We start from the raw sequence: 288358 nt of genomic DNA on the forward strand, positions 1-288358 counted from the left end.
CCACAAAGTAATGTTCTAGGCGGCCAAGCCAGAGGTGCCATCGTGTGGCCGCTGTGGTAGGTTCCGATAGTTCGTTGAACGGCGGAATTGGGGCCGCCATGGCATGACCCTGCGTGGCGGGTGTGACGTTGGTAGCAGGGACCTGAGGAGGAGGTCCAGCTTGTACTGGCCCGGCATTCTGTGGCGGCCGGGGTGGCGGTGTGGGAGGCCGTTGGGCCGGTCCCGTGGCCGCTGTCCCTCCCGTAGCTAGCTGGCTCATGTTGGGCGTGTAGACTGCGCACTAGCAGTGACGTGACGTAGCGACGGTGGCACTAGGGGACTTGCTGTGGTGGTGCGATACTAGTTTCTCGTCCCCCTTCTGGTGCAGCTCTGTGTTGCGAGGTACACAGCCCAGCTCCTCCTGACCACCTGGGACCTTAGCAGCCAATGTGTCCGCCTCTGGTCGTACTTCACCCTCCAGATAGGCCAAAAACGGAGCTCGGCGAGATGCGTGAGCTTTGGCAGGGCAATTTTCCCGCTTCCGCGAGATGCGTGAGCAACCGCAGAGTGCGGCGAGGGCCGAACCAGTCCCCCCGATGAGCGCTGCACGCGACACTCCTCCCACGCGCTAGCAGGCCAGAGCGCTGGGACGTTAGCAAGGCAGGGTTGGGCCCCAACGGCAAAGGCGCTGCAGCACGGGCCCACGGCCTGAACAGAATTCCCTCCTGGAGGGGGGGCTCACCTCTCGCACCGCGACAGGTGCGAATTACCCACCGGCATCCGGCAGGGCCGGGTAGGACGGCACAGCGGGTCGGCACCTGGGAGGGATCTCGTCGCCGGCCGCAAGCTCCAGCGCAGGCAGCGCGAGCGCAGCTCAGGCGGCACCGCGGGACACGGCAGGCGCGTACGCGGGGGCGAGGCGTGGGCAAGGGACCCGCCTCGTCGCCAGTGTAATGCCTGCAACAGGGGTAAGGGTGGCCTAGGCCGCAGAGTGGGGCCTACCTATTACGGTGGCACAATGATGCACAGACACTAGCTATAGGTTATGGGCCGAAGACCACGAGCGGTCTCGCGCCCGTTTATTTATACCCGAGGGCTACTCCGCCCCCGGGGGGCTTTGTGCATGCGTGCGTAAGTGGACGGGCCGTGTGGCTCCGCCAGTACACAAGTGAACAAATTACAAAAGCAAACGCTAAGTTACATGAGGCAAAAGTGACAATTGTGAGCAAACAAATACAAGAGGTAGCAAACGGAGCATTACTGGAGGAAAAAGTGGCATGTGTGCAGGATACAGAAGCGTACAAAGTACAAGTAGAGGTAAAATACTGCAATACATGGCAGACACTCAAACACAAGAACAAACGTTACGTAGGCAATGGTGGCACTTGTGCAAGTATTGAAGGCAAACAAAATGTAAGAGGTAGCAAACAGTGTGTTACAAGAGAAAAGTGACATGTGCATGTTACAAAAGAGTACCACACACAGATAAAAGGGTAATACTGCAATAAATGGCAGACTCTCAAACCACAAGAACACACTGGGAAGGCACTTTCATAGTAATGGAGAATAGAATTTTCTATAATAAAAGGTCTTCCTTCAGATAGTAGAGAGGGCATGAATTAAATTTGGAAGTGTCTTTGAAGGAGGAGAACCTTGAGGTCAGTTTTGAAGGCCTGGGAAGAGGAGGTGGTCAGGAGCTGAGGCGGAAGTGAGTTCCAGATTCACACTGCGTTGCCTGAAAAGGATTGGGCCATCGATCTTTCCTTCTTGAAATGGGAGGTTCAAGCAGTAGATTTTCTGCATTTCGTGATGGTCTAGAGCCTCCAGAGAGTTTCAGTCTATTCGCCAGGTAGCGAGGAGAGGAGGAGTGCAAGGCTTTGTGGGTGATGCAGGCAGTCTTGTAGATAGATCTTGCCTCGATGGGAAGCCAGCGGAGGGTGGATAACATGGGTGTGATGTGGTCGCTTCTTTTTGCCCCATAAATGAAACAAGCTGATGAATGGAGAACAGACTTAAGGGGGAACAGGTGGGATTTGGGGAGGCCAGAAAGAAGGGAATTGCAGTAGTTCAGTCTGGAGAGAACCAGCAATTGAACCAGGGTTTTAAGGTCATGCGTCGTGAAGAAGTGACAAATCCCCCATTGTACTCTGTACCATTTCTATTTGACTCTTAGAGTCTATCCATTTGTATTGCTTCCTTGAGTGACTCTCTTCCTTGTGTGACTTGTACATTTGCAATTTTTTCTGTTTGTATCTTCTATGTAACGCACGTAATCCTGTAAATCCTCATGTATTGAAACTGGGTCTTATGTAAAGTGCTCTGACACCTTCGGGTAAAGTTCGCGCTGTATAAAATCGCATTAAATAAATGAATAAATAAATAAAACAAAAAGACACATTCATTTTTTTGTAGGTACGGGGCGATGAGGTGATTTGCCCAGAATCACAGGATGCTCACCTGAGCCCACGCCTAGATCGAACCTGGTTCCCCAGCTGAACGAACACTAAACAGTGAAAACTGCCTGAATTATATTTGAGTTAGTCATTGTTGTGTGCAGTCCCAGTTCTTCCTATTTTGTTGGATTCACATTCCGTAAGGTTTACTCGTCTTTCCTGTTCCTTTCCCAAAAAGTTTTTTTCTTGAAACCCATTCCCATTCTATTTTTAATACATTGACTGAATTTTTCAGGAGCAAATCACTAGTACATCTGGCAAGCGTACGAATTAGGTGTGGCACCTAGCCACTATTTTACCAGCATTGCTGGTTTTTTTGTGTCAAGGCTTCTTAAAAATTGGGAAATTCGCAAAATCCAATAATCCTCACATTTCCTATGAAACACAAACTTAACACAGCAAATGCACAAATACATTATATCAAAAGTAGTTTAGAGCTGTCTAAACTATTCCTAAATTACTAATAATGCAAACAAAGGCAACATCGACATGAAAAAACAGAATATAGGGGGTTAGACACAATTGTATTCAAAGGTCAGCTCCTATACTTCTTTAAATAAAGAAACGTGAAGAAACAGCCAGTAATTTTCTCTGAGAAAGGTGGTACCCCTTGTAGGAAACAAAGTAGTAGTGCAAATCAGTGTGAAAAAAGTGATGAAGAAAACTGAGCTCAATTATGGCAGTAACTGACAACTCAAGTTCTGTTATAGTTCATCTTTACTTGAAACCTAACTTGGAAGTAAGCTTTATTAAATCCTGCGTGTTACATATACCTGGTTCAAGGACTTCTTTAATTACAACAAGTTCCCTCACCATCGCGACAGGACATGATTCACAAGGTTTGGTGGGCACCAGACTGAGTTGCATTGGTATTAAAGGGTATTGTTCAGATGCTTTGATGACCCACTGAATTTATTGCAGTGATCATCTCATTCCTGCCATCTTTGCCAAATATGTCTCAGGGCAGGTGTCACATTAAGGTCACTTCATTCACCTGCCTTAGTGCTCCACTAGATATGGCCACAAGTGGGTGCCAGATAGCAACAAATAGCCTAAAAAACCTTTTTCTATGGAACTGAATATTATTTTGCCCAGGGCACCGAGAATCCTTGTGCTAGATCTGATGTCATTAAGGACAAATACACATCTTGCTTCTGGTCTGAAGGGTGCGAAACATCTTCCCGAAACAGCCATACCACACAACCCGTTCAGAACTCCATTCTATATTTGTGCTCGGTAATTCTTGTTATTTCTAACTTCCATCATTTTGTTTGCCAATTGCCAACCCCAGACAGAAATTCATGGTATAGCAGCATGTTAGGACACTACTTGATCTTCAATTGACATAATTAAAAAAAAAAAAAAAAAAAAAAAAATATATATATATATATATATATATATATATATATAAACATGCCACCACAAGTTTGGCAGTTTCACTATTTGCATTGCCTAATTTATTGGTTATTCGTTTCCCACTTTGGGGTGAAAAAGGACAGTATTGGCCTTTTTGGCACTGGAAACTGTGACCTGCAGCTCACACACAGAGCTCTGCTGTGAGGTCACAGTCAGTTATTTGTCGCATTTATGCAATGTGACATGAAAAAAGGACAGGGGAGTTTCTTTACAATAACTAAACCCTCAAAGTCAAAGAGTGTTTGCTGTCACAGAGCATCCGATCCGCAAATGTATATGCTTTGCAACTATAAAAGCGTCGGGAAAGCCTTTCCAACTTCCAACTTTTGCGCCTCATTCCATAAAGCAAAGAGGGGTGTTAAGGGAACGCCCGTCCACATTATGAGTCACAACGATATGTATCAATGCTTTGAGCAGAAAACAGTAGTCCCAGACTATTAATAGGTTATCAAAAACTGACAACCCATTAGCAAAATGGAAGCTTCCTTGTCTGAAAGTTTCCACTTTGCAAATGGTGGTGGACAGCCACAAGGAAGGAGCAGATAGTGTTCTAAGGGAATAATGCCTACTCAGCCCAATTCCCAAAGTAACTCCTTGCATGCCAACAAGTATTTGCCTAAAAGCAGACTCTGTCGCTCCAAGGAATAGGATCTGCTTTTAGAAAATAATGTTGGCATGCTACAGGTGTAGGCGTGCTGTGCCTGACAGACCTATATGCCTGCATGTGCAAGTACTGCAAAATGCTTCATTATTCATAGATAACAAAAGGGGTTTTATGGCTTTCGATTAAAGTGCATTTTGCAGAGGGGCACGCTCGTCAAGATGGCAGCGTGTAGCTGAGCTCCGTCCCTTTAAGGGGTTCACAAGGGTGACTCGGCCGTCTGGTGACCTCTTTCCCCACCTTCAACGTTGACTAAGCCTCCCGGTATACAGAGGCTCATATTTGCGGTAGCGGGTGAGTCTGGCTCTCACAATACGGCTGCCTTTACTGCGACCGCATCTTCCTGATGCGAGTGGCCGCCATTTTGTTTGCGAGGCGCTCGCGACATTTGAGAGTTATTTGAGGGCAGAACCGCTTCCCAATTGTGGCTTTTTGAAGACCTATTTACACAAATGGAGTGATGGCTCACAGCCACAGGTGACAGGAGAGTTAACACAGGACAGGCTCAAGCTGTGCATATCCTCTGAATTCACCACACTCCAGCTGAGCACATTTCCTTTCATGTGGATGTTTACTGGCCTCTCACTCCCTGCAGAGCTAATTGTCTATGATTCAAACTGCACTTGATGCTTCCCTCTAATGCCAAATTCTTGTGAGTCTCTCTCTTTACGCCCTGCTCATCTCTTTAACAAGCCTAAATGTCTTGGTGAGCAGTCCGTCTATGAAAACTTCCTGCAAGCTTGATTGATTCAGTACTTGAGGCTCGTTGTGACCTGCAACGTAGACAGATATCAGAGGATGTGTTTATGGGAGCATGTCTTCAACGCTTGACAGGATTGCCGCTGATGGTTGTACTTCATTATCCCACGGGCCTTACGAAGGAGTTTTTTTGGCCAGTTGGTGACCTCTCCCAGCATCTCTCATGATGAATGCAACTCCTGCTGTATGACGACAAACGTGTATGTTGGTGGGCTATAGTAAGTTTCCCTTTGGATGTTAGAAGCGATTGTTGCGAAGGAATAGGGTTTGTCATCATCCCTACCTTCCTTTGATTGGCATGTTGCTTGAATTGTACTCATTCCTCATGGAAGGACTCATCAAATTTAGTACAATGTCTTCATTGCTACTCTTCTGCTTTATATTGGTCCAGTCTAAACCTAGGTTTCTCGCAAATGATTCAAGCTTAAGATGTGAATAGGTATTCATACGTTGTGTGGTATTTCCTTTGTAGTCACTTCACATCTTATTTCCTGCTTTTATACAAGCTTGTGAGCATCTCCGTTAAAAAATGTACTACATGCCATAGTTCCGTCATCTGGGATTCAGCTGTATCATTCATCAACATTGTGACTCTTTTATCTCCATATCCCTGCTGAGATACCTATCATTGAGCACCTGTTTTTATGGGAAGTTTCTCTACTTCTAAAAAACTTCCTCACCGGCAAGCACATTTTGTCAAAATGGCTAGTGACTCAGTCTCCCTCATTAAGACATCTTCATCTGGCGCTAAACTGAAAAGAATCAAAAATTACTCTCCTTCTCTGGTCCAATCTTCTTCTAATCCGGTCTTGGATTCAATTTTAGATGATCTGCGTGCACTAAAACCGTTCATGAATACCACTAATGAAAAACTACAACTGATTGAGGACCGATGGATCAGCATGGAAGGCAAAATGTCTGAAATGAAACGACGCATAAGTAATCTTCACGACGTGGCTACTAAAATACCCTTATTGGTACAAGAAATCTCTAAGCTTAAACTTCATATAGAGCATTTAGAAAACCATAACAGAAGAAACATCCCTCGACTATATGGACTACCTGAAAATGTTGAGGGTCCAGATCTTCTTTATTTTTTAAATAATTTTTTGTCTGATCTCCTCAACCTTCAATCATTGACTCCCCTGCAATATCCAGCGGGGCTCAACATCTTGGTCGTCTTCAACCACACTCCAACAAACCACGTGGTAATATTAAGCTTTTTCTAGAATTCACTGACCTGATGCATGTATTACAAATCATAACATCTTCATATCACAGGATCTTTCCAATGCTACCAATGCCAGACGTAAAGAATTCCTAGCTCCTCGTCCCCAAATAAGATCTTTGAACATTCACATTGGCATCCTACATCCAAGTCTCTGCAAGATTACTCATGAAGGTGTCTCTCGTTCATTTGTGGATCCATCTAAATTAAGACAGTTTCTGCATTATGTTACCAGAATGCCAATGGATACCAATGTTCAATATGCTTAATTCATTTAACTTGTTACTGCTTCATATTTCATCATCTTTTTGATAAGGTAATACCCACACTATGTCCTATGCGGCCTAATCATATTTATAATTCTCTAAATCTCCTACTTCCTTATCTCGCTCAGTTCTATCTTCTCTCATTGCTGTTCTTGTTCTCGAGTGCTGACATGCCAAATTCTTATTTCCTTCTCTTTATAATTCAGATCTGGCTTTTTGCCAATGATCTGTCCTTGTATTTCTTTCTCTTCTTTTCCATCTTTTCTTTTCTGTTTTTTCTATCTCTTTTCCCCCTCCTTCACCTGTCACCCTTCTCCTCTTTTATTATCTCCATAAATGATCATTTTCTTTGTTCCCTTATGTTCTTATCATTTCTAGTATGTTTCCTGATTTCTATGACCAGTGGCTTTCATCTTTTCTGTTGTATCTTGCAGTTTTCATCAATGTGATTATTCCTCTGTTCCTCAAACATTACTGTGTTTAATGTTGTATTGTGGAATTTTCGTGGTCTGAGTCATCCCGTCAAGCGTCAAAAGGTACTTTCTCATTCATCAAAATTTGATTGTCAGATTGGTTTTTTTCAGGAAACCCATTGTAATGATGTAGAATCTCTTAAACTCAAGCGACAATGGGTGGGTCAAGTTGTTTACTCACCAGCTATAAATCGCAAAGGTGGCGTTGCCATCCTTTGTCATAAATCTTTAAAATTACAAATTGTATCAAAAGAAAATGATGTGTGTGGACAATGGGTAATACTACATGCCGCAGTTCATAATAAACTTGTCACCTTCTTTAATATTTATGGACCATTTAAGCCTGACCCAGATTTTTGGCACAATGTCAAACTAAAATTATTATCAATTACTAACCCCAATATTATTGTTGTTGGAGATTTTAGCCAGTTTGCTGCTGCCGTGGGCCAATGGCCATCGTGAGCACTACCTTGGTAGTGCTGCGCACGTCCGTTGGCCGACGCGGCCCAGCCTGCTTAACACCTTGGGTGCTAAGCTGATCCCCCTCCTGTGCTGAAAGTTATTGAACCCCCTTTTTCATGACGAGCTCAGCTCGTCATGAGCACACGGGAGGTGTACCTCATGACGAGCCGAGCTCATCATGAGCATCGAAGGGGTTAATAATTGGCTTGACCCCATCTCTGACAGAAAATCAGATTGCAAGTTTAAACCTGATAATCCTATAAAGCATTCCAATCTGCTCGTGCTTCTCGTCCACACCCTACAATGCCTGGATATTTAGTAACCCTGACTGTTATGAATTCACGTTCTTTTCTAATGTTCACCTTACTATGTCTTGCATTGATTATGTTTTAATCTCAAAATCTTTTTTACCCTCGCTCCAATCATCTAAGATTGGTTCTATTTTTCCCTCAGATCACGCCCCGGTCTCATTTTCCCTTGATCTGTCCTTTGCCATTCACAAACAGGCTAGATGGAGATTTAAAAATTATTTTATTCTAAATGCTACCTCCTCTATACAATCATTTTTTTCAATTTAACAAGTCAAGTGATACTTCTATCCATAACAACTGGGATGCCTTCAAAGTCTCGTTTAGAGCTTTCACCATCACCTACACTGCTAGAGAGAAAAAGTAGTTAAACTCCCAATACACTTCCTTCCTCAATCACATTAAGACCCTTGAACACTTTTATTATACTTCCAAATCCCCTACTTACATCAGGGATCTAATTAAGGCTAAATCTGACCTGAAAAAATTGGCAACAACCGATGCTTGTAATATCCTACTTACGATAAAATCCAAATATCATGGGGGTCAAAACAACGCGGGTACAATGTTGGCTAATTATTTAAAAGTCAAATCAGAAAAGAAAGCCATTGGCTCTATTGGTAATTCCCATACTAACACTCTATTGCGCTCTGATTCAGATATTGTTAAAGTATTCCAGACCTATAATCACGCATTATATATGGACAACACCCATCTCACCATAAATGACATACAGGTATTTTTGGATGGCATTCCCTCTCCTAACTCTGTTCCGGATGATATGGCTCTCTTGGAAAAATATATAATTCTTCAGGAGATATTAGATGCAATTAAATCCTTAAAAAGAGCTAAGGCCCCTGGTCCTGATGGCTTCTCTATTGAACTCATTTCCTCTATTTTTGCTCCGCACTTGCTTGAGCTTTTTACCTCCTTTATACAGCACTCTACACCTGATGGCTCCTTTCTTGATGCCCTTATTGTAATTCTCCCTTAACCCGACAAAGACCTCTCCCTTTGCCAAAATTATCATCCAATCTCCTTAATTAATTATGGATGTAAAATTTTTGCAAATATTTTATTAAGGGTAGACTCTCTTCAGACAATGCTAGAATGCTACCTAATATTCTCATCCTGGGAAGTAATTACTCCGATCCTCTAGCAGAATTATCTCTTGACGCTGAAAAAGCTTTTGATCGCATAAATTGGCAATTCATGTTCAGAACTCTATAACGGTTCGGTTTCGGGACCACATTTATTTCATATATTAAGTTACTATATTCTGATCGCCGTGCATGTGTAACTGTTTTTGGTCTTTTATCTCCTTATTTTAATTTGCACAGAGGCGCAAGGCTGTCCCCCTTCTCCTCTTTTATTTCTTTTATGTCTTGAACCCTTCCTTGAGCGCATTCGCCATAATCCTTTGATAACTGGGTTTCTTTATAATTCCCATGAAATTAAATTGTCTGCTTATGCAGACGATATCTTAGTTTACCTTTCGAAACCCCTAAACTGCTTACCCCCAATTTGACAGGAGATTGACTTATATTCTAAAGTATATGAATATAAGTTAAATATTTCTAAAACTGAAATTTTACCTTCAAATTCTCTATGTTATCGATTCATGTTTTCTGACACCAACTTTAAATGGTGTCCAACAAAACTTAAATATCTCGGTGTATGGTTTTCCCCTACCATTTCCTATTCTCTTACCCACAAATTTACTGCTTTGAAAATTAAGATTCAAAATGTACTCTCCTCATGTTCCCCCCTACATCTGTCCTGGTGGGACAGTTTGGATACCATTAAAATGATGATTGCACCGCGTATTTTATATCTGCTACCTGTGTTACCCATTAAAATTCACAACTATTATTTTAATCAAATAAATTCCATCTGTACTAAATTTCTCTGGAACAATAAACCTACCTGCATTGCTTTAACTAAATTAATCAAACCAAAGAATGAAGTGGGTGTTCAAATTCCTAATTTTAAGCTGTATCACACTGCTTTTCTAATCAGACAAGTATATGCACTAAATAGACACTACCATGATGCTCCAATACCTAGTTGGATTAATTTCAAACGTTCTATATTACATTATTTTCTTTCTATGACATCTGTTTTATGTCCAACTGTACCTTCATATCTAAATATCCTATTTTAAAACACTCCCAATACTTGCTACACTTGCTATTTATGGATGGATCCAACTTTAACCAGGTTTTCCTTGCCTCCACTATTTGGTACAATAAATTTGTTAGGTTTCGTCATAAATAATTCTACTTCAAACACTGGAAAAAGAAGAATATTTTATATGTTCACTGACTTGTATCCCATAATTCTGTTTTGCCTTTTAATAAATTACAGGACCTTTATGACTTACCCTCTTCCTGCTTATCTCAGTACTCTCAATTCTCACATACACTTCAATCCTTTCTTTCATGTAAAAACCTTTCTATTAACAACACTCCATTTATTCCCTTAACCCCTCTATAAAACATCTCCTCTGACTCTAATCCTAAAGCCTCATCTAAATATAAACTCTTATCTACTCCTTTCTCTGAAAGACCAAAATCCCCCATTGAACTAGCTTGGGAACTTGATCTGTCCATCACCCTTTCTCCCCAAATGTGGGTCAAAATATGGCATAACTTTTCTCCAGCTCTAGGGCTGCTAATATCACTCAATCTTTATTTTGCCTTTACAATAGAGCTGTTAGAACACCAGTATTTTTGCACAAAATTAACCCCATCCTATTCCCCCCTTTGCTGGTCACGTCTTTCCACCAATGGTACACTATCTCATTTGATTTTCTAAGGTTCCAGTATCCCAAAAATGTGGAAATCCATCTGGGCAAAATGTTCCAATAATTTCCATCTCGATATTCCCTTATCATTTCAAAAGGTTTTTCTTGGATCCATGTTGTTTGCTTTTCATGATTTAGTACTAAAGCCGAAATTGTTTGATCTGTTCATTGCTCTTGCATTTAAAGTTATTCTTACTTGTTGGAAAGACAATTCCAAAATATGCATGTTAACATGGTGGAACCTTATTTGTAATGAACATAGAATTTCCACTGTTTCATCTTCATCTGTAGCCCATAGAATTAAGTCTGACTTATTATGGTTACCTTTTACTACCTTCTAACTACACATTCTCACTTACACTAGTTCGTACCTGTTAATTTTTCTCCCTCTTTCCTCTTTTCTTTCTATTCCATTGTCTTCCTTCTTCTCTTTTCTTACCTCTCTTTTTTCTCATTATTATTCTAAACATTATTCTAATACCTATTGGTTTGTAAGGTACCATAATCTTATTTTCCTTTAAACTGTTGCATAAGGTTGTAGTTTATAATCTCATTTCTTCTATATTCTGTATTTTTACTTTAATTTATTGTATGTTATACCATGTTACTACATCCATTATGTTGACTGTGTTCCTGGTACCTGTGTTATTATTAAAAAAATATTATTTTTAAAAAAAGTGCATTTGCAATGCACCTGATCAGTATTGCATCCCAATATAGGGGCAGGTTGCAAATCAGTCAGTGTGCAAGAAACACAAGCGGTTTGTAATCTGCCCTTTGTACATTTGGCTCTAGGTTAAAAACACAATGTTTAATCCTAGGAACAGATAAGCAAGAGAAAACAAGGAGAAATAGATAGTGTGAGTGTTAAGTCTGAAATAGTAATAGTTGAAGTCCTTCTTCAATGCCCTCAGTCTGATATGTTCGGGTAAAACATCCACCATCTTGTTTTCAGTGGTTGGTATTCTTCTGTAGTGGGACTCCAGCATTAAGTACATTTTCCTTCTTGCTGACCCCAGGCCTCCTGTGGCATGGAGGTAATCTTTTATGTCACAAAGGAGATCTGCATAAAGGGATTGGCGGTGCAAGCCATTTTGAATTCAATTCTGCCTTCCAGATGGAGCTAGTGTAGGTCTCATAAGATGGGTGTGATGTGATTGAATTTCTTGGCTCCCGTGACTACATGTGCTGCGGCGTGAAAAAAGAGTCCAAGTCCACTGGGAGTGGTAGAGAATTTAGGGAGATTTCAAGTACTGCATTTCCTTCCTACAGAGGAGGGAGGTGTAGTATGACTGATGTGAAATTCTATGTGAGAACATAAGATTCCAATTTTCTCACCTTGCCAATGAGAACTTTAAAGCAATGTTATTATAGGCACACAACTTCATTTATTAAAAACGTAAAATAAAATATGTACAACAAAACTACAAAAGCCACTTTACTGTAATGCACCAGACTGCAACTGCAGTCCATGTTTCTGCTGCAAACATTTTTATAAAGGTATTGAGCATCTTACATTTTGTTTGCTGTATTGCTTTGTGCGGCTTTACTTCCAGTCCCCAGCTTAACTCCCTGGCTGTGTACTTCTTTCTTGTAAACAAGTTTCTGATAATGACTGTACAACATTGTGGCTAAGAATGCTCAACTACAGGCCAAACTCTCTTTTTACTCTTGTGCTATTTGTGTGCTGACATGGAAATGCTCTGTGAAGAGCATTCCCTGAACTCTCTACAGCTCCTGAGTGGTTCTTCAGAGAGAGCTCCTGAACAAGAGACAACGATCCATTGGCAAGGATTTCAACACTGTCTAATGCTGCCCTAGGAAAATGGCCTTGTCCAACTATAAGCCGGCCCTGAACACCACACACGGACAACAGTACCAGAGGGGGGTACTCACAGAATTTAATTCATAATAATGAGACATTATTTTCATTAATAGCAGCTGATAAAAGTGAGGTGGGGAGCCTCACCTTTTAGGTTTTTAGAGCCACTTCAGAAGGAAATACTTGAAATATTATAGTACCAGTATAATGTGCAATATAAGTCTGAATCTACCGGGGGTATTGGAGGCGGTATTACTACCAGCCTCCATCTCTAACACCCCCCACCCATTGGAGGCCTCCTTTGCTACACCGAGACAATTTGGTAAAATTGGACCGTACTGCATTTTACAATTTAATCCTCTTATAAACTAGATAAAAGCTTAAACTTTTCAAGCAGTTCCAATAATCTGGGTATTTAGTTTGACATGGTTCTCCTAGATTTTATAAAATGTACACAGCTTCATTCCCACTTCTAGCTTCTATCTCCTTTCCTTTTCCGATCACACACCTTCCAAGAAGCAGCTCTAGTGCACATAAGACACAGGCCAAAACTCCTGTTTTAGGGGAGAGAGAAATAAGTTACCATCGGTAACACTTGTTCTGGTGGATGTGCTATCCAACTGCTATGTAAGGGTCTAGCCTGCACACCTTCAGATTCCTAAGTTAAGCGAATGTAAAGTAGTTTAAATTTGTGTTGGGAGCATCCCAGTGATCAGTTGAGCCCACAACTGTGTGTAAATCTGCTTTGTAGAGGCCTAGTAGAGACTAGGTCTGGCCGGGAGCTCACCCTTTGTCCCTAAGGTTTCAGAATATTTTTTCGATTAATCAATATTGTAATAACCCAACTGTTTTCCAAATGAATAAGCTCACAAGTGTTTTCAATAATTAAACTTTTTTTAGTAATGCTCCATATATTCAAGTTCAAGCAAGTTGTATAAATGCGTAAAGTGATTCAAACATTAAAAAAAATGTTAAACATACATTTTTTTTCTTTGAAATCAAATAATTCTGTTGCATACCATTACACAACAATCAATGAATAAACAGAAAAATAACATTTCCCAATGCATTTCGGATCATATCCGACCCTTCTTCAGGGGAATACAACTATAGAAGCGAATCCAGTCTTGGTTATTTGTACCATTCACATCAGTCCTGTTTCTGGGCACTGCAAAAGTAATAATAATCATGTATTCCCACTATTCACAATTTTGTGTACATCATCGTATAAAGTAGAATTAACACTGATTTCCATTAGATAGAAGTGCAAATTAACAGAAGATGTATGTGTATGTGACGTAAACGAGAGTCACGAAACATATGGCCAGTGCATGTGATAAAGAAGGTACCAACACCCACCTATCGTGAGAAGAGTCCTAATAAAAGTCATGTCAGAACCCTAGGTGCCCCTATAGGTGACCATTAATAAGCCCTGGTGATTGTTAAGGCTTTAGACGGTATCTACCTGACTAGTACAAATATCTGCACGAAATAATCGTGACGGGTCACCGATGTAAATATAATCTGTAAAAAATGCGAGGGCTCGGTTAAACGGTTAAGAAATCCAAGAACGTGACCTGCTATCAAAGAAGCCACAGCTGCCGGCTTACCCAATCAACGGACGTCTCTGTGCGAGTCGTTGTGTCCCATTACTCTTGGTTAAGTATTCTGGAGCTGTGGTGTCAGCTGAAGAAAATGAAAAGAATGCGTGAGCTACCCATCCTCGTATGGTATATTACTCGGGTAATCGAACCGATCGCAATGAAGGCAAAGGAGCCTACCTTGCCGCTGTCGCGTACCTCGACCTCTGTCCTCCCAATTACTTCCGGTGTAAACATCCTGTCCGGAACTATTCTATTTTTATAGCGGGACGTACAAAGGCTTCGGAGTGCCTGTGCGCTATAGTAGTGACTGACTTAATGCCTCGAAAATAGTGGCATAAAGATGGAATAATAAATGAAAAATAAATGATAAATGAAAAATAAAAAATAATAAAAAACCGAAGATGCTATGCTGCAGAGTGGGTTAACTGTGGATAGTGTGTTAAATGTGGATGTGCGTAATGTGAGTAAAGAATCAGTGGTCGTGTGAATGAGGGGTGTAGGATCGTCCTGCACCTGATGTATGTGGGGTGAAATATGAATCAAAGAAGGAGGGGTGAAACGGTCTAGATAGAAAATGTGGTAAAAGAGTGAAATAGATGGAAAGTGAAACGTGAAGGAACTTAGTGTCAATCCTGTACAAAGGGTTATATTAAGTAAAAACTAAATACTGTTGAGAAAATTTGTTTGACCAACAACCTGGTTCTTATATGTATACACTATGACAACAACCCAAGAAGATTGCGAGAAATATTCTGCTGCTTTGTAAACATCATAGGAAACACGCCATCTCGTAGTGGTCATTAAGCCCTCCCGGTGTCAATGTACCCAGTTTTTTTATCCAGAATGTCTCCCTCCGAGCTAGTGCTGTATTGTGATCTATGCACGTGTGTTTCTCAACCACTTCTAGTACAGTAAATCTAAGTTGTGGTATGGTGTGAGTTGACCTGATCCAATGTGTCGCTAAGCTTGATGTAGTGGACCCATTTCGTATTGTGCTTTTATGCTCGATAATACGAGTCTTGATTTTTCGAGAAGTTCTTCCCACATAGGTGAGTCCACATGGGCAAAGTATGGCATAAATTGCCCCTGTGGTGTTACAATCTGCATTGTGTTTCAATTGAATGTCTTTACCAGTGTGAGGGTGCGCATACACTTTGCTCACCATAACGTTGTTGCGTTGCCCACAGTTATGACATTTCCTCATGCCTTTGTAGTTGGTAGTTTTGGTTTGTCGTGGGTTCTTGAGTATTTCCCTGATGTTTTTGGATCTGGTATGTGCTATGATGGGAAAGTTTTTGAATAAGTTAGAAAAATCTGATTCGTTGGCTATCATTTCCCAACGTTTCCTGAGAATCTGTTTTATTCTCTGCGATTGTGTCTAATGTTTCATTACGAAAACTATCCGTTTATTAGGAGATTTTTCTGTTTTCTTCAGTAGAGTTTTTCTGTCCATCATAGAAACTTTCTGGACTGAAGCTTCAAGTATATCCGTGGGATAACCTCTAGCAATGTATTTTTCTACTTGTTCTTAAATCAAAAGATTGCAGTTGATTGGATCTGAGGAAATCCTTTTAATTCTAATCAATTGAGAAGTAGGTAAATGGTCTTTCAAATTTTTAGGGTGTGCGCTCGTATAGTGTAACGCATTATTTACATCCGTAGGTTTGCGAAAGACAGTAGTTGTGATTCCTTCTTGTGATTTACAGATTTCAATGTCTAGAAATTGTATCTTGTGGTCCTGAATGTTATGGGTGAATTGTATCCTGGGGTTGCAATGATTGAGTTCTTTGATTCGTTCTTCCAACTCGCTCTTGGTGCCTCGCCAGATTATCAGAATATCATCAATGAATCGTAAAAATAACACCAAGTTATCTGTCCACCTGGTGTTAGATAAGATAAATTGTTGTTCAAAGTACGCCCTGAAGGTATTCGCGTGTGCCGGCGCCCCGGAAAAACCCATTGATGTTCCAGTTCTTTGAAGAAAGAACTGAGATTTCCAGGTAAAATAGCTATGGTATAAGGAGAAGTGCAGAAGTTCTAGTAAAAAAATCCCTAGTTGTTGATCAAGGTCCGATTGTAACAGTCTCCATTCTATGGCTTCCAAGCCCTCTGTGTGTGCTATAGATGTGTAAAGTGCAACCACATCAATGGTGCACAGCAGTGTGGTTTCTTCAATGAGGTCATTGACTTCTGCTAGTTTCATTAAACAGTCCGTTGTGTCTTTTAAATGTGTATCCCAAGCTTGTACAAGTGGTTGCAAGTAGTGGTCAATGAAACGACCTACAGGTTCATGAATAGAACCACATCCTGCCACGATGGGTCTAAACGGTGGATCTCTGATGCTCTTGTGTATTTTAGGCAACATATATATATGTGGCACTTGTGGTGTACTTGTTCTGAGGTATTTACCCGTGTTGGTGTTGATGATTCCTATGTTCTCCGCCTTGTTGATGATTTCGTCCAGTAATTTTCTGAATTCATTTGTAGGATCGTGGTCAAGTTGTATGTATGTTTCAGCATCCAAGACATGTTCATCGACTTTACGGTCATAAAATGAGGTGTCCATCATGACTAGCGCACCACCCTTGTCCGCCGGTTGAAATTTGATGGTAGTATCTTGTTTCAGGTCATTCAGAATTCTCTTTTCTTTCTTGGATAAATTCTGTTTCTTAGGTGTTTCATACTTAATGGCCTCCAAGTCTTTTTTCACAAGGGTTTCAAAATCGTCCAATATTTTATGTGAGATGGGGGACATGAATTTACTTTTTGGCTTGAATTTTTCCGGTGGTCTTGTAGTCCCATTCATCACTGTGGTAGAGAAGAACCATTTCAATCGTAATTTACGTAGAAATTTGAAGAGAGCAATCTCTGTTTCTAAACCATTTGACACATACGTGGGAACAAAAGAGGTCCCCTTATTTAGTACTCTTTCTTCATTATGTGTTGGCTTCCTTTTGGATATGTTAACTACTAAGTCACTTTTTTTGTAACTTATCTCTGTGGTCGCCCCGTTTCTGTGACTTTTTTTGTGGCCTTGTCCCCTGCGGGTGCGTCTGTTCTTGTCTCTGTGGTCTGATCTGGTGGGTGGACTGCTGCTTGACCCTCTGCTAAAAAAGACGGTTGTATGTTTTTAGATGTGCCAGCCACTGTTGTTTCATGTAGTTCAGTGCTTACCAGAATCGGCGCTGGTGCCCTTTGTAGTGAAAGGTCTTCGTCTTGCACCACACTTTCCTCTGATGAAGTGTTCTTTGGAGTTTTACTAGTGAATCTTCTTTGTGCATAGGCTTCCGCCCATGTGTAGACCTCGTCTAATTTATAGTCTATCGTATCTCTACGAAATTTACGAATCTTGCGGTCGTGTACCTCCTTTGCGTGAACGTCCAGCCTAGTATTGATGTCTTCCAATATCTTTGTCCAATCCTCCTGTGGGATGTTCTTAGATAATTCCTGTTGGAGTTTGTAAATGTCTTCTTTCAAGTCATTGAGTATCTGTGATAGTTCCTCGATAATCAACAGTATAAGGTCCAACGAACATTTGTTCAGAATCGCTTGCCATTTTATAATGAATGCCTTATTGAATTTGAACAGCATTGGTTTAAGGGCAATGCGTAATCCTCTCGGTATTCTTTGAACTTGAATATATGGAGCATTACTAAAAAAGTTTAATTATTGAAAACACTTGTGAGCTTATTCATTTGGAAAACAGTTGGGTTATTACAATATTGATTAATCGAAAAAATGTTCTGAAACCTTAGGGACAAAGGGTGAGCTCCCGGCCAGACCTAGTCTCTACTAGGCCTCTACATAGCGGATGTGCTATCCAAACACAAATTCCTCATCTTAGCCCCCCCCCCCACCGAACCGCACCAGACTGGACCTGAAGAATTTTGTAGCAATGCTCCCACATGCCAACAGGTGGCATTAGGCATCTCCACACACACTCCATACTGCCCTGGGATGACAGAGCGGAGCTACTTAAAAGTGGAGCCCCTGCTTGCTGAGGTCAGCTTCTTGTATCTTTCCCTTTGTGCCCTCAGTTGCAGAGAAAAACTATTGTTGGCAACGGAGTATCAAATTAGTACCATTTTAGATGTTAAAGAGTCCACTCTGCAGTTACATAGAGTATTCACTAGAAAGAGAATTACAGAAGGTAAGTAACTTGTTCTTCTGATGTCTACTTCTAACTTCAGATTACTCTCCGTAGAATAGATAGCAAAGTAGTACCTCCCAATGTGGAGGGTCTGTGGAGTGGGCTCAGACCAAAAGGTGATGGAGAACTGATCGAGTAAGTATCCTTTCTGCCAGACCTGGCAGTAGAGGTAGTAGTGCTTCATGAATGTTTGCATGGGCACCCACATCATAAATAGGCAGACATCAAAGACAGGCACCTCTTGTGTCAATGCAGTGGCAGTGTTTTGGCCCTGGTGGAAGAGTTTGAACACCTTGTATGAGCTGCTTGTAGGCCAGTAAGTAGCACTTCTTATGGGAGAGGAATATCCCCCTCAACAGTAAGTAGCACTTCTTATGGGAGAGGAATATCCCCCTCAACAGAGCTCTCTTTTGCATAGCCTTCCATTTCTTTACTCTGAATAACCCACAAACGTTGATCATCCATTCGATGATCCTTGATATGATCAATGTAAAAACGTAACGCCCTTATGGGGTGCCATTGATGATACCCCCCTTTCCTACTCTATCAAGATTGAGGGGGAGCAAAGAAAGTCAGGAGAGTGATTGACTGCCAAATGTGAAAAGGAGTCATAACTTCCAAAAAGAAGGCAGCTCGAGTACTCTGCACAAATGTGACTGGAAAGAAGATGTTATAGGGCGGTGGTGCTGAAAGCGCTTGCAGTTCATTAAAATCGAGTAGACATACTTGCAATGGGGAAGACAGTCTTCCAGGTGAGAAAATGCAGCAGGCAACTATGCAACAGCTTGAAAGGCTTACACATGAGGATTGTCAAGGCAAGGTCTCATTGTGGCATCACAAGCCGTTTGGGAGGCAAATAACCATTAAGTGCTCACTACAAGGGTTTGTTAGGCTAAAGCCAAAACAAAAGGATACCATACAGCTTTGTATGTACAGTCAGTGTCACACCAGGTTATGCATTTGGTCTAGCACCCAGCGTAGATGGATTTCATTGAGGGATGTCTGGCAGCAAGGAGGACATCCATCAATTCAGACACCAGATCGAAAGCAGTCAATTGCCATTGCTCAATCTACAAGCATGGAGGTATACGTTGCAGAGATTAGAGTGTAGGACCCTGTCCTGCTGCTGTGACAGGAAGTTTTCTTTAAGTGGTGGCCTGATCACAGGATAGATGCTCATTCTCAGGAACTCTGGGTCCCTCATCCCCTTGGCCCAATCTGGGGTCACCAAGAGGCCTTGGCCCCAGTTGTTCTTGATCTACTACAGAACACAGGGGAGGTGAGGTAGTGGCAGGAAGGCACAAACGCCCCTTATTCTATTCCTGCTGGAATGCATCTTCTAATGTGAGTTCCCCCGGGTACTCAAATCTGTAAAATTGTTCACATGGAGTGCTCAACACTGGCGTAAAGATCTAGCTAGGGCTCTCCCCACTGGTTGTATACACCCTGCATTACCTCTGGATGTGGACACCACTTGTGATCTGCCAGACATCTGCTCAGTTTGTCCACTCTAGTACTCGGGGACCCTGACAGGTAGTTGGCGACCTCGAAGATGCTCTGGCATTTGCCATCTTTAGAGATGCAAGTCCTCTTGCCACAGGACCAAGGGTCCCTAACTTCCCTGCTTGTTGCTGTACCACATGGCAGTGTTGTTGTTCATGAGAACCTGCACCCTGATGGATGGCTGGAAAGCCTTTAGGACGAGAGATGACTCAGAGCTGCTTGGCTGCCCAGTCCTGATAGGGCTGTCACCACTGTACAAATTAAATTCATTAGAAAATTCCAGCTGGAGAAAATTGTGTGTGTTATACTATTCTTGGATGTCTTAAAGTACTTTTGGGATTTTTTTTAAAAAACGAAACATTTATAAGCCTACTGCAAACAGAATAGTAATCCCATGTGAGCAAATTTCCACTTCTGCTTAGTGAACTAGCCCAAGGTGAACACAGACATCCTGGGAAGGTGACATACTGAACAAAAATGTGTAATTCAGGAATTACCATGGTCTTTTAAGAGCAGGAGTGTCACTTTTGAAGAAATAAAAATGCTAACTTCCTATTCGTAGCTATCAATCGGAGTATTTTCAAAACCTGCCCAACTGATGCACTGAATAGTCAAGGTTGCAGGTTGGCATTAGATTGGTGGACCAAATAACCTTACCTTGGAATTCTCGTTTTATCACTTATATATTGAACAGGTCAGTAGTTTTAAGCAATGTAAATCACAAAACTCATGCTAATAGGAGGCAATGGACCTACAAGGTAGTGCCTTCATTGCGTGCGTTTGTGCTTTCAGTGCAATTAGGTCTCAGTGAAGTCCATTAACCGCATCGCTGTGGCGGCTTTTCCCCGCTGTGTGCGGTAATTTGCGAAAAGCCGCGTTACATGACGAGCTCAGCTCGTCATCCGCACACGACTACCGTGGCTGATGACGAGCTGAGCTCGTCATCAGCAGCGAAGAGGCTAATATTCAGAGGCTGCAGAGTGGAACAATTATAGAGTTGTTATCTATTGTGACCATTAAGGCGGCAGTTTGAATCACCATGTGGTTGTGACTTTCTGCCAAGTGTCGGGAGTCCTCTTTTTAGGCCGAGCCTAAGCAGCAAGCATGCGCTGCTCTGCGAGGCATGGCTTTTTTGAATTTTATTATGTTGCATAGTTACTAAAAACCATTGCAATACAAGTTCCAGTTAAAACATTAAGATCTTAGAAAACAGGCATTAACAGCAAATTTTGTAAAATTCCATAAAACTTTAAACAGGTTTGAAACAGTTACACTATAATAGAAAAAGAAAAAAAAGTACTTTGTTGCTCGTGCAAATAGCAGCCAAGCAGCCAGTATACATAATGCAGAGGTAATTTCTCAGTCTAAGGAAGCTATTGTCCAAAAGGGTGCATTGCTAAGGAATCTGGCTAATCACTCTATGGTGGCTGCCCTGAGCAGCCTTGATTATAGCAACCATATATTTTGCTAAGAATGAGGTAACACTATAATCACTGGTGTTTGAGCAACCGGCCACCAGCCTAGGATGCTGTCCTGTCGGCCTGCCCCTGAACTCCGGAGACATGGGGAATTCCATCTCTGGTATTTGGCCACGCTCGTCACTTGTAATTGGTTCTTTGTAGTGCCCCATGTAAAATCTTGCACCCTTTGGTGTCTTTGTCCCGCCTTTTGGTTGTTTGTTTCCGCCCGGGCGACTGACCGGGATACAGGGATCAGTTCACTTTTAACCACTTAAGCACTTTTGGTGCACTACTTTTTGTTTTGACTCAGCTTGCGCACCCTCCCTTCACTGCCAACCACCCATTGCTGCTTTTAAAGCTTGTTTTTTTGCCTCTGCTCATGCGCCATTCTACAACACTTCCCGCCCGTTGCTCCTTTTCATGCTAGTTAGGTCTCACCTGAGCCAGCGCATGCGCTGCAAGACTTTTAGTAAGCAGGTTTTTAAAGTGCTACCAAAGGCTTTTGCCGGCCACAGGTGGCCGGTTACGCGTGCGTGCACGCGCACAGCTGCCATCTGGAATTCCTCTCGCTCTGCCATGCCTCAAAGCACGCCCCCCCCACCAGAGAGCACGTCCAGCTCCTCCCGCAGGCTGCTGCTGCTCCTGGCCACTTTCATGGCCACGCGGCTGCGTCACTTTTTCCCCCTCCCCGCGATCACTTTCAATCCCCCCCCCCTCCCTGCAATCACTTTTGCAGCCGCGCAGACGGCCGCTCACTTCCATTTTCTCCCAGCGCATGAAATCGTCCAGATCTGAAGGGCCATAAATCTACAGACGGCAACAGCACACGATCGCGATGTTGATTAGTTGCACTTTCATGGCCACACGGCCGTAAAACTGATGCGGCCGCACGATTGCAATCTTGATCAGTTTCACTGCACGGCCAATGCTTCTTTAGTCGGGACATGTGGACGACAACCAAGGCACTGACAGCATCCGGGTAAGACACCGCTGACCCTAGCTCACCCCACTCCCCCTCCAGCATCCCGTGGTGCCCAGGGCCTGTGATTTCTCATTTTAATGCATGTTTGTCATACTTGCCCTTTTCAGTAGCAAATGGACAAGCAGTTTTAAGTCTTTGGCCTTGGCGGTGCGGCCCAGCTCCTCTGACTGTGTATTTCCTGTACCATGCCTGCCCCTTATCTACTCTTCTCGGCCTGGCCTGCCTTCTGGTCCCTCCTAAGCATGCTGCCTTGCTGTCTCCTGACAGCCTTCACTCACCCTCCACCTCTCTCCACGGTCTGTCCACCCTTCTGCTCTCTCCACGGCCTACCGTCTCTCCACGGCCTGCTCACCCGCTCTCCTCGGCCTGCTCACCCGCTCTCCTCGGCCTGCTCACCCGCTCTCCTCGGCCTGCTCACCCGCTCTCCTCGGCCTGCTCACCCCCTCTCTTCCGCCTGCTCACCCTCTCTCCTCTGCCTGTCCACTTCTCTTCTTGGCCTGTCCATCCTCCTGCTCTTTGCTCGACCTGCTCACCCTTCTGCTGTCTCCTTGGCCTACCCACCTCTCTCAATGGCCTTCCCACTCTCCTGCTCTCTCCACGTCCTGCCCACCCTCTTGCTCTTTCCACGTCCTGCCCACCCTCTTGCTCTTTCCACGTCCTGCCCACCCTCCTGCTCTCTCCACGTCCTGTCCACCCTCCTGCTCTCTCCTCGGCCTGCTCACCCTCTCTCCTCTGCCTGTCCACTTCTCTTCTTGGCCTGTCCATCCTCCTGCTCTTTGCTCAACCTGCTCACCCTTCTGCTGTCTCCTTGGCCTACCCACCTCTCTCAATGGCCTTCCCACTCTCCTGCTCTCTCCATGTCCTGCCCACCCTCTTGCTCTTTACACATCCTGCCCACCCTCCTGCTCTCTCCACGTCCTGTCCACCCTCCTGCTCTCTCCTCGGCCTGCCCACCCGCTCTCCTCGACCAGCCCACCCTCTCTCCTCGACCTGCCCGCCCTCCACGCCCTGCCTACCCTCCTACTCTTTCCACGGCCTGCCCACCTCTCTTCTTGGCCTACCCTCCACGCCCTGCCTACCCTCCTGCTCTTTCCTCGGCCTGCCCATCCTCCCTACTCTTTCCTTGGCCTGCCAATCCCCCCTACTCTTTCCTCGGCCTGCACATCCTCCTGCTCTCTCCTCAACCTGCCAACCTTTCTCCATGGCCTGCCCGACCGCTCTCCTCGTGCTGCCCGACTGCTCTCCTCGGCCTGCCCATCTCTCTCCACGGCCTACCCACCTCTCTTTTGGCCTGCCAATGCTACTGCTCTATCCTCGGCCTGACCATCCTCCTGCTCAGCTTGCCCATCCTTCTCCTCGGCCTGCCCTCCACCCTCCCGCTCTCTCCTCGGCCTGCCCTCCTCTGGGAGCTCCCACACAAAACCCCTTTGAGTCGAGGCCCCCATGCCAGGCCTGTGCACTCTGTCTTCAGGTGGAGTCCGTGTACCTGGGCACAAGCTGCCCTGTGTGCGAGGCAGGGCCGCTGGCACACAAGGGGTCTTTGTGGAGCCTGGCAGGACCGTGGGCAACAGGGGCTGGCTGGCTGTCGGACCCCTCCATGAGTGCCAGATACCTCACACCAGGACCAGGGGACAGACACATGGACCCGCTGAGCATGCACAAGAACCAAGCGCACCCGATTTCAAGAAGTCTATCAGACAAACGCTCAAGGACGCTGGTCAGCAAGCTAGCAGGCATCAGTGCACACAGGCCTGCAAGCACCCAGGCATGAGTGCACACAGGCCAGCATCACGCAGGCATTAGTGCACACATGCCAGCAAGCACGCAGGCATTAGTGCACACAGGCCAACAAGCATGCAGGCATCAGTGCACACAGGCCAGCAAGCACACAGGCATCCAGTGCACACAGGCCAGCAAGCACGCAGGCATCCATTGCACACAGGCCAGCAAGCATGCAGGCACTTGGGGACTAAAGGTCAGCGCGAAGGAAGTTTGTGTGAGGGTATAATCTTTGCCACATTTGAAACTGGACACATTAGTATTGTAGTGTGTAGCATTTACATAGTTTTCGTATATCGTTTTGGGGCCTATTTTCGCAGGTGCGGACCTACACCATTGAGGTGTGCACAGTTAGTGCAGAGTGTTGTATTTGTTGTCATCCTTGGTGTCTTAACTGAATGACCGCAGAGATGCTTTTATCTTGTCTTATAGTGCGGTGCATAAAAATGTGATGGCGGTGGTAGCACGAGAGCCTCACATAATTTAGTTGTAATTAGTTGAGGTTTATAATTTACTTAGCAGGTTCCATGCTATGCTTCAAGCTTTCTCTTCCAAAATAGCAAAAGACATACAAACGATGGACGGAATGCAGAACAAATCAAAACATTACCACCCACAAAACAATTCTTCATTTCCCCTCTACAAATATACTCACATTCCTATAGCCTTCCATAATTTTACTATCAACAAGTTGCCGCTCTTACCTCTTTTGCACCCCCACTCTTCCTTATCCCGACTCTGCCATTCACCCATACAATCTTCCTTCACACACACAATACTTTTTAAATAACTTTCTCGCATATTACCTTTTAGCTCTCCAAACTAACAAGCATTTTTGCTGCATACTCCCACAGTCTGCTGCAGCTCAAAATCACACGTTGCTCAAAACTCCATATTGTATTAAAAGTAGCCTGCCACTCACCAGTCGCAATTACTCAAGGCCGCCACAGCATCACTCAGCACGACCACAGCATCACTCAGCACGACCACAGCATCACTCAGCACGACCACAGCATCACTCAGCACGACCACAGCATCACTCAGCACCACCACAGCATCACTCAGCACCACCACATCATCACTCAACACTACCACAGAATCACTCACCTTCACCACAGCATCACTCAGGAACACAACAGCATAACTCAGTACGACCACATCACTATATGCTACCACAGCATTACTCTGCAGCGCCACAGCATCAGTCAGCAATGGTACAGCATCAGTCAGCACCGCCACAGCATCACTCTGGACTACAACAGCATCACTCAGGGCCAGCACAGCATCACTCAGAGCCAGCACAGCATCACTCAGAGCCAGCACAGCATCACTCAGAGCCAGCACAGCATCACTCAGAGCCAGCACAGCATAGCTCAGGGCCAGCACAGCATAGCTCAGGGCCAGCACAGCATAGCTCAGGGCCAGCACAGCATAGCTCAGGGCCAGCACAGCATCACTCATTGCTTCTTACACTTTTTAATTCCAACTTCTCACCATGCTGCACAGCAGCCACACTTTTCTACAGCACAGCATAGAAACATTGGTAAAATCAATAGCTCTACCTAAACACTTATAAGGCCCCCCAATGCACAGCCGATAGGTCTCGCCTTTGGGACATTATAAGTGTTTAGTTATACAGCACAATATCCTTGATTAAATAACATCAAGTGTTGCATGGCTAAACACTTATAAGGTCCCAAAAGCGAGACCTATTGGCTATGCCAAAGCTTGTTTTTTAAACATCCTGGCACTGTTAAAGTTAAATTAAGTGTGAGAAAGCAGTTTAATGCGGGACAGAAGCCAGGAAGGTGTCCCAGACGACATGGCGCGTGTGTGACAGGAGCTCGCACTGCCTTCCTGGGAATTGCTGGCTTACGTTTTATCGATGCTGTGGTGCAGTCTCACTGGCACCAACAGTGGTGGTTTTCAGGCCTACTTTAGGCTGCCTTGGGGGCGGAAATAAAACTGTACCCAGTCCAAGTTCTTCCTCCTCCTCACAGTGCTTCGAAGCCGAGCTACAGCAACAGGGCCGGACTGGGAACCACAACCGGCCCTGGCGAAGTGCTCAGCCACCCCCCTCCCCACTCGGTGGGGTCGGAGGTTCTGCCGAGCTCTTTGCCGGGGCCGGTTTTCAGCCGATTTTGGTACAGGGCCTATTTTGCAGCTATGTTGCAAAAACGGCCCTTTAAGAAAAACGGTGCTCGCTATGGCCAGTTGGCCCTGGACAGCAGGGGAGGAGACCACCGCTGGCAGCATGCTGTGGGGAGCGCTGCCCTCTTCAGCCTGGGGCTTGTTTAATCTGTAGTCATGCTCGGTATGCCTCTTTTTCCCCCAGCGGGGTACTAGGTTTTATTTATATGCAGAGAATACTCAGTTTATCTTTGCTGTTCCCCATTTCGATGGACAGCATCGATCTGGAAAGTGTCACCCCCTTCTCACAACTGGTTGAGGCCAAGGTAATCCTCAGACTTGAATGTGGCTCTGCCTCTCTCCTGGCTTCCAGAAACAAGCATTTGCAATGCAATAGGTCTCGCAATTACACCAGATTGAGCTATTGGTATTTTAAATGACAATGCACTTTATTTATGTTTTAAAAACCAACACATAAATAAAAAGCAGTCATTTATAATGCTAATAGCTTCAACTCTCTCAAATGTGAGATCTAGTGCATTGCAAATGCTTATTTTAATGGCCGTTGGGTTCTGTCCATCTGCCAGCGACAGAGGCGGTCTTTTTAGGTTTGGTCTTTGAGACAACTCACCAGTCTCCTGTTTTTTTCCTCAAAATTCACAGGTACATATATATTTAGTAAAAAAACACAGCAAGGTTAACTATGGTTCACCGACACCAACACAGAACAAGCACTGGCAAAGCCAACAGGTTTTACCTTTGCGTAATCTATTGGCTTAGTCAAGATTTTTTGTTGTTTTTTTACATGTTGCACAGCAGATGGCATGCTGTGCAACATTTTTGTTGTTTTTTTTACATGTTGCACAGCAGATGGCATGCTGTGCAACATGGCTTAAAGAAAGAAAAGCACTGTGACGTGGCTAGCACTGACCGAGTCATAGCGTTTTTCGGTTTTGCTTTTAGTTTAAACTGTGCAACAAAAAAAACCACATTGACAAAGCCAATAGATTTCACAGAGGCCAGCCTACCTGCTTTTGTGCTTTCAAGCTTGCTGCTAACTCTACGGAGTAGGCTCTGTGACGGACCACCCTGTGCCAGAGTGCCTGCAGCTGTATATAAGCAGGCTTTTAACCACCCTGCATCGGTGTACAACAGTCCAGAACTCATCTGCTTCCAGCAGAAGTCATGTATAATGGGCTGGCTGAAAGTAGAGAAAACATTAAAGCCTATGGCAAAGAGCGGATTCAATTTAAACTTTCAACCCTGGTAACTCCATTCATTGGCAAGCGCGAATTGGTCAGCAAGAATATAAACAAGTGTGCCGCATGGATTCCGGCAAGGAGAACACTCAGGACTTTTCTAGATCCTGAACTTCCTTGGAACGTTGCAAGATTTCTGGGGGAAAAACCTCAAATGTTTGCAGATTAACAATTCCCTACATTATTTTTGATGATTAATGAGTTTTTTTTAAATATAAGAGAAAATAAAAATATAAGATTTTATTTTTTTTAGACGCCTTGGAGTCCTAGGAAATCTGTAACATTTATTTATTTTGTCTATAAATTTTGCACACAAGCAGTGCAAAATGTTTTTTTTTTAATTTCCCTTCTTATTCACTGATGGTTTTTATGTTGCTGGTTTAAAGATTCAAAAAGAATGCCTTCAGCCTGTCTGCAGGAAACTTTGTTGCTTGATCGCCTTGGGTTTGAAGCAGAGGGAGGAGAGGTAGAGCAGGCTCAGAGCTCTTCTTTTGCCTTCAACAGAACGTTCCATGCATTTGAGAAGCGCATTCCTTGTTTGTTTTACTAGGGAGGAACACCAGGGAGGAACAGAATGTGGTGTGTAAGTTTGCAGGCGTTGGGTCCACAGCCTGACAGCAACAGGCGATGCTGTGCCAGCAGCGGCCTCGTTGTCTGGCCTCGAAGGCATTGACAGGCTACCCTGTACTTGAGCTGTAGATATACGCGAATAGATGTGACTAGGCAGAATGTAAGCCTGTGGGTAATGTGGAATCCGATGAGGAGCACACCTAGAGAACTTCAAATGGGGGGAGGCGGGTTTGTCTGGCACTACGGAGGGACAGGGTAAGCAACTACAAAGTGGGAGAGATTGGGAGGGGTGGGTAAGCAAGGGGTTGGGAGTGTCAGAGAGGGCTTGCAAACACATGCACTCCTATTCAGTGTTAGTGTAAAAACAACAAACAAGTACCTCTGAAAGTGTGCAGCCAGTGGAAGGACACCGGCCACTGGAAGCAGTACGTTGTCCATGTTCCACGGCAGGAGGAAGACAGGACAACTCAAAACCCAGTAGGAAGACATGTAAGAAGGAGGTGCTGACAAATAGTAACCAAGGAATTGAGAGTGATGTGTGAGTCAGCCAATGGTGAGTAAAGTGAGGTGGGTGTCATTCAATAGTCAGTAATGGGTGTATGAAGGTCGAATCCGACTGCATGGTTACCCCCACTTTTTTCCTGGTGTTTTGATGGTTTTTTACTTAGTTTGGCTGAGATCCTGCTATCCAGGGTCCCAGCCTTTCGGTTTCCCGCTCTAAACTGATTGCATGTACATTAGGTACACTCCAAATTTGTTACTGGGTTACCCTTGTGAGTCCCTAGTATATGGTACCTTAGGTGCCAAGGGCATAGGTACCCCAGAGGCCTACCAGGGGCTAAAGCATGTATTATGCCACCCCTGGGAAGCCTTCCAAAATGGCACCACAGGTCTGCTCCTGCAGCCTGGGTACGGTGGCGTAAGCACCCCTTTCTAAGATATAGTATACCTATAAGTCACTCCTATGGCAGGTCTTGACAATCCTGAAGGCAGAGTGCTTGGTTTTGTGTGAGAGGGTGCCCAAGCATGAGCTGAGCCCCTCTGCATCTTTAGGAATCCCTTCCTTATAGCTGGTCTGTGATACAGCCATACCATATACTCTTACGTGCATTATAACCTCGCGGTAAATACTAACTTTGGAATGGCTGCATCAAAACATGTCTGGAATCCTATCTCCCCCCCCCCCCCCCCCATCCCCCGCCAGTCCTAGCAGCGGGGGTACAATTCCACCCTTCTAGAGGGAGAAGACATGTACACCTTGACTTACCCAGTAATAGTTTTTAAGAGCCCCAACATCACAAAATGGATGCTGCTGGCACAGACACGAGTCTGATCTCCTGCTGCTGGACGAAACTCCGGCAGGGTAGGCCTGGACAATAGGTTTCCGGTCACAGGGCGGTGTAACCACCTCCCCAGACTGACTTTAGTGTATTGGGGCAGGGTGACTGCATTCAGTGAAAGCTTTTCAGACCGTGCCTGGGGCACACAAGGTGTCCCTGTGCATTTCCCAGTTCAAACCCGTTGCTGGGGCACTCAGCCCCAGCTCTGGCATGAAACTGGACAAAGGGGAAGGGGTGTAACCACCCCCTCCCCAGGTCCTCCCATAGGTGGGACCTTAGAGTTAGTCCATCCCCTAACCTTAATATAGGAACTCAGTCCCTAGGACTTTAGATTACCTTGGACGAAACTTTGCACCATATATCCTGGAACTTCGACATTCTATTTCGACTAGAAGACGGAAGGATCTCCCTTGGGGTCAGGGGAGTGACTCCCCTGTTCAAACAGGCAACAAAGAAGCATCTTGCCAGTCTGCATTTTCGAGGCTCCCAAAGGATCTGCAACACAGGACACGGACTTCCAGACATCTCTGAGGCCGACACAAGATCACAGTAAAGCTGGGACCCGCAGCCGACACAAGAGACGTGGGACACCGTGCATATTTGCAAGTGCACCTACTTCCCGAGCTTTCCCAAAGTTGTCCATTGGGCTACTTGTAGTCCGAGCCCTGAGCAACATCTGCACCGAAGATTGTGGGCCTACACTCCACAAGTGTTCAGTGGGCCCGCTTCTGGCATTTCTGCTCGAGGCCCCTTCGCGATCCCTGGTCCGTTGTCTGGTGGGTCTCCACAAAGGAAACTCTTTTGTTTCTTGGGCTTCCCCGGTTGCTCCAGACGTGCCCTGACTCCCCTCCAAAGGGTGAGTCCCTCAGACCTTGCTGGTCTGCTCCGAAGCCAATTTTTGCATTCTGCATGGGTTGCTGTTGCCAAGGCTTGTTGGGTCCGATCCGGATACCGACGCTGCAGCACTCAACATCAGATGTGGGACAGCTCGAATCCAGCTCCTGGTTGTCGTCGACACCTCCTGGTCCTCGTGGCTGAAGAGTCAAGCTTCCCCTCCGGCACCTGAAATCACCCGACATCGGCTGGCATCCTCTTGTTGCCTCCCTGGTCACTGGCAAGTGACCCAGACTGTCCCATCTGCTTCCAGGTTCTTCAGATCTTCGATCTACTCTTGGATCCACCCGAACACTTTTCATCTGGTCGCCTGCAGCACTCCTTTGCAGCTCTCCATAGGAAACAACGACGAAACCCGACACGAAAAGACACCTATGCACCCGGCTTCTCTAGGTGAAGTAACATGAGTACTTCGGGGCTCCTGTGGGTCTTGACTCTCGAACTGTCCAGTACTGAAGGGGTTTGTTCCTAGTCCACTCCTAAGTGTCCTTATTCTTAAAAAATCTACTCACAACTTTCACCATAGAAGTCAATGGTGATTCGCGGCTGTGTTTAGACAATGCACGCATCCCCAGTGGGTCTCCTGCGTCCCTACCTTGGGTGGTTCCTGGTTGCTCCATCGGTTCTACAGGCCCTAGGCCATGTCTCTATGTTCATAGCGGTACTTGTACCACTTTCTTAGTATATGGTTTGTGACACCCCTAGGGCAAAACGTATACTGTGCTAATTTACTGCGTGCTACTTAAGTTTAACTTGTGTACTTTTGCTTCTAGCCTTATAAAGAGACTAGAGGGATGTGTTTAGAAAAAATACATATATATTTTATATATACCTGGTGTAGTTCTCCTTTCATTTGGTCATTCACAAGATTAAAGACTGGTAAAACAAGCTGCTTTGCATTCCTTCAAGACTTAGCCTGAAGGTACTCTCCACAGCTATCACTCGGATAGCTTTCTATAAAGGTTATCTTAAACTTACCAATAATAAGGGTCGTTTGGACTGGTGCAAGGTGCCCACTAGAGTAGAGGACAGCATATGCCAGGCCAACTTCTCACAATGGGTGGGCTCCAAGCCCCTTTTAAGATATTTTTTTTTTAAACACAAGGAATGTCACAAGCACAGCGAAACCTAAAAAGCTTCAAAACAGTCAGCTTGTTATGGTATGCAACACACCAGAACTCATGCCCCTGCCATGTTTTGAAATTGATAGATTAGAAAAGGAGTGTGCTTTGTGTTTGCTGAACCATAACAAATAGTTTCTTACCTGTCGGTGTAGTTTTGCAGCTTGAAGATCTTTCTAGATTCACTATGCTGTGCATTATTCCACGGTCTAGTGGTTAGGTCCGGAATCGTAGTCTTTTTTTTTTTTTCCGTAGTCCAGGTGGGCGTCGACGTCCCACCTTTTGGTGTCCTTCCTGTGACGTCAGCACACTTCCTGCGGAAGCTCCCACCCTTGGGCGCCATCTTCAGATTCTTTTTTCTCGTTTGTGTCCGAATCTATGGCAATGTTCAAGTAAGTGATTCACCGCTTTAACCTCCAAGGTGTCTGTTTCAGTCTTGTCTTTGTTTTTACCACCTTTCTCTCCAGTCTCATCTCTCTGGCAGAGGCGGGTGGGTTCGCTAGTGAATCCAGAAAGATCTTCAAGCTGCAAAACTACACCGACAGGTAAGAAACTGTTAGTTTTGCAGCGTGAATCTTTCTGGATTCACTATGCTGTGCATAGACTTTGTAGCGGTTTGTTATATTTGTGGCGGCTGGGTGGAAGATGAGCGTTGGTTGTTGAATATGTGTTGAAGCACTTTCTGTCCCACTTGTGCTTCCTTGTTCATTTGTATGTCCACACAGTAGTGCTTCGTGAACGTGTGCACTGAAATCCATGTTGCCACCAAGCATATGTCCTGAATGGGTGTGCTAGCCAAGAATGCTATCGTAGCTCCTTTCTTCCTGGTAGAGTGGGCTTGTGTCCCCTCTGCCAGTTCCTGTCCTGCTTGTTTGTGTCACAACTGTATTGTTTGTGCAATCCATCGTGCAATGGTTCCTTTAGTTACTGGTTTCCCCATGAAACTGTTTGCGAAGGACACAAATAACTGCTTTGTTTTCCTTAGTCTTTTATTTCTCTCTATGTCCAGTTTGCAGTGCTCTTTCTGCGCTTGTGGCTGGTTTCTGGAAGAAACTTGGTATTTGTATTGTCTGATTGATGTGGAACCTTGACAACACCTTTGGCATAAAGTGTGGGTCCGTTCTCATCACCACCCTGTCATTATGTATCTGGATGTAGGGTTCTTGCAGCGTTAGCGCCTGTAGTTCACTCACCCTGCGCAGCGAGGTGATTGCCACTAAGAATGCGGTTTTCGTTAGCATTTGTAGGGAGGCCTTATGAATTGGTTCAAAAGGCTCCTTCATGAGTTCCGTCAGGACCAAATTAAGGTTCCATGCCGGTGGTGGCACCCTCTTTGGTGGTGCGATCTTTTTCGCTCCATCCAGGAATCGCTTTACTCTCTGTGATGTGGAGAAGCTCTTGCCTGTTTCTCCTCTTGTGTAAGCGACTATCGCTCCCTTAGTGAGGATGAGCTCATGTTTTCCTCGAGCAGGTGCGTGAACTACTTAAGCACTGTTGAGTCCTTCTGCATCCTCTTGTGCAGCTTTTCCTTTCTGAACCATAGTGTGAACCTGTTCCACTTTGACACATAGCACTTCCGCATGCTGTGTCTTCTTGCTTCCCGTAGTACCCTCAGGGTGCTCTCGGCTAATTTAAGATGAGAAAACTATATGTCCTCAAGAGCCATGCTACTAGGCTGAGGATCTCTGGCTCTGGGTGCAGCACCTCTCCGCCTTGCATGGAGAGTAGGTCTTTCTGTCTCGCCAATCTGTGGGGGGCACTCTGTGCCATCTCCATTATCTGTGAGTACCAGGTCTGCCTGGCCCACTGCGGTGTGACCAGTATCAGAGTCATGTTGCTGGTTCTGCACTTGTTGAGTACTTTCTGTATCAGAGGGATCGGCGGAAAAGCGTAAGCAAATGTCTTCGACCAGCTTATCCATAGGGCATTCCCCAGGGACCCTTCCCCTGGTTGCCTGGATGCAAAGTTTTGGCATTTTGCAAACAGGTCTTTTGACGGTGTTCCCCAGTTGCCGAAAAGCTTCTCTGTTTCCTGTGCATCCAGCTCCCACTCGTGGGATGCCGATGTCGGTCTGCTGAGCCAGTCTGCTTCTACATTGTCCTTCCCTGGTAGACGTTTGGCTAGCAGGTCTATCTTGAGTGGAATGGCCCATCTCCACATTTCTTGAGCTAATTTTGAAAGCGGGGCTGATTGTGTCCCTCGCTGCTTGTTTATGTAGAACATCGCTGTTGTGTTCTCTGTCTGGATCAACACCTTCTGGTTGTACAACTTCGTCTGGAAAGCCTTTATTGCGAGGAAGACGGTCTTCAATTCTAGGTAGTTGATGTGTTTTACCACATCTGCTGGTGTCCACAGACCCCTCACTCCGAGTTTTTCCATGTGAGTGCCCCATCCCTTCTGGGATGCGTCTATGGTGATGGTCACCGTTGGCGGTGTCAGAGGCTTCCCCCTTCTCTTGTTCCCCCATGCTATCTCTTCTTGCACTGAGTGTGTTACAACCACTAGATCTTCCCAACGACCTGTAGCTTGTGACCATTGTTCCTGTAGCCATTCTTGGAAAGGTCTCATGTGCAGCCGTACATTTGGCACTAGATGTATGCATGACGCCATCATGCCAATGACTTTGCTCGCCGTCCTCACTGTCAGAGCTCGCCCCTTCTGGTAGAATTGTGTCTCCTTCAGCAGTGCTAGCCTTCTCTTCTCGCTGGGGAACACCTTGTTCGTAACGTGTTGATCTGTGCTCCCAGGAAGAGTTTTACTTGTTCCGGTTTCATTGAGGATTTCCCCCAGTAGATGGAGAATCCTAGGCCCATCAGTGTGTCTGTCACTCTTTGTGCGTGTAGCCTGCACGTCTTGTATGAACTTGCTTTTACTAGCCAATTGTCTAGGTAGGGGTATACGTGTTTCCCCTCCCTTTTTAGGTGTGCTGCGACTGCTGCGAGGCACTTTGTGAAGACCCTTGGCGCCGATTTTAGTCCGAACCCCAGGGTTGTGAACTGGTAGTGGTCTTTGTTGATGATAAATCTGAGTAGATGCTTGTGCCCCCTCTTCATTGGGATGTGCAGGTAGGCATCCTTGAGGTCTATGGTGACCATGAAGTCTGCCTTGTAATTGAGGTAGTACCTCTTGTAGGGACGTCATCTTGAATTTTTGCGTTCTTTTGTACTTGTTTAAGAATCTCAGGTCCAGAATGGGTCTCATGGTCTCATCTACCTTTGGTACCAGGAAGTAGGTTGAGTACACTCCCCTGTTCCTTTCTTTGTAAGGTACTGGTTCGATGGCCTGTTTTTGCAGGAGTTCTTTTGCTTCCTCTTGAAGTAGTTCTAGCTCTTTCCTTGCTAGCGCCCTTCTTTTCGGTTTTTTGTTTGGTGGTCTCCTTTCTAACTCTATGCAGTACCCGAACTGTATGATGTTGAGTACCCACTTGTCTGTGGTTATTTTCTTCCACTCCTGGAAGAAAAGGCTTATTCTTCCTCGCACCGGTGTTACATGTTTGCAGATGTTTAGCTCGTGTACCCCCTTGCTATTGTATCCGTGCTCCACCCTGGGAGTTTTTGCATGGGTGGGCACCGGTCGCGTGACAAAGTCACTTAGAGGCTGGTTGTTGACCCACCTCTTCTATTTTGTCCACATCCATTCCCTCTCCCACGAAAGGACTGGCCTCTTTGTTGGTACTGCCAGGGTTGTTTTTGTTGCCCTTGCTGTGTCTGGGTGTCGGACTGGTGGGACTGCTGGAACACCTGGTGCGATGTTCCTGGCTGGTTCCCTCCCCTCCCGTTAGGTCTTCATGACGGAGTGCCCCTCTTTGTCCCTCTGAATTGCAAACCTCCCTATGGATCTTGCAGTCTCCTTCTCTTTCTTCAGTTGGGTGAGCTTCTCATCCACTGGAGCACCGAACAGGGTCTCTCCGTTGAACGGGGTGTTCAGGATGCTGTGTTGCACTTCCGGCTTGAAGCCTGAAATCCTGAGCCAGGCTTGCCTTCTTTCCGTGATGCCCATCATCATGAGTCTGCTGGACGTGTCCATCCCGTCCAAGGCAGTTTTGAGGCAAGAATTTGCCACATTTTTCCCCTCCTCCACAAGATGCGCAGCCCTTTGCTGGTGTTCTTCAGGGAGGTGTTTGAGTAACTGGACCAGTTCATCTAAGATCTGGTACTGGTGTCTGTTGAGCAGTGCGTTGAAATTTGCCATGCGCCAGTGCATTGTGGCATTCCGTTGGATCTTTCTCTCCATCCTTCTGCTTTCCTTGTCTGGAGGTGGCCCTGAAGTTGTTGGTACCTTAGCCCTCTTCCTTGCCGTACCTGTAATGATGGAGTCCGCCGTGACTGATCCCTGAATGTAGGGCGGCTCCTTGGAGGAATGTTTGTACTTCTTCTCCGTCCTGGGTGTGATGGCTTTGCAAGATGCAGGCTCCTTGAAAGCCTCTCTCCCTTGTGCCTTGACGCTGTCGAGCATCAACAGGTACTGGCTCCTAGATTGTATTGGGAGCAGTGTTTCTAGGAGGAAATCTGTCTTCTGCTTTTCATCGTCGAGTTTTACCCCGAAGGCTGTTGCTGTGTTTCTGATGACTGTGTTGTAAACCCCAATGTCATCAGGCGGCGAGGGTCTCGAAGGATACGTGTCCACGTTATCCTCCAGACCAGGGGTCTCCAAACCGGTCCTGGAGGGCCGGATCCATGCCAGATTTTTTGGATATCCCCATTGAGATACATGTAGTTATTTTAAAAATCTGGCATGGATCTGGCCCTCCAGGACCGGTTTGGTGACCCCTGCTCCAGACTCACGGTGTCGAGGTGTTGCCACTCTATGTCTTGTGTCTCAGAGGATGCAGAGCTCAGGATTGTCCTCTGGTCGTCATCCCCCTCCTCCTCATAGTAGGAGGCTTCTTCTTCTGGATCTTCCAGCCCCTCCAGGCTTCCCGACTGTCCTTAGACGTCGTAGTCCTCTTCCTCGGTTATCTCAACAACCTGTGGTCTTGGTTTCGTCGGGATTAAGAAGTCCTTCATCCTGGCGTAGAATTCTTTTTTGCACTGCAGGATGTTCTCCATTTCGGCCTCGAGCCGTCTTTTTCTTTTCCATTTCGGCAGCGAGTTCGGCGTCAAATGGATTGGCCGCTCTCTTCGAGGGATTGGTCGGCGTCTTTCGGCGCCGAGCTGGCTTTCGGGTCTTTTAACGGCACCGAAGTGTTCTTCGGGTCCTTCTCTTTAGACGTCGAACGTTCCATTTCGGGGATGCTTTTCGACGACTTTTGCTGTTCTCCAGCTTTCTGCGCCTGGGAGTCCCTCTCTGAGGGTCCGCTGGGCCTGCATGTAGCCGCGGACGCTGAAACTTTCGGCGTCGGCACTTTCGAGGACTTGCCCTCGTTTTTGAGAGTCTGAGTCAGACTGTCTAGTGTCCTTCGAGGCTTTAGGGGCCGTCGAGTCTCCTACCTTTTTAGGAGTTTTCTTATCGGTCTCTACGACCGTGTAGTTGTCGTCTTCTCCGGCGACAATGTCCTCTTCGTCTGTTGAGAGCCCCAGGTCTCAAAGGGATGTTGGCTGGCCCTTGCCCTGCATGCTGGCGTTGGCCATCCTCCGCCTCGCTCTAACTCGAAGGTTTTTTAGCGTGAAGGCGGAGCAGGCGTTGTAGTCCTTGCTCTCGTGGTCGGCGGGTAGGCAGAAGTTGCAAACTGGGTGCTGGTCCTTCTGCGCGTACTTGTGGTGGCAGTTACGGCAGAATTTGAATGGTGTGTTGTCCATCTCCTGCATTCAGGGGGCCCCCTGAGCGCGCATTCTCCGATGGACGTTGAAGTTCTGGAAGTTCTCCTGTTCCTTTGTCGTCCCCTTCGAAGGTGTAGTCTCTCGTCGTCTTTTCCAATCTTTTTTCGTCCAAAAAAGGCTTTTGGTGTCTTCTTTCTCCAAAAATCTCGGAGCCCTCTCGGGAAAGATCCAGACCCAACTGCGGAAAAAATAATCTGAAGATGGCGCCCAAGGATGGGAGCTTCCGCAGGAAGTGTGCCGACGTCACAGGAAGGACACCAAAAGGTGGGACGTCGACGCCAACCTGGGCTACGAAAACCCCCCCCAAAAAACAAAGAAAAGACTACGATTCCGGACCCAACCACTAGACCGTGGAATAATGCACAGCATAGTGAATCCAGAAAGATTCACTCTGCAAAACTAACCTATAATTTGTTTTCAAAACGAATTCCTGGATTTAAAAAAAATAATATTTCACTTTCACCTGCCCTGTACCCATGTCTGGACTCTTAAAAGCCTGCAGCCATGTGCTATAAGGTTTGGCCCAGGATGGGACAGCAGCAAAGCCCAGCTGCCACATACTTACCATGTCCTTCACCCAAGCAGAGCACTTGAATGTTTAATTAAATCATGCTTTTCATGAAAATCAAACATTTTTACATTTATGATTTTTATGAGAGGCCTACCCCTTTGTCCAAGTACAAAATAGAGACACTCAATCACGATTTTACCTAGGCAAATTTATTATTGTCTGTTTTTATTCCTTCCCTTTTCCATGCTTTCAAGTGCTTCCGAGCACTTGTCTGGGACCAGGCAATCCGTCCAGTGCCTCTCCTTAGACGTGGAAGTTTTTTACCACAACACTAAAAACTTTGATTTTATTGGGATTTGAAAGATGGTAGAATTATTTTTTCTGATTCCTTTTGTTCGAAACGTTCCTTTTTACAGGGTTACCCCAAACTTTTTGCCTTCCTCTTCCTCTGAACTCGTTTTAGTTGGCTTTAGGACTCTAGCACTGTTTAGCAGTGAAAGAGTGCACTAAGTGCTTGTGCTCTATACTTTAAATGTTGTAACATTGGCTTATCCACAATTGGCATATTTAACTTACTTAGAAGTCTCTTGTAAAGTGCACTGTGTATTACTACTAGTGAGCCTGCAGCACAGATTGTGCCACCCACTTAATTAGCACTTTAAACATGTCTCAGTTTTGCCACTGCTGAGCCAGTGTTTGCAGTTTTAACCAGCTGTGTTGACCTGGCAAGAAAACATCCTTGCCAGAGCCAAACATTCCTTTTTACTACATATAGCTCACACCTAAGGTAGGGCCTGGACAGCCCCTGGGCAGTGTATTTAAAAAGCATATCATGTACTTTTAAGTTTTACATGCCCCGCTAGTGGAATACTTTCAAATTTGTTGTTCTCTACTGCAGGGCCTATCTCTCCCATAGGATGAAATTGGAACTGCCGCATTACATTTTATATGTATAGTTTCCAGTTGGGAAAACCAAATTTGGCATCACTGGACTCTCAATGTAAAAACCCAACTTATAGTGAAGTTGTTTTTTAAATCGCAGTACTGAAAAATGTCAGAAAGTTTGCATTTTCTTACTTAAATCATTTGGGGCCTTCGGCCTGCCTCTGGAAAACACCTGGGGTGGGTGACCGCTGTCTTCCTGCATTTCTTCAATACAGACACACACAAAAGAAGGGTAGGTATGACAGAGTGGTCATCTGCACGTTGATGGCTCATCCAGAGCCGGATGGAAGGGAGGAGCTGACACTTTACACCTGAAAGGGCTGGGTCATGTTCCCACACAAAGGGTTGCATACCTACCTGTAGTGAGTCTGGAGCCAGGGCAGCAAAGGCAGGGACTTGTGCACTTCAAAGCTGCTCTTTGAAGTCTCCCTACTTCAAAGGCCAAACTGGGTACAAGTACTGGACCTATGACACCATGAACTTAGAACACTTCTGGAACTGAGGACATTCTACCAGGAAGAAGGACTGCAGTGCTGTAGGAATGCCTGCTAATTTTCTGAACTGTTTGCTGTGTTAGCCTGCTGCTTCTTAACTGGGAGTGAGAATGACTGGATCTGCTCTCTATAACCTAGAACCTAGGTTGCTCCAAGGACATGTTGGCTTGCCGCCTATTGCTGAAGTCTCAGGGATATCAAAGACTTCGCTTTCATCTTCAAATCAACACTTGGACTTTACGTGCTCTAAGTCGATCTCTACCAAGCTGTGCCAATCGAGTCTAAGGCCTTTAGAAGTGTATTTAAAATGCTGCATCTTTCAAGAACCTGCGCACTGATGCCACTGCGGAGATTAGGACCAGAGTATCCCCCTTGAAACCACTGCATCAATCAATCAATCTATCAGGGAATTATGAAGTGTACTACTCGCACAAGAGGGTCTCATAGCGCTGGGGCGGGGTGCAGCTCCGGTTCAGTCGAAGAGTCAGGTCTTGAGTCTCTTCCTGAAGGTGTGCAGATAGGGTGCATATCTGATGTTGATAGGGAGCTGGTTCCAGGCCTTTGCCCAAATCAAGGAGAAGGCTCTTCCATCCATTCATGTGCTGCAGATGCGCAAGCTCGCCGGATTCTCTTCGGTACAAAGAAGGAGATTCTTTCGTTGAGATAATGGGTCAGTGTTGTGGAGGCATTTGCAGGCGTGGGTGAGTAGCTTGAAGGTTACTCTCTTCTCGACAGGGAGGCAGTGGAGGTGATGCAGGTGTTGGGTGATGTGTTCATGTCGAGGGATGCAGAGGACGAGTCTGGCTGTGGTGTTCTGTATGGTCTGGAGCTTGCGGATCAGGGATTTGTTGATTTTGGCCTAGAGTGCGTTTCCATAGTTCAGTCTGCTGGTTATGAGTGTGGGGTCTTTCTGGATTCAGGTGGAATCCAGTTGAAGGTCTTGCGAAGGATGCAGAGGGTGCTGAAACAGGTGGAGGCGATGGCGTTGATTTGTCGGTTCATAGTTAGGGAGACGTCTAGTATGATGCTGAGATTCCAGGCGTGGTCCGTGGGGAGGCTGCAGAGGGCGATGGGCCACCAGGTGTATGCAGAGGACGAGGGTCTGAGGACGAGGACTTCTGTCTTCTCGGAGTTGAGCTTCAGGCAGCTGCTGCTCATCTAGGATGCGAAGTTCTTCATTCCTTCTTGGAAGTTAAGTCTAGTGGTGTGGGCATCCTTGGTGAGGGAGAGGATGAGCTGGGTGTCGTGTAGGATACTTTGCTGAGTCCATGCTGTCTGAAGATGGCGGCTAGGGGGGCATGTAGATGTTGAAGAGCGTGGGCTGAGCGACAATCCCTGGGGCACTCCGCAGTTGAGATCTGTAGGTCCGGAGAGGAAGGGCGCGAGTCTGATTCTATGGGTTCTGCCGATGAGGAAGGAGCAGAGCCAGTCGAGGTGGCTCCCTATATGCTGCCTGTAGGAAGGTGGATACCTGACTATGGTTGCCCCCAACTTTTTGCCTGGTGTTTTGCTGGTTTTCCGACTTAGTTGGCCTGGGACCCTGCCAATCAGGACCCCACACTGCCATCGTGGAGTCTGGCGGTGAGAGTGCGGTGGGAGATGGTGTCGAAGGCTGCAGAGAGGTCAAGCAGGATCAGGGCTGCGGTGTGGCCTTGGTTGAGGAATGAGCGGATGTCGCCTGTGGCGGTCTCGGTGCTGTGGTTGCTGCAGAATTCGGATAGGGAGTGGTCAAGGATGGCGTTCTCTTTGATGAAATTCGTTAGTTGGGCGTTGACTATCTTCTCTGTGACTTTGGCCGTGAAGAGGAGGAGAGGGATGGGTCGGTAGTTCGTGAGGTCTGTCGGATCTGCTGATGGCTTCTTCAGGAGGGGCTGGACTTCTGTACGTTTTCAGTCGTCTGGGAGTGTGCCAGCTTGGAAGGTGGCGTTGATGGTGCTTCGTAGCTCAAGTGCTATGGCGGTGGCGGCGTTATCAAAGACAAAGGTGCTTAGCTAATTTACGAATCAAAACAATACAATATAGAAACACAATGGAAAACTATATGAATTAAGATTTCCAAACCCAGCCGGGAAAGGAGTTTATTTTATGGAGACAATGTCCAATCTTAGAATATACACAAAATGGTTTGACACAAGCCTGTGCCGTACATATAAAGAGAAAGAAGAATAAAGTTAGGGTGAAAGGGGTGTTTTTCAGGCAAAGGAAGAGAGCTAGGACAGGGTACTGTGAACAGATCAGAAAATAATAATAACAGTATCGCCTGGAGTGAGGTATACACAATCACATTTACCAATATTATTAGTGTAACCACACTTATTAGTGTCGACGTTTCGATCCCTAAAGCTCAACTAGATAAGTGGGATCATCATCAGGACTTTTTGATAAAACATGCCTGAATGAAAAAGCCACGTAGATTTTACTTCAGGGAGGTCTTTTTTTGGGGGTCCAGAAACGAAACGCTTATTACAATGAAAGGGTTTCAGGGTCCGTTTGAAACTGCATGCAATGGCAGCTCTTACTCCGCTGTTGGTGTAATCGGGGAGTGGTTTGGACCGTGCAGGCATCAGTGGCCATGCACGAGGTATACCAATAATGTGGCGTTATGGACGCGAGTCTCGGTGGAGGCGCGTCTCACCGGAGGCTGCTAGGACAATGCCGGATGCGGTGGCGGCGGCTCTGTGGAAGAATTGTGGAGGGCAGGGGTCCGTGGGGTCTCCTGAGCGAATGCATTTCATGGTCGATGCGGTGTCTTTGGTGGTGATTGTGGTCCAGGAGATGATAGGCTGGCTGTCGTTGCTGGAGGGGAGGAAGGGGTTCGGTGTCCAGAGTCTGTTCATTGAAGCGGTCGTAGAAAGATCTGATCTTCAAGTGGAAGTAGGAGCAGATTGTTGCATAGGTCTTGGGAGGGTGTGACGTCCGAGGCTTCGCTGGGGGGCTTGGTGGATTGCTGAATGATGCTGAAGAGTTCCTTGGAGTTGCTGGCTTTGGTGTGGATTTTGTTTCAGATGAAGGTCCTTTTGGTGGAAAGGATGAGTTGGTGGTATTCCGTTATGGCATTCTTATAGGTGGTACAGCCTTTCAAGGTTTTGCTGTTTCTCCATAGCTTCTCGAGACGTCTACAGGTGCGTCTGGATTCTTGGAGGTCGGCGGTGAATAAGATGGCCTTACTGGGGCGCTGTCTGTCTGGGTTGCGAGCTTGTCTGCGCAGTTGGTGATCCATCTGTGAAGTTCTTTGGCTGCAGAATAGGCGTCGGTCGAGGTGGGTGGGGATGGTAGATGAGGATGGAGTGGAGGTGCTTCTTGTGACCTTGCTACAGTTCCTTTGCGCAGGGCGTGGTGTAGGTTAGAGGTGGTGGCTTTGTCAAAAGAGAAGTGTACGCAGTGGTGATCCGTCCAGGGGGGTTGCGTGGTGTGGCTAAAGTTCATATTACCCCCTAGATGGGGTCGAGGGGGTGTCCTGCCCTGTGAGTGGGGGTGGTGACAAGCTGTTTCAGTCGCAGAGGTTGTCCAGGTGGAAGTTGAGGTCTCCAATGAGTATGTAGTCCATGGAGGCGATGGCGTGATAAGGTCGCCTCCAGAATCACCGTACCAGAACCAAACGCATTGCTTACACTGCATGGAGAAGATCAACACATCACCCCTTCAGTGTGGATTAATTCCGCGCATCTCATTCAGAACTGCTGAGCTTGGGAATCGACAATTCGCTCATGAAACCAACAAATTGCCACTACTGTATTTTGAGATGCAACAAGGATTAAGGTGCTTTACTCAGTGGGTCATGCAAACCATCGCAGGGGAGTAAACTCTTGACTTTGCCCTAGTCCAGCATGACCATTTTACTCCTTTTAGAGTTTGCTTCTAAGCACTATTTTGACACTTATTCTTGGAAAACGTATATCTTGACTTGTACTTATTGGATTTTTGGTATTGTGTTTTTCAGAATAGAATAATCTATTTTTCTAAACTGGTGTGGTCTTTTTGTGGTGTTTTCACTGTGTTACGGTGTCTTGTGTGCACAAATACTTTACACACTGCTGCTTAAGTTAAGACTGCCTATTCTGTGCCAGGTTAATTTTTGCTGTGTATCTGACTTACCCGGATTAGGATTCTGGTTCATGCTTGGACACAGTGTATACTCTGCCAACCAAAAGTAAAATGCTACTTACCAGTATGCATCTGTTCTTGGCATGTAGAGCTGCAGAGTACGCTTTGCATTAGATCGCCACCTGGAGTTGGGCTTCGATGATTGCATGTTGTTGTCGTCTTGGAAGAAGTCTTTTGTAGTCATCCCCAATGGCTATACTCATCATTTTGAGGTGAATGTGAAGAATGAAGAGGAGTGTTCAGGAGAAATTTGAGGTGAATTGTTAGGAGGAACAGGAGATGAAGGGGAAGGAAGTATAGGAAAAGAAGGGTGCATAGGAGATGTGGCAGAGTCCTTCTTGGCAGGTAGTGCAGGTGTGGTGTCTAATTTCCTCTTCCTGTGTGGTGTGGTGGATACATGACCTGTTTCTGGGTCAATGTAGACCTTTTGTAGAGGATCAGGTTGAAAAAGTTCTTCTGATTGTGGAACCTTTGCCGGCGCTGATTTTTTCGGTTCCGGGCGTGGTTGGTGCTTGTCTTTAGCCTTAGGAGTTATTACTGTGTCCTTTGGCGTAGATTTCAGCACCAAAGGTGTTGTTTTCGGAGTCGTAGGCTGTTTCGAGGGCTTGGGCGCATCGGAATCAGGCCTTGTAGGTTGAGGTACTGAAGATGATGGCTTCGGAGTGGAAGCTGGTGTCATCGGCTTCGAGGCGTCGGACGCTGGCTTCATAGGTTTGTCTTTAGAAGTCGATGGTTTCGGAGCAGAGACTTCTTTCGGTTTCGGTGCAGAGGAAGGTGGTGGGATCAGCACGTGCGGCTTGCTCGATAAAGAGCTACCAGAAGGCTTGAGTATTTGCTTCGGAGCCGGGCTTGATGGCGGGGCTTTCGAAATGGTTTTTCAGTCGTGACTGGGCCCCGGAGGCGGAGAGTTGACTTTTGTCTTCGATTTGGGTGCTGTATATGGGGCAGGGGCAATAGTACTCACGCGCTGACCCGATGGTATGCAGTAGTCTGCCTCTGATACGACAATTTGGAGATCATCTGAATCTTCTTCGGGAACGAGCGGAACCTCTTCGTCAAAGATATCCACCGGTTCCGGAGCTGATCTCTGCAGGTCATGTGGACGGGCCCTCCGATCTCGAATGGTCTTCTTGGATCGAAAGGAGGCACAGGCTGAACAGCTGGATTCATTGTGTTCTGGCGATTAGCACAGGTTACAGACCTCGTGGTGGTCACTGTGTGGAAACTTTGCTCCACACTTGGGGCATCTTTTGAATGGCGTCCTCTCCATGAGGTGTAGGCCTCACGGCGTGCATAGGCCTAACGGCCCGCGTCGACGATCAGGATCGAACTGACTGAGTCGAGATGATGTTTGTCGATATCGAAAGTAGTTAGGTGAAGATTGAATACATTTTTATGCGTCAAAGTACATTTCGAACCGGAGCGGAAAAATGTCATCCGAACCCAGTGGCGGTAAAAAAACAATCTAAGGATGGAGCCGATGCCCATGCGCACTATCGTCCAAGGGAGGAGTCACCTATCTCGTAACTACAAAAGACTTCTTCCAAGACGACAACAACATGCAATCATCCGAGCCCAACACCAGGTGGCGATCTAATGCAAAGTGTAGAATCTGCCGCTCATATGCCTCAAACACCCAATTTCTAACACCATTTATCAGCCAATCACACTTCTCCAAAAATTCAAATGTGATTCCCAGAAATTATGTTTTTTTCAAAATCACAAATTTAACCGACTCTAAATACAATTGTTAAACCTTTCTAAGCCACTCAAAAGCTAATATCTAAATAAAAAACTAGCAAATAGAATTACACCAAACCACAAAAAGCACGCTGTCTGGGTAAAGTTCTGCCATGATTGGTGTAGATTATCCCCTTATTTCTGCTGTAGGAGTGCACAAAACGCCGTATGGTAGCTAAAATGAACAACTTTATTTTTCTACTCCCCAGCAGTCCCTTGACTTTTTTTTATCCTGGACGGAGCACCCCAAAAAATTAGCATGCAGGAATATAGCTGCATATGCTAAACAAGTGCCAAAATTTGGTGCAGATTGGTCCATGGAGAAGTTCTATGCAAATCAAAAAATGCCTTTTTAATTAAAAGTGTGGCTGTATTCATCCAATTGGAGCATACGTCCACCACTCTAACATCTCACCTCTTTCTTTAACTAATCCACTTCAATTAATATATCCCTATTCAAAACACTAATGCAGGCGATCCGAAGAGCACAAACTTAACATATCTAACATAGCCTGGACTGTCATGGGGTGTGAAAGCCTTCAGGGGGACTATATCCAGAATTAACCTAATCAGAGGTAGTTTCTTTGGTGGGATAGGGCTTGGGAAGGTTGCTGGGAAATCTCAGAGTAGAGATCAATGACACCGTTGTTTGTATGCACTCCAAAACCAGCCACTGCGAGCCAGCCGTTAATAGCCAGCTGTCTAGGTACATGAATATAGGAATATACACATCTTACAGGTCTGGAAACATCATCCAGTCTTTCGGGTCTGATGCCTACAGAGCTTCAGCTAGTGTTATTTTGAACTTCTCCGGTTTTGAGGAATGTGTTCCACATCCCTCAGTCTAGAATTGGTCTCCAACCTTCGTCCTGCTAGCGACCCAGAAGTAGACTCAGGTAGGATTTTGATCACCCCTGTGGTGAGCAAAAACGCAAGGAATGTGAATGGGTATATAGAAAGGGAAGACCATAACCTTGTTGAACAATTTGAAGGACTCACTAGCACGACGTAATAGAACACCAGTGGGCTGGACCCAGCCACTTACTGGCTTCAAATGGTTGTTGGACATGATGCAGGTGGTGGGGGGGGAATTGTGGAATAGGACTGCTGCTGGGAAAACTGTCTCATAGCATCCTCCCTTCCTGCCCCCAGAGCCACAAAAAGGTTGATCTGGCTGCTCTGCCTATAGACACAGCAGCCTCTCAAGTATGCTTTGAACATCTGATGCAACTGGCGAGCAGGGGAATGTAACTCCATGGAATGAGCCGCATCTCTGCTGTCCTTAAAGTGTCCAAGAGATGTATATGATTTATTGCCAAACAGGCTACACATGTTAAAGGACATGTCCATAAACGGACTTCCCTGGAAAACCTGGCGAAGAGCATCCACATGTGGCGCCTGAGGACAAAACTGGAGTCTACAGCACAAGCAAAATAATCTGTGGTATCTAGGGCAGGACATACAACATTATGCAGCATCCTGGTCATCTTGCACTGTCTGGGAGAATGAATTTCATAAAGCTTTAGGCAACACAGGTGAAATCTCACTAACCATGTTCCTAAGTGTGCAAGTATATTAGCCCCAGAGATAAACCGCATTTAAAGAGCAAAGCAGTAGGCTGGCCAATGAAAAGACCTTCCTGCCCATAGTATCTATTTTTTTTTTTTATTCTCGGTCGGATGGGGCAGTAGGGGGAGAGTTTGGGTTAACTATGCTGTGGAAGCCTAAACTGTAAGGTTTTCAGGAGTAGGATGCTGGTGAGGGGCATCAGATCACCTGTGCAAGTTTCTGTCATCGTACAATAGGAAAGCTCACTAGTGGGATTCAAGCAAGGCTTAGAACAACCTGCCATGATATACTCAGTGTGGAATTCATTAAAAGGCAGCACAAGTGTTGAAGTTGAAGGCCCAGGCTGCAAAATTGGATTTATCAAGTTAGCAATAGTCTCTACTATGCGAAGTTGCAAATCCCATACATCTGTTGCCCTAGGAACCTCCACCACAAAATGGTCTTCATTTCGTTTGGGGGCTTTAAAAACAAATTCAATTATGTTTCTGGTGAGGTATCCAAGCCACTAGTATTTTGAAAAATCAAGAAATAACCCAGCATCAGTGTAATGAAGGAGTAAGTGATCTAACTCTTCCTCGTTGTCTTCATTTTGAAGGCCTTCAACAGCATCACAGTTTACGCTAAAAAGAGCAACCATCCTCTAGAAATAATACCACGAAGGCAAGGGGAATGGAGAAGAGCCTTCTTCAATGTAAGGTTGGACTTACTTGATGGTGCAACAAGGCACAAAGCGAGCCTTTGCCAAATTTTTCTCCTGATCCGGTGCTACTGGATGGCAGAGTGGCACAGATGAAGAAAGGAACTAAAAAATAAACCCTACGACTCTGGAGTTGAACTGCTTTCTGGCACTGAAGTTAAGAGTGAGATGGCTTAGTGGGGGGAGGGGGTGAGGTGTTATCCCCAGGGAGATCCCATCACCTGAAGTTTACTGGAGGCCCAATAAAATACAGTGGGCCAAAGCGTGCAACAGAGGGATCCCGATCCATTGAAGCGTTGCAAAATAACCTCTATAAAAGCTGTGATTTGCCGCAGAATCAACACTGGCCAAAGTTCTTGAAGTGACTGTGTTGTGTGGTCTCTGCACCTTCCCGGTCCACCACAGCCATTAGCGGGCTGATTGTTGTGGAGGGAGTACTGCATTGACCCAGCCGGCGTAGTTCCACTTCCGGTTGCCGTTTCACTGCCACCATCTTGTCAGGGGAGGCGGTCTAGTCTTTCCACCCCTTTGTTTTTGGACACACTATTTAGGCTGCCCATGGCGCGGGAGCGCAGCGGCGGCGCCAAAGGCAAGCCCGTCTGCGCCCGTCCTTGCCTGGACGTCGCCAGACGCCAGAAATGCTGGCAGTTTTAAGTCTGGTGTGCCAATTTATACCGGAGAAGTCCTGATGTTCATCGGCCGGCGGGTAAGCCCATGCAGACAGCTCTTGGTGGATGCTGTGGCAGGGCCTTTCTGTTGTCTTAACTGTGGCTATGACTCCTGTCCCGCACTGCCCCACTGTCGTCCCCAGTCTCCACCCAGGCTCTCTATGAAAATCCTATACCTCAATGTCCGCTCCCTGGATAAGCATTATATGGAGATCTTTGACTTAATAGAGGATGAATCACCTGATGTGTTTTTTCTAACCGAATCCTGGTTGACCGATGTTATGGTGGCTGAACCGGGCCTAGCACTCCCCCCGGGTTTCAGTATCTTGACTGCAAACAGGGAGTCTCGAGGTAGGGGCAGAGCTGTCATCTTTAAGTCCAGTCCCCGCTGCTCATTTGTTAAGGAGGATGTGGCCTGGTGTGAATGCGCTCTCTTTGTAATTTCCTTTAGCGCCCACTCTGCTATGACTGGTTTGTTAGTCTACCGCTCCCCCGGGGCCGGACTCGGAATTCAAATCAGCTATCATTGAGGCCGCGGGTTCCCTGGTGCTGACGGCCACTAATTTCAGTCTCATTGGTGATTTAAATCTACACTTTGACTGTCCCTCTGATCCTGAAATCAGCAGCTTGCTCGCAGACTTTGCCGCTTGCCAATTAAGACACCTTGTGGTGGGCCCTACCCATATTGCTGGGCACTTGCTTGACCCTGTTTTTTCTAACATCTCTTCTCTTCTGTTCAAGACACACAGCCCGGTGTGTTGGTCCAACCATTTTTTGGTCTCAATCTCCTTCCCGTTATCTGAGCCAGTGCCCAGAGCGGATCCTTAAGCCATCTTCAGACGATGCTGGCATAAACTTAAACTGGAGGACCTGCATGCCATCCTGTCCCCCTATCCCATCCACTGATCCGGATTGAGCGTACCAACCACTCTGCGACTGGATACTACATGCCCTAGACACACTCATTCCTGCTATATGGTCCAAGAGTCTCTGCTAGAGTTTAAATCCTTGGTTCAACGATTCCCTGGCCGCCCTGCGCAGGACCTGTAAAAAACTAGAACGGGTCTGGAGAAGGGACTACGACCTTGGGGCAAAGAAGTCGTACCAGGACACAATCAAGCGCTACCACAAGGCCAAACTTCTGGCACGAGCGGCTTACTTCCCTAATGAGATCAAGTCCAGTAAGAACCCTGCTAAAAGCATCTTCAAAATACTTAACGACCTCAAAAACAGGAAAGACCCCTCTATCCTGGAGATCACGTCTGGGCAGCAAAGCGAGGACTTCGCCACCTTCTTTGTTAAGAAGGTGGAAGCCATTTACAAATCTTTCCATATATCCCCTAGCGATCCCGCTGCTTCGCATGCTCCTCTCCCCACTCTCACTTTGGCAGCTATCCCCCCGGTTTCCCAGGACGAGTTTCTCACGCTGAGCAAGAAGGTCAAATCAGGCTCCACTATGGATCCTCTGAGGCCTTCCCAATTTATGGACTCCCTACCTGTACTACTTACACCTTTGTGTCAGGTAATCAATTCCTCTTTCACCACTGCTGTGGTGCCTTTGCTATGGAAGCAAGCAAGGGTACTCCCCTTGCTGAAAAAACCATCACTGGACCCGACTAAACCGGAAAGTTTCAGTCCTATATCTTTACTGCCTTGGGCTGCTAAAGTTGCTGAGGCCCACACCAACAACATCCTCTCGGGCTTTCTGAACAACACCGGCGTCTTGGATCGTTCCCAGAATGGCTTCCGCCTGGCCACAGCACAGAGACTGCGCTCTTAGCAGTGAGCGAACACCTGCGGACCATTCTTGATGAGGGACATACCGCAGCCCTGATATTGCTCGATCTAAGTCCCGCTTTTGATACGGTCTCTCATCGGATGCTCCTACATCGCCTAGAGGAGGATGGGGTGGTAGATCTTGCCTTGGATTGGCTTCGATCCTCTCTGTCTGACAGAAAATTCCAGGTCACTCCCCCCCCGACTTCTCTCAGATGCCCATTCCATCAAGCAGGGGGTCCCCCAGGGCTCGGCATTGAGCCCATTCTGTTCAACCTGTATGTTCAACCCTGGCTGCGGTAGCGATGGACCATCGCTTGACCATGGTCTCGTATGCTGATGATATGCAGCTGGTGGTGGCCCTCTCTGATGATCCTACGCGGGGCGCCTGCAAATTTCGGAGCGGCCTAACGGCAGTCACGCACTACATGACCACCAACTGCCTTCAACTCAACGCTAATAAATCAGAAGTGTTGTTGGTGTAAAGAGATAAAGGCCTCTGGAGTACGCAATGGTGGCAAGCGACCTTGGGCAGCGCCCCCACCCCTAAATCGGCAGTGTAAAATCTTGGGGTCTGGCTCGACTCCACTCTTGGGTTTCAGGAACACACCAAGAAGGTTGCAGGCACCGGCTTTGGCCTACTCCAAGGACTGAGGCCCATGTTCGATTTATTCGGTCCACCTACCCACAAGATGATAGTCCAGGCGACTATTTTGTCCAGACTGGACTGCTCCAACTCACTGATTCTAGGCGCTAACAAGGCAGAAGTGACTCGTCTCCAGCGAGTCCAGAATGCAGCCGCCAGAGTCTTGTTGAGGCTCCCTAGAACGTGCTCCGCGAAGGGTGCAATACGCGGTCTACATTGGTTACCCATGTCCAAAAGGATTGAATTCAAAGCGCTATACCAGTCTTTCAAAAATACTAAAGCTTTCATCCCCTGAGATTCTGTCTAATCTGCTGGTCCCGTATGTACCCACCTGCCAGCTACGCTCTGCTGAGCAATATTTGGCTACGGTCCCCCGGGTGAAGTGCCTTAGAGCTGGGGGCTGGTTCTTCCGGTATCTAGCCTCTAAACTGTGGAATTCCCTCCCTTTTCAGATTTGCCGCCTGGATTGCTTGCTATCCTTTCGTAAGGCCATCAAACCCGGTGTTCCCCTTGGTCTAGTCCCTAGCTTTCAACTGACACTGCTACCAGTACCGAGTCGCCTCTTCGCTGAGGCAGCTGCGCGCTTCAAAAAATTATCTAACATAACTATGGGTATATTGGCTTCAGATTCGCCATCTGGCCAGAGTTGAAGTTTGAAGCTGGATTTGGGTTCCTCGAATGTCAATCATGAGCTGTCTTACTGGAGCGGGAGCACCGTCAACAAAGAGCTTTGCTTGCAGCTTTTCTTGAGCTTTATCTTTGACTTGTCCTTGGACTTTGGTTTAAACGTTCCTGAAGATGGAGTACAGGACTGGAACCAACCCAGTTTCTTGTGCTTAGCAACGTAATGTTTGGCTTTGTACTATCTGATTAATTTGGATGTATCAGGAAGTATTTGATGCAAGACTTAGTAATGCTTAGTGTCGAAGCGCAGGGCGGGTCAATGACCGACATCTGTTTGAGGCACATACAGCCCAGCTTGAATCCCAATATTTTCTGCGCCAACATTCCTGCACACTGCCTAACAGTAAAAAAGTTGTTAGGAATGGAGCTATGGATATCTGGCTCCTGGAGAGGAAAAAGAGGAATTAAAATGAGTCTATGGTGCGAGGCCTATATACTACTGTGTCATAACGTCCATAGGCGGAATGAGTTGTGATGGAGGCTGATGGCACCACTTGCCAGCAAGCAACAGCTTTCTGGATTTATCCTGGCACCTAGGGAGGTTCACAACGCAAAAAAAATCTGCAGATAGAAGTATCCAGACGAAGATAAAATAAATAGAATAGCTAGATAAGATCGACAGAATGGCTTTTGCTCAGCAATATTCATGCACTGCTCTGTAAATGGGCAGCCACACTTTACTCTATGTACCACACCATTGGGCAAGGCATCTGCCCACTTAAGCCATTGGTTCCCCTCTATGTGAGTGACATCATTTTGCTTGTGCACCATATTGTCATTCACAAAGAAAATAGTCCTTGTTGGCATGTATATAAATATATATACACACATACATATATTCCAGCACCTCCCTGCACTTTGATACCAACCATCTTGAACAATAAACCGACACTAAAGTATGCCAACTATTCAACAACTCGTGTCTGCACAAACAGTAGGCCATCTTGGAAATATATGTTTTTCTTTATGACTAAAATCATTCAAAGAGGGCTCATGTGTGAGTGCATGCATACAGACACAAAGGCAACAATTTTCAAACATATTTTTAGGATTTACGGGGGAAAACAAATCCAAGATGACCACACAGGAATGCTCACTTATGCCTTCTTTGAAGTTGCGATAACACAAAAACATGGGGACTATGCCCACTGTTCAAGCACCTGAAGTTGCCGGCTCCAGTCACTCAAGGCTCCTCGCACTATCACCCCCGTTTCAAGGCAAGCTCAAACTGCTTGCCCTCACACAATCTGCTCAGGCTGAAAGCCTCTTGGCTTTCCTAGCTGCAAGTCTGTTAACATGTCCCAAGCTCCTTCTATTATGGACCATACACCTGCACACAAGTGCCATGTGGAGCAGTTCCAGAAAAAACTAGTATAACAGTAGATATCAAGCTACTCCATCTGTTATAGTGCAGTAAAAGTGAACATGCAGGGCGCTACTAATGACTTTTGCAGAGCACGCACTCGCAACGACTCTCACAAAGAGAACACCGATGCTCCACTGCCTAGAATGCGCACACTCACACACAACACTGCTAATGTACCACACACAGGTTAAGGAATAAGAAGGCCGGCTGCACGCACTCGCACACACACCCTTCAGGTGACAGTATACTTTCTTAGAAATCAAACAGCACCACAAAGATCTTAAGAAATCCCAACTTTACTTCCGCATTTTAGGTTCCGAGAGGTTAGGCATCTGAATGCATGTCAATTTCAAAGGTGTAAAGAACCCTGATCAAATCACAGCAAGCACCAAGGGTTCCTGGGTATTACTGTAACAATCAAAACTCTTATAACCCAAGAATGAGAATCCAGGAGAGGGAACCGAGGCAGGGAGAACTGGTTAAACCCAGCAAAATAAAATCTACAAGATTTCAACTTGCGAAGTTTCTTATAACCCCAGGACCAAAACTTTAAATCAATGAGAAACCCACTCGTCCAGGGATAAAAGGTAATCCTACAACCAAACTGCATCATGCATGAACATTGTCACCCACTGGGAAGGCACCCTTCAAATTTAGGGAGAGGGCAGGCATTTCAATAAAATAAAGCAACAAAATATGTAAAAGGTTAGGAGTGATGGCCCTTAAGGCACATGCATCAGGTGTAAAACCCCAGACCTTTGGAATTATACACTAAGGCAGTACTTCTGTAGGGAAACTGTCCAGACAGCAAGTGGTGCCTCTTCAAAAATATAAATAGCTACTGTGTGATCCTGAAGAGTCCTCAGATGATCGGCTCAGGGCACCATTGTGGGTTAAAAGGAAACTGGCTGGCTGGATCAGTGCGGTGGGAACAACGGGAATGCAACAGACCGAGTGGCGGTTAGAAGGTCTGGCGGTCTAAGCATTGCAGGCATGGTGGTGATAGGAGGACAAAAAAACAAAAACAAAAAGGAAGTGAGGACAGGACTGAAACCGATCTATATGGCCAATGCCAATTTCACTTAAGAGATTAATTTATGCTAAACCCCAATGTCAAGGTCCATCTATAGCTGCTTCATCACACACTGATGCACGCCGCATATCCATTACTCCTAGTTAACCCTTTGAGCAATCAAACAACAACCAACCTCCACCTTAATTAAACATTTGCCCACTCCAAGCAGTGCAACTAAGTGCAAATTGTTGTCAAGTGCAACATAATCAGCCCATGAAATGTAAGTTTGTGTGTGCAGCAGTTCTTGTGAATCTAGAATTTATTTCTGCCCGAGGTAGGACACAAATGAAGATCGCTTCTTCACCACCCCCGAGGCATCTACACAGTGGCTGCACCTATTCACCTTATGACCAGCATTTAATAAGCATGAAGGAAATGAACAATGAAGCACAAGGCTCTTTTGAAGAACAGACTGAAAAGGATTTGAGCTTTCCCACTCAGTTGAACAACTTGTCAGGACCATCGTAGCCAGTATGACCACTTCCCCCGAACTGCTGCAAGGTGACAAGATCGGGACAGTACAATTGTGCTGAGGTCGGTAGGCTTTTTCTTTTGGAGTCTGACGATCATCAAAAAGCTTGTGAGTAGCAACCGAGGAGAGATTAAAACTGCATTCATCTGTGAAGAGCCCAGAATGACGAGAGAATGAGAAGTGGTAACAGGCAGGGTCCCCACAAGCCTGAGGTGCATGGGTATTACATCAAGGAGCGACATGGGAAGAGTCAGAGCCAGTTACACCATTCGCAGGACGATCACAGCGTTGAGAAGATTTGCTTCCTTCAGGGTCAGGTTCTCATCAGACAGCTCCTTGTTGGGGAAGGTGGTCATCAAGACAAAGCCGGTAGCTGCCATGGCTGGACGGGCTTCAGCAATGAAGAGGCGGACGTCTCGAATCCTTATGAAGAAGAGGATACAAAGGACAACAGAAGATTCATTTAACACAAGGATCACAGTGGGGGACTAGCTACTAACATTCACTACTTCCAATGTAGCAGTCTACCTCTCTACTGGTCCAAAATTGCACCCCCTTGATTTTCTATAAAGACATGTTTTCTCAATCTTGCGTGTCCAGCTGATAATCTTGTGAAAATTCTACCTCTGTGATCAAGACATATTTCTTCCTACCGAAGCCCTCACATACAGAGGTTCTAGATAGCCAAGCCGGGCACAGAACCGGAGGGAAGCTGGGGGAACTCAGAGACTTAGGTTAGCATGCCTTCGTATGCCAAGCAGGGGGGAGTACATCCTGTTTTTGAGATCCCTGGGGAGCACACTCCCTACGAATCGCAAAATACGATGACTTCCTACAACTCTTAGCTTATACAGAAGTGGAGGTAGTTACCAAGAAGGCCCCACAGTTAATCTAACATCATAGCAGTCAAGAACATACTATGCACAGAAAATACTGTGATGGGGTTGAAAGAAAGAAAGAAGACTGTGTTCAAGTAAAGAGACTGTGAAATGCGGATAGGAGTCAAAGAGGAGGATGGCAGAGGAACACAGTCAAAGAGCTCATACCTATTCTATAACCAACAATGTTTTATCATTAGCAGCTTTTGTTCTTACTTTATCCACCCAGTATCCTTCCCTAATTTCTCTTTTGGTTACTTTGAGATTTGTTACATCTCTATTCAGCCTCTGCCTTCAAAATCTCCATCTGAGAGCTGAGTCAGACTGTCAAGTTTGTAGGGCGAGCGTAAATCATTAACTTATGTTGTCTCATACCCATTTCTGTGCATCCACAGTGCTTTGAAGCCTCTTTGACACTCCATTAGACCTAGACGAAACTAACATGAGAATGTGCTCCATTCTTCAGCCTCCCCTTCAACGGTTTTCCCTAGTCCTCTCTCTTTCTCGTTTTTGTTGGCCAATAGTGGTCTGAAGGCCCCACAGGGCAGTATACCATTAACTTGTTTTCAGTATCCCTCCTTCACATGCCTGGACCAAAAGTCAGTACTAGTTATACAATAAGTTCCAGTGACAATAGGAATCTCAGCAGTTAGAAGGTGCTATATTTCTTGACACATGCATTGGTCTAATCTGCATCTCTTGCCTACTCTTGCCTAGGCGACCCGGAATTAGGCTGCCCAATTTAATTTAAAAAGCAAGAGGGAAACTTTTTCTTCAATAGAATTTATCTGCTCCTTTCTCAATAGTAATTTGTGAATTTCAGCTGAAAGCTACCGCATCAGTCTTCCATTGGCAATGAATATGCTACTTACCAGTATGCATCTGTTCTTGGCATGTAGGGCTGCTGACATTCATATCTGTGCATAGATCACCGCCTAGTGTTGGGTCCGGATGATCGCACATTGTTGTCCTGGAAGAGTTTTCGAAGTATCACAAGATAGGTGGCTCCTCCCCTGGACTACAGTGCGCATGGGCATCGACTCCATCCTCAGATTGTTTTTAGCCATTGTGGCCAAGATGGAGTGAAACTAAGTGAATGATGACCATGCTAGAAGTATATGTGAATGCTGCAGCCGCTACAGGCGCCACGGAGGAGGGCGGGCGATATGAATGTCAGCAGCCCTACATGCCAAGAACAGATGCATACTGGTAAGTAGCATATTCGGTTCGAGGCATGTGGGCTGCTGAATTCATATCTGTGCATAGAATACATAGCAGTCCCTCCATTAACGGCGGCCGCCCGTGCCAGCTGCAGCAGTTTGTAAAAGTGTTTTTAGAACAGCCTGCCCTACAGCTGCCTGCTGTTTGGAGTGCACATCAACACAATAATGTATTGTAAATGTGTGTGTGGTAAACCATGTGGCTGCTCTACATATGTCTTCCAAAGGAATATTTCCAAGGAAAGCCATGGAGGCCCCCAACTTTCTGGTGGAGTGGGCCCGTGGTGGAATGGTGAGAGTACACTTGGCTTTCAGATAGCAGATCTGAATACATTTAACGATCCACCTGGCTATACCAGCCTTGGAAATGGGGTTACCTTTGTGTTGTGGCGCAAAGGCAACAAAGAGTTGTTTAGTTTTCCTAAAACCCTTGGTCCTATCAATGTAATACATTAGGGCCCTTTTGACGTCAAGAGTGTGGAGCATTCTCTCCGCCAATGACTCTGGATTTTGGAAGAACACAGGTAGTTCTATAGTCTGGTTGATATGGAACTGAGACACTACCTTAGGAAGGAATTTAGGGTTAGTGCAAAGCACCACCCTGTTAGAATGAATTTGAATAAATGGCTCTTGGATAGTTAGTGCCTGGAGTTCACTAACTCGTCGTAGCGACGTAATCGCTATAAGGAAAGCCACTTTCCATGTCAAAAATTGAATCTCGCAGGAATGCAGTGGTTCAAAAGGGGGACCCATCAGCCTTGTGAGGACCACATTGAGGTTCCACTCTGGAGCTGGTGGCGTCCGCGGAGGAATGACTCGTTTGAGTCCTTCCAGAAAGGCTTTAATGGCAGGCACCCTGAAAAGTGAGAGGTGCTGTCTGTTTTGGAGATAAGCAGCCATTGCGGATAAATGTAAGCAAATGGAAGCTTAGGCCAGATTACATTTGTACAAATGTAAAAGATAACAAATGATTTTTTGAATAGATGCATCCAGCGGGTTAATGTTGTGGCCTGCACAATAAATGACAAACCGCTTCCACTTCGCCGCATAGCATGCTCTAGTGGTGGGCTTCCTTGCCTCCCGGATGATGTCCATACAGTCAGGAGGTAAGTTGAGGTAGCCAAACTCTAAGACCTCAGGAGCCAGATCGCCAGGTTGAGCTGTTGCGGATCTGGATGCTGAATGTCGCCATGGCTCTGCGTCAAAAGCCTGGGTGTGAGGCGCAGCCTTTGATGCGGTACCACGGACAGTTCCAGAAACGTGGTGTACCATGGTTGGCGAGCCCACGTTGGAGCAACCAGGATGAGAGTCATCGAGTGCTGCTTCAGCTTGCGTGCCATCAGCGGTATTAGAGGTGCTGGGGGAAAAGCGTACGCAAATTTGCCTGACCAGTTCATCCATATCGCATTGCCTTGCGACTGTGGATGTGGAAACCTGGCGGCGAAGCTTCGGCATTTTGCGTTCTCCTTCGTGGCGAACAGGTCTATCTCTGGATGACCCCACCTTTGGAAGTACGGGCGGAGTACCGATGGATGTATCTCCCATTCGTGCATTTGGTGGCTGTACCTGCTGAGCAGGTCCGCCATCTGATTGTCCTTGCCTGGGAGGTGTTCTGCCATGAGGAAGATGTTTCTCTGAATGGCCCACTTCCACATGCTCTGAGCCAGATGAGACAGCTGTGGAGAATGTGTTCCTCCCTGCTTCTGAATGTAGTACATGGCCGTCATGTTGTCCGTCCGGATCAACACGACCTTGTTGCACAGATGTACTTTGAAGGCCTTTAGTGCCATGAAGATCGCCATCAGTTCCAGAACATTGATGTGCATCTTCCTTTGCTGTTGTGTCCATAGTCCCTGCACAGTGTAATGGAGTACATGAGCTCCTCATCCCTGGAGAGAAGCGTCCGTCGTCAGGATGATCTGTGGCACAGGCTCTTGGAACGGTCGTCCCTTGCAAAGGTTTTGTGGATTCCACCAATGCAGAGAGTTGTATGCCCGACCGCTCACCAACACTAGGTCTTTCAACTGTCCGTGAGCCTGAGTCCACTGACGTGCTAAGCACTCCTGAAGCGGACGCATATGTAGTCTCGCGTGCGGGACTATGGAGATGCAGGAGGCCATCATGCCTATCAACTGCATGAACACTCGCGCTGGAAGCGAGTGTTGGGGTCTGAATTGTTGTATCAGCGATTGAATGCTGTTGACCCTCACTGAATTTGGCTGTGCTGTGGCTGCCAGAGTGTTTATCGTCGCACCCAGATACTGCCGTATGTGGGCGGGTTGCAGGTGGGACTTTGGGTAATTCAGTGAGAATCCCAGATCGTGAAGTGGGCGGCACACTGCTGGGCTGACTTTGCCTGGATGAGCCAGTCGTCTAGATAAGGGTAGACGTGAATGTTTTGTCTCCTTCCACCGTCGCCAGGCACTTTGTAAACACCCTGGGTGCTGTGGTGACCCCGAAAGGCAAAACCTTGAACTGGTAATGTTGGTTTCGGAAGGTGAACCGGAGGTATTTTGTGTGGACGGGTGCAGCGGAATGTGAAAATACGCATCCTTTAGGTCTAAAGTTGCGAGGAAATCCCCCTGACTGAGCAACGGTAGGACTTGCTGCAGGGTCAGCATATGAAAGTGTTCCGATAGAATGTACTGATTGAGGGGTCTGAGGTCCAGTATGGGTCCGAGGAACCCGCCCTTCTTTGGTATCAAGAAGTACAGTGAGTAAACTCCTGTGCCTCTTTCTTCCACAGGCATGAGCTCGATTGCCCCTTTTTGCAGCATGACGATGACCTCCTGCTGCAATAAGTGCAAGTGCTCGTTGGACATAGGACGGTGTCTTGGGGGCAGTTGGGTGGAGTGGATGTTAACTCCAGACAATAACCGTACTGTATGAGCTGTGTGACCCACCTGTCTGTGGTGATGGATTTCCAGACCGGCAGGAACTGCTGAAGTCTCCCCCGACCGGTGTTGCGTGGTCGGGGGGCAGTGACAAGGCGTCACTGTTTGTTGGTGGCAGAGGATGTGGAGTTGTTGTTTCCACGACCCCTGCCTTTGGCGCCATTACCACGATATCCACCTCGACTTTGTTTGGTGTATGTGTACTGCGTGTTGCCTTTGTAGTACTGCGTGGTTTGGGAGAGCTGGCCTCTGGAAACGCCTCTAGTGCTTGAGCGACGAAAAGACCCACCCTTGAATTGCTGGGACTGTAAGACCCCCATGGACTTAGCAGTTTCAGTGTCCTTCTTAATCTTTTCTAAGGTGGTGTCCACCTCTGGGCCAAACAGATGATCTGGATTTACTGTCTGATTAAGAATGGTGGTCTGTATCTCTGGCTTAAACCCCGAGATTCTGAGCCAGGCATGTCGTCTCAACATGACACTAGTGTTGACAGCTCTGGCCGCGGTGTCAGCCGCGTCCAGTGCACATTTAATTGAAGCATTGGATATTAGCTTCCCCTCTTGAATGAGCATCTCAGCTGCCTCCTTGTATTCGTCTGGCAGGTGCTGCAACAGGGTCTCCAGTGTGTCATAGTGTGCCCTGTCATACTTCGCTAGAAGTGCTTGTGTATTGGAAATGTGCCAGATATTGGCCGCTTGGGCTGCCACCCTTTTCCCTGATGCCTCAAAAACCTTAGATTCTTTGTCTGGGGGAAGAGCATCACCAGTTGTTTGAGAATTGGCCCTCTTCCGGGCATTTGAAACAACAAGAGAGTCCAAAGTGGAGTAGTGTGGCTCACTGGTTAGAGGCGGCAGACCTGTAAGCAGAGAACGGCCCGGGACCAGGGTTCAATTGGTGACAAACGGACTCGATAATTCTCGCCTCGGTGCCTACTCTAACCAGGGAACACACTCGGCAACTCTGGGCATTAAGCTTGCCTCATCTCAACAAAGGCCCCCCACAGACGCCGGGGAGGCCTGGTTTCACCTTGGAGATTCCCAGAAAGGGACCATCTCACAGGGAAAACCAGGACGGGTTCCCCAGCGGACTTCAGCGCCAGGATACTCCTTGGAGTCACAGTGCGCTTTACAAGTACACCCACAAAGGCAACTGTCCCTTGATGTAAGTAGGATCAGTAGGCGCTGGTTTATACTTCTTCTCAATCCTAGGGTTTATCACCCTGGCTCTGGTAGGCTCCTTAAAGATCTCCCCAGCATGTTTTAAGACACCCTTTAACATAGGCAGAGTTTTGACAGTTCTTTCTGAGACGGAAAAGGTATCAAAAAGAAAGTCCACGTCAATGGGGTCAGCATGGAGCTGGACGTCATGGTTTTTAGCCGCCCGTTCAATGAGGGCATTAAACGCTGCTGAATCCTCTGTAGGTGATGTTTTCACAGAATAGAGTTGAGTGCCTGGGGCAGAATGAGAATCACCTGGTCAGCACCAGCAGCCCAGGGTTCATTGGTATCATCAGGGTCTGTGTAGACAGGATAGCTGTACTCATCCTCATCATCGCCTTCCCCAGCGTCCACGTCAGAGTAAGTGGGTGACACTTGTTGCACACCGGGTGGACGTCGATGTGGGGATACTTGGAGTTGCAGACGGGACATCTCTTGAACGGGCTCCGTTCCATGATGAGTAGTCGATAGGGTCTGTGGCGTCGACTGGGCCCTCCGCGCCGAAAGCACGCGGTTGTATGGAATCCGGCTCGGAACCGAGCTGGAAGAATAAGGCATCGAACGCAAGACTATACCGACGAAGAAAACTAAAGACCTTTTGGCCTTAAGAAAGTTTATTATCGATTCAGACTAGATGGAACCAATATACATCCGAACCCAATGGCGGAAAAAAACAATCTGAGGATGGAGTTGATGCCCATGCGCACTGTAGTCCAGGGGAGGAGCGACCTATCTCGTGATACTTCAAAGACTCTTCCAGGACAACAATGTGCGATCATCCGGACCCAACACTAGGCGGCGATCTATGCACAGATATGAATTCAGCAGCCCACATGCCTCGAACCTTGATATCTATTTGTTGATATACTAGTTAAAATGTGTTTTCCTTTGCAACAGTATTATTATTTAGACTCTCACAAAGCGTGTATAGTCATTTCAAAATGTCTCTGAAACATTCTCCTGTACAAGGTATGTCAGCGAAGGGTCAACGGTCTAGATTCATAACATAATATAAGTTACCATTGCATGTTTATGCACATCACTGCCAGTTTTTCTCTTTTTTAAAAGGCAAGCCACAGCTTGTTCTTTACTGCCAGTAGTTATTTTGCCACTGAAAATCTTTCCAGTTCTATGCTGATCCTAGGCACCATCTTGTAAAGTGTAAGTAAATATTTCACTCTAGCATTAAAAATGCTTTGCGCATGGAGCTACTTGGCAGAAAAAAACACCATATATGCTACTGATGTTGACATCCATCGTACAAGCACCTGCCGTAACTCAAACTCTAGGGTACATATGAACCACAAATAGAGTTTGCTTTGGCCAGGTGGCTGCAGGTGTTTATGTGTATTTGCTGGTGGGGAGATGGAGGTGTTTTATACTTGGGGTACATTTGTGTTACAATAAGCTTTCCCACTTTTAAGTCTACAATCAGAAGGCCCAAGTCTTGCAAACCTTCTCTCGCATTATTGCATCTGATTACAACATGGAGGCCAGGTCTAGAGAGGCTGACTTCGAGCAGCTTTGTCCATGCAGATTGAGGATCAAAATGATTTGGAATTGCGATCCAGTCACAATCGACTGACAGTTTGGATCTTGTCCGGATGAGCAGAGGACCCGATACCCAAAATTAGAATGGCACCACAGCAAGGTGCAGAGAGGGAGAATGTTGCTGGCAAAGTGAGTGGAGTACTATAGTCTGTGCTCAGGAAAACATAGTGAGATAACCTTAGAACTTAAAAAGTCTCACTGCCCAAATAATCCACACAGAAAGCATCAAGTCATGGATACCACGTCGTGCCTCCCCATAACAGTCACTGCAAGGTCCTCCCATAAAAAATGTGTCCTTTAGGTTGACAGACTGAGTCACACAGTGTGTAGGAGTGTTTTCAGAAACCAAGGCTGTCTCTTAGGTTATTCTAAGGTTTGTGGGAGACAAATTTCCTTCCTGCCTGTAATGCTGGGAGTTGAAGGCAGCTCATTTTTTTGAAGCAAGCTGCTTTTTCTTTTACCTGAAAGCAGCAGCATTTCACATTTTCCTTACATTAGCTCTCATTAAGTGCTCCTCCTTATACACACACACCATCATACTGAAGTCATTGTCTCCTCATGAAGGCTGAATTTATGAACTATTTAATGCCCAATCTGAGCAACAATATTACATCAGAGTGGTGTCTTAGAAGCTATAATGTAAGGGAATCTAGGTTAGAATGTAACAGTCATCAGAGGTCTGGTGAGCTAGAAGCAATTATGAGAGGCTGTGCTGACAGGATCTTCTGGTGAAGATGGCATTATTATACCCTTGTAGCTGCTGAGTGCTATACCGGCTGTTAAAGACCCTGAACCTGAGGTTCGGATTGGGCCTATAATGATGGAGGGGGTCTTTATCAACCTGAATCCCGAAGCAGAAGGGCTAGAAGGCTATTAGAACTTCCACCCACTAAGGGTTAGAAAGTAATAACGATAAATAATGGTTTCAGGTGGCCTTGTTTGTATAAAAACTTTACAAGCAATCAGCAAAACACATTTGGCTTATTTCTCCCTTTTGCTTTCAGCTCTCTTAAGTGTGCCCTGCATATTCCCTTTCAGAGTTTCTAGGGAGCAACATCCCTATGAAAGAAAACTACAACACGAGATGAACAGCTATTACTCTTGCCATCTCCACCCACTTAGCACACTATACCTGTATGCTTCAGAGACAATGCTGTACACAGAGCATCAACTTAAGATATTTCATTGATATAATAGAAAGTGATCCATATTAAAGCTTCGCTGCATTTTAAGCAAAAGGTACTGGTTACAAGCAGAGATAGAAAACAGGAAAAGGACCAAGTGAAGACATTAAAGGCCCGATTCATAAAGGAAAGTGTTGAGTCTAGAAAGGAAACAGCCAACAGCCTACCAGAGAAGACATGGTGGTGGTAAGGGTGTTCATGGTCGGAAGGAGGACTTCAACAACTCTTCCCCCTGCACCCACACCACATTACACTACTGTGCACAAATGATAGCTGGGGAAATGGGCCACAGGGAGTGGTCTAATTTGTTATCTCCCCCATACATTTGCGACACAATGGTTTTAATAAAACCCATATTGCAGCCAATCTATAACTAAAAAGGCTCTGCACGCAATTGGGGTAATACAAATTCCACAGGCTAAACAAACCAAAAGGATAAATAGGATGCAGATGATAGTGAAGACAAATGTTGCCTTCCGAAAGCCCTAAAGATCCACCATCTAAAACGTAAGATTGCCAGAAGTGGTTGGGCTTTAGTCACAGACGTGCCTACTGTCAGGTCCTACTCATAACTTCCCAGGGTGGGAAGAGGTACTCTGGGAAGCACAAACAGTGCTGCACAACAAAACATAGGCTACTTGGTTGCAGCATGTGCAACAGAGTGATGCAAAATACTATACATATGGTATTTCACTAAATATATAACTCCTATAAACACATTGCAGGGGGGGGGGGGGGGTGTAAAAGAAATCAGGGGATGACTAGTCCAAAACCATCAACTGCTGTTGGATGGGGGTAGATTTCAAGAGGTGGTGATTACCAACACCGAAATTGCGAATCTGGTTCAGTTAGGAAATCCTGGATGGTTAATATACTGAAGGTCAGAACAGACAAAGCAGCGTTTGCTTGCTCATGAACTGAATGAAACTGTAGAAGGTGCAGTTTGGGAACTAAGGCCAATCAGGTGTAACCTCTCCACTCCTGTGGCATTTTCTTGAGTTTGACTTGGGGAAGCCATGTCACAATTAGAGACTCTAAAGAGAACATCCTTTTTGATCAAGTTAAAATGTTATGTGCCCGGGTTAGGGCCATGAAGCAATGCTGCACATTTTCTTACATTGTGTTCTTTCTGCACAATAACATTTTACTGTGACCGTTTGCACATATTTGCGTGTGTGACAATTTGGATTAGTTGCTCGGAAACTGCTTTGCTTATACATTTCGCTTTGCGCAACATGATCATGATGTCTCGAAAACAGAATACAAAGCCTTTACGCACGCTGTTCAAATGTCGTTCTATCATCATCCATGGAGTGACAGGACTATCTACATAGCCTTAACAATGCTAATCTGCATATACATCGCAAGGGTGCTTTCTATTATAAATAAATAAGCATTTCCGGAGGTTAGTCAGAGGAGACCCGTCTGCTGACAGAGGTCCCTGCAAGCTGAGGCTTTGCCAAGCAGTTGCCTCACACCTCCATGAGGGGTGTCCAGTTTGTGAGCAACGCGGGGTCCTACAATATATACTGCCAGGTAATGGGGTTATTTCATCCCGTGGGGGGATTCTTGGCTATACACTCACATACACTCTAAATGCACGTAGAGTAGGGTTTGCATAGTAGGAGTACACCTCATTACTACCTTGTTATATATGCCTGCATATATACAGTGTTTGAGCACCATGGTGGAACTATAGCCCCTATTTACTCTTTTGGTGCTCGGAATCACTTTCATATGCACAATAATAAATAAAAGAGCAATTATTTGTCAAACTAGCTTCCTGGAAATACAGCATATTTTTGTACAGTAAGTGGAGCCCATTTAATCTCAGAGGAAATTAATCTGAAAAATGTCAAATAGAAGAACATGAGTGATTGAAATATAGCAATCCAACACTTAGCACACAGTGCTTTTCTCATTGGCCTAAAGCACACTGGTTATAAAAGGTCTCTTCTTGGTGAACTGAAGTGAATTTTAACTGAAATCAGAAAATAAATACCAAGAGTTCCTACAATTGGCCACTGCACAACAGATGGAAGCAGCTTTTCTGTTACAGGAAGGATGAAAGTATACAAGCAACAAGTGATCATCTCTGGAAACAGAAATCTACAAGACTGTCTTTGTGCCACATGAGAGGCACAGAGGAAATTCTGAACAGTGAGGATGTTGTGATTCAACTTTGAGCAGTATGATGTCCAAAATCAAAGAGGGACTGAACAATTCACTTCCTTGTGGAACTCCAAAATACATTACGTAAAAGGGCAGTCAGTAGTCCTTAAATTAATTCACTAACTTTGGAACTTTTTACTGGACACCACCACTTTGGATTTATACTCTGCTAATTCTGAAATCCTTTCAAAATATATTTTAAGCTTCCATCATCTTTCCTATTCTATGTACTGAAATCCAAATCCTAGGGTTTGAGATGACCGTTTTCTTCTTTTATAACTTGCTGCTACAAGGAGATTTAACAGCCAAAGATTTTAAGGGAGACAAATACAACTGTGGCAAGTCTGTTGTGTAAAGGGAGCCTCTATGACGGAATTCTAGTGGACATCAGTTACACCATTCTTGAGTACCATGTTGGAGTGATAAATCTCTGCATACCATTGTTACCCAGTGATTCCTCTCCAGTGATGAACATCAGCAAATCCCATCAAGCATAAAACTATTTCCAAATCCACTGGCAACAAACCAGCAGTACCAATGACCTCACAGACTTCCCTTGCTACCCATTTGCAATTTTGATTCTCCTTCAGAGTCTTTGTGGTAAGTTTATATACCTGTGACTGTGGTTGAATTTTTGAACAAGTCGTCCGCCATCTGCAAGCCGGATTTGAATATTGGTTACAGGCTCAGACTCGTCAATTGTGACCAATGAGCTGGCTCTGGCCTCGTTCTCTGCCTGCTGAGACTGAGAGCTTATCCCGATCACCTGTGGGGTAGTGCTATGTAGGAGGAAAACACAATGTCAAAAAACACAAGGTAAGATAGTACTGAAAACACATTGACAACCACTGCTAACATACACCACCAACCATGCATGTACATAGTGTCCTTGATGGTTACATATGCGCTTAACCTGTAGACATGACACATATGACCACTGCCTACCACACAAAAAGACTGGATCCAAAACAATACTCATTATTGCCATCTACAAGCCTTCCCAAAAGCATAACCCACCAATCCCTACTGCAATGTCTGAACCCCACTAAGCCTAGTACCTCATCACTCACCTTGATGTACGATCACATTTCCAACCTCAATATTACAAACCACTGCTTTTCGCCACACCTAACTAGCATACCCAACTTACAGATCACATTCACCTTACCTGTCTACAAGTCAACACTCAAGGTATCCTTTTTCATTTGCTCTGTCTCTCACTGCTTTGAAATAACTTAATGGTTCACTGTATCTGACCACTCTCAGCTTTTACTGCACCACTCAAGTCCATCTACTGATGCCCACTTGTTTGCCATCCTGAACTCCCCTTCAGCACATTGGCACTAACCATTCCCTTAACTTGGTTCTTACCTGCCCAATTTCTGGCCCTCTCCAGCAAATGCCTTGAAGATGCCCTTTGATTTAACAAAGTCTTCATCGCGGTGGTCCTCCATATCCAGATTAACCTGTCCACCATGCGCCAGCCTGCGCAGCTCAGCTGGGACTTCTCTGCAATCACAATTTAGTGTTTTAACACTACCACAGACCACTCACAGGAACAGCAGTTTAGATTTAAATCAAGCAGTTTCACTTGCACAACAAGGGACTTTTTTGGGACCTGCTTTCTACCTTTAACAACACTGAACGTATTTATATTTTTTATGATGTGTTCGGAATCAAAGACAGTGGTAGACCACTTCACAGAGAATATGTAGAAATGTTGCATTAAAGCTGAATTTAGAGTTGCCATCAAGAGAAAAGAACAAGTTACTTACCGTCGGTGACAATGCATCTGTAAGAGGCATCTATTAGTTATGAATTCATTACCTTAGAATTACCCCCAGGCGTCAGACTGGATCCGGAGAATATTTTTTCAGTAATACCCCTGTGCGTCTGTAGGTGGCATCGATCGACTCCGCATCCGTCTATGTCGTGGTCGCCGGGATGATGTCGCAGTGCCTACTTTGACGGCGCCCCTGCATGCGGAGGTCAGTTCTGCCACGACTTTCCATGCCAGAAGCGCAGAGCCATGAAAGACACTTACCACTGGTGCGCCACACTAGGGCCCTGCAAGGGAGTCCCTATACCTAGAAGACAGTTCACAGTGCGGGGAGGTTGGGTGGGGCAGTAAGGAATCTATAAACAATATAGGTCTCTTACAGATACATCGTTACCAAAGGTAAGTAACTTGTTCATCTGAATGAGACTATTAGTTATAGATTCCTTACCTTAGAATAGATACCCAAGCAATACCATCCCCGGAGGAGGGTCTGCGAAACAAGTTCACACCAGGAAATCTTGGCGGTCAGAAAGGGCAAAGTAGCCGTCCCTCCGGGCTGGGCTATCTAGGCGGTAATGTCTGGTGAACATGTGCATAGAAGCCCATGTGGCTGCCTGGTAGATACTGATAAGTGGAACTTCATGCAACAAAGCAGTGGTTGCTGTTGTAGCTCTAGTGGAATGAGCTTGCAGGCCCACTGGAGGTTCCTTTTTAGCCAAAGCGTAACAAATCTTGATACAATGGACTACGTATTGAGAGATGGTACGCTTTTGCGCAGCCGGACCTTTTTGGACGCCCACATAGCCAACAAAGAGTTGATCGCCTACCCAAAAATCGTTTGTGCGGTCAAGGTAGAAAGACCGCGCACGTTTCGGGTCCAGGTGGTGGAGTCGCTCCTCCTCCTTGGAAGGGTGCGGAGGTGGGAAAAAGGTGGACAGGGTAATAGTCTGTTCAATGTGAAAAGGAGTGACAACTTTAGGCAGGAACGAGGGCCTCGTACGAAGCACCACTTTGTCCGGATGGACGAAGAAGAAAGGGGGGTTAGAAGAAAGAGCCTGAAGCTCACTCACTTTGCAAACAGAGGTGATGGCAACAAGAAAAACAGTCTTCAGAGGGAGAAGCCGAAGAGGAAAGTTGTGTAGAGGCTCGAAGGGAGCGCAGATAAGAAAAGTCAATACAAGGTTCAAGTCCCACTGAGGCATTATGAAAGGAGATGGAGGAAAGAGTTTAATAATGCCCTTGAAGAACCTGTTAACAATAGGGGACTTGAACTACGAGGGCTGATCTGGTAGCCGAAGAGGGGATCCACAGCCTTTGCTGTGCACCATGCCACAAACTTATTCCATTTACCGATATAAACTGTTTTAGTGGAGGGACGCCTGGCTGCCAAGATGACATTACATACTTTGGAAGGAAGGTCAAAAGCTGCCAACTGCTGCCGCTCAATCTCCACGCAAGGAGGTAAAGGCTGGACAGGTTCAGGTGGAGGACCGACCACTGCTGCTGCAATAGAAGATCCTCCCGAAGGGGCAGTCCGAGGGCCATGATCAGGAGCTCGGGATACCAGACTCTTCGTGCCTAGACCAGAGCCACAAGAATGATTTTGGGTAGAAGTGTTACAGGCGGGAAAGGCATACAGGAGGCCGCAGCTCCACTCGCGATGAAGTGTCCCTGAGCGATTGCCACCATGGAAACTCCAACGCGCAAAACTGCTGACTTTGCGTGTTCTCTTTGGTGGCGAACAGATCTAACCAAGGCTCCCCCCACTTCGGAAAGAGACCTTGTACCACCTCTGAGTGAAGACGCCATTCGTGATCAATGAGGCACCGGCAGCTTGGTTCGTCCGTCCTGGCGTTCGGAGAACATGCCAGTTGTTGAACCACCAGGGTAATGCCCTGATGTGCCAGCCATGTCCCAAGGTGAAGAGCCTCTTGACAAAGGGTCCACAACCCCACTCCACCTTGTTTGGTGTTGTCTGAACACCTGCACTGCCTTCCCCTTGAGCGGGAAGGAATGCCTTCTGTGCCAATTGAATCGCCCGGAGCTCCAACAGGTTGATATAGAGACCGGACTCTGCCTGAGACCAGACTCCTCTGATCTCCGCCTCTCCCAGGTGGCCGCCCCATCCCAGAAGTGATGCAACGGTCACCACCGTGAATTCTGGTTGGGGAAGGGAGAGGGATATGCTTCTGACCCAATCCTGGTTAGTTAACCACCACTGCAGTTGTTGCGCAGTTCCCTCAGAGATCTGGACGAAGTCTGAAAGATTTCCCTGATGCTGCGCCAACTGGAACTTCAGGTCCCACAGCAGAGCCCGCATACGCCATCTGGAATGATCCACCAGCAGGATGCAGGAGGCCATGAGGCCCAGTAGCCCCAGGGTCATTCTCACCGAAATCTGGGATAGAGACTGAAACATTGGTATCATAGCCTGAATATCTCGGACTCGCTGCTCAGGAGGATACTGCACTGTGTCCCGAAAGGTCAGATGAAAGGGAGCAACTGCATTGGAGTCAGATGTGACTTTGGCACATTTGACAATGAACCCCAGCGAATGTAGGAGGTCCGTCGTAGTCTGGAGGTGGGAGACGACCGCTTGGGCGAGCCCGCCTTCAACAGCCAGTCGACAAGATAGAGGAAGATTGGAACTCCTGATCTGCACAGATGAGCTGCGACCACCGCCATCACTTTCGTGAACACCTGATTGGCACTGATAAGGCCGAAGGGCAGCACGGTGAACTGAAAACGCTTGTGGCCTAGCGTGAACCGTAAGTAACGCCTATGGGCTGGCAGGACAGGAATGTGAAAATAGGAGTCCTGCAAGTCCAACGCCACTCTCCAGGGTCAAGGTCAGACAGGACCAGAGCCAAGGTTTACATCTTGAACTTCTCCTTCCGGACGAAGAGGTTGAGGGCCCAGAGGTCTAGGATAGGATCCAGGCCTTTGTCCTTCTTGGGCACCAGAAAGTAGTGGGAATAGCAACCACAAACTACTTCTGGCGCAGGGACTCTCTCTATAGCCCCCTTGGCCAAGAGAGCTGAGACTTCCTGGTGGAGAAGCGCCAAATGATCCTCAGAAATGCGATCGAGAGATGGTGGCATGGAGGGAAGATTAGTCTTGAAGGGGAGGGAGTAGCCCCTTCGGACTATCTGCCAAACCCAGCTGTTGGATGTGATGGATTGCCAGTGGGGGAGGTGATGGCGAATCCTGTCACCCACTGGCCGTTGATGGCGCTGAAAGGTCAGACTAGGAGGGTTTGGAGGCTGCTGCAAGGGGGAAAAGGTTGACTGGCCCCACCTGCTGGTTCCCACGTCCGCGGGCACGCAATGCTCCTCTGGGTTGGACGTGGTGAAGTGCCACTTCCGTAGCCACGAAAGGCAGACAGTGGGGGATGGGAAGACACAGTGAGGCCCAAGATCTGGCTGTAGCTCGAGAATCCTTGAAACGCTTGAGCGCCGAGTTTGCCTTGTCACCAAAAAGGCGACGGCCATCGGAGGACATGTCCAGCAAGGTTGCTTGAACCACTCCCAAAAAAACCATATGTGCTCAACCAGGCGTAGCGCCAATGGGCTACCGACGTTGCAATCGTTCTGCCCAGAGAGTTGGGGGAGGTGATAAGGGAATGCATCCTTGGAAGAAGAGGCATGGACCACCAAGCTCTAGGGGGAAAGGTATTGGGAGAGGAAAATGGGATGGCCTGAAGCCGGGCCGTGGCTGCGGGCAATCGTCCGTTTCACAGGAGCCCCAGTGCTGGGCTTGGACCAAGGGCCCAAAAGGACGTCTGTGATGGCTTCACTGAAGGGGACAAGGGGGTCAGAGGATGTTGCAGCCGGTTGAAGGACCTCAGTCAGGAGGTTAGCCCTGACTGCTACTGCAGGGAGCTTCAGGCCCAAAGCCTCGACTGCCCTACGCACCACCACTGCATAGGAAGTTTGAAAATGTTATTCTCTGAGATAAGCTTTTACTGCTCCAGTTTTCTGCAAAGTGTCCGATTCTTGGGGTTGTATTTTCAGATATTCTAGATGAGGGTGCAAACTGGAGCGAGACTCTTTCTGCATCAGTTGCTACCAAGCTGGATTCCAGCTAGAACAATCTAGAAAGGAGATTTCAATAACAATATAGAAGGAGATTTTATTCTTCCATTTAAGGTCTTCAAACAGGGCAGACCTAACAATATGGGCAACATGGTACAACAGTAATAATATTCAACGTACATGTCCAAGATGCAAATCTCATGACTGTGCATGTCAATGCCAAAAAGATTATTTCCAATTTGTATCGTATAGGAAAGGAAGCAGAGGAGCTCAAATGATACTAGGAGGAGATTGCACAGAGGAGTCCGGGTGTCCCTCCTCATGACCTTTCAGAACATTCCGATAAGACTATTTATAGACCTCTGACTTGGTGCCGGACTCAGTTAACCTGTGAGCAACTGTCAATTACATTGGGCAAACAAGCATTTGCAATGCAATCCGTCTAGCCTTTGGGATCTTAAATGTATTTAGCTATGCAGCACATTAGCCTTGGTGCTGAAACATCTACTGTTCTTTAACATAGAGGGGAAAGTAAGCACCAAACTGCATGGCACGCCAGGTATGGGAACACTTGGAGAGAAATATTGCCTTTCAGCAGGAAATGGTATAGTCCAAAGCTCTGTTTTTGATATAAAATCGGTGGTCAGATCACTGAAAATACAAGATTTGAAAAAAATATTGTCTACGGGTGCTTGTGGAAGACAATATCTATAGACTGGAATCTAGAGAATGCTAGAGCGATTCTGGTATTTTACTGACCTCTGCTGGTCGTTTTCTATCAAGACAGTTAAATAGAGGCAGTTGAACAGAAAAAAGTCCCTAAGCGGAAGCAGACAAGTCCTAGGGATGTGTCAAGATCGCGACTGGAACGAACTACGATTCCCGGCACGCCCGGGGCCGAAATGCAAATGCTACTTACCAGTATGCATCTGTTCTTGGCATGTAGGGCTGCTGACATTCATATCTGTGCATAGATCGCCGCCTAGTGTTGGGTCCGGATGATTGCACATTGTTGTCCTGGAAGAGTCTTCGAAGTATCACGAGATAGGTGGCTCCTCCCCTGGACTACAGTGCGCATGGGCATCGACTCCATCCCCAGATTGTTTTTAGCCATTGTGGCCAAGATGGAGTGAATCTCAGTGAATGATGACCATGCCATAAAATGATATGTGAACACTGCAGCTGCTACAGGCGCCGGGGAGGAGGGCGGGCGATATGAATGTCAGCAGCCCTACATTCCAAGAACAGATGCATACTGGTAAGTAGCATTTGCAGTTCGAGGCATGTGGGCTGCTGAATTCATATCTGTGCATAGAATACATAGCAGTCCCTCCATTAGCGGCGGCCGCCCGTGCCAGCTGCAGCAGTTTGGAAAAGTGTCTTGAGAACAGCCTGCCCTACAGCTGCCTGCTGTTTGGAGTGCACGTCTACACAGTAATGCTTAATAAATGTATGTGTGGTAGACCACGTGGCTGCTCTACATATGTCCTCCAAGGGAATGTTTCCAAGGAAAGCCATAGAGGCCCCCCAACTTTCTGGTGGAGTGGGCTCTCGGTGGAATTGTAAGAGTGCGTTTTGCCTTTGCATAGCAGATTTGAATACATTTCACGATCCACCTAGCAATACCAGCCTTGGAAATAGGGTTACCTTTGTGATGTGGCGCAAAGGCAACAAAAAGCTGCTTAGTCTTTCTAAAATCCTTGGTCCTATCAATGTAATACATAAGGGCCCATTTAACGTCAAGGGTGTGGAGCATCCGCTCCGCCAGCGACTCTGGATTTTGAAAGAACACCGGCAACTCAATGGTTTGGTTGATGTGGAACTGAGACACAACCTTGGGTAGAAATTTAGGGTTAGTGCGCAGCACTACTCTGTTAGAATGAACTTGGAAGAAAGGCTCTTGGATTGTGAGGGCTTGCAGCTCACTAACCCTCCGTAGCGATGTAATTGCTACAAGGAAAGCCACTTTCCATGTCAAGAATTGAACCTCGCAGGAATGTAGTGGCTCAAAGGGAGGACCCATCAGTCTTGTAAGAACCACATTGAGGTTCCATTCAGGAGCTGGTGGAGTCCGTGGCGGAATGACTCTTTTGAGGCCTTCCAGAAATGCTTTGATGGCAGGCACCTTGAAAAGTGAAAGGTGCTGTCTATTTTGGAGGTATGCGGCCATCGCAGACAGGTGAATGCGAATGGAAGTATAAGCCTGATTACACTTGTATAGATGGAACAGGTAACAGATGATGTTCTGAATGGAAGCATCCAGTGGATTAATGTTGTGGTTTGCGCAATAGATGACAAACCGCTTCCATTTTGCCGCATAACATGCTCTAGTAGTGGGCTTTCTCGCCTCCCGAATGATGTCCATGCAATTGGGAGGAAGGTTAAGGTAGCCAAATTCTAGGACTTCAGGAGCCAGATCGTCAGGTTGAGCTGTTGCGGATCTGGGTGCTGAATGTCGCCATGGCTCTGCGTCAGAAGGCTCGGTGTGAGATGAAGCCTTTGATGCGGTACCACGGAAAGTTCCAGAAACGTGGTGTACCATGGTTGGCGAGCCCACGTTGGAGCAACTAGGATGAGAGTCATTGAGTGCTGCCTGAGCTTGCGCGCCACCAGCGGTATCAGAGGTGCTGGGGGAAAAGCGTACGCAAATCTGCCTGACCAGTTCATCCATATCGCATTGCCCTGCGATTGCGGGTGTGGGAACCTGGCGGGGAAGCTTCGGCATTTTGCGTTCTCCCTTGTGGCGAACAGGTCGATCTCTGGATGACCCCACCTTTGGAAGTACGGTTGGAGTACTGATGGATGTATCTCCCACTCGTGCATTTGGTGGCTGTGCCTGCTGAGCAGGTCCGCCATCTGATTGTCCTTGCTTGGGAGATGCTCTGTCATGAGGAAAATGTTCCTCTGAATGGCCCACTTCCACATGCTCTGAGCCAGATGAGACAGCTGCGGAGAGTGAGTGCCCCCCTGTTTCTGAATGTAGTACATGTCCGTCATGTTGTCCGTCCGGATCAACACGACCTTGTTGCACGGATGTACTTTGAATGCCTTTAAGGCCATGAAGATCGCCATCAGATCGCCATCAGTTCCAGTACATTGATGTGCATCTTCCTCTGCTGTAGTGTCCATAGTCCCTGCACCGAGTACATGCGCTCCCCATCCCTGGAGAGAAGCGTCCGTTGTCAGGATGATCTGCGGCACAGGCTCTTGAAACGGTCGGCCTTTGCAAAGGTTTTGTGGATTCCACCAATGCAGAGAGTTGTATGCCCGACCGCTCACCAACACTAGGTCGTTCAACTGCCCGTGAGCCTGAGTCCACTGACGTGCTAAGCACTCCTGAAGCGGACGCATATGTAGTCTCGCGTGTGGGACTATGGAGATGCAGGAGGCCATCATGCCTATCAACTGCATGAACACTCTTGCTGGAAGCGAGTGTTGAGGTCTGAATCTTTGGATCAGCGACTGAATGCTGTTGACTCTCACTGAATTTGGCTGCGCCGTGGCCGCCAGAGTGTTTATGGTCGCACCCAGATACTGCCGTATGTGGGCGGGCTGGAGATGGGACTTTGGGTAATTCAGTGAGAACTCCAGATTGTGCAGAAGGTGAATGGTGTGGGACACGTGGTTGGTGCACTGCTGGGCCGACTTCGCTTGAATGAGCCAGTCGTCCAGATAGGGGTAGACATGGATGTTCTGACGTCTCAGATGCGCCGCCACCGTCGCTAGGCACTTTGTGAAGACCCTGGGCGCTGTGTTGACCCCAAAAGGCAAAACCTTGAACTGGTAGTGCTGGTTTTGAATGGTGAACCTGAGGTACTTTCTGAAGGATGCAGTGGAATATGAAAGTACGCATCCTTGAGGTCCAGAGTTGCCAGGAAGTCCCCTTGCCGAAGCAGTGGGAGAACCTGCTGCAGCGTGAGCATATGGAAATGTTCCGACAGAATGTAAAAGTTGTGAGGTCTGAGGTCTAGGATGGGCCTGAGGGATCCGTCCTTCTTTGGAATCAGAAAGTACAGGGAGTAAACTCCTGTACCTTATTCCTGCAGGGGCACAAGCTCTATTGCTTCTTTTTGCAGCATGACGTTGACTTTCTGCTGCAACAAGTGCAAGTGCTCGCCGGACATAGGACGGCTCTTTGGGGGTATGTTGGGTGGAGTGGATGTGAGCTCCAGACAATAACCATATTGGATAAGAGATCTGACCCACCTGTCCGTGGTGATGGACTTCCACACGGGCAGGAACTGCTGGAGTCTCCCCCCGACCGGTGCTGCGTGGTCAGGGGGCAGTGACAAGGCGTCACTGTTTGTTGGCGGTGGAGGACCTGGAGCTGTTATTACCACGTCCTCTGCCTTTGACGTTGTTGCCATGGTATCCACCCCGACCCTTGTTGGTATAGGAGGGTTGGGTGTTACTCTTATAGAATTGCATTGACTGTGACGCTTGACCCCTCGAGGTGCCTCTATTATTGGAGCGACGAAAGGAACCACCCCGAAACTGCTGGGACTGCAAGGCACCCATAGACTTAGCAGTGTCGGTGTCCTTTTTCATCTTCTCGAGGGTGGTATCAACTTCTGGGCCAAACAGGTGGTCTAGGTTGACAGTTTGGTTGAGGATGGTAGTTTGAATGTCTGGTTTGAAACCGGATATTCTGAGCCATGCATGCCTACGCAGTAGAACGCTAGTGTTTATCGCTCTTGAGGCGGTGTCAGCCACATCCAGAGCGCACTTAATTGAAGCATTGGTGATAAGCTTCCCCTCCTGTATTAACATCTCAGCTGCTTCCTTATATTGCTCTGGCAGGTGTTGTAGAAGGGTCTCTAGAGTGTCGTAGTGTGCCCTGTCGTAACGCGCAAGCAGCGCCTGTGTGTTGGATATGCGCCATATGTTGGCTGCCTGCGCAGCAACACGCTTCCCCGAAGCCTCAAATACTTTTGATTCCTTGTCTGGGGGAGGAGCATCACCCGTAGTCTGTGAGTTGGCTCTTTTGCGAGCATTGGAGACAACCAAGGAGTCCAGAGGCAACTGTCCTTTGATGTATGTTGGATCAGTGGGCGCTGCCTTGTACTTTTTGTCAATACGTGGGTTGGCGACTCTTGCTCGGGTGGGCTCCTTAAAGACCTCTGGCGCATGTTTCAACACCCCTTTTAGCATTGGCAAAGTCTTTACAGTTTTTTCAGCGACTGAAAAGGTGTCAAAAAGAAAATCGACGTCTACTGGGTCAGCATGGAGATCGACGTCATGGTTGGCTGCCGCTCTTTCAATTAGAGCATTGAAAGCTGCAGAGTCCTCAGTTGGGGAAGTTTTTGCTGAAAAGAGCTGAGGCTCCTGTCCTGAATGCGGGTCCCCAGGGTCGCCACCAGCAGACCAAGGCTCAGTCACATCCTCTGGGTCTGAGTAGACTGGATAGGCATACTCATCCTCGTCGTTACCATCACCCTCCTCAACATTAGAATGAGTGGGTGAAAGTTCATGGCCTTGGGGTGATGCAGGCTCTAAAGGGGCAGAGGCACCAGCAGAGTCCATCTTTTTCTTAAGTGGGATTTGGAAATGCTCCAAAGCTGGTTCAGGGGTGATCTTCCGTTTAAGGAGAGAGAGTTTGCCTGTGTTGGCGTCGATGATTACTTCTCGACGCTCTTCTTCTGCCAGTGGTTGGTGGCGCGGGCTTGGAACCACCAACGATGCCTTCGGCGTCGAAGATAACTTCAAGGGCCCCCCGGCCCCAGGCTTCGCTGTGAAAGCCTTCGGCGCCGTCTTCGGCGGCAACGTGAACAGAATCGGCGTTGGCGCTTTCGCCGGCTTGTGGAGAGGCTTGGGCGGCACAGTGTCCTGCGGCTCGACTGCTGCGGTCCCCTCCCTAATACGCTGAAGGGACTCGTTGACCTTTCTAGTGAGCGAGGCGGAGGGACGCACCGGCTCGAGAGAGTCTTCTGAAGCAGATTTTGGGCGGGCGACCGAGGACGCAGTCTTCGGAGCCGACGCAGCTGCCCCCTTGGCCTTGTAGATTGGAAGCGGGGCAGTGATAGACTTGGGGTCGTCCTGCCGCTTCTTCGTGGTCTTCTTATGGTCGTCGACCTTCTTGGTATCGATGCGACTCTCGTGCGTCGACCAACGTCGGCCGTCTTGACCTTCGGCTTCGACACCGTAGTCTTCGGGTCGGCCATTTTGGCGTGGCCCTTGAGCTCGACGGCCATCTTGGATTTCTTCGGCGCCGAGGCCTCCGAAGCCTTCGACCCGATCAGTGCGACTTGCGCTTTCGGTTTCGATACGTCTGGCGTCGAGACCGATGGTTTCACTTTCGGTTTCTGTACCGTAAGTGGCGCCGTATCAATGTCCGTGGCCGGGCCGGAAGGCGGAGCCGTGGGACGGGAATCAAGACTTTGGGTAAGGCCCGAAGGCGATCCCTCGGCCTGGGCCTTAGAATGGTGGCTGGCCCCGGAGTCAGTGTGAGGAAGCTCCTCTTCAGAGCTATCCTCTACGGTGGCAATGGCCCCGTCGTCGTCCCCTACCTCCTCGACGACTTCATAGAAATCCTCGTCTTCCGCGTCGTAGTCTTCCTCGACCTCCGACGTTAGATTCCGTGACATCCTGGATAGTGTCGTCCCCGACATCCTCTGTGTCGAAGATGTCCGTCGGAGGGGGTGCCGATCACTGGGCCTGCAGTCTTGCAGCTCGGCGGAGCTTAAGTGTCTTCTTCGACCGGAACTTGGAGCAGGCCATACACTTGGCCTCGTCGTGGTCCGGCGACAAGCACTTATTGCACACTGGGTGCACGTCGATATGTGGGTACTTCGAGGCACACACCGGGCACCTCTTAAATGGACTTCGTTCCATGATGAAAGTAGTTTGGAGCGTTGTGTAGGCCCGTCCGCGCCGAAAGCACGCGGAAGGGCAGAGTTGGCTCGGAGTCGATGAAACAAACGAACCCGAACGATAGACAATACCGACGCGAGTCCTAAAGACCTTTTGGTCTCAAGTAAAAGAAGTTAAACAACTATCGATTCCGACAGAGGGAACCGAAACACATCCGAACCCAATGGCGGAAAAAAACAATCTGGGGATGGAGTCGATGCCCATGCGCACTGTAGTCCAGGGGAGGAGCCACCTATCTCGTGATACTTCGAAGACTCTTCCAGGACAACAATGTGCAATCATCCGGACCCAACACTAGGCGGCGATCTATGCACAGATATAAATTCAGCAGCCCACATGCCTCGAACCTACAGTTCCCGTGATCCTTCGAATTACTCCGCGATCGCACGAGAACACATTAAAGACAGCTGGCGGCTGATGTCGGTGTCAGGAATTCCTCCAGAGTTTTGATTGCGGCGTTTGGAGTACTTGGGGTGTCTGGTGCGGTAAGGGTGCCTGGCACCACATCGCTATTCAGCGGGATCGCTGCGTTCATTGATTGTTATTCGTTTTGATCTACTCGGTAACGGCGGTTACCGTGGAGTAGGTTGTGTGACCATTTTGACATTGGATTTGGCTCGGTTGGTATTTTCGGCCAACGGAGATTACCCTGACTGGGTTTAGGGGTGTGCAGGGTGCACATTACCTGTTGTGGTCATTCACCTTGCATACTTTGGATTATACCCTTTAACCCATCTAAGAGGCATTATTTGGGCGATTAATAGAACGAGAGTACCAGGGGTCCTCTCATGTTTATTTTCATTGAAATGGATATTACAAAAGGTGGCAGCGTGTATTGCATTGTGTATAGGTGCTAACTATTGTATTTACCTCTTCCACTTAACAGGGGTATACTAGAGGTGTATGGTTACACTCTTCCCCTGTGATGCACAGTTAGAGGTATACTTAGGTAGGTTCTTCTCTATGTGCTGTACGTATAGAGAGACTCTGAAAGGTGTTAACAATTATTATATTACTGTTACGTGCTTTTTGTATTGCTATAGTTACACCGCAACAATTCCTACGCTGCCAGATACCTCTACACGAGTTATATTTTCCTTTACAGGTATAACTCCTATAAGGTAGTTTCATATCTACTGTCAGTTCTGATTAATACAAACATAGTCTTACATGTGTGCTCTGTTTATGTCTTACAGATCTCCCTCCCTGCTGTCCCCTTCCTTTCCTTCCCTGATTCTTTCATCTTTCCCCCTCGCTTGATCCTCTCAATGCTCTGTGCCATTACGGCTATTCAGGCATTGATTCGATCTAGAGGTGGGCATACTATTCCACAAACCGATCCTGAGGACGTTAACATAACAGAATTCCCGACCTACAAATATTAGTCCTCCTGGTCGGGTTGTGCAAGTATGGCCACATTGGAAGATGTGATAGAGGCTCTGGGTAGCTTACAGTTGGAAGTCTCCGCGTCTCGGTTGGAGACTGCGGACCTGAGGGCCCGTTTGGATGGCATTCAGCGCAATCCATTTGATGCGGGGGCTGCTCCTCTGCCGCAGCCGGTGGTACTAGAGATGCCTGTGTCTATGCCATTAGCGTCACCAGAACGTTTTCATGGGGAATCAGACAAGGTTCAGGTGTTCCTCACTCAGGTAGATCTACATTTTTCCTGTAAGCCTAAAGCATTCCCTACCAATCAGGCCAAGGTGGCCTTTCTGATCTCGTATTTAGCGGGCAATGCTGCACAATGGGCTGTCCCGTTGTTTCATCGCAATAATCCTTTATTGCACGATTGGGAAGCCTTCCAAACTGAATTCCTTAGAGTGTTTGATAGAAGGGCTGATTCCTACACAGCAGATAGGGAATTGTTGGGATTACGGCAGGGTACAAAAGACCTAGTTGTATATTTGAACGCCTTCAGGTGTTTAGTGGCAGAAACCACCTGGCCCGAGAACAAACAGGCTTCTTTGTTTCATCAAGGGTTGAATGATGAACTTAAGGATGTCATAGCACAAATCGATCCTCAACCCACTACATGTGAAGGTTTGATTAATTTGGCCCTGCGGTTAGATCATCGACTGGGTGAGAGGAAAGGTGAAAACCGTAGGAAACCAGTGGTTGAGACACATGTTACCAAGGAAGGGAATCAGGCCTCCTCTTCTGAACCTATGGAGATAGAGGCGTTGAGAACAGCTTTGACACCGGCTGAGAGAGAATCTAGGCGAAAACAAGGCCTTTGTTTATATTGTGGAAAAAAGGGCCATTATGAGAGAGAATGCCCAGCAAAGCCAAAAGCAAACCGTTTGAGGTAACAGAGTGGCTTCCGCTGATACAGAAAAGGTGACGGAAAACTGATTGACTCTGGGAAACAGGAAGGGGTTTCTTGGAGTCCTATGCATGTCCCTTCTTTAAGTGGTGGAATGAATAGGGTAACAAATCATCTGTTTGTGTCCATAGTGTTAACGCTGGCCCGTGAATCTGTAGTCACTTCAGCTATGGTGGATTCAGGGGCAACTGGTATGTTCATTGATATACAGGAAGCCCAACGCATGGGATTAATTCTAGTGCAGAAAGAGGGGCCTGAAGACTTGTATGCTGGGGATGGGAGGAAGCTCAGTATGGGTCCCATTAGCTATGACGCAGAAGAAATTGAGGTGTTACTAGGGGACACACACTCTGAGTTTCTTGCATTCAGTGTTATCAGGGCTCCTCAATACGGTATAATCTTTGGCTTACCTTGGCTGGAAAAACACAACCCTAGTATAAATTGGGACACCAGAACCGTTCGTATGGGTTCAGAGTATTGCTTGAATCATTGTCATAAGGGAGCTATGAAACCCGCTCAAGCCTTATCTGGTGGGTCTTGTATTGCCACGGCCGCAGAAAAATGTGATCAACTTACTGCTGTGCATCAGTCCTTTGGCAAGGTGTTCAATGAGGCACAGGCTGAGGAGCTCCCCTCCCCCATAGGCAGTATGACTGCCAGATCGATTTGGTCCCGGGAGCTGCAGTACCTTGTGGGCGGATTTATGCTCTCACGGAGCCTGAGAACTTACACCTTCGTGAGGACTTGGACAAACTATTGGGGCTGGGTTTCATACGTCCATCTAAATCTCGTTAGCCTCGCCACTTTTCTTCATCTCGAAAGCTAATGGCGAGCTACGCGCATGTGTGGACTTTACGGCATTAAATGCCATCACTGTGAAAAATAGGTATCCTCTACCCTTGATCAGTGTTTTGTTGGAGCAAGTGAAAAAAGCTACGGTGTTCACAAAACTTGATCTGAAAGGGGCATACCATTTGGTCCGCATGCGTAGCGGGGATGAATGGAAGACCGCATTCAAGACTCGCTATGGGCTATTCGAGTACAGAGTGATGCCCTTCGGACTCTGTAACGCCCCAGCGGCCTTTCAATTCTTTCTAAATGACGTTTTTCGTGAAATCTTGGACCGGTATGTAATCGTCTACATAGACGATATCCTGGTCTACTCGGACTCTGAGGATCTGCACAGTCAGCATGTGGCAAACGTGCTTACCATTTTGCAGGCAAACAATCTTTACTGCAAACTCAGTAAATGTGACTCATGTTCGTACTGTAGAATTTCTGGGGGTAATGCTGACTCCTGATGGCCAAGAGATGGCAGAACGGAAGGTAGCGGCTGTTCGGAATTGGCCTGTTCCATGTAATGTCCGTGATGTACAATGTTTCATCGGATTTGCCAATTTTTATAGGCGTTTCATCAATCAGTTCTCCCGGTTGGTGGCGCCTATCACTCAGCTGTTGAGGAAAGCGAGCGTGTTTGTATGGTCTGAAGACGCTCAAGCTGCTTTCACTGCTCTTAAAGACGCTTTTGTGTCAGCCCCGGTATTGGCCCATCCGGATCCTGATAGACCTTATGTTGTGGAGGCGGATGCTTCGGATGTGGCGATCGGGGCAATCCTGTCTCAACGCCATGCGGATACGGGTCAGCTACACCCGGTGGCGTATATGTCACGTAAACTGAATCCTGCCGAGAGAAACGATCACATTGCTGAGAAAGAGCTTCTGGCCATTCGGGACTCATTTCAGGAATGGCGGCATTTCCTCATGGGAGCCCGTCATGTGGTGACGGTCTACTCCGACCATAGAAATTTACAGTTTATGTCTGCCGCTCGTCATCTCACGCCTAGACAGCTCAGGAGGATGATGTTTTTCTCTGGCTTTAATTTTGTCATCACGTTCCGCCCAGGTGCGGACAATCGGAAGGCGGACACTCTCACTCGCCAGTCGACGGTCACCCCGTGTGGGGAGAGGGACAAGGCTAGTATTGTGGAGCCAGACAGAGTGGTATGTGCTATGCAGCCTGATACGTTCCTGAGGGATGTCAAGAAGGGGATTTACTCCTTCGTTTGGAGGACATGGCTTGGTAGACACCTGGAATGGAATTTGCATGGGGGCCTGCCAATGTTTAACAACAGGTTGTTGGTGCCTACGTTGGCCTTGAGGAAACAAGTCTACTTTGGTGCCATGAGTCGCCATGTGCGGGTCACCTGGGGTGTGCCAAGACCCTGGAGCGTGTGCTGCGGCAGTTCTGGTGGCCTTCTGTGAGACCTGATGTTGGGCGATGGGTGTCCGCCTGTGCGCAATGTGCAAGCATGAAATCCTACCACTCACGGCCGCAGGGCTTGCTACAGCCTCTCCCTACTCCCTCGATCCCTTGGGATCGGATATCGGTGGACTTCATTGTGGGTCTTCCTGCTGACCGGGGATGTACGGCAATAATGGTGGTGATCGACTACCTGTCTAAGATGGGGCATTTTGTGGCCTGCAAGCAGGTGCCTTCGGCGGGTCAATTGGCTATTCTACTCATGGTCAACGTGGTTCGGTTACATGGATTGCCGAGTGTTATAGTCTCAGACCGAGGCTCACAGTTTACTGCCCAGTTTTGGAAGAAATGGTCTTCTTCATTACATATTGACACGGCCCTTTCCACGAGTTTTCACCCGCAAACAGATGGCCAAACTGAACGGTTGAATCAGACTCTTAAGCAGTATTTGAGGTGCTATGTGGATAACAGTAAGGAGAACTGGGTGGACTACTTGTGGTTGGCTGAAGTGGCTTACAACAACGCCACACACAGTTCTACCAAGAATACACCTTTCTACTTTGTGCACCCGAAAGCTGATTCTCTCCTTCCGGAGGTGGCTCAAAGAGTGGAACACATCAAAGAAACGTTGTCCAAAGCACAGGATCAGTTGCAGGCGGTGAAACTCAGGTACAAGGCTGCTGCTGATAAGCATCGGAGACAAGGTCCGTTGTACTGCAAGGGTGATGAGGTGTGGTTATCCACGAGGAACCTACGCTTCAGGAAACAGTGTTTTCAACCCTAGCTACATTGGGCCTTATACTGTGTTGAAACGCGTGAACCCGGTTGCAGTGAAGCTGAAGCTCCCTTCCCATTTACGCATTCATCCGGTGTTTCACGTCTCATTGTTGAAACCTTCAAGCTCAAAGGGCAAGCATCGCCACCTCCTCTGTTGGTACAGGGAGAAATGGAGTACGAGGTTAGACGAATATTGGATTCCAAGTATCGGAGGAGTAAATTGTGGTATCTGGTGTCATGGAAGGGGTATGGGCCCAAAGAAAACTCGTGGGAACCGGCTTTGGGGATTCATGCCCCGGTTTTGGTCTCTGCCTTCCATAGGAGATGCTTCTCTAAACCTGGTCCGTGATCTCCTCTGTTGAAAGGGGGGATGTACTGTCAAGATCGCGACTGGAACGAACTACGATTCCCGGCACGCCCGGGGCCGAAACTACAGTTCCCGTGATCCTTTGCGTTACACCGTGATCGCACGAGAACACATTAAAGACAGCCGGCGGCTGATGTCGGTGTCGGGAATTCCTCCAGAGCTTTGATTGCGGCGTTTGGAGTGCTTTGGGTGTCTGGTGCGGTAAGGGTGCCTGGCACCACATCGCTATTCAGCGGGATTGCTGCGTTCATTGATTGTTATTCGTTTTGATCTACTCGATAACGACGGTTACCGTGGAGTAGGTTGTGTGACCATTTTGACATTGGATTTGGCTCGGTTGGTATTTTTGGCTCGGTTGGTATTTTCGGCCAACGGAGATTACCCTGATGGGTTTAGGGGTGTGCAGGGCGCACATTACCTGTTGTGGTCATTCACCTCGCATACTTTGGATTATACCCTTTAACCCATCTAAGAGGCATTATTTGGGCGAATAATAGAACCAGAGTACCAGGGGTCTTCTCATGTTTATTTTCATTGAAATGGATATTACAAAAGGTGGCAGCGTGTATTGCATTGTGCATAGGTGCTAACTATTGTATTTACCTCTTCCATTTAACAGGGGTATACTAGAGGTATATGGTTACACTCTTCCCCTGTGATGCACAGTTAGAGGTATACTTAAGTAGGTTCTTCTCTACGTGCTGTATGTATAGAGAGACACTGAAAGGTGTTAACAATTATTATATTACCGTTACGGGCTTTTTGTATTGCTATAGTTACACCGCAACAATTCCTACGCTGCCAGATACCTCTACACATCTACAAGAGTTATATTTTCCTTTACAGGTATAACTCCTATAAGGTAGTTTCATATCTACTGTCAGTTCTGATTAATACAAACATAGTCTTACGTGTGTGCTCTGTTTATGTCTTACAGATCTCCCTCCCTGCTGTCCCCTTCCTTTCCTTTCCTGATTCTTTCATCTTTTCCCCTCGCTTGATCCTCTCAATGCTCTGTGCCATTACGGCTATTCAGGCATTGATTCAATCTAGCGGTGGGCATACTATTCCACAAATCGATCCCGAGGACGTTAACATAACAGGATGATCTCCAGAGGCCACAAAGTACATACATAAGTATATACTAAAGTATACACACAAGGTCCCAAATGCTCAAACTAAAAAGACTCCACTCAGAAGTCAGTAACTATCACGTTTATGTTGTTTTCTTTTCACAGCACAACAGTGAACACATTTATTATATTAACTTGTTACGGCCAATGTGCCGTTTTTCTTTTAAATAGATCACAGTTTACCGTTTTGAGTGAAATCCACTGAAAATGTCAACTATTGTGGTTGCTTACCACTGTGCCTAAGTGCATTTAACAATCCTGGCTATGATACTTTTATTTTAGGCCGGCAGGTCAAGTTTTATTAGCGCTTAGATACCCCTGGGTGATAATGTGCTCTAGAAGTTCATAATAACATAACATATTGTTGAATCAAGGAGTGTACAACATCAGTGCTTATGCACCACCCAATGGGACCAATTATGTAGTGGGAATATTGAAAGAAATCTTTTGAAACCCATTAAATCTCTAGAATAGGGAATTTGTTAATATGGAATAAAATGTTTTAATTATGTTAAGTATATATGAAATAAAATAGGTAAAACAATCTAGAAGAAAGCTTTCCAGCATTTCAAAATTACAATGGTAGGGTTGGATCACCCCTCCCACACATTGGATAGAGTATTAAATTTGAGAAGGAGGAATACTGACACTGTGCAGCCCTAGGTGCATCCAAGCAAAAGCGGTTAATGAATGCTTTGCTGATTTTCCTAAAATTCAAACAATTGGACAGTCTCAGAGGGATAGGAATAACAGGTCTTCCATTCCACACCCATTACGCATGCAGGCATGTTTGCCCGGCCCATTAAGTGTACCCTGAGTCTCATGCAGTACGGTGTACGCAAGAGTTTAACTCAATTAGCTGAAAACTGGCCTTTACTGCTACCCCGCTCAGGTGAACCAGGGATTCTTTCCCTCCCCTGTCCTCATGTTGTGTTCCCATTTGTCCAGAGAAAGTCCAGACAATTCAGGGTATCATTGGTTAAGTTACTGAATGTCAGTTTTATGTCTCCTCCTATGAGATGCTCAAGACCCTGGACTCTAAGAGTGATATCTCTGGTACTCTTTAACATGCATTCATATATCCCTCCCACTCATCGATCAGGAATCATCTTTTCAATTAATTGGAAAAGCAGTGTCGGTCACATTCCCCGATACATACAAACGTCTACACAGGGTGTTGCATGGATCCACAAGACAGAGAAGAACATAATCTGCATACAAAGAGATCTTATCTTCCCAGTCTCTACTGTATCTTAATACCCTCCTGAGAGGGTCTCTGTATTCAGCAGGCCAGGGACTAGGCAACCATCAGACAGATCTTATCTTGTTCCCCTCAACAAGGGAAAGGCCTAGGATGGAACTCTAGTCACGTTTACTCTCTCAATCGAGATAACTTACAACAATCCTATTCAGCGTATATAATGATGTCCAAAGTTCATTACTTTTCAAAACCCTGATGTTTAAGTGCTACTGCAAATAATTTACTGCCTTTTCGACATCTACTGATAGAAAATTCAAAGCTGTATTAACAGATCTAGCCCTGCGTACATTATACAACCATTAAATAAGCTACGCTGAGGGTTTATTAATCATAAACCTTGGTTTACTCTGCTTCGGACTAAAGGTCCCAGTGGCTCTTTACGTTTTCTGGGAAGGGTTCGTCTGTTCTCTAGTGGTCTCAAATATGCTGCACAAGCACGTCCTGACGATGCACGAATTATTTTTAAAGAACTATGGCTGGAACCTCTTAAATCAAGGTGTTTTACTGACCAGCCGTCATATGACCAAGGTCCTCTATTCTCACCACTAGGAGCCAGGAGGACTATGTGTCCGACCCACATCTAGCGACATACAAATGCTAGTACAAGTAAGCAATGGCATCCACTATTGCAGAGCCACCTACACCTAAATAATCTTGGAGGATTACTATTCATCTGAATTATTCCCCTTTCTTAATTTTTCCCACTTACTCTTTTTCCACTGGAAGATGGTAAGGGGTGGGCGACTGAAGGTAGTTCTCATGCCAGATAACCCAGCCATCAGTTCCCCATTTACCCAGCTAGTGCCATAGATCTCAGAACATGAAAAGGTCCTAGCTTCCCAAATCATAAATGACACAAACTCGTACTGAGAATAACATCCTACATTTCACCTTAGTCAGGTTTTTCACATGTTATGCAAACCTTTCATATTAAGCACTGCCTGAAACAAATGAATTTGCCCATGTTGCAGATAGCAGTCACCAGCCTGTCACTAAGCTTTCTGACTTTTCTATAACTGGAATCATCTCCGATTACTTCCATATAAAGCAGAGTCTGAAATTGTCCAGAGCAGACTGAGAATAGTCATGACAAGACGTCCCCTGCAACACTGAACCCTTTTTACAGGATCCGTGGAGAGGTGTCTGTGCGGGGGTTGGGTTTACATGCCATATAGGGTGGAGGAGCTGAATCACAGAAGGTCTACTGCTCAGGTCATCCTTAGAATAGCATTTGTTATATCTTTAGAGAGGCTAAAAATAGGAAAACTAACAGATTACAGCACTCCCACCCCCTTTTTTGCCAGCTGCATAGTGGCCCCAAAACCATCTGTGCAGCCCGGCCCAACCATTAGCTGGCTGAGTTAATGGTCAGTCCACCACTGGCAGACAGGGACTGTGTTTACTCTCCTCCTTCTCATACCTTCATCTGCATTTCAGCAGGTCATCCCACTCTTGTAACAGCATTTTGTGCAATTGTGTCATAGCATCCCCTGATCCAAGCAGTACTGGTTGGGAAGTTGGTTTTATTGATGGTAGACCTGGTGCAGGTAACTGCTGCTCAAATTGTTCCCAGTGAGTGTCTGCAGGGCATGCAAGTCTCTGCAGAGTGTGCGAGCATGTTAACATAGAGGAAGTATCACTCTGCTTGGGGAGACTATCTACAAGGGATGTGCGGTCTATCTACACGAGGACTGTGCATGGTGTATGTGTGTCTGTGAATGGCATGAATGTCTTCAGTGGTTTGTGTCTGCACAGGGGTACTGTTTGCAGTTGGATTTGCCTATCTGGGGGGCGGTGGGGTGGAAGGGGCGAGGGGGTGACTAGTCAATAGGGAGCACATGGGTCTATCTAGAGTGGGTTTGTTTGTCTGTCCCAGGGGTATATTTCATTGCAGTTGGGTTGTGAGTATGTGAAGCAAGTAAGTCAGTAAGGCTCCGGGAAGAATTAACTCTTAATAGATCAGTCATTTATGACTGTATGCAGTTGGATAATATGGCGAATATTCCCTGGTTGATCTATATTAAAGAGAATCTGAAAACCCTTGGGAGAGCACCGCTTTTTACAAATCTGCAGGGAATTTTTGTATATGATATTGCCTGGATAAGAGAGGCATTTTATAATAGAGTTGCAGTTAAGAGGGAAGCCTCAGATCTGGTTAAGCCATCATTCAGACGATATGCTGTGGTTAAAACAGTTCCAGGGATATAGCCATACCGTCTCTTTGATATGCCTATTTGCCATCACCGTATGTTGACCTATTTTAGGCTGGGTTTGTTCCATAAGCGGTCCGTCCCGAGGGTCTCTAGTTTAAATACTCTGAACCAGCCATATGCAAGAGTGATCCGTTATCTGAATGGGATACCTTGCACATTGTTCTGAATTGTCCTTTAGAAAAAAGTCTCTGGCATAAGTACTTAAAACCGATTTTTATTTCCTTGGATTTTTATCAAACTACACCTGCCTTTTTAGAAACACATAAAGCCTGTTTTAATGTGGCAATGTTACTTATGGGGGTGTATAGTTCTGAATGATAGAATTTGATCCTTGGGATAACCGGCTTTTGATGATTTTTAAACTTGTACATTGTCATTTTATGTATAATCATGTTGGACCTTTTATCACATGACACTTGTATGATTTATTACAAAATCGAACAAAGCAACATTGATTGGAAGTCAGTAAGATAAGAAAAATGGGGAAAAACTATTGGAATGTAAGCGGCTCAGACATCTGGCACAGATAGCACCTCTCAAACAGCATAGAATTTCTAATCATCTTCATTTTTACTGCAACATTCGGGTACTCCACCTTAATACTGACAAATGAATATCGCTGCTACTATAATATTGTGTTCCAAATATCGAGGACGTAATATCGAGAAGGTGATGAATATGTGAAGATCTACTATTCTTTACTCCAGGTTCAATATTTTGGCAGCATGATGTTTCTGAAGTAAATATTTCCACATAAAACCTGCATGGATAGATGTACAATTGGGCTGCAGTTTGCTTTTTGGACCTGGCTGTCCATACTACTGTACCCTCAGTTATTCAAGATATATTATTGCAGTGTTTCATTACTTATTGGGTGAATAAGGAGAATGCACCCTGCATTGTAATAATTCAGAACAGATCCAAGTCATAACAGCACTGGAAAGTATCCAAAGATGAGACAAGGAGCTACAAATCCATAAAACCGAACACCCTTACTCAAAAACAATTGCATAAAGAAGAGTATGCAGAGAACCCAAGAGGTTAGGCTCCAACAGTGACGTGGAGATTAGAATGGGTATCGCCCAACTAGCATGCATAAAAATAAAGAAAGGTTATTGGGATTGAAGTGAGAAAAAGGTTATAGAGTTGGGGTAATTGGAAGGCGTCGACAGACAGGACAAAGTGCAAACAAGAAAAACAAGAGGGATTGGGCTGGTGGGAAATAGGGTGAAACAGTTTAGTGAATGCGAACGTGTGACAGCGGAGTCAGTGTAACCAAAGAAAATGGGGACCTCTCCCCTAAAGACAAAGAAAATTATACATTTTTACCAAAAGGGGCATTACGTAAAAGTGTACCAAGAACAAAAGGAGTTTTGTCCACAATGATAAATAAGGAGAGCAATTCAAAGTCCAATTTTTCAAAATCACATATAATCAACTTAGTGCATTTGAACATAAGCTGCCAAGGCTGCTTCTGTCAGACATCATCAACAGTCCCACCATCACCATAGATACTCGCATGGTATTTAAAGGGTACAAGCTACACTAAATTTTACTCCCTCGCCCCATCCCCTGTTATCGGACACACAAAACTAGCTGCCCAAAGAACAATCCTTAGGTGATTCATACCCTCTGCGGATGGACTCCAAGAACTGTGCGTTGGCGGGGTCTTGATAGCTCCGCAGTTCCCCGCTGTCCAGGCTAAACCCATTCTTCCACAGCTTCAAGACCACGTGCACCTGAACAAGAAAGAATCAGTAAGCTGCTCTCAGCCTATACAGACCATGCATAGCCCTACCAGCAGCCAAAGGGACAAAAGTCTTCTGCAGAACATGGAAATATTGCCCTGTAGGACTCTTAATAATCCTTTTTTTTTTCTTTTTAACTATAGAGACCTTGAAAATCATGAAGTCCACATTTTCGTTTGGAATTAACTGAAATTCTTCACTACCTGTAGGAAGCTGGCTCTTTATAGCGCATATCAATACGAGTGGGGTTCCCTTATGAGTGCACAGGGGCTAGCTCTAGAAATCCCAAGATGCTCTTCTAGGGGGTAGTGTGGTCGAGCAGCCTGAGGCTTATCAGAGAAGAGTGTTAGAAATCCACAAATACTAACAATAGCCGATAAATGATACACATGACTCAATAAGGAGATCCAAACCAATTTATAAAAATAACATGCATCTTTATATCTATATATTTAGGAACCAGAATCAATATGATCAGGTAAGTACGTTTTGCACGAGAAGGAAAATGCTACTTACCAGTATGCATCTGTTCTTGGCATGTAGAGCTGTAGATTTGTATACTTGTGCATAGATCGCCACCTGGTGTTGGGCTCGGATGTTTGCACTTTGTTTTTGTCTTGGACTTTGTAGTCACGAGGTAGGCGACTCCTCCTTAGGACGATAGTGCGCATGGGCATCGACTCCCTCTCCAGATTGTTTTGCCATGGAGGGTTATGATGAAGTTAGTAAGAAATCAAAAAGAATGTCCATGCATAATGTATCTAAGTAAGATAGTACTGGAGCAGATCGAGGTATCCGGGGAGGCGGGTGGGCGTATACGAATCTACAGCTCTACATGCCAAGAACAGATGCATATTGGTAAGTAGCATTTTCCGTTCGAGGCATATGAGCTGTAGATGGTATACTTGTGCATAGACTATACAGCAGTTACCTCCTCAGCGGTGGCAACCTGTATCTGTTGCAGTGGTTTGAAAAAGTGTTCTTAACCCCTTCCATGCTCATGACGAGCTCAGCTCGTCATGAGGCACAGTGGAGCTGTGCTGATGACGAGCTGAGCTCGTCATAAATGAAGCAAAATGACACTTTCCAGCACAGGAGGGGAAAATGCACAGCAGCGATGTGGTTAATACAGCCTGGCCCACACTAGCTTGTTGTTTTGCTTGCACATCTACACAATAGTGCTTTGTGAACGTGTGTGGTGTAGACGAAGTTGTTGCTTTGCAGATGTCATCTAGGAGAATGTTCCCCAAGTATGCCATAGACGCCCCTAGTTTACGTGTAGAGTGAGCTCTAGAGGGAATGGTTAAGGTGAATTTTGGCTTTAGCATAGCATATTTGGATGCATTTAACAATCCACCTTGCAATCCCTGTTTTTGAGATCGGATTGCCTTTATGAGGTGGGGAGAAAGTCACAAAAAGTTGTTTAGTCTTTCTAAAGGATTTTATTCTTTCTATGTGGTAAAGTATCGCTCTTTTTACGTATGGCATGTGAAGAGCTCGTTCTGCTACGGAGTCTGGTAGAGGGAAAAACACTAGGAGTTCTACAGACTGGTTAAGGTAGAAAGGCGACATGACTTTAGGTAGAAATGTTGGGTTAGTCCTAAGAACCACTTTGTTATGATGAATTTGCAGAAATGGTTCTTGAATGGTTAATGCCTGGAGTTCACTGACTCTTCTGAGAGAGGTGATTGCAACCAGGAAAGCTACTTTCTAGGTGAGAAATTGTAATTCACATTTATGCAGAGGTTCAAATGGGGGACCCATGAGTCTGGTAAGGACGACATTTAAGTTCCGTACTGGAAAGGGTGGAAATCTAGGTGGAATTATCCTTTTAAGTCCTTCCATAAATGCTTTGATAGCTGGTACCCTAAACAAAGACAAGTGTTGTCTGTTTTGGAGATAAGCTGCTATTGCAGCGAGATGTAGTCTAATGGATGTATACGCTAAGTTACATTGCTGTAAATGCAAAAGGTAGCAGATGTGTTTTGAATGGAAGCATCTAGTGTGTTGATATTCTTATTTGTACAGTAAATTACAAATCTTTCCCACTTTGCTGCATAGCAAGCTCTAGTGGTAGGACGTCTAGCCTCTTTAATGATGTTCATGCAGTGTGGCGGGAGATTGAGGTAGCCAAACTTTCAGGTGCCAGATCGCAAGGTTGAGTTAACTTGGATCTGGATGCCTTATCTCTCCATGGTTCTGAGTGAGAAGCTTGGGTGAGAGACGTAGCTTTTGATGAATAACTACTGATAGTTCCAACAGGGTTGTGAACCATGGCTGCTGGGTCCATGTTGATGCAACCAGGATCATTGTGAGGGAATGCTGTTTGAGCTTCCAAACCACTAGTGGAATGAGCGGGAGAGGCGGAAAGCGTAAGCAAATTTGCCTGACCAGTTCATCCATAGTGCATGGCCTTTGGACAATGGATGTGGATACCTGGATGCGAAGCTTGGGCATTTTGCGTTTTGGTTTGTGGCGAACAGGTCCATTTCTGGGTGGCTCCACATTTGTAAGAATGGAAGCAGAACATGAGGATGAAGTTCCCATTCGTGGGTCTGCTCACTTTGACGACTGAGCAGATCTGTAATCAGAATGTGTACTCCTGGGAGGTATTCTGCAAGTAGGTATATGTTTTGCAGAATGGCCCATCTCCATATTCTTTGAGCTAGGTGTGAAAGCTGCAGAGTGTGTCCCCCCTTGTTTTTGTATTTAATACATTGCCATCATGTTGTCTGTATGGACCAGGACAGCGTTGCCTACGAAGTGGAGTTGAAAAGATTTTAACGCTAGGAAGATCACCAGCAATTCCAGATAATTTATGTGGAGTTGTTTTTGTTGAGAGGTCTACTTGCCCTGAATGGTATGATTTTGAAGATAAGCTCCCCAGCAGGTGAGCGATGAGTCTGTTGTGAGCACTATCTGTGGAACCGGGTCGAGGAATGGCCGCCCTTTGGCAAGGTTTTGAGTGTTCCACCACTGCAGAGAGCGATGTGTGCGGCTGTCCAGCAACACCAGATCTGTTAGCTGACCTTGAGCCTGGTTCCACTGACGTGCCAAACATTCCTGTAAGGGATACAGCTGGAGTCTTGTGTAAGGGACGATGAGAATGCAAGAGGCCATCATCCCGATTAACTGCATTAACACTATCAGAGCTACAGCAATTCCTCCTCCACGCTGATGATCTATGAATCCCATTGTTCATGACGAGCTCCGCTCGTCATGAGCACACGACCAGTGTACTGCATGACGAGCTGAGCTCGTCATGAGCATGGAAGGGGTGAACACTCGAGCTGATAATGAGTGTTGAGGCTAAAATGTTGATACGAGGGCTTGCCTGGTGCTTATTCTGACTGGGTTGGGATATGCTAGAGTTTTGAAGTGTTTATTGTAGCTCCTAGATATTGTTGTGCTGTGGACGGTTGGAGATGGGATTTGGAGACGTTTACTGTGAATCCCAAATTGTGAAGCAACTGGATTGTTTTGTATGTGTGTTGCTGTGTGACTTGGCTTTTATGAGCCAGTCATCCAGGTAAGGGAACACGTGAATATGTTGTCTTCGGAAGTGAGCTGCCACTACTGCGAGGCACTTGGTGAAGACTCTGGATGCTGTGATCACCCCGAATGGGAGGACTTTGAATTGGTAGCGTTGGCTGACTATCACAAACCTGAGGTATTTCCGGTGAGCGGGGTGAATGGGAATATGAAAGTAGGCGTCCTTTAAATCCAGAGTGGACAGAAAGTTGCCTGTTGAAGTAGTGGGAGTACCTGTTGGAGAGTGACCATGTGGAAGTGGTCTGACTGAATGCATAGATTTAATGGCCTGAGGTCTAGTATTGGTCTGAGAGAGTCGTCCTTTTTTACTATTAGAAAGTACAGTGCATACACTCCTGTGCCGTGATGAGACAAAGGGACTGGTTCTATTGCATGTTTTTGTAACAGGGAGAGAACCTCTTGTTTGAGAAGAGTGAGATGTTCTGCAGATATTGGGCGTTCTCTGGGAGGAATGTTTAGTGGAGGACCACAGTGAGTTCCAGGCAATAACCATACTGGATAATCCTTCATACCCACTTATTTGTTGTAATGGAATTCCACACAGGTAGGAACTGTGATAGGCGCCCCCCGACAGGAGTGGAATGGTCAGGGGTAGCGAGGGGAAGTCACTGTTTGGTTGCAGGAGAAGTGCGGGTGGAATTATTTTGGCCTCTTTACCTATTGTGGTTTCCTCTATATCCTCCTCAATAGTATCCTCGGGTGGAGGAAGGTTGATTTTGGTTTTTGTAAGTAGAGGAGGTATTCTCTGATGACATTGTTTTGGAGCCACCACTCTAATAGGAGCGACAAAAGGAGCCCCTGTTAGAGGGTAGTTGTATGGCTCCCATAGATTCGGCAGTTTCTGTATCTTTCTTCATTTTTTCTAATGAAAAATCTACATTTGGTCCAAAAAGAGGTATTGGTCAAAAGGCTGGTTTAGTATAGCTGACTGTACCTCTTGCTTAAATCCGGAGATTCGAAGCTAAGCATGGCGGCGTAGCAAGATGCTGGTGTTAATGCCACGGGATGCTGCGTCAGTGGCATCTAGTGCACATTTTATAAAGGGGTTTGTAAATAATTTACCCTCTTGAATAAGGTCTTTGGCTTTACCCTTGTATTGATCTGGTAAATGCTGCATTAGCTTTTCTAGTTAGTCACAGTGCGCTCTGTCATAGTGTGCTAGCAGGGCTTGCGAATTGGCAATACGCCAACTGTTAGCGGCCTGTGATTAGTTTGCCTGAAGCGTCTACAAGCTTTGACTCCTTATCAGGAGGAGCAGTATCGCCTGTGGCTTGTGAATTGGCTCACTGGACCTTTAATATAAACTGGGTCAGAAGGAGCAGCTTTATATTTTTTATCAACTCTTGGGGTAAGTATTCTTGCTCTAACTGGGTCCTTGAATACTTCATTAGTGCACTTTAGCATGCCTTTTAGCATTGGCAATGTATTAGTAGATTTGTGGGACAGAGCGAATGTTTCCATGAGTAACTCCTCTTCTAGTGGGCCAGTGTGTAATTCCACTCCATGATACAGAGCAGCCCTATGGATAAATTGTGCGAATCTAATATCATCAGATGGTGATGGTCTGGAGGGATATAGGTCCAGATCATTTATATTATCTGGTTCTTTATCATAATGTTCCCATGGATCTGGGTCCTGTGGTATGGTGTGATGGTCATTATCCCCATCCCTGTCCCCATCCCCAAAGGTGTCTTTATCCTTCTGTGGTTCAGGGGACAAAAGAGGTGGTGGTGACTTATATGGAGATATTAGTACGTTGGGATTAATAGGTGGAGGTGAGGGAGGTTTGTAAGGGGGAGAGGGGTTAGTACCCACGTCCTACTTCTTTTTGAGAGGTATATGGTATTCCTCTGAAATGCCCTGTTTACGTTTCTTAGGAAGGGTTGCTACAAGATGTCCAGTTGCTGGATCAATATGCAGTTTCTTCTGATTGGGATCCATTGGCTTTTGTAAAGGAAGTTCTTTAGGTGGTATGTCCTTTTCTTTAGTTCTTTCAGAGGGTATTTTATGGATAGTCGCTGAAGCCTTAAGAGAAGTAGTTTTTTTTCAGTTCCGTATCCTTTGGTGCATGTTTATGCTCCGAAGGTTTGTGTAAAGGCTTGTCTTTTGTTACTTTCGGTTCCAAAGGTTTGTCTTTAGGTTTTGGATCCGAAGGCTTATCTTCTGGCTTCGGCTCTGAAGATTTGGGTTTAGTTTTTGCTGGATCCGAAATTTTTGGTGAGATTTCGGGTTGGAGTCTTTCGGTGCCGAAGATGACTTTGGTGCCGGTAACGAAGCATAGGGCCCATGCTTGGGTTTGGTTTTCGGTGTCGGAGATGGTGTTTCGGTACCGCGGGGACAACTCGATCCCGAGCCGGAGGCTTTGTCTTTCGGTTTCATAGCTGGGCCGGTGTGCGGGGCATCTGAAGCATGTTTTTGGTGTTTCCCTAGACCAGAGGCCGAAGGTAATACCAGAGCCCTTGTGGGTTTTTCGGTGACCTGGGGCTTGTTAATCACAGGTCGTTGACCTGGAGTGATGTACGAGTCTTCCTCCATGTCAATGTCGTCTGCTTCAGACATGGAGATTTCTCCCTCTTGTTCGGCGCTGTGCTGATGGGACTCACACTCTTCTCCGAAGAGGTTCGCACCGGGCTAGTGCTGCGTCTCATCTTGTGACATCGAGCCCGACGGACACGAATCATTGTCTTCAATCGCAATGATAGACAGGCCTCGCAGCTACTTTCTTCGTGCTCCGGGGGTAGGCACAGATTACAGACCTTGTGTAGATCTGTGTGTGGAAATTTAGCACCACACCCAGGGTATTTTTTAAATTGAGTCCGTTCCATCGACTGCTGGCGTGGTCGGCACGAGTAGGTCTTGCAGCCCGCGAAGCTCCCGATCAAAGTTGTTTGATTTCAACGATGAGCGGCGAAGGGGAAAGCCATGACCGAAATAATACTGTTGAGGGGTAATGGTCACGCGTCGAAAAGATTCGAAGACTATACCGAACCGCAGCAATACACATCCGACCCAGATAGCGGAAAAAAATAACCTGGAGATGGAGTTGATGCCCATGCGCACTATTGTCCTAAGGAGGAGTCACCTACCTTGTGACTACAAAGACTTCTTCCAAAACAAAAACAAAGTGCAAACATCCGAGCCCAACACCAGATGGCGATCCATGCACAAGTGTACGATATACAGCTCATATGCCTCGAACATTTTTTTATTTAAAAAGTCAAAAGTGCAATTTTTGAAGTCTGCAATATTAACCTATGAGAGGAAAAACATATGCGGTTTACCAGTTCCTTGCAGCGACTTATGGGACCAATCTCCAGGAGTTAAGGTGAGTAATGGGAAAAATCCAAGGCAGCACCAGCAAGACACAACCAGCAGCACTAGGTCGGCCGGGAGCAGGGGTGCAAACAGCATTGGGTGCCCAATGTAATCTAATGGGGATCAGTTTGGTCACAAAGAGGCTGCAGGGAGGGACCGAGAGGTCAGTCTGGAGAAACAGAGTGGCTTTGGGTCTTGCGATGTTGGGGGACGTGGAGACACTATCAAGGAAAAGGTACCCCTAGGAATACTTTTAGGTCCAAAGGGAAAAAGAATAAAACACTAGAAAAACTCCCACACAACCTTTATTTCTTCTATATAGGGATGTGGGGACACCTTTGGTTGTCCGGGTGTAGAGGATCTTTAGAGTGTCTGGTTTCTTCATCCGAAATCACTCACATTTGAGGTGGGCTGCACTCAGAGGATGCCGGCGATGTCGGGGAGTACACGAGGCATCAGTTGTAAGAAAGTGGCTCTGTATATACTGCACCAAAGTAAGGTTCAGTGTGCACAGAGTCCACAGTCCCCAGAGGTATGGCAGAGGTTAAAGTTAGATATAACCTTACTCTCAAAAGTGGTAGCTTGGTCGAGCAGTAAGGCAGTATCAGAGGACAGTGTAAAGCATTTGTTGTACACACTCAGTCAGCAAATGGTCACATACACTCAAGAACTGAACTCTAGGCCAATTGTTTTGTATATAAAAATATATAGTTTATTTTAGAACCACAAATAGATATCAAATACTTTCTCAAAATGCGATATTGCAATTGAATATTATCAAATAGCAATAGACTTAAATGCAATCGATCCAGTTGTTGCAATATGCGACACAAGTTAAACACAAAATAACATTGAGCTCAATGGGAAGTTTTAAGTAAATGCAATAAAATCACTTTACGAATGTGTTTCTTACTCAGGGCTGGATCCTGGATTCAGCCCTGGTGCATTTCCTGTAAACAGTTGAAAGAAATCGTTTTGGTTACACAGGCGATTTTTAATCTCATGGCTGCTGGCGACGACCAACGGCTGTCGCGTGCACTACTTGTGGAGTGCTGCGCACGCACGCGCAATAGAACGTTCCGCACTAGCACAGAACGTTCGGCGCAGTTAAGGTGTTAAGGAATATTTGTATGTTTTGAAAAGCGACACTTAGAAGAAATTTGGTGAAAACCAAGCAATGTATTCCTATGGAGGAAAATCGAGTTAACGGTAAGTCACAGTTGTAATTACTTTTTAGGGTCAGTGCTGGGCACCAAGATCCAGCACTGTGATCTCTCATTATAACAGGTGAATAATTTCATTTTCGTTGAATGGACGATTTTTAAGAAATATTTCAAAGTTGCAAAACTCAACACTTAGAAGAAATTCTGAGTGAAACCCAGCCAATGTTACCCTATGGAGAAAATCAAGTTATCGGTCTTTGGGTAAGTACTTAGCTGGCAGAGTTAAGGTTCTGGGGGTAGACTCAGGAGTCTCCCAGGGTCAGGTAGGTACAGTCGTTACACCCTCAGCGGTGCAGGGGCAGCCGGGTGCAGAGTGAGTAGGCCCAATGTTAGCCAATGGCGGGTAGGGTGCCTTTGTTGGTGGCTGCTAGCAGGCAGGCCATGCGGCTGTGGGAGCGGAGCTCCTGGTCACTTACACAGGGCAAGTGGGGAAGTAGGATAGGATAGATGCTGCACTTCCAGTGGCACTTCGGGCGGCTGGGTGCAGGGTGCTTTTGGGCCGTCGGCGACCAATGTATTTCAATGTGTAAGCTGCAAGACGAACAAAGGCTGCAAACTCTGGGACATAGATTCTTCAGGTGCGACCACCACGTCGAGAGGTAAGTTGGAAAGCTGTAGATTAGGTAGCCACCCAGGAGTTGGGCACAGGGGGCCATGGGGAGCTGGGTGCAGGGATGTCTTTTGGTGTCGGAAAATCTTACCCTCAACTGTTAGCGGTTGGAGGGGTCCCTGGTTGCGAGGCTGCAGGCGTTGTCGGGAGCGTCGAGGAGGGTCCTTGGGTGCTGGATTCGTGGTCACAATAGCCGGGGGGGACGTCATCATGGTCTTTGTTCACTCAGGCAAAGGCTGGGCTCGGCGGGTGCAGAGTGTGCTGGATTTGCGGTTCCTGGCCGGCACCAGGGGTTGTTGCTGGTTAAGCAGAACCACTGCTAGTGGGAGTCCAGTTCTTTAGATGAGCATGGCAGTCAGGCCCTCTCTGGTTTTCGAGATTTTTGCTGACCACAGGAGACTCCGGGATTTAGCAGGAGCAGGTTGAAGGATCAACAGGCCGGTAGGGCTGGGGCCAAGTCAGTTGGTGTCGTCCTCTTTTTAGCAGCTGCACAGCAGATCTTCTTGTTTCAAAATCTGGATCCGAGGAAGGAAGGTTCAGGGTGCCCCTAAGTACACCCCTATCCTGCTCCTCTCCTGTGGGAGCGGGGCAGGAGCTTGTCTCTGATTGGGTAGGGCTCCCCATCCTCAAGATGGCAGGAACCCGGAGTTATGCTTCACCTCGCCTCTCCCACTTGAGGGGTGGGGTTGGCAGAGGCTGGCACATCCCCTTTCCTCACTTAGGGTTTCCCACCTGTCTTCCCGCCAGAGTGGGGGTCAGAACCGGTGGGGGCCAGTTGCTGAGTACAGAAATTGGCCTGGAGAAGCTCACAAAAGGCAGCCTGCCTTTGAAGCTTCCCCTGCCCATCCTGGGGGAGGAGGCATGGCACCTCATCCCAGGATGTGCATGGTTTCAGGCCCCCAAGTGCGACAAGCTCTCGACCCAGGGGTCTAGAAACATGTCTGGTGGTGGCAGCCTCGGTAGCCACGCAGTCAGGACACTGGGGGTTGGTTAGGTTTCATGGAGCATCTCCAAGATGCCCTCTGTCGTGCATTCTAAATTAAAGCTCACACTGGCATCAGTGTGGGTTTAATGTGCTGAGAAGTTTGATACCAAACTTCTCAGTCTGCAGTGTAGCCATTATGGTGCTGTGGAGTTCGTAATGACAACCTCCCAGCACTATATACTCTTAAAGGCCTCACTGCACTTACAGTGCCCAGGAATGGCCCTGGGTACTGTAGGGGCACAGGGCTCATGCACCTGTGCCCACACCACTGGCATAGTGCACCCAGCTGGAAGGGTGACTGAGGTATGCCAGGGCAGTGTGTTTGTGGGCATGGCACACAGGGATGTGTGCCATATCGACTGTTTTAGTTCTGCAACAAGACACTCAGCCCGCAAAGGCAGTGTGTGTGTGCACCAAGGTACAGGCCCTCTAAGGGTGGCACAATAAGTGCTGCAGTCCTTTGGGGCCTTCTCTGGTCACAGGGTCCTGGGTACCTAGGGTACTATTTACTAGGGGCTTACCTGTGGCCAGAGATGCCAATTAGGTTTAGGTTTCAATACAGTTTTAGGGAAGGACACAGGCCCTGGGAACTTGATTGGCAGGAGCCCAGGGCACACTCAGTCAAAGTACATCAGCAATTCAGCAAAAAGTGGGGGCATACCATGCAAGAAATATGGCACTTTCTCACATCAGTCCACAGAGAACTCAGTCCCTGGAGTTGGGGACCATGCCGACACCGTTGGCTCACTTCAACACTGGCGGGGAGGAGGGTGCAGTGGTGCGTGGCGATGTCAAGTTATGGCGTTTCCAGAGTCCTCGAGGTCCATCTTTAGGGGACTACAGGATGTGGGGGAAAGTTCCGGGAGGTCTTAGTTCCTGGGTGAAGTGCTGGCAGGTCTCCCAGACTTTGGAGACTCAGCTGCTGCAGGACAAGTCAGCTTTTGGCACAATTGTCTAAGTCAGAAGGCTAGCAGGGTTGGCACCAAGTCAGCTGCAGGATCTTCAGTTCTTACTCTTTGCGACTCTTCTTTGAGGTGTGCAGGATCTGATTTTCTTGTGCCAGGGGTACAAACCCTTGGGGTCACTACACCCACTATAGGACCACTTCCTGTGGGAAGTGGGAATACCCTGTCCCAGAATGCCTACATTTGCCATCACAAAGATGGCCAACTCTGAAAAGTCATGTCCACTACAGTTAGCCCATCTTAGGTGTGATACTAGCCTGGGGGTGGGCACACTTACCCGACTGCCAAAAGGCTCTGGACAAAGGGGGGTTGCTTCCTCCTTTGAGGGGAGCCAGAATGGCATTTCAAGGCAGTGGCTTCTTTGAAGAACCCCTGCCTTGGAATGCTAATCAGCAGTTCATCCTGAGAGAGGGGTTGTGAACACCCTTTTCCGGTGCAGGCTTTTTTCCTGACCTATTGAGTGCAAAAGCCCTCACCCTGGGAGGTCAAAAAACTGTCTCAAGTGGCAAGCTGGCAGAGACCAGTCAGCCATCACACCAGAGGCTGGTTGATTTTCAAGGGTCACCTCTAAGGTGCCCTCTGGGTGCATATATTAATAAATTCACAACTGGAATCAGGGTGGGTTTATGAATATGCAATGTTTGGATACCAAACATCCCTATTTTCAGTTAAGCCTTTATGTTGCTGTGGAACTCCTTTTCACCAGTGTCCAGCACATGTTTTAAAATGGCTTCCCTGTTCACTTGCACTGGCAGTAATGGAACTGACCAGCACAGGAACATATCTGCTCATGCAGATATGACCTCACATGTAATATAAAGAACCTTGCCTTAGGGCTGTAAGGGCTGCTTACAAATATTACATGAAGTGTTAGGGTACACAGGGATGTGAGTCATGTCGTGTTTTCACTTTTATCTGCAGCAAAACATGCAGCCTGCAACTGCAGTCTTGCATGAGTTTGGTAAGGGGTCCCTTAGGGTGGCACAGTTCGTGATGCAGCCCTTGGGGACCCTCTTTAGCACCTCAGGCACCAGGGGAACCATTTACTAGGGGCTTCTAGAGAGTGCTAAAGGTATTTCCAATTGGGAAAACAATTGTACAATTTTTGGGAAAGAGATCTGGCACCGGGGTCCTGGTTAGCGGGACCCCCGTGCACTTCCAGCCAAAATCACATAATTTACCCACATAATTTACTGGGCAAAAAGTGGGGGTGATCATGTCAAAAAGGACACTTTCCCACATTACCCTAGTAACCCAGATGGTGCTTAGTGTAGACAGGCTCAACAAGTCTAATTTTTTTAATCCCTGTAACTTGAAACATTTCTCAGCCCCTTACCATCATCCACCATCAAGATTCACCTTTCAGATTTCCTCTCGATCTCACTTCACAAGCTGGCTGCTTTTCCTGCATGTACTACCATCTAGTTTGTACCTGTAAGTTGGGGAAGACACCTCCTCCTTGAAACTAATTTAAGTACGATTTCTCCCCAAACACCAGTTTTTCATTTCTAAGGGGATTGCTTCTACTGTGGTACAAATGCATCCATCTATTTACTGTTTTTGTTCTTCACCAAAGCCGTGCTATGATTAGTAGGGGACCCTCAAACTGTCCATACTTTCTAACCCCATCACATCCTACTGTATCTGTTTACTGTTCAACTTAGCTACCATTAAGAACCAAGTATCCAAAAGTAGCAACTCAGTTACCCAATTTCAGTTCAATGGTATTGGTGGACCTGGGACATAGAGATAAACAGCTGTACCCACAAAGTAAACTGCGGTGAACTCCTGGACTGTTGCATGATCACAAGACGTTCTAACAGTAAACCTCAAGAAGTTATTAAAAAATAAACGATTTCTTGTTAGCATTTTAGGTTTCAACCACAGACTATATGGCAACAAAGAAACAGAACAGGCCCTATCAGTGCCAGTCCTTCAGTGTTTCTACCCTTCCGAGACCCTCATCATTATTCCAAAGCACAACGTCCAATTGGAACCTCCATCAGCACAAAATAACTCTGGTGCCAGTATAGAACGCTCATATAAACTGCACAGTATTGTATCCAATGTGAGCACATACTCTTAATTTTAAAAGTGCATAAAGCTACTTCAGTACGAACACATAGCACACACTGGCCCTAACATGAGGAATTTCTACAATGCTGAGTAAACAAGACTTCCAATCTGGTAAATAACTAGAGAAGACACATTTCAACCAGTTTTCACTGTACAAAGCAAGTACATGTGGCATATTTGCAACAGTGCTCCAGCAAAATCACACAGCGCGTTTGCCTGGATTGGTTCAGTAAGGACCAATCGTGGGCTGCCACGAAAGGGCCATAAACACACACAGAGCAGGTTTTAGCATTGCACCAGTAACGCACACATTCATCATTTTCTACTATGCTCTGCTGAATACACATTGTCATTTTCCACAATGCCCCTGAAAGTAGCCATTGTACAGCTCCCACGTCACGGAAAACAAAGTTGTTAGTTTCAACAATGATGCAGTAAATGCTGACTTCGACAACTACTGATATGAATGTGGGAAGCTGGATACTCTTATAGCTTCCAGGAGAATGTAGATTCACTGCTTCAGGTTATCTTTTCTTGAAGACTAAGAAATGATCTTCCTATGCTCGCTTCTTCTAGGAAATAAGTGGTACAAGCTTTTTTTAAGTCCAGATTGGAATATTCTCTTTTTTTATGGATGTCATTTTAGCTTATCTTTCTTCTGTTAATATCAAACATGGTGTCTCACCTTGTTTTCATACAAAGTAAAATATCTCATATTACATCTCAACTGAGATCCCTTTAATGGTTTCTGGTCAAAATGTAGGTTCTTTTTGAAACACTGAGCACAACACACCGTGCCCTCTATAATAGGTCTGAACTGGGGTGGCTTGGTGAGCAAAATAACGATGGATTAAACCCAGATCTGTGACTGGGGGTGAATGTTTTGCCATTGTGCAACATTCCGTCCATCATCTTGTGTGTTTTGCTGTTCACCCTATGTGGGAAGGGTATGCCCAGACGTGGGTCCTGTGCTCACTAGGCCACTGGAGTCAAGCTATCCTGGCTGAAGACGGCTGATAGCCAGAAACCTGTCCTAAGATGCTTGATTCTGGTCCAGGAAAGATATGGCTTGGCAGTTCGGGCTGGACTGTTCCCATAAGGAACAGGGTCAAGACTGATTTGCATTTGGCCATGTCTGAACTGGGGTGGCTTGGTGAGCAAAATAACAATGGATTAAACCCAGATCTGTGAATTGGGGTCAATGTTTTGCCATTGTGCAACATTCCGTCCATCATCTTGTGTGTTTTGCTCTATAACGGAAAGCCACTTTTCATTTGAGCTCTTTTTAAGTATAATTCATCTTTAAGGTGCCTTATATCACCCAAGACTGATCATCTTACAGTTCCTCAAGTACGGAATCCCAGGTTAGGGGGCTGACTTTTAAGTCTTCCAGCTGCAGCAGCCTGGAACGATCAGTCTACACCAATCAAAACACGCACACACTAGACACATATACTCCTTTGCTCACTGCTACATGCTATGCAGACCCATCCTTTGTCTAGCTTACTAAACCCATACCTAAGGCAGTCTACCACTCTGCCACACATACACTGAGCGGTGGTGGTGAGGTAGGGGCAGATGGTCATAAACCTAAGTGGCCAAGAGAAGAGGTAGAATGGCACAAAAGAGCCCAGAAGAGAAAAGCTCTACATAGGTCTTAGCATACTCTACTGCCTACATTCCTAGAGCTCCAAGCTGAGAAAGTGTTTGGACACTCTCCGTTTGTCTCACTGCTCCCACTCCCTCAGACTCTCTGCTATTTCGATTAAAGTTAGGCAGCACATACCTTTTCAGTTAAGTAAAACAGTCAAGAACGAGTAAACTCAGTCACACCTCTGCAGACCGGTTTGAATCTTAGTGTCACTTAGTGGTGGATCAGTAGTTAAATAGTTCCCCTTGGATTAGACTTCCAGGCCAGATAAGGAATATGGTACTTACCAGTATGCATCTGTTCTTGGCATGTAGGGCTGCCGAAATTCATATCTGTGCATAGATCGCCGCCTTGTGTTGGGTCCGGATGATTGCACTTTGTTGTCCTAGAAGAGTCTTCGAAGTATCAGGAGATAGGTGACTCCTCCCCTGGACTACAGTGCGCATGGGCATCTTCTCCATCCTCAGATTGTTTTTCGCCATTGTGGCAGATATGGAGATAGTAAAGTAAGAGATGGCCATGCAAAAGATAACGCTGCAGCTGCGACAGGCACCGGGGAGGAGGGCCGGCGATATGAATGTCAGCAGCCCTACATGCCAAGAACAGATGCATACTGGTATGTAGCATATTCCGTTCGAGGCATGTGGGCTGCTGAATTCATATCTGTGCATAGACTGTATAGCAGTATCTCCTCTAGCGGTGGTTACCTGTGCCAGCTGCAGCAGTTTGAAAAAGAGTTTTTAGGACAGCTTGGCCTACAGCAGCTTGCTGCTTTGCTTGCACGTCTACACAGAAGTGTTTTGTGAAAGTGTGTATGGTAGTCCATGTGGCTGCCCTACATATGTCTTCAAGAGGTATATTCCCTAGGAAAGCCATGGATGCCCCCATTTTTCTTGTAGAGTGTGCTCTTGGGGGGACGGTTAAAGTGCGTTTGGCTTTTTGATTGCATATCTGAATGCATTTAACTATCCATATGGCTACTCCTGACTTTGATATTGGATTCCCTTTATGTTGTGGTGAAAAAGCAACAAATAATTGCTTTGTCTTTCTAAATGATTTCGTTCTGTCCACATAGTAAAGCAGAGCTCTCTTTACATCTAGTGTGTGTAGGGCTCTTTCGGCTAATGACTGTGGATTTTGAAAGAACACTGGCAGTTCTATAGATTGGAAATTTGATACGACTTTTGGCATAAACTTAGGGTTTGTTCTAAGAACTGCCCTGTTAGCATTTACTTGCATGAAAGGTTCTTGAATCGTTAGTGCTTGTAATTCGCTAACTCGCCTGAGTGAAGTAATGGCAATCAAGAAAGCCACCTTCCACGTTAAGAATTGCAGTTCGCATGAGTGTAGAGGTTCGAAAGGAGGTCACATAAGTCTGGTAAGTACTATATTTAGATTCCAGACTGGGGAAGGAGGGTGTCTTAGAGGGATCACCCTTTTAAGACCCTCCATAAAAGCCTTGATTGCTGGTACTCTAAACAGTGAAAGGTGTTGCCTGTTTTGAAGGTATGCTGCTATAGCAGCTAGATGTAGTCTTTTTGAAGAGTATGCTAGGTTGCATCTTTGAAGATGCAGCAGGTAACATATAATGTTTTGTATGGAAGCATCTAATGGGTTGATTTGGTTATTGTTGCAGTAAATAACAAATCTTTTCAATTTAGCTGCATAGCATGCTCTAGTAGTTGGCAGTCTTGCCTCCTTGATAATGTTCATGCAATCAGGAGGCAAGTTAAGGTATCCGAACTCTAAGACTTCAGGAGCCAGATCGCTAGGTTCATCTGATTGGGATCTGGGTGCCTGATTTCTCCATGGTTCTGAGTTAGAAGATGGGGTGCGAGACACAGCCTATGATGAGGAACTACTGAAAGCTCAAGGAACGTTGTGTACCATGGTTGTCTCGTCCATGTGGGAGCAACTAGGATTAGCGTGAGTAACTGTTGCCGCAGTTTGCGTGCCACCAGCGGAATCAGCAGTGCTGGGGGAAAAGCGTACCCAAATCTGCCTGACCAGTTCATCCATATCGCATTGCCCTGTGACAATGGATGTGGGAACCTGGCGGCAAAGTACTGGCAGTTCGAGTTTTCTTTTGTGGCAAACAGGTCTATTTCTGGGTGACCGCACTCTTCGAAGAATGGCTAGAGAACTCGGGGTTGAATCTCCCATTCGTGTAGTTGTTGGCTGTGCCTGCTGAGCAGGTCTGCTATCGGATTGTCTTTCCCTGGAAAGTGTTCTGCTAGGAGAAAGATGTCTTTTGGAATTGCCCACTTCCATATGCTCTGTGCCAAGTGGGACAGCTGTGGAGAGTGTGTTCCTCCCTGTTTCTGGATATAGTACATTGCGGTCATGTTGTCCATCCGGATCAACACAGTCTTGCTGTACAAGCATTTCTGGAATTCTTTTAGGGCTAGGAATATCGCTAGCAACTCTAGTTGGTTGATATGCAGTTTCTTTTGTTTGGTTATCCAGAGCCCTTGTACTGTGTAGTGAAGGAGGTGGGCTCCCCAGCCTGTCAGTGATGCGTCCGCTGTTAGTACTAGTTGTGGAACCGGCTCTTGGAACAGTCGCCCCTTGGAAAGGTTTTGTGGGTTCCACCACTGCAGAGAGTTGTGAGCGCAACTGTCTACCAACACTAGGTCTTTTAGTTGTCCTTGAGCCTGGTTCCATTGCCGTGCTAGGCATTCCTGCAATGGACGTATCTGAAGTCTGGCATGGGGGGACAATGAATATGCAGGAGGCCATCATGCCTTTGAGCTGCATGAAGACTCGAGCTGGCAGAGAGTGTTGCGGCAGGATTTTGCGAATGAGCATCTGCATGCTGGCTATCCTCGCTGAGTTTGGGTATGCCTTTGCCACGGAGGTATCTATAGAGGCTCCCAGATATTGTTGTATGTGGGACGGTTGCAGATGCGATTTTGGGTAGTTTATTGAGAAACCTCGGCTGTGTAGCAGCTGAATTGTTTGCGACATGTCTTCTGCACATTGTTGGTACGATTTTGCTTGTATTAGCCAATCGTCCAGATATGGGAACAGATGGATGTGTTGCCTCCTTAGATGTGCCGCTACTGTCGCTTAGCATTTTGTAAACACTCTTGGAGCTGTGGTTACCCCGAAGGGCAAGACCTTGAATTGGTATTGTTGACCATATATTGTGAACCTGAGATATTTTCTGTGAGCTGGATGGATGGGTATGTGAAAATACGCGTTCTTGAGGTCCAATGTTGCTAGGAAGTCTCTTTGCTATAGTAATGGGAGCACTTGCTGTAGTGTGATCATATGGAAGTGCTCCGACGATATATATGGATTGATTTAGGGGTCTGAGGTCCAATATTGGTCTCAGGGAACCGTCCTTCTTGGGAATAAGGAAGTATAAGGAGTATACTCCTGTCCCATAATGTTGGAAAGGGACTGGCTCTATGACCCCCCTTTTCAGCATGCATTTCACCTCTTGTTGTAGCAGGGTGATGTGTTCTTTGGACATAGGACGGTGTCTGGGTGGTATGTCTGGAGGGGTAGAAGTGAGTTCCAAGCAATAACCATACTGGATAATTTGTCTCACCCACCTGTCCGTGGTATTTGCGTTCCAGACTGGTAGGAATTGTTGGAGTCTGCCTCTGACCGGTGTTAGGTGGTCTGGAGGTAGCATGATGAAGTCACTGTTTTGTAGCAGTGGAGGCTCTGGTGTTAGTGCCTCCACGTCCTCTTCCCTTATTATTGTTTCCACTATAACCTCCTCTGTTGGAGTTTTTGGTAAAGGAACTTTGTGTGCTGCCTTTGTATGATGATGACGTTTGGGAAGTATTGCCTCGTGTAGCTGCCCTGTATGAGGAGCGTCGAAAGGAACTTCTGTGTTGCTGAAACTGCAATGCTCCCATTGACTTTGCGGTTTCTGTGCCCTTCTTCATTTTATCTAAAATGGTGTTGACAGCAGGGCCAAAAAGGAAGTCTTGATTGACTGGCTGATTAAGAATGGTGGACTGCACCTCGTTCTTAAAGCCCGAAATATGCAGCCATGCATGCCGCCTTAGTAAAACACTAGTGTTAATCGATCTGGCTGCGGTGTCTGCTGCATCAAGCGCACATTTGATAGAGGCGTTTGTAATGAACTTTCCCTCCTGTATGAGGTCATCAGCTTGGGCTTTAAAAGGCTCAGGTAGGTGTTGCATTAAGCTTTCAAGCTTGTCATAGTGTGCCCTGTCGTAACGAGCTAGCAGAGCTTGTGTATTGGCAATCCTCCATGAATTGGAGGCCTGTGCTGCTACCCTTTTACCTGAGGCTTCTTGTATCTTTGATTCCTTATCAGGAGAGGGGATTCCCCCGTTGTCTGAGAGTAAGCCCTTTTGCGTGCATTAGCCACCACTAGTGAGTCTAATGGCAACTGCCCTCTGACGTAGGTAGGGTCTGCTCTATACTTTTTCTCAATCCTAGGATTGATTACCCGTGCCCTGGCTGTATCTTTAAATATGTCAGGCGCGTGTTTTAACACTCCCTTTAGCATAGGAAGTGTTCTGACACTTTTTTCTGAAGTAGGGAAGGTGTCAAATAAGAAGTCTTCCTCTACAGGGTCATTAAGCATATCTACATTGTGGTACTGCGCTGCCCTGTCTATTAATTGGTTGAAGACAATGGTGTCATCAGTAGGTGAAGGCTTAGTTGGATAAGAGGAGACATCAGGAATGGGATGGGTGTTATAAGGGTCAGTTGGCTCCTCCCATGGTTCGTTTTGTGGCTCAGGATGCTGTGGATAATCATAATCAGGTTGAGGATCTTCCCCTGTGTTCCCCTCATTGTCCCCATAGTGAGAAGGAGAGTAAGGAGCAAAAGGAGTCGTAGGCATAATGGGATAGAAGGGAATGAAGGGTCTAGATGGAGAAGTCCCAAAGTCCTTCTTCTTTAGTGGAATAGGGGAATGAGAGTCAGTGTCCAGTGGCCTCTTCTTCCTGTGCAGGATTGTCACTTTACCAGTCTCAGGATGCAGCTCCCAGGCCGTACTTTGAGTATCATGGCTCTAGTGCGAAGAACCAGCTTGTCTGGGTACATGTTCATGTACAAGGCTTGGATGACAAAATCTGAAGTTCTGGGCAGATGTTATTACGAACAGGAAGGCAGCCTTGATGGTGAGGAGCCGGAGAGGACTTGTGTAATGGCTTTAAGGGAGATAAGAAAAGTTATAACCAGATTAAGGTCCCACTGAGGCAGAATCAAGATCGAACGTGAGAATATGTTGCAAACCTTTCAACAACCTATGTGCAGCAGGGTATCTGAAGAGGAATGGCTGATCAGGCAACCGCAATCAGGTTGGGTTGAGATGGCAGAAAGATAGCCCTTTAAGGTGCCCAGAGTGGAGCCCTGCTGGGCAAGAGAAAGGATAAACAGAAGGACTTAGAAGAGGGTTTCTCTGCACACCATGCCACTAACCTGTCCCAACAGCTGAACTGTACAGTTTTGGTTGAGGGACTCCTCCTGGCTGCCAAGATAACAGTGCAGACTTCAGACGGAAGGTTAAAAGTGGTCAACTGTTGCCACTCCACGCATGAAGGCGGAGCGTTGACAGGTTCAGGGGGAAAACCCTCCACTGCTGCGGCGACAGAAAATCCTGCCGCAGAGGCAGTCTGATCGGAGGACCGATGTTCATGCTCAACAGCTCGAGATACCAAACTCTCCAAGCCCACTATGAAGCCACAGGAATGCCTTGGTCCTGGTCATTCCTGATCTTCTTGAGAAGTTTGGGCAGGAGTGGGTTGGGCGGAAAGGCGTACAGGAGGCTTGAGCTCCACTCGAGACGAAAAGCGTGTCCGAGCAAGAGCCACCTGGGAACCTCTAGCTCGCAGAACTGCTGATATTGCGCATTCCCGGCTGCGGCAAACAGGTCTAACCACTGCTAAAGTGTACCTTGCACCACCTCTGGATGGAGACGCCATTTGTGACTCGCTAGGCATCTTTAGCGGAGTTCGTCTGCCCTGGTGTTATAGGGAGCCAGTCAAGTGTTTAACAACTAGGGAAATGCCCTGATATTCCAGCCATGTCCAGAGACGAAGGACCTCTTGACAAAGGGTTCAAGACCCCGCCCTGTTTGTTGCAGTACCATATGGCTGTGATGTGGTCCCTGAAAACCTACACTTAATGGAGGAAGAAAGGCATTTAATGCCAGCTGGATCACCCGGAGATCCATAGGTTGCTGTGGAGTCTGTATTTCACCAGAGAGGCCTCTATTCTACACCTTTTCCAAATGGCTGCCCCAGCCCAGGAGCGACACATCTGCCACCAACATCAGATCGGGCTGGGGAAAGGAGAGGGGTCTACCTCCAACCTAACTGCAGTTCGTACGCCACCACTGCAAGTTCTTTGCAGTTCCTTTAGAGATCTGGATCATATCGAAGAGGTTTCCCTGATGCTGCACCAACTGGAAATTCAGGTCCCACCGCAGAGCCTGCATACGCAATCTGGCATTATTTACCAACAGGATGCAGGAGGCCAGCAGCGTCAGAGTGATTCCCACTGAAATCCAGGATAGAGGCTTAAACATCGGTATGATAATCTGAATATCCTGAACTCAACTGCTCGGGAGGATAAGCCCGAAGCTGCACTGTGTCCAGAACAGACACGATGAAAGGGAGCATCTGAGAAGGAGTCTGGTGTGACTTCAGCACGTTTATAGTGAACCCCAGTAAATGCAGAAAATCCGCCTTAGTCAGGAGGTGGGAAACAACAGTTTGGGACGAAGACACCTTCAACAGCCAGTCAGAGGAAGGGGACGACTGAAACCCCTAACCTGCGCATATGAGCTGCAACCACTGCCATCATCTTCGTGAACATCCAAGGGGCGCTGGTAAGGCCAAAGAGTAGCACAGTGGCCTACCTTGAACCGGAGGGAACGCCTTTCGGCTAGTAGGATGGGCATGTGAAAATACGCATACTGCAAGTCCAAAGCTACCAACCAGTCTCCTTGGTCTAGGGCAGACAAGAACTGAGCCAACGTGAGCATCTTGAATTTCTCCTCTTTGAGGAAGAGATTGACGGTTCGGGGGACTATAATAGGACGAAGACCTTTGTTCTATTTGGGTATCTGAAAGTAGAAGGAATAACAACCACTACCTACTTCGGATATCTGAACCCTTTCTAGAGCTCCCTTGGCCAGTAGAGCTGTAACTTCCTCTCAAAGCAAGATAAGATGATCCTTCGCCAGCTGCCTTCGAGATGGTGGGGAGATGGTGGTGGGCAGGGGGGTGGGGGAATTGGAAAGGAGTAAACCCTCCGAGTGATCTGCAAGACCAATGTTATGGACTGCCAGTGGAGGAGGTGATGTTGGATTCTCCCTCAAACTGGACACCCATGGTCTTGCAGAACCAAATTAGGAGGACTTAGAGCCTACAGCTGCCGGGGGTTTGTGGTGGATGACTTCTGGCTACCTTTCCTACGAGGTCAGAGTGCACCACGTCCATGAACTCGCACAACTTGGGAAGACTGTACAGGACGGTGGCAGGGGTATGGCCGACGCAGTTGAATGCCCCTTCCATTGCCACGAAAGGCAGACTGGGGTATAGAGTCGCCTGAGAGGCCAAAGGACCTGGCATTAACCCACAAGACCTTGAAGCAATCTAGTGCTGAGTCTGCCTTCTCTCTGAAGAGACTAGTCCCACTGAAGGATAGGTCCATGAGGTTGGCCTGGACATCCCCAGAAAAGCTAGAGTTCCCACCCAGGCGTGGCCCCGCAAGGTCATCATCGAGGAAAGAGCTCTCCCCAGCGAGTTAGTCGTATACAGACCACACCTAATGGTGAACTTTCCTGATTCCTTCCTATCTCTCCTTGCTTGGGAGAGCACAGCATGCGCCTCCTCGGGGACCTGAGGCAACAATTGGGCAACCGTTTCCCATAAGGAATGCAAGAAAGAGCCCAAAAGGCATGCAGTGTTCACCGTCCACAATGCTACGCTGGCGGAAGAAAATATGTTTTCCCAAGTGAGTCCAGCCTCTTGGATTCCTTATCCAGGGCAGCAGAAGGGAACGCGCCACGGTATGTTGAGGCTTGAAGTACCAAGGTCTCAGGGGTGGAGGTTGGCTGCTGAAACTTGGATCACCTGGAGCAGGGTGATGGTGGCATGATATTGTCCTGTTCATAGGCGCTAATGTGCTAGACTTGGACCAAGTGCCTAGAAGAGGGCATCAGTCAGTGCATCATTAAAGGGCAAAAGGGGTAAGGATGAGGAAGCCCCAGTCTGAAGCACCTCCGCTGTCCTCTTCACCACCATAGCATAGAACGCTCCCTCCTCCAAAGCCAAAGAAGGTGGAGACAGCATACCAGCATCTGGAGAGGTGTCCAGTCCACTGGCTTCCGCAACTCCTCATACCATTCCAATTCCTCACCAGGAGTGTCTAACTGGTGTTCTATATGGTCCAGTGACCCCTCCAACTCTCAACCCATGCCTGTAACCTCCTCAAAAACATTCAGGCAACAACCTAGAGCTCATGGGCTCTATCGGCACCAGAATCTGCATTGACAGCCGGTGTTCCGACTCAGAGTCGCCGGGAATCAGAATGGGGCTGGCCATGCCAGGAGCATCAAATTTGGGACCAGCGGAGGGTGCACCGGCAAGACTGGCGTCGATGTGGGATCGGATCCATGAGACCCCACAGGAGTGGAGGCCGGAGCTGTCAGCGCGGAAACTGATGGGACCTCTTCCGCACCCACGGGGCCCGGAGGCACGCTGGAGGGGCAGCCCACTCAAATACGCGGTGCATGGCCTCATAAAACTCTTATTTGAGCGGGGGTCGCTCGAGTTCATGGAAACGGGGAGAGATGCAGAGTCAGACCTGGCAACAGCACGTGTGCCTGGAACGTCGATGTTACTCACTCATCTGGTCAATCCTCAATGGACGAATTGAAGTCGAGGTTCGTCTAGACCTCTTCGTTTTGTGCTTCTTCCCAGAGTGTCCAGAGGCACTTGAGTGCAATGAAAATGACTTGGGGCTCCTGGAGGACCTTCTCTTCCTCGATCAGGCCCGAGACTTCATAGAAGTTGCGCTGGATGGCATTGACTGCCGGGCCGCAAGCAGCTTTAGGGACCGCTCCCTCAAAGCCTTTGGAGCCATGACCCAGCAGTCAGAGCACGACTTGGAGTCATGGTTGCGCTCGAGACACCATAAGCACACAAGGTGCGGCCCGGTTACAGACATGGCGCAGTGACAGGCGATACACAGCTTAAACCATACCTTTCTAGAGTTCATACCTCAACACTCAAGGAAAAAAATCTTTGATAAAAAGGTTAAAAAAAAAGTCTGGAAAAAAAAAACTGACCGAGGGGTAGCTCATCTCAGGATCAGTGCCAACTGTTGCAGAAGAAAAAGAACAGACGTCCGTGCGCCTGGTTGGAGTCTATATAGGTGACCGCGACATCACATCCGGTGCCAACTAAGCCATGTGGAACTGAACTAGGCCACCGAACGACACGCAGGGGTACTGCTCATGCAGAAGTTTCAGGATCCAGTCCGATGGCTAGAAATTCAAAAGGTAAGGAATCTGCTGCTAGAAGTCTCTATCCGATTGCTTGCTTACTGTACAAGACTAACATTTCCAAGCCCCATAAGTCTTAGCATACTGAAAAAGAACCAGACAACATCAAACTTACAAAGGGCAGTATGTAAACAAAGAAAGACAAGAGCATCAGCCTAACACTGCATATAACGAAAAGAGTGTCATTAAGGAAAATGTTGTCAAGACTGGACCAAGAAAGTGTTGCTTGCTCATAAGAAATTACTTACATCCTGGTTGCCAGGTTGTCTTCTACCCCCTGTCACGTATGCAGACTCTTCCTCTGGTGCAGCTCCCAAACGGTAGCCGCCCCCAGCAAAAGGCTGCAAAAAAGAAGAGTAAACAATTGTTTTCTATACATAAAGACAATATGAAAAGCGAAGATGCCAGAAAGTAACTCAAGTGAGGTTTGAACCTCTAGTTGGTAAAAACCCAAGTATTTCATGGTTAACTGACACTGGTTGAAAGGAGGAATAACAGCATCTACTAGAAAGGTCACATAGGAAAGCAGGTATGAGCAGCCAATGGCAAAGACACTATAGCAGTGTAAAGGGTCTCAATAATAGGTCTGAACAGGTCTTAATTTGCAAACTGCATAAGTAAAAGTAAGTGCATGGGCCCATAGTTTTTCTTAAAAGCCCACTGTGGTGCGGCTGAACTCCAAGGTTATTAAATACCAAGACTCAAACTTGATTCCAACACCCTACAATTCCTGCCCCAATGTCAAGTTCACCCTTTCACCTTTCTCCATCTAGCTCTGAGTCAATGTCTGATGTCTATCCACCACAAACATCTACCTGCACAAATTAAAACTGGGCTTACGCTGAAAAGCAGTAACCACACGCATGTTCCACCTGTCAATGTGTTTGTTCTATTTCTGAGTCCCAAAAATATACCCAAATCGAAATGCTACATGGCCTTGCCTCACCCGTATTACCTTAGTACCAGTCTCATACAGGAAGAACGAACAGCATATGAAGAAAAGGGAGATCCATTGGGTGGTGGGGGGGATTGTAATACTATCGAATGAAAGTCACAAATTAATCACTGGATCCTTACCGGTGCTCTGCTAGACTCGCCAGGGCCTTTACCTGCCCTGTCCACAGCCACAGCCCCATGTTCTTTGGCTCCTTTAAAGAGATCTTCTACAAGTTCATTTGGATTTTTTTTCCGTGGGGGGCCAACTATCTGCTGCCCACTTCTTTCAGAGCCCCCGGCGTAAAATCTGTAGAGAGAAACAAAAATAAACTCATCTGGATCAAAATTAAAGGAATTATATCCCCCCCCCCCGCAAATGCCAACCCCAGGAGACGTGGAAAAACATCCTTGCCATAAGAATGTGCAAATAAACTTGCACATACACAACAGGAACCCGAAGCCTAATAGCACATAAATACTCACAGGGCAGAACAGAAACAACATGTGATTCCAAAGTGGACCTTCATCCATTGGAACATCTTGGCAGTGCTAGAACAGGTTTGCTTTTGATCAATCTCAAGTCAAATGAGATTCTCTTAACAGAGGGGCTAGCTAGGTTCTTCTGTCGAACATGGATGTCAGTTGTTTGAACTCTAAGAAACAAGTGTATTTGTCATTCCCTTAGGAGCAGTGTGAGAAAGTGCCTCTGCTGAAAAGGTTAGTACCAACTTTTTGTTTTGAAAATGATATGGTTTCGATGGAAAGTGCACAGGGTCCCTGACAACCAGGTCCCCAATCAATCAATCAATCAATCAGATTACTTGTAGAGTGCGCTACTTACCCGTGAGGGTCCCAAGGCGCTGAGGGGTTTTGAGGAGTCTTCTGAAGGTGAGTAGGTCTTGGGTTTGCCGTATGTGGGTAGGGGGGGTGTTGCAGGTCTTGGCGGCGAGGTAGTAGAAGGAGCCGCCGGAGGTCGTTCGTTGGATGCGGGGGACATCGGCAAGGGCGAGGCTGGAGTGCGGAGCTGGCGGGTAGGGGTGTGGAAGCGGAGTCTGCTGTTCAGGCAGGCAGGTTCTGTGTTGTGGAGTGCTTTGTGTGCGTGGGTTAGGAGTTTGAAGGTGATCCTCTTGTCGACGGGGGGCCAGTGTAGGTCTCTCGGGTGGTGGGTGATGTGGCTGCGGCGGGGGGCGTTAAAGGTCAGTCGGGCCGAGGCGTTTTGGATGTGTTGTAGTCGTCGTAGGTGTTTGGCTGGGATTCCTGCGTAGAGTGTGTTTCCGTAGTCCAGTCTGCTGCTGACGAGGGCCTGTGTCACCGTTCTTCTTGTTTCGGTCGGGATCCACTTGCAGATCCTGTGGAGCATGTGGAGAGTGTTTTAACTGGAGGAGGAGAGGGCGTTGACCTGTTTCGACATGGAGAGGGAGGAGTAGAGGATGAATCCTAGATTGCGTGCATGGTCGGTGGGTGTTGGTGCTGCTCCCAGTGCGGTCGGCCACCAGTAGTTGTCCCAGGCTGAGGGGTGGATCCGAGGATGAGGACATCAGTCTTGTCCGAGTTCAGCTTCAGACGGCTGCTCCTCATCCAGTCGGCGACGGCCTTCATTCCCTCGTGGAGGGTGGTTTTGGCAGTGTGTGGGTCCTTGGTGAGGCAGAGGATGAGCTGGGCGTAGGAGATGACGTTGAAGTCGTGATGGCGGGACACTAGTTCGAGGGGGGCCATGTAGACGTTGAACAGCGTCGGGCTGAGGGAAGAGCCCTGGGGGACGCCGCAGATGACGTCGGTGGCTTCGGATCGGAATGGTGGCAGCAGTGCTTAATTTGTAAAATATGAAGTGCAGGTGCTGAAATGTTTCTCGTAGGCCCCACCTACTTTTCTTTGGTTCCACCCACTCCCTCCACTGGCTCCACCCACTTACTATATAGGCTCCACCCACATCTTCAACTGGCACTGCTAAAAGTCAGATGTAATACCAGATCTGAATTTCAGAAAGGGAGCCCAGGCCAGAATGCATAGAAATGTCACACATAAGCACCCATGCGATAAACCATGGAAATGTGTTCACACATCAGCATCCATTCCAGGCCATAAACCATGGAAATGTCACACATAAGCACCCATGTCAGAAAGCATGGAAAGCTCACACAAGTACTCAGACAAGGAAGCATGGAAACGTCATACAAAGGCTCCCAGGCCAGAAAGTGGCGCTGGAACAATTTTCAGAATGTTGGTGCTGCCCTCAATGTTACATCACTGAAGAAATCATAAGATTGTCAAAAATCTAAACATCACACTAAAGACAAACATAGCAAATGAGCCTTGCACATTCAGGCGGAAGAGGTGAGAGTGTGGTTAGGTATGTTGCGGTGGAGCATTTTGAAGGCCACTGCTTGTTGTGGTGTTGGTGAACTGTATGAACCAAATCTTTCCACAATCCTAAACTCACCAACCGCAAGTGTCTCAACTACCTGCTCTATCCAGTACTGCGGTAGAATTCCAGCAGATCGGCTGATGCTTTGGACAGCTGAGTAGGTACAAGACATTGGCAGTTGTTATTTGCTAATGATATGCATGTAGGAATAGGCTAGCTCTTTGAAACAGAAGTGAAGCAAAGTTAGTCCTGTGAGCAAGGCAGGTTGTGTAGGGACCCTACTCCTGCAGTCATCTTTGTTATGTATACTTTAATGCCTCCAGGGCTTGGCACTTTAACTTCAAGCAATCTCAGGAATGGACTGGCGAGGTGAGCTCAGCTGCCCTCCCTCGAAATGGGGAAACCTCATCTACCCAGATCGGAAAAGCAGACCCGTGCCTTGGGTTAAGCAAGGCATCAAGGACACTTAGAAGAAGCATGTAGGCCAGACCTGTGTTTAATAGTAAGAAGAGTGAAACTGCAAGCTATCCCATTTCCTGAGCCTATCCCAGAGATGCAGTGCTGGCAGAGATTCTTTGTTGAGCTTCCTGTATTAGCTGTGTGTTGTAGCTACTATTAGGTGTGTATCAGTGAGGGATAACTTTACATCTATGTTCGGGAGTGAGCACCTGTGCAGACTTATTTAACACAGTCAATTTACACATTTGAAAAATAAACTTCAATGTAATGACATTCGGGAGTAGGAATCCAAGGCCTAAACTATTATATATAATTTGGACTAGAGTTTTCTTACGGACAACACTAGGGAAATATTTTTTCTATGCAGCAAAATAGAGTGCATTTTCACCACAACCTTGTTGTCCTAAAAATTACAAACATCTCTCAAAATTGTTGAACAATCACAGACGTGTAACACCCTGTTTGGGAGCGTAATGCAGCAGTCATCAGTATTCTTTCTCTCTCTTACTCGCTTCTATTTTTCTCTCTAACCCTAACACTAAGTGTCTTTAATTTCTCTCTACCTATTTCTCCCTCAACACCCTGTCTTTCTATATATCTTTCCTTCTCTCCTCACCCATCTCTTGCTCCGTCATCTCTATCTCTTGGTATCCGACCTCACAGCTCACCCCTTCTTACCTCTGTCTCTCTCTGCTGCCCACCCTTTCCTCCCTACCCTCTTCAAAGTTATTCTTCACCTCACCTCCCACTTGCTACCATGCTTCTGTGGCTGGTAGTAATAAGGAAGTGAAGAAAGTAGAGGCATAAACAAACATCATTAAGCCCCAGGTATTTCCTTAGTATGCACATACTGCAGCTCTGCCGGCCTCCGCCATAAATAAAAGCAAACAATTTTTAGGAAAAATAAATCCACATGAACTACTCAAGAAAGCCAGTGGCACGAAGATTCTACTGGATGGGCCACCTCTTTTAATCAAATGCTTAGGTGATGTCCGAAGCGAGATATAGATTGCTTCGAAGTTCGAATTAAATTAATGGAGGACACTGCGAGGGCAGCTGATGCGGACCTACTCCCGTCAGTTGTTGTTGCACATAATCTTTAATACATACTAAGGCACGGCACAATTACGTTACAAATTTACAAACACAAACCATGGCACGCCGCACACTTCAAGAGCCTTTAAGACTATGGGCTCATTCATTAAGTGTGCAACTAAGTAGTTACTGGTAGAACAAAAGGAAACCAGTTTATTTAACATCCTGCTTTTCATGATACTCAAGGAGGCTGGAGCTAAAAGTCTTCCAAGACAGTGCAAGCAGGAACCTCAATCGGTCGGTCTATAGGCCTCTCACTGATCTTGTAATATGAGAACCTAAATATTTGGATTTATACTAAAGCTCTCAACTGCTCAAATGTCAGGCAATGGAGCCATGGCCATCACGCATCACCCACAGTTAGAGGTTCTAATTTCCTTTCTGTGCCATCCCAGAAAGTGAGAATTCCAGCCAGGACTGCCAGAGCAGCGAGACAGGATAGCGGCACCTGTACTGGATGGAATGCACTGGTCCAGGATACTGGCATCTGTGAACTTATGATGTGGGGGAAAATACCATTTTGGAAAGGAAACCTGATCTTTGTGATGCAGATAATAATACATTCCTTCCCATCCTAAGGCTTTCCATTCAGTTATTCAATCATTCATAGGCACAGGCTAGAGGTAGATTGCATTAATGTGCACGGGTGACAGGCAATTGAGGATTTGCATTTCTAAAGATCGGCCAGGGGGATATTTACTTTTGTAGCACTCGGTTATTGAATAGGTCTTTTAGTGCACTTTTTAATTGTTGCAAATTAGGTTGCAAAATTTCCATTACTGCCTCAAATTGATGTAATTTGGCCCCATTATTGCAAGTTGGCCTCTGCCTACTTAGGTCTCGTGACACGTTGGAACTGCGGTCTGAAGGCGAGAAGTGAGCATGGCCTGCAGGCAGCTTGTCAAAAGAAGCTATTTCTATTCCCTACTAACGGACTAGAAAACTCTTAAGAGAGTGCATTTGCTCTTTTAAAATGTTTTTTTCAAAACGTACCACAGTGCCAAGGATGTGGCCCCTGTGCACTAGAAACTCCCTAACTTTCTTATTAGATCATTTAATGGGATTGTTGGTAATCCAGTGGGATATTCTTGAAAATGGACATTTAACACAAAATAAGTGTTTGTAGCAAATCATCATGGGAGGCCCACTTACAAACTCACAATGACTCGACACCTGTCAAACTTTTCTAAGTCTATTTTCATTACACATTTATTAAATGTATTACTTTCTCTGTAGATATTTTATTTTCGCCAGTTTAACATTTTGAAGTACCTGCCTTCGTGCATTGACGTGTATCATTTGTCCAATTGTTTAAAAAACCTGTTTGTAAGATCAGGGTTCCACATTAATTATTGGTAAATTATGAATGCTAACATTGCTAAACTTTTATTCTCTAATATGAGCACGGAGTGCTTTCGCCTGCTGTGTACTCACAATGCAACAGTACTGTGTCTGTGCTGCATTTCATCCGTGCTCAGTCAGTCCGATGCTTGCAAACTTTTTGCAAGAAGTGCTTTCACAACGATGGGGTGGCGGACTGCTGGTGCGTGCACTGTCCTTGCACAAGGTTTCAACTTTGAAACCTAGAATCAGTCTAGAATATGGCCGGCCAGGACTCAGGAGGACTGCCAGGAATCAGGATGCCGCCAAGCATTTGAGCGAGTCGCAAGTGAGGGCAAACTATTCTTTAATAAAATTCTTTTGGATGCGCTCGAGTTGATTATTCCAGTCAAGGTTTGTGTGATGCGACGCCTCAGAAATTCGGACGGAGCGTTATTTTACAGTTCATGGTTTGATTTTAGTAACTCAATGCAGACGCATACTAAACATAATTGTTTGTTTGTACCCTGATGGAAGTTAGAGGGAATGCCTCTGCTTGCCTATCCTTCAGTCAACGCCCGAAGTTACTCGAGCAGCTAGTTGACCTTGAGACGATGATGACCATAGATGAGAAAGTGAAACCAAACTGTGGGAACTATTTCGTGTGTGTCTGCGCGCCATGTTTGGACAAACCAGTGAGCCTGCCAGGGGCTTTTAACTTAAACACCAGTACTGCGGCGCTGGCAGGAAGTCAGTGTACAGCTAAGGGCGGTACACTGACTTATCTGAATCTGATTCACATCCTATTAATCGTATCTGTATAAATGATATCTTATAGAGCCGCAAGAGGCAAGATGCCTACCTGCCTCCCACCACGCCAGTGATCTGACAACTGGACCGTCACGCCACCACGCTCCACAAAAAACAAGCATTTACAATGCAACGGTTTCGCCTTCGGAAAAGTTTGAGCTATTGGCATTGTAAATGGCAAACTTTTTATTTATGTGTTGGTTTTGAAAACAGATAAATAAATGGCATTCTCATTTACAATGCCAATAGCTTACTCTGTCGCAAATGCAAGACGTATTGCATTTGCACACACACACCCACACAAGAGCACCACACACACACAAGAGCCCCCCACACACACCACACAAGAGCCCCCCACACACACCACACAAGAGCCCCCCACACACACACACAAGAGCCCCCCACACACACCACACAAGAGCCCCCCGAAACCGTTGCATTGTAAATGCTTGTTACCTGTGTTCTCAAGCACGATGGTACCGGAAGGAAGCATAAAACAAATACCAGAGGACTGGCATATATCTGGGCTAATTGTCCCCAGGTACTACATAGAGACAAGTAGAGACGTGCAAGTAGAGACAGCATTATTCGATAGTGGAGTTTGGTGGTGGCACTCTTGAAAGCAAGCCAACCAGCTACATATCAAGTGTTTAGTTCCACACGTACTAATTGCCATGAACTATGGGGTTAAGGAAAAGGTTTACAGTGACATTGATCCAAGGATGAGAAACTACCTCGAGGGTGTAGGGAATAAATCTAAGGTAGACAGCAAGTCTAGACTAAGGAGGCACTGTATCAATTCAATCACGATGCGGTGGAAATCCACGCTGCCCCCTGCAGTGCTCAACTGGCACGGTGAAGGGCTGAAAGTATGGTAATAAGGAGGGTAGACATTAGGGCTTACGGAAGAACTCAATTTCATTGGAGGGTGACACAATGCTAGAACTTTTTACATCCTCTGAACCTTCATCACATTGAGACGCTGTAGTCTTCACTTCTCACGCCTCCGGAATACAGTCTTTGGGAGGCGATAGGTGCGTACATTGTGCTATGAGAAAGACTTCAGTGGCAGACACACCAGGCATCTAACCCTGCCTGCAAGCTACACGTGTAACTGCGCTCTACCCACAAGATCTTTCACTAGCGTAGACAGACACCTGAAGCTGCAGTATTTTCAACGACTAAAACACCCACACGGCTGACCAGATAACAGAAGTGTGAGCATACAAGGCAGAGAGCCTTAAACACGCGTGTCACGGCATGCCAACAGTGAACGAGCTGCAGTGCACTGCCCTCCCCACAGGGGCTTCTGGCGCTGCCATCCCCCCTCCCACAGCAATACCAGCCCTGGAGTTGCATATGAAAGCAGCGCTTCTTTAAATACAAGTGGTCTTGTGTAACCGCCTGCTTTCCCTTGCGGTTCCGTCAGTGCAAGGAGTAAAAATGTGGCACGATGTGCCTAAAAATTAAACTGGTAACAGTAACATTCAATACAACAACTGACACCGTATGTAAAAATATATTGTAATTTTCTAACGCTAGGTAGCTTAAGTAACAAAAAATGGGGGTGGGAGATTTACGTCACAGAAATTGCATTCAATTTGCAAATCTGTCATTAACATACACAAAATATGAATTGCTCACACTATTTACATGAAGATATTTTGACGGTTCGCTTGGTGGTCATGTTGTTAAAACCCGTCTTCACTTCTCACGCCTCCGGAATACAGTCTTTGGGAGGCGATAGGTGCGTACATTGTGCTATGAGAAAGACTTCAGTGGCAGACACACCAGGCATCTAACCCTGCCTGCAAGCTACACGTGTAACTGCGCTCTACCCACAAGATCTTTCACTAGCGTAGACAGACACCTGAAGCTGCAGTATTTTCAACGACTAAAATACCCACACGGCTGACCAGATAACAGAAGTGTGAGCATACAAGGCAGAGAGCCTTAAACACGCGTGTCACGGCATGCCAACAGTGAACGAGCTGCAGTGCACTGCCCTCCCCACAGGGGCTTCTGGCGCTGCCATCCCCCCTCCCACAGCAATACCAGCCCTGGAGTTGCATATGAAAGCAGCGCTTCTTTAAATACAAGTGGTCTTGTGTAACCGCCTGCTTTCCCTTGCGGTTCCGTCAGTGCAAGGAGTAACTGGGCTGCATTTATTTATTTAAATACACAATTACCAATCGGAAATCGGGATTAATTGCAAGGATCTTACAAGAGCTTGCCCGGGACGCCCACTGCTGCCGCTGCACTCAGGCGGGCTCTGCTGCTCCTACCGCTTTCTCTGTGGGGGGTTTTTAGCGGCTCCACGCAGCTCCTCGCCGGTGCTTTGTTGTTTTTTTTGAGGCGAGGGGAGCCGCCGGTGAAGTTTTGTGCGCTCGAGGCTTCTCGCGCAGGGTCTGCTCACCAGCGGAGGAGGAGTTAGATCGCCATCTTCCTCTCACTTCCCTCTCCTGATTCAGCAACCCCGCCCACCGTCAGGCACGGGCGCCGGCTCCTCTCTCTCTAAGGAAATGTTATGTGATGTGTTTCCTATCCCCGCTAAAAACGCACAAACCCCTACAGCTGATCACTTTTACACAGAACGGCGAGTTTCTAGTGGAGGGGGGCGGGAGAGTACACGAACGGCGGGAGGGGGGCGGGAGGGGGGCGGGAGAGGACGAGGGGGGCGGGAGAGGACGAGGGGGGCGGGAGAATACACGAACGGCGGGAGGGGGGCGGGAGAGGACGAGGGAGGCGGGAGAGGGGCAGCTAGGAACAAATAAGGAGACCCGTCCCGAGCAGCAAGGGAGGTGCCGGCAATGCCGGAACAGACTCGGGGGCGTTCCCGGCGTCGCGTGACGTCGGCAAAAGCCAAAGAATCTCGGGAACGCCCCCGTGTCTGGTCCGGCATTGATGGACAGGCCCCTCGTCCAATGGCTAGGCTCCATTTATGGAGCTAGCCAATGGGACGGGGGGCGTGTTCCATAGTGCCTTACTGTACTCAATAGATTTCTCTGGAGGAGGAGCCTAACGGCTCCGCCCCCCAGCGAAACCTAAAAAGTAATCTATTAAAAGTCAGCAGTGGAAGGTATAAAAGCCAGCCTATCAGAGAGATGATAAATATACTAGGCTCCAGGGGAGGAACACACACACACGATTGACAAACTACAACATGGAAGGAAGTCCATTGAATAAGAAGCCAGCAAACGAGTGACAATGGCAAGCTATAGGTAGGCTATTAACCAGACTGGTGGCTGCTGGCTTTGCTCTTGGCAAGCCCACAATGGGTCTTTCCCCAACCAGACAGCACTTTTTTGTTCTGCGGTTGCAGGCTGAATAGAGATGGTACACCGCTGTTCGAATATGTTGCATAAAGTTGATACTAAAGAGCTTATCCAGGGTGACTTACTGGATGGGGAAATAGCAAGTTAGAGAGTACACTTTACCGAAAAGGCCTCCTATCACTGACATAGTGACTGACACCCAGCCCGTCTAGGCCTGGGCAGACAGACAGGCTTGCCTTTAATTGCAGCCAGGGCATACACTGTTCAGATGCATAGTGGGCACAAATAAATATCAATCCTGGATACCATGCATGCTCAGAGCGGAGCGCCGAAGTATAAAGACTAGCAGACTGCCCGCCTAATAAAAAGTGCCATGCAAGAACAGGAACCTGCTGTTACCACACCCACACAGGATCTAAATAAAAAATAATCATTAAGGCCCCAGGTAAAACAGTAAACACAGCCCCGTGGTATAAGGTCCTCTTACAGTACCCACAAATCCTGATAAAAAGTAAAAAAATAAATTTCGACAAAGCAAGGATTCACATTTAGGTACTGATGCACCCTTATCTTCCACCCCCAGCAGGCATGGTTTATAAACTCAAAAATAGCAATATAGATAATAGGCCAAATAACATGGTATATTGCATCACTGAGGATATTCCTAATCTTTCAACAACTTGCAAAATAGATGATATGCCTTAGGTTCTTCAATGCTCAAAAGCAGTTAGTGGGCTTGTACTAAGATAGAAATGAAGTGGAACATCACCATGTACACAAAACAGTGTCAAGAAAAAGCACTGAAAGCCATGGGCATGATCATGGAGAACACATCCACCAATTTTACACATCAAGTCCAAAATCTCACTCGTGTAAACGAGACAATTGATTTAAATCTCGGGCTCAATCATTAAAGTCACTATTATCAAATCTCACAGACACTACCACTCCCTCTCATTCACTTTCGTATTCATACTTTGATGTGGGCTGGGAGTTAAGATTTTTGTTTGTAGCTTAACTGGGGAATGTCTTGTCTTTTTAGGTATACTGTCTAACCAGCAGCCAGGTCCTACTCCTAGCCAGCTACGTTTCCAAACAGTCCACTCCGCATTGGACTGCGAGGCCATGCACAGTGGGTGTTGACCGCAGATCCTGGCATTTGGCCAAACCCAACTCCCAAACCATCTCCATCATGCTTTTCTAACCATTTTATATGAAAACCAGGATAAGAACCTCCATGTCATTATGTCACCTTGGGCCACATGTATCAACCAAATTTGCGGTCGCAAAAAGGCCGATTCACAGAATCGGCCCGCTTGTGAACACAAACAAGCATTGGTATAGCCAACAGGCCTCGCCTTTGGGACCTTTTAAAGGTTTAGCCATGCAGCACATACATACACAGGAGGAAGGACACTGAAAAGAAGCCATGCAAATATATGGAGAAAAAAAAGAACACATACATAGGCATATCTAAATGCAAAGACCAACAGACCTGCAGCCAACAACACTAACTTGCCACCTAATATGAAGGGACTTTGTGGTGCGCTCGCAGCAGGCTCAAAGCTAACACCTAGCACTGTTAGCGTGCTCTAGAGCTTCAATTATAGCAGTGAGTCGCACAGTTTAGAGACCAAGAACAGGTTGCCACTTTACCATAACCAGAGGGCTGGTGATCATCTGTAAAGCAGCTCCGGACAACACAAACACATGTGCAGACACATCTGAAGTACCTGTAACAATGTAATGCTATAGAGACAGAAGCCCGTCCTGCGGTGCAGCCCAGGAGCAAGCCATGGGCTGAGCCAAGCTGAGGGCTGTCCCACGGGCGACTAGAGGGAAGGGGTCACCTTAGAAGCCACAAGCACCAGCCTTTTAACGAGTGGAGTCGGAGAGCTGTGGGCCAACCCATCCACCTGAGGGCTCAGGCCATCACTGGAAGCAGAGTTGAGTGAGGGTGGAGCTGCAGACGAAGAGAAACTGACGCTTTGATTCCTTATTCCCCCCCCCCACCACCACCGCACACACACACACACACACACACACACACACACAAACACACAAACACACAGAAACACACAGAATGCTCTGCAGCCTTTCAAGACGCTGTGTTGTTATCAGATTAAACGGCAATGACTGGGAAGAGCTACCGTAAACACAATTAGATTTATATTTCGGCGCAATTTTGAATGTGGCCCGAAAAAAACATCAACCGACGTGCATATTACTTCAAAGAAACAAACCTTATGAACGGGGCAAAACTAGCAGTGACTGGGGAAGGAAGGGGAGGAGGGATGGGTGAAGCAAGGGCATGGGGATGTAAACACTATCGGGAAAGCTAAATGGGATGGAGCAGCCACTGTGGTATTTGACTGCACTTAAAACCCCTGAAATTGTTTGGGTGAAAGTACGCGTGTTTCAACCCCGAGCAACAGAGTGCAAGACGGACCACACACACTACGGCTTGTGTGTTCGGGTCAGTTTGGGCATTATGTGCCCCCAGCCCTCGCGGAGTTATTCGGAGAATTAAATTCAGCATTGGGCACGAGGTGGTGTAGGGACGGCGAGCAGGTGCAAAAAAAAACAAGCTGTGCCAGGAGCGCCGCGGCCAGTGTCCCTTTCCCAGCAGGTGCCCTGCACAGGCTGCACGTACGGGGTCACCTTAGAAGCCACAAGCACCAGCCTTTTAACGAGTGGAGTCGGAGAGCTGTGGGCCAACCCATCCACCTGAGGGCCCAGGCCATCACTGGAAGCAGAGTTGAGTGAGGGTGGAGCTGCAGACGAAGAGAAACTGACGCTTTGATTCCTTATTCCCCCCCCCCCCCCCCCCCCCACCACCACCGCACACACACACACACACACACACACACACACAAACACACAAACACACAGAAACACACAGAATGCTCTGCAGCCTTTCAAGACGCTGTGTTGTTATCAGATTAAACGGCAATGACTGGGAAGAGCTACCGTAAACACAATTAGATTTATATTTCGGCGCAATTTTGAATGTGGCCCGAAAAAAACATCAACCGACGTGCATATTACTTAAAAGAAACAAACCTTATGAACGGGGCAAAACAAGCAGTGACTGGGGAAGGAAGGGGAGGAGGGATGGGTGAAGCAAGGGCATGGGGATGTAAACACTATCGGGAAAGCTAAATGGGATGGAGCAGCCACTGTGGTATTTGACTGCACTTAAAACCCCTGAAATTGTTTGGGTGAAAGTACGCGTGTTTCAACCCCGAGCCAACAGAGTGCAAGACGGACCACACACACTACGGCTTGTGTGTTCGGGTCAGTTTGGGCATTATGTGCCCCCAGCCCTCGCGGAGTTATTCGGAGAATTAAATTCAGCATTGGGCACGAGGTGGTGTAGGGACGGCGAGCAGGTGCAAAAAAAAAACAAGCTGTGCCAGGAGCGCCGCGGCCAGTGTCCCTTTCCCAGCAGGTGCCCTGCACAGGCTGCACGTACCTTCCCTCATCCCCCGGGTCTGCAGGCTCAGGCTCCCGCCCGCCCTCGGCAAGGCGCACCGCAAGACTCGCAAAAGCATCGCAGCCGCCATGCTGCTGCTGCTGACATTGACCCGTCTGACAACCGCGCTTCCGCTTCCGCTTCCGGGTAACTGAGCCGGGAGAGTCACGACACAAACGATGGACTGCTGTGCAGGACAGGAGCTACAGAAAAATGGGATGACCGGAGGTAGGGTGACCAGATTCTCAAAGCAGGATCCTACGCCCACATCCTGGGGGGGGGGGGGGGGGGGGGGGGGGGGGGGGGGGGAGGGGGGGGGGGGGTGCGGGGAGAGGACGAGGGGGGCGGGAAAGGTCACGGACGTCGGGAGGGGGGCGGGAGAGGACGAGGGAGGCGGGAGAGGGGCAGCTAGGAACAAATAAGGAGACCCGAGCAGCAAGGGAGGTGCCGGCAATGCCGGAACAGACTCGGGGGCGTTCCCGGCGTCGCGTGACGTCGGCAAAAGCCAAAGAATCTCGGGAACGCCCCAGTGTCTGGTCCGGCATTGACGGACAGGCCCCTAGTCCAATGGCTAGGCTCCATTTATGGAGCTAGCCAATTAAACAGAGGGAGGGACTAAGAGTACACACTAAGAAACATAAGATTTCTCTGGAGGAGGAGCCTAACGGCTCCGCCCCCCAGCGAAACCTAAAAACCAGCATTGGTTTTGGCACGCCAGGCACAGCATATTATAGGAATTGCAATGGCATCGCTAGTTAGTTGGCTTAGTTAGCTATGCCTACTAGTAGTACTAAGTGAGTTAGTTTACTCCTTAACTTCTTACCGTTACTCAAGTGGTGGGCCGGCCGGCACTGCCTTTAATAACTGAGTGATGATTACCAGTGATTAGGCGGTCTGGTGCTTGCTACCACCAGACAGTACTGTACTGCTGGCTGATCGATGCCTGAACAGCACAGGCTGCCCTGCCCTCAAAGTCATCGTCGGTCGGGTCGGGACTCACTCTGGCGTACCTCAATGACGACGATGACTCGTGGTGATCTGCGGTGGTATTGGTAATGCTGGGGGGTGGTAATGTAAAAAAAACATCTGCGCACGCACGCTACTGCGCGCACAGCCAGCCCCTACCCCCATCAGAACCAAATCAATCAGTGTCAGTGTGTGTGTCCTGCCTGCCCGCAGTGGCAACAGTGGAAACTGACTGAAATTGAACTAAGGGCCACGGCCGCACCGCCTTGTTCAACATAATATTTATTATTATCAATTTATTTAAATCTTATCTTGGACTCAGCCTCAGGGCAGGCTAAGTGACTAAGAAGTCTCACAGCCGCCCGCAACACTATTAACTGCCGTAAGTTACTAGGGAGGCGTGAAAAACACGCTGCGAGTACAGTAAGGTAAATTTTATAAAACATCAAGATGTGACTTGCGTACCAGATGCCTAAACCCGGCCCTGATAATTAAGTGCTGGTGCTAAGCACCGGAAAGCACGAGCACAAATTAAGCACTGGGTGGGAGGCGAACGCTCTGAGTTCCGAAGGGGAGGAAGGACGTGGCCCAGTCGAGGGCCTTTTCTTGGATTCCGGTTTCTAGGAGGCGTTTCTTTAGAGTGTGATGGCAGACTGTGTCAAAGGCGGCTGACGGGTCCAGGAGGATGAGGGATGATGTTTCGCCATTGTCTAGTTGGCGCCGGATGTCGTCTGTGGCGGCGATGAGGGCTATCTCGGTGCTGTGGTTTCGTCTGAATCCGGACTGGGATTCGTCCAAGATGTTGTTGTCTTCCAGGTGGCGGGTCAGTTGCATGTTGACGATTTTCTCAATGACCTTTGCCGGGAACGGAAGCAGGGCGATGGGCCGGGAAGTTGTTGAGTTCCTTGGGGTCTGCTTTGGGCTTCTTGAGCAGGGGTCCCATGAGCCAGAGCTCCTTCCCTAAAACTAACACAATTGGCACAACTTCAGACCCCCGTAAGTCCCTAGTAAATGGTAACCCTGGTACCTAGGGCATTGGGACTGAAGTGGGGCCCCTATGGACCTCTCACCAAGGCCATGCAAACTGCCACTGCAGTCTGCATGACTTGGTGCAGAGAAAAGCGACACGGTCGACATGGAACAATGCAGGTGTGCCATGTCAAATAGCACTGCCTAAGTATAGGTAAGTCTCCCCTCTAGCAGGCCTTACAAGACACACGGCAGGGTGCATTATATCCCAGGTGTGGACATAACTACATGAGCAGATATGCCCCTACATTCTTAATATTTTTTTTTTTTTTTTTTTTAAATTTGTTTTTATTGTTGCAGAAACAGTTTAAATATGCTTCGGTATTATTTCGTCTGCGCGGCATCAACATTCAGCCGCCTTCAGCCACTTATGCAACTTTTCAAATTAACATTTTTCTCTTGTAGAACTCAACAACAAAGGGTCTTGACAGGTTGCTATTTGCATAAAGTTACTTAAGACATTTGCGAGAGTATAGGCTTCCTAAGGCATTGTACATGTTACATCTCAGAATGGAATCATCTTCATTTCTATTCGCGAGGCTCATGCAATCCGCCTTCTCCGATGTCCCTAACCCAACCCCCATTCCTCCCTCTCACGCTATCTCCTCCTCCTCCCCTTCACTATCAGTATCGTCATCCTCAGGTAGTGGCTCACAGATCTCTCCCCTATATACATTCCATGGTGACCATATCTTATTCCATTTTCGTGGGTTAAGTCTCTGTTGGTAAACTGCTCTTTCAGTTATCATTAACATATCCATGTTTCTACACCATTGAGTCAGGGTCCGGGTGTTGCTTGCCCCCCAGTTCATTGCTATGTCACGTTTTGCCAGCATCATCCCAATAATTACCCATCTCTTCCTATGCGGTGTCAGATCTGTCGGGTCCCATACATTCAGTAGGCAGACCCTGGGTTCAGGTGTAAATGAGGTTTGCAAGGTCTGGCCCACTGTGCGTGTAACCCTCCTCCAATAGTCTTGAATATTTGGGCAGGCCCATAACGTATGGAATAGCGTACCCTCCTCCCCACAATTTCTCAGACAGTATGGGTGATCCGCCCTCCGGATTCTGTGTAGTGTCGTGCGGGTATAATAGACCCTATGTAGAATTTTAAATTGTACCAGTCTAAAGCGTGTAGATATACCCGCCTCCTTGGGTGATGCCAATGCTGCGTTCCAGTCTGCCTCATCCATTTCCCCAATCTCGTCCTCCCAGCGTTCCTTCAGTTTTACCAGTGGGTCCGGTAGGTTATTTAACAGTTTACGGTAGGTAAGTGAGGTAGCACTTGCTTCCATGTAGTCTGTTAGCAACCGGTCCTCTAACGGAGCCGATTCTGGGACCGCTGTGCCTGGCTCTAGTACAGATAGGAGTGCATGTCTGATTTGTATATATCTATATGTTTCAGTTATCCCCATTTCGTATTGTTCCCTCAGGGCCGCGAATGAGATCACCCCATCCCTCGTCCACATGTCCCCTACTGTAGAGATCCCACTGTCGTCCCATTGGTCAAACCCCTTACTACGTCGTAGGTTACCTAGGATCTTGGCATCCCATAGCGGTGTGAGCTTGGTGATCACTCCCTCCCATGCCAGTCGCCTTTGAGCTTTATGCCATAGAGCCACCGTGTGTTTGGTCGGGCCTATCAATTTTGTCAACAGACCTTTATTATATAGCGGGGCCAGTAGGGTGTTCATGCCTAGTTGCCTCCTGTCAGCTAGGTATGCGGGGTCATCTTGTGCCACATGTATCCATTGGTTAATCACCTTAAGGTGTGCTGCCCAGTAGTACAATTCAAGGTGTGGGAGCGCTATCCCCCCACTGTACCAGTCCCTCACCATTTTCACTTGTGCGACCCTGGCCGGTCTATCTCCCCATAGTAGGCCTGACACTTGCGCCGATACCTGCCTGAAAAACGATGGTGGAACTACTGCTGGCGTGTTTTCTAGGACATACAAGAAGCGCAGCAGTGCCATCATATTGAAAAGCGCCGCCCTGCCTAGCAGAGTCAGAGGGAGGGTCTTCCAGTGTCGCACGTCCGCCTTGAACCTATCCAGTAGTGGCTTAAGGTTCAGGTCTCGAAAGGTCGCATGTTCTCGTGTGATATGGATCCCTAGGTACTTGAAGGAGAGGGATTCTATCAGCAACGGGCAGTCTGCTGTCAGGGGCGGTGGAGTGCCCTTCAGCATGTAGAGTACTGATTTCGACCAGTTAATTTTATACCCCGATGCTGTGCCATGTCTCTCACATAAGGCCAACAGGACCGGTACCCCATGCGCGGGGTCCGTGAGGTAGACTAACATGTCGTCGGCGTATAGGGAGACTATCTTCCCAGTCACCTCCCCATTGAATGCCCTTCAGCAGCCGTGTGGTTCTGATGACTGTCGCCAAGGGTTCCAATACTAAGGCGAATAGCAGCGGTGAGAGCGGGCATCCTTGTCTCGTGCCTCTCGCTAGCGGAAACTCCCTCGAGATGTGGCCATTGGCCGTCACTCGTGCCACGGGTCCAGTGTACAGTAGCCTGACCCACAATATGAATTTTGTGCCAATACCCATATGTGCCAAAACCGCAAAGAGATAGCTCCACTCTACCATGTCGAACGCCATCCTGGCATCCAAGGAGAGCACCGCCGCCTGTTCCTCCAGTAGTGGAGCGCGTGCCATTACGCCGTGAAGCCGTCGAAGGTTCATCGCCGTACTCCGGTGCGGCATAAACTCCGACTGGTCCGGGTGTATTAGGTGCGCCAGATGTGGCAGCAGTCTAGTGGCCAACAGTTTCGCCAGAATTTTACTCTCGGCGTTAAGGAGGGAAATCGGGCGGTATGATCCGCATTCTTCCGGGGGTTTACCAGGTTTTGGTATTGCGATTACTGTGGCCGTACGCTGATCGGGCGGCAGTTGCCCTTTCTCCAGGCACTCTTCGTACATTTGGAGTAGGGGCGTAGACAGCGTCTCCGCCATGGTCTTGTACCACTCAATCGGCACCCTGTTGGGGCCGAGCGCCTTCCCGGGGTGTAATGCCGCTATAGCTGCCTGTATCTCCTCGGTCGTCAGGTCCGAGTCCAGCTCGTCCCGTTCGTCCTGTGGTAGAGTATTGGTAGGTATGCCTTCTAGAGACCCCTCCGCCATTTCCCGGGTGACCTCGAAGTCAGGGGTGTACACGGATTGGAAATAATCCGCCAGTACTTCCACTATTCGTGACGGGCTGGTCTGTACCACTCCGTCTGGGTCTCTCAATTGCAGAATGGCCCTCTGCCCTCCCCTTTTTTTTTCTAGCCAGGCCAGCAGTTTTCCCGCCTTGTCGCCCACGTCGTACACCCTGTTTGTTGTCGCTGCCATAGTGTCTAACGCCCTGCGGCGCTCATGGTCTGCGTGACGCTGCTGACACAGCCGGAGCGCATGTTGTGTATGCTCGGTTGGGTCTCTCTCATGATCTTGTGTGGCCCTGTCCAGTTGTTCCTCTAATTCTAGCAGTGCCTGACGCTTTGTGCGCTTATGGTGTGTTATAGCGGAAACGGCCTGCCCGCGCAGAACTGTCTTGTAGGCTTCCCACAAGGTTGTATGGGAGCGCACTGACCCTGTATTCTCGGCAAAGTAAGACCTAGTACCCCTTTTTAATGCCTTGGCCACTGATGGTTCACGAAGGTAGCCTGGGTAGATAGGGTAAATGCGTTTGCGTGTATGTTCATGACTGGAAAGAGACAGTGTCAGCGGGGAGTGATCTGAGATCCCTCGTGGACGGATTTGGACTTCGGCTACAGTGAGGAGGCCCCCCCCCCAGTGTGAGGAGGTAGTCAATTCTTGATAGGCTGTCATGAACCGCGGAATAATATGTGTATTGACGGTCGTCTGGGTGGGACTGCCTCCATACATCTACCAACCCCTGTGCTTCCATGAAGTCATGCAATCGGGAGGGCCCCGGTGTTTGTGTGCGTACCGGGAAGCGGTCCATCGTGGTATGTGCCACAGCATTGAAGTCGCCCCCTATAATGAGGTCTCCTTCCGGCAGTTCTAGTAAGAAGTTCCCCAACTCTGGAAGAGCAGTGGCATGCAGTGCTGGCGGGATATATACAGATACCACGTTGAGCGGTCTCCCCTCCCACTGCCCATGTATCGCTGCAAAGCGTCCCTGTGTGTCGATTTTAGTGGATTGGGTTATGAATTTTGATGTTCGGTGCATTAATATCCCTGTGCCACGGGAACCCTTTGTGAATTCAGAGTGAACTACCATGCTGTACCCCTTCCTATCCAGGGCCCGTGTTGCTGCGCCTGTTAAATGTGTTTCCTGCAGTAATACCAGAGCGGGATTCAGTCTCTTTATGCCCTGTAACACTAGCCCTCTCTTTATTTTGTCTCCCAGGCCCCTCACATTCCAGGACATGAGGTTCAACGGGATTGCCTGCCCCACAATATCACCTCCTCCCACCATGCTTAGACAGGTAGTGAGCATACATGCCGTGCCGTGGTACCTCTACTCTACGCGCTTGCGCCCTGCATTTTTTGTCCTGACCCTGAAAACAAACTAAAACCCCAACATCTGCCCTATCCCCAACTCCCCACCTCCCTGCCCCCCTGCTCAACGGACTACGAACTGCCCGCCCCCCCCAACTCAGCAGAGTGCCTGATTCCAACCCAAAACATAGTACTTGCTCGCTGGGGTGAAGGACTCTCCGAAGTCGGCGGTCTCCTCCTTGGCCGCGGAGGCCCTCAGCCCAGTGTCCATGGCGGCATTCTCGGACCGCGGTGTTTACAGTTCAAATGGACAGTATCTGGGGATCACTGCTCTCCGTCATCGCCCCCCTCCTGAATACCGCTCAGAGGCGATAGCGGCTCTTCTTCTTCGCCGGTTGATTGCAGGCCCTGCTGGGATCCACCAGTGCGGTTTTTGGTTTGTCTGCTGGAGCGACGAGGGAGGCCCGTCGTCCGCCAGCCCTCCAGCCATTCCTGTGCCGCCTCCGGGGTGTCGAAAAACCAAGTCTTATTGTCGGCCACAATCCGAAGTTTGGCTGGGAAAAGCATTGAATAAGGGATCTCCCTGGCTCGTAGTTCTTTTTTAACCTCGAAGAAAGTTCTCCTTCTCCTCGCGACCTCCGCCGTGTAATCCGGAAAAAAGGCTAGCGTGGCGTTTTGAATCTTAATGGGGGGTGAGGTTCTTGCCGCCTGTAGAATGACATCTCGATCCCTAAAATTAAAGAGCCGTGCTATAATCGGCCTGGGGTTAGCGCCCGTTTGTCGGCGCCCACCAGGGACCCTGTGGGCTCTCTCCACAGTGAAAAAATTTGAGAGTCCCTTAGGTTGTAGGTGCTGCTTGATTAAATTCTCCACATATAAGTCCATTGCCCTTGTGTCTTCCGATTCTGGCACACCTATTATACGGATGTTGTTCCGCCTCGAGCGTCCTTCCTGGTCATCGAGCTTATCTCTCAGTTCCTTATTTTCCTTCGAGATACGTTCCATATTAATCTGCAGTTCCGATACATCCTCCACCAAGGCTTTTGTCACAATTTCCATCGTGTTCACTTTCTCCATCATCTTGTGGAAATCTGCCCGAATCAGCGTGATTTCGGCTGAGATGGACCCCACCGTTGCTTGCACCTGAGTGAGGGCCCGCATGACATCATCCAGGGTAGCCTTCTTGCCTCCCGTCGCCTCCACTGTCTTGCCCGTCTGTGACCTGGTGTCCGGCGGGGGGGTGACTGGTTTCTCGTATGCGAAGCGGTCAAGGCGGGACTGCGCCGCATTGTTTTTCAGCCCCTTGCCGGCCATCTTGGTCGTAGATCCGCTTACTCCGATCCCCGTTTGCTGATACCCGGTCCTCTACACTTCTCTGGGGCAACCAGCCTCTTGGACGTATCCGGATCACAGTCCACCCCCGGTCGTGGCTCTTGGAACCCCGGCTTGGCTCCCCAGGCTCGCCTCAGGCCTTATGACGTGGCGGTGCGTGGTCTTCCCGGTCAGCTATACTTGAGGCCGATGGACTGTGAGTTACCCCACCGTGTGGTGGTAACGAGTCTCTGACTGTGGGTACGCTCCTGCTGCGCCCCACCAATGTCCGTTGCGCCGTCCCGCAGTGCGATCTCGAGTCCTCTGCCTCACACCCCCGCCTCCACTACAGGGTGAACGTCTCCCCTAGGTATCTCGGCCTGTGCCCGGGTAGAAGGATCCACGTGGGCTATGTGGTATGGTACAGAGGCCCTTGTGTATACTCGCGCCCGCTTCGCTCACAGTGCGCCCTCACTCGGCGGGGGGGGGGGGGGTCCGGGAGCTGTGCCTCGTTGTGTCAGGCGGCGCTTCGCAGCTTGATGTCGGTACCTGCGTTCCGCCGTCAGTATCTGCTCCAGTCCGGCTATTTACGGGGTCCCAGCCGGGTCCTCAAGATGGCGGGCCCCGTTTCGAATTCTGCCGCTCCGAGCGCCTTCACCAGTCTCCTCCGGTCGTCAGGGCCGCTCCCCGCCACTCAGCGCGGGGGCGCCTGGGGTCTCGCTCGGGGCTCTCGATGCCTGTGTAGTGCAGCAGGACGTCGGGGAGTCCCCCCTCCGTTGTCGTCGCGGGCGGGCGCTTCCGGCGGCACCCCGCCCAGGTCAGCTCACTTCCTGCCGGCTCACTAGCCCAGGCAAGTCCCTGGCTCGGGATCTCTTCAGGGGCCCACTCGGGGTCTATGAAAATTTGTCTCCCCGGTCTCGGATTTTCATCCCGCTTGGCCGTACCTCTGCCGCCCGGTCCTGGGCATCAGTACCTTCCCGCATGGGTCATAGGTGTCGCAGATCACTGGTCGGATTTCATAGGAGGCCGCTTCAGCCGCGGAGATCTCCTTCTAGGCTGCCGCCATCATCGGCTGCTGGCCACGCCCCCCTACATTCTTAATATTTTAAGTGCCAGAAAAGCCATCAAGAGTACATGGGCCAGAAACTCGACAACTAGAGTTTCTCAGCACTATGATGGCTTCACTGAACACCAGGAGTGTTTGGTCCCAAACATCTCCTCCTAATAAACCCACAATGGTGCCAGTGTTTGATGTATTAGAACATGTACCCAAAGGGCACCTCAGAGGTGTCCCCTGAAAACCTATCAATCCTGGTGTGGTCTCTGACTGGCTTTAGGCAGCCTGCCACCACCAGACATGTTTCTGGACCCATAGGGTTAGAGCCCTTGCACTCTGAGGCCAGAAACAAACCCTTCCCCCAGGTAGGCACAATGTCCGAGAGGGAAGCTTCAAAGTCCTTGCCGCCTTTGTAATGCGACCCCAGCCTCTGCTGTTAGCAGCAGATGGCAGCCCCTGGTTCAAACACCCACTTTTGCCAGGAGAACCATTGGAAAAACTGAGTGAGAATAGGAGCTGTGCCCATCCCCCTTCTCTAACTTCACCCCTCAGGTGCTGGAGGTGAAGCACATTTTTCAGTGCCCACCATCTTTAAGATTGTGTGACTTATCCAATAAGGACCAAGACTATGACCCCCTCCCAGAGGAGGGTGGCATAATAGAGAGTGTAGACACCCCACGTATGGGACCCATTGGTCCCTACCTGTCACTCCCCAGTAACGCCTCTAAATCTAGTATTTAGGTGGCACCCGCAGACCCTGAAGTCAGACTCCTGATGACCAAGAAGCTGGGACACTGAAAAGTTGCAACAACAAGAAAGAAGAAGGACCAGTGACTGAATTGGCGGCAGCCCTGCCAGCCTGTCTGCTGCCTTTCGCCCCTACTACAAAAGCTGACTCGCCCTCCAGGCCCAGCGACCTCCAAAACCCTGTGAGGACTGCTTGCCATAACACCATCGACGCTTATGGTTTTCCCCCCCTGTGCTGATATTTCATGAATACCATTGTTTCATGACAAGCTCAGCTCGGCATGAGTGTACGAGAGGTGTACCTCATGACGAGCTGAGCTCGTCATGAGCGTCGAAGGTGTTAAATAAAGATCAATACCTTCCATGGACAGCGGACCTGTACAGAATAAACAATCTTTGCTGGACAAGAGCTGCCCTGAGGAACTGCAATACTGCCCACCTGACCAACCTATGCACTCTACGCCAACGCTCCAAGTAGCTTTCCAAAGGATGTTGAGGAAGAGTCCATTGTGGATGGACTCCTGCTGAAGTACACATTGATGATTGCAGCCTCTGCAAGAAATCCCCCCCTAACCGCGACCTGCTCCGGTAAGCCTTTTTTGACAACTAAGGACACCCCTACACCCGATACCCTTGTGCCTTGGGCACATCGACCAGTGGTGCCCCTACTTCCCCCAAGCATCAGTACTCACCTGGGCAGCTGTGAGTTTTCTTTGCGCAGCCTTTTTCCAAAACCGATCTCCCCCATTGATTTGCAATGGGCACCCGGCCTCCCCTGGGCGCAACTTTGGTGCTGCCTTGTGGCCCCCACGTTTTCACTATTAACCCCCGGAGGCTGGGTTACTAAACTGTGTTATGTACCTGTAAGCAGCATCTCTTCAATTACCCCTTTTTCCATTGGATAACATTGTCACCGGATTCCGAATTTAAACCCTGCTCTTAACAGCGGCACAGGGGCAGTTATCTACCTGAACCTAGCCCGGTGTTGATTCTTTATCCTGAAAACCAAGACGAAGTCATATACTCACCTGCACAACTGCCTTCTTGTTTTCCTTCCGTAGGTTAACACTGCTGAACTGAAAAATTGCACTAAGTGCCCACTTTTTAAAGGGGAAAGTATTTTTATTGAGAAATGTACTCACCTTTGAATGTAAATTTTGGTCTTAAAATAAATCTAGAACAAGCATTGGAAATGCAATAGGTCTCGCATTAGAAAAGTTGGAGCTATTGGTTTTGTAAATGACAATTTTTTTAATGTGTTGGTCTTGAAAATAGCCAAATTAATAGCTTTGTCATTTACAATGCCAATACTTTAAACTTTTTCAAATGTGACACCTATAGCATTTGTAATGCAACATGTTTTGTATGTACGTACGAGTCTGTTCAAATTCAGCTACGTACTTGCTATAACGAGTAAAAGAATGGGTGTTGCACCTTACGCGAGATGCCAAACCTCACGCGAGATGCGTGAGGTGCAAGGTGCCAAACCTCACGCATCCCGCGTGAGGTGCCGACCCTCACGCATCCCGCGTGAGGTGCCGACCCTCACGCATCCCGCGTGAGGTGCCGACCCTCACGCATCCCGCGTGAGGTGCCGACCCTCACGCATCCCGCGTGAGGTGTCGACCCTCACGCATCCCGCGTGAGCGTCCAAACCTCACGCATCCCGCGTGAGGGTCCAAACCTCTCGCATCCCGCGTGAGGCGCCAAACATCACGCATCCCGCGTGAGGCGCCAAACATCACGCATCTCGCGTGAGGCGCCAAACATCACGCATCTCGCGTGCGGCGCCAAACCTCACGCATCTCGCGTGCGGCGCCAAACCTCACGCATCTCGCGTGAGGCGCCAAACCTCACGCATCTCGCGTGAGGCGCCAAACCTCACGCATCTCGCGTGAGGCGCCCCCACGCCGCGGCCTCACGCCTCCCGCGCCGGGGGTCTCACGCCACCCGCGCCGGGGGTCTCACGCCACCCGCGCCGGGGGTCTCACGCCACCCGCGCCGGGGGTCTCACGCCACCCGCGCCGGGGGTCTCACGCCACCCGCGCCGGGGGTCTCACGCCTCCCGCGCCGGGGGTCTCACGCCTCCCGCGCCGGGGGTCTCACGCCTCCCGCGCCGGGGGTCTCACGCCTCCCGCACCGGGGGTCTCACGCCTCCCGCGCGAGGTGCCAAACCTCACGCATCGCGCGCTTGGGCATGCTGTGGTCGGAGGCGGGAAAGGTCTGCAGGCACTGCTGATGGCGCTGGGGCAGGCTGTGGTGGGAGGCGGGAGGGTAATGCAGACACTGCCAATGGCGCTAGGGCAGGCTGTGGTGGGAGGCAGGAGGGATGCAGTCACTGCCGATGGCGCTGGGGAAGGCTGTGGCGGGAGGCGTCTGTAGGCATTGCCGATGGCGCTGGGGCAGGCTGTGGTGGGAGAGGTCTGCAGGCACTGCCAATGGCGCTGGGGCAGGCTGTGGCGGGAGACGTCTGTAGGCATTGCCGATGGCGCTGGGGCAGGCTGTGGTGGGAGACGGGAGGGGTATGCAGGCACTGCCAATGGCGCTGGAGCAGGCTGTGGTGGGAGGCGGGAGGGGTATGCAGGCACTGCCGATGGCACTGGGGCAGGCTGTGGTGGGAGGCGGGAGGGATGCAGTCACTGCCGATGGCGCTGGGGCAGGCTGTGGTGGGAGACGGGAGGGGTATGCGAGCACTGCCAATGGCGCTGGAGCAGGCTGTGGTGGGAGGCGGGAGGGGTATGCAGGCACTGCCGATGGCGCTGGGGCAGGCTGTGGTGGGAGGCGGGAGGGGTATGCAGGCACTGCCGATGGCACTATGGCAGGCTGTGGTGGGAGGCGGGAGGGGTATGCAGGCACTGCCGATGGCACTGGGGCAGGCTGTGGTGGGAGACGGGAGGGGTATGCAGGCACTGCCGATGGCGCTGGGGCAGGCTGTGGTGGGAGGCAGGAGGGATGCAGTCACTGCCGATGGCGCTGGGGCAGGCTGTGGCGGGAGGCGTCTGTAGGCATTGCCAATGGCGCTGGGGCAGGCTGTGGTGGGAGACGGGAGGGGTATGCAGGCACAGCCAATGGCGCTGGGGCAGGCTGTGGCGGGAGGCGTCTGTAGGCATTGCCGATGGCGCTGGGGCAGGCTGTGGTGGGAGACGGGAGGGGTATGCAGGCACTGCCGATGGCGCTGCGGCAGGCTGTGGTGGGAGGCAGGAAGGGTATGCAGGCACTGCCGATGGCGCTGGGGCAGGCTGTGGTGGGAGGCGGGAGGGGTATGCAGGCACTGCCGATGGCGCTGGGGCAGGCTGTGGTGGGAGACGGGAGGGGTATGCAGGCACTGCCGATGGCGCCGGGGCAGGCTGTGGTGGGAGGCGGGAGGGGTATCAATCAATCAATCAGGAGTTTGTTAAAGCACAACTACTCACCCGTAAGGGTCTCAAGGCGCTAGGGGTTGGGGGGGGGGGGAGGTGCAGGTTCCATTCCATCAAGGAGGGGGTCTGTCGAATAGCCAGGTTTTGAGGTTTCTTGCAAAGATGGGGAGCGATGTTGTCTGTCTGAGGTGGAGCGGAAGGGCGTTCCATGCTTTGGCAGCGAGGAAGGAGAAAGAGCGGCCTCCATGCTTTGGCAGCGAGGAAGGAGAAAGAGCGGCCTCCCGATCTGGTCTTTCTGGTGCGGGGGACCTCGGCGTAGGAGAGCTGGGCTTATCGTAGGGTCCTTTGGGGTGCGTGGAATTTGAGCCGGCTGTTCAGGTATGCTGGTCCGGTGCCGTGGAGGGCCTTGTGTGCGTGGGTGAGCATCTTAAAGGTGATTCTCGCCTCGACAGGGAGCCAGTGGAGTGTGCGCAGGTGCTGGAAGATGTGGCAGTGTTTTGGCAGGTTGAGGACCAGTCTTGCAACGGCGTTCTGGATGTTCTGTAGCTTGCGGATGAGGTTTTTGTTTAATCCGGCGTAGAGTGCGTTGCCGTAGTCGAGTCTGCTGGTGACCAGGGTGTGAGAGACTGTCTTTCGGTGTTCGAGGGGGATCCATTTGAAGGTCTTACGAAGGAGGCAGAGGGTGTGGAAGCAGGAAGATGAGACAGAGTTGATCTGGCGGTCCATTTTAAGCTCGGAGTCCAGGATGATTCCCAGGTTGCGTGCGTGGTCTGTGGGGGTTGGCGGGTTTCCGAGGGCGGTGGGCCACCAGGCGTCGCTCCAGGCGTCGGGGTTTGGGCCCATGATGAGTACTTCTGTTTTGTTGGTGTTTAGTTGTAGGCAGCTGTTTTTCATCCATTTGGCGACGGCTTCCATGCCTTCTCGAAAGTTGTGCCTGGCGGTGTTGGGCTCGTTGGATAGGGCTGGGTGTCGTCTGTGTATGACACGATGTTGAGTCCGAAGGTTCTGACGATGGGGGCAAGTGGAGCCATGTAGACGTTTAAGAGCGTCGGGCTGAGGGAGGAGCCCTGAGGGACTCCGCAGGTGGTAGGTGTGGGGTCTGAGAGGAAAGGGGGGGGGGGGGGGGAGTCTGACCCGTTGCGTCCTGCCGGAGAGGAAGGAGAAGATCCAGTCGAGGGCCTTGTCCTGGATTCCTGCGTCGTAGAGTCTGTGTATTAGGGTGCGGTGGGAGACTGTGTCGAACGCCGCTGATAGGTCTAGGAGGATGAGGGCTACTGTTTCTCCTTTGTCCAGTAGAGTGCGCATGTCGTCTGTTGCGGCGAGGAGGGCGGTTTCCGTACTGTGTTTTTTTCTGAAGCCGGATTGGGAGGAGTCGAGGATGTTGTGTTCTTCAATGAATGTGGCGAGTTGGCTGTTGATGGCTTTCTCAATGACTTTCGCTGGGAAAGGGAGCAGGGAGATGGGTCTGTAGTTTTTGAGGTCAGTGGGGTCCGCTGAGGGTTTCTTCAGGAGGGGCTTGACCTCGGCGTGTTTCCAGTCGTCGGGGAACGAGGCGGTCGCCAGGGAGCGGTTGATGGTGTGGCAGAGCATGGGTGTGATGGTGTCAGCGGCTCTGTTGAAGATGTGGTGGGGGCATGGGGTCCATGGGGGCCCCTGAGTGGATTGACTTCATTGTCTTCAGTGTGTCTTTGGTGGTGAGGGCTGTCCAGTCATCAATCACTGGTTTCCGGGTGTCGGGGTGGTTGGTGAGGGTTCAGTGTGTTGGTTGTCTTCGTCGAAGTTGTCATAGATGCTCTTGATTTTGTGGTGGAAAAAGGTGCTGAGTTTGTCGCAGAGGTCTTGTGAGGGAGGGATGTCGGTAGACTCGCTGGTGGGTTGAGCGAACTCCTTGATGATGCTGAAGAGTTCCTTGCTGTTGTGTGCGTGGGTGGAGATTCTGTCTTCAATCGCTTTTTTCCTCGTTTCTCTGATGAGTTGATGGTGAGCGTTGGTGGCGGCTCTGAAGTTGTTGTGGGCTTCTGTGGATTTGGTGTTTCTCCAGGCCTTTTCTAGGTGGCGGCATGTGCGCCTGGACTCTCGAAGTTTGGTGGTAAACCATCTGGCTTTCTTGGCACGGGTATTGTTGTTTTTCTTGAGGGGGGCTATGGTGTTGGTGCTGTCCGAGATCCATCTATGCAGGGTTCGGGCTGCGGTGTTGGGGTTGTTGTTTTCCGCGATGGTTGGGGTTGAGTTGTTGAGTGAGGAGATGAGCTGGTCGTCGGTGATTTTGGTCCAGTTTCTTTGTGGAAGCAGGTGCTGATGTCTGTGGATGGTGGGTGTTCTGAAGGTTAAGTGGACGCAACGATGGTCGGTCCAGGGGAGTTTGGTGGTGTGGCTGAAGGTGATGGAGTTTCCTGTAGTGAAGAGGGGGTCGAGGGTGTGTCCTGCTGAGTGCGTGGGCTCGGTCACGATCTGGCAGAGTCCAACGTTGTGGAGGTTGTCCAGGAGGCATGTGGTGTTGGGGTCCAATTGATTGTCGAGGTGGAAGTTGAGGTCTCCCAGCAGGGTGTAGTTGGTGGATGCGATGGCCTGCGGGGAGATAATGTCCGTGATGGAGTTGGCGAAGGGTCCGCGGGGTCCAGGGGTCGGTAGATGAGGGTTCCTCGGAGGGCGGCAGTGGGGCTGGCCAGTATCTTGAAGTGAAGGTGTTACATCAGTTCTGTGGACTCGTCAGGGAGTGTGCTCAGGCAGAGGCTGGATTTGTGGACGATGGCGATTCCTCCTCCTGGGTGGGTGGGGCGGTCCTTCCTGTAGATCTTGTATCCTTGGGGGATGGCGATGGCGGTCCTGAGGTGGCGTTGGTCCAGGTTTCGGTGAAGATTGCTACGTCCGGGTGGTGCTGTCGAGGAGGTCCCAGATTTCTGTGGCGTGTTTGTGGAGGGATCGGACGTTGAGGAGGAGGCATTGCAGGGACTTCGGTTCGGTTGTGTTCTTGTCGGCGGGTTGTGCTGGATCCGTGTTCTTGGCAGTGCTGCAGGTGTGCCGGCAGCGGTGACAGCTGAAGGGTCCATGGGTGTCGGCTGGTGATGCTAGCTTGCAGTTGTTGTTGCAGCCTGGGTTGAGTGCGTGGAGTGCTGCTGGGTCGTAGCGTTGGTGGGGTGGAGGTCCAGGGTTCCTGGTGCTGGTCACGGACGGGCGCAGACGTGCTTGCCTTCGACGCGCCTTCGGTGCACCAGCGGCGCGCCCGCAGCCACGCATTGGCTGCCATTAAGTAGGGGTCGGGGAGGGCTGGACAGCTGGGAGAGGAGCTGGATTGGGCCGGTCGCGTGGGGGGCGGTGGATGGGCCGCAGCGGCGGGGAAAAGTAAAGGGAGGAAAGAAGGGATAAAGAAAAAAAGGGAAAATAAGCAGAAATAAGGCACAAAAGAGCAGAGATGCAGAAAAGGGCAGAAAGGTGAAAGATGGAAAGGGTAGAAAAACGAGTTAAAACGAGTGAAGGGGCAGAGGGAGAGAAAGGGAAAATGGGCAGAAATAAGGCACAAAAGAGCAGAGATGCAGAAAGGTGCAGAAGGGTGAAAGATAGAAAGGGTAGAAATGAGTGAAGGAGCAGAGTGAGAGAAAGGAGACAGAGGTCCACTGGACCACGAGGGATGAGGTGAAGGGAAACCTGCGGGTGGAGGAGGGCCTCGATCACTAACACTCAAGAGTGCAGGGGCACCTCACTTAATGGTGGAGCTGCGAGGGTGGGAGAGCAATTTCACTGACAATGCAGGCACTGCCGATGGCGCTGGGGCAGGCTGCGGTGGGAGACGGGAGGGGTATGCAGGCACTGCCGATGGCGCTGGAGCAGGCTGTGGTGGGAGGCGGGAGGGGTCTGTAGGCATTGCCGATAGCGCTTGGGCTGGCTGTGGTGGGAGGCGGCTGCAGGCACCGCCGATCTTCTGTAAATATGCCAAAATAGTTTCTTACAGATGAAAATATACAGTCAGTGGCGAACAAGGAACTAACAGAACAAGCATTGGCGGCCGTGAAACGAAAATTGTCCGTGAAATAATAATTTTTAAAAAACGCGAGTGTGACGCAAAATCGGCCGTGAAATGAAAGAAAAACAAGTTGGATGGGGTGGGGAGTGGGGGGCGGGGGAGAAGGAGAGTGAGCAGCCTTTGATGAGCGAGTGGGGGAGGAGAAACGAGAGACACGGCCTGGCGGCTGTGAAAGTGAAAGCTCTTGGCATTGCTGTGGGGAGGGGGGAGGAGAAATGCGACACAGCCAAAAAACCTTTGATAAAAGCAGGGGGCGGTGAAGCTGCTGGCGGCAGATGGCTGGCTATCATGTGCACGCGCATTTTATGTCAATGCGCTTGCGCATTGAGCTTGCTTATCACGGGCACTGCATGGAATCGCCTGATGGGTAAGCTCTGGATAAGCCCCTATATTCTCGCAAGCGCATTGACAGGCGAGACCTAAAAAAAAGGCATTTGCAATGCAGTAGTTCTCGCATTACTGAAAGTTTAAGCTATTGGCATTGCATTATTATTAGCAACGCCAATAGCTCAAACTTTCAGAAATGCGAGACCTATTGCATTGCAAATGCTAGTCATAGATTGGTGTGGATCTCCTTCTTGAGTCGTGTTGTAATTTATTAATCATTTTGTGAATTTTGCAAATGTCTTGCACTCCTCTGTGTGCCTAAGGCTGCTCAACCACACTAACCCCCCTAATAGAGCACATTGGGAATGCATAGCAAGCCCATGTCCACTTATAAGGGAACCCCTGGAATCTTTACACTGTATATCAGATTTTTGATACACCACATACAGAGCCAGCTTCCTACAGAAACCAAAACCACCTCTGAGGATTTCGGTAAGCAGATGTAGTAGCTGTGGTCTGCCAAAGATAGGGGGGCGCTAATTAGCTTGTGAAGAAAGATTACAAACCAGTGTCAATGAGGAAAGGAGGGAGCCTGAAGGGGAAAGTTTCATGAGGAGAGATGTAGGATGCTGATCCAAAACAAAAGAATAACTGCAAAGGCCATCCAATACAGTGATTCCACTTGGGGGACATGAAGAGTCCGGTGACTACTGGGAGAAAGAGAGGGCCTATCACTGCAGCTATCACTTAGTAAGCCCAATGTGGCCCAAGTCGAAGGATAGGAGAGGACACCAGGAACTCCAGAGAAACATGATCAGTGGTTGGAGAACGTAGACAACAAAGCTGTGGAAAGACTCAATACTATTGTCCTGAAAACAGTTAACCAGAAGAAAGGAGCGTAGATTACAAAAGGAGGAAGTTTCAAACTACCAAACCCTAACTATAAGCCGCTATGTAACATGGGGAAAGCTCCCATGGAGTCATCGGACTGACAAGAATACTGAATATAAGGAAATGGGAGAGGTGAGAACTTGGCAAATCTTTTCCATTGCACGACCTTTCAAGTTACATGCTTCTAGTTCACTCTTAGTAAGATAATCTACCAAGCCGGCTTGACCTCAGATGAACTGACGGCCTTCCTAGCCACAAATGTGTAGCCAGTAAAGAAACCGCACTTGGACTAACGTTGAACGTGAGTGAGCTTCTTCTATATGTTTTTTAAAGCTAATAGGCATTATAAGCTTTGATGCACACTAGCTATGTTTGAGTATTTGATGGAACAGGATGAATGGTGTCTTAGCAGAAGTGTTCTATGCCGGAGGTTTAGGCATTAATTAATGTGCGTTTTCTGGTTTTGTGTATGGTAACAGAACGTTTGTGTGGAATAGTAAAATATTTGTTCCGTTCATGTTGCTTCATTGAAAGAAGTATTTCTCGATTACCTTAAGTTTGCAGTGGCTTAAGAAGCTTCTGCCAAGTTACCTAAAATAGTTCTGTATAGGCGTATTAAAAAAAATAACAAGTGTCATTGCTTCCATCCTTAATAGAAACACTGGTTTCACTCCTGTGAAAACATTAGCCATACTCCATCCATGACAAGGAAGGGTTATGCTGAGATTTGTCCGAGTAGGTAATGCGAGGGCTGAAATGCACACCTTTGATAAACAGATGTCCCAGCAAGGCTTGGAAAGGTTGTACTGCTCTGCTAGACATACTCCTTACCTGCTTTATGTTTTTTCCAGTGGACTTACAATCTGCATGTTAACCTAAGATGACCCATGATTTTGTCTGACATTTTGTGAGAAGTGCCTTTGTTCTTGCGATTTTACTGCTATGCACAAAGTATACCACTTGACAAAGAAGAAACATAGTATTGTTCCCTCTCAGTAGTCTATGGGATGACCTGCATACGTTATACTTAAACCCAGTGGTTTCCGTCTGGCAGGGACGCATCAAAGCCAGTCAGAATCCACCGCTCTAAATCAGATAAGTACTATACACGTATCCGATAACCTGTGCTCTCCCTTAGCTTGGCACCAAGCAGTCAGGCTTATCCTCGGGCCCAAGTGTAAAATATTGGCTCACCACTCTCGCAACACACTGTATAATCACAAAAAGACTCCACACAGTATGTATAAAACACTTATCTTTGTATTTACACACACACTGAAATCAAAACGAGAATACACACACACATATATAAAAAATGCGTTGCTCATACAATTGAAGCGCCCACTCGACGTTCAAGTTTTCACCTCGTTTATTTCAGCAGACAGCAGTGCAAACCGGCGCACAGTGGAAGCACAGTTTCTTTAGCCTTTCGCCTGACGCGTTTCTAGATACAGTTCATCCCTTCTTCAAAGGCATGCCATGGGGGAAGTAACGGCAGTTCTTGTTAAATACTACCTTTGATTGATCAGAGTCCCGCCCACTTGGGCGTGAGCGCCGCATGGCATTCTGGTTCTTGTATTCTTTATAGGTAAAAACCGTAGTGGTAGCAACCGTCACTCCCTTCCTAATAATATTATTCCTTCGGGTTGCAATCACAATGTTGCGTTGTTCTCGCTGCTTATCTTGTGTCAAACTGAAGAGGCAACTTCGATCCTACATGGTGTTATCATCTTCAAACACCGGACCTGCACAGTCAGCAGGGGAGCTGCTTCGTGGCCAAGGGCGGACCACTAAACATCAAAAATGCGTTGCTCATACAATTGAAGCGCCCACTCCACGTTCAAGTTTTCGCCTCATGTATTTCAGCAGACAGCAGCGCAAACCGGCGCACAGTGGAAGCACAGTTTCTTTAGCCTTTCGCCTGACGCGTTTCTGGATACAGTTCATCCCTTCTTCAAAGGCAGGCCATGGGGGAAGTAACGGCAGCTCTTGTTAAATACTAACTTTGATTGATCAGAGTCCCGCCCACTTGGGCGTGAACGCCGCATGGCATTCTGGTTCTTGTATTCTTTATATAACTGAAGAGGCAACGTCGTTCCTACATGGTGTTATCATCTTCAAACACCGGACACAAGATAAGCCGCGAGAACAACGCAACATTGCGAATGCAACCCGAAGGAACATTATTATTAGGAAGGGAGTGACAGTTGCTACCACTACGGTTTCACCAATAAAGAATCCAAGAACCAGAATGCCATGTGGCGCTCAAGCCCAAGTGGGCGGGACTCAGATCAATCAAAGTTAGTATTTAACAAGAGCTGCCTTTACTTCCCCCATGGCCTGCCTTTGAAGAAGAGATGAACTGTATCCACAAACGCGTCAGGCGAAAGGCTAAAGAAACTGTGCTTCCACTGTGCGCCGATTTACGCTGCAGTCTGCTGAAATAAACGAGATGAAAACGTGAACGTGGAGTGTGCGCTTCAATTGTATGAGCAACGCATTTGTTATATATATATACACACACACACACACACACATACACACATACATATACTTTACAAATATATGTAATTGTCCAACTTCACCATTGAAATCAAAGTAAGATACACTTAGCAGTTATAAGTCATTGTCGGACTTTCCCATTGCAGAAAAGTCAAACACTCTCAGGCCCTTGACTACGCCTCGTGACCCAGTCCCTCAGTCATTCAATTACACCAGACAACTTTACACGCTGCCCCTGCTGGCACCCTATTGACTAAACAGTCGGAACCACTTAACACGTAAAGAAACGGTTACTTATTTCCGTCCATCCGGATTAGACCTCCAGGCACCCTAAGGCACCTGCCCGAGTACAGGATTGTGATCCCCCGTAGACAATAGGTTGTGACCCAGGAAGTTGGCGCGCATCCAAGTCTGGAGAAATGTTTCGCCTCAGGCGGAGGTGTGAACTGCAGTAGTCCCCGAGAGTCAACTGTAGGTGCCTGCAAGGCCCACAAAACCCCTCAGGCTTTGTCACAATGTTCTCCTCTACAAAGTACCTTGATGTGTGGATCCAGGGGGAAGAAGCGAATGACCTCGGACAATGGCTGCGATGTCAGTCACGGTTGTGCCGATCTGGAAGTCGCAGACAGTCTCGGCTCAGATTCCCCCCAACACCCCTCAAACACCACATGCTCTGGAGCACAAGCTAGCACAGGTCCCCCAGACTCTGCCAGCTTCCCCCGCACTCCTCACGTCTTATCACCTCAAGTGGCTACTGCTCTTTACAAACACACTCTTCTGCACAGCTTGATGATGGTGTATGTCAGGACGGTCCTTGTCCCAACCAACAATCACTTCCACCCGTTTCCGCCGCACCCAGTAGCGCCCTTACGGTCTTGTGGAAACAGTGAGATCCTGTGTGTCCTGGGATTTCATGAACATGAGGTCTGCTAACCAGCCCTTGGAGAGTACTTAGGGACCCACGCCACAACAGTTGTCGCTAAGCTGCAGGCCAGCAACGTCCAAGCAAAATCCACCAAAAGATATTCCCCTTCCTGGAGCACGACCAGCCCAGGCCACCACAAGTCTGCGGATAATCCCGTTGCAGTCCCTCGTGCCTAAAGAATCCCCTGTGTCGATGTACCAGTGTCAAACCAACATATTACTAGTGTAGTATGGTTCCAAATCCAGAAGGTCTCCAACTGCTGAGGCCAGAGCGACAGTAGTTATAACCCACGATGGCCTTTGAAGATGGAATCCGTTCAAGAGGCCACCTTTGAAATAAACAGGCCCTCTCTAAATTCCGTCCTGTCTGCCATCCTAATCCTGTCCCTCGGAATGCAGGTGCCAATTCCACCCCCACATAACCACACTAGAAAGGCAGGTCAGAGGTCCACAGTTTCCCTTGAGCCCCTAGGTAATGGCCTTTAATCAGGAATGCACAGATGTAGCTGTCCCTCTAGCACCCAGATGTGAATTGAGAGACAGGCACACAGAGCCATGAGCATCGAAATCCCCACTTCCCCAAAAGTGACATTTCCACGCAAGTTATGTCAGATCCACTTGCACTACCAGAGAGGATTCACCATTAAGAACCAATCGATATCAAACACAATACTGCTACTACTCTGCCTGTAGGAAATGCTGCTTAATAGCCTTTCTGTACATTCCCACATGCTAATCCAATGTGAGAAGAAGTCCTGTCGTACCTGGTGCCATTCACAAGCTTTGCATATATCACTCACACGCACTACACCCTTACCAACAACGCACCCTGTACCCAGGGAAAACTCCGATACAGCAAGAGACATGCAGAACCCTGGCACGTAGCTTTTTAAATGCCAACCCAAGAAACAGTAACCTGGGCACGCAGGCCCCACCAGGGCAAACCAGTGGTACAATCGACCAGCTACCTCAGTGGACACACAACCAGTACTGCAGGCCCACGGAGGAGCATTCAAGATACTTGCCCTGGGTATACGTCTTACCCCTTGACAAGAGACTTACAGCTAACTTGACTCAGTCAATCTTGTATATTACGAGCACAGTGCTTTGACACTGAATGAAAGTCTTAAGCGTGCTCAAAGTAGTAAGGCTAGCATCCGGATCAGTGGACAAATGGGAAGGAGAAAAGCAAAAGCAAAAAGTCAAGGGAAAGACTCCTAGAAAGGGCCATTTCCAACAGTTGCCAACTGAATACTGGTGCAGGTGACACACTACTGTAATATCTTTACATTCTCCAATATCTAGTGACCTTGCCATCCTCCAGGTGTATGGAGTGCAATGTGCTTTGTTTCTTTGCATATATCATGTGGAAGTAGGGTGTGCATCTAACACACACATGTTCACACATTGCTACCCCATCCCCTCCCTTTAGTTTAAATGGTGTCCACAAAGGACACATTGAATAAGCTGCCACAGGGATGCGTTCCTAAAAGGATCACTTTATCCTCCTGCTGATATGACAATATGGCTGTTTTTTGTTACCTTGGACCCCTCCAAAATGGTAGCTGACAAGTGAACTGGGTGTAAATCTACACCCATTTCCCAGTAAAACAAGCTTCCATTGACTCTACCTAAATCCGGCCAGTCTCATTTCCAATGGTTTACTGACCATCATCTAGCAACCATTACCCAAATAACTGAATAACATATCCACTACTCAAATAACTTCATATTTTACTATACTAATTTTCAACACTAATCCTTTATGAGTTCCAGAGTGGCGTGCAACTCGCCAGAAAAGCGCTTCAACACCCATCAGGGGTAACAAGTGCTATATGAAGGCAAACCTTTCTTTCCCTTTATCCCTCCGCTATCCCTCTCACTCCAAATAATTTGACTAAATATCCACCACTGAAATTACTTTATATTTCACCATACTAATTCACCACTAATCCTTTATGGGTTTCCTGAATAGCGTGCGTCAACAAGCGCTATATAAATACAAACCTTTTTCCTCCTCTATCCTCTGCTATCATTCCAAATCCAAATAACGGACTAACCTATCCACCACTTAAAATGTACTTGCAGGAGGAGGAGCTTCGCGGGCACCCAAGATGGCCGCGTGAGCTCGGAGCTCCGAAGACCCTCCGACCCTCCACATCAATCCTGTCACTTATCCTGGTCCACGTTTGTGGAATATTGACTGTGAACCGACGCTGACACGGGACCCGTTGTCCGAATTAAAATCAGACGTTCCTTGGCGTAGCTACACCGTGTGGAAGTTTGAAGGCGGTAGTGGGTCCAGGGCCCAGGTTGGGGCTGGCGTATGAGACACCGTCGGACAGAGGTGACGAGGTGCACGGTTGGCTGATTCGTCTCCTAGCGGAGCAAGCGGAGTTGCGGAGTGCGCGTGTACCAGACGGAGTGCAGCGGCTGAGGCGGCAGCTTCCGAGCATCGGCGGGCCGGTGAGGCCCGGTGTGTGGACGGAAGAAGTGTCCTGGTGCCTGACCATGGCTGGCAGAGGAGACCCTGATAGATCGAAGCCTCGGAATAGCAAAAAATCCACGTATTCGCAGTCCAACAATATGGAGCGGTACGCCCAGCCGAAGGGCTCACCTGGAGTCTCCGCGAGACCCAAAGACTTGCATCGAGAAGTGTCGCCTGAGGCTCAGGACCCTACGCTCCGCGACGTGATGGGCGTCATTGAAGGCATGAAGGCCGATATGCACCAACAACATGAGGTGATGGCACTCAAGGTGGACACCCTGGCCATCGAAGTGAATTTGATTAGAGCGGACTTGGGCAAAACGAATGAGCGAGTCAAGCCGCTTGATATCAAGACCTCGAGCCTCACCACGGACGTCTCGGACCTGCAGACCGAGGTCCGGAACCTGAAGTCTGCTAACGACCTCTTTGCACGGAGGCTTGAGGACTTTGAGGGCTGTGCCAGGCGGCAAAACGTCCGCATTATTGGTGTGCCGGAAGGGGCCGAAGAGTCGGCCACGGACCTCTTCGTAGAGGATCTAGTCCAGAACCATCTAGCCCCCAAGGGGCTTAGCAAGTTCTTCTCTGTGGAACGCGCGCACAGGCTGCCTGGGGGCCGACCGAAGGAGGGGGCCCCTCCGAGGCCCATCATCACCCGGGTGTTCAATTTCAGGGACCGTGATTCCATTTTGCAGGCCTCGAGGAGTGGTGGGCCGTTGAAGTTCCAGAACGCTGACATTAACTTTTACCCGGACTTTACTCAGACCGTGCAGAGACGGAGACAAAGCTTCATGGGAGTGAAACAGCGTTTGCGAGACATGGGCATGAAATATGCTATGCTGTTTCCTGCAAAACTGAGAATCGAACATAACGGCCGGGCACTGTTTTTCGACCTGCCGGAGGTGGCGGGGGACTGGCTCGACACCTTCCCTCAACGGCGTGACAAACACGAGGAGCGGTCGGAAGGGGCTACAGGCGGCCGCGACCAGCAGGAGTGATGGGTGACTACAGAACTCTTTGGACAATGGGTCTACCTTAAGCAGCTCGGTTTGGTAATCCTGTGACTTGTTTGGGCTTTCCCCGATAACTTTCTATCTGGAGGTTGGGGGGGGGGATAGGGTTGTGAGAAGTTGGCCTGATATATAGTGCTCACTATTTTAGTGATCACTTTGTATCATATCAAACGACCCTTATTGATGATTGGTTGTAAGTCAACCTTATAGACCAGCTATCCTAGTAGCATGGACAAGAGCAGTCTTTAGGCTAAACTCTAGAGGGCGTGTTAAGCCAGCTGTTATACCATCACATATACCCCTTGAACACCAAGTGAAAGGACACCACACAAGTTGTTATGAAAATAAAAGGATATTTATTTATAACAAGTCTACCCTGAACTCTTTATGAGTCAGGGAGCTAAGCACACAACAAAACTCTTACGAAAATACTTTAAGTTGCACAATTCACACAAATGCCCGAGAGGCACGAAAAACCATATACTACAAAAGTGGAATGCGAAATACTAGCAGGTAAGTAACAAGATCCAGAGGCTTCAGGATCGCTAGGACTACACTACAGAACCCTAAGGTTAGGAGCAGGAGGACTAGGGAGATTGGGTGCAGAGTGTGTACTCTCACGCGGGATGCAGGACAAAGTCTCTGGATACTAGTATTTCGTGAAGTTACAGTTATCGGACGAATCCGACTAGTTAGGCTGAAAACGAAAAAGGATCTGGACACTTAGATAGTGAACCTATGTTGGAGCACCGAAATGCTCAGGTTACCTAGCCCAGGGGCTGCGGCTGCATAGGGTTCAAAAGACCTCGGGAATCCTCGTTACAGTCTATGGATCCTGAAAGAAGAAGTTGCTGGCAGGCGACCAGTGATGAAGTTCGATGTGATCCACGCCTGGATCGATGATGGAGATGACCTGAAAGCTGAGGGGACTTAGTTCTTAATCACTAGCCAGTGATTAGGTGGGCACCAGGATGAAGTCACCTCGACCAGGTGAGTGGGCGACGCTGGGCTCTGCAGTCTCTCGGACCAGGAGGCGTTGTCGGCGACCAGGATGGAGGTGCGAGCTGTCCCACGAAGGTGTCTGCTGTCGGCGATGCGGGACCCAGGATTGGGGCAACAAACCTTGGCAAAAACAAGCCCACGCGGTGGACTCAAGATGGCGTCTGGAGTGGACCAGGAGGGTCCGGGGTGCTCCTCTCTTGGAAGGGAGCAAGGGCCAGTCTGGAGCAACCAGACCAGCGATGCAATCGTCGTGGTTCGTCGTCAGGAGGGCTACAAGTCAGCAGGCAAGTGGCCCTCCAACGCGGTGAGCAGCAAAGAGCAGAAGGGCCCCACGCAGATCTCGTGGATGCTGGGGGGCTGGACTTCGGTGCTGGAGCTGCTCAGGGTTAGAGCTTCTCAAACCCCAAAGCACTCACTCAAGGATCCCTCGGCGGTCGTGCTGGATAAGCGTCGTGCAGTCTTGAAGATGGCCGGTCCCTTCAGGTCTCGTCACACCCACGAATCTCAGCTGGGCTGATGATGTAGGTAGAGGTCAGAGATGCCAGGGAATCCGGGTCTTGTCGAGCTGGGCAGTCTTGATCCGGAGGATGGACTTACAGCAAACCGCATGCGCTTAGATGGTGCCCGCTGGTGCAGGGTGGCTACTCCTTAGCCACAAGGGAGAGTCTTCAGAAATGTTCAAGAGTTCTTTCGTGGAAAGTAGTCAAGTTTCAGAATGATCTAATTTGGGAAGGGGGCCTGCTCCTACCTTTATTCTAAAAAAAGGGGCTGGCACGCGACTAGGTCCTGCCCATGGGTGGGACCAGGAGGGGGGGTGGTTACACCCCTCTCCCTTGTCCGGACTTTCCCCAGCTCAGGGGCTGGTGTGCCCCTGGAACTGGTTCAAGCCGGCATATGCACAGTGAGCACCGGGGTGCCACTTGCAGTCTCCTTCCTCTCAGCCCTGCCTACCTGGGATACACAAAACCCTGTCTGGGATGGTGCTAGCACCGCCCCGACAGGAAACCCTTTGTCCAAGCTCTCCTCACTGGAAGGACTCCCAGCAGCAGGAGGTCAGACTTGTGTCTGTGGTGGCAGCATCCATTTTGTGATGCTGAGGCTCGAGTTAACTTTAACCGGGGTTCACAGTTACATACATGTCGTGTCCCTCTAGAAGGGTGGAATGCTAACCCCGTCGCCAGAATTGGCGAGGGGTTAGTATTTCAATTCGTATGACACCTTACTCGACATGTTTTGATAAAGCGATACCAAAGTTGGCAAATAACCGCGAGGATTATAAGGCACTTAAGAGTATATGGTACGCGTTATCATGGAACAGCTATTAGGACTTGGTTCCGCAAGCTGCAAACGGGCTCAACTCATGCCAGAGCACCATCTCACATAATTCCAAGCACTCTGCCTTCAGGATTGTTAAGGCCTGCCATAGGAGTGACTGATAGGAATACATGTGTCCATTTTAGGGTTAGATATAGGAATACTATATCTAAAGCAAGGGGTGATTACACCACCTTGCCCCAGCTGTCATGCAGCCAGTTGTGTCAGATTTAGATGGCCAGCCAGGGGTGGCATAATACATGCTGCAGCCCCTGGTAGGCCCTGGGTACACCTATGCCCTGGGTACAGGGACTGATAAGGTGGCCCAGTACCAATTGGTAAATGCACCTAAGGTACACGTGTCAATTTAGAGAGAGAACAGCTAGGTTGTGGGTCTGATTAGCAGGCCCACAGCCAGGGAAAGTCGTAAACCAGTGAAGCAAAAAGCAAAAATCTGGGGTGATCATAGGATTGCAGACCCTACTCTCCAACAAGGGTCACCTCCTTTCTCCTCAGGGGCTTGTGTAGGTTAGTTTTTCTTCGAGGGGAGACAGGCACACTGCGAGTTGGGGGGGCTTCTTAGTCTAATGCAGGGTGGGGGGTGGGTGGCTTCTTTGTTCCTGTTTTTCGTTGGATTCCTTTTTCTTTTTTTTTCCTTTTTGGCAAGGCAATTGGTGGTTGGACACTTCTAATGTAGCGACTGTGCCCACTGGGGACGGACTGGGTTTGGATTTCGATGATGGGGGGTAGGAAACTGAATGTTTTAAGGTGGAATGTCAATGGGCTGGGGGATCGTATTAAGAGGGGTATTGTGTTGCAAATGTTCAAGAGGTGTGTACCTGATGTGATACTGTTACAAGAAACGCATTTGGTTGGAAACACGTGTCACGCACTCAATAGGAAGGGCTTCAAAATGGTGGCACACTCGGGGTTCTCTTCGGGCTCCCGGGGGGTGGGGATTATGGTGCGCTCAACCCTCCCCTTGGAGATAGATTCAAGAGTGGTCGATGAGAGAGGACGCTACGTCGCCGTCACGGGGAGGTGGGAGGGGCGTACCCTGGTTTTAGTTTCGATATATGTCCCCCCTGGGCTGCAGACGGCCACTTTCAAGGACCTTGGGGGCGCCATCTTAGGTCTTCCCGAGGGGCTGCTTATCATGGGAGGAGACTTTGAAACGCTGTAGGTTCACCGATGTTAGATAGGTATCCATCCAGAGATCTTAGAGGCTCGCAGACCTGGCTTCCCGACTTTTTAGACACAATGGGACTGATTGACTGCTGGAGGCTCTTGCATCCTGCCCAACGCCAATACTCATTTCACTCAGGGGCTCACGGTAGTCTCTCCAGAATTGATTATGTTCTGGCTCTGGCGGCCCACGCATCGGCGGTTTCTGAGGCCAGACTGATGGCGAGGGGCATCTCGGACCACTCTCCGGTCTGGGTGTCCTTCGACTTAGATATCGTGGTAGCCGAGAGGGTGGCGCCAATTAACCCGTGGTACTTCCGTGATCCCAAGACTCGTGGACTCTTGGCCAAAGCCATTGAGCTTTACTTTTCTGAAAACTCGGGCTCGGTCACATCCGCTGTCTCCTTATGGGAGGCCTTTAAAACTGTCCTGAGGGGGGAGGCGTTCTCCTTAATAGCTAAAGTACGGAGGCACAGGGACGCGGATGTGGTGATGATTGAGTCAGATATAACGGAGATAGACTCTCAGTTGGAGGTCGGCCCGACGCCGGACCTACTACATGCTCTCTCCCTTAAACAGTCGGAGTACCGGGCCATTGTCACGGACGCGGCGAGGGCTATGGGTAGAGAACAGCAAGGGCGAATCTACGACGTCGGGGACAAGGCGGGCAAGCTTATTGCCTGGCTTGATAAGAAGGAGAGAGCCAGCCGCGTGGTCCCCGAGGTGCTGGGGGAGGACGGCGTTGCTGTTACCGACCCCAGTGCTATCGTCGTGGTCTTTGCTGAATACTTTGAGTCCGTCTATGCCTCGGTCTCCGAGATATCGGAGGAAGACTCTAGCGTCTTGCTTCGAGACATAGATGTACCGTGCTTGTCGGAGACCGAAAGAGAGGACATGGATAGGGACATCACGGTGGACGAGATCGCTGTAGCGATACGCTCCGTGCAATCTGGCAAGGCTCCAGGCCCCAACGGCATCCCTGTGGAGCTGTATAAGATTAAGCCAGATGTCGTTGCCCCGCCCTTGCGGGATATGTTCCTTGAGGCGCGGGAGACGGGTATACTACCCCCAGACCAGAGGCTGGCCACCATTGTGGTCAAAAATATTTACAACAAGGGGTGGTGAGGGACAGAGTCTCTGAATTAAACCGAATACTCTCACCCAGTCAAGAGATCAGGGCTAGATCCAACACCGTTTTTTAGCTCACTGCACCATCCCAGTTTCAGAACCTGACTGTATGCAAATTAGTCTGTTCCTGTCCCAGTGCATGATGGGAACAGGGCAAACCAAACTACAAAAGCCAATTCTTACACTGGGAAGGAAACAAGCTACCGGGGACCGGTTTCTGGCATTTCAGCCTCTTCGGCCCGGCTTGCTTGAATCCTGATGGTGCAATGAGCAAGGGACTCACATCTGAGTATACCCTTCCACGCTTAGGGTAGACAAAAATATTTACAACAAGGGGTGGTGAGGGACAGAGTCTCTGAATTAAACAGAATACTCTCACCCAGTCAAGAGATCAGGGCTAGATCCAACACCGTTTTTTAGCTCACTGCACCATCCCAGTTTCAGAACCTGACTGTATGCAAATTAGTCTGTTCCTGTCCCAGTGCATGATGGGAACAGGGCAAACCAAACTACAAAAGCCAATTCTTACACTGGGAAGGAAACAAGCTACCGGGGACCGGTTTCTGGCATTTCAGCCTCTTCGGCCCGGCTTGCTTGAATCCTGATGGTGCAATGAGCAAGGGACTCACATCTGAGTATACCCTTCCACGCTTAGGGTGGACAAAAATATTTACAACAAGGGGTGGTGAGGGACAGAGTCTCTGAATTAAACAGAATACTCTCACCCAGTCAAGAGATCAGGGCTAGATCCAACACCGTTTTTTAGCTCACTGCACCATCCCAGTTTCAGAACCTGACTGTATGCAAATTAGTCTGTTCCTGTCCCAGTGCATGATGGGAACAGGGCAAACCAAACTACAAAAGCCAATTCTTACACTGGGAAGGAAACAAGCTACCGGGGACCGGTTTCTGGCATTTCAGCCTCTTCGGCCCGGCTTGCTTGAATCCTGATGGTGCAATGAGCAAGGGACTCACATCTGAGTATACCCTTCCACGCTTAGGGTGGACAAAAATATTTACAACAAGGGGTGGTGAGGGACAGAGTCTCTGAATTAAACAGAATACTCTCACCCAGTCAAGAGATCAGGGCTAGATCCAACACCGTTTTTTAGCTCACTGCACCATCCCAGTTTCAGAACCTGACTGTATGCAAATTAGTCTGTTCCTGTCCCAGTGCATGATGGGAACAGGGCAAACCAAACTACAAAAGCCAATTCTTACACTGGGAAGGAAACAAGCTACCGGGGACCGGTTTCTGGCATTTCAGCCTCTTCGGCCCGGCTTGCTTGAATCCTGATGGTGCAATGAGCAAGGGACTCACATCTGAGTATACCCTTCCACGCTTAGGGTGGACAAAAATATTTACAACAAGGGGTGGTGAGGGACAGAGTCTCTGAATTAAACAGAATACTCTCACCCAGTAGCTTGTCTCCTTTCTGGTAAAGAATTGGCTTGGTAGTTTAGTCTGCCCTGTTCCCATGATGCACTGGGCCAGGGACAGACTGATTTGCATATAGCCAGGTTCTGAGCTGGGATGGGGCAGTGAGATAAATAACGGTGATGGATCAAGCCCTGATCTTTGGACTGGGTAAGAGTGGTCTGCTCAATTCAGACACTCTGTTCATCACCACCCCCTTTTGTAAATCGATTTTGGCCACTATAGGTGTGGCAGGGTATACTCAGACATGAGTCCCTTTCTCACTGCTCCATCAGGATTCAAGCAAGCCGGGCCGAAGAGGCTGAAATGCCAGAAACCGGTCCCCGGTAGCTTGTCTCCTTTCTGGTAAAGAATTGGCTTGGTAGTTTAGTCTGCCCTGTTCCCATGATGCACTGGGCCAGGGACAGACTGATTTGCATATAGCCAGGTTCTGAGCTGGGATGGGGCAGTGAGATAAATAACGGTGATGGATCAAGCCCTGATCTTTGGACTGGGTAAGAGTGGTCTGCTCAATTTAGACACTCTGTTCATCACCACCCCCTTTTGTAAATCACCATTGTGGTCATTCACAAGGAAGAGAAGCCCAGAGACTTGTGTTGATCGTATCGTCCTATCTCCTTGCTGAACGCTGAGCCCAAGATCTTGGCTAAATTGCTCGCTAACCGGCTGGTTGGAGCAATTAGCGACTTAGTGCACCCGGATCAGTCCGGCTTTATCCCGCATCGTAATACCGCCCTCAACCTGAGAAGACTTCACGGAGCCCTTGCGAGGGTCCGCACCCTCCAAGAGCCGGCCATCTTGGCGTCCTTGGATGCCAAGATGGCCTTCGATTCCCTTGAGTGGTCATACTTGTGGGCGGTGCTGGCGAAGTTTGGATTTGGTCCGGGTTTCATAGGGTGGGTCAAGCTGTTATATGCCAGCCCGCTTGCCAACGTGGCGGTCAACGGCCGAGCATCGGCCTGGTTTACTCCTCGGTAGGGGTACCAGGCAGGGATGCCCCCTGTCGCCCCTATTGTTTCCACTGGCATTGGAACCACTGGCGGCATGGCTAAGAGGGCACCCAGACATCAGTGGGATCAAATGGTCCCCGGGTTTCGAGGATAGAGCGTCTCTGTACGCGGATGACATTCTCCTCTACCTCACCTCGCCGTGTAAGTCCCTTATTGTTGTTTGCGACGTACTGCGCACTTTCGGCAGACATTCTGGCCTTGTCATCAATTGGTCGAAGTCCCACCTGTACGTCCTGAGGGGTGAGGTCCCGAAACTCCAGCGGGACTGTAATATACAGGTCGCTAGGCAGGGGTTTAAATACCTGGGTATCTACATTTCGGTCGATTCCAAAATACGTTACGCGAACAATTTGCTTCCCCCTCTTGCGCGCCTTCGGCGTGATGTGGAGGGGTGGCGGAAGCTGCCGCTTTCCCTACTTGGACGTGCGGCTTTGTTCAAAATGATGTCCCTGCGCCGGTTCCCCTACGCACTTCAGAACACCCAGGATCCGGTCCCGTCTGGGTATTTTAGAGAGGTCGAGGGCCTACAGCGGACCCTGCTCTGGGATGGCAGGCCGCGCATAGCCATTACTAAACTGACCCTTCCGTGGTACGACGGAGGGATTGCGCTGCCCGACATTCGGAGGGATTATTGGGCGTCGCAGATGGCTGCCCTTAACCACTGCCTCTATGGTCCAGCCATAAGTCCGGGATATGCCATGGATTGGTGGCTCCTGGACGACGGGAAATACTACAGGGCTCTGTATTCGAGGTCTCTGGATGGAGGAATGACAGGTCCCACTAAGACAGCGGTTCACATCTGGAGAGCAGTGACGAAGGCACAGCAGTGGAAAGGCAGACTCACGATGGCAACTCCACTTTATGACTCTGAATTGTTGGGCAAACTGTGGCATACCAAGGGGTTTGACCGCTGGGACTTGATAGACATCTCCAGGGTGGAAGACATAATAGCTAAGGGGCAGGTCAAATCCTTTGAAGTGTTACAAAGGGAGTTTCAGTTGGGGGGGGGGGGAACAGAATTTTTCAGATATGCCCAGTTGAAACATGCCCTCCTGGCAGTAATGCCGGAGGGTGGAAAGATCTCTGAATCTTTCCCGCTGGAGGATAGGTTGTTGGACGGCCATATGCCCGACAGTGCTATCTCATTGACCTATAAAAAAGTAAATTGATTAATGTCCACGCTGACCTTCTTCTGGGGGTGCGAGATCAGTGGATCCGTGGTGGAGTTGAGTTGGATGACAAGGATTGGCAGTGCGCAGTCTCGTCTCCAAAGGAGGTGGCAATCCCGGCCAGACTGAGGCTGGTGCAATTGAAAATCCTGCATAGGGTGTATGTCACTGGCCCCAGACTGATACACATGGGCCATTCGGTGGATGGCCTCTGTAGGCGAGGGTGCGGTTCCTTAGCGACTTTCATGCACATTATATGGGAGTGCAGGTCGGTGGCTACATATTGGAGGCGAATACATGCAGTGATGGGTGAAGTAACCGGGGTGGACCTGCTGGCTAAAGCCTGGCGCTGCCTGTTAAATGTGTGGGGCCCCACGGATTATAACCGATCACAGACTCAATGGGTCACTCTAGGTAACATGGTAGCTAAGAGGGACATTGCTCAGAAATGGGGAGCTGCTTTGCCCCCAACAGTTGAGATGTGGAAGGCTAACATGGACTGGTGCATGTTCCGGGAGAAGACAGTGTATGTTGCCAGAGGTAGGCCCAAGAAATGGAATAAGATTTGGGGGCCCTGGAATGAGTATAGGGGTGACATCTGCCTTCCGCCTGATACAACGCCCCGGGAGGAGCGCTTATCCCCTTAGCTCTTGACTCCGGCCGAATGATTGAGGTACAACTGTCCTTCCTTCCTCCCCCCCCCGTTATCTATTTACATGGTTTGCTCGTATGGTCTACTACTCAAGATACTGACCCAGCCTTCCCCTGGAACGGGGCGATGTCGCACTCATGTTCTTTTGCCTTGCCTTCTTGCACTAGTTAGGTGCCTTCTTTTATTACATTGTTTTTTCTTTTATATAAAATAAAATAAACCTTATACGAATTTGCATTCTATTCTGAGTGCACCATTCAAGCTGCATAATGCCTTGCTGCCTAGCCGCCGGGATGTATGGCTGAATAGCTGTGTACTACTGTGTTGTAAATAAAGGTTTTCCAAAAAAAAAAAAAAAATTTACTTGCATGTTTCACTATACTAATTCAACACTAATCCTCTATGGGTCCCGGAGTAGGGTGCTACTCGCCGGAAAAGTGCTATAACGCCTCGTCAGGGGTGGTAAGCGCTATATAAATGCAATTACTATACAGTACAATTACTTTGACCAGTTGTAACCAGCTCTTCCTCTGCCCACAAGCCCAAAGCCTGGGAAGGAAATGGAAATGTATCAGAAAAATCCTGACTGGGGAGTGTTTGGATTTCAAACTGACCTTGCACCTTGCCCGACAAAGGATTCCAGTATTTGCTCCCGAGTAGTCCAAAAACCAGTCACCTTCAAGCACCACCAAGTGAGTCATCTCTGCTTTGTGGAGACTCTCAGTAGTAGACAAGTCATGGATTGGATCTTGCTGGTAGATGATTTCTGCCCCATCTACATCCAAGAGTGAGTAACATTGCTACTGATTCCCAGCCTGTAAGAAGAGGAGCCTGACTGCTACTAAACCAGAAAGAGACGCGCTCCTGACCAAGAAGTGAAAAAGGAAGGTCCAGCCTATGTGGAGGATTTTCGAGGATATAAGTTGCCCAGAAGCCATAAGGGTATTGCTTTCCATGTGACGAGTCTGCATAAACGCTAATCTGCCTGGTACTTCAAGGGAGCGTTGGATTGCTAAAATCCAGCAGCACAGGAGCAAAAGGGTTTTTCCTCACATCCCAGGTCTACAGCAGTGTCCCATTGGCTGTAGCATGTCAACCTGAATCCAGAATAACAAGAATTGTTTTCTAAGCCATTTGTGCAATATCCATTTAAGGTCAAGGTTGGTCACTGACCATAAATCCCTGTTGGTACTGGTTGAGTCTATGTATACATTGGTTGCACCCATCTAATGGGGCAAAACACTCAATCCTTTCATCTTCCTGGGGACTTTACTCTTGGTATCTATTTCAACTAGCATCCATTCCAGATGCAACATCAGACCTGATGTGACCCGAACTGGTCTCCCCTTCCAGTGATTGCGCCCAGCGCACCACCAGTAGACACATTAGATTTGACAGTCTATTTGGTGAACTTAACTTTGGCACCCCATATTATTTGCTGTCTTTTGTGGGATTGCTGTTTCAGTTTGAATGGCAGGTTTTAGGGTGTACGTGTTCTAGTATGTTTGGTGGGGAACATTGGCACGCAGGCTTAAATCAAACAGGGTATCCCACTTTGAATATAGGGACAGGACGAAATCAGGGCAAAGATCAGACATCTGAAAAGCAACTTGAAGTCTTGTTTCTTTATTTCTGGTGCTCTTTATTTTTGCTCCATTGACTGCCTGAAAGCAATCAAATGTTACTTAATGTTAGATCTGGGGGTCTCTAATTGGCAGAGGTAAGTACCTTAGACCAAGTAGGGACCCTTGCTTCTAGTCAGGGTGACAGAGTACACACAGTAGATAACCCCTGCTCCCCCTCTAGGTAGCTTGGCGCGAGCAGGCAGGCTTATCCCCAAGGCAATGTGTATAATAGTTGCACTCAACACAAACAATGATGCCCCATCCACCACAAACTGAGACCACACAGGTAAGTATATTTATAAAAATATATCTTTATCTAATTGCAGCAGTAAAAATCAACAGTATAGGATAGTTACTTCTTTAAGAAAATGTTGCACTTAATCTTAATGGTTGTAGTTGTCATTCGGAAGTTTTGGTATCAAAAATAGTCTCAAGTCTCTAAAAATCAATATTCCAAGTAATTCTATTGACTTAGTTCAATGCAGCTCCAAAAACGAGTGTTTTAAGCTCTCAAGAATCAGCCCTTCGAGGAAATGAGCCCCAAGCGCTGCAAGCGCGCCTCACCGAGTATTCCTGGGACTTCTTTTCTTCTGATCAGCACAGCCTCGCACCCCCAATGACTTCAGGCGCACCGCGCCGAACAGAGCACACTTGCTCCCAGCCCCGGCCGGTCCCAGCAGCCCTCCGCCCGCTCTCAGATCCTCGGGGAGCGGCGGGGAGCTAGCTCGGCTCTGAGCAGGGACAGACAGGCCAGGGGCAGGGGGGCACTCACGGCGCTCCCTCGGCGAGGTCGGGTCAATCTTCCCCCGTCTTCGTCACCGGAGACACGCAGCTTTTCACGAAGGATGACGCCGTGGACCAATCCGATCGCGGCGTTCCCGGCAAGCCTCCACACACACCCGGGAGTCAGCCAATGGCAGTGCGGCTCCCGGGACAGGCCTGTGATGATGCGCTTCTGGACAGCCAACCACAACAGCGAGGACGCTGCGGCGCACGGGCCGATCCCATCACGGCGATAGTGAGGGGGCTCGGCTCCTTCGACCAATGGGAGCGCGGCGGCTTCGATCTTCGGCCCCGCGGCTCCGATCAGGACGGCAACCTCAAAGGGGGGTTTCTGGCCCTGGGCAGCAGCGGTGAACAGGCGGCCGATGATTTTTGAGGGCGCAGGTCACGGCAAGTCCGCCCTCTCGGCCACAAAACCGCTCTAGAGCAGAACTCACGAGGGGAGGCACCACGGACCTCCGACCCTCGCTGAGAATGTGCCGATGAGCACACCGATCCCTGCTCACGCTCAGTAGTTGATCACCAAGCACGCTCCAGGCCAAAACAGCACGATCTGCACAGCGTCTGGGGGATTCTTTTAGGAACCTTTTAACCCTGGGTTCCAGGAACAGGAGGCCAGCTCTTCTCAGGCCCTTGGAGATTCAGTTGAAGACACAGCACACTGCAAAGTCTTTAAAGTTCAAGTAAGCAGGGGCACAGCACACAGCAAAGTCCCTCTTCTCCTCAGCTTCAGTTGGTCAGCAGAACAGGTCAGCCCTTAGAGCACACAGCAAGGCAATCTTACTTCAGTTCTCCAGCAGTCCTTCTTCCAGCAGAGGTTCCTCTTGATTGTAGAATCTGATTTTCTGTTGTCAGGGGTCCTTCTCTTATACCCCAAAAAGTCTTTGAAGTTCTTTGAAGTCTTTGTGCAAGTGGGCCCTGAGCCCGGTCTAAACCAGCTCTGGGTGTTGCTGGGGCACTGGGGGTTTCCTGGCTTCCTTCTTTCTTTCAGTATAAGGGACAGAGGTGACAGTCGCCCAGCGGGAGGTGGAGCCAGCATTGTGGTCAGGCAGGCACAGCCCTAGTCAATCCCAGGTGCTATCTCCTCCCACTTCCTTGGCAGCAGATGCAGCCTTTCATCCACGGGCTGACTCAGACAACCTCCTGGGGGCTCTGCAGCCCCTGCCACCCTCAAACCAGACAGTCAATCCACAAACAGTCCCAGGCACACAGAAAGGTTAGACAAGAGAACAGCCACTTTCTAAAAGTACTATTCTAAAACACAGAATTTAAAAACAAGCTTTCCTAAAAGATGTGTTATTAAATTCTGAGTTCAGGGATATCAATCACTTATGTCCCATCTTGTTCCTATGGGAAGATAGGCTGGTATCCATTGGGACCAGCCTCCCCCATGTTAATCTATGGAGCTAGATAACACTTGCAGCAGTGAGCACACAAAATGGCTGCTGCTCACTACCAGAGCATGTTACCTGCACTAGTACATGCTCTACCTTACCCATACACTGCACCCTGCCCAGGGGGGTACCTTGAGCCTTCCGTAGGGGTGACTGATGTGCACAGACAGGGAAGGGTTAGGCCCAGCCAGTGGGGACACTGGCCAGGCGGACATGGCAGTCCACTGACTGCACACAGGCACTGCGCTGGCAGGCCCGAAACACCATTTTAGGGCTACTTATGTGGGTGGCGCAATCTGCGCTGCAGGCCCACTAGTAGCATCTGTCATCACCAGCCCTGGCACACACAGTGCACTTTACTAGGGACTTCATGGTGATATAAATATGCCAATCAGGTATACCCAATCAATATGACAATTTACATAGGGAGCACTTACACTCTAGCACTGATCAGCAGTGGCAGAGTGTCCAAAGCATCTAAAACAGCAAAAACGAAATCCAGCACAGCATCAAAAATACAGGAGGCAGAGGCAAAAAAAGATGGGGGAAAACCACGCCAAGGGTGTCAGGTCAAACACTTAACAACAGGACTTCCGAAGCCCGCCAAGAACATCAAAGGTTTCCCCCCATTTTAAAAAAGTGGCAATATGGCTACTTGTTATTAAAATCAAGTGCCTATCATTTTACAAGCATTTGCAATGCAATAGGTCTCGCAGCATTAAAGTTTGAGTTATTGGCATTGTGTATGACAATGCCAATAGTTATAACTTTCGTAAATGTGACACCTATTGCATTTGGACTGCAATATGTGTTGAGAGTGAGTGAGTGAGTGAGTCAGTGAGTGAGAATGAGTGGTGAGTGAGAATGAGTGGTGAGTGAGAATGAGTGAGAGAGTCAGTTAGTGAGTGAGAGAGTCAGTTAGTGAGTGAGAGAGTCAGTTAGTGAGTGAGAGAGTCAGTTAGTGAGTGAGAGAGTCAGTTAGTGAGTGAGAGAGAGTGGGTGAGTTGGTCAGTGAGTCTGGACAGTGAGTAAGTGAGTTAGTGAGTGGGAGAGTCAGTCAGTGAGAGTCTGCTAGTGACAGTGAGTGAGAGAGTGGGAGAGTCTGTCAGTGATAGTGAGAGAATCAGTGAGAGTGAGAGTCAGTGTGAGTGAGTGAGTCAGTGTGAGTGAGTGAGTCAGTGTGAGTGAGTGAGTGTGAGTGAGTGAGTGTGAGTGAGTGAGTGTGAGTGAGTGAGTGAGTGTGAGTGAGTGAGTGTGAGTGAGTGAGTGTGAGTGAGTCAGTGTGAGTGAGTCAGTGTGAGTGAGTCAGTGTGAGTGAGTCAGTGTGAGTGAGTCAGTGTGAGTGAGTCAGTGTGAGTGAGTCAGTGTGAGTGAGTCAGTGTGAGTGAGTCAGTGTGAGTGAGTCAGTGTGAGTGAGTCAGTGTGAGTGAGTCAGTGTGAGTGAGTCAGTGTGAGTGAGTCAGTGTGAGTGAGTCAGTGTGAGTGAGTCAGTGTGAGTGAGTCAGTGTGAGTGAGTCAGTGTGAGTGAGTCAGAGAGTTAGTGTAAGTGAGTCAGTGAGAGTGAGAGTTAGTGTAAGTAAGAGTGTCAGTGAGAGAGTGAGAGTTTGTGAGAGTGTTAGAGAGAGTGTGAGAAAGGGAGAGTCTGTGAGAGTGTGATAGTTAGTCACTACTTTTCATATTGCCTTTTAAGAGCAAAACTCTACCTCATATAAAAAGGCCGAGGAACATCTATCACCCTTATCTCCACTCCTCATCTCTCCCTCAAGCATATGGTAATGTTTCAACCCTTAGAATAACACCTTTAAAAGCCTATGTTAATTTTGGAAAATGTGTCGCAAATGCCAATTTATAACGTTTTATATATAATGTTTTGTTTGTGTGATTTCTGTATTTTATGTGTGATGCACCAAAGGTCAGGTGACTAAAGTGTGCTTAATAAATGGTAGCACTGCTTTTGATGAACCAAAGCAGTGAATGACCTGGCAATGCAATTTTAGATTGTTTTGCTGCACTGTACGATTCTTTAGTATCGCGCCTTCCGCCATATTTTATGGTTATTACAAAGTATGATTCATACTGCTATAAATTTGCAGACTTTTAACATATCAGCAGTGCCCTCTCTAAAGATGTGTAAAGCGTTAGGTGTGTGTAATACTTGTCATGCGGCTCTGGGCTGGCCCTTGTGTTCTGATGATTTTTCCCCATGTTTGAGCTGGCTGATGTTTTATCCTGTGCCTCTTCCTGAGTATGTTTCTCTTCCTTTCTCTAAGATTGAGGAAACACCTGTCGCTCTCCGTGAGTTCCATTGTATAACATTTTATGTAGCTCAGAACTGTGTCCAATCTAGCGGACTATAACCACCCTGAACCTCGCAATTTAATTGTGCGGTTTATTTGAAGAGCATTAGTTTTAATAATGTTTGAAACCAATCTATGCCCCCGGAATCCCGCCGCGGCCGCCCCGGAAGTCAGGCACGGTTGCCTGTGACGGGGGCGGGGCCACGTCCAGACCGGAAGAGGAGGCAGGCGGAGTCGATGCGTCTCGCGGCCCGGGGCTCCTGTGAGCGGTGTAGAGCCCCGGGCCGCGCTAGCAGGAGGTTGGGCGCCGCGTGCTGACAGCAGAGTCCCCGACATTGGCCAGGTAAGTTCCAAAAGGCTGGGGGAACTTGGTGCACGTGTGTGTGTGTATGCTCGTGTGTGTATGTATGTGTGCGACGGTGACGGCGGGGGAGGGGGGCCTCGGTGCACGTGTGTGTGTGTGCGCGCGTGTGTGTGTATGTGTGAGGGGGGGGTGTCTCTGTATGTATGTATGTGAGTGCGTGCATGGGCGCTTGTGTGTGTGTCTGTGTGTATGCGCATGCGTGTGTGGTGCTTGAGCTTCCCAGGAGACGCGCCTGGCCACAGCGCGCGATCCAGTTTCAACTCGCCTCCAAGGCGATGCGCGCGGCCGGCACTGTCTCCTGGGAAGCACAGTCGCCAACAATAGATCTCTAGCGAGACACAGCGCTGACGCGCTGTTTTTTCGCTACGAGACCTAAAAAAGCGTATTTTTCTAAAATTGGTGTGGATCTCCTTTTCGAGTCGGTGTCATTTAGTAATCCTGGTGTGTAGAAATGTATTATACTCCTCTGTGTTAGGCCTAAAGCTGCTCGACCACACTACCACAAATAGAGCACTTTGGGTTTTCATAGAAGCACTGTACACTTCGGGGGGAGGGCCGGGGGGAGGTAGTGTCTGGATTCTTTACACAATATGATTATTGGCTTATCACAAAGACCCAGCTTCCTACAAAGTAACACAAAACACTCTGAGGGGGTGGCAGGGAGGATTAAAAGTGGGGAAAGACTTGCAGCTGAAGAAGAAAGGATATGCAAAGCTTAGTTTTAAACACTTTCCAAGCAAAACCTCTTATTTAAGGCAAAGTCACATGGCACAGTGGTCACAGAAAGTGTTCCAACACATCAAAACAAACAATGAATTCACTATCAACAGGTGGGTGCTTGCGCATTGGGCTCTACACATGAAAATCAAGGAAACCACTGACAACAACCCTGTTAAGGATGCAAAGCATTTTAAATTGTAGAGGGCCTGTACCAATTATCTAAAGCAAACAACTGTGTATAATTTCATTACGGCTGTGGGTTAAGAATATATATTTAATATCTAAAGCGTAGATCAAGGTTCGTTATAACACATGGGAAAGACTGGCGTAGGCAGATACACATCCCCTAAAGGCCGCTTTCAAGAACCCCGTTTCTCCTTCGATCCAACGTCCACTTTAGCCCTGCGAGTTAGCATCAAATCCAAGTCCTACTGATGATTCTAAAGCAAGCCAACCAGACAGCTGTATTCCGAAAAGAGGGCATCATGTACCAAGACTGGTGCCCAAACTGAACAAGAGTGTAGCTAAAGCATCCCTTCCTGGTGCCCATAATAGGCAAGCCCATGTGTGAGGCCTAGTTTTCATGGAGAATTGAAATTGAGGAGACAGAGTGTGATGCTCTTCAAGTTAGTCACAGGACTTAGGCTAATCATTAAAATACATCATTTTCTTTTAGTCCTGGTCACCCAATAATTTTGGAGCTCTGTAAAGTTGTGGTGGATTCTCCTTTTCAAGCAGTACACTTGTAGTCTTGTAACACTGCTCGCGACTTTCCGAAACCCACTCTACAGGAGCTTTTTTCCCCTACCCATTAATCTCATTCCAAATTCAAATTAAATTAAATTGATTCTGTAATATGGCCTTGGCTCCTGCATATACATGCTTTTTGATTGTGAACAGTGTGGCCCTTCGCCCCCTGAATTCACTTTCCTGTAAGAACGGCAAAGTGAGCTTACTGTGATTGGGAAGGGGAGGCGGATGTGCTGCGGGAGGTTTTAAAGTTACTTCGTTTTATGCTTTTGAGTGATGGACATGAAAAGAAAAGGGAAAACAGAGACAAAATGTGCGTTGTCTGCATTGAGGGTGTTTTACTGGAAGAACCCATCTCTTTAGACGAGTGTCTTGCTCATCCCTGCTTCCAATGTGAAAGATGACACTGATCCAGGCTTCAACCCTGGAGTGGGATATTTAACATTTATCTGGAGCAGACTTCACAGGTACGCCCCACTGAAGACTTTACCACATAATTTGATCTAAGGTTTCAGCACTTCCTGATTTTACTTCACAGCACAGAAGAGGACAGAATGTGTCAACCCTTGTTTGACCTGTACCACCCTCAGAATCTACCCCATACAAAAGAAAACAAAAGCAACACAGAAGAACCTCTGACCTCTGTCCTTCTTCCTCGTCTTCATCCTCTTCATGTCCATGCACTAGATCTTGAAAGGAAGTCACCCTGTGATCACTGAAAAGGACAAAACAATTATAAAGCAGGAACCTATACACAAAGGTGACGAAAGACAATCGAGTAAAGGTACACCATGTCTGCCCCAGTTTCCTGCAGCTATTCTCAGGAATGTGTAAACTTTACAAAAAGAATAACCGTCCGACATATTGCTCTAACAGGAATTTCCTTTTTCCAGAGGTGTCTACAGTGGGCCAGGCAGTGATTTGCTGGCCCTTCTTGAAATAGCTATATGCATTTTTCTGGTTCACGTGTAAGGACTCACCTGGAACCAGTTCCTCTGGACCCAGAGCTCGGAGGCGGCTGTGGCAGGGTCACGATATCGTCATCACCACCGTCCTCAAAGAAGTTGCCCAATGCAACCTGAAGAAAAAAAAATACTTGAGCACAGCGTTAGGACAACATTTATACAGTGGCAAGCTTTCAAGTCAGCCAGTGCAGAAAATCTGGACTGGTTTGAAGAGTTCCTTATAGAAGAGGGTGTGTTCAGGAGGGAGGGTGTAACAATTCATTACATCATCCCTTCTTTCCACAGTCCTCATTTCTTGAGGGTGTGCCTCTGTGCCAGAACGAGCATCCCGGCTTTCCCAAGTTGAAATGAATCTTGCCCTGTTTGTGAAACATACGATTCTACTAGTACCACAACCAAAATAACTGGTGAGCTGAGACTCCCAACGTGGTCGGGAATGGGGTATGTGGACGAGAATGAGGTTTCGATCGCTACTAGTCATTCGGCTAGTTTTGTATATTTTTCCTCTAAGATGTGCACTTCTTGCATGAGCACAACAAAATTGGCTCGATGGTGAAGGGTATGTAAACTGACCACAAAGTGATCTCCAGCGCATTCCAAGCAAATTTACTACTTTGACAAAAAAGTAATACATCTGTAAGTAATTATTTTCAGAAAAGAGTGGTTTTGAAAACATCTCTGCCTATCTATACCAGATAAAAATGAGGGCAGACCACTGAGGTCTAAACAGAATGCGGTCACAGCAGCAGATCAGAGACCATTTATGAGTATTTGGGCCTAGGGAGGATTTGATACAGCAGCCGCATCACAAAATCAAAAGATGGAGGGAGGAAGGGAGAGAGGTTTGTGCAGAGGCAGGCAAAATGCTGCACCAGATGAGATCACTGCTCTGTATGGCGAGTGGGGTCTGCACAGCCCTAGCAGTGCAGGCTTCAGGAGACCCCCATGCATCATGTTTGATGAGGTGTGCGGGGTGTGTTTCTGTTGACCCCGGTAGGCACGGAAGTGAAGGATACTGCGTTATTAGATCAGGTGTACGCCATGCAGTGGAGCGGTGACACTGCAGGACCCGGTCAGATCAAACTGCGAGAGGCCATGTGAGATGCTGCTGCTCTGCCAATTCAGCTGTGGATGAGAGGTGGGGCATTGTCACTGTCAGATACAGTGCCTGTGCTGCATGTGTGTGGGGATGACCGGAAGAGGAGGTATGTGGGGGTAAGGAGTGGAAACATCATAAAAAATAAGCCAGGGTGAACACTGCATATGGAACAAGGCCTGTCCCATTTCTAATAGCATGGACAGCACAGGTGTGAGGAAGGATGGCAACTCTTTAGAGAGATTTAGCTTTGTAATAATAAACATAACTTGCATGGTTGGGGCCAATAACTGCAGCATACCTCCACGCCCCTTTCACCCTAGCACTGCCAAAGACCAGAAGATAGTTTTCTCCAGATTTACAGTAGGTTTACTTTCCTTGCAGTAGTTCTCCACAGCTCTAAGTTTTTGTTGTAACCCACGCTCAGTATAGTTTTTGACTACCAGATACTCTGCCTAGAATAGACAGAGATGTGATGCTCTCTAGCTTTGGGGAAAAGCCCTGCGGCGACTGTGAGCATTTATTTTAAATCTGCCTAAAAGAAAATAAATACAAATGCAAATCCTGCTGCAGCCCTTCTGAAGCCTGATGTGTTCTGATACCCAAACGGTGGGGGGGGGGGGGGGGGGGTCTCATCCTACTTGGGCCTAGTCACCACAATGCACGGATTTGACAATCACTAAACTTCGTATCCTGGTCCAGCCGGGGCAATACTGTTTGACCCAGCCCCAGTGTCCACAAGAGACTCAGAAGTGATAACAGGTGCTATGGTACGTCCAGGGTAACGGGGAAGAGAAACAGAAAACAATCGCCCACAAATCCATGTAACTTGCTCACAGCTAGACTCAGGCTCTCCCTTGGGCTTTTAGGATACCCGAGATAATGGGATAAAACTCGGTTCAGAAACTTTCCATCTCAAGCTGCTCCTGTACTGATTACTCATCTCACAATTCAGTCACTACCTCTAAAATAAATCGCCATACATATACACACACACACACACACACACACAAATATATATATATAAAAATATGTACATACATATTTACAAATGTATGTGCTATAGAGGGCTGGCTGGACACAGGGGGCTTGGAAGAGGGCCTGGCCTGTAGCAAACCCCAAGCCACGCGTTTGGCTTTACATATGCTAATAAAATATTAGTTTAAGTTAAAAAAAAAGTTTTAATTTCACTGTAAAACCAAAGGTTAAAGTGACAGGACGCTTGGGTATGGTCAAAATATAGCAAAGTACAGTGGCAAAGAGTGGTGCACAGCAGTGTCGGAGTCCAGTGCCATAAAAGGCAGTGGCGTAGAGTGCGATGGCATGGAGCGCAGTGGTGTAGAGCAGATTGGCATAAAGTGTAGTGGCATAGAGTGGTGCAGAGTATAGTGGCATACAGTGATGTAGAGTGCAGTGGCGTAGAGTGCAGTGGCATAGAGTGCAAAGGAGTAGAGCATTGTGGAGTGGCATAAAGTGCAGAGGTGTAGACTGCAGTGACCTAGAGCAGTGCAGAGCAGAGTGTCGCAAAGTGCTGTGGCATATAGCGCAGTGGAGTAGAGTGGCGTGGCGCAGAGTGCAGTGGTGTACAGTAGTGTGTCAAAGTGTAGTGGCATGGAGTATGCAGAGTAGAGTGGCATATAATACAGTGACATACATTGCATTGGCCCAGAGTCGAGTGCAGAGGCTTAGAGTGGTGCAAAGTAGAGTGTCAAGAGGGCAGTGGCATACAGTGCAATGACGTAGGGTGCAGTGGTGTAAAGTGATGCAGAGTGAAGTGGCATAGAATGCAGTTTCATAGAATGCAATGGCCTAGACTGCAGTGGTGCATAGTAGAGTGCAGTGGCATAAAGTGCAGTGGTGGAGAATAGAGTGCAGTGATGTACAGTAGAGTGCCATAAAGTGCAGTGGCATAAAGAGCAGTGGCATAGAGTGGTGCAGAGTAGAGAGACAGAGTGCAGTGGTGTACAGTGGTGCAGAGAAGAATAGTGACGTACAGCGGAGTGGCACTGAGTAGAGTAGAGTGCAGTGGTATTGAGTGGGGCAGAGTAGAGTGCAGTGGCATAGAGTGGCGTAAAATGCAGTTGCAGAGAGTGCAGTGGCCTAGACTGCAGTGGTGCAGAGTAGAATGCAGTGGCATAGAGTTGTGCAGCGAATAGTGCAGTTGCACATAGAGCAGTGGCACAGAGTATTGTATTGTAATTGCATTTATATAGCGCTTATTAACCCTGACGAGGCGGCAAAGCGCTTTTTCGGCGAGTAGCGCGCTACTCCGGGACCCATAGAGGATTAGTGTTGAATTAGTATAGTAAAACATGCAAGTATATTTTAAGTGGTGGATAGGTTAGTCAGTTATTTGAATTGGGAATGATAACAGAAGGATAAAGAAGGAAAAAAGTTGTATTTATATAGGCCTTGTTACCCCTGATGGAGTGTTGAAGCACGCTATTCCGGAAGCCCATAAAGGATTAGTGGTGAATTAATATGGTGAAATATGAAAGTAATTTCAGTGGTGGATATTAGTCAGGTATTTGGAGTGAGAAGGAAAGTGGAGGGATAAAAGGGGAAGAAAGGTTTGCATACATATAGCACTTGTTACCCCTGATGGGTGTTGAAGCGCTCTTCTGGCGAGTAGCACGCCACTCCGGAACCCATAAAGGATTAGTGTTGAAAATTAGTATTCTAAAATACGAAGTAATTTCAGTAGTGGATATCTATGTTATTCAGTTATTTGGGTAGAGAAGGGTAGGTGGCGGAATAAAAGAGGGAAAGAGGTTTGTATTTATATAGCACTTGCTACCCCTGATGGGGTTTTGAAGTGCAAGTAGCATGCTACTCTGGAACCCATAAGTATTCAATTTGAATTAGTATGATTAAACATGAAAGTAATTTTAGTGGTGGATATGTTAGTCAGTTATATGGATTGAGAAGGGTTTGGGATTTGTAGAAAGGTGTGCATTTATACAGCGCTTGTAACCCGGATGGGGTGTTGAGACGCTTTATTGGCAAGTAGCACGCTACTCTGGAACCCATAAAGGATTAGTGGTGAATTAGTATAGTTGAATATGGAATTTGAGAAGTGAACATGTTAGTCTGTTCATTTTGATTGAAAAGGATAGTGGAGGGATAAAGGAGTGAAGGATTTTTTTTTAAAGGTCTTAGCAGGAGGAGGAGGCTTTTGGATGAGTAAAAAGGAGTTTTGGAGGGGAGGAGTCGGAGGGAAGAGTTTAGAAAGGGTTGTTTTAGGGGATCAGTATAGTAAAAAAGGGGTCAGATGATGCAAGCAGGGGTAGAGTAGGAGAGATTCTAGAAAGGGTTATTTTGGGGATCATAGTAGTGGTATGGGGTTTGCGATAAATGAGAGTGGATGTAGAGGATATATTGATACATGTATAGGATGAGAGATAGGGTAGTGCATTGGAAAGAGTAGTAGAAAGAAGTTTGAGATGAGTCAGAATGTTGGGCTAGAAGATATATTGAGAGAAGTATAAGCTGAGAAATAGGGTAGTGCTTTGGAAATGCTAAATTATTCCTGATGAAGAGCGGTCCCATTCCATGTATTGCTTTGTGGGTGATACAAAGCAGCTTGAACGTGGCTCTTCTGGCAACCGGTAACCAATGCAGGGGTTTCAAGGCAGGGGAGATGTGGTCTTGCGGTTTGATATGCAAGACCAGTCTGGCAGCTGAGTTCTGAATCCGTTGTAGTCTTTTCATGGTCGTTAAAAGGTGATCCGTGGTAGAGGCTATTGGCGTAATCGAGTTTGGATAGTACAAGAGAGATGGTAGCTTGGACCTTGTGCAGAAATCCCAAATGAGGGAAAATTTGTTGCAGCGCATTTTATAGTGACAAATAGTGCAGTAGTGTAGAGTGGCATAAAGTGCAGTGGGGCATGGTGGCATAGAGTGCAGTAATGTAGAGTATAGTAGCGTGGAAGGCAGTGTTGGGGAAAGAAGCAACACGGAAATTGGGTGGGTTGAAGGGAAAATAAGTTACATGGACTAGGATATGGGAGATGAACTGAAAACACAAGTCCTCATATGGAGTGCTTGAACACAAAGAAAAAAGTAGCTCTGAAAAAGTGGGGAAACATATGATGCCCCGATGCCGTGACAAATGAGGAAGAGGAAAGGAGAGCGATGCTAAAGCTAACAGGGAGGGCTGTAAGCCCACTTTATGTAAACAACATGCCTCACAAAGACAGCGCATGAGCTCTCTAGGCAAAACCTAAAAACGGGCCCCTAGCCCACTAGTTGGGTACTAACATGCAGTATAAGAGGGTGCAGCGGGCGCTGTTAACCCCATGGCATCTGTGCCACTGCACCTGCAGCACTAGTGATGGCAAAACCATTCGCTGCTGGGCTTCTAAGTGAAGGACTGTGGTTCAGGTACGAATGAGAAGTGTAAAGGGGGATAATCAACAGGATGGGGGCCTGTGAGGTGGAAAGAAAACAGAAAAATAAAAAGGGGCCATGATGCAGCTAGCATTGACGGCATCATAGTGTTAAAAAAAAAATCATACCCGAATCACAGCACGAGCAACGAATGCCAGAGGAAGGACACTAATTAAAGTTAATCTATTCCTGATCCATGTGCTACCGAAAGAAAATCAACTGACATATAGCAAGCAGCGCCCAATTAGAAGGCAGCAAGAAACAGTGGCAACACTGCAAACTAATGGCAAGCAATGAGCAGGTTAAAAGCCTTTTATACAACACAAGAGTCTTGCAAGCGAAAGAGCATGTACATGTTTTTCTGGGATCGCCCCGAGGATCTGGAACTCACTGCCCCCAGAAACCAGACTGAATCCTTCAGTAGTCGCCTTCAAGAAAGAAGTGAAGTCTTTGCTCATGAGCAAACTTTTGCCCTAGTTCAGTGGATCTCTGACCCACATGCCCCATTTGTTCTCTTTCACTATTCGCATGACCATTGCTTGCTATCATTGTTTTGAGTATTGTTTTTAATTATTGTTTTATGCACTTATCTTTGCATCCATTTGTATCGGAGAATATTTTCTATTTCCACTGCATCGGTCATGTGTACAGTGCTCAGATACCCGCATGGGTCTTGGTATCGCTATATAAAACTTTCGTAAATGAATGCTCAATCAAGAGACCTAAAAATGATGTTGGCCTTCATTTGAAAAAACTTCACATTCTTCAAGTACATTAAAATCTTCTGCAATCACAATGTTATAGTCTTATTGGGCGGATTCACCGCTTAGGGGAAACAAAAAGTTTTCATTTGTGGCATTTCAAGCTCATGGTGCCCATTAGGATAAACAAGAATATGCTGAGACAGACTTATACCTAATTTTTCAGCTTTTGTCAACTTGAAAACTAAATAAATTGTCAACTGGGAACACAGTCAGATAGCAGGATCTCACTTAACAGATCACCTAGATAAGAAGCACTTAAAAACACATTAAAATCCAATTGCACAAACAATGAAGTTAGGGGAAAGGTTTCATTTAAGTCCAAAGTATCACTCTACTTTATCACTTATCACAATCCAAACAGAATTACTGAGATGTAGTACCATCCGAGTAGAAGTCCACCAAGTATGCAATAATTCAGACGCAAATAACTGCCTAATGGTATCCTGACTTAACATACTGACCTCACATTGAATGGCTAATCCACTTTAAAGACAACCACCATTCTGGTACTAATGGTTTATTGATTACAATAAAGCACTGCACTACAGTGCTTATCCTTAACCATTCCTTCTGTAGCAAAATATGATAACATTGCTGCATATTCTGAAACTGTTAACAATTTTCCTACGCTGGGAACACTATAATTCTTGCCTTGAGGAGACCAAAGGAGCCAAGTTCCAAAAAATACTATAAATTGATTCAATCAGAGGAGAATTTGATGGGCTCACATTACCTCAAGCACGGTTTTCTCTTAAAGCTTCTTCATTAGTAAACACAATATGCCTCGTCCTATACCATAAGGGGTATGGAAGTTGTGTTGCTCAACTCCTGAGGGTTTCCCTAGAGATACACTGTCTTGGTGTCTATTTTGTCCGATGGACAACTAGACATTAAATTATGGTAAAAGTGGACAAAACTGTTATTAGAAGTTGGCTGGTTGAGGGCATAGCACAAAGGGTGTCCTTTTAAATCAATCTTCAGGGGCACTTTTTAGGTTTTGCCTGCACTTACAAGAGATATTGTATACAAAAAGTGACTTGCAGCCCACCCATTGCTTAACATTCATTGGCTTCATTGTCACTCTTATTTGCTGCCTTATAATTGGCCAGTGTCTGCTGACTCCACCTCGTTTCCTTTCGGCTGGAGTATGGACCAAGTACTGATTGCTTCACCTTGATATTTTATTTATTTATTTAAAGTTTTGTATAGCGCCAAAGGGTTGTCCTTCCATTTATCAAACATAGAATTGAGGTACTTCATTTATTTCCACTTCTTCCCAGTTGTCCTTGTTAAACCACTTGCCATTTGTAGCTATGTTTTTCTATGATACACACCTTTCAAACCAGCCCTTTTCTTCTTTGAAATGGATGTTAATTGTGTATTGTGACAACAGGTGTTATCTGCTCCCAAATGTATTTTCACCAAGACATGGACGTGGGCGTAATTGCTTTCTATATGTGAAAGGATATATACATATTTTTTAACCAAATGTCATATTTTTTCCTTTTTCACTCATGGAAAGATTAACTGATCTGCTCAGAAACAGAGATGTAGTGCAGAGACCTAGCAAGCAATGGCAAAGCCAATATGTCTCGCCTTTGAGACTACTGGCTCGGCCTATTGTTCATGCGGTATACCATGGGCATATTTGACTTTGGCAATGATTTGTAGTCACGCTATATTGCAGCATGGCTAAAAGTATAATTAAGAAAAGCACTAAGCTAATTCACTAACTAAAAAACACACACATTAGCCCAGATTCTAATTCGTTTTAGCCACACTGCAGTACAGCATGGCTACAAAGTATTGCCAAAGCCAATGGCTATCGTAGGCGAGACCTGTTGGCTTTGGCAATGCTTGTTACCATTAAAGATGCTCATTAGGAGGTATGTGAACACCTGCAATGAAGCACTCCAGCCAGAGAGCAGCCCAAAATAGGCTGGGTAGCAGTTGTCCATCATGTGACCTCCAAGTTCAGATACTTTTCATTCTGCAACGGAATAACTTCTAGTCTACAGATCTTCAGTCACATGCCTTCTCAATTGGCACTCTCTTAGCCAGACTCACATCAGAATACTCAGCGCTTGCTGGCTCTGTAACTGCTGTGACTGCTTAGCTTTAACTCCCCTGCACTCACCCTCATCTCCCTTGGAGGAAGCCTCTGCATAAACACCTATGGCCAGGTATCTATTCCACAAAGAATGTCTAATCTTTACTGATAGTCAATCACCTCTTCTCCTTCCTGCTTCCACATACACGCTTGTTGTTTGATCCATGCAGCAGCCACGTCCATCGGAGCAGCGACTTTGCTGGGTGGCATGAGGAAGTGGTCTGTGGAAATCACGCACCTGCTTTTGTTAGCACGTTGTCTGTCCATGCAGGGATGTGTGTGTGTATATGTGCAGAGATATAGCTGCCTATATGCGTATTTGTATCTCTGCAGGGTTTTGTGTACAGTATTGTGGAGGATTGTACAGAGTATGCATGTATATGGGGGGAAACCTATAAGGAAAATAAGAACAACTTTTTTTTTAAATAAACAAATAAAATAATAATAATTTGCTCATTTCCGGTTATTTCTCCTATTCTCCTTCTCTGCATCAGTAAAAAAAATATACAAGCATAGGCAATGCCAACAGGCCTGGCTTTCAAACGAAAGTACTTCCTCATTCAATGACGAGTTTAGTCATTCATTAAATAAGTCATCCTACATGCACTCTGTAATTCAACTTGGCACTAATGTGTCCATTCATCCACCCAGTGACTCATTCTTGCAGTCATCCACTTACAGAACTGCAATAAACTCATGTACAAGCGCAAGAACTCAAAAATCTGCACAAGACCAATTAAAAGACTTAAAAATAAAACATCCTATGGCATGCCTAGGCTTCCAATAGCAAATAAAAACTAAACATAGCAGCAGGTAGACGCCGTGCAATAATACTGTTCATTGTGTTGCATTGTTTTGAAGTTCCAGCATGGCCACAACATTTAGAAGCAATGTATTGGCCATACTAGAACAGTAAAACAATTCAATGGAAGATCTACTATTGCATTGACAATCTTCAAACTACGCGGTTTGTTCGAGAAGGTCACCAACATGTAATAAATTACTCGCCTACAGGCTTTGACAAAAGTGTAATAATCCACCATTAAAAGTCCATTGCCTTGAAGACATCCTTTTCACAATAAGCCAGCCAGGCCTACTGGCTTTCTGATAACCTTACATAATAAACAGATTAAAGCTAAGAAATCTGACATAACTTTTCTTAATGAACCAATAAGACCTACAGCCTTTTCCACTGACTTGACACGATAACCAACAAAGGCCTACTGAAGTGTGGTAGGCTAGAAACCATCATGCCTACAGTTATAAAATTGCCAATATGCACAAAAATACAGCTGGAAAAACAATGCACAACCCCACTCAAAAGGATTTAAAAGGAAATATCACAATGAAAAGCTTCAACACCCACGTTTTATCACAGGGGATGATGAACTTTGCCTACTAAGGTTATCTGAGTGATTTCATGTAAGAAACAAAAGCTCTACGGCCTGCAAAACAGCCTGAAAACAACCCGGGTAAAGACCCAATGGCTTTAACAAATGCTTTTAACAATAAATAAGTCATACTTATTGCCTTCATCATAACATCTTATAGTATAAAGAGATCAGATCTATGACTTTGGACATAACTTTTACCAGTGAACCAATCATGCTTGCATCCTTTATCACTGGCTTTTCACCATAACTAACTCAGGTCTACGGTATCGAGCTTAAGCTTTCCAACAATTCAACCATCAGGCATTACGGTGCCAAAATCAGAAATGTCAACAACATTACAGTTGGCAAAGCAAAATACTAAGTCTCCTAAGAGGGCCTAACACAAACCAGCACAGTGCAAATCTTCTATCCCCCTGGTTTGTCAGAGGGGGGAAACCAACAGTAAAACCCTTGCAACTACGGTAAACTGTGAGATCTCTTTGGCAAAATACTTCTCTGCATTTTTTAATAAAGTAATAATAATTCACCCATAGAAAACTGTTAAGTCTAAAACATGCTTTTCAGACTAAATAAGTCAGGTCACCGACATTATCCTAACTTTTCATTATAAACAGATCTAGCTTATAAGCATAGGCTTTCACACATGGCAGCCAGAAGAAGAGCAAACACCAGAATATACCAACAGATCTGGGCGAAGTAGTCTGATTAAGAGCATCAGTAGCATTAGTTCGACCTTAAAGGTCAAACAATAGCTTTCCTTGAAAAGAAACGTGGCTTAAACAGCTAGATAAATGTTTGATGGGTAAGCAGTCTTTCTGTGGAAACATACCACTTTTGACAAATCAAAAAGCTACACTCCGAAGAACCAACAATTGCGCTGCACTACAGTTCTTCTCTGTAGCACTCCTGAAAGCTTCTTTTTGATCACCAATGGCCGGCTGGCAACTGTGCTGCAAAGCCAGACCTACAAAGAGAAAAGAAATTAAAGAAGAGACACTGGGCCCCAGTGTCATAGGATGGGCAGAGAAGGAAATAATTACAATATTCTTAAGACACAGAACAATAAACAAACCTTAAATGTCACATGGGATGTGCCTTATGCAGAATTTTATGTGCAATGGGTAGTTCACGGTTTCAGATTCATGTGGCGCCTTTCAGTGGGTCAATAACAATGGGAAAAACGTACACATTTAACCTGTAAATCAAATTCAAACTTAACTGGAAGACTTTGGATGAAAATGCACCTACTGCAGAGGTCAGAGTATTTAGGTGGCATATTCCAAGTTCAACGGATTAGTGCACTGATTGCACATGTTATAATGCATTGGTCACAATTTCCAGGCTAAGTGCCAGAAAAGTAGGTCAATGCCACTACTATGGTAGCTTTCTTGTAACTTTTCTTTACAGGTCCCAGTTCTAAGCATTTAGTTCCATTACAGACGACTACTATAAATGTGCGTTCTACTTCAGTGAAGTACAAACTTTTAAAAAAGCATCAATGTTGAAATGCTCTTAAATGCACCAGCGTCACACCAAAGGCACCAATATCACACCCCTGACAATCTTGCACGACCCTATAATGTTTTTGCAGTAAGAAAGGTGTGTTTTTCTTTAAAACTGTTATAAAGCATTCTTTTTTAGTAGTAGTTTAAATAAAACAACTAGTAATGTGACAATAAAGGGCCATCTAATTAGACTAAGGTATGGTTGGGACATGTGATTTTCTTTACAGGACGAGTACATTTTTAGTATCATTTGCTCCTTGGACAAGTAGAGATTTCTGAAAATTCCACAACTGTAACAGTCTTGCTTTAGTGGCTTTTCAAAAAACAATGATCTTAGATGAAACAAACTAGACAGGCAATTGTAACATCTGCCGTTGATCACCATGAAGAGGCTGTATTTGAAGAAAACAACCACAAGCCTACGACAGGAGTAGTTGCTGCAAAAATCAAATTTACTAAAATCACTTAAGTAATTGCTTACCCTTCCTTAGCACGCACCTAGCCATCTAGTTTCAAATCTCCTGCAGATACCTAACAAAGCTCTCACGCTTGTTTAAACATTTCAAATACCTTAGCTCTATTGGCACCAAATAATTTGTTGCCCATCTTCCATGCATTTTCCACATTAAAATATATATCCATATTATTTTCTTTACTTCATATCTCCCTAACCGTGCAAAACAGAAATGTAGCTTTCATTAAATTTACCTTGTGTAAGCCCACACTGGCCATTGTTTCACATGGTAAGGGCTGCGGCTTCGGTTTTTTTTCTTTTCTTTATTTCCCAACGTTAAATTTCAATTACAATCCCCCAGCTACAAATAGACCTATGGGTCTAGAGTCATCTTTTTCGAAAGTTCCTTTTTGCATCTCTCTCAAGGACACAATTGCAGTGATTGCGAGCTTGAATCAGGGGTTCCAATCTGAGGCACTGCGATTGGGCATTGGGCTGAGCATTCTTCAATGATTCTGCCCTTTGTTTAAAATCAATCCTACTGTGATTTAAAACGATCATTTTAAAGTAGGATCTTCGCCTTATTTTATTATTAGCACAGGTCCACAAGATATATATTCAGAGCACAGGATTTCTTTGACCTTCCTTTTGACTCATATTCTAAAGTGGCAGCTGGTGCGATCACTGCTGTAGAAGCATTTCTTTTTTTCATTAACACAGGACCTATTTTTTCAGTACTGTGTTTTAATTTTTTTATTTTAGTAATCTCAAGCAGGGTCTCCGAGATTCCTTTGATTGATTTTCGCATTATTAACAATAGCTTCATGATTAAAAGGTGAAGCTGAAGGGACAATACGCATGCTCTTTGCATCAAGTTCATCTGCAGGTTTCTGCCTCCCCTGTGGGTAAAATATGGATACTGAAGCTTATTACAAGAGCTAGAAACACGTTTCATCACACAATCATGGGAAAGATGATAGATGCACGCCTCTTTAATGTTCCTGCAAAGGAAGCATCCATGTCTTCTGGTCTTGGTCCTGGGAGCAAGAAAGTAGCAAGGAAGTGCCTAAAAAGTCAGTTACCTTTTGTTGATGATTTAAGGTGGATTTCTGTTAGCTTCCTGTAAAACATTGACTAGATGGCGTACACAGGGAAGACCTTTGCTGAAGTGATTTTAGGAGTTCCACAACTGTTTGGTCAACTAGATAACTCTCCCACCTCTTTCTCCAAGTGGATCCTAATACGGGACCTCTATAGGACTCTTATCATAAAGAAACTATTATCACTCTTATTATGAAGCATTATATACAGATTCTCTTTCCACACGCAGAAAATGGGGTAGATTACGTTCAGGTCTAATAGGTAGATGTAACATTATTAAAATGGTTATCCTGCCACAATATCTCCTTTTATTCAGGTCCATCCCCTGCACCTCCATGGGAGTTTTTTTTTTTTTTTTTTAAAAAAGAGGTCGAAAGTAAATGGCCGAAATTTATATGACATTTTAAAAAGCCTCAATGTGCTATAAAATAGCTACAACTTCCCCACAGCAAGAGTGGTTTTTCACTTCCATCTCTCTGGAACTATTATATTTCCCCATTCCTCTTCAGACTTTCAGCATTTGAGGGGCGTCATGGTTATGAGACTTAGCTGGTCTATTTCAGGATTATCAGATTTTTCCCAGGATGATTATACCCAGCAAAGGCTTAAATGATACAGCATATTCTAAAAGTAAGCAGTTCAAGACTCTCTTGGTATATCATAGGGTTTAGCAGGATATCTGTTCTACTTGTTACATACCGCTTTTTCATCATTTACATCTCTCTGTAATAATCCTAGCCTACCACCTTTTTTCCAGGCTAATTACTTAAGGTGTTGACTAGGGTTAAAACTTGTGACTTTGGCTCCGTGTTTTTTTTTTTTTTAAGAAATTAGGTTTATGTGACATTCCAGGAGCTTACCAAAAAACACAGGCTCCCTAAAATTGGTCCTCGTGGTTATCAACAATTAAGAGAATTTTTGTCAGGTCTTTCTTCAAATTAAATTAGTATCGATATTAATGAGTTTTTACAGAGATTTATCGAAGTATCAAGATTTTGCTATATTCATACTTTGTATTCAGTCTTGATGAGCCAGAAGAATATGGTTATTACATATGTCTTGCCCGCTAGCCAGTCACACAACTTGCATTCTAATCTTGTCCGCTAGCCAGTCACACCACTTGCATTCTAATGTCTCTGTCACTGATACAAGACGTACCTATCTTCTTGCTCAGATCATCATAAACGTCTCCAGGCTCAAGACTCATTCCTTTAAAAACGTTGTACGGTTTATATTATACACCATACAAGTTGCTTGAATGGAATCAAAGGAATACATCAAACTGTTTTCGATGTAGTAAGCCTGGTGCCAATACCATACATATATTTGCAAATTGTGATCTAATAGTTCAGTACTGGTGCACAGTTTTCAAACTGATTAATCAATTCTTAAAGATCGATGAAAGATTTGACCAAAGACTGTCCGATTAGGTCATAGGTCTGTTTCACCTGAGTGGGGATGGTCTATTTAATTGCTAATACAACTGCAAGATTGGAGATTGCTTGGGCATGGCTTCAAATAGAGGCCCCAGATCCTTTGTCTAGGTGGAAGGAGTCTGTATTCCTCTGTGGGTTGTAATTGGCGCTCATGCAAAATCATTTCCGGTGTAGTAAGTTAAGAAAAGCCGGGCAGCTGGTCAGTCAGAGCCTAATGGGTCTCACACCTGGTTGAACATGGATATTATGAAGGGATAGGATTCATTCATACTGTGATTGATTTTTACATTTCTTATGTCCAATGAATTCCCTCTTTTAGATTTACCCAAGCATGGCCACTGGTGCTCTATTTTATGATCTGTTGAATAACTTGCGTTTTAACTATATTGTTGGCATGTAACTGTTTTATTGACTTTTTATATCTTTTTAATTTGAAAAAAAAACGAAAAGATGAAGGAAAGGAGATGTAATTTTCACATCATCAAAGTTGCTTTCCTCTGAACACAAGAATGAAATGGGTAGTGTTTCAAGGCCATGTCCGTTCGGACCATCTGAAATGCACTTCAAACTGACACCCCCACAAGAGTTTTCAGGGTTAATAGAGTTAAAGAAAGAAGAAAAAAGAAAAAAAAAAGAGGCTAATTCTCAGGCATGCTGCCACTCAGCAGTGCATTGCCTTGCCTTAATGGTAGTTAATTTTATAACCCAAGAATGATTATGTTCTGACTTAGTGACATCTATGGCAGGAAAGACGTTCTGGGATTTGACATGGTGAGTGGTTGACATTAGTATAAAGTAGCAGCTTTGTTTCCCCAGCTGGCCACAATACCCTATCTGATGTGTGTGGACTGCTGTATTGCATCAGAGAGGGGCTCCATTGCAAGACGAAAACAAAAAGTGGTAAGTCTGGGAACTTCTGCCTCGTCCCCCTATAGATGCAGGACTCTTCTTAGAGGAACCCTACAAAATACAGTTTTGCTGAGAGGTTTTCATATGATCAATTTACTTTTTGAATTGAATTCGCACCAAGACCTGCTCTATCCAATGTCTGGAGAAGGTAGCCTGACTGACCTCGATCAAAGGATTTCTCTCCATTCAAAGAAATTGACACAACTTTGCCTTGATCATCTTTAACCTAGCAGATTAGACCGGGTTCGAAGACGATTCCTGGAGCTGCAACCAGGCACAAAGCATACTTGACAGTCATGAATGAGACTAGTTAACACCTTTCGTAGCTGGGATGCCAGCATTTTAAAGTCTACATGAGGGATGTGTGTTTGGGGAGTAGACATCACTGTTTTACTGAGTTTAGGCTGGAGACATCCAGTGGCCTCAAATTTCTTGAATACTGCTTACAGCATTTTTGCCATCTGTGCACTATTGATTCTGTAAAATTAAGCAGAAAATCCATCCTCTCAAGAGCGAGCTCACTCTCAACGTAATTTTGTTTAGATAGTCTGGGCAGTCTGACAGTTGCCAAGAATGCCTCTTCTGCCCACACATCTGCCTGGTCTCATTGCTACAGATATCTGAAGAATGACACAAAAGAGAGTAATGTCAACTGGACATGTGCCTTTATTGCCATCACTATTGAAGATAGCCAAGATCCCAATGATTGCCTCCCTTTGCTTCAGCTGCGCAGTATGGCGCCAGCAAAGTTTCCCCCTTGTTCTTAATGGAACTATTCTAAATAGGGTCGGGTGTAGTCTGCCTTGAAAGTGTTAAATGAATTAAGGGCAAATGTATTTGTTTCTATCCTGCGCAGAAATTCAGGCATCTGTGTTCAATAGGATTGTATTTGTGCCTACTGTAGGTCCCTATCAAGGAGTTCTTGTTCCTAAGTTTATGTTCAGTCATTGCGAGCCCCTCATAAGTTTCACCCATAGGGTTGCCCAGCCCGCAGCCCTAAAGGTGTAGACAGAGGCGATTAAAACTTTGAAATAGCCTACAAAGACTCCAAATGGTCCTGGACAGCCTATTTTTCAGATGGCACTTTAAATTTGGACAAATGCAGAATGCATCTACTTCTATGCTAGATATAAAACCTGACCCGAGTTGCAAGAAAGTCAGCCTTCTTCAAGAAGGGCTTCAGGAGGTTCTCGACGAGAATATAAAAAATAAAATAAAATAGGAACATTGGTCCCTGTTGGGTAGTAAAGTGCGGACACAATTATGGTGCAGGGATGCACACGCTCCCCACATTACAGCGCCACTGCACCTGCTGCACTGATAGCTACACCCCTGAAGCTTGTCCTGCCACTGCAGTGATGTACCTGTTTGCTGACTAAGGAAAGTATGCTTGCTGCGGTCTGTAAAAAGCTTTTGGGAAGCTGACATCATCCTTAAAAACATGTTTTAAAATCAATAAAATTGCTTATCAAAAAAAAAATGTTTAAAAAAACATAACATGAACGTTAAAAGTTTCTCAATGTTATATAAATGAAGCATTACTAATTCATACCTTTAAAGTCAGAGACTTAGCAGAGGCAGTAATACTGTCCACCACGTGACTACATCACTGTGACCTTGCCACCCGGCTCCATTAACTGCAGGCTTTTCTTTTCATTTCTGAAAAGCATTGGCTGAAACAATTACCGCAGGCTGGCCAAGGTCACTGGAATCTCTAGGAAACCGTCAGTGGGAGAAATGCCTCTGCAAAAAGTCATATTTGTCAGTCCTGTGACTTTGTGTTATTTTAAAGATGATTCTAGATAAGTACCGGTCCCCTGAATTAAATGTGAGGGGAGGCCACCACAAAATAAGTACTGGTTATTGAAGGAAAGAGAAGAGGCCGAGGCCCTGTTCGTTTACCTGCGTGTGCACGGACTCGCCGAGGCACCAGCCTGAGTCATGCTACTCAGTGGAGGGGGTTTACATAGGAATCCTCTGCCATCCAAACCCTTGCTAGAAGTCTTTCCTCAGGAAGGGCGGGCGAAGAGCCCGGTGTTTTTGAGCGATTCGTGCATCTCCTTCCGGAGTCCCATACGAGGCAGGCTGCCCGGTCCCAACCCTCACCCCTGCGGGGGGCCAGGTATGATCGCGTTGGATACAGTGCCGGGTCCGCCGCCTCATGATGGAGATCCGGTTCACGAGCACTTGGCCTGGTCTGGGTGAGGGCATGGGGAGCCGGATAATTCCGCCATGTCCAAGTCCCCCAGCACGAGACCGTGACTAAGCATGTTGGCCCCATGCCAGCCAGCATCTTCCATCCGCGCTCGCAGGGACTAAACACCACCCGATGCAAAGACTAGCCCGCCCCCTACACCACCGCCGGCCATCCTGACTCTAGTTAAAACACGCCTTCCTGCCACTGTACTTCAAAAATAATGTCGAAAGATCTTAGCTTGACATACGTCATTGCTCTGCAAGGGCGCGCGCATAGCTAACTTGTAGTATAAGGCGGCCTTCTAGGCTCATGAGTTTACTCTGGCCTGCTTAGTCACGGTCAACAAGCCTAACTCGTTTGCCGCTTCCACAAACATCAACTTTAGTTATGCATGCTTCTTTACTCTTTCTTTGCCCAGCATATCTGGTCTCCATTTTGTAACTTCAAATGCTTTAACGACAGAGCACTACACAAAATTAGTACATCACAATACAGCACGTTTGGCTAACGAAGACTCCTTCATTCTTCTTTCTGCCTGCTTAGTTGTTAAAAAAGAGCCATATGCATAGCACTATCAATGCTTTTTAACCACATCTGACAACAACAGGATAGCTCATGGAGCACTAGAATCACTGGAAGGGGGTTACCATCCATGTGCAGTGCACCGAATTGTGTCCATAAATTACACCAAGTTCAAGGAATCAATGGCCTAGCCGCAACCCAAAAATCATACATACGAATGACATTTATTGAGCAGGCTATCTGTCAATAAATAACCTCTGGGATGAATTTTGCATTTAACACTAGCCCCACCCTGCCATTAACCGTTTTGGACTCCCTCCGTTGAAACGTACCCCATCTCGTCCTATTTTCTACACTAAACCCCTGGTCCTCTATATTGCACCTATGGTTTGAACTAGCTTTGTGTTATGGAAACCACATTTAAATAATGTACAATTACATACATGCACCTTAGTGAAATAATGCTCGATTATCCGGCTTCGACTGGTGTGATGGGATACCACTCTAATGCCAACTCAGAAGTTCTGTAACAATACTGCAGTACCAAATTAGAAAAGTCGGGTTTTTTTGTTGGGGGGGGGGGGGGGGGTGAGTTGGTGTACTGGTACGGTACCTCAGCAGGGGGGGGGGGGGGGGGTGTGTGTGTGTGTGTGTGAAGACATGCTGACGTACCTCAGAGGGTTAAGTGTGGTGCAGCGCTTGCTGCTGTACCAGAGCGGATGGGGAGTGGGAGGTTGCTCCGGCTGTGTCTGATGAGAAAGAGTACAGAGAGGGTTTGCTGCTCCTGTGTTAGATCAGATAGCTTGTAGCGGTTGTTGGTGCAACTGTACCCCATCAGATGGAGTGAGAAGACTTTGCTGCTGAGCCAAATCAGACGATGCAGGGACAGAATTTGTTGCTGCTTTACAGGGTTATATATACGTGGAGCAGCTGCTAGTGCAAAAGAGCATATTATATATGTGGGATGAGGTGCTACGCAGTACCAGAGAAGCAGCAGTGCATGCAAGTTGGTGTTGCAGTTGTACCAGGTTTGCTGAGGTGCTTGGGAGAGATGCTGCTACATTCATGCTTAGATGAGGTGTGAGGCGGGGATGCTGTTGCTGTACTGGATCAGATTAAATGTAGGAGCAGATACCATAGGTGTACAAGGCCAGACGAGATGTGTCGTAGGAGATGTTTCTGGTGTATCAGACAGATGAGGTGTGTGTGGGAAAGGGTGCTCCTGAGCACCAAATCAGATGGGTTTGCTGCTGAGACTGTCCCGGATCAGATGGGCTGCGTGTGGGGATGCTACTCACAGCACCAGACCAAAACGTTATTTGGTACGACGTGATAATTACTGCATCAAATCAGATGAGACCTTAGGGGTGCAGTTTCTATATCAGATGTCGGATTGAGGGGTGCTGCTGTAGCAGATGAAGTGTGCATGTGTGTAGGATGGGTCTTGTGGCTTTATGAGGTGTGCGAGTGTGAATGGTGTTGCTCGGAATAAGAGTGTATGGGGTAAGGAGTTGCTTCTTTTCAACCTAAAATGATGTTTTTAATTAGAATTTTGTAGGAGATGAGATTTAGGTGGGTGTCAGCTAATGGTTGTTTTAGTGTACCACATCAGATGGGTAAGGACAGTCGCTGTGCTTTGCGAAATATTGCACTAAGCTCTGCAGCTCAACTAGATCAGATGTGAGGGTTGCACCAGCTATACCAAAACACAAAAAAGAGAGAGAAAAGGGCACCAATGCGCTCATTCCTGCCCTTACTCATAGAATCAAAACACAAAAATTGGCATGACACCCTGTTTTGTTTGAAACCGGTTGTTCACAAGCATACACACACAGTTTTTCAAGCTACCTACAATTACTCTAACTTCCAGAAAGAGGGAAATTTCAAGAATTTGGATGAGGTAGGCTCACCTATGTAATGTGACGTGTCATCATTTGCCACCTCGTCCTACCCTAGTGAGATGGTACTATCAGGGTGGGCTCAACTACAGGAAGGGGCTAGCCTGAAGGACTTCTTAGAAATTCTTTTTTTCTGGATAAAAAACCTGGATCTCGTTTCACAGTTAAAAAAGCCTTAGGATCAACCATAAAGTATCCTTTATTCAGGGGGTATCCTAGGCTTGTTTTAAAACAGCAAAGGGCATTAACAGGTGACATACACGGTTATAATGACCTATATGTGTATATATATATATATATATATATATATATATAATGTCAACATGTTTCTGCCTATAGTATTTAGCCAAACGGTCTAAGGCATTCATCAGGACCAAATCTATATGTCCCTACACTAGAGTCCCATTGAAGATATGTAGAGAGGACCTACCTCTCTTTTAGAAATTCCAGGTCTATTAACCTAGTTTTAAAATGCTAGTTGCCTCATGGTCTGTTCGAGTGGGCGTCTCCCGTTGTCAAACTTTCTTCAAGGTAGCACACACCCACAATGGTCTACCATGCCCCAGGGAACAGCTGACTGGAATTTCTTAAAGAGAGGTAGGTCCTCTCTACATATCTTCTATGTGTCTATGCACTAACGCTACTGTAGTGTAGGGAAATAGATCTGGCCCTGATGAATGCCTTAGACCATTCGGATAAAAGCTATAGGCAGAAACATGTTGGCATTATGCGTTACAAACAAATTCAGTGACGCATATAGGTCATTATAACCGCATGTCTCTTGATAATACCCTTTGGTGCTTTTAAACAAGACTAGGATACCACCTGAATAAAGGATACTTTGTGGTTTATCCCAAGGCTTATTTTACTTTGAAACTGGATCAAAGTTCTGTACCCAGAAAAAATAAATAATTTCAAAGAACTCTCTCAGGCCAGCCCCCTCCTCAGGTTCAGTCCTCCCTGGTAGTAGCATCTCACCAGACAAATGTCACATTACATGAGTAAGCCTACCTCATCCAATTCTTGCAATTGACCTCTTTCTGGGAGTTAGAGTAGTAGTAGGCAGCTAGAAAAACATTAGTGTGTGTATGCTTGTGAACAACTAGTTTCAAGCAACAAAAAAAAACAGGTGTCATGCCAATTTTTTTATTGTGATTGCACCAGCTATACCGACGGCGTGCAAAAAATGGTACACCCAGTGCTTTACAAGGGCAAGTACTTTCCGGTACTCAGTACCTGCTATTCTTTATTTTGAAAGGGGGAGTACCTGCACTTCTTAGCGCTGCTGCACATCTACATTGCCATTTAAAGCACAGGGTACACCTATAGTGTGAGCTGTGTAGTAATGGATTTACTACACTTTACAACCCTCTGAATAATAACTGGCAAATGTTAATGAATGAAAACTACTGATCAGATTTCAAACGGAACACATGTTAATATAAAAACACCTGCAGTGAAGAGAAGTAACAGACAGTTTGTAAAAGTTGCCTGGTCATGCCTTAGTTGCTGATTAGTATATTAAACCGGGATTAATGAGGTGATTTTTTTTTGTTAAGGCAGTTCTAATAGTTTTTTCTTAGAGAATACTATTTTCAATAGGATCTGGTTGACCAGTATACGTTTCTATTGGAAGATACCTTTGTAGGCTGCATAACATAGGGATCACTTTTGTACTAATGTGTTCGGATGAAAAACAGAACACTGCCACTGAATTTACCACACATTGATGCAGGACTTGACTTTTTATACGACATAATTTCCTACCACTGTCACAAAATGGGGTCCCACGTCTCATAATTCCAGTTGCTCTGACTGCACCAGATTAGATGCGATATACTGATACAGTGCAGACTGGACATGGGAGAGAAAATGCAGCAGTTCTATCAAATTGGATGAGGCGAGACTGGGCGGCTGCACCAGATCAGATGAAGTGTGTTTTGCAGCTGCTACCAGGGTGGATAAAGAGTACAATGGTATACACTCTATGAGATGGAATGAGGTGAGAAAGTGATGTACCATTTGAAGGAGGCGGGGAGTGTTGATGGGCCATCATGACGGTTGGGTTGGCGCTATACCATAGAATGGACTGTCGAAGGAGTGAAAGGGAAACAGCTCTCTCCCAGGCTTGGTGTTAGGGGATGGTGGCCGTTTCTAGCACTAGATTTTATTGGTGGTTTCTGATCTCCCGAACCCACTCTCTCAACTGCACCTGTAGGTTCCACTCAGCGCACTCCAGGAAGAAGCGCGCCCTCTCTTCCTCGGCCCCGGTCACTGCCACAAACTCCCGCACCGCCTCCTGCTGTAGCTGAGCCATCTTCAATGTGCACCGATCACAGCGCTCCGGCGAGGAACAGCGGCATGCGCTCTATGGTTCCCAGCACCAACTCTATGATTTCCGGCACAGATCGGCCACATCTCTATGGTTACTAACGTTAGAACGGGCCGGGCTCCAGATCTGACGGACAGCTGAGAATCACATCCGGGACAAGCGTTTTCTCTATGATCATCATGGCGAAAAGCCCTGTTCGTCTCGAGGGCTACAGACACAGCTAGAAGAATGTATGCGGCCCGCTTCTCTCCAGTTTAGCTTCTTTATGCGTCTGTACGCAGCTTCTCCGTCCGCTTAATTCAATAGTTGTAACAGTTTTTTTCTGTCGAGGTTATGTCTGATGTGTTCCACCTCGAAACGGATATAAAGAAAGAACAGAAGGCCAGAAAGCTTTAACCCCCTCTTTGCTGCTAGCAAAAGGCGTTGCACAGAGCCAGCCATTATAGAAGTTTTATGTCTCACGTGAATAGAAACTGTTCAGCGCTAGTCCTGCTAAACGTAGAGAAAGTTTTGAAAGTTTTAATAAGAAACTGCTGCCGTATTTTAGTATTTTATGTCACAAACGGAGCTCGTTCTAATATACTATCTACGGATATAAAGAAAGGACAAAAGGCCAGAAAACTTTAACCCACACCCCTCTTTGTTGCTAGCAAAAGGCGTTGCACAGAGCCAGCCATTCTAGAAGTTTAATAATGTGAATAGAAACTGTTCAGCGCTAGTCCTGCTAAAACTAGAGACAGTCTTGAAAGTTTAAATAAGAAACTGCTGCCGTATTTTAGTGTTTTATGTCAAAAACGGAGGTTCGTATCGTATTGTTATACCGTCTTCCTTGCTGATTTTTTTAAATTACATTGCAGCCAGGTAGAAATGGTCTTTAAATACAATGAAAATACTAATAGCCAGAAATCCTTGGTTCGAGACTACAAATGTAGGCAACACAGCTGTCTCATTATAAAGTTATAATAGTATACATGCTCACAGATCCGATTGAGGCCTGATCCTAATTTTTGAAGCCAAAAAGCATAGCTGGCAAGTTTTCCATGTGTAATGCACTATTCCAATCAAGGTTTTTTTTTCTTTGAATTCTGGGACTTGTAGTCCTAGTTTCATAATGGAATAAACAAGGCTAAAAGTCCCAGAATCAAAGGAAAAATCCTGGACTGGATCAGAGTTATATATTCACACTAAGTATAGAATAGAACATTTGAGATGTAATAGAATTTTGAAGGATGAAGTTGATAAAGTACTAGGAGTAGAATGTAGAGGGTTGTAGTGTTGCGGTACCAGGCCTACCCCTAGGACACAGAGGGCCATACAAGGTACTTCTGTTAGTGGCCAGTAGCATACTAACCACGCCCAGTGTCCCTGGGCTCTTTATTAGTGCACACACGTGCTGGCCGAGCGTACGCCGGGCCAACCCCACTCATTACGTTGCAGGGTCTAACTGGGGAACACCCCTCGCTCACTGGGTAACATGGAGCAATGCACTGGGGACAGCATTACATTCCTCCTTTACCCAAAGATTAAAACAATTACAAAACATTGAGAAACAACCGATAGCCCCAAGCGTCAGTCCATGAAAAATTGGATATTTATGGAACAGTCTTACTTGATCTGCAGGCACCACCATGTCTCTTGCCTGGAGGTCGACAGCAGGCTACCAAGTCCTGATACTTCTGAGACGCTTTGGGATGGGGCTGCAGGCCGTACTGACCGTGGCTGCTCCTGGCAGGGGGGGTTGGTGGAGTCTCTGCCGTGTTGTAATTCTCTTGTGTTGGCTGACTGCTTCGGAGGTCTTGGTCGTGGACCTTTTCAGGAGCTGGGGTGTTTAGGTCAACTTCCGCGGTTATGGCCGTGGGACGGCCTTTGCTCTCTTCGGACCTGCGAGGACTGTCCGGTTCATCCATCCTTGGCTCGTCGAGTAGCGGAAACTCTTCTGCGTCATCTGCTTGGACCCTTTTGAAGAATGACACATTGCGGGTTACACGTTCATGTCCCCGGGATGCCGTCATCATTGTGCCTTTGACTTCAGTCACAGTCCATGGATTCAGCTCAAACAGCAGCCTGAACTTCCCACCAGCATGGCGGTCTCGCACAAGCACTCGGTCGCCGATGGTGATCGGGTTCTCTGTTGCACGCCTTCTCCAGTACGCCTCAAGGTTGGGATCGTCCGCTTCGCTAGGGATCGGTTCGGAGGGTTCGGTGACTCTGCCCACACTGGGTGATGCGGGATGGTGTCTGTCACCGCTCGACCAAAACACAGGCAGCTCAGGGAGATGCCGGTAGTGCAGTGGGGTGAGAGGCGATATTCAGGGAGGAACTGGTACAGAGGTTATGTCTGATATGTTCCAACTGAACTCTTGAAACGGAGTCATGTACAGGTGCGCGACAGATCGCACGATGTGCCTGGCAGGAGGTGCGGGAAACGCGACCGGAGCGTCTCCGCGATGAAAGTGCAGGCGGCAGGCACAGCAGGTGCAGTGAGTCGCGGAGGGGTGGGGAGAAAGCCTTATCACCAGTGTAGTGTTGTGGTACCGGGCCTACCCCTAGGACACAGAGGGCTGTACGAGGTACTTCTGTTAGTGGCCAGTAACATACTAACCACGCCTAACGACCCTGGGCTCTTTATTAGTGCACACACGCGCTGGCCGAGCGTAAGCCGGACCAGCCCACCTCATTATGTTGTAAGTACTAACTGGGGAACACCCCTCGCTCACTGGGTAACATGGAACAATCCACTAGGGACAACATTACAGCGGTCTTTTGTAGGGTTGGGCTTGGGAGAAATGTGTGGCGGCCTCCTGGTTTTAATTGTAAGCTTTTACATCAAATAAACACGCACTGTGTTTAACTAAAGCTGGAAATCATTGGCATCTTTATCTACAACAATCACCTCATCATGCATGGGAAAGGTAGAATAACTACAAAAAAATAGCTTTATTTGAGCTGTCTCCCACCTAAAATGGCATCTGCTTCAATAGAAATTATTGGGAAGATGCATTCCCCTGAGTTTTTTCAAAAAATCCCACTTTCCCTTTTTAAAATGTTGGCATGTATGAAATAGACCCCTGTAGTAATGACACAGGCATGGTTAAGGAGTACAACGTGTTTACTGTAACTCGCTTCGCACCATGCCACAAAAAATCGTAACTTCTGCACACCAACCGTTAGACCATGTCAACATTCTTAAAACAGCGTGCAAGGCTCTTACATGCACACACACACAAGGACAAGGAAAAGACAACAATCAAATAACAATTCAGACAATGTACAATCCATTATATGACTATAATATATCTACAATTTTATTACAAGCTCAGAGGCTCACATTATGTTTATCTTTTTTTTTGCATTTAACCCCTTCCATGCTTATGACAAACCCAGCTTGTCATGAGTCACAGTGGAGCTGTGCTCATGACGAGCTGGGCTAGTTATAACGGCCGCGGCACTCCCACGCGCAATTGGTTCCCCTCCTGTGCGGGAGAATCAATCAGTGGGCGGAGTCGTGACGAGCCAACTCATCATGAGCACAGCTCCACTGTGCCTCATGACAAGCTGGGCTCGTCACAAGCACCGCGACCCCCCCACCCCCGCGCCGTGGGGGAATTACCCCCGCGGCAAAGGGGTTAATATACAGCAGCCAAGAGAAGAAAACTACATTACCCAGAAACCCTGGCAAAAGAACTTCTAACATTTGATCATAATGGAACCACCAATAGGACGTCGTACACCTTAATAATGATCCTGACTGGGAGCAACAAATACTCTTTTCTTGCTGCTCACAGTCAAGATAAGTACTCTTGTAACATTTATTATTCATTTCTCCTATCGGTTAATGGTATTTCTGTCGTTATTGTTGGTTGTTGGTATATAATTATTTAGGTTTTTTACTGTTGACGAGCCCGCTCGTTTCTGCATTCATTGGAACGTCTTCTTTCATCTCGGCGTGCACGCTTCATTCCTGTCATCGCTGCAAGCCGCCCTCCTTGCTCTCGTCTGCATGGATTTCCCTGACTTCGCAGTCACATTTTGAGCGTCCCACTCCGCTCGTTGCAGTCTGCTTTTGACGGTGAGGCTTCCCAGCTTGCAGCCCACTCCCGGCCATGCCTCTCCCTACTGTATGCCCTTCTCATTAAAGGAGTCTCATCCGCTGGGCTTAGTTTAACCCTTCAGCCCCTTTCTTTTGTGTATTAACCCTTTCAGACCGCCTTTTTGTTAAGTTTTGCTAATTTGTACCTGCTCATAATGTCTGAAGATGATGCATCTCAGTCTGTGAAGGAAAATGTAGAATCCTTCATAAAGGATTCAATGCAGCAGGCAGTATCTGTCTCCATGCTGGATATTCCAAGACACTGGAGGCTTCTATTTCTAAATTCTATGTCAGGACAGGAGGCTCCGATTATGCTTTCTCATTTCTTTAATGAAATGCTCAGCAGCCAATAAAAACAAAAACTACAAATCCCATGAACACTTGGGAATGACCATAGAGGTTACACTATATAAGGTCCAAACACTAGTCCTTCTTCCTCTTTCTTTGCTGCTCCGCAGCCAGTTAAGTCTCTTTACATTTAATACTGCTTATGCTGATATTGACATTTGTTTATATTGTTGCATGCGCTTGCCTTGTGTTCCGCTACATTGTTTAATCTGTTGCGCGGTGCTTGTGCGTGTGTTGAGCACTCGGCTCCTCTTTCGTGCTGGTGTCTCTCAAAGCGCCCGTTCGCGGCGTGTCTTCCTGGGAGCGTGTGTTCGCCTCCCTGCGCCTGGCCGCTTGTGCCCGGTTGCTTGCGTAGAGCGGGAGCAGGGGTCGTCGGCTCATTTTGAGAGCACGAGCGCTCTCGAGCCGGTGTGTCAGCGGCAGCAGCGTCCCGCATGCGCGCTGCGTTTATTTCCGGTTTAAGGCTGTTTTCCTCACGCCGGTTCACTGAAGGAACGCTTCCCCAGCGCTCACGCCCACAGCCCTGAACTTTTGACGCCGGAGCACAGGAAAGTGTTCTGGTTGTAATTTTGTGTGCATAGGCTCTGCCTAGAGTGAATTTTGATTGGCAGGCTTGTCTCCCTCCACATTTTATTCTGTTTGCCTTGAGTTTGGTTATTCCAGCCTCATTTAAGCCTGCTTTGGGGTGGTCACTCCCCCTTATTGGTATCTCTGATACTCCATATCTGTGTCAGTCATCTTGTGGGCTCTATATTCTGCATTTTGGTGCAATGGCTGATTATTATGATACAGATGATGACTGTTTCTATAATGATGAAGAGGATGACTCTCTTGAATACAATCTTGTGGAGGAATTAGATAAAGGTGTACAACTTTCAGTGAATAAGGCGCTTGTTAGAGCTATTAATCCCCTGAAGCGCCATTTGAATCAATATGCAGTGCAACAGGGTTGGTTGCCTCCTTCCCAGAAGTCCACCAAATCTCCACTTAATCCCCATAAATCGGACTTTCAAAGACTGGCGAAGACTTTGTCTTCTGAAGCGCAAAAATCTTCTGCGTCTCATTGTATGGAAGAGTCTGACCATGCTCATGCCTCTTCTGGTCAGGATTCTCCCCTTCCCAAGAAGCGTCCTCGCAAGGAGCATTTTGGTGACGCCCCTGAGCGTCCTCCCCTATTAAATTTCGAGCCAGAGGACATTGTTCATCCAAACTCGTCCTCGTGGTTGCCCGCTCCGGCTGTGGCCGCCTATATTGAGGCACATGTTCGCCAACCTTTTGAGGCGTCTGTCCGGGCTAGGCTACGTTCCGAGTGCCCGAGACCAGACCTTGCGGACCACCTGGCGGAGACTCCGGAGGGGAGCCCGATGATGGTTACCTACCTTAAAAAATATTCGAAGGATCCTAAGAAGGGCCTGGACCGTTCCTGGAGGTCTTGCCAGGATAAATTACTGGACATGCTCGCCCCACTTTCCAAGATCCTAGATTTGGGTTTCAAAGCTAAGGAAGCTTCGGCGACTGTGAACCCAGATGAGCTCATCGAGTGGGCGCAGAGGGCTATCTGCATGCTGGGGAACGTTAATTGCGCAATTTCTGCGGAACGGCGTAGATCCATTCTCCTCAAGTTGGATCCCAAATTGGCAGAATTGGCATCCTCAGAGGCTGGTCCGGAGGCGCAGGGACTTTTATTTGGTCAACCATTTCTAAAGGAACTGACAAAATTTGTGTCCGCCTTCAGCGGAATTGATAAAGCACAGGCATCCTTGCGCCGGGCCATGCGTCCGGTTTTTACCAAGGCCGGACGACAACGGGGACGCTCGTTCGGCCGTGGGTCGCAGCAGCAGTCCCAGAGAGGAGCCTCACAGCAGCGTGGTGGGCAGTATGACGCTGGATACTCCCGTGCTAATTTCTACCCATCCCGGAAAGGAAAAGGTCAATACGGCAAGGGAAGATCAGGTGGACACCAAGGCCATTACCAAGATTCCGGCTCTACAGGTGAGCATCATTCAAGCATGCGATGTGATTTTGGGGGGCAGGGTGCAATTTTTCCTGCCCAATTGGCGTATGATCTCCGCCGATGCTTGGGTGCTAGAAACAGTTCAGGGTTTCAAGATAGAGTTCTATCACCCAATGCATCAGACCCATCTTCCCCCTCCTATGCTTTTTTCCCGTCATTCTCAGGATTGTCTATCAGAAGAAATCAAGGTTCTCCTCAAAAAAGGAGCGATTGTTCCTACCGAACGCCATCCGAAGGGCTTTGTCAGCTCAGTCTTTCTGGTCGAGAAGAAAGGAGGCGGGTCTCGCCTGGTTCTCAACCTGAAAGACTTCAACAGCGGGGTGGTTTACAGGCACTTCAAGATGGAGGGCATCCATCTGTTGCGGGATCTCCTTCGGGAGGGAGATTGGATGGTCCGTCTGGACCTGAAGGACGCATATCTGTCAATCCCGATTTACAGGCCCCATCGTCGTTTTCTCCAGTTCCAATGGCTGGGTCGCTGGTACAAGTATCAGGTTCTCCCATTCGGCCTTTCGTCGGCACCATGGTGCTTCACGAAATTACTGGGACCAGTTGTAGAACATCTTCGTTCCAGGGGAGTCAGACTGATCATATATCTGGCCGACATTCTTTTTATGGCGGATTGCCCTCTCCGGCTTCTGCAGCATCTGGAGTGGTCCATCACACTCTTGCAGTCTCTAGGTTTTCTGGTCAATGTTCCGAAGTCGGTTTTGGTTCCCACTCAATCTATCGATTTTCTGGGCTTTCAGATAGACTCGGTGACTTGCCAACTTCTTTTGCCCAATCAGAAGCTCCGCTACATCAGGAGGGAATTGACGTCTGTTATTTCCAAACAGACTGTGTCGTTGAGGTCATTGGCACGTGTGGTAGGTCTTCTAGCGTCCTCCATTCAGGCGATCTTTCCGGGTCCTCTACATTACAGGGCAATGCAACGCCTGAAGATTCAGCATCTCCGGAAAGGCCTCCGCTATTCGGATCAAGTTCCTCTTTCGGAGGAAGTGCGGGGGGAGATGCAATGGTGGTTGGACCACATGGAGGCCTGGAACGGTCGAGCCCTGTTCGGTTCATCTCCGGAACTGGTGATCAAATCGGATGCCAGTCAGTGGGGTTGGGGAGCCCGTTGCGGGTCTGTTTCGACAGGGGGTCGTTGGTCGCCCCAGGAGTTGTCTCTCCACATAAATTGTCTGAAACTCCTGGCGGGTTCCTTTGCGATATGGTGTTTTTCCCCCCTACAGACGAGTTGTTGCATTCTTCTCCGAATGGACAACGTGTCCGCAGTCCGCTATGTCAACAAGCTGGGCGGGACTCGGTCCAAGATCTTAGCGGAGATCGCCAAGGATTTTTGGCATTTTTGCCTCCACCGGAAGATCACGGATATTGCAGAGTATCTTCCGGGCCGCAACAATCAGGTTGCGGATTGGCACTCCCGACATCTTCGGGATTTCTGCGACTGGAGACTTCATCCTCGAGTCTTCCGTGCCATTCTTCGGCAGTGGGGCCAGTGTCACCTGGATCTGTTTGCCTCTCGCCTCAACGCGCAGCTTCCCCAGTTTTACAGCTGGAGACCGGATCCCTTAGCTCTGGCCACGGACGCTTTTCTCCAACAGTGGCCATCGACTCTTTGTTACGCGTTTCCCCCGTTCATGATGATTCCCAGAGTGCTTGCTTACACCAAGCGGTTTCGAGCGGAGCTGATTCTGATTGCTCCCTTATGGAAGGCTCAAGCGTGGTTCCCGGTTCTCCTGGAGATGTGTTGCGAACCTCCCCTCCTTCTTCCCCTGAAGTGGAATCTGTTGCAGGATCCTCTCGGAGATCCGCATCCCCTCATTCTTTCCGGCACTCTCCAGTTACTGGCATGGCGAATCTCGGGGATCGTTGGTCGATCCCAGGCATTTCTAGCGACGCTGCCAAATTCCTTAGTAACGCCTGGTCTCCCAATACCCACAAGCGGTATCGAGGAGCTTGGAAACGCTGGTGTGATTGGTGTGTTCAACGGGAAGTTGATCCCGTTTCAGCGGATGTCAGTCTAATCATTAATTTTTTGACTTCCTTGGCCACTTCCGGTCTGGCTTATCGGACCGTTAATAGTTTTCGTTCTGCTATTTCTGCGGGCCATGTCCACATTGATGGTAAACCTGTTGGTGAGCATCATTTGCTTTCCAAACTGCTTAAAGGGATTCGTCTTGCGAAACCCCCCACACCGAAATATGTGTCTTTGTGGGATGTTTCGGTTGTCCTGAGGTTTTTGGAGGCTTGGCCTTCTAATCTTTTGTTGTCCCGTAAACAGTTGTCTGCAAAACTGACCATGTTACTGTGTCTGGTATCTTGCAAGCGTGTTTCGGATATTCGCGCTTTAGACCTTGCGGGTCGCAGTTTCACCCCTGAGGGTGTTACTTTCACTCTCTCTAGGAGGACTAAATCCAACACTTCCTCCATAACATATCCTTCTTTTCCTGATCATCCCAATCTCTGTGTTGTCCAGTGTTTGAAGGATTATGAGGTGAGTACCGCTTCTTTGCGTACGGACATGCAAGGTCAGTTGTTGATTGCCTTGCAGAAGCTTTTCCGTCCTGTTGCACCGGCTACTCTGGCTCGCTGGGTACGCTGGCTCATGTCTGAGGCAGACATTGATGTTTCTGTGTTTGGGGCACATTCTGCTAGAGGGGCAATGGCCTCAAAAGCTTATTCCATGGGTGTTATTCTATTTGACATTATGAAAGCTGCAGACTGGTCTTCAGACTCTGTTTTCAAACAGTTTTATTATAAACCAATTGTTAGTGTTGCTTCTGTTGTGGTGGACGAGCTTTAAACAAGCATAATCGGAGCCTCCTGTCCTGACATAGAATTCAAAATTTGCAAACATTCGTGACAAGAATTTTCAATTCTATTAAGGACTAGGAGGCGAGGATTATCCCACCCTTATTATGACTATGTTGCATTGTTATGTACTGTATAATATTTGCAAATTGTTGCAGATCTATCTTTCCTTGTTCTTTTCCCCCCCCTGACTTGCTTAGATTTTTTCTCCATTATTTGGATATTACGGCTCTGTATCTTTTTCAGGTTCAGACCAGAAATGATGTGGTTGATCTTCCTCGAGAGTCTCCTATGTCTCCTTGTTCTCGGGCTCAGGATTCCTCCATCCTCTGCTACAGGATCCTTTGGATTTCGGCAGCGTGCTTGGAACTTTTGTTGTTGCTCTACCTGGGATTGTTTTTCGATGTTGAGCTGTTTCCCCAAAGAAAGAGGAAGGAGGACTAGTGTTTGGACCTTATATAGTGTAACCGCTATGGTCATTCCCAAGTGTTCATGGGATTTGTAGTTTTTGTTTTTATTGGCTGCTGAGCATTTCATTAAAGAAATGAGAAAGCATAATCCTCGCCTCTTAGTCCTTAATAGAATTGAAAATTCTTGTCACGAATGTTTGCAAATTTTGAATTGTTACATTTCTTCTAAGAAAGAAAAGAAACGTGTGGCACCTTAGAGTTTGCTCTCTAAAGGTGTTTCTTACAAAGCCGGTCCTCCCACCTGCAATGTTTCTTTTTCAGGGCTCCCCTTCCCTTAATATTACTAATTTACAGGACACTGATAATGATGATTATGATGTCTTGGTTAACGCTAGTTCTAATTTTAATATAATTTCTGATCTTTCTGATGGGCCTCAGGTGTAAAGGTGTAAAATGTCTCCCTCTGATAATGGTGTTTCTCACTCAATGTCCAATTATCTAATGGATCATTTAGGTAAAACTATGTTTGACCCTGATTTAATTCATCACCCAAACTCCACTGCTAGGTTCCCTTCTTAGCATGTTTCAGGTTATGTTTCTTTTTATTTAAGACATGCCCAGTATAAATCTTATAGAAATAAACTAAAATCCAAATGCCCTCGCCCGTCTCTTCCCAATAAAGCAGCTGATTCCCCTGTTCATAGGCCCCATTATGTTATTATTTTTTTATTACCAAGTTTGGCAAGGACCCCTAAAAAGGAGTTAATAGGGCTTGGTCTAATTGCCAGGACAGGATTTTGGATTTAGTTAGTCCCTTAACCAGAATCCTGGATTTGGTAGAGGAGTCAAAATGGAGGGTGAACGAGTTGACCCCGATACCCTATCTAATCACGCACCGTGTACCATATGTATACTGGGTAATACTAATGCGTTTATCACTTAAGAAAGACGCAAGAGCCTTCTACTAAAAATAGACCCTAAACTGAATCACCTTGCAACTAAAGAAGAGGGTCCACAAGCCAATGGCCTTCTAGTTGGGGATTCCTTCATCAAGGAAATGGGCAAATATGTTTCCACCTTTGCTACTATAGACAAGCCCAAATTTTCTTTGAATTTTTTTTCCCCCCTGTAATTACTTATCTTACAACCAGTTTATTTATCTGGCAGGAAGTAGCGCTCTGTGACTGCGTCTGACTCCCTGAGGCTGCCTTGTCAAGCAGACCATTTTCCCTCTCTCCAGCTTCCACGCTCCCCATCATTCCCCCAAGGCTTGTAACATTGGAATACTAAACAGCTTTTCTCAGAGCCGGTATTTGACATTTGCTTTGCTTTGCTCCACCTCAAAAGAATCCTACATGCTGCGTTCCTATACTACTGGCCTTTCAAACCATGCCTCGCACCCAGAGCCTATTCAGACCATGCCTCAGACATCTCAAGAAAACAAGCCCAATCACTTTTCGTTATGTTTATTACTCTTTACCATATTTGATTTTTTTAAACTTTATTATTATATCATTTTTAAAACCAACACAAGACTTTATTTATTTAAAACTTTATTTTCCTGCAAAATAAAATGACAGACCCCTCACAAAATGGAGGCATGGAAAAAAAACGTAGAACGATTTAGACAAAACGTAATTCATAATTTAGTAAAATGCACAGTTAATGCTTCTATGGAACTATTGGGCAGGATATTGACAGGAATGTAAGAAACATATTTTCATCGGCCCTGACCATAATTGCTGGTGGGAGCAGGCCAAAGCAACAAATTGCATACAAAGTCTGATTCATCTGTGGCCTAATTCCCTTGTAAGCCCAAATGCAAAGCACTTATTAAACATTCTCTATAAGTCAAAATGGGGCTTTCAGATTATGTAGGGACCTCTGCATATAGAAGGTTTGACTTTATCAATAATTTGATTGAGGCGGACAGCTCCTCAGATGTCAAGTGCAGTCTGTCACAAAACCAACCCTCAAAAAGTAGAAAAGCATTCTCGAAACATCATTTACCAGACCCCTCTTACCAATATGACAATGATTTGGATTCCTTTCCCTAGTCCCATGATTCGGATTTTGACCACCATAGTGATTTGGACCTCAATTGGTTTGGCCCGAATGAAAGATAATCCACATTTCCAGAGGAAAAGAAAAATGCAACTTCTTCATAAAAAATGTTGCAATATTTCAGGGAAAGCTTTGTTCAAACACTCCATACTTTTTCATCCAATATCATCAGTTTGATCGACGATCACTCATGTGGAGGAGTACATCTATGCAAAGATACGAAGCCCTTTAGACAAATTAATCAGAAACTAAGGTGTCCCAGGCCTTAAATGGCTGATCAAGTCCTAACAACTCTAGTAATAGACTCATAGTTACTAACTTTCTTTACCTAATATGGCAAATACACTCAGGGTGTTGACAGGGCTTGGTTGGCCTTGTCAGGATAAGTTGCTTGATGCCATGGACCCCCATTTCAAAGACTTCAAATTGGCCGAAAAAGCAGGGGAAGACCCTTCAGAAATATCCAGTTGGTAGCACGGCTGAAAGTCGCAAGATAGAGCATGGAACGGATGGCCTTGAGCAGCATCGATGAACAATAAATTTTATAGGAGATGTCTCTCCCCCGCAAGTATTGACGCTAAATGCTTCTTTTCTTAGATTTCGGGTTTGAAGTGTGGGGTGGGTTCTATGATGGTGCTGGGGAAGTGGGATTCACCATCGGAACGGAATGCTGCAGAGATACTTGTGGTGTTGCACTACAGTAGTCTACCCCAAGATCAGGGGATATGAGAAAAAGGGATAAGTTGCTCCTGAGTCTTTCTTTATGTGTCTAGATGTATCCTACAGCAGTAATATGATGCTTTGTGCTGGCAGCTGGCATGCTGCCCCCGTTTTTAGGTCTCGCCTGCCAATGCGCTTGTGCATTGCTGGCGAGAATTATAGTAAGTGGAAAAGAAAAGTCTACCAAAACGGCTGCGGATCCCATACAGTTCATGTGAGACAGGCGCGTGCATGCCAGCCACATCACACACACCGTTTGTCTGAGCCTCAAGGCATCAGACTTCAAAGGCTGCCGCTCCCCCGTCCAATCAGACTTCAAAGGCTGCCGCTCCCCCGCCACCCGTATCAGACTTCAAAGAAATGCGCTCCCGCTCCCCCGCCCTCCCGCCACAGCAATGCAGAGATAGCTTGTTTCTGCTCTCACTCCTCTGATTCTCTCCTCTTAGATATCACAGATCGTCTGGGAATCCATTGCATGTCATCCATCGCTGTCCCCTCAGTGTTCGAATGTTCACCGCATTTTGCAGTCTACTTCACTTCCATTATGCCAGCAAACCATGATCAGTCTAAAAAAAAAATGCTTATATGTCCTGAATAATGATACAGGGCTCTGCTAAAAATGGAGTTTCCCTAAAACACCTTGGTGAACTGTCCTCATGTATTCTGATTGCGTGACATTCACATTCTCTCACATTTCGGATTCCCGACATCAATGCTGCTTGTCTGCAACGTCATTGCAGCATCTGCATTCAGGCAGCGCCTTCCGTGGGGGAGTGAGGAGCCCGCCTCCTTGTTTTACTCGCTTGTACCCCCTTCACTCGTAGTCGCTGTGCCAGCGGAAGGCTCTTGTTGCAGGGTTTGCTCTTGTTAGTACATGCCTTTGAGTAACTTTTTGTGGCATTCACTTTTTAGCCTGCAGGGCTTTGTTTACGTGTGTGGCTTTTGAAATCTTCGTAACGATTTGTCTTTTTTCCATTTTAGCAACAGCACTCATTTTTTAAAAAATGCGTCTATGGTACAATTCTAACTAGTATTTTTTTCATACCTACGCTTAAACCTCATCATAATACCCCGTAACTATATCAGTTTTAAACTTCATGCAACCACTATAACTGTTAAAGCAGGAGAAAACATACAAACAGCACATTTGTTTTATTTTATTAGTAGCTCCTTCAGCCTCTTTCTTCCCCGTCCCACGTCTGCCCCATTCCCCGCCTCTCTTCTCTTGACTCTTTCTTCCAGATTCTCCTCCCTTCCTGTGTATCCTCTGCCTGCATTCTGCAGTCTCTCGCTAACTGTTTGCTTTCAAGCTCTCAATTACCCTTCCCTCCTACCGCAGTCTGCCCTTTTCCATAGGTCTTTCTTCTCTGTGTGCCTGCTCTTCCTCCTCAGTTTCCTCCTCTGTTTCACTGTCAGTCTTTCTTTTGCTACCTTCTCTCCCTCCCTCTTTCCTTTCAGTCTACACACTATTTACTTCACCCTCATTTCTCTTTCGCTGTGTGCCTTTCTTGTCTCGCTCCCTTCCTATCTTTCCTATTACTCTGCCTTGAACATCGCTCCATCCTGTCTCACTCCCTCTGCCTCTTTCTAATGTCACTCTCCGTTTTACCCCATTGAAATTCTGGAGTTTTGCGCTTCTTTCTCCAAGTCGTCTACCCGTAACCTCTAGTTTTTATTTCTCTCTATTTCATCTCTCTTGGTCTCATATTTATTTTACTCTTTCTGTTCCGGCCCACTTACGACTGACTCTTTAACATCCCCGCCTCACACTGCTGCACACCTCACACTGCCGCACGCCTCACACTGCTGCACGCCTCACACTACTGCACGCCTCACACTGCTGCACGACACACTGCTGCACGACACACTGCTGCACGCCACACACTGCTGCACGCCACGTACTACTGCACGCCACACACTGCTGCACGCCTCACACTGCTGCACACCTCACACTGCTGCACACCTCACACTGCTGCATGCTGCACACTGCTGCATTACTCACACTGCTGCATGCTGCACACTGCCGCACTCCGCACACTTCTGCACGCCTCACACTGCTGCACGCCTCACACTGCTGCACGCCTCACACTGCTGCACGTCACACACTGCTGCACGCCTCACAATGCTGCACGCCTCACACTGCTGCACGCCGCACACTGCTGCGTTACTCACACTGCTGCATGCTGCACGCCTCACACTGCTGCAGGCCCCACACTGCTGCACGCCGCACACTGCTGCACGCCTCAAGCTGCTGCATGCCTCACACTGCTGCACGCCTCACACTGCTGCACGCCTCACACTACTGCACACTTCATACTGCTGCACGCCTCACACTGCTGCACGCCTCACACTGCTGCACGCCTCACACTGCCGCACGCCTCACATTGCTGCATGCTGCACACTGCTGCACACCACACTGCTGCATGCCTCACACTGCTGCACACCTCACACTGCTGCACGCCTCACACTGCTGCATTACTCACACTGCTGCATTACTCACACTGCTTCATTACTCACACTGCTGCACGGCTCACACTGCTGCACGGCTCACACTGCTGCATGCTGCACACTGCTGCACGACACACTGCTGCACGCTACCCACTGCTACACGCCACACACTGCTGGACGCCACACACTGCTGGACGCCACACACTGCTGGACCCCACACACTGCTGGACCCCACACACTGCTGCACGCCTCACACTGCTGCACGCCTCACACTGCTGCACGCTGCACACTGCTGCACGACACACTGTTGCACGCCACACACTGCTGCACGCCACACACTGCTGCATGCCATACACTGCTGCACGCCACACACTTCTGCACGCCACACACTGCTGCACGCCTCACACTGCTGCACGCCTCACACTGCTGCACGCCTCACACTGCTGCACGCCTCACACTGCTGCACCACACACAGCTGCACGCCACACACTGCTGCGTGCCTCACATTGCTGCTCGCCACACACAGCTACATACTGCACACTGCTGCACGCCTCACACTGCTGCATGCTGCACACTGCTGCATTACGCACACTGCCGCATGCTGCACACTGCCGCACGCCTCACACTGCTGCATGCCTCACACTGCTGCACGCCTCACACTGCCGCACGCCTCACACTGCCGCACGCCTCACACTGCTGCACGCCTCACACTGCTGCATGCTGCACACTGCCGCACGCCTCACACTGCTGCATGCCTCACACGGCTGCACGCTGCACACTGCTGCACGCCGCACACTGCTGCACGCCACACACTGCTGCACACCACACACTGCTACACGCCACACACTGCTGCACGCCTCACACTGCTGCACACTGCTGCATTACTCATACTGCTGCATGCTGCAGACTGCCGTACACCTCACACTGCTGCACGCCTCACACTGCTGCACGCTTCTGCATGCTGCACGCCACACACTCCTGCACGACACACACTGCTGCACACCTCAGACTGCTACACGCCTCACACTGCTACACGCCTCACACTGCTGCACGCCACACTGCTGCACGCCACACTGCTGCACGCCTCACACTGCTGCACACCACACTGCTGCACACCACACACTGCTGCACGACACACACTGCTGCACGCCACACACTGCTGCACACTGATGCATTACTCACAATGCTGCATGCTGCACACTGTTGCACGCCAATTCTTACACTGGGAAGTTACAAAAGCCAATTCTTACACTGGGAAGTTACAAAAGCCAATTCTTACACTGGGAAGTTACAAAAGCCAATTCTTACACTGGGAAGACAAAAGCCAATTCTTACACTGGGAAGAGCAAAAGCCAATTCTTACACTGGGAAGACAAAAGCCAATTCTTACACTGGGAAGATGCCAGGGACAGACTGATTTGCATATAGCCAGCCAGGGACAGACTGATTTGCATATAGCCAAATTGGCTTGGTAGTTTAGTCTGCCCTGTTCCCATGATGCACTGGGCCAGGGACAGACTGATTTGCATATAGCCAGGTTCTGAGCTGGGATGGGGCAGTGAGATAAATAACGGTGATGGATCAAACCCTGATCTTTGGACTGGGTAAGAGTGGTCTGCTCAATTCAGACACTCTGTTCATCACCACCCCCTTTTGTGAATCGCACACTGTTGCACGACACAATGCTGCACGCCTCACACTGCTGCATGCCAGACACTGCTGCATGCTGCACACTGCTGCATTACTCACACTGCTGCACGGCTGCACACTGCTGCATGACTCACACTTCTGCACGCCTCACACTGCTGCACACCTCACACTGCTGCACACCTCACACTGCTGCACGCTGCACACTGCTGCACGCTGCACACTGCTGCATTACTCACACTGCTGCACGCCACACACTGCTTCACGCCTCACACTGCTGCACGCCTCACACTGCTGCACGCCTCACACTGCTGCACGCCTCACACTGCTGAACGCCTCATACTGCTGAACGCCTCACACTGCTGCACGCCTCACACTGCTGAACGCCTCACACTGCTGAACGCCACACAACACCACCACATCACTCAGGGACACCACCATATCACTCTAGGACACCACCACATCACTCTAGGACACCACCACAAGACTCAGGGACAGCACCACATCACTCAGGGACACCACCACATCTCTCAGGGGCACCACTCAGGGGCACTACCACATCACTCAGGAACACCACCACATCACTCAGGGACACCACCACTTCACTCACAGACACCACCACATCACTCACAGACACCACCACATCACTCAGGAACACCACCACATCACTCAGGAACACCACCACATCACTCAGGAACACCACCACATCACTCACAGACACCACCACATCACTCACAGACACCACCACATCACTCAGGAACACCACCACATCACTCAGGGACACCAACACATCACTCAGGGGCACCACCACATCACTCAGGGACACCACCACATCACTCACAGACACCACCACATCACTCAGGAACACCACCACATCACTCAGGAACACCACCACATCACTCAGGAACACCACCACATCACTCAGGAACACCACCACATCACTCAGGGACACCACCACATTACTCTGGGACACCACCACATCACTCTGGGACACCACCACATCACTCTAATACACCACCACAACACTCAGCCCAACCACCACATTACTCAGCCCAACCACATCATCACTCAGCACCACAACAGCATCACTCAGCACCACAACAGCACTGTCCTTGCTTGCTACCAACAAGCATTGCCATAGCCAATAGGACTCACATTAGGAAAGTGTAAGCTATTGGCTTTGTGAATAACAATGCTATTAATTTATATATTTTTAAAGACAACCCATATTAAAAAAAAATGTCATTTACAATACCAATAGCTCACACTTTCCTAATGCAAGACCTATTGCATTGCAAATGCTTGTTTACTATTTACTATAAAACAGTTCAGGCGACAGGCACTCTGTGTGTTTGGGAAGTGGGAGGTTTATTACTCACGAACAGAGTTGCAGGGAGGGTGGGTTGGGAATGTTGTTTTACATGTTTGCATATGTGCGCATGACCATTATAGCCGAACACGTACAACAGGTTGCCACAAGATGGGTCTGGGAGAGGGGAGGACTACTAGGTGTAAGCTCCTAACCTTGTATCATGGAGGAACAGTCTAGCATTCGGGTATGGACCTGGAATGTTATTGGATTGGATAACAAAATCAAGCGCACCCATGTCCTTCAGTACATTAAGAGACACTTCCTTGACGTATTGTTGATTCAGGAGACGCACCTAAAGGGTAGCAAATGTAAAACCCTGGACCGATTTGGATTCTCCTCTGGGGCTGGGGGTGTGGGAATCCTAGTTCGCGACGCGCTCCCTCTGACCATAACCAACGTGTGGGCGGACGAAGTAGGCTGCATTTTGGCAGCTGCGGGTAGATGGGAGGGGTGCACCAATGTACTCTGCTCAATATACATACCCCCGGAACTACACAAAATTACCCTACCGAAGATCAGTTCATTCTTATTTGAGCTGGATTGTTTTGGCTCTCAAGTGGGCAGGAGGTGAGAGCGCGACTTGGCAGACTTCATGACGGCCTTGGGTATGGTAGACCTATAACGAATACATTACCGCTCGAATAGGCAGTATACGTACTACTCTGTGCAACAAAACTCCTTTTCTAGGATTGACTACCTTTTCATGCGGAACAACAGAGTGGACACGTTTATCAACCGAGGGCATAGGGCACAGGAAAACTCAGATCACTCTCCGGTAGGGGTGGCCATTAGGGGACCCCTCCTTAACAGGGCAGCCTTCTCAAGGATTGACCCCTGGCGTCTGCAAGACCCGGAACTTCGGGACTGGCTCCGAGAATTTTATTTATTTATTTTTATTTATGCGTTTTTATATAGTGCAGACTTTACCCGAAGGTGTCAGAGCGCTTCACAATAGGAACAGAACTGATACATGAGAACATTACAAGTGAGCAAAATACAAAAGCAAACGTTACATTAAATGAAGCAAAAATGACAATCGTGAGCCAACAAAATACAAGAGGTAGCAAACGGTGCAATACAAAAGTGACAATCGTGAGCCAACAAAATACAAGAGGTAGCAAATGGTGCATTACAGGAGGAAAAAGTGACGTGTGCAGGTTACAAAAGCGTACAAATTAAACATAGAGGTATAATACTGCAATATATGGAGGACACTCAAGCACAAGAACAAACGTTGCGTAGGCACTGGTGGCACTTGTGCAAGTATCGAAAACAAACAAATGTAAGAGGTAGAAAACAGTGTGTTACAAGATAAAGTGACGGGTGCATGTTACACACGAGTACCAAACACAGGTAGAAGGATAATACTGCAATAAATGGCAGACTCTCAAACCACAAGAGCACACTGGGAGGACACTTCCATTGTCATGTAAAGTAGATTTTTCTATGATGGAAGGGCTTCCTTCAGATAATAGAGAGGGCATGGATTACATTTGGAAGTGTCTTTGAAGGAGAAGAACTTTGAGGTCAGTTTTGAAGGCCTGGGAGGAGGTGGTGGTCCGGAGCTGAGGCGGAAGTGAGTTCCAGATTTTCACTGCGCTGCTTGAAAAGGATTGGGGCCTCGATCTTTCCTTCTTGAAAGTGGGAGGTTCAAGCAGTAGATTTTCCGCATTTCGTGATGGTCTAGAGCCTCCAGAGAGTTTCAGTTTATTCGCCAGGTAGCGCGGAGAGGAGGAGTGCAAGGCTTTGTGGGTGATGCAGGCAGTCTTGTAGATAGCTCTAGCCTCGATGGGAAGCCAGCGGAGGGTGGATAACATGGGAGTGATGTGGTCGCTTCTTTTGGCCCCATAAATGAAACGAGCTGCTGAATGGAGAACAGACTTAAGGGGGGACAGGAGGGATTTGGGGAGGCCAGTCGTATTCGTATTCAAAAACTTTATTCGAAACATAAAATGAATCATAAAAGTATTGAACTAACATACATGTAATTCATCTTTCCTTTAAAAGCTAAATTAAAACAAAGACTTACACAAAAATCTAGGAAAAAGACCTAAAAAAATGACAATAGTAATAAAAGGAACATCTACATTCTCAAATTTTGTAAAATTTCAATACAGATTGTGCTACCCATAGATCTTCCTAATCTTTAGTGAGATTCTGATGAAGTTTAACATTGCACAACAGATTTCCACAGAAGTTAAAGATAACAAAAATTCATAGCCTTCCCTATAGGTGCAAGGTTGCCTGCCCTTCAGAATTGGTTTAATAAACCGGAGTCTTGGCTCTTTATACAATGAACAAAAAAGAACCAAATGTAAGGTACCTTGTCTGTCCCTATTATTACAGGGGCAAGGGGGCAGTCTCTCACCCCAACCCCCTTGTTTAGGAAAGGCAAATTGATAGTGTAGGGTCTCCAGTCTAAACCTTGTTAAAAGGAATCGCCATTGCACATTATGGGTAAATATTAAATAATACTGGGGTTGGGGTTTACAGATGCGGATAGTATCATTATCAATTATGTTGTCCCTACAAAGCTGGTTCACAGACATCAAATACTTTGCCTTTATGTCCATTTTGTAATTTCCCTCGATTTTCCCGGGACTATGAAAATAGGAACCAAGATCGATTTTGTTCAACATGTTAAAAACATAGGACAACCAGGGTATCTGCTTTGAGTTATCTAAAGCCATGCAATCAGTAATAATTTCTTTGGTTAATTGCAGGTCTTCTGACTGCCAGATTTTGCCCCATAACAGTAAAGGTGACAAGCAGATTGTATCAGAGACACTAACCATACCAAGTTCATTATGACAGAAAATGTTTGAGGTACTTTTTGGGACTGACAAGACTCTTTTTATAAAGTTGTTTTCCACCACCTGTATTGCGGCAGGCATTTCAGTCCCCCACACCCCTGCCCCGTAGGTAGCTACAGATAGGCATTTTGAAGTGTAGAGAGTTCTAAGATGCGTTATGTGTTTCTGCCCCAGTTTGCTACAGAAGCGGAAAATGCCCTCTATCGCCCTTGTCATACTCTGGGCTCGAACCTTTATTACCGGTGACCATCTTAGTTTACTATCAAACAGATTACCAAGATAGTTAAAATTATCCACTTTCCCAATTGTGCGGTTGTTTACCACGAACTTCCTAACAGACGACCCCTTGGGGCCACAGGACATTATAAAGGATTTTCCAAAGTTTACCTTTAAATCTAGATCAAGCATGAATTTATTAAATGCGTCTAAACACACTTGCATGCCGTTTCCTGTTAATGTCATTAGGACAGTATCGTCCGCATATGAAAGCATAGGGACGCTTTTACCATTAATTTTTGGGAAATCGCAGCCCTGATTTAGTAGGTACTGTTCAAGTCCGTTTGTATAAACTAAGAAGAGGAAAGGCGCCAAGATGCATCCTTGACGCACTCCTTCAGTAGAAGGAATTGGTTCCGTTATTTCCCCCCCAGTGCCAAACCTGATGGACACGTTGGTTGCTTCGTGTAACCTGCGAAGCAAGGACACTAGAGGTTCTTCAAAGCCCATGTCAATCATCATCCTCCACAACTTGTTCCTGCATACAGTATCGAAAGCGCTTGTCAGGTCCATGAAGGCCAGATGAATAGAAGATTTTTTGGCCTTCACGTACTTTCCCATGATTAGTGCCAAATTAAGGCACTGCTCATTTGTCCCCTTTCCGTGTCTGAATCCATATTGAGAGTCAACTATCAATCCAACAGAATCTGCCCAACTTTCCAATCTCGCCAAGATTACTCTACCTAGAATTTTACATGCGGCGTCTATTAAAGAAATTGGGCGGTAACAACAAGGATCGGATCTGTTGCCTTTCTTAAAAATTGGCACTACCGTTGCCTCTTTCCATGTGCCAGGGATACGGCCAACCACTACAGCTTTAAAAACATTCAATAGAATAGGTGCCCACAAACTAACATTGGATTTAAAAAGATCCAGAGGGACAGCATCTGGGCCTGGAGCTTTTAATGGTGCTCCTTTCCCTAGGGCCTCCTCAATCTCAATCAAAGTGAATGAAGAGCTGAGGGTCAGGGCCGAGGGAGATGAAGACACCACATCCCCTGTCCCCTCGTTGTCTAACATTAATGAATACGAATTAGGATTAAAAATCTTACTAAAATGTTGGACCCATTGTTCAGCGGTAACCTGGATGGCTATAGCTTCATTATTATTGCTTTTAAAAAGTGGACGATTAATTACCTCCCAAAATAGCCTATTATCTTTCAGTTCTGCTGCCTTTTCGAGGTCATCCCAAGCCCTGGTTTTCAAATCCTCTTTTCTTTTTATAATGGCGTCTCTATACGCCTTCCTACTGGTCCTGACAAGCTCTTTATTTCTAGGCTTTTCACACAATGCTAATTTCAGTGATCGGTGTGTGGCAGAACATACAGAATCAAACCATCTAAAGGCCTTTTGGCCTCCCTTTCTTATAGGCTTTTTTAGGCACTGACCTATATAGGAGCACAACTTCTCAAAGCTTTCAATAACATTTTGTGAATCGGAACCTGCTAAACACAATTCTATATCATTTTTACAGTTTACAACAATATCCTCTTCCAGCTTGTGTACATTTATCTTCCCCCATTTCAGGGTTACACCCTTATTTTTGTTGTACTCAATGGGTTGTTCCCTTTTCCTTGGTGGTTCTTGTGTAGGAACCCATATAGATAATAATAAAGGGTTGTGGTCACTAGTGGGATTTGCCACCACCTCCAGCTTTTCCACATACTTAAGAAAGGTACTTGATACCAGAACAAAATCAATTGTACTCATTTCTCCCCTCAAGCCCTGGAAACTTGGTATATGCGGGGTATCAGGGGGGGACCAGGGGTCTACCACACATAGATCATTAGTTACGATGATATTATTCAAGGCATCCCCCTGCGGAGTGTGCCTAAAGTGGTTTAGGGGCTGGGCATTCAAATCCTCCAAACCGCATACATTTGAACCCCCATGCCTACAGAGTGTACAATTGAAATCTCCAACCCATATAATCGGCGAGGAAGGATGCCTACAGCGGATTTTACCTAGAGCATACTCCAAGTCTTCAATTACCGAGGTGTCATATACATTGAAGATATTGTAGTACCAATTAATGAGTAACACTGCCTCAGGGAATAGGTGTTCCAATAACAATACTTGGTACCAATTTGTCTCTACCAGTGTCGTGGTGCGAAGGTTCTGTAGTGTTGTTGACAATGCTGTCAATATACCACCTTTTGCCCTCCCCGATGTAGATGGGACAGCCGAGACAGCAAATGATTGAAAGCCCTCTATATTGCAGGTAGTCCTAGACCAAGTCTCTTGAAGACACAAGATTCCATGGGTTTCCACAAAATCTAACCATATCTCATCATCTAATTTATTCACTATTCCAGAGATATTCCAGGATAATAGAGATATTAGTGCTGATGACGCTGATGATGAGGACCCTTGTAGTCCGTGACTATTTCCCAAAGCATCTGTTACGACAGTGGTATTAGGGTTGAGCAGTGGTGACATATTCTGTTCGTGGCCATTATCTAAGGTGACCATTGGCATAGCAGCGGAGCCCGTCTGTAGGTATCCAGCGCTCATGTTATTACCCTCACATGTTACTTTCACAGGGTCAACATCATTAGTGCATATACCATGATCTTCTTTCGTTCCCCCACCTGGTATTGTAGCTATTGTCTGGGAGGCCAGTCAGAAGAGAATTGCAGTAGTCCAGTCTGGAGTAGACCAGTGATTGGACCAATGTTTTAAGGTCATGCTCCGGGAAGAAGCGACGAATCCCCCAAAGAAGGCGCAGTTGGTATCGGGCAGACTTTGCAATTGAATTAATGTGGGAGAGTAGATTGAGTTTTGTGTCGAGTATGACACCAAGGGATTTTGCGCTGTCGACAATGATGGGTTTATTGTTCAGCAGATTCATCTGGTCCTTCCATGATTGAACCGGGGGAGGAGAAAGTGAGGAGGAGAGGAGGAGGAGTTTTGGAGGTATTCAGAATCAGTTGATGTGTTGACATCCAGTTTTGAATGGAGTCGAGGGTAGAGCTTAGGACGGAGAGATCGTGAGTGGAGGCAACCTTGAGGTAGATTTGAGTGTCGTCTGCGTAGAGATGATAGTTGACCCCAGATTTACTTAGGAGATTTCCCAGAGGTTCCAAATAGAGATTGAACAATGTGGGTGCAAGAATAGAGCCTTGGGGAACACCTTGACCCACCGCCAAAGGAGATGAAAGACTGTCCGCTATTTTGATCATTTGGGATCTATCAGAAAGGAAATAAGCAAACCGTTTAAGCACAGTGCCCTCCATGCCCATTCTTTGTTGAAGAGTGTTGAGGAGGGTGTTGTGATTGACAGTGTCTAAGGCTGCCGAAAGGTCAAGGAGAATTAGAAGACACGCCCCCCGAGTCTAGTATTCGCAGCGTGTCATCGATCACTTGCAGCAGGGCAGTTTCAGTGCTGCAGTTTTGGATGAAGCCGGACTGAAAATTGTCAAGAAGATCATTGTCCTTGATATGACGAGAGAGTTGTTTCGCAACACATCTTTCTGTGATCTTCGCAAGAAAGGGTAGGTTAGTGATGGGGCGGAAGTTGTTGAGGTCATTCGCATCTGCAGTGGGTTTTTTAAGCAGAGGGGTGACCTGCAGGGTATTGAAGGGAACAGGAAGGGAGCCTTGACAGAGGGAGAGGTTGACCAGAGTGGTCCAATAGGGAAGAGAATGGGTATAGAAGTCAATGGCAATGGCACTAGGGATGGGGTCGAGCAAATGGTTGGAGGGCTTTGTTTCGAGGATGCACTTGAGGAGGACATCTTCAGAGATGGGGTCGAAGTTCTGCCAAATGGCTAGTTATTTGCGCTCCTCTGGAGGGGTAGGATGAGCGACCTGAACCACAAGTGATTCCACTTTTTCGTCAAAGAATGCAGCGAAATCAGCAGCTTTCTTTATATAATCCTCCAATTTGGAGGATGCGGGAGAGTAGTTAGTATCTTGATGAGATCAAATAGTTTTTTGGGTCTATTTTTGGCTGAGTCAAGGAGGGTTCTGAAGTGTGATGCTTTCCCAAGGAAGATGTGCTTGTGGTACTTGGATCTTGCTGAACGAAGCGTAGCCAAATTATCGGTGGAGGGTGCTTGCCTCCATTGTTTCTCCAGGAGTCTTATGTGCTGCCTTTCTTCATATAGGGATTTGTTGAACCAGGGTGCTGAGGGAATGGGCCTTTTCTTTTTGCTTTGGAGAGGAGCGACGCTATTGATTTCGACTGCAAGGACTGAGAGGCATTGTGAGGTGAGATCGTCAACATCTAGGTTCGGGTCTAGCCTTGGAAGTGACAGCAAAGCTGATTCACAGAGGAAAACAGTGTCAATATTTTTAGCGTCACGGAACCAGGAGGTAGCCCTCTTAGGTTGGCCAAGAGTTATAGAGTGTGCTAGGTGAAGAGATAATGGAATGAGGAGGTGGTCAGACCAGTCTACGTGAATAGGGGTAGCGATAGAAAGCATGCCTGCTTTAGAAATAACAAGGTCCAGGATTGAGCCCTTAGAGTGTGTTGATTCTGTGCAGTGTTGTATAAGATCGTTTGTAGAGAGGAAGGTTGCCAGCAAGTTCACGGAAGAGTCCTGCAGGGAGCCCCAGTGGAGATTGAAGTCACCCACGAAGGTCTGATTGTCACTTTGTGCGTATTGGTCGCTGATGAAATCAGTGAGTTCCTCCATAAACGAAGGGCCGCTGCCAGGTGGGTGGTATATGACATGGAATCTGAGGGGTGAGCGGTGGTGTAGTTGAAGCTCAAGAGATAGACATTCAAAAGTGCGGAAGGCGCTGATGGGAAAAGCCTTGAGTTGAAGGGATTTTCTAAAGATAACTGCAACACCTCCCTCAACTTTGATAGGCCTGTCATTCCTGAAAATAGAAAAGCCTGTGAGTAGAAGGAGATCAAACATAGATTGAGAGGTATCGTTGAACCAGGTCTCTGTTAGCAAGAACAGGTCAATATTGTGAAGGGTGATGGTATCAGAGATTCGAGTTTGTGTTTTATTGCAGATCTGCAGTTGTGGAGCAGGCAGCGCAGTTCTGTCGAGACTATTTTGGTGACGGGGGCACTTGGGCTAAGAAGGGTGATAGGGATATTATACCTATATGGGGGGGGCACGGGTGGGTTTAGGTGGATGCTTGGTTCTGACAGAGGAGATGGTTGGAATAGAGTAGGTAGTTGGGTTACTCGGAGATGCTGATTGAAGAAGGGTGGCGTTCAAGGGCTTGTGTGAGTGAGCTATGTTTGCAGACAACAGGTTATGCTTGGCTATGATGGGTGGGGTGAGGGGGCGAGGTGCATCTCGAGGGAAGGTGAGAGTTTTCCAAAGGAGTTGAGGTGAATGGGAAAGTTGAAATCTTAGAGCTTAAAAGTGAAATGGAAGCTACAAGCTGGGAGATGGAGGTGATAAGAGAGTATAGCTTATTTTCAAGAGAGAGTAGGGACGAGCACGGAAGGTTGGGTGTCTGGATGGCAAAAGGAGGGGGTGATATATGTGGTGGGAGGCAGGGAGAGGTGGGAGGACAGGAGGAGAGTTGAGGTATAGGGTTCATAGGTGGGGAAAGGTGGAGGTTGAGAGCGGGGTTGGTGTATCAGAGGTGAAGGGAGAGTTGTCTTTGTTGGCATTGCACGAAGGAAAGGAACTTAGGACATGTTTAGGGGGAGATGGGTGCGGAACAAGATGGCGGGGAAGAAGGAAAGGGGAGGACTGTGAGGTGTCATAGGAGTGTAGGAGGATTGGGAGGAAAAGAGGGGTGGTGGTTGGAGAGGTCCTTTTGGCTAGGAGAGGTGGCTGTGAGGGAACCGGTATCTGGTAGAGTGGGGGGGGGGGGGGTTGGGAGAAGGGGAAGTTGACGAAAGGAAATGGTTCTGCTGGGCCTGATGGGGGGAGATGGAAAGGGTTGCCAGGGGGGTAAAGGGGGCAGCACAGCATTGGTGGCGGAGTGGGGTGAAGGAGAGAGATGCAATGGGATTGTGAAGAAATCCGGGAAAGAAGTGAGGGGAGGAGGGGGTAGAGAAGAGGGGGAGAGGGAGGAATGAGGGAAGCATAAGGAAAGTTGGCTGGGGGAGGAGGTTGGCGGAAGGGTTGACTAAAAAAGGGAGTAGCAGATAGGAATAGGGGGGACGAGATGAGATTGGGGTACCGGGGACGGTGCAGATTGGACGAGGAGCGTATTACCTAGTGGTAAGTCTGACGTGACGAAGGGGGGGCATACTGTGAAGTGGGAGGAAAGGGAGAGGAGGGCACAAGGGAGGGGGAGGGAAGAGGGAAAAGGGCTGACCTGAGCCTCCCGAGGTTGCAGCCTATTGGAGTGTAGGGGGGTCAGGGGAGGAAAAAGGGAGTAAAGGGTGGAGCTAGATGGAGAGTCAGGGGAAAACCTGGTCGCAGAGGAGGGGAGTAGGGAGGGGAAGAGGTGGTCAAAGAGAGAGAGACAGGTGTCTTTGCCTTGGATCAAGACAGTACAGTTGTTATAGATTGAGATGGTGAGGGAGCCATTGAAATACGCAGAGGGGGAAATTTTTAGTTGTTTCCCATGAGGGATAGAGGAGGAGGAGGTGACGTTAAGGGAATTAAATAAGCTGGAGGACCAAGAAGAAGTGTCGTGAGTGAAGAAAATGAAATATTCTTTTCGCCTCCCAGAACGACAATTGTAAAATTGGTCAACAAAAAGGGAATCAGGGAAACGTTCAATAGTCTTATGCTTCAATCGTTTTACTGAAGCTTTAGTTTGGCCAGGAGGATAGATGATTTTGTAGCAGTTAATTCCATCCTTAACTCGAGAGGTGGCCATGTTGGGAACGTGAGAAAGAGTGCGGGGGGGGTATGAGACGGGTGTTACTAGGAGAGCGGTGGTGATAAGTATAAGGACTAAAAGGGGGCACATATTCCAGGCGTTCGGAGTGGAAAACTGAACTAATGTGTTGTCCGGGAAGAGAGGTGGGTATTTGTTGGGCCCTTCATCTAGGTGTATATGAAACCAACTGGCACAAGATAATATTTACAAGGGAAATGATTACATATGATAGGACCAACTGGATCACTGTCAAAACCATCACAATGCACAATTAGTCAAAGTAAAGCAGATCACAAACGAACACCCCCAGTGGCTATTGGTGATCACTGTACTTAGCATCAGCCTGTAACATAAGCACATTTTGCACCAACCGCATTGTACGCCCATAATCTCAGCAGACCACTATTGGACCCTAATCAGAAACCATAATGTCAAGGTTGCTGCCAATGCAGCGAGAGTCCTGACTCAATCAGAAATGTCCCCACGGATAAAGGTGTCATAAACGGTGCAGCTGGCACTGCTTGCTGCGCAGTTGTAAAAGGCCTAAACGGTGCAGCTGGCACTACTTGCTGCACAGCTGTAAAAAGGCCTAAACGGTGCAGCTGACACTACTTGCTGCGCAGCTGTAAAAAGGCCTAAACGGTGCAGCTGGCACTACTTGCGCAGCTGTAGAAGGCCTAAACGGTGCAGCTGGCACTACTTGCTGCGCAGCTTTAAAAGGCCTAAACGATGCAGCTGGCACTACTTGCTGCGCAGCGGTAAAAGGCCTAAATGATGTATCAGCAGAGGACTTGCTGCGCTGAAGAGAGTGTGAGCCTTCCCGCCCTCCTGTGGCGCTCAGCAATTAAGGGGCTCAATCACCGCTTAGTAGGGCAGAAGGTGTCGGGCCCCCACAGGGTTGAGGAGAGGGAGGGGGGAAGGCGTCAGTCCCCGCACTGAAGGGTGCCCACGTCGGACAGTTGCTGCCGAAGCCTCTCGGTGGCCGCCATTTTGCGAGGACCGGTAGGGTTTATCAGCAGAGGAGAAACAGTCTCACTAGAGTTGGAGACCGACTTTATGGGGCCCCTTCGTTTCTGCTGGTAGGTCTGGGGGCGGGTGTACAATCTCATACCATCCAGACCTACCTCGGAGCTGGACATTAAGGAAAATAAAAGGATCAGTAGCCTCACACATGACATGATGGGAGGCATAAAAACTTTGCTGAGAGGGCAGGCACAGGCTCTGATTGCCCCCATCCCGGAAAAACCAAACTGTTAATATCCAGTGATGGTCAACATGTTTCGGCCCTCAAAAATATATAAACGGGGCTTTTGTCAGGACCTCTCAGTAAAGTGATTAAAGTGAAGAGTGAGTGGTAAAAAATTCACCACATGTGCTGCATACTGAATGAGCCTGCTCCGGAGCACAACACATAGGCGCACCGCGGGAGAGAGAGACCACAACGAAAAAGTTGGTGATGTAACGGCTCCCCCCATGTGGTCAGGAGAAGATATTCGAGCCATAATAATGTTCGAAGTATCAGCATATAAGGACCCATAATACGTCAATTCTTTTTGAGAAACAACCTTTTTGCTTTTAGTGTTCCTTAGCGTGAACACTCAGTATGCAGCACATGTGGTGAATTTTTTACCACTCACTCTTCACTATTAACATACAGTTGCACATAGTACTGTTTATCCACACTCATTTTAACCATACCCAGAATCACAGCGAATCAATTCAACAGGTAGAATCCTGAGATATTTTTAACATTTAACCACATTTCATCACACTTACGTACACCGTAAAACCTGCTCCACTGTAACCAGGTGTCACAGCACAGCTGAGTAGCATTTGGCTACTCAGCTGGGACCCGATGATTTAGCATGACACCAACTAGGTTGGTGTGTGAGGTTTTATTAAAAAATCTTAAAGGTGCCAGACATTTCCGTTATACACTCCCTTGTTTGTAAAACAGCCGTCTTTTTTTTGTTTTGCATTACGTATCGGGACAAGGACGGCTGTCCAGTGGTCCTAGCCCTCCCCTTTTGATTTCAAAATGGTGCACTATATCACAGGTAAGGGCATAGCTGCATGAGCAATATGCCCTTACAGTGTCTAAGTCAATTTTTAGACTTTGTAAGTGCAATGAACCATATTGAGTACATGGGCTGGGAAATCTGTCATTACAAACTCCACTTGGCTTTACTGAATGCTAGGAAGTTTGATATCAAACTTATCAGCACAGGAAACCCACACCGATGAAGTGTTGGATTTATTGTAAAACGCACTCAGAGGGCATTTTAGAAATGCCTCCTAAAAACGACTAACTCTCTGGTGCGTAGCTAACTGGTCTGCACCAGCCTGCACTTTCAGCCATGTTTCTGACCCCCTGAAGTGGGAGCCTTGTTCTCTCGTGAGTCAGAAACAAAGCCTGCTCTTGGTGGAGGTGCTTCAAACCTACCCCCAAGCAGGAACAGTATTGAGGGCGGTGAGCCTCAAAGGCTTCCTGCCCTTTGTTATGCTAGCCAGGACCTCTCTAGCTAGTGGACATGGAACCTCCCGACCAAGCCCCACTTTTGGTGGAAAGGTCGGCAGGATAATTAGTAAGCAGGAGAGGTGTGTCCCCTCTCAGCCAAGATCACCCCTAAGGTGTCCCAAGCTGAAGTGACTCCCTCCTTAGAAAATCCTCCATGTTGGATGGAAGGATTTTAGCAAATAGGATTAGGGGAGCCCCCCCCCCAGGGAGGGGACATACCAAGGGAAAAGTAACTCTAAAGGTAAGTAGATCATTGGCTAAAACCTGCCAGCACCTGTAACCCCCTAAATTGAGTATTTAGTTGCACCCTTGAACACTGATCTTTAGTTTTCCGGTGACCCAAAGAAGGAGAAGGACCGAAGAGCTGATTAGCTGTGAAGACTCCAGATTACAACTGACATGGTCAGAAAAAAAGCTTGCTTTGGGTGGAGGTGTTGCACAACTACCCCCAAGCAGGAACAGCATTCAGGGCAGTGAGCCTCAAAGGCTTTCTGCCCTCTGTTATGCTACCCAGGACCTCTCTAGCTAGTGGACATGCCCACCCCGCCGACCAAGCCCCACATTTGGCAGCAAGGTTGGCAGGATAATTAGTAAGCAGGAGAGGTGTGTCCCTTTTCAGCCAGGACCACCCCTAAGGTGTCCCGAGCTGAAGTGACTCCCTCCTTAGAAAATCCTCCATGTTGGATGGAAGGATTTTAGCAAATATGATTAGGGGATGATGCCTCCCCAAAGAGAGGGGACATACAAAGGGAAAAGTCACCCTAAAGGTAAGTAGATCATAGGCTACAACCTGCCGGTACCTGTAATGCCCCTAAATTGAATATTTAGGGGAACCCCTGAACCTTGATCCTTAGATTCCTGGTGACCTAAAGTAAAGAAGAAGGACCAAAGAGCTGTGTAGCAGTTTAGACTCCAGACGACAACTGACTTTGCCTCAATCCTACTGGCCTGTCTGCAGCCCTCAAAGAAACGTGCTCGAAGAAGCGACTCGTCCAGCAGACCCAGCAACCTCCACAGACCCTGGGAGGGCTGCCTGCCTTCGCTTAAGACCAAGAACTCTAGAGGACAGTGTCCGTGACCACAAAGAAAGCTACACCAAGGACTTCCTTGCCTTCTGGAAATGGGAGTCCAGCCATCTCTGCAAGCTACGGCAACGGGCCGAGTCTGAGTGGCTCTCCAGTGAAGTCTCCCCAGTGATCCTGACCTCAAAACTATTGGTGGCAGACCTCTCCTAGACTCTATGAACACGCCTATAGCCTCAACACGGAGGGTCCCCCTGACCGCGACTGGCTCCGGTGAAGTTTTTCCGATATCTAAAGGCACCCATGCATCCTGACCCCATGACCTTGGGGAGCCAAGCTAACGGTGCCCTGGTACCCACCGACATTCTAACATACCTGCCCAGCCGTTGGTCACCTTCGTCCAGCCTCCTGGTCCGAGCCTGCAGCCTCTTTGAGAAACCGAGTTCCTCCATCCGCTTGCATTGGATGCCCAATGCTGACTTTGCACCCTTCACCCAGCCACCCCTGTGCCACTGGTGGTGTATGATTCGTGCTGTCTTGTGCAGACCGTTCTTGCATAAACACCTGGGGCCTGTGCCCTGAAACCACAGGAGCCTATCTGCAACCAGCACCTCATTCCATGCCCCAGCCTCCTTTGACTAACATTGGGCCATGTGACCGAATTTGACCTCTGCACCTGGCCGCCCCTGTGCCGCAGGTGGTGCAGTCTGAACATTTACCTGACCCTTACACAGTGTTGGTCCAAAACATCGAAGACTGGAAGTATAAGCCATGTACTTACCTGTGAAATTGTGCGATTGTTTTCCTCCCCCAGGCTAACATTAAACTTTTTGAAAAATGCACTATTTTCCAGCCTTTTAAACCTAAAAACTGTGATATTGCAAAACATATTTTACTGCATCAAAGAATCTTTGGTTGTAAGTAATATAAATATAAAATGTGATATTATTTCAAACTATTGGTCTTGGATTTAGTCATTGAGTGTGGCCATGTTGGGCATATGGAAACCCTGCACGAGATAACAAGTGTTTACATACAGTTGGTGGCATTATTGGGTGAAGCATGTGGATTATTTTAGGTGCTTTGCGTACCTTACAACGTTTAATGGAAAAAAGAAAGAAACAGGATTGTGTTTTATACATTAGGTGGCCATATTGAATGAAGCATGTAGATTTTATTTGGTGATTCGCACACCATTAATTTCAGGAAAAAAAATGTTATAAGGTTGCAGATGCGGTGATCTGCACACCTATATGAGAAGAGTAGCAGGTAATACAAGTTCATCATCCTTACAATTGGCATCAACTTATTTTCCATTGTGAGGTAGATATTGGTGAGCAAAAGATCAGTGTCATGGCAGATTCTGGTGCAAGACATACCTTAATAGGTGATGATCTTTTACGTTTATGCCCCAATGTTCAGTTGTTGCCGCCCGATGTAAGATTAGTGAGGTATGGTAGCAAATCTATAGATGTATAGGGATATTTTTAGCCAACTGGAATACAAAGAGAAAGAAAATAGATACAAAATTGTATGTGGTCAGAGACTAGTTTTGTTTTTGGGGGTGGCTACAAATAAGAGATTTAAGGTTTACTCGTATTCTTAACCATCCTGACCAAGTATTAAGTTACAATGATTTGATTATGAAAGTGAATGATTAGAAAGGTTCGTAGGGGAACAAAATATTTACAAATGTGTTTTCAGCTAACTCGGGAACACTAAAAGATTTTTTGCTTGTGCAAATGATCTTTTTAAAGAAAGGGGCTGTGACTAATGTGCACAAGGTTAGGACTGTACCACTATCAATAATGGGTGCACTATGAGAAGAATTAGACAAGTTACGTAAGCAGGATATCATAAAAGAAATTAAATCATCTGAATGGTTTTCACCAGTGGTTGTGGTTTACAAATCCAATGAAAAGATAAGATTGTGTGTGGATTTAAGAGACATGAATGATTGTGTGTGGGTTGATCGTCATCCTTTATTAAACATTAGTGAGATGTTTGCTATGACTGGTGGAGCCACTGTATTTACAATACTAGTTTTGTCTTGTGGATATCACCTGATTTATCTTCGTGAGGAATCTAAACAGTATATGTCATTCATTACACCAGAGGGGGCTTTCCAGTATAAATGGATGATGTTAGGGTTAATCTCAGCTGTATTCCAAAGAATCATGCACAAGTCGTTCAAAGATGTGGAAAACGTGTTGTATATTTAAGATGATAGCCTGGTTTTTGGGAGAAAAAATAGACCATGCAGAAACATTATTTAAGGTGTTAAAAATCTTAAAAGATAATAGGTTTACTTTAATGTTAGAAAAATGCAAATTTGAAATGACATCTAATGATTTCTTAAGCCATAATATAAGAAAAACTGGACTTTCTCCAAAATGTAGTGTAGTAAAAGCCATTGAGGATGACCTAGAACCAAGGTCATTATTGGGCTTGGCAGAATATTCTGCAACATGTATTTCTTTTTTGTGTGGATAAAACAACACATACGAAAGTATTGATGAAAAAAAATCAAATATTTGTCTAGGATGTGAACTGTGAGGGCGAATGTAACAATTTGAAGAGCGATAAAGCTAATGTCCCTACACTTAGTCCATTTGATGCTAAAGCAAAATCAATTGTTATGACAGATGCCAATAATGTTGGCATTGGTGGTGTTGCAAAATCAGAATGGGAAGGTGGTAACAATAGCATATGTGTTCCGACCTTTAAGCAGTACAGAAGACGGATATTCCACATTGGAAAAAGAAACGTTGGCATGCTGGTGGGGAATAGAATTCTTTAGGAAATATTTGTATGTATATGATTTTGTTAGAACTGATCACTGACCATTTTTAGAGCTATTTACTGCAAATAGTAGCTGTAAATCGCCACCAGGGTGATGAGATGGCTGTATAAATTGCAAGAATTTCATTTTCAAGTTTGATATGTTCCAGGTGCTAGAAATGTTCGATCGGATTGTTATGACTTCCAGTCAGTGAAATAGATGATGAGTGAGATGGAGATAATGATTTAGGGAGAGTGATTTCTGTCTGTGAGGTGTCAATAGTTGTATATTGGAGTCTGAGTGGAAGGAGGCTTGTGAAAAGAATGAAATAGTCCAGAAAGTGTTGTGTTACATTAAGTCAAAATGGCGGGAGAAGAGAAAGTTGGAGTCAGGGTGTTGGCATATTTTTATGTTGCGGATGAGTCGTCAGATCAGGATGGTGTTTTGATGCGGAGTAGACAACTAGTGGTTCTAGAGAGTTTGAACCAGACTGTTATGGATATGCCCCATGAGGGACATCTGGAATGAGCAGTATGAAAATGAGGGGCAGGAGTAACATTTTGCGCCCGGGAGTGGACGGGCAGGCGGAGAACAAGTTGAGATCATGTATAGAATGTGCCATAAGTGATAAATCTCAGAAAACATTGGATTATGTTAAATTACAGATGTCCAGACTAGGGAGAGTTTGGGAAAGAGTTACTGTGGATATTGCGGGTCCTATATGTTTGTCAAAAAGGCAAGTTGGTTTGCGTTGTTATGGTTGATCAGATGTTTCGGTGGCCTAAAGTAAAAGCGGTGAGTCAAGTCACATCAAAAAATGTCACTGACTTTATGAAAGAGGCTTTTATGAGAGAAAGGTCCCCAACAAGTGTTGTTACTGATAACGGAGTGCAGTTGGTATTTTTGGAGATGAAGAACATCTTGTCAAATCATGGTATTTAACACATGTGCACGTCTGTGTATTATCCTCAAAGTAATGAAATTGTGGAGAGGTAGATAATAAAAGTGTTAAAGAAGGGATTACAGTTAGCCTTGGTTAATGGGAAGGATTGTAAACAAACCATCCAAGCAATGGTTTGGTCATATTGCACCACTCCCAGATTTTTGGGTGGAAAATCTTCCTTTGAAATGACGAGGGGCAGGGTTGCAATGTGTAATTTGAAACAAAAATGGATGTTGGATGTTATTGAGGACATTGGTTGTGAGGATGTGAAACTTGGTTTGAGTAGGAGGTTTCCTGAGATGCAAGAAAAGGAGCAAAGAATGAGGGCACATCATCTGCAGTTGAAGTGGGTGAATAAAGGGAGATTTGTCAAAGCCTGATCATCTACATTTTCTGAACCATTGAGAGGGGTGAGAGTTGGTACTCACATGGTTGAATTGTCAGATGGCAATGTTTGGAATTTGATAAAGGTTGTGATTATGTCAAAGTGTGGCTCTTGCGAAAATTGGTCCACGAAAGTAAATCTGTCCAAAGCTGAAGATGTTAATTATGGAGATAAACATTGTGGTGTCAGACTGCAATGCACTTGTCCTTCAAGGTTCAATGATTTTCAGTTGTATTAAATAGACTATCTGTGTAATTAATAATCTTTATTAATGCTGGATTTTCCTAATGTTATTTAGGAGTTTTGAGTTATATGTATATGTTAGTTATTATAGATAATGGTTAGAAATGTCTCAATATTTTACTTTGGCGAATTCATTTAATTTTCTGATGTAATTTAAGTTTTGAAGTTATTGGTATTTTTGTTGTGTATGATACTACGAAAGGGGATGTGTGACATTCTAACTAGAATCTTAGTGTATAACCTCTGTAACCAAGGCGTGCACCAAGGTTCCAGAGAAGGGCAGTTGGCCCAGGTCTCTGTTATGTATTTGATGCATTCTTTTGGACTAAATAAAATAAGGCCTTCCTTTTTCCTGTGTGGGAATTATTGCCCCGTGTGAGATTGCAACAAATTACTAATTAAGGAGGACATAAAGGTAACCACCTTCCATTCATCAGGATTTTCTAAGCAATCCTTTTCTGGTGAGAAAAGAAAAACAAAAAATCTAGACTAGTAATAAATCTTTCAACAGTTCAATAATTTTGTAATATACAAACATTTCAAAATAGAGACAATCCTCCACCTCAGAGACTGTCTTCAACCTGCAGTTTGGATGGTGCATCTATATTTGAAGGATGATTATCTCTTAGTACAAATATATCCACTGCATCGCACATTTCTTCAGTTCAAACGGAAAAAACAATTTGTGATCAATGTACAACTCTCCCTGGTGGTCTTTGTACAGCTCCTTGGTACTTCACCAAGCTTGCAAAAACATCTATTACCCCGCCCCCCACTTTGTGCGCATGGGTTTCATTTGCTCCTATATCTATATCATATTCTTATACTTACTCAGAATGGAAACATTCTTTTAAGTCAGTTACAAATAAAAATGTCTTCCTAGAATGTTTTGGACTTATTACAAGCCAACAATAGTCCTTGCTAGCACAGGTACAATCGACAGAGTTTTTAGGCTTAAAAGTGAACTCACAATTTTGTATCTTACAACTCCCAAATTAAAAACTGGTCACAATCGAGTAGGAACTCTCACACTTATTGCTCACATATCCCTGCAATATCTCATATGGATACTGGAACTTTGACCCTACTCAATCCAGACATTTTCCCCCGGCCCACTCTATTATAGGGCGGTACAGAAACTCATAATACACCACTTGAGAAGAGCTCTAAGCAATCTAGATTTTATTCCTTTAGATGAAGAAACAAAAGAAGAAGCAAACTGGTGGTTGTAACACTTGCAAGTGTGGAATGGAAAATTTAATTTTTAGTTTTACCCAGATCTTCTATTAGAATCTAAAGCAAATCAGGAAAGGGTGCTCGACTGGCAGTGCGTGATCAAAGGATAAGTTTGAAGTCAATCAATCAATCAATCGGGGGATTTGTAAAGCGCACTACTTACCCGCTAGGGTCTCAAGGTGCAAGGGGGGGGGGGAGCTGCAGCTAGTGGTCGAAGAGCCAGGTCTTGAGCAGTCTTCTGAAGGCCGGGAGGTCTGCGGTCTGACGTAGGTGGAGGGTGAGGGCGTTCCAGGTCTTGGCAGCGCGGTGGGAGAAGGATCTGCCCCCGGAAGTGGTTCTGGGGATGCGCAGGACGGCGGCCAGGGACAGGTCGGCGGAGCGGAGTTTCCTGTTGGGTGCGTAGAAGGAGAGTCTGTTGTTGAGGTAGGCTGGGCCGGTCTTGTGGAGTGCTTTGTGTGAGTGGATCATGAGCTTGAATGTGATTCTTTTGTCGACGGGGAGCCAGTGCAGGTCTCTCAGGTGCGGGGCGATGTGGTCCCGGCGTGGGATGTCTAGGATCAGGCGTGCGGAGGCGTTCTGGATTCTTTGGAGTCTGTTGATGAGTTTAGATGGGGCTCCGGCGTAGAGGGCGTTTCCGTAGTCCAGTCGGCTGCTGGCGAGGGCGTGGGTGACGGTTTTTCGTGTGTCCACCGGGATTCATCTGTAGATCTTGTGGAGCATACGGAGGGTGTGGAAGCAGGAGGAGGAGACCGCGTTGACTTGGTTGGTCATGCTGAGCTTAGAGTCGAGGATGACTCCTAGGTTGCGTGCATGGTTGGTAGGTGCCGGGGGGGTTCCCAGTGAGGCTGGCCACCAGGAATCATCCCACGCAGAGGGGTAGGGCCCAAGGATGAGGATCTCTGTCTTGTCTGTGTTCAGCTTGAGCCGGCTTGCCTCCAGCCAATCGGCGACAGCCTTCATACCCTGGTGCAGGTTGGATTTGGCGGTGAGGGGGTCCTTGGTGAGGGAGAGGATCAGCTGGGTGTCGTCGGCGTAGGAGATTATGCACATAAATTATTTAGACCTTTGCGATTTACACGTTTGCATAAAATCCCGACTGAGGTTCAGTCCTCCTCAGAATGGACAACATCACTGCAGTGAGATATCAATCATCATGCTCCAAATTTTTGGTAAACCCAGTGAATCAGTTTTAGGAATTTGTCTCCAACATCATATTTTTGTGATAGCAGAATATCTACCTGGCCAGCTGAATTCAGTGACAAATTTATTTGCCTGACATCTCAGAGATTACAGCAACTGGAAAGTCCATGGCTAAGTTTTCCTTCATGTTCAAGTAATTTGGACTCCCTAGGCCATAGACTTGTTTGCATCCAGACTCAATAGCCAACTTCCTCAATTTTACAGTTGAAGACCAGATTCAAATTAATTAGCAATGGATGCTTTTCACAAGCCTTGGACTCAAGCCCACCTATATTCTTCTCTCCCTTTCCTGAAGGTTTCTCTTTCTATTTTTCTATTCAAAATCATGGGAGAACTATCCTTAGTGATGCTAATTACTCTATTCTACCCATCTCAGCTTTGGTTTCCCAACCTACTGAAGATGTCTGTGCACTCTTATCCTTCTACCCTATCTTACCCATTTACTTCTGAAACCAACAGGGCAATAGGCCAGCCTCAATTCATCTGGAAACCTCCAACTCAAGGCTTGAAGGATTTCAGGAATCCATGGTCTGTCCTAAGGTTTTCATCAGAAATTGTTGGCCTCATCAACAAAACCTGAGCCTTAGGAACTGCTAAGGTTTCAAATTAGTACAAAAGGGGGTGGTGATGTACAGAGCATCTGAACCAATCAAACACTCACACCCAGTCAACAGATCTGGGTTTAATCCATCACCGTTCTTTAGCCCACTCTGCCACCCCAGTTCAGACAAGGCCTTATGCAAATCAGTCTGACCCTGTGCCTCATGGGCACAGTCCAGCCCGAACTGCCAAGCCATGCCTTCCCTGGACCGCAAACAAGCTTCCTAGGACCGGTTTCTGGCATTAAAGCCAGCTTGAGCCAGGCTTGTTTGAATCCACTGGCAAAGTGAGCAAGGGACTCACGTCTGAGCATACCCAGCCAACTTATGGCGAACAAAGCGGTACAAAAGGGGGTGGTGATGTACGGAGCATCTGAACCAATCAAACACTCACACCCAGTCAACAGATCTGGGTTTAATCCATCACCGTTCTTTAGCCCACTCTGCCACCCCAGTTCAGACATGGCCTTATGCAAATCAGTCTGACTCTGTGCCTCTTGGGAACAGTCCAGCCCGGACTGCCAAGCCATGCCTTCCCTGGACCGGAAACACGTTTCCTAGCACCGGTTTCTAGCATTACAGCTGTCTTCAGCCAGGTTTGCTTGAATCGAGTGGCAAAGTGAGCAAGGGACTCACGTCTGAGCATACCCTGCCAACTTATGGCGAACAAAGCGGTACAAAAGGGGGTGGTGATGTACGGTGCATCTGAACCAATCAAACACACCCACCCAGTCAACAGATCTGGGTTTAATCCATCACCGTTCTTTAGCCCACTCTGCCACCCCAGTTCAGACATGGCCTTATGCAAATCAGTCTGACCCTGTGCTCATGGGAACAGTCCAGCCCGAACTGCCAAGCCATGCCTTCCCTGGACCGGAAACAAGCTTCCTAGGACTGGTTTCTGGCATTACAGCCGTCTTGAGCCAGGCTTGCTTGAATCCAGTGGCAAAGTGAGCAAGGGACTCACGTCTGAGCATACCCTGCCAACTTATGGCGAACAAAGCGGTACAAAAGGGGCAAACTGTGCTGGGAGGTCAGCAGTGTGCTCCCATCCATTCCTGTTATAAGTTGGCAAATAATTGGTAAGTGAAATCATGATATTCAATTGGACATTGGCCCAAAATAATATTGAAGGTTAATGGCTTCGATATACTGCTCATCATAAACAGTGGTGCGTTGATAAATATCATGCCAGACGAAAAGTACCATGAACGTTCTCCGGTGCCCTATTTCACACCATCAAAAACCAAAGTATACACGTGGGCAGCCTCATCACAATTGGAATGTCAAGGTTCATTTATTGCAACTATGAAACATAAAAAGATGAAAGTACAAGCCCCAATCCATGTCCTTCAGGGTACTTCTACGAGTGCATGCTTGATCAGCTTCAGCACTGCTGCGGACATGGGACTAATTTCTATGAATTACAATGTCAGTACCCACCACGACATAGTGAATCTGTTTTCACCATTGTTTTAAGGAATAGGAAGACTTAAGACAATGAAAGTGCAACTCCACATTAATGAGGACATTCGTCATGTTGTTCAACAACATTGTTGAATTGCCTTTCATCTACAAGAGGCTGTTGAAAAAGAAACCGAGACTTTGCTAAGTCATGATATCATTGAGCACTCTACTGGTGTCGCCAGTTGTAGTGGTACGTAAAAAGGACAGTGGAGGGTCTGTACGAGTCTGTGTTGACATGCGTCAAGGAAACAAAGCAATCAAAAGAGAACAACACCCACGTCCGCACATTTCTAATATGATTACCCAGTTAAATGGTGCCAAAGTCTTTTTCCACCTTCATCTGAAAGAGGATATCAGCAGCTCGAACTGAAAGAAAACAGCTGGTAGTTTACTACCTTTTCAACTCACGTTGGTTTGTTCAGATACAAAAGACTGAATTTCATAGTGTCTTCAGCTGCCAAACATTTCCAAGACGTAATTCATCGATTTATACAGCCTGTCACGCATGCTTTCAATTACAGTGATGAAATACTAGTATTTGGGGCCACACAAAAGGAACATGGTATAGCCCTTACACAACTGAGTGATCTACTTGCTGATGCAGGTCTTACGTTGAATGCTGAAAAGTGCAAATTTCATAAAACAAAGCTAAAATTCTTTGGGCTCATTTTCTCAGAAGGGGAAATGACTCCAGATCCAATCAAGGTTCAGGCTTTGTCATCTACCTCCCCTCCACAAGATGTAACCATACTGCGTTATTTTCTCTGGATGGCCACCTACTGTTCCAGGTACATCTGTGACTTTGCCACTATGAGTGCCCCATTGAGAGAGTTAACAGAATGAAATGTTTCATTTCAGTGGTCATGGGAATGTTATCCCAATTTCAAGATTTCTAAGCCTCCAATTGAAAAATCTACTGAAATGGCTTACTTTGATCAGAGATTGTTGGGGATGCCAGCCCATTGGGTTTAGGTGCAATTCTTGCCCAGCATAGTGGACATGCAAACATGCGAAGGCGTATTGTCGCTTATGCTAGCCGTAGGTTGCCACTGATTGAATGAGCTCACTTGCAACCTGAGAAAGAAAGCCCAGTTATTGTGTGGGCTTGCATACATTTTCATGTGTTTCTGTATGGGAAACATGTTATGCTTGTTACTGATGACTGATCACCAGGCATTGCCTACTAGCCTTGACAATCCAAAGGCCAAGATGCCCCCTTGCATTGAGAGGTGGGGGCTGAGACTTCAAGTGTATGACTGCACCATTATGCACTGGCTGGGAAATGCTTAAAACACTGCTGGCTGCTTTTCTCAAGTGCCCCTGAAGTGCCAGGGTACTCCTTCCAAACTGGTCGAGGCCTACGTTAACTTTATTGTGAGATCCAGAACTCCTGCAGCTGTGTTTGTGGAGCATATAAGTGCTGCTTCAAATGCAGACAAGAATATGCTTATCCTCAAAGATATTATTATGCATCAATCCAGGAGAACACATGCTCGACCTCTTGATAACGACAGTGAATATCAGAAATTCAAGAATGTGCATGATGAACGGTATGTTACACAAGTATGGATTTTCTTGCGAGGGTCGAGAATTGTTATTCCTGAAAGGAAGTTTTTGAAGTGGCACATGAGGGACACTGTGGAATTGTTGCCACAAAGCGAGCCCCCCGAGACTGCGTTTGGTTCCCTCATCTTGCTGAGCGAGTTGAGAGAGAGCTCCAGGCTTGTCATTTGGTGTAACTGTTTATTTCCCAAAATAACATAGTATCCTTTGAATGTGTTGGATCTTCCAAGACACATCTTGGAGAAAATTGCAATTGACTTCTTTGGACCCCTGGAAAATAGTCATTACCTCATGGTAATTGTAGATGAGTACTCTTGATTTTCTCCGGTGGAGGACCTCTTGTCAATCACTCATGATCGAGTAATTGAAAGACTAGAAGGTATATTTGCAACCTTGGGTGTTCCTTCCATTTTAAAAACTGACCATGGCCCACCATTCAATGGTCAGGAACTCAAAGACTTTCTTACTAATTTGAATATCAAGCATCAGAAAAGCACACCTTTATGGCCCCTGGCTAATTATGTTGTTGAACGTTTGTTTTGTGAGCACTCTTAAGAAGGCTGTCCAGCATGCTGCACTAGAGTGACTTGAGCTCAAGTCCATTCTTCGTTCTACTCTTCGTGTCTACAGATCTACTCCCCCCATTCTACAACCAGTGAAAGTCTGGCCACCCTGATGTTCGGGAGAGCCAAGAGTGCCATGCTGCCCCTGTGGACCACTCAAAGAACAATTGATGCTCAGAAAGGTTGACTCACTGATTCATCTCACAAGTCCAGAATGAACACTTATGCAGACAAGCGTCTATGTGCTTGGGACATTACGTTTCAGAAAGGAGACTGTGTCCTAGTCAAGCAGCAGTGGAAACGGAAATCTGATGCTTCATTCAATGCCGATCCATTGCAAGATGTGACTATTAAGGGACGCATAGTAACTGTTCACCATCCTGGAAAGTCCATTACAAGGAATTCCTCACATTGCAAGCACCTCCCTCGGAGTATGTTGGCTCCAGACATCCGGAGTGAGGCATTGTCATCAGAGGGCCAGGAACCCCAGAAATGCATCAGTGTCTAGATCACCAGTGCCTGCCACAGTTGTTTCTCCTGTGTTTCCTCAGCCTCACACTATGAGATCTGGTTCGAGCACCTTTCACGACTCATTGAGGAACTATGATGTATATATATATATATATGTTTTTTTGTGTTTTTTAACAAAGGAGGAGAAGTAGTGCCTAGTGTATTATAGAGCACAGGACACCTATGTTTCCTAACAGGCTTCGTAGTCTAATGACATATGTGATTGGATGTGGTTAATAAAATTCATGATGCAATACATGTCAGTTAATGGTTACATTCTAGAGAATAGAATCGTGTAATACCGAGCTTTGTGTGTGGCATAATTCATTAACATGCTACTAGGATGGGGAGGGCTCTACACTTGCCATACCAACGAAGGTGAAGGGCATGAGGCATCACTAAGGGACATGCGACAAAGCACAGAATTTGACCTAAAAAGTGACAATTTTAGCCTGGCCATGCCCTATGCCACTGTACAATAAAGGTTTCTGCTAGACATGCTGGCCCTTCCTGACAGAAGTACAGCTCCAACTCAGTTCCTCACCACAATGGTAGTTGTGATCAGGGTGACAAGAGGCAGCACTGAAAACACTACATTAGGAGTGAGGACATCAATCAGCTGCAACAAACTGAAGGGAGGCCTGCCAGGCCCCAAGGGACTACCCACCACTGTCGCTCATAGCAACTCATAGAACCTTAAAGAGACGGTGAGTAACTGAAAGCTTGAGCCAGGCGTCTGGCTGTGGCTCAGCTCAAGGTCCTTTTGAAACCTCAAGCCCTAAATGAGCAAAGCTTTCGTGGAGGAACTGTGGCCTGGTGATTATAGCTCCTGACCATGCACCCTGGGGAGCCAGGTTTGAATCCCAGTCTTTACTCAGCATCCTGTAGGTCTCCCTGTACCAAAGCATAAAAAGGGGTAGCATAGTCTCTATGTCTGTTGTAAAGTGCTCTTTTGCCCTTGGGTAAAGTTTGCACTGTGTTAAAAACAGCCCGCTCCACCTCCTTCTAAGTTTTTATGTTAATCTGCAAGCTCACTGGCTACTTGCATTTCCATCACCTGCAGTCCTGCAGTGTTTATCTGCTGCATTTGGGAGGAGGAGGGAATTAAGCACCCAGCAAACTTTTTACATGTCTATAGTGGGGTGGGGGATGGTGGTGGTGGTAATCAAAATGCAAAAAGCAAGCTCTTCTGCTCACGTAACCAGCGGGGTCACTCCGGCATTGCAGACTTTGTGTAAAACTGGATGGGTATGTTTATCCGGAGAATTTGTTTTGATGCAGTTTTATATAGAGCGAACTCAACCCGAAGGTATTGGAGCAATTTACATGACCACCAGATACATTACAAAAGGACACATTCATTTATTGGTAGGCATGGGGAGATTACAGGATGTTGAGCCGATGCCGAGACACATACATTTTTGGTTGGCACGGGGAGATTAAGGTCCTTATTAAGAGTTTGGCGGTCTGACCGCTGGAGAACCGCATCCACCCCCACCAGTAGCCCATGGCGCTGGCGGTCCAAAGACTGCCGTATTATGAGTTGACCACGGTGCTAGCAGTGTGGCTGCGGAGATCTTGCGGCAGAGGTGAGTACTTTTTCGAATTATATCACTGTCTGTGTGTGAATTTCGACTGCAAATGTGTTGGATGCACACATTTGCATGATACAAGTGGAAAAATACCATATACCCATTGCCAGTGTTCGGCCCATATGTGGCAATCCTGGCAGTGGGTATATGATACGAAAAGAACTCACCTGTAGATCGTCGCAAACAGGGTCGTATTCATTGGGTGATGATCATGCTTAGAAGGGGGGACCTGATGAAAGGAATCCACTGTGGAATCTGCCTGGAAGAACAAAAAAGGGGTTATGCAGCCCAAATCCTTTGTCACTACCACCTTGAAGCAGGTGGTTGGACTGCTGCGGTCAGCTGTTGGAAAAGGCAAATCGTAATATTCCAGGCGGTCTAGCTTCCCTGTGCCGCCCTATGGCGGGTGCCTATCCTCGGTGGTTTGTTGGCGGTCTCGTGGTTCAACTGCGGTCTTCGCAAAAGCAATCCGCCCAACTCGTAATACAGCGGTCAGACCCCCGAGCTCTCCATGCTCAGACCGCCACCGCCAGTACGGCGGTCCACCAAACTCATAATAAGGCCCTCGTGATTTTCCCAGAATCACAGGATGTTGTGTCGACGCCGAGACTCGAGCCTGGTACCTCAGTTCCAAAGTCGGCAGCTCTGACTGTTATGCCACATCCTCTCGGAGCAGCCAATAACAACACCACTGAATAAAGAAGCACAGAAGATAAAAGGAATGAATGCTGAAGACAGGGTTGTCAGAGGAATTGAAGTAGATAACATGGACATAGACACAAACCTTTTTGTTCTCTTTTATTTCCTACTCAGCAATGAGCAACCAAACCTAACGCCAATGAGCATGAATATATGTTTTTACCTTGGTGTAATGCCACTTACATTGCATTGCGATCATCCGCCTCTGCATCACTGCTTTCCAGAAGAAGGCCATGCTGTGCTCTGGGATTCTACAATGTGTCATCCTCCACTCTCACCTGAGATTGTGTCCTAGGATGCAGGCCATGGATAAATGCTTCATCATCCCCTCACCTTAAATTGTGTCCTATGATGCAGGCCATGAATAATTGGGTCACCCTCTACTCTCACCTGAGACTCAGTCCTAGGATGTAGGCAATGGATGAATGTGTCATCCTGCACTCTCTCCTTAAATTGTGTCCTAGGATGGAGGCCATGAATAAATGTGTCACCCTCCACTCTCACCTGAGATTCTGTCCTAGGATGCAGGCCATGAATAAATGCACCACCCTCCACTCTCACCTGAGATTCTGTCCTAGGATGCACGCCGTGAAAAAATGCACCACCCTCCACTCTCACCTGAGATTCTGTCCTAGGATGCACGCCGTGAAAAAATGCACCACCCTCCACTCTCACCTGAGATTCTGTCCTAGGATTCAGGCCATGAATAAATGCGTCACCCTCCACTCTCACCTGAGATTCTTTCCTAGGATTCAGGCCATGAATAAATGCACCACCCTCCACTCTCACCTGAGATTCTGTCCTAGGATTCAGGCCATGAATAAATGCTTGGACTCCTCTCTCACTTGAGATTCTGTCCTAGGATACAGGCCATGACTAAACGCGTCATCCTCCACTTTCACCTGAAATTCTATCCTAGGGTGCAGACCATGAATTAACGTGTCATCCTCCACTCTCACCTGATTTTCTTTCCTGGGATGCAGGCCTTGAATAAATGCTTGGCCCCCATTCTCACCTGAGATTTGGTCCTAGGATGCAGAGCATGAATAAATGTGTCATCCTCCACTGTCACCTGAGATTCTTTCGTAGGATGAAGGACATGAATGGATGCGTCATCCTCCACTCTCTCCTGAGATTTTGTCCTAGGATACAGGGCATGTATAAATGCTCGGCCTTCACTCTCACCTGAGATTCTGTCTTGGGATGCAGGCAGTGCTTAATTTGTAAACAATGATGTGCCGGGGCTGAAAATGCTGCCAAGGAGGCTACAGCACACTTCTACCTGCGGTGTGCCCAACTTTCAATACCCGCATTGCCTCAGTCTCTATCCTGTAACCATGCTCTGCTGACTGTCCCCTAAGACATGTGTTTTACTTCTTTACCTACACCGACAGTTGAGTGCGAAAACAAAATGTACACCAAATAAATGCTTTTTTTGAACACATTAATCAGTGCGGTCTGACTGGGTTTGTTGCAGGTCAGGAGGCTGCTTGAGCACAGCAGGTCATGTCACTGCTAGTGCTGCCTGTAATTGGTTTGGTCCAATTATGACGACGGCGTAGGCATCCACTGCTCAGCTTGCTGTGACCCTACCTGCTACAGCACAAGCACTATCCCCAGCCGCAATTCTGCAATGCCTGTGAGACGTGATTATGGCTGTTGCACTTACTGGGCTCAAGCACACTCAGCAATTAGCATGCTTGGAGGCAGCGCACGGAAACTGCAGGTGACTCCATAGCGCCCAAAAGTTAACGTGGGCCACAGCCACATCAAGCACGTTGAAGATAGTAGCAATGCAGGGCTGCAGGCCACCACTACAATTATCCAAGGCTTAGGCTCTGCAGTGGCAGGGTGCAGCAGACTCGGGGAATAGAATGCAAGCCATTCGTAAATGATGACTACTTGACAGGCGTGACAACATCATCATTAAAGTGTTGATACACAATCATGCCAACCTGAACAGATGTATGCCTGCCTATGAAAACATACCATCCCGTCACCATGCAAGGTATCTGGTTCTTTTTATTTTAAGTTGGGCAGTTAATATTAGGACCACCACCTGCAGGACCAGAAATCGTAGCCCCGGCCCTGTGAAAAAAGGGCTGGTGCTGAGCACCTGGAAGCACCTGCTCAAATTAAGCACTGCAGCCATGAATAAACTCGGAAACCTCCACTCTCACCTGAGATTCTGTCCTAGGATGAAGGCCATGAATAAATTCTTGACTCCACTCTCACCTAAGATTCTGTCCTAGGCTGCATGCCTTGAAAAAACACGTTATCCTCCACTCTCCCCTGAGATATTGTCCTAGGATGCAGGCCATGTATAAATGCTCGGCCCCCACTCTCACCTAAGATTCTGTCCTAGGATGCAGGCAATTAATAAATGCTCAGCCTCCATGGCTTTTGTACAAAGCTGGTCCTTTCCAAGGTTGGGGTGCTAACATACTATAACTACTACATAGGAAATAACCACTACAACACAGTCTTAACCATGCAATACATTTCCCACTAAGTGGCCTATTATGATCTCATTCGGAAGGGCTCTGAATGGGATATGGGCTTGCCGAGTCCGATTTGGAAGCCTTGTTTCCGACCGAATTGTACCCAGTTCCAAACGAACGATCACGATGTCTGGAAACCGTAAGGGCTGTCTGAATCGGCTTTGAAAGGCATTCATATAGCATGATCCTTTTGGAGCCGAATCGTACAGCTCTATGGACTCGGTTTCCGAAAGAGCGATTACGATGAACGATTCGGACAGCCGTTCTGATTGGGTTGGTCCGGAACAAAAAGGCTGTCGGAATCAGTCTTCACCCAGGGCCCTCCGAATCAAGTTTCCCAACCATGCATGGTGTAGCAGGCACCATGGGGTGCCTGCCACAGAGTGCACCATTTTTCCCAGCCACCCCTTTCTTCAATGAGAGCCTGTGTTCTCGTTCGGAACCCAGGCTCCCATTGAAGTCAATGGGAGTCTGACCGAATCGTATCCAGAAGCATCCAAATCGCTCGGTCTGACTCCCCTAATCTGAGTCAATTGGAAAGCATTCCGGAACCGATTCGGTCGGAATGCTTTCCGAATGAGATCGTAATCGGACCCAAAGTCTTTGCCACATATAAGTATTTACCACACATTATGGGGGTCATTATGATTGCGGTTTTTCTGCATCCTCGGGGCCGGCGGAAGCTACCGCCGGCCCCGAGGATGCGGAAAAACCGCAGCGGACTGACCAAAGACCCACCGCCACATTAGGAGGGCTGGTGGGTCCTGGTTTCCGTCCGCAGCTTTTCCGCCGCGGTCGGCTTACAACCGCGGCGGAAAAGCTCTAATATGGTGACGGTGTCTTCCAGACACCGTCCACCATATTAGGATGGCCTTTAAATTATGCTTTTCCGTGGCAGGTTTTCCGCCGTGGAAAAGCATACGGAACTTCACTGCGGGGGCCCGTTGCGGGCCCCCTAGGTGAAGGGGGGGTGGGGGGTGCACATGGGGGGTACCTATGGTACCCCCCTGCATTTGCATGAAGAAAGCGGCAGGCACCGCGCGGTGCCTGCCTCTTACTGCATGCAAATGCAATACGTGCATTTTTAACATTGCAGCGGGTACAGCTTGAAGCTCCACCCGCCGCAATGTTAAAAATAGAGGATGTGACCGCAACCCTTGCGGTCACATCCTAATTGCACAGGAGGGAACTCCGCATGCCATGCGGAGGTTCCCTCCTGCTCTGGGGTCCGTCCGCGATCCTAATCGACCCCTATATGTGTACATTTTAACCCCACATGCCTTTACCATGCATTATTGGGTAAGTATATAGATAAGTATATAAGTAAGTATATAGCTAAGTATATGGTATATATTCATTTATAGAATAATAATATTTATTTAAGGCATGATTTCTAATGTTAAAACTTTATTATATATGGTTTTAAGTAATAGAATTATTTAATTAAAATATTTGTTAAACTTTAACACACACCTTTAGGGACGGGATGTAAGGGATATAGGAGTTTGGATGGGGAACTCTATTAATGCTCAGGTATTAATTTTAATACCTGAGTATTAATGTTTATACATTGCTATTTATGCTATTTAAATACATTATTATTTATTTTAAAAGAAATTATGACTAGAGAAAAACCTTTATGGCCAGGATGAAAGGGATATAGGAGTATTAGGTGGGGAGGTACATTACAACTCGGATATTATTTTTAATAACTGTGTATTCATGTTTAAACAATATAATGGTTTGATATTTAATCATAATATTATTTATTTATAATATTTTTAGGACTGAAACTCAAACCTTTAGGAGTGGGATCCCAGGGATATAGGGGTATTGGGTGGGTAAGTGTATTAATACTCCAGTATTCATTTTAACACCCTAGACAGAGTTTCCCAAACCTTTGACTTCAGGGGACCCCCCCATTGAGTCACTACTGGAAGCTGGGAACCCCCAAGCAATTTGTATGATTTAAATTTCAAACATTAAAACAGTAATTCAAAAAAATAAACGCATGTGTACACACCAAACAAATACACAAACTACTAAAGATTGTAGTATTTTATATTGAAAATATTTGTAAAAATCGAAACATTTTATTGGGAAGGTTGGTGCTGCATCTCGGCAACTAACTTTTCAGCATTTGACTTTATTTTGCAGTATGAGGGTCCTACTCCTGTCACGGCCGGACTGGAAACCCAAAGCTACCCTGGCAAATCTTGTCAGACCAGCCCCGTGCGATGCACACCAACTGCAGTGAGTGGGCCTGACCACTACAAAGGGATGTTTGGGGGCTCTCCCCCAAGAACATTTTGGAAAAAATGGATGTTGCATTCTACAACACATTTGTTATTATATATTGAGTTTTATTCGCTTTTAAAGCATAGTAAATGATGACCTTACTATGCACCTTATGCATGAACTTACTATGTCTTTGTTGGGGCTCTTCAAAGATTCCCTCACTATCACCCTCCAACAGAGCCTCTTATTTCTTTATAGCCCCTCTGTCACATGTACTTCATTGTTTTATAGTGCCTCTCATACCAGTGTAGGGTGTCAGAGCACTTTACATCACACACATACAGACAATGAATCATATATGTTTAAATCAGTGTATAGAAAATGTTACATACGGCAAAGGGGGCTACAAGGTGTAGGATTCACATGCCATCCATATTGGTAGGCATTTTTTAAGAGTGCTTGGTCTGGAGAACACAAACACAGGATTCAGAATGTAACACAGTGGTTAGTGGTGGTTAGCGTTGACTTTAATAATAAAAAGTTATTTCTATCCAAACAAACCATTTTAGCAGCTTCAGGATAATGAAAGACTGGGAAAAAGCATAGCTTACTAACTTGTACCATGCAGTTTGCATGCAGCTCTTTGATATTTACAACAAGGGGTGGTGAGGGACAGAGTCTCTGAAATAAGCAGAAAGCTCTCACCCAGTCAAGAGATCAGGGCTAGATCCAACACCGTTTTTTAGCTCACTGCACCATCCCAGTTTCAGAACCTGACTGTATGCAAATTAGTCTGTTCCTGTCCCAGTGCATGATGGGAACAGGGCAAACCAAACTGCAAAAGCCAATTCTTACACTGGGAAGGAAACAAGCTCCCGGGGACCGGTTTCTGGCATTACATTATAGGTGTGGCAGGGTATACTCAGACATGAGTCCCTTTCTCACTGCTCCATCAGGATTCAAGCAAGCCGGGCCGAAGACGGCTGAAATGCCAGAAACCGGTCCCCGGTAGCTTGTCTCCTTTCTGGTAAAGAATTGGCTTGGTAGTTTAGTCTGCCCTGTTCCCATGATGCACTGGGCCAGGGACAGACTGATTTGCATATAGCCAGGTTCTGAGCTGGGATGGGGCAGTGAGATAAATAACGGTGATGGATCAAGCCCTGATCTTTGGACTGGGTAAGAGTGGTCTGCTCAATTCAGACACTCTGTTCATCACCACCCCCTTTTGTGCAGCTCTTTGATAGCACTTCATAGCTCAGTGTGCTAGATTACGATTGTAACTTATGAACTGCACAGGAACAAAAGAATCTATATAACAAAACCCATAACCAACTGAGCTATGCACATAAAATACCTTTTCAATGCATGGTACACGTTCTTTGTAGCAAGCATATTAACCTGTGCTCTCTTAAATGAGTCATAGCTACCACTGGACAAAACTCCAATCTCTCTCCAGCATGTACATTAATCGCCAGAGTTATCTTGACACTTCGTATTGTTGCCCACAAAATGCTGATTACACAGGGAACTTTTCAGTGCTTTTAAAACTGCTACCTGGGTACTCCCTGGGAATGTGTCACGGACACCTGGGTGTCCCCAGACCACTATTTGGGAACCACTGGCATAGTATTAACAATTAAACATGATAAGTTATTATATTTTTATCATAATAACATTTATTTAAAATATTTTAGAGCTTTAACACAAACCTTCAGGGATGGGATGCAAGGTATAAACGGATATTGGGTGGGGAAGTGTATTATTATCTGGGTATTCTTTTTTAATACATGAGCAAAAATGTGTAAACATTACAATATATGAGATGCAATTATAATAAAATGTCTTACAAATATTAGTAAGCCTGTAACACAAACCTTTTGCGATGGGATGCAAGGGATATAGGGGTATTGGGTATTGGGTGGGTAAGTGTATTAATACTCAGGTGTTCATTTTAAAACCTGAGTATTAATTGCAAAACATTAATGAAATATGTATTTATTATCATAGGTAACTATAGGATCAGTAGAAATAATTTTTAATATGTGTAAAAATTATTTTAATAAAGCAACAATATTTTAAAAACAAATTTAAACATTACACATTTGTTATTAATTTTAATATAATAAAAAAATAATCACACCATGATTTTAATTTAAAACATTTATTAGTATATAAAAAAAAAAGCAAAAATATTTCATTAAATAGTAAAAAACATAACTTATTTTATAAAAATATAAAAAAAAATGAAACAATGCATAACATAAATTAGAAAATTGTCTTCAGTATTTCCCCATGCTTTCCCATTGACTTTAGTCGGGTTGATTGTCTTTTTCTCTTCTTTATTTCCAGGCTTGATGTATGCTGTTTTGCGTCTGTTTCTACAGTCAGTGGAACGCCACGGTCACAATTGGATTGGATGTTGTCAGGTAAGAACAATTTACTTTACATTTTTAAACATATAGGCGACTAAGTTTATTGTAAGGAGAGAAGGCGGAGGTAGTTAGATGTTATACAGTATATAAATGTATTTTATTGTTGTTTTAACCACTTTTGCATTTCCATGCAGGTTGTGTTCATATGCCCACGTTGGGAAGGCTGTTTTTATTTCAAAGTAGGTTTTAAATAGTTGTGAACAAATTGGTTATTGCTTTTTTCAACTTATGTGAAATAAATGCAACATTTGATATTTTGTCGTCATGTTTTTTTTTAACCCTTTCATGACTTTTCAAGACAAAGACCACATTGCTTCTGGAGGCACTTCGGGATTCGTGGATAGATTACTTCATTTTGGAGGTTGGATGTTTTTTCACAGATTTTTTAAAAACCTTTTTTAGGGATTTATTTTTAGGATTGCTTTTATTTTTGGGGGGCATTTCAAATTACTGCAGTGTGGAAGATGGCAAAAAAAAATCTTGAGTTGCTCTTTTCTTTGGATGTTGGTTTCCCTCTTTGGATTATTGGAGTATCGAAGGCTGTAGAAGACAGGTGGTATGAAATATCACCAAAAATTCAAGAAGGAAAAAAACCACAGGAAGGAACTCCAAGTTTTCCTTAAATGTATTTACATTTAGTTTTTACGTGGCAATTTAATTCAAAAGTGTTGTTAAAATAGGCCTAAATTCTATAGTTTGTTAGTTTATGTTAGACGTACAAGCTGTACACAATATTGTCCAGGTATTGATTGTACCCAATAGTCTCCCAGACATTTCTTTACTTTTCTTTTCATACAAGGGTACAGACTACCTGACAATGATTGAGCCATTCTCATTGTGTGGAGACTTTGTTCTTTCTTCAAAGTTTCCAAAAAATGACAACATTTAGGGTAAGATCTTCCAATTGATTTGTTAAATGAATTGTGCGATCCCTCTACGGCATTGTTTGTCTTTGCCTCTTCCTCTAAGCAGGATGAGTAACAGTTTTGCAGGTCAATGGGAAACCTTGGCTGTGAGCTGACCTGCTTAGATGGCCATCCAAGTGTCCTATAAGTACTTTAGGGGTGGGATCAATGTTTCCTCATTTTGTGTAAAATATTCAGATTCTGTAAGTGATGTGTACAACTCATCCACACACTCAGGAAATACAAAGCACAATGGAGTCACAGCATAGTCAGCTCCTGCCCCCTGCTTGGAACAACACCCTCATCTCTGAGAGCTGAACAGATACCCCCAGACCTCGAGAACACTTACTTGACCCTCCAGACTCTGCCCTGCCACCCTTCTTCTCGTCTAGTGTAAACCTCTTCAGACTGCTTTAGCCATCTACCGCCATGATCGGAGAGCACATCCATGGTCAACAGCTGCCTGGGGAACATGAGACCGGGTTCTGCCTCTGCTGCAGCGCTGACACAGGAGAGGAGCAGGAAGCTGACAAGACCCTAAAGGTTACAAGCCATGGAGATTCCTGCCTGCTCAGGCTGCCTGCAGCCTTTGTCGCCCGAGACCCTCCTGCCTTTCTTGTGGCTCAACCTGCCTGGTCATCTCCAGCACTCTTCTGGACTGGTGCCCCTCCCTTCTCTTGGACAGGTTCCAGTTCTTTCAGATGGATTTCTTCAGGCGCCCACACCTCTCCTTCACCTGCGGTGCCATACTCCCTGATGTTCAACATGTTTGTAGGATGTATGGATGTCCTACTCGTCCAGCAAGACACCTTCTCCCACCAATAGGCATCTAGTGCCTCAGACACTCTGGGCTACATAAACATACTCGTCTACAGCCTCTAGCCAGTCACCACTCTGGGCCTGATCCATGCTATGTAAATACCTCTATAAAGTAAAATAAAGTAAAGTAAAATCAAATCAAACAAAACAAAATAAATTGTTCCCATCTCTCCTGAATTAGAACACGTAGCACCTCATGTTTTGCACCTTAAAAATGTATATCCAAAAGGCATTTCTACTTTTGGAAGCTAGTCCTGTGCTCTGTCAGGTACCTAATACAAAAGTAACCCAAAATGAATACAAAATAAATAGAATAGCAGGAATTAGCAAAGTCAGTGGGTCTGGCCTCGGCAATCATATAATGTTTTCTTTGCAATATATACAAAAGAAACTAGCGGACATATAAAAAATATGAGACTAAAGTTGTGCCTCAGCAGGCGGACCACTCCTGACACTGAAGTGCATTTCTTTTCCGGTTGCGGTGCACTTGTGATAAACCGAAACACTGTCACTCCCTTTGCAGGACAGTGAGCCATATGATTGAAAGTGTCCCAGGTGGGTGGTGGGGGAGGGCGCAGTAGGCGTGGATGCCCCCCGAGCACTTTTGTATTATGATTGGGGGAAACAGAGGTTTTCAATTCTTAGCCCACTCTGTAAAACAGATTGTGATGACGCCACATTTGCATATTTGGACCCAAGCCGCGTTTCCTCTTTTGGACCGATGCATGGTCATATGCAGATGAGGGAATCCACATCTTTGTGGCCAAGCCAGGGGTTCCTCCGCCCTCCTTGTGCAAGAGTGTGCCATCACCCACTGCTTCCACATACAGAGGGCTCTGTGCCTCCCCTCTTGACATGTGTGCCGGTTGTTACTTGAACAGTGAGAAGCGGATCCGCTGCTGGTGCCAGCTGGTGCGTCTTTCCCTCATGCCCTGTTCCTAGTACAGATGTGTGTTGCGTGTGCACTGGGAACAAAGGCCCACATTTACTAAGGCTTGACACAACGCAGCAGGTCTGCGTAAAACGGAGAGAGCAGGAATGCACCATATCTACTTAGTTATGTCTGAAGAAACACTGACTCACATCGTGTGCATTTGTCCATCACTGACTAGTCTGAGACGTTACTACCTATTACAAATATTTCGTTTTTATCAAATCAGAACATGCAGGCCTGCCGTTATGTTAGCACTGAACAGCTTCCAGTTGCAAACGGCCTGTAGGGACTCCAAATTCTTACAGAAGGCGAGCCTCCTAATCCAGAAAACTGAAAAAATGTTGCAGACCTAGTCCGTAAGGAGAGGCTCAGGCCGCAGACGATGTAATACTGTTTTTTAAAACAACTTGTTTTTTAAAGAGTGTAAATGCATTTTAACCAAGGCTAGTTCGAATACTGTTTTGTACTCAACTTTGTAAAGTTTTTAATTAACCATATGCAATAAAATATTACTTACTTACTTAGTTATGACACATGCCTGCTCTCTTTGCTGGTGAACTTGTGTCTGTCAAGCTCCAAAGCAGGCACCCTTGCGCCATGGTGGAAGGATGCCTGCATTACATTCAGGATTATTTTTGTGCAAGAAGAGACAACTTGCTGCACGAAAATAATTTCCAGAGGCATTTTCTGTTTGGACGCAGAATGCAGCACACGTGGAAAGAGGAAATGGCAAGGAGAAGTAAACATATTTCTCCTCCTTACACCTTGCGTGGGAAGGCGTTCCCAGGTTTACTAGACTTAGAAAATCTAGGAATGTGGCAAAAACCGTGGATGGATGCGTGAGACCACCCGCCCTCCACCTGTGGAACGCCTGCCTCGTGCAGAGTAACTTACAGCAGCGACTTGACCTGCCTTGCATTAGTTTCGATTTACTATGTCGCGCAGAGAGTGCCGCGAAGGGTAGCTCTGCGCGGCATAGTAAATCCTACTTAATGGCTCGCGATGCCTTGGGTCGCTTTGCGTGGCACGAGAGAAATGCAAGCCCTTGGTATATCTGGGCCAAAGTATTTGGTGTGTTATGAAAGTGCTTGAAATGAAAAAATAGAAGTGCAGGTACCTTGTAGCAGAGAATCTGCTTATTGCTGAGAAGTGCCAGTACTCTCTAATTAAAAGTATTATGTCAGAGTGCAGGTACTCTTTCTGTCAAATTAAAATATTGCCGCTACTCCGTACCTGACAGTACCGGCCCATTTAAAGCTCTGGCTATGAATCTGCGTTGAGGGCACAGACTTCAGTGTCCCGCACCGCATACAAACACCCCCCCACCCCCCCACCCAGGTTCGTAGCTATCAATACTAAAGCAGGTCCATGATGATCCTTCGGGGACCACGGAACCCGATTTATGTCTGTATTTTAATACTAAAACACGGGCACTATACACTTATTTAATGTTAAGGAAACGATTTCGGGAAAGTCCACTAGATGTCACTATTGCCTAAGTCATTGTGGGATGCCGCACTCCCACTGAAGTTTTGACTATCTCCTTGCGAGTCTTAAATACATCGGTATAAATAGGCATTGCACTGTTATCTTAGGTAGTTGTTAGCACGTCATTAGACCCACTTTGACGATTAATTGAATCCAAAGTAAACTGGCGCATTAAAGCCAATTGAATCGACAGCAACCGCCTACATCTTTAGTTTAAGGTTGGGGTTGGTCTAGGTGTATGTACTGTGTGTCGGATACTTATTGTAACATTTAACAGGTCATTCATTGGGCACGTCTTTTGTTTTCATACGGTAAAATGTTACGGCCGGAATTTCGGGTATCTCTCTAGTGATTCGAGAAAAGACTGAAGTGTTGGGTCTTTTTTCCATTGTGCCTTTGGATGAGGCCTGATGCAGACAGCACTTCATTCTAAAAGAACAAGGTGCTGATTCACTAACATCTGACGCAGTGAAATGCAGCAACACAACCAAGAGATGGCGCATCCCTGCTCACTTTGCGTTGGCGCTCTTGTGGGAGCAAGCGCCAACGCAGGCGCCCTTGCGTCGTGGTGCAAGGGTGCCGGGATTGTTTTTGTGCAGGAAACTGTCATGCCCTGCATAGTTCACTTATTCCTTGTAGTTTATCCATCTTCCTGCTGCTCAACCAGTATGTGTGTGTTTAGAGTAGAATGTTGGGAATGCAGTGATGCGCGGAATGTTGGGTGTCTGTGTGAGTGAGGAAGGACAGTTAGAGATGGGCTGAGCAGCAGGCAGGCTGCTCCTGGTGGGGTTTGCTGTCACCTAGAACGAAGGCTTGACTTCTGGCTACCTACATCACCTGTTTACATGGACTACCCCTATGATGTACCTACAGACTATTTGGATGTACTGGACTACCTATCTGATGTACTGGTGTACCATTTGGATGTACTTGGACTAGCTACAGAATAAAGGTACTTGTTAAGAATTTACTCGGCTACCAGTGCTTATTTCTACCACAAGGTACAACAGAAACGACATCAAGAAGGTGTACCTTCCTGGAATGAAACAATGCCCGGATACTTTTCCCACGCTTTGTGTGTGCCGCAGAATGTAGCACACGTAGAGAGAGGAAAAAACAAGGTGGTATAAACATTTCTCCTCATTACGAATCCCCTAGGAAGGTAGAGCATTTTCACGCAGTCCCAGGTCTACTGGAAAGCCCTCCAAGGGCAGAGAAACACAAGGAAGCAGCTTGCGCTCCAGATTTACTATGCCACCCAGAGCCATGTAATGTGGCTGGACGTACGACGTTACAACGCGTACTTTTACAACGCGTGCTGTTACTACGCAACTTTTACAACGCAAGTCCTTACAACAACTTGCGTTGGGGGGTGCTGGATAGTAAATATTTTAATTTACTATTCCAATTCCAGTCCCCGTGGATAGTAAGGAAGGAGTTGGATAGTAAATTAAACTATCCTGGAGCGCCCCCCCCAGCGCAAGTCGTTGTAACGACTTGCGTTGTAAAAGTTGTGTGGTAACAGTACCGCGTTGTAAAACCTTCGTTGTAAAGGTTGTTCCCCAATGTGGCTCTGCGTGGAATAGTAAATCTCACTTAAGGGCTTGGGTTGTCACCTTGGGTGATATAAGAGTAATGAACAGCGGCAGCTCCTCCGCTGTAGCGGATAAGTGCCCCCGCCCTCCCTGAGAGCCGGAAAAAACATTTTATTATCATTTTATTTTTCTTTCCCCGCTAGAGCGAGCCAAGTCTGGGCAGGACGGTGCCATAATGACAGCAGGGGAGGAGAAGTGCACACTGCAAGGGAGCATGCCGGTTTGGCTGGCTGTCTAAGGCTGGCCGAACCATTGTGCGCACTTTGATCTCTCTCCACCTGTGCTGCACAGATGGGTGGAGAATAGGCACAAGCTCATAGGACCTGAGTGAGCGCCAAACCAGCCCGCTCAGGCCAATCACGCCGCTGCTCTCATGGTAGTAAATAGTATTACCAGCATAAGAAGAGCATCTTGATTGGCGCCTAGGAGCCTGCGCAGTGTGCACCAGCCCGTGGGAATCAAAGTCAGGACCGGAGCAGATGAACAGCGGTAGCCAGCAGCGGTATGTAAGTGCTTTTTTTTACATTTACCCCCACACCCGCCCCATCATTTCTTATCAAGAGCAGCCACTACTAGCAACGCAAGCCCATGGTAAATCTGAGTGTAAGTTCTGGAGCCAAAAATTTTGTTCAGACGCCCACGGACGGCCGACACTATTGAAGGTGAAGAGTGTTAAATACCAGATCTGCATAGTCTTGATTTCACCTCATACCTCTTTCATCCACCACCATCTACTCCTGTCACCTTTATCTCACTCTTTCTGGTTCGTTTTCGTCCCTTTTTCTCCCTCTCTCACTGTTTTTCAGTCTTTTTCTTCTCCCTTCTTTCTCACCGGTATTTTTCACTCTCTGGCTTTGGATCAAAGTTTGAGGAGAGAAAATATATGCAAGCCTCAAAAATGAGTACAGATAGGCCTCAACTGCAACCTCAGGCTCAAGTTAACCACTGGATGCAGAACAGAAGCACTTTAATAAAGATTTTTTCCCCAAAACATTTTCTGTGATGTTTATGCTTTTAAGCCACCCCACCCCACACAGTATGTGCATAGGGAGGGGTGCAGGTGTGCAGGTGATTCAAGGTGCACCATTACTCTCATGGCAGCTATGGCCCCACATGTCAGAGAAGTTTTCACTTTGCTTATGTGTGACACCTCCATGTTTTCAGTGTGCTTATCCATTTTAAAAAAAACAACAACTTTAATTATGAATTTTCACATATGAACAATATGAACATGAGCGTCCACTGGCACAGTTTGCAGATTGAAGAACACACAGTCAAGGATTTACAAACATGTCTTGCATATTGATATCAAAGAGTCCCAGCTGATAGCAGAGATCGAAGTCCCGTAATCATGGTCAATCCCCCAATGCTGGAAGCCTATCCACCCGTCTGCCTGGTATTAATCTCTTCTGGAACACCGTAGACGTAAGAGCAGAAACATTGCTAATACACCATCATCAAAAAAACATTTGTTGTACCATTAAGTAAATTATAGTGAAAAACAATCTTCAGATTACCCCACCCCTGTTGAGGCTATGCCTGGCTCCAGTTGTGAGGTAGAGGGCTGCAATGTGACTCTATATATGCCCTGAATGGACCCCAGATATCTCTGGAGCCAGAGGAGGAGGGTAAAGTGGTGGAATATATCTCGCTATTCGTGTTGCATGATGCCAAACTACCCATCCAGCACTGCAATGTAGGAACTGTCCTGCGGCCACAGTGGATTGCAATCTCTCTTTTGGCTAATAACAGACTTAGGGCTGCAGATTTCCGCACCTTTTTGGGAAAGACTACATAGCCCAGCAGCGCCACTTATGGAGTGGGGACTAGTTGTAAATTGATCCTTTCACCCAGGGTCTTGTGCACTGCCTCCCAATATGGCTGTAGGAGTGGACAGGTCCATGTAAGATGTGCAAAATTAGCTTGAGGGGCAGTGCTTTTGTAGCAGGTGTGGGGTCTGGACTGATCTAGTCTGTGGGATTTGGCCAGGGTGATGTAAATTCTGCGCAAAAATTTGAAATGCAGTAGTTTGTGTCTACTGTTTAGGGAGATATCCTTCGTGACTGCGCAGCATTCAGCCCATTGATCATGCGTGATTGGGCGGCCGACCTTGTATTCCCAGTCTCTTTGGAGTTGTCATCATTCACCGGGAGGATCCCTAATCAAGCTTTGTATAGTTTAGAGACAAGGTGAACTCCTTGTTCGCTGTGTATGACCAGGGACAGAGGAGCAAATGAGTCGGGTTCAATTGGAAAACCAGGCAGTGTAGCGCGCAGCGCCGAGTGCATCCGACTGAGCACAAAGCTATCTATAAACGTGGCGTCGGGGAAGCGGCTGTCGTCTTCCACAGAGATGGCCCGGCCATCGGGGTATAGATCACTCATTTTTTTATATCAAATTTAGTCAACGTGCGCTGTACAACTCTTTCCCCTGTAATTGATAACCAACGGGCACTAGGGAGTGGAAGGGAAGTAGAATACACCTTTGGCAGCACCGTAGGTAACTTCTCAGGAAGGATGAAGTCAGATTCTGGATGCAGCAACAGGATCCTGGCATCGGGGTGATACCATGCGTAGGCGTAGCTGCATTGGGCTACAAGAATAATATAAGTGTAGATCCAGCACACCGTATCCCCCTCTTTCATAGGGCAGAGTAACTAATTATTTCCCTTATGAGAGGTTCTAGATTGGTCTGAGGCTCCCTCACATAAAAGACGGTGTCGTCCGCATAAAGCGAGACCAGGAGAGGGCTTGTGTTGAATTGTAGGCCTCGCTGTAAATGCTTTTCTTGAAAATGGTGAATTAAGGGGTCCATAGCAAGAATAAATAACAGAGGCGATAGGGGGCAGCCGTGTCAGGTACCTCGGGATAGTGAGACGGGTCAGGAGAGTATGCCGTTCAATCAGAGTCGTGCTGTAGGGCGACAGTGGAGTAGTGAAGTTGTGGCAATGAAACCCACTGGCATTCCCATACGGCGCATAACGGACACTATAAAGGGCCACTCTAGGGAGTCGAATGCCTTCTCTGTGTTGAGCAAAATAACTGCGGCTGGGACATCTGGATTAATTCTGAGGAGAACTGAGAAGAGAGTCCGAAGATTGAGTGAGGTAGATTGATGGGGGACAAAGCCATCAATTGAGATAGGTGCATGGCGAGGACTTTGGCTAGGATTTTATAATCCAGATTTAATAATGACAAAGGTCTGTATGACCCGCTTAACCGCGAGTCTTTGCCCGGTTTGGGGAGTAGAATAATGACGGCCTCTCGCAGGGTAGGAGGGAGAATTTGTTTCTCAAGGGCCTCCGCGTATACCTCAATGAGTTGCGGCGGCAAAAGATCTTTGTATGTCTTGTATGTCTTGTAGAAATCTCCTATGAATCCATACATCCCAGGAGCAGAGGAGGATCTGAGGGCTTCAATAGCCCTAAGTATATCAGCTTCGGAAATTAGTTCAGCTAGGAAATCTTGCATGCTCTTCTCAAGGTATACTAAAGCAATTTCAGACAAATAGGATTCTTGGGCTGTGGGATCTCGCCCTACTTTGGAAGTGTAAAGGGCTTTGAAATAGTCAAGAAATTCGCCCCGAGTGTCCGAAGTGGTGGAAAGTACTTAATTTGCGGGAGAGCATAGCTCTGTGACATAGTCCTTACTGAATGGAGGCCGAAGCATCTGGGCAAGCACACGCCCTGACCTTTCACCCTCACCGTACTGCCTAGCGGTTTGGTACTTAAGCAGAAAGAGAATTTCTCGATCCGCAGCTTCCCTATAGTCGGTGAGGAGGGCGAGACGCTGCCCCTCTGACTTCGGATCAAAAGAGCGCCCGATGACGGCGTCAAGTTCAGCCAGGCTGCGCTATATGTGAGATAATGTGTTGCATGGGTCCTTGAGCACTCCGGCATGTTTTGCAATGCAAACGCCCCTTATGTATGCCTTGAATCCCTCCCATAGGACCGCCCAGGTGTCCACCAAACCAGTGTTGATGGTGAGGTATTCTTCAATGGCCTCCCGTACTTCATTGTTAAGAAGGTCATCATGAAGGGCGTGGCTCGGGAATCGCCATTGACGTTCAAACCCTTCCGGTCGGGGATACGAAGGTGAAGCAAAATAGGGGAGTGGTCCGAGTATGTTCTCGGAAACATCGTGAGAGAGTGATAAGAAAGCAGTGGGGGAGCCGCGAGAGGCGCGACCCCGCAGCCCTGGCCTGGTCACCCCGCTGCCGCCTCCCACAGTGCCAGGCTGGTGCACTTTGCTGCCTAGCGGGGAAGCTACTGCCAGGAGTGATGATGGAGGTTGCTGACATTGCAGCGCGGAGAAGATGGCGGCTTGAGCCTGCGCTGCCTCCCATGGAAGAGCCTTTTTAAGCCATTTAATACGCTTCTTGCTGTATTTAGGTCATTCCTTTCACCAAATCTCTGCTGAGAGTCTGGGTAATCGAACGGCATTAATACATCGGAGAACCACTTACCGGTTGCGCAGTGGCCCGTTCTCTACCAGCCCTATCATCACGCATCGTACCTCCAAGGGCGTGCCCCACTCAGGCTTCTCGTGGCAATCGTTATTGCAGCTTTGGGGCACAGCTGCAACCAGGCAACATCTACATGACATGGGCTGGACGAGGAAAGAGGTGAATGAGGGTGATGTGAGCTTTTCAGCCACAAAGAAGTAAGATGCTTAATACCTTGTGCTCTGACTGCCTGACTTTAAAATGGTGGCCGCAATGAGGGTCTCTTACAAGATTCCCATCTACACCTGCTAAACTTGCTATCACTGCAACCGGCTACCTGCAAACACATATAGCCTAGTGCTCTTATGAGATCAGGCTACTCTTCCACGGCTCCACAGCAAATATAGTGCCTACCAGCGCCTATGGAAGACTACAGTGCCTGACCATGCTATGGCCCCTATCATGGTATCTTGAATTCCGCCGCGGAGCTGCACAAAATGGCGGCCCCTATGTCCTGAGGGTGGAATTGACGCAGACCCTTAAGCGCCCCCCTCAGACTGTAGTAGCTCTGATGTGCTGACACCCCCTTCAAAGCTTCTGATTACCAGGTTTACTCACCTGCTGCAACAATCGTCTGGAGTCCTGGCGTGCCTTCACCTGTCTCTGCCTCCTCTTCTTGCCGCTCTCCTCCCAGATCGAGCACTTGAGGTGTTCGGAGCCTGATGCCGGAACAGCGACCTGCACCGGGACACGGAACGAGGACTAGCAGGGTTCTCCAATATGTTAGGATGAATGGCCGGATTTAAAGACAGCCATGGCTGCAGGTACGACTACACTGTTACCCCATACAGTTTGGCGCCCCCTCCCAGTGAGACATTAGTCCGGGAGTGTGTGAGGGGTGGAACGGAGCTGCTTTGGAGCCCGCTGCTAGGTTCAAGGTCATCGCTGAGCTTGTCCCGGTCCCCGGCACCACCTGGAGAGGGGTGTGGAGAGGGGTCCCTGGGGCCACCATTTACTCGAAGCTGAGGCTGATAGGTGCCTGACCCTAACATAGCCGCCAGTTGTGACTTTTTTCCCCCAGCTGAACTGTTCCTTACATAATCCTACCAGAACTGTGCCTGACCTCAAGATGGCGTCTGGAATTCATTCCGACCATGGTTCTCCCCCCCACACACAAATCTGACAATCTCTGAGTACTCCTGATCTTCATCCTGACAGCGGAGTCCGAGCACTATGCCCGACGCCCGGTGGAGCTGCTCTGTTCAGTTATTGAGGAGATCTGCCTTGGTTCATCCCTTGACCGTCACCTACCCAGACGAACTTTGGGCACAGTTTTTCTCCCCGTCTCCCTGTCTCGCCCAACCCCCCTTCTCGTATTTCTGTAACTCTGCTTTTTCCTTGTCTCCTATCTATCTATCTGTTACCATTTAGCACTCTTTCTTTCTTTGTCTACTTCCTTTGCTCCTATCCCCTCTCACCTGAATCTTTCCCCTTGCCCGCTACACCGCCTAGCCCCCTGTCCTTTTGTGCCCTTTGACTAAGCACTCCTTCTCCCCTTGTTGGGGAAAGATCCAAAATATATCCTCTGGAGTCTCAGCAAACCTGCTGAGAGAGTCCACAGCACCAAGAGAGCCACTCACAGTTGAGGTATGGTATGGCACCCCTTGCCAAAGCACTCCCTCTTCTCAGTGTGGGGAAGGATCCAGTATGTAGGCCTTGGAGTCTCAGAGACCCCTCTGAGAGAGTTCACTGCGTATAGGGAGTCTCTCGAAACAGAGATGGGGAAATGATACCACTTCCCCTGGGATCACAGCTTACTGGACTTTGGACGCAGCTTTGACTCGTCTACCAGTTTGTGTCCCCGTCAGCCTTCCCCTCCTCTTTCCATACTGTGTCTCTCACCCTCAACCTCCTCTTTCCCTTCTCCATTCTCTGTCTACTTCCCTGCTATTACCCCCCTCCCCGGAATCTCTCCCCTTGCCTGCTTTTTCCCTTACGTATATGTCCTTTTTGTTTGTCTCGACCTTACTTGTTACTATGTTTCCAGGCTCTAATAACTCTGTAACCTTTGTAACGATGTAACCTGCAACTATGGTCTGATACTCATGTAAAGCGCTCTGATACCTCCGGGTCTAGCCAGCGCTATATAAAACCTTTAAAATAAAAATAAATAAATAAAACTGTATACGCCCGGGGAAACAGTCAGAAGTCGAACCTAGTCCGGGTGTTGTATTGGCCAGCATAATGCATATATTCAGTGTGGGTGGGGTTTAGCGAGCGCCAGATGTCTAGTAGGGAAAGTTGCTTGCAAATGTCCAAAAGCGCCCGGCGTGCGCATGGTTTAGAATCGGGGGAAGTGGAGGTGCTATCTAGTGCTAGGTCAGCCAGTAGATTTAAATCTTCCCTCACTAGTAAGAATATGGGACCCAGTTTCGTGAGCTGAGTGTATAGGGATGAAAGAAATCCTTGGAATCAGTGTTTGGGGCGTAGACGCATACCAGAGCCACACTGTGCCCCATTAACGACCTCGCTGCAATGATGTATCTTCCCTCGCTGTCGGTCACTACCGAACTGGGGCTGAAGAGAAGTCTTTTGTGTAAGAGAATGGCTGTGCCTCTGGCATAGTTGCTAAAATCGGCAAAATACCTATGCGCACCCCAGCTGGAAGCAACGCGTGTGGAGTCAGACCTGGGCAACTGTGTCTCCTGTAACAAGGCAATTTCAATTTTATGTCTGAGTAAATAGTGTAGAACGTGTCTTTTCTTACGATTATTATTAAGGCCCCGGACTTTCAAGGACTTTAAGGATAGACCGGAGGGACACTCTACATTACCTAGCTGGGCCATCTGAGGGTCGTGGAATGCATGACAATTGTGATTCGTCGCAAGTAGATACTATCCGTGACAGTGAACAAACCCATAAAAATCCAACAGCATCTGTGCAGTAGTGATTGTACCCCCCCCACCCCTCACCCAACCTCACCACCAATAAAGCAAGACCTTCCCATGACTGATAGCGATGTACAAAGTACCAATTGACTTAACAGAGAAATGAAGAAAACCCAGAAGTGCTACATCCACAAAACAAAAAACATAAACAAGGTGTACACCAAAGGGGGGGTGGCAACGCCACACCAGTTACCCAGCTATTTGAAACATTCAGCAAGATTGAAAAACATTATTCCAAAACAATTATATAGCGATGTAAAGAGAAATTCTTGATGTAATCAGCCAGAGCCAGTTCCCGAGTAAAGTTCCATGCTGGCATCGGACCCACTGTGTGGCGGGGAGGGTCGAGCACCATCCGCAACTGTCTGATTGTCCCGTTTGTATGCGTGGCCCAACCGTCCGTAAATTTCACGGACAGTCCGTAATTTTGGCTGTCTGTCCATTGTCCGTGAAGGATTCTTTAACGGACGCCATTTGTCCGTAATTTTAACCGGGCACAGCTTGCCCCCACCACCTCCCTTCTTGACTCCTATGCTGTATGAAAGCTCCGACCCCCAGCAGCACTGTAGAGGCACAGCGGGATGGCAACCCTCACACCTCCAGCCCTTGATGAGCTGTTAAGAGGTGATTGAAGGTGACAGAGGGAGGGGCTGCCGGTTCAGGAGCAGGGGGCATCCATTCACATGCAAACAGCCCTGAATGCGTCTTGTATCTGCTATTTAGAGGGGGGCTCACACATTCCATTTCTACCCAGGGCCCCAAACATCCGAGACTCGGCCAGATTACACCCCTGATTACACCAAGGCAGCACCTGCTTCTCTTCACCGAGCTTAATTACTGTCACTAATTTGTAAGCAAACCTCGGTTCTTCAAACATGCATAATGTAATACAATAAAGAAATGGCACAATCGCACCCACACTGATTAACAAAGTATGGAGGACAACCAGTTCAATCAATTCTCTTAGAGTATCTCCTGTAAGTACTGTATATCACAGTGGGGGATGGCATTTTGGACAGAGAGCCTGTCTTCTCGTTGTCTTGTGCAGGAGGGGGCGAGAAGCCCAAGACGATACTAGAATACTGCATGCCCACCCCTGTTCCCACCCTGGTGGATCACGTTCCCTCTCCTGTGATGACTCCTGCTCCTGTCCCCCCATGTGGTGGCTCCAGTCCACCCCCCGCCTGTGATGGCTCCTGTCCCCCATGTTGTGGCTCCAGTCCACCCCTGCCTGTGATGGCTCTTGTTCCCCCTGTGGTGGATCCTGTCTTCGCCCTGGGTGGCTTCTGTCCCAGTCCTGGAACGGCCCCTGCAGCGAGGGTGAAGTTCTTGATGGGCCTCTTCTCAAAAGGGCTCAGCTCAAAATTAATATGGAAAGGTGGGCGAGTAAGTAAGTGAATGGATGTGTGAATGGCTGGATGAATTAGTGAAAGGGTGAATGGATGAATGAAAGATTGAATAAATGGATAATGAGAGAGGATAGATGGATTGATGAGTGAGGGGAAGGATGGAGAGAAAATGTAAATAGCTGGATGTATGGGTGGAAGGGTAGCTGGATGATTGATGAGGGGAAAGATGGATGAGGGGAAGGATGATGGATGGAGGGGAAGGATGGATGGATAAGGGGAAGGAGAAATGGATGAGGGGAAGGGTGGATGGATGGATGGATGGATGGAGGGGAAGGATGGATGGATGGATGAGGGGCAGGATAAATGGATGGGATGGATGGATGGGTGAGGGGAAGGATGGATGAAAGGAAGATGGATGAGGGGAAGGATGATGGATGGAGGGGAAGGATGGATGGATGAGGGGCAGGATAAATGGATGGGATGGATGGATGGGTGAGGGGAAGGATGGATGAAAGGAAGGATGGATGAGGGGAAGGATGGATGGATGACGGGAAAGGATGGATGATGAGGGGAAGGATGGATGGATGAAGAGGGGAAGGATGGATGGATGGATGATGAGGGGGTGGGTGAAAGGATGGATGGATGGATGATGAGGGAATGGATGGATGAAGAGGGGGTGGGTGAAAGGATGGATGGATGATGAGGGGAAGGATGGATGGATGATGAGGGGAAGGATGGATGGATGGATGATGAGGGAAAAGGATGGATGGATGATGAGAGAAAAGGATGGATGGATGATGAGGGGAAGGACAGATGGATGGATTGATGGATGATGAGGGAAAAGGATGGATGGATGATGAGGGGAAGGATGGATGGATGATGAGGGAAAAGGATGGATGGATGATGAGGGAAATGGATGGATGATGAGGGGAAGGATGGATGGATGATGAGGGGATGGATGGATGGATGATGAGGGGAAGGATGGATGGATGATGGGTGGGTGAAAGGATGGATGGATGGAGAGTGGGTGAAAGGATGGATGGATAAGTGGGTGGGTGAAAGGATGGATGGATGGATGATGAGTGGGTGGGTGAAAGGATGGATGGATGGATGATAAGTGGGTGGGTGAAAGGATGGATGGATGAGTGGGTGGGTGGGTGAAAGGATGGATCAGTGGATTGGATGGTGGGTGGGTGAAAGGATGGATGAGTGGGTGGGTGGATGGTGGGTGGCTGGATGATGGGGGGTAGGTGGAGGAGTGAAATGATGGATAGATTGATGGATTGATAAGTGCAAGGGTGAATGAATGGACATATGAGTGAAAGGGTGGGTGTAAGGATGGATGAGTGAGTGAAAGGGAGGGTAGATGGACAAAAGGATGAGTAGATGTGTGAAGGAGTGAAATGATAGATGGATGAGTGATAGGGGCAATGGATGGATTCATGAGTGGATGAGTAGATGGATGGATGGATGGGTGGGTGGATGGATGGATGGATGGAAGGAAGGCTAAGTGAAAGGGACGATGGAGAGAGAAAGGGAGGATGGATGGATGACTAAAAGAGTGGATGGGTGGAAGGATTAGTAAGTGAAAGGATGGCTGGATTGGTGAAAGGGTAAATGGCTGAATGGGTGAGTGAATGGATGGATGGGATGAAGAGTGGATGGATAAGTGTACAGATGGATAGGGTGAAAGGGTGGATGGATGGATGGATAATGGAGGATGAGTGAAAGGATGGATGAGGGGATGGATGAAGGGAATGGATGAGTGAAATGATAGATGGAAGGATACATGATGGATAGGTTTGCAAATGGTTGAATATGTTTGGAAATGGCTGGGCTTATTTATATACTATTGCGCGACCTCTGATGTGCCTGTAAAACGTACCAATTGTCCAGAAGTTTTGTCCTGAATTTTGACCTCCTGTCCTGAATGTGTGTCCTGAATTTTGACCCTTTGTCCTGAATTTTTACACTTACCGTCCTGAATTTGCACCAATGCCAGTTGGTCACCCTAGGCAAAATTGCTGTACTTCTGTTGGACTATCAAATATGCGGGCCTTACCATTGACATCCACTCTCATTCTGGCGGGGTATAACATGCCGTATTTTAAACCAAGGTTCCTGGGGGTGGATTTAACTCCAGTGTACTTGCGGCGGGCCTCTTGCACCATGATGATGAAATCTGGATAAAGCGATAGCTTGGAGCCCTGCCAAATGGTGTCGCCCAGTTGGATGTCCACCAGCAACCAGTCGGTCGCCTCCCGGGCTCACCCGCGGGCCCTGTTTATGCGGGGACTTAGGGAAGATGAGGGTGGTGGCTTCTTGCTTGGCGGGGGAAAAAGAGGCCGCGACTCGGCTGAGCCAAAGTTCTGTCCCAGGCAGGGCGGTGCGTAAAAGAGGTCCCCGCGCCCGGTTTACTCACCGCCAGGGTGTTTTCACTGGATTGCCTGGCAGTGTCCGCTGGGCCCACCTGTCCCGGGGCCGTAGCTGGTGAGGAAGGCCGCGGCCGCTGTCCGATCCACTCTATCCACGACATGCAGCGCCTCAAGGATCTCGGCTGCAGGGGCCCGCTGTGAGATCTGATGGAAGAGCAGATTACAGCATTTGTTCAGGGGTTTGGTGGCATGGAGGATGTCGCGATAATGGCCATGTAAGTGGGGGATAAGGGCTGCTTGGCTGGGATAACTGGCGGAGCTTAAATGCTGCGCGGCCATCTTGGTCAGCGGCTTGGCCCCGCCCCCCCCAGTGTGCATATCCATTTCGTGCCTTTTCTGTGACCCTTGAAGGACTAGGACATAACACTTATGTTCATTATAGTGATTTCACTTTCATTAATTATCCAATTTTGTGTAATGATCTAGAAACGGCCTTGTGACCTAGCAGCCCTTTGGGATGACGGGTCATAGGTTTCTGGTTGTAGAGCAAGCTGATGCTTAGCCGTGGGAGGAATAGCAGGTTTGGAAGGATGGGAGCCTCGCTGATTTGCAGCAGAGAACTTGCTTCACTAAACTCAAAATTACCTCTCTAAGCTGTCATCAAAAGCTCACAGCTTACCGGCTGGTGCTATGTGCACCTGAGGTCAAAAGGAGCAGGGTTGCGCCAAGCCTGTCACCAGCCACAGATGCAGAGGACAGGGGAATCCGTCCACAGGGAGAAACAAGCACTTGCAATGCAATAGGTCTCGCATTTGCGAGAGTGTAAGCTATTGGCATTGTAAATGACAATGACTTTTATTTATCTGTTTTGATAATTAACACATAAATAAAAAGCATTGTCATTTACAATGCCAATAGCTCAAACTCTTGTAAATGCAAGACCTATTCCATTTCAAAGAAACGGCCACCATTGTCCCGGGCTACTTGGAAAGTGAAAGCGCGCATGGCACGCTGAATGTTGCAGGAAAGCACGTTGTGACTGCAGTAGAAGAAACTCATTAAAGTAAATAGTGCATACAAACTAAATAAGACATACCGTATAACAGCAGAAGTAAAAGGGTCAGTCCTCATGGGAAGTTACAAATAAAGACAAGGCGGTACTAAGGAAGGACTAACACGCCTATTAACGAATCAGAAGCCAGCATTTACAAAGAACAATGACACAAGCCAATGAAAAATATGGGCGGAGAGTGGGAGGAGCTTCAAGTCCATACTCGAATACAGCATGCCTCGCAGATAAGTGCATGCGCTGCCCAGGCTCGACCTAAAAGTAAAGATGTCAGGAGCATCACTGCCTTTCAAAACAAGGATTGGCAAAACCAATATGACTGGCTTTATATGTGCTACGGAAATTTGTAGCAGGGTTTTTTTCTGCATTTTGCTTTTTCTCCTGCAACCCTAGAAGAAAGAGAGAGAGATATTTCTGCATGCACTGTGTTTTTTGGCTCACCTTAGGGTTTCCTTATGGACTTAGCACATTGAAATTGGCTCTCGATCCTTTACATTCAAAGCCAGAAGTGATTATACAGGACCACGGAGCTGCTGCCTGGTCTCCTCGCTCGTAGGCTTGAACATTGTGCATTTTGGTGTCCTCTTTAAACTGTGGAGCAGCGGACCGGGGAAAGGACTATTGAAGCCCCAGACAGCCGGAGAGCATTCACGGGGAACAGCCGGGTCGGGACTGCGAGGTCCAGCGGGCCGTGCGGTGTGAGCAGTGGCTGCAGCTGGAGCCTCTTCCCGTATCCCTCCCTCTAACTATATTTGATACGCCCACTGACGCGCTAGCGGGATGAAGACCGGGTGAAGCCCGAGCCAAGGGCGGGCCCGTTGTAGCCCATTCGAGCCTGGGGGAGACCGGACCGGGCCACCCTTCTGGGCTTGTGACTAGCTGCTCAAGACTCACCGTATTTTGTGCCCCATTGTTCTAGCTTGCCCGAGATCCAACAATACCAAGATTAAATCAACATGACAACAAGGGAGACGAGGAGTAAAGCCACAGCATCGTCTACCATGGTTGCAGGTACTCTGGACAGTTCAACTTGCGGAAGGGATTGAAAGTACTAAGCGATCTTCTCTGGGTTTAACTGCGAATGCTAGATCCCCAGAAATACTGGATGCCTCCCATCTAACCCTCCTGGATAGCATTGATCAAACAATCAAATCTGTCCTACATCAGCTGAGGACTTCCTCAAACTCACATCGAGACTCCCTTCAGACTATACCTGAGGTGACTTCTCAGCCAATATCTGACTCAGTCTTGACTCTGGACGAGGGGAGCGATCCCAACTTAACTCACTCACGGGGTCTTGGGGAAGGTGCTGTTCCAAAAAGAAAAAGAGATAGACATTCCAAGGGTGTAAAAAGGGCTAAATTGGATCATGTCCCCAACATCACTGATAATATGCCCGACATAATGGAATCTTCTTCTCCCACGACTGCTAATGAAACTGTGAGATCAATACAGCCCTCCCAATTGCAGGTGTCAGTGCAGTCTGGCACGTTTATTTTCGGCGAGGGGCCTTGTGGCGGGAGGGAACAGTCTATTCATTTTATTACCAATGTTCTGAAGAAACTCCTAGACCCCCTGCTAGCTAGGCTTGATTGTATTGACACCAGGTTACAAGCAATAGAAATAGTGACCAGGGGTATGGAGGATCAGCTAAGAGCTCTGGGTAGCATCCAACGTGTAACAACGATGAACGTGGGGACCCCCCTCGCTCTAACTCACCCAGTATCTTAACCACAAAGAAGACTAGCCTCCCCTCTACAGCAAGCGTACCCATAGTTACCCTACCAAATCCTACCCCTTTACCCCTCCCAAGGCAACTTCCTCCCGTGCCCCCAGTGCGGAAATCAAAGCCGCCTGTGCCAACGACCATAACGAGGCAAGAAAAGACACCCACTAGGACGGTTGACCGTCCCCACCAAAATGCTAACAGCCTAAACTGGTCAAATATAGTTAATCTTCCTCCAGAGGCGGCGGCCCATACTGTAATCTTGACCGGGGTCCCTGAGCTTTCTAACTCTGCACCGGAATCCTTTGATTCTCTAAAAAACAAAGTGATTAGCTGGTTGAACATTCATAGGCCCCTCCCACCGAACCTGAGAGGCGAAATATTGATGGTCATATTTGTAACTGGTTGGGGAGCTCGGGAAACACAACCATCCAACTGCTACCGCTGTCTTTTTTCTATCCAAGGAATCACAACTTGCATTCTGGGGTGAATGATGGCTGGACAAGGGTGGGATTCGCCATTGATGGGACAAGGTATAGGCCTATGCGTCACAATATACAAACACCGAGCAACTATATACATGCCAACAGGTATAGTTGCCTTGATCAGGTAGACTGACTTCAGCGGGATGAATGTACTGGGGAAAGAAAAGGGGTGGCCCCCCACACAGTTCAGCTGGGGACAGTGCTAGATATCTCTGATGCTGGCAAACTTACCTGTGTCCATTTATCCTCTGATCGGCCAAGTACTTCTAGTACCTTAGAATCCCCTATACAATCGCACAGTACATCCCCGGGTCGGCATGTATTAAAAATCCTTCCTCGGAATATAACATCTCAACATGCCCTAGATCCGGGGGTTTTGGAAGGACAGGTACCCTTGGCAGGGGTGTTATCCACCAACCAAGAAAGGGACGGTGAGTGCGAGGTGGTGAGAGTGCCTAGTTTGGGCCCAAAAAGGATGAAGGTTCTCTCATGGAACCTCGCAGGCATTGCTAATAAAATCGATTGCAGTGACTGGGGCTCCCTAGTGGGCAGTAATGACATCTGTCTCTTTCAGGAGACTTGGGATAGGGAAGATTTCCCCAGGGTGGGTTATGCAACATTCTATGTCCCTGCTAAGTGGGGAGGCAAAGGGAGGCCGTCTGGTGGACTTGCAATATGGGTCGCTGCCCATTTGGGTTGCACAGCGGAAAACATACCAACTCATTCGGAAGACGTCCAATGCGTTCTTCTTAAATGGCCACATGCCTATAAACTAGCAATTGTGAATGTCTACTCACGTCCAGTGAGTGTGTCTTTGGAATCACCCACTATAGATGAATTATCTCTCTTTCTTGGGCTAATACCCACTGATTGCAAGATTCTGGTGGGAGGGGATGTCAACTGCCACTTTGAAGCATTACATGGATTAAAGGAGGGCGCCCTGACGGCTGAGGACGACTATTGGGGGATTCCCCCCTGCCGATCGCCTAGTCCGAAATCTTGGTCTCCTTTGGCGTTACAGATTATGTCCCTTACCCTGAACTGCGCCCTGAGGGCTTGTAACAGGCGCACTCCATCTGACAGTCCCTCAGTGTGTACCTTCAACTGGAAGGGCCATGAATCACGTCTAGACTATATCTTTGTGGACACTAGCATGTGGTCTAAGGTCCTGGATTTTAGGGTGACGTGAGAGCTGACAGCGACCACAATGCTCTCTGTCTGGAAATGGTTTACCCAGGGCCTAAAGAAAGCACATCATTATACGCTACCGATCTAGACACAAGGGCTTTAGTATTATCTAACAATAGACGTAGGGTAAAATGGGGGAAACAACTTAACTCTGCAGAGTGCATCACGAAAATCTATGACCTGGCGCTCCCAAGACTAGTCGAAATAGACGACCTGATTAATCAACCCATAGATACAGACTTTAATGAGAAACTAGGGCAAATCCACGCAGATCTAGTTGACAAGCTAGGAGAGGTTTTCTACCCAGTGCCCGTTAGAAGGAAGAAGAGGACACCATCCTCAGCCTGGTATAACTCTACGTGTAAAAAGATCAAGACTGGGCTGATTTCAATGGTCAAGTCTGGCACTAACAAACATAAAATACATGAGCTCAGACTGAAATATAAGGAGGCAATTGCCCATGCCAAGTCTGAATGGGATTGGGATAGATGGTACAATCTAACAATGGCCCTGGAAAACAGGAACTCTAGAAAATTTTGGTCATTAGTACATACAGGATCAGGGGAACCGAAAACTGCTGTAGAGCCAAACATTGCTGCTACGGTATGGGAATCCAACTTTAGTAAACTGTATCAGGATGGTCCCACTATGCCTATAGAGGCAGTCTCTGACACCCCCTTTGATCAAAATGAGCAACTAGAGTTCATTCTGGGCGAGGTACTAAACGCAATAGGGAGACTTGCATGGGGGAAGGCTCCAGGCCTAGATAAACTGCCTGGAGACTTATTCAGGCACCAACCAGAGATCTGGGGTCCCTATCCGCTCATTATTTTTAATTCAGTCCTGAGGGGAATGGAGATCCCCAGTACTTGGCTGGGCGCAGTGATAGTACCGATTTTCAAAAAGGGCTCTCCTCTGCTCCCAGCCAACTACAGGCCGATCAGCCTTATAGATGTACCCCAAAAACTTTTCGCTCGTCTTCTGCTGGACCAGCTCTTGGATTGGATGGAGGACAATGAGATCCTTAGCCCTCTCCAAGCAGGATTCAGGAAGAACACATCCACCATGGAGCAGATTTTTCGCCTCGTTCTTCTCTTTTGGAAAACGGCAAGGATCGAGGGGGGCAGTCTGTACATGGTGTTTGTGGACCTGAGGTCCGCATTCGACCTAGTACCACGCGAGAAATTATGGGCAGTCCTTAGGGAGTTGGGCATTCCACCGCAGCTCCTGGATGTAATAATTAGGCTGCACAAAGGGAATTTTGGCCAGGTCAGGCGCGGGAGGGATGGGGCACTGTCATCTAGGTTCCCAGTTGACAGGGGGGTGAGACAGCGTTGTGTCTTAGCACCAACCCTGTTCTGCCTCTATGTCAATGGCGTAATATCTCACCTTGACAACGTTAACAACAATGACGCCCCAAGTCTGGCAGGCAGGAGGGTTCCGGCAATTATGTTCGCCGATGATACTCTCCTGCTCTCCAAATCCCCTATGGGGATACAACGGATATTGGACGGGTTTGTGGACTTCTGCAGAGCCCACGGCCTTGAGATCAATGCAGACAAAACCAAGTTCATGGTATTCAATCCCTCGGCAACAACCAGGCCAAATCCAACCTTGGGATCGGATAGGCTGGAAAGGGTCACAAAGTTCCAGTACTTGGGGGTAACCCTGCACGAAAATCTATCTTGGGGTCCACAGATAGCAAGATCTCGTCTAACGCTATCGCAAATGGTGGGGGCCATTTTGAAGGTTTCAAATTCCTCAAACTTCAAGCCAGTTAGTCCAGCACTGGAGATGTATAAAACTCAAGCCAGAGCAGCCTCATCATATGGTGGCAAACTGTGTGGCTATAATGCTGGAACTGAACTCATCAAGGTAGAGACTAACTTCCTTAGATGGTTGCTGTCCCTACCACAAAGCACGCCTCTCTTACCATTGAGATTAGATCTGGGCCTCCCCTCTATAGGGGATGAGCTAGCCCTAAAACCACTGAGGTTCTGGCACAGGCTATGGTTCACTACCGAACTGTCCCACTATAGGCAAGATTTGAAGCATGTCCTGAGCTATAGTTGTTCTGACAGAATCCCATGGTTGGCCTATGTAAAACGAGAATTTCTGCGACTAGGCTTGGGTGACCTGTGGGATGATCCCGAAAGAGGCTGCCTTGAGGTCTCACGTAAATCGCTCACTAAGATCTTCAAGGACAAAAGCCTAACTACGCTCCTCTGCGCCCCAAAAATTGGCACCCACACTGAACAATTTTTGGTTTCCAAAAGTTCATTCAAGTTTGAAGAATATATGGACATTATTTTTCCTACTACCGCAAGGAAACTATTTATCCAATGGAGGTTTGGTACATTGCCCATTAAAGACTTTACAAGCAAATGGTCTACACCGGACGATAAAACCTGCCCAGGGTGCAGCGCGACTGTGGAGGACGAAATGCACGTGTTGTTTTTTGCCCTGCCTACAGCAGACCAAGAATGCACTGGCTAGTACCTCTGTGCAGAAATCTAGGCTTTAGACACTGTTTACACTCGTTTAGAATTATTTTAAAGTCAAGCACTTTACAATGTATTGTATTTGTACTATCCAAGTATTTAATGGCTATGTGGTTGAAAAGGAAAACATTGCTGAAAGCTAATCCCTAACTGTGAGAAGAACTGCACTACATAGTATCTTGATTCCCCTGGATCCTGACAAATAATGATGAAGTTAATTTTCGTTTCCTTGCAATTTGTGTAAAATTGATGTTAAATTGTATCGTAATGCTTCCTTTTAACTTGTACTTTTATGGCACGTGGATTTTACTGTTTTTATTGCATCTTTTATGGCCTTGTTGGCCGAAATAAAGAACTTTTGGATTGGATTTGGATATGTGCTAACACAGTCTTGCACAAATGTACACAGGCTATTTGAGCCTTGTCTTTGTTCAAACAGCCTCTTTCTGTGTCCTCTATGTTTGTACCCTGTGTTTTTATTCCCTAGGCTTCGGTTACAAATTGCAGCCATAGGAGGCATAGAAAGAGGTTGTTTCATAGGTACATGATGCAAGAAGTCTGTGCACATTTGAGGATTGTGTTTGCATGTGTTTGCACATTAAAACAGCCCTATTGAACAATGCCTGTTTATGGTTTGCTATGATAAACGTCTTCTATTTTAACTCTATAAGGACTGGATGATGGCTTTTTAATCAGGTGCCTTTGAACCCCAACACCCTTACTGTGTGTCATTCTTGCATCTACATTGCAGTTTTAGTGACTAAAGGGCAGCCTGTGCACAGAAGCCTGCATCTGAACTGTCTCTAACTTTTAGCACAGACTTCACTCCGGTAGTGATCTGGATTCTGTGCAGGGTTTTGTGTAAGTCAGACCTCAACAAAATTATGTCTACCAATCGCTTCACGCCTTCAGTGGCATTTTACATTCTGGGACTTGGAATTTCGCTCTTATCCTTCACAAGCGAACTGTCAAGTCATAGACACAGCATGTATATAGCACCACAAGCATTTGTGGCAGGTTGTGTGCTTGTACTATCCTAGTCTGCCCGAAGGAACGCCGGCTTGCCTTATATGTGAGGACCAAAATGATGCATGTTGGGATATTGAGTACCATGGACAGGATACTGCGATTCCCTCCAGGCTGCACAATACTTGACCAATTCACCATTACTTTATCATCGAGACTCTGTATGTTTGGCATCCATCTCCTGCAATTGAGTTAACTCCTGACTTATGATCTGCAGTCGCATTAATCCCCTTAATGTCCTACAAGTGTGAGGTTGGACACTTCATCATTTTTACCAGAAATCATACTTTGATGCGCCTAGTATTGCTCTACCATCTTCAGGAATTGTAGAACCCAAACGGGTGCTCATAGGCAGGAATTTTTGCATCTCAGGCATATTCATTTAAATCCTGATGATGATCCCCATATTGTAAAGTGGGATCGAAACATCGTCTACAAATAGTACCATGACTTCTGCAAATATTTCATTCAAATTACAATAGCATTGGTACTTTAATCTGATATGTGACATAAACTGTTTATTATTTCTACAGTCACTAGGAAATGTCTCAGCTTTGAAAGTTCTAAATTCTTGTTTTTCCTGTTGCCTCCCACTTTTATTTTTACTGTGTGCATTTTATGATTAAATAAATATTTTATATATCCATTTGGATTTCCTGACATAGAACTCATTCCTCTGCTATGACCTATGCCTAGTGATATTCCACAGTAAGGGACCACCTGTTCCTTTATAAATAATGGACACAGGAATGGGCGCGAGCATTCTTTAGGAACACTAACATTAGTGGGTCAGACACTGTGTCATGAGGATCATGTTTTAGTGGCAAGAGGACATGATTGACACTGTCAGTGCACAGGCACGAGTGTTTGGCAGTGATTGAAGGTAGATTATTTTGGCTGCAGACCAACAGTTCAGACTTGGTTCATGCAGGGATTTAAGGGTCACAGACATTGATTAGTTTATTTGACTTAAATGCATGTTTTCCAAACACTGGTGGTTGGCAGGTGAGCCCACTGATATGGCTTAGCATGAGTAGATAAGATCCAACAGGTGTTTTTCAGGAGTCAAACACAAGGCTTTCTCAACTACTAAATACCTCCTTTATTTATTCACTATCTTTCTTTTTCTTATTCTAATAGGGTCTGATTGTTTGAAATTGAGGATCACTGTTTATGATATGTTAGTAAAATTGGTATTCTTGTATGCACAGTTACCCCTGATGAAGGGTGGAATCACCTAGAATGAATTGGGATCATCCTACAAGCTGTGATTTGAAGATGTTTTACTTTCTAAGAAATCATTTTAGTTCAAATGAATGTGATGCAACGTTGTTTGACAAAAAATGCAATGTAATGTGTATAACTCATTGTTTAAGTGCTAAAAGAACAATTTTGAGTGTAATATTGTACTGTAATTTCAACAATGTGGATTAAAATTTAGCCTACGGGCTTCCACAGTAGTGCGCTTTGTTTCTAGGATCTCTTTGAGTAGACTAGGGTAGTACAAATTTACTCACAGACACGAGCAGGCTTTATTTCAAAGCAGCACACTTACTTAGATTACCCGGGTAAAAGGATTACTTTCAGGTGCGGCTCCTCCACTAGGACAGAGGAGCGTCGCCCCACTGCTTTCTCTCAGTGCGAGAAAGCCAAAGCATAAAATGGTAATAACTTTTAGTTATTGCTATTTTATGTTTGCTTTGCGCCTTGAGGGCGGACGGGCAGGTGAGCTGGCCGGCTCTGAGCAGGGAAGGAGTGGTGTGCTCACCCCTGAGTGTGCAAAGACTGTTCGGTCAGCCCTCTTGGGCCGTCCAAATCAGTCATGCGCACTCTGCCATTCTCCATGCAGGCTAAATTGCAACCTGCATGGAGAGCATGGCCACCCCATTATCCCCTGGCTGGGCACCGTCCCGACCTGACCAATCACAATACTGCTTGCAGCGTTGTGATTGGCTTAGGGGAGGGATCCTGGCTGCCTGCTTCCTGTTCCTGTTGGAGGCAGGAGAGCAGGAGCCGAGAAGACGCGGGACCCGGCAGAAAGGTAAGTTTACATTTCTTTCTCCTCACTACATTTGATGGAATTTCCATGATGTTACATTGCTGTTTGGGTCTTTCACCATTTGCACACTACACTCTTGCCTACATCGGCTACATTTTCCATTCATGGACTTCCATTAAATGTAGTGAGGAGGTCCACGCAGGAAGTAGTATTTTAGTAAGATTTATTCAAGCAGGTAACAAGTAGTAAAAACAGGCAGTTAAATTCTGAAGGATAGCCCCACCAGGAGCCGCCTGTCTGCTGCTCAGCCATGTCCAACTGTCACTTCACCTCTCTGTGTCCCAACATTCCGAGGCTCATCAGACTCCAACATTCTATTGGGCACAGAGCACAGGCACTGGCTGAGCAGGTGGTGGAGAATACATTACAATAAATATGCAGGATACTACACACATGTTAATTTTACTCCGCCTGACTCGTAATCAAGGGTGACTCCTCCGTTATGGCTGAGGAGCGTTGTCCCACTGACCACTGAAAAATAAAATGATAATAAAACCATTTTATTGTCATTCTATTTTTCTTCCCTAATCCTACCATTGCCGGCCGAAGTTAGGGAGGGGCCATCGTGACAGAGTGTCACAGTAGGGAGGAGTGGGGAACACTTAAGAGTGTACGTCAGTTTGACCGGCCATCTTAGGATGGCGAAACAGACATCAACACTTTGGTTTCCCCAACCCAGCTGTGTTGTACAGCCGGGTTGGAGAAAATCAGCAGGTTCCCTGTGCCGGAACGAGCATCAAGTCAGCCTGCTCAGGCCAATCACAGCGCTGCTCGCATGTTGGTAAATAATAGTACCAGCGTGATTGCTCCCTGGGAGCCTGTGCAAGGTGACCAGCGTTGGGAGGGGAGAACCAAGGGGGCGGCCGCAGGTGAAGGTAAGTTGTTTAATTTATTCCCCCAACCCCTATTCGCGTTGCCGACCGCTTCCAGCTTAGACTAGACACCACTCCTCCTAATACCGTCGTCCTTTGTGTCCTAAGTGGAGTTGGAGCATTTTGTTTACGTGAGCCAAAACAATGATATTCAAATATTGACCCACAACAATATTGAGTTCAAGCAGTGCTTTGGGTGGCCTAAAATAGTCTGAATGTCACACTTGTAGGAGTGTGATAGTTAGAAGTTGTGTAGGGCTTATCACTGGCAACGCTGGCAGGGACAATGTGTGGTGCAAACTGCAGTGACCTCCTGACGAGGGTCCTGGCACTTCTCTGTACATACACACACACAGAGTTTTCTTATGGGCTCCCATGATTGCGTGGCTAAGTAAAACATCGCAAAAGACAGACACGTCAATAACAAATGCTCATAGAACATTCCCTAAAGTTTGAACAACAGGCAATATCTCCACTGGAAATATAGCCAAATGACATGTACTGAACTGTAATACACAAACATTGCAATAAACTGCGATAAAATCTAATATTCTAGAAGCGATGCTCTCACCACTATCTGTTCACCATGCCACATAATTCCACTTCACAAATACACTACACACCAGAGAATTCGACCACACATAAGTCCACAACTAACAATTCCAATTGAAATCCCATAATTCCACTACAAACAACATAGATCCACTCCACTACAAACAAAAAACATAAGTAAAAAAATAATGTCACTTACTGTGCCAATAGCTCTAACTTTCACAAAGGCGAGACCGATTACATTGCAAATGCTTGTTTACTTTGCTGTCATATGAGGAAACAAAACATAATGCAATGTCTAGCCGCACCCAAAAATTCAAGCTGAGGTCAGGACCCAATATCTCGGAAAATAGAGTGGTGACGCTAGTCTTTTTCATGTTGCATTGTTTGAAGAGTATGACTTTGCGTACTCGCTAAATATCGGGGAAAAAAATATTTTTCAAATTTTATTTTAAATATTGAATAAAAATACTGATAAATTTAAAGCATTCAATACAAAGCACTATTTCAATTTAGACAGAAACATGGTTAGCGTGTGATTCTGTACAAGTTCACTGGACTTGTGTAAGGCGAGACTGTTTTTGCATCTTTGACTCCATTAACCAAGTATTTTGCCTCATCTGCTTGGAGAGGCAGGGGGCAGGGGGGCGGTGTTTGATGTGGGAAGCTTTGCTTTTCAAAAAATCATGCTGCATCCAGCACAGAACCGTGTACTCTTTCAAAATCAACATGTATTTCATCAGGGTGTTTGAAAAGTTTGACGTGCTGGAAATGCTTTTACAAATACTACATTTCTCAGATGAATGGGTGTTGCAACAGTAATATCAAAAGACAGTACTTAATCAGTCGCTGTCCGGTGTGCCAACAGGTTTTGGGCCAGGGCCAAGGACTAACCTGAAAACGGCTGCATGTCGCTGTCAGTCATTGTGCCTGACTACAACATGGCTGGCTCATTGCAAACAATTAGAATGGGCAGTGATGGTAGTTTGATCGCTCTTCTCTTGTCATGTGCCACTGTGTACATAACCAGAACTGTACGGAAAAATGGTCTCAATGTGGTGCTATATGGTACAAATGCATCATACTACCCTGAATGCATAATACACTATGGCCAAAGACCTCTGTGTTAATATGAGAAACAAGTACCACAGCACTGCCTACAGCAGTCAACGTGAAGTGTTTCCACCTCTCTTAGTTGGCCACAGATCTAACAGTTAAACAACAAGAGCTGAGTATTTTTTCATTGGAGTTTGTATTTTTAGTCAGGAAAAACAGCCGACACGTGTTTCGTCAGACAGGTGACTTTTTTAAGGCTTAAAAGGCGGTTCAGTAATGCTGGTCCTGTACGAAGACCAATGGTAGGCCATGATATATCATAGGATAAAGTCGTATATTCCGATATGCCCTCTGCTGTGTGAATAGTTGTCCAGAAAAAATATACTGAGTGTAGGGGAATAATTCCAATATTGTGTTCTATTACGACGAGAAGGTAGTCCTTAGTAGGGAATCCAATTTCGTCTCACTGTTGTAGATCTTATCATATTAGAGGGGAGTAGACAAGGGCCATGATAAGCCCTCTGTGTTCGGTACAACGTCTCTGCTATACTGGCTCATTGGACCGGAACTTGTTCTGTTATGTAGACATAATACAAAGTCACCCAATCAGAATCCCAGATTCAATTGACTCATATGCAGTTGTGCATATGTGTCACTAGTGGTGTTGCAGTATGTCATGCTCTGAAGCCATTCATGTAGTGTGGGGGCATACTTACAACCCCACTAAATAGTCACTTTGCGTTTAGCGATGAGGGTTCCAATTGCAACGAATCAGCGCTTGGATTTGAGGGGGATCTTTACACGTGTTCCAACAGCGCCAGCAGGGGGGTGGGTGCAACCTCAAGTTCAACCATGTGGGAGATTTCCCCAAAGACTGCCTTCCAATAGCACTTTATCTTAATACAGGTCCATGTCATAAGAGCAAAATCAGCCTCTGGGGACCGGCACTTCGGACTTTTGTGAGAACGCAAGGGGTCTATACAATGCATTTTGTTAGGTGTCATGTATGCTCTCCACAAAAATGTAAAATGCAGCAGCTTATGTCGGTGGTTGGGAGAAACCCGGCGGGTTTGCATACAGCACCGACCACATTGCACATCTATCTGTAAGCGGGAAACCAAGGTCTCGTTCCCAAGCCTCCCGAACCCCCGCATCATGACATGGGAGCATTGCCACTGCTGCCTTATACATCCGAGCCATCAAATGGCTCCCATCCCCATCCTTAATTAACCCCGTCAGAATTGGGAATTCAGGGGGCTCCATAGGGTAGCTATACATGCTCGTAGGCAATGCCCTCTGCAGCCTTTGCGACATAAAATGGCCAATTATAGTGGCCTCTCTAAAGCGAGGGTCCTCTGTGCGTGAGAAAATGCATCCCCCGGGAAACAATTAGCCGAATGTCGACAGCTTGAATTTGGCCACTGTACGTTTTATCAAGGTCTCCTGCAAAGTGGGAACCCAGCCATTACCTGCCAGTGGCAGCGCAGATGAATATAGTATACGGGATCCTGTTACCCGTAATAACTTATGCCATGCCCAGCTGGTTGTAGATAGCGTTTGGATGTTTTGCGGGTCACATTGGAACCCCACAGGCAACAGGGTGTTGAGTGGTGCCGGAAGCGCTAGATCAGCCTCTGGTCTGTGATATGGAATCCTGCCATCTGCATGATACCAGTGTTGGGCAAAACTCGCCTGTGCTACCAAGTAAGTAATACATCTGAAAGTGTGGTACCCCAAACTCACCCCTCTCATACAGCAGCACCAAGGTATCCCAACCAATGCGGGGCTGCTTACCTCCCCACCCGAGTCGTAGAAGCAGCGTACGAAGTTCCATGAAGACACTGTTATATAAAGGAATAGGGATGTTTTGGAAAAGATAAAGAAATTGTTGAAGAACCACCATCTTAATTATAGCTTTTCTACCTGTCATTGACAGGGGCAGTTTCAACCATGGATCTGTATTGCGTCCCAGTTTCTCCATAACTGGACCATAGTTCAGCTGGAGAATACAATCCTTTTCTCTACCGATCTGGACTCCATGGTACCTCACCGAGTCATGCCACCAGGACAGTGGGTATTCCACCTTTCTGTCGTAAGCCGCCTCCATCAACTGGAAAACCTCCGACTTCTCCCAGTTGACCGTAAGCCCGACTTGATACCATATCTCGTCACCTCCCGGAGAAGTGGAGTTAAGTTTTCGTCCGGGTGCCTTACATATAATATAATATCATTGGCATACAGCGTAAGTAATAGAGGACCGGTGTTAAATTGCAGCCCCTGATGACAATACCTCTCTTGTAAATGCCGCACCAATGGATCAAGTGCCACTACAAATAACAGGGGAGAGAGTGGGCACCCCTGCTGGGTTCCTCGCGTGAGTTGAAACGCATTAGTCAATGTACCATTAAACCAAATGTGTGCTGTGGGCAACATATATAATAACTTGACAACTGCCAATAACCGCTCCGCCACCCCCAGTCTTCCCATTGTAGCTTATAAAAAGGGCCACTCCAGCAAGTCAAACACTTTCTCTGTGTCAAGTAGGACAGCAGCTGCCGGAACTGTTGGTGATATTCTGTGCAGTGTGGCAAATAACGTACAGATATGGAGAGCTGTTGATTTGTAGGGAATAAAACCCGATTGTGCCATAGAGATCAGTTTCTCAACAATGAATGCAAGCCTTGTTGTCAGTATCTTAGCTTGTATCTTATTGTCAAAGTTTAAGAGGGAAAGTGGTCGATATGAGCTACATTTCCATATGTCCTTCCCGGGTTTCGGAAGCAAGATGATAACCGCTTCCCTCAGTGTGGGTGGGAGCTCCCTCGGCTCGACTGCCTCTTGATACATGTCTATAAGATGATTCGTAATGAGGGTCTTGTATTTTTTATAAAAACAGCCCATAAACTCATCAAGTCCTGGTGCTTTAGAGCCATCCAGAGCATTGATAGCCTCAGTTACTTCATCCTCCGTGAAGGGCTCGGCCAGAAATTCCTGATGCGCCTTTTTCATCCAGACCAGCGAGACCTCATCCAGGTAGTCACTGTTGTCTGCAGGGAGTCTGGTAACTTGTGTGGTGTATAATGCTGTATAATACTTAAGTACCTTTTCTAAGATCCCAACATTACCAGTTATTGGCACTTCGTCATGTCCCATTAGTTTGGCTGTATAGGTCAACTTACAAGACTGTTGCATCAATCTAGCAAGCGTTCTACCTGGCCTCTTGTCCTCCCTATACTGCCAAGCCACTACATATTTGCCTAGAAAGTGTGCCTCACACTCTGCTGGTCCCGAAATTCAGCCAGCAGTGTTGCGTGTCTTTGCAGATCGGTGGAACCTGGGGTGTCCGCTTCCATACGATCCAGCTCAGGTAGCTGCCCTTCTATCTGTGCTAGCGTATGTCGCAGATCCCTAAGTACCCCAGCACTTTTTGAGACGCGCACTCCCCTTGCATATGTCTTAAAAGCTTCCCATAATATGGCCTTGGATTTCACTGATCCTACATTTATTGCAAAGTATTCGGTAATCGCTTCCCCCAGTTCAGTTGCAAAAACTGGATCTCTCAGGGCCATATCAGGAAGTCTCCCTGAATGCTCTACCCCCCTCCCACTCTAGGGACCCTCAACTTTACCAACACAGGAGAATGATCAGATAATGTACGCCACAGGTGGCTAACTGTGTCTATCCATACTGACACCCCAGCGGAAAGGCACCAATAATCCAAGCATGTCCAGGTGTTGTGAGGTGCAGGATAATGTGTAACCCCCTCACGATCTTTACAGTGGTATCTCCATGCGTCCACTAGCCCAAACTGTTCTAAAGTGTCCAACAGCGCACCCGTTGCTCTGGACTTTGTGGCGATTGTGTGTGCAGTACAATCACGCTCTGGATCAAGTAGTAAATTAAAATCCCCCCATGTATATGTGGTCTGCGATCCATGTGTGTATGAATAGTGTAAAAAAAAGTCGGGGTCATGAACATTTGGCACATATGTATTAACAAACAACACAGAGTGCTTTAGCATAAACCCTTAACCAATAAATAATGCCCCTCTGCATCTCGACAGACCTCCTCCTCCCGGAACTGCAACCCGTTTATGTATCAACACTGCAACACCCCTGGCATAGGAACTATACCCTGCAAAATATTTATGTGCCCTCCCAGCTGCATCTTGACATTTGTTGCCAAATGAGTCTCTTGTAAAAAGGCAATGTCCACCTGATGGCGTTGCATGTAATTGGTCACTTGTTTACAATTACGGGTATTATTAAGGCCCCTAACATTCCAGGACATCATTACCACATTGGCCTCTGCCATCACCTTGTTAACCATGATCTATGTCTTGCGTTTCCGGCTTGCTAGCACCCAGATCATTATTGGTACACTTGAATGGCAACTGTAAGAAAACCATACTAATAACATTTGCCAACGAACGCAGTACCCCTCCTCCCACCACCTGTCCCCCATACCTAACTTCAGGGGGAAAATCCCACCCCTTATAACCATATTTGAATATACATGCAAATAAGAAACATAGGGCCCTATTAGGGTGGCGGACGGACTATTAGGATGGCGGACGGACCTGCGTCTGTCCGCCACCCCAGAGGAGGAGGGACCGTCCGCAGGGGGAGCGGCGGTCCCTCCATGCTGATTAGGATGTGACCGCCACCCTGGCGTTCACATCCTGTATATTTAACATTGCGGCGGGTGCTGCTTGAAGCAGCACACGCTGCAATGTTAAAAAAAACATGTTTTCCTTTGCGTGCACGAAGCTGCAGGCACCGCGTGGTGCCTGCCACTTCGTGAACGCAAAGGAAGGGGGGTACCATAGGTACCCCCCATGTGCACCCCCACCCCCCTTCACCCCTGGGGGCCCACAACGGGCCCCCAAAGAAAAGTCCGTATGCCTTTCCACGGCGGAAATGCCGCCGTGGAAAGGCATAGGACCGCCGACATCCTAATATGGCTGGCGGTGTCTGATAGACACCGCCAGCCATGTTAGAGCTTTTCTGCCATGGTCGGAAGGCGACTGCGGCGGAAAAGCGGCAGACGGAAAAAAGATCCCCCAGCCATCCTAATCTGGCGGGGGGTCTTTTTCTGTCTGCAGCGGTTAATCCACATCCTCCGGGCCGGCGGTGGCTTCCGCCGGCCCGGAGGATGCGGATTAACCGCAATCCTAATGAGCCCCCATAGTACTGTAAACTTGCATAGAATTAGGCAAGTGCATCAGCACTCGGGGGTGGCACCACCCTGCCTCTTCCCCAGTATCTTGGCACATGTGCCTGCATATGTGCATCAGATTCGTCCTTGGCGGCACTCCCACGTGCCACTGGCGCAGATCCATGGTGATGCACAAGAAGTGTTGTGTAAAACGCATCCTAACCGGCCCACTGATTTTCAAAAGTATTCACAATGCAACTTAGCTGGTGGAGAAGAGGTCGGCACTAGCACCAGAGTCTGGTATATTCTGTGACGGTTGCGGTGATGTTGTAGCCTGCTGTTTCCCCATTTTAGAGTACTTCTGGCAGAGCTCCTGGGCATCATGGTGGGAATCGAAGATTCAGGACCGTCCATCCACGTCCACATTTAACTTGTGCTGGATATAACATTCCGCACCGTAACCCCATCTTCCGTAGGGGCGCCTTCACCCCGGCATTCTTCCCGTGTGCCTCCTGTACCATGGCAGTGAAGTCTGGATACATGGATATGGTTGACCCCTGCCATTCAAGCTGGCCCCTCTCATGCGCCATTCGTAAGGCAGTATCCCTGTCTCTGAAGTTCAATAACCGGGCAATGATCGGTCTTGGCGGGCACCCCAGATTTGGTCGTTGTCCCAGAATGCGATGTGTGCGTTCAACTACAAATGTTGTAGTAAAGGACTCACCACCAAAAAGATCTGTAAGAAGTGTTCCATAAACCGGTCCAGCTGCCCAGTATTGGTAGATTCGGGTACCCCCATAATGCAAATGCTGTTTCTTCACCCATGTGCCTCCAAATCCTCATTCTTAATTGCTCCAGCTTTGAGGAGCTTCTCCATTCTTTCATACTTCTTAGTGGTCTGGTCATCACCAGGCCCTGGGTGTCATCCACATGGACTTGCAGAATGTGCCCGGCTATCCAGTGCGCACACGCACTGCACCCATACACCGAGGGCCTTACACACGGCCCAACACAGCCCTGATGGGTCTGCCGCTGGTATTAGGCTAGCTGGGGGGCAAATGGAGGATTGCGGCTGTGGGGGGGTAATCTGTGAGGGTCCTACAGCTCCCGGCTCTGCAGCCGGTCCCCAGGCTCACCTGCGTCCCCTGACACTGCGGGGCCTCTGGGGAGGTCCGTGGCCCTTTGATGAGTTCTTGGCCGCTCCTTGCCCCACTGCAGCCGATCACCTCAATACCGCTGCAAGGCTAGGTTGTTCACTCGAGCCCCACTCTTCACACGTGGCTGCAGGCCGCACCACACCCAGCCTCCGCAGTTCGGTGCCGATCCGCGCCGCGATCTCCAATCGGGCCGATCCTCATGTCTACAGCCGCACCACCACCTCCTACATCACCTGCAGCATATTTCGAAGCTGAATCGCCGCTACAGCTACCAGGGTGAGCTCTTACAGGGAGTCAGTGGCGGAGTTACAAGACTACGTGGCCATTAGGGTTGGTGGTTTGGCCATGCCCCTTGCAGTGGGACTTTGTTGCTCACAGAGGGCAGTGCTTAGTTTGTGTCGGTGTTTGCCAGTGCTTAGAACCAGCACTTATTTGTAAACACCAGCACCTATTTATGACGGTTTACCCACATGATGGCGCTGTCTGTATGATTTTGAGCAGAGCACATCAACAACATATTCAATATACTTAAAAAAATAAAAGCAATGGATACAGGCTATATTTACAACATTATGTAGAATGGAATAGTCAAAATGTCACTTTTCTTTGTTAGTAGTTGTAGTAGTAGGTCAGTATTTGGCAGTGCTGGTAGGGACAGTGGGCAGAGACTACTGCATTGGCCTCCTGAGAAACGGGCACTTAGATTTTTACAAATTACCCAGTGTGACTTCTTCCCCATGTTTTTCTCAATCAGGCCCTCACCGACTGCTCTCCCACTCCCTACTCTGCAGCACTCAGACTCCCTCCAATTGCTCGCTCTTCCCAAAGACCGCTTCATTCACCTGGGCGGCCAATCCTTCTTTTTGTTGTCAGACAAACTATGGAACTCTGACCTTTATGTATCTACGCATTTCCCTGTAGCCACACAATGGGTTAAGAACTTTGTTCCATCAGGCCCTCTCGTCAGCCAAACTATGGATCTCTGACCCTTATGTATCAATGCATAGGCACAGAATGGGTCAAAGCCTTTGGTTCACCAGGCCCTCTTGTCCGACAGACTCTGGAACTCTGACCCTTATGCATCAACACAATTCTCCATAATCACAGAATGCACCAAACTCTTTGTTCCACCAGGCCCTCTCGTCAGCCAAACTATGGAACTCTGACCCTTATGTATCAACGCATTTTTCCGAAGGAACAGAATGGACCAAACCATTTGTTCCACCAGGCCCTCTTGTCAGCTAGACTATTGAACTCTGACCCTTATGCATCAACATATTTATCCATAGGCACAGAATGGACCACACTCTTTGTTGCATCAGGTCCTCTCGTCAGCCACACTATGGAACTCTGACCCTTATGTATCAACGCATTTTTCCGTAGGAACTGAATGGGCCAAACCATTTGTTCCACCAGGCCCTCTTGTCAGCCACACTATTGAACTCTGACCCTTATGCATCAACATATTTATCCATAGACACAGAATGGACCACACTCTTTGTTCCATCAGGTCCTCTCGTCAGCCACACTATGGAACTCTGACCCTTATGTATCAATGCATTTTCCTGTAGACATAGAATGGACAAAGCCAGTTGTTCCAAAAGGCCCTTTTGTCAGCCAAACTATGGAACTCTGACCCTTATGTATCAACGCATTTCTCAGTGGACGCAGAGTAGCCCAATCCCTTTGTTCCATCAGGCCCTCTCGTCAGCCAAACTATGGAACCCTGACCCTTATTCATCAACACATTTCTCCAAAGACACAGAATGAACCAAACATTTTGTTCCATCAGGCCCTCTCGTTAGCCAAACTATGGAACCCTGACCCTTATGCATCAATCCATATCTCCTTAGACACAGAATGGACCAACCCCTTTGTTCCACCAGACCCTCTCGTCAGCCAAACTGTAGCCAAACTGTGGAACTCTGACCCTTGTGTATCAACGCATTTTTCCGTAGACACGGAATGGACCAACCCCTTTGTTCCATCAGGCCCTCGTCAGCCAAACTATTGAACTCTGACCCTTATGCATCAACACATTTCTCCGTGGACACAGAATGGACCAAACTCTTTGTCCCATCAGTCCCTCTCTTCCCTCTGCTGTCACCTGCTTCATGATCCTCTTACAAATCTAATTTTTGCTGTGTCTTCTTCTGGTCTTGCAGCGCCTGGATGCCCTTTGAGTGACAGAGCGCTTCATAAATTCCTTAGGAAAGCACAGAATAAAACGAAGGGCCTTCACCAGGGTGGATTTCACATCCCGAGAGTTCCCTTCATTTGAAAAAGTCTGACTGAACAGATTGTGGGGAGAGATGTAATAGTTCAAGGCGTGCACAGTGTCGCTTCTATTGCCCCTGGCATCTGGGCCAATCAAGGTCCTTTCTCAATGTTTCAAATGAACCCCCCAGGCTACAGACTTGCAGGGGCCATCTTTAACCCGCCCAGCAGGGCCACTTCCGGTCCTGTGAGTAAACTCCGCGAATGCCTCGCGACCTTGAGCCGCACAGAAACTTCATGAAACCTAACATGCTCCTTATTAGCTCCTTTTATTACTTCTGTTTGCCTCGCAGCGCTCTGACTCAACAGGAAGCGATGCAATAAAAAAGCTCGCAAGAGAAACACAATAATAAATCCGGAACCTTCGAAAAAAAATGTAAATATGCAATAACATCACTAGAGTACAAAAGACAAAAAAAACAATCGGACCGTTACCTGGCAACCATCTGAAAGGACCCTGTGTCTACAACCTTCACTTTCCGCAGAGAACAAGTAGGTGGGAAGAAAAGCGAAAAAAACTCTGAATGCGCCCCCACCAGCCCCCTACTTCCATGCACCAGGAAGGCTTGTCTTTCTGACGCTTCATCTGTACTCTGGGCTTATTGGCATTGACGTTGGAGTTTTTCTCCATTATTTACATAAATAGATGTTAATTCACAACAGCTATTTTGTACACAATAGCTTGAGTTTTATAAAAGCTAATTTATTTCCTATAAAAAAAATTACAGTGCAAAATCCACTTTTGTCCTTGCTTCAGTGCGCTCTCTCCATTGATGAAGTTGGGTCATCCTGCAGTCTCGTCAGTTCCCTTTGCCAATATATCCTTGTTCTCCCTTGGTCGATCCTGTTTAATGATACGTTGTAAAAAATATATATATATTTTTAGAGGGTTTATATGACTTAGACACATGTTTCTCGTTTCCTGTTTTGGAGATAGACATGCACATCATCTTATACCATAATTTTAAGACAGTTTGGACATTGAATAGTCATCACATTATGAGTGGCCCACTTGGGCTTTATGACAGTAGTAGGGCGTTTATAATCACAGGTGTAGTCATCTTAACCTGTGGGTGACAGCAGATATATATATAACTTATTGCTGGGTGCCAGGCAGGATAGGTGGTGAGGGATTTTACAATTATCCATGCTACAGCTGTCTTGGTGCAAAAACCACAGTTGATGGACAGAATGCAGAACAATGTCATACATTCACCCCAGTACAGAGATCTGGGCCTAAACCCATCGTTTTTTGTGCACTCCACACCACCCCAGTTCAGACATGGCCGTATGCAAATCAGTCTGACCCTGTGCCTCATGGGAACAGCTTAGCCCGAACTGCCAAGCCATGCCTTCCCTGGACCGGAAACAAGCTTCCGAGGACCGGTTTCTGGCATTCCACCCGTCTTCAGCCCGGCTTGCTTGAATCCAGTGGTGTGGAGAGCATGGGACTCACGTCTGAGCATACCCATCCCACTCAGGGTGACAAATGCAAAAACCACAGTTGATGGACAGAATGCAGAACAATGTCATACATTCACCCCAGTACAGAGATCTGGGCCTAAATCCAGTGGAGTGCAAAAAAACGATGGATTTAGGCCCAGATCTCTGTACTGGGGTGAATGTATGACATTGTTCTGCATTCTGTCCATCACCTGTGGTTTGCGCATTTGTCACCCCGAGTGGGATGGGTATGCTCAGACGTGAGTCCCATGCACTCCACACCACTGGATTCAAGCAAGCCGGGCTGAAGATGGCTGGAATGCCAGAAACCGGTCCTCGGAAGCTTGTTTCCGGTCCAGGGAAGGCATGGCTTGGCAGTTCGGGCTGGACTGTTCCCATGAGGGACAGGGTCAGACTGATTTGCATATGGCCATGTCTGAACTGGGGTGGTGTGGAGTGCAAAAAAACGATGGATTTAGGCCCAGATCTCTGTACTGGGGTGAATGTATGACATTGTTCTGCATTCTGTCCATCACCTGTGGTTTTTGCATTTGTCACCCCGAGTGGGATGGGTATGCTCAGACGTGAGTCCCATGCACTCCACACCACTGGATTCAAGCAAGCCGGGCTGAAGACGGCTGGAATGCCAGAAACTGGTCCTCGGAAGCTTGTTTCCGGTCCAGGGAAGGCATGGCTTGGCAGTTCGGGCTGGATTGTTCCCATGAGGCACAGGGTCAGACTGATTTGTATATAGCCATGTCAGAACTGGGGTGGTGTGCAGTGCAAATAAACGATGGATTTTGGCCCAGATCTCTGTACTGGGGTGAATGTATGACATTGTTCTGCATTCTGTCCATCACCTGTGGTTTTTACAGCTGTCTTGGTGACATCAAAATCAGCTGGTAGAGGCACCGTGTTGGCGATGGTTTGCACATTTTCAGTATATTTTGAACATCTATAGGCAAATTTGCACATTTTATACTATTATGTATATTGATGTTTATTTATTTATTTATTTGCGTGATGTTGCACAGAGCTGTCATATTTTTTGCACTTTATCGCTGCTGCTATCTAATTCAAGGTTTATCGTTTATGAAGTAATTGGTGAATCGATCTGTATTTATCAGTACATTGATTCAACAGCATAGCATATAGAACAACTACGTGTTTAAGTAGTAGGCTGTTGTTTATGTTCATAGGCCTGGTGGTCAGATAATCTGCATTGGCACTTTAAAGGGTGTGGCTTGTTAACAATCGTCATGTGATCAAGGGCCCGAAACGCGTCATGGCGGTCATGGGATTGCACAGAAAATAAAGAAGACTGCATATTAATTGCTTGGGTCCGTGTTAATTTTTCCTAACTGTTGGTTGAAGAAGCGAAGTTCCATGTGAATATGAATATATATATATATATATATATATATATATATATATATATATATACATATATACTAGCAGCCCGTCCCGACATTGTCCGGGTATGAATTGCTCCCGGCCAGTAGTATATTGTTTTGTAGGATTTCGTTTAGATAGCATTTCGTATCTGTGACAGGCCAGTGAAATGCTCTGATTCACAGTGCACTGCTGATGCACTTAAGAGTGCGCGTTCAGTAGTGTGTGAACTCGAGTTTCCCTACTTTATTTTTCCTTGCAATATTATATAGCGCGAACTCGACAACATGGCATGAGCACAATTAACATTACAGAAGAACACATTCATTTGTGGTAGGCACGGGGAGACAAAGCGATTTGCCTGGAATCACAGGATGTTGAGCTGATGCCGAGATTCGAACGTAGCTCCCCAGCTCTAAAGTTCTCAATTCTAGAACTTGTGGCGGGAGGTGTGTCTAAAAGTGTATGTCAGTGCTGGCCATCAATGAGAGAGACCTGTGCATTTTTCAAATGGGTGGTGAAAAAATATGAGTATGTTGCTGGAGATGTGGGCCGCCGTGCCACCAATGTACTTACCGGGGAAGGAAGAACACCCATTATTCCGCAACTTTCTTTCCGCATACCATCACTCAGCATACTTTCATTACGAAAGTACCATGACTCCGCAATGCCATTATAACGCACAGCATTACATTTGATATGCTTTTACTACGCATACATTTACAACGAAATTTGTTTTCCCACGACGGTGCCTTTGATAAAGGCACCACAATGGGAACACAAAAGCAAGTTCCTGCACGGCATGGATTGCTAAGTCCATGCAGTGCAGGAACTGGGCGTGCATGCACACAGGGAAGCACACCTTGTGCCCCCGGCATGCATCCCAGTGTACAGGGGCAAAGGCGTGCCCTATAGGGCCCCCTTTGTTTCCCCACCACCAGCCTGTTCATGGCGGGCTCACCGTCATGAAAAGGCTGTCAGTGGGAAAACTCCGAATATGCTTGGCGGAGCTGCAGTGACACCGCCAAGTATATTGCTGACCCGGACCGCCACGCCACCGCCTAGGAAGATGGTTCTCTGGCCGTTGCGGCGGTCCTAAAACGGTCTGACCGGCATACTTGTAATACAGCAGTCTGACCAGTGGTACGGCGCTCCCGACGAGACCGCACCTCCACCACGGGTTGGACCGCCAAACTCGTAGTCAGGCCCTTAGTGGAATAAAGATGGCACGAGATCTGAAACGCTCAGGTGTTGTCCAAAATCCTCTTTACCAGTAGAGCTCCAAAGTATATGCTGGATAGTTATTATGATGGTAGACACCCAGCAATCTTGCATTTATTGTGCCAACAACCATGCCACTGAGCAACTCTTGTGGCAGCGAGCATACCCCGTCTAGCAGTAAACACGCCCCTCCCAACAACACCTGCACTAGTGAACATGCTCAATGCAGCACTTCTTGTGGCAGTGTTGAAATCACCAAACAATATTTATTGTGAGAATGATCAGTTCCCAAACTACAGTTATTGTGGCAGACATATATTGCACCAGTACTCATGCCCCATTCATCAGTAGAAAGCAGTGAGAGCTTACATCTCACTGACACTGTGCCAACATGAATCCCCTGCCAACCACAAGTGCGGGCAGACAGATGGGCAGCAGGCCAAATTTTCCATTTTTTTAATTTTATTTTTCAAATAAATTTAGAGAAGAACAATTCCTGTTTTCCAGCATGTATGTAGGCATTCCAGCGGAAAATCTACAAATATGTGCCCTTTTCTTTACAAGTAGGGTTAGACCACGAATGTGTAACAACAGAGGCTGCTACTCTCTCAAAAATATACCAACCCTGCTCAGATTTTTCGCGTGATAAAGAAGAGGTTGACCATGTTTTATGCTGATTTCTGTGCACATTTGCATTCATAAGTCTTTACCTGGCAGCTATTGCGCCATTTTCTGTGGAACCAAAAAGCTGTTGTCATAACAAGCTAGGCAGCTGCTGTCAAAGGAAATGCCATGTTTCTATAAAGCACGAGACAGTAATTGCAGACTCGAACACAGCAAACCCTGCTTTCAGGAGAGTTTTCAGGCTTCCTAGGTTGAATGTTACTCGCATGTGCAAATATTTCAGCACGTCTATTTATCACATGGTGTGGGCGAGGGACGGAAGACGGTGTGAGTGTATGTTTTTGCTTCTCTTTGTATTATGGCATCTATATGTCTTTGTGAGACTGTCGCTGGCAACATGGGCCCATTCAAAAGCCATACCATTACCGGAGCCACTGGAATTATGTGGCAGGGGAGGACAAAGTTATGTTGCAGGCTTGACTAATAAAGGCAAATTATTCCACCTAATGCAGCACATTATTTGATAGTATTACTTCATTATTTTGTGAGTTTTACACATGTTCCCACTGTCTGGGCAAATGTTTTACTTCGTTGGTACCAGTTGAACACCCAAATACAGCAATAAGCAATGGAAAGGGAACCAGTGAAATTTGCAAAAGGTCTTCCACTGCAAGGCGGTATGTGTCAGTGTGTTTTTAGAAACACTTGGTTCTTCAGAGCTCGAAACAACATTTTTTTGTTAAAATCTGCTGATTATCTAGCCAGCCAGCATTGCAAGTTTTCATGTGCAATATGTTAAGTGAGCCCTCTTTTTTAACTCAGCAGTTCGTTATATAGCTACAATTTCTGAGCCTGTACAATGGAGCAAAAAAACCTGCAATTCCCAGAATGCAACATGCAGGAATGATTGAAGGCATCACACACAACATGAAGTTACTTGGCAACTATGCAAACCAAATCACCTAGGAGTGCTGTAACTCTGTTAGTATTAATTACATTTTTATAATGTTTTAAA

General features: G+C 47.0%; 1 protein-coding gene across 1 annotated transcript; it reads right to left on the reverse strand.

Annotated features, from left to right (window-relative positions):
* Positions 1-53797: 53797 nt before the first annotated feature.
* On the reverse strand, positions 53798-192494 carry NSFL1C (NSFL1 cofactor). The gene is made up of 9 exons (XM_086932738.1): positions 192298-192494; positions 170326-170423; positions 169986-170060; positions 114776-114941; positions 113947-114039; positions 89695-89804; positions 66419-66556; positions 65662-65826; positions 53798-54354 (listed from the first exon to the last, which is right to left on the reverse strand). The coding sequence occupies exons 1-9, from the start codon at positions 192400-192402 to the stop codon at positions 54192-54194; spliced, it is 1113 nt and encodes a 370-aa protein (XP_086788864.1). The 5' UTR covers positions 192403-192494; the 3' UTR covers positions 53798-54191.
* Positions 192495-288358: the final 95864 nt, after the last annotated feature.

This window comes from Lissotriton vulgaris, chromosome 7 (genome assembly GCF_964263255.1).
Source record: "Lissotriton vulgaris chromosome 7, aLisVul1.2, whole genome shotgun sequence".
Lineage (NCBI taxonomy): Eukaryota > Metazoa > Chordata > Amphibia > Caudata > Salamandridae > Lissotriton > Lissotriton vulgaris.

Excerpts from the sequence above, each read along its gene's own strand:
- NSFL1C (XM_086932738.1), bottom strand. The coding sequence starts at position 192,402 with ATGGCTCAGCTACAGCAGGAGGCGGTGCGGGAGTTTGTGGCAGTGACC. Across the intron at positions 114,040-114,775 it reads GCGAGTCTAGCAGAGCACCG|CCTTTTGCTGGGGGCGGCTA; the intron begins GTAAGGATCCAG and ends TCTTTTTTGCAG. Across the intron at positions 66,557-89,694 it reads TTGGAGTCCATCCGCAGAGG|AGAAGTCCCAGCTGAGCTGC; the intron begins GTATGAATCACC and ends TTGTGATTGCAG.